General features: G+C 46.4%; 3 protein-coding genes, 1 long non-coding RNA gene and 1 other non-coding gene across 8 annotated transcripts; 2 read left to right on the top strand and 3 right to left on the bottom strand.

The window, feature by feature from the left end:
• Positions 1-17,518: 17,518 nt before the first annotated feature.
• LOC132248672 (uncharacterized) lies at positions 17,519-44,658 on the bottom strand. Of its 3 annotated transcripts, XR_009459989.1 has the most exons (6): positions 44,527-44,658; positions 29,339-29,470; positions 27,225-27,292; positions 25,647-25,775; positions 24,212-24,479; positions 17,519-20,176 (listed from the first exon to the last, which is right to left on the bottom strand). It is a non-coding gene; the product is annotated as an uncharacterized LOC132248672 (long non-coding RNA). The 3 variants fall into 3 exon arrangements; XR_009459990.1 differs by lacking the exon at positions 25,647-25,775; XR_009459991.1 differs by lacking the exon at positions 25,647-25,775 and having other exon boundaries at positions 24,212-24,382.
• Positions 44,659-52,957: 8,299 nt separating this feature from the next.
• Positions 52,958-53,125, top strand: LOC132248963 (U1 spliceosomal RNA). The gene has a single exon (XR_009460432.1). It is a non-coding gene; the product is annotated as a U1 spliceosomal RNA (small nuclear RNA).
• Positions 53,126-58,642: 5,517 nt separating this feature from the next.
• Positions 58,643-90,805, bottom strand: LOC102569500 (ras-related and estrogen-regulated growth inhibitor). Its single transcript, XM_019485213.2, has 4 exons — positions 90,612-90,805; positions 73,906-73,962; positions 69,338-69,411; positions 58,643-64,503 (listed from the first exon to the last, which is right to left on the bottom strand). Exons 1-4 carry the CDS (start codon positions 90,706-90,708, stop codon positions 64,018-64,020), a joined length of 714 nt encoding a protein of 237 aa, XP_019340758.1. The 5' UTR covers positions 90,709-90,805; the 3' UTR covers positions 58,643-64,017.
• Positions 90,806-106,491: 15,686 nt separating this feature from the next.
• Positions 106,492-138,028, bottom strand: MRPL21 (mitochondrial ribosomal protein L21). The gene is made up of 7 exons (XM_006275054.4): positions 137,921-138,028; positions 132,674-132,734; positions 122,644-122,729; positions 118,926-119,089; positions 112,231-112,283; positions 107,542-107,645; positions 106,492-106,722 (listed from the first exon to the last, which is right to left on the bottom strand). The coding sequence occupies exons 1-7, from the start codon at positions 137,979-137,981 to the stop codon at positions 106,658-106,660; spliced, it is 594 nt and encodes a 197-aa protein (XP_006275116.2). The 5' UTR covers positions 137,982-138,028; the 3' UTR covers positions 106,492-106,657.
• A 13-nt stretch (positions 138,029-138,041) lies between these two features.
• Positions 138,042-244,821, top strand: IGHMBP2 (immunoglobulin mu DNA binding protein 2). Of its 2 annotated transcripts, none has more exons than XM_006275055.4 (15): positions 138,042-138,189; positions 143,952-144,121; positions 147,116-147,308; positions 149,938-150,035; positions 164,795-164,958; positions 167,270-167,470; positions 176,341-176,488; positions 183,426-183,600; positions 206,980-207,162; positions 219,248-219,366; positions 231,418-231,512; positions 231,836-231,959; positions 235,390-236,229; positions 237,743-237,924; positions 244,273-244,821. In XM_006275055.4, exons 1-15 carry the CDS (start codon positions 138,113-138,115, stop codon positions 244,468-244,470), a joined length of 2,967 nt encoding a protein of 988 aa, XP_006275117.3. In that variant the 5' UTR covers positions 138,042-138,112; the 3' UTR covers positions 244,471-244,821. The 2 variants fall into 2 exon arrangements, with proteins under 2 accessions (XP_006275117.3, XP_019340759.2); XM_019485214.2 differs by lacking the exon at positions 219,248-219,366 and adding an exon at positions 207,799-207,854.
• The last annotated feature ends 29,575 nt before the right edge of the window (positions 244,822-274,396 follow it).

Raw genomic sequence — 274,396 nt, 5'->3', positions numbered from 1 at the left:
ATACTGGTGAACAAGCTAAGAGGCTGTGATGTGGATGACTACACAGTCCAGTGGGTGGCGAATTGGCTAGAGGGTCGCACCCAAAGAGTCGTGGTGGATGGGTCGGTCTCGACCTGGAAGGGTGTGGGCAGTGGGGTCCCGCAGGGCTCGGTCCTTGGACCGATACTCTTTAATGTCTTCATCAGTGACTTGGACGAGGGAGTGAAATGTACTCTGTCCAAGTTTGCAGATGACACAAAGCTATGGGGAGAAGTGGACACGCCGGAGGGCAGGGAGCAGCTGCAGGCAGACCTGGATAGGTTGGACAAGTGGGCAGAAAACAACAGGATGCAGTTCAACAAGGAGAAATGCAAAGTGCTGCACCTAGGGAGGAAAAATGTCCAGCACACCTACAGCCTAGGGAATGACCTGCTGGGTGGCACAGAGGTGGAAAGGGATCTTGGAGTCCTAGTGGACTCCAAGATGAACATGAGCCGGCAGTGTGACGAAGCCATCAGAAAAGCCAATGGCACTTTATCGTGCATCAGCAGATGCATGACGAATAGGTCCAAGGAGGTGATACTTCCCCTCTATCGGGCGCTGGTCAGACCGCAGTTGGAGTATTGCATGCAATTCTGAGCGCCACACTTCAAGAAGGATGCGGATAACCTGGAGAGGGTCCAGAGAAGAGCAACTCGTATGGTCAAGGGCCTGCAGACCAAGCCCTACGAGGAGAGACTAGAGAAACTGGACCTTTTCAGCCTCCGCAAGAGAAGGTTGAGAGGCGACCTTGTGGCTGCCTATAAGTTCATCACGGGGGCACAGAAGGGAATTGGTGAGTATTTATTCACCAAGGCGCCCCCGGGGGTTACAAGAAACAATGGCCACAAGCTAGCAGAGAGCAGATTTAGATTGGACATTAGGAAGAACTTCTTCACAGTTTGAGTGGCCAAGGTCTGGAACGGGCTCCCAAGGGAGGTGGTGCTCTCCCCTACCCTGGGGGTCTTCAAGAGGAGGTTAGATAAGTATCTAGCTGGGGTCATCTAGACCCAGCACTCTTTCCTGCTTATGCAGGAGGTCGGACTCGATGATCTATTGAGGTCCCTTCCGACCCTAACATCTATGAATCTATGAATCTATGATTTCACAGGGAGTACGATTGCATGTGGCCTCCTAAAAGAGAGAGAAATATTAACAGAACCAAGTGTTACCTTTTCATGTAAGAACTTGTTGTCAGCCAAGGGAAATCAGGCAGCCACTAAGGAGAAGTGGCCAGTTTCCAATCCATTTCCTGGTTGAGTTCCAAGTAGAGGTTTTATCCTATAAAATCCCAAATGGTCTGAGCCTTCATTGACTGAGGGGATCAGAAGACTAATGCTGCCACAGTAGAGAACTTTGTTTGAGGCCACCTGATTCAGACAAATGCGAGTGCTTGTTAGGGCATGATGGGATCTCTTCAATTCATTTCACTGCTTGCTGTGCCCAGAGACTGGATTAATTATCTTCCAGGCACGCTGCAACGTATCTGGTCTCATAGGCAGTTGTAGGACCAAGTCAAGCAAAGCACTTGCATAATTTTTTTCAGATACACAGTACTACTGATTTCACTGAGATTATAGGCTTAGCTTTATGGGCTTCCTGAATCAGAGTCAGAGTAAGGAATTTGGAGGGGAAGGGGGGAGTTCTTAGATAATAAGGAAGTGACTGGAGGAGGATATAAATGAAGTAACTTTTTATAGGATACAATTTGTTAGAGCGCTTTTATGTTTTTGGAGGGAGTCCATTACTTCGATGCCTCTGGAAAATGGATTAATCAGATTATTGTAGTGTAGAATTCAATGTTACATTCTGGAAGGTACATAAAACACTGGAGATATACCAGAGAAATCAAATAAGTCAGATATCCTTGCTACATTACAAGCAATGCACTGATCCCAAATTCAGGACATGCCTTCACTGGAAAAAAAGAGGTGTGTTTTTACATTGAGATACTCACATCCAGCTAACCAAATCAACTCCACATGAAAGTTAGAGTTAATCTTGTTTAGCTACATCAGAAGTAAAATGTGCTTGTGCCTCAGAGTTAACATATCTTTTTTGAAGTGCTCCTACTCAATGCCTTCATAAAACATCACACTACCCTGTGACAGTATTCTGAACTCAGCAAGTCAGATCCTTACAAGGTATAAATGGCATTGCTCGCTGTATTGGGTACAAGTTATAGATTTAAATAACTGGCTGATGTTATTAACCACATACTGCAAGGAAGCATATCACAGCTTGCAAAGCTTGGGATGGTGTGAGTGGTATCTCTGTCCAATGTTCCCTTGTACAGATTCTTATGAACTTCTGAATATCCTCTGATACACACAACAGAAGCCAGGTAAGTTAGCAGGAAATTTAAAACTATAATGTATCAAGATTCATTATTTGATATTCAGACCATGTGCTGTTTGGACTGGATCCAGGTCAAATGTCATGTGTACCTGGACTGGATCCAGGTCAAATGTCATGTGTACCTAGACTGGCAAGGTGCAACTCTTGGCATGTAGACAACTCTTGGCATGTTCTCAAGGTAGACACTCACACTTGGGAATCCAAGAGGTGCAAATGTTCCATGGCCATGGCTGTCTTGGAGAACAATCCTGCAAGCAAAATGCACAGAGGCACTAACACCATCAAACCAAGCTCATTTAAAAATCCAAATGAACACTCATGGGAATGTTTTCCTGCAGGCCTCACACAGCTCTAATCAAGAGATGAGGGGTAAAACCATCTTAACTGTGTTGTGATACCAAGATATAATTACAGCAGTGCATTGTGATACAGAGATATAATTATAATTGCATGCTGATATCTAATCTGAGGCTCCAATCCTACAATTTATGGTACGTAGGCAGGCAGCCTGCCATGCCTAGACCAAGCCCTGTTGACCTCAGTGTAGGGTGGTGCTGGAACAACAGACTGCTCACATGCCATACATGTGTGGCAGGATCCGGCCCTAAAGGATAAGGTCATGTTCAACATGCTAATACAGACTTTAACCCAATGGCTGCCAATCCTTTGCTGTGGCACCCAACTAGCCACCCTATTTTCTAAGTGCCACAACATCCATTTGGGACTGTGAACTCTAGATTGGGAATTGGTGTTTTAAAGCCTAACTTTAAAGAGGTTCTCCCCTTACCCAGGAGAGAATGGCCACAGAAGGTCATCTGGCCATGGCACAGAGTCTAAGCCATTCTCTATTCTTTTCAGTGTTAGGTTGTGATTATCTTCTTCAGTGATATACCAACTAGTCAAACAAACAAACAAACAAACAAACAAACAAACAAACAAACAGAAATATTACTGTGTAGACACACAGCGTGTCTACTCCAAAGCTATATAACTTTAATCTGGGATAAAAGTGAGTTGGACTCATAGCGTACAATCTTACACTGATATCAGTCAATCCCCTCCAGAACAGAGTTACCCTTTGGAAAATGAGGTATAATGATACATGGATGTAAATTATACCATTTGTGTGTACACTCCATTAGTTAATTTTATTCCAGGGTAAATTTTATTCCAGAGCAAAAGTGTTGTTCAATACAATGCAGCTCTCCCTCCATCAACTGGCCAAGAACTGCATATGTCTCCACTTAGTGGCAAGAAGCCGTAATATCTACTGTATCCAGCCAGCCAGGGGAGATCTGGTAAGGTGTTGACTCCTTACTACAAAGTAAGATCTGGGGTAAATTTCTCCACAGCAATGGTGTAACTAAGGTAGGGCCACTTGGTCCAGGCAACTGGAGCCACTGCCCTGGGCACTGACTTGGGGAGGGGGAGGAAGGGGAGGCAGAAATAAAAATGCTGCCTCCTTGCAATTGTGCCAGTGGTGGCAGCAAATGAAAGTTGCCACTGTTCCGCCCATGTCATTAAAGGTCTGCTCCGTAGTAATCATCTTCACTCTTGTCTTTGTTCATGGTCTCAGGCTCATGTTATGTAAATAGTTTACCTGGGGATGGGGATTTTGGACACTCCTAAGGGATAATCTGTTGGGAGGACCATTCAGCCAACTCCAGTAGGTCAACCAACTTCTTGGCAGCTATATTCAACCTGTTCTTGAATCAGGCAGTAGAATGACTGACCAGGGGGAAAGCCACTCTGGACTTGGTGTTGCCCAAAGGGGAAGACATGGTAGGAAACCTGAAGATTGAAGTTACTCTGGACAAGAGTGATCACAATCTGATCAGATTCACCACCTACTGAAAGGCTGGGAATTCTGCCAGCAGAACAATAGTTCTAGACTTCAGAAGGGCAGACTTTGGTAAACTCAGAAGTCTAGTTAGAAAGGCCCTTCACAACCAGCAACAGGACGATCCAGGAGTTCAGGAATAGTGGTGCTTCCTTATGGAGGCAATTCTTACTGCCATCCCCACGCAGTCAAAAAGGAGGAAAGGGGCCAAAAGACCAGCTTGGCTCAGCAGGAACATTAGGGAACTTCTCAAAAAGAAAAAAGAAGTGTACATGCAATGGAAAAATGGCTCAACATCCAGAAAAGTGTACACTCATATGGCTAGGGTCTGCAGGCATGAGACAAGAAAAGCCAAGGCATGCATGGAGATCAAGATGGCATCTGAAATAAAAGACAACAAAAAGTCCTTCTATAGGTACATTGGGAGCAAGAAGAAATCAAGCTCCACTGTGGGACCTCCACTGCATACGGAGAAGAAGCCCACAGTTGATCCCCACAAAAAGACTGAGCTCCTAAATACTTACTTTGCATCAGTGTTCTTGAAACCAGATAGGAACTCATCACCTGTCCAGAGGCCCAGAGATTACAGCAATGACAGCAGTCCACATAAAATCAGTCCTGAACAGGTGAAGGTACTCTTAGACCATCTGGACATTTTCAAGTTGGCTGGGCCAAATGACCTGCATCCAAGAGTCCTGAAAGAACTGGCTGAACTCATAGCAGCACCTCTGGCAAGGCTGTTCGAAGAGTCATGGAACTCAGGAGTGGTCCTGAATGACTAAAGAAGGCTAACACGGTGCCCATCTTTAAAAAAGAGAAGAGGGATGGCACTGCTAACTATAAACGGGTCAGTCTGACTTTCATTCTGGGAAAAATATTTGAAAAAAATTGTCAGGGAAGCTATCAACCACAAGTTTGTAATAGGTGGAGTACTGAGAAGCAACCAACATGGCTTTGTCGAGGGCAGGTCATGCCTAACAAACCGGGTATCTTTTTATGACCAGGTAACTAACTGACTGGACATGGGACATGAGGTTGACATCATCTGTCTAGACTTCAGCAAGACCTTTGATACAGTTTCCCATGAGATCCTCTCAAGATGGAGGGTACTGGCCTAGACCAGTCAATAGTGAGATGGGTTAGCAACTGGCTTAGAGGTTGATCCCAGCAAGTCTTAATCGATAGGATGGCCTCATCCTTGAGGGCTGTCTCCAGTGTTGTCCTCCAGGGATCAGTGCTTGGGTTCGTACTCTTTAACATCTTTATCAATGACCTGGATGAGGGAGTGGAAAGCTCAATGATTAAATGTGCGGATGACACCAAGCTGTGGGGAAATGTGGCCACATCTGAGGACAGGGCAAGGATCCAGGATGACCTTGACAAGCTGGTTTTATGGGCTGAATGCAATCAGATGAGGTTCAATAGGGATAAGTGCTGGGTCCTTTATCTGGGTAGGAAGAACCTTCATCACACCTACATGATGTGTGGTGGTCCACTAGCTGACACCGCATCTTAAAGGGACCAGGGGATGACAATTGTCCAGAGGATGAATACGAACCAACAGTGTGATGAAGTCACCAACAGGGCAAATAGAACTCTAATGTGCATCAGCCGATACATTGGCAATAGATCCAGAGAGGTGCTCCTCCCCCTCTATTCAGTGTTGGTGAGACCACAGGTAGAGTACTGTGTCCAGTTCTGGGCACCGCACTTCAAGAAGGACATGGATAAGCTTGAAAGAGTACAGAGAAGGACCACTCGCATGATTGAGGGCCCTATGAAGAGAGACTCTGGGACCTGGGTTTGTTTAGCCTGAGTAAGAGAAGACTAAGAGGTGACCTGATAGCTGCTTACAAGTATATCAGCCAAACCCCAGCCTGGAGATGCAAGTTCCCACCCCACAAGTGACAAAGACACATTCCCCACAATCACTAAATGTGAACTCTACTCTGGAAAATGCTGCATGATCACATGCATCATGGAAAAGACAACTCTATGTTGGTTGGCTGTTGACTGAAGAGGCCTTACCATGTTCACTGATAGCAGTTTGCAAATTTTAGTTTTAAGTTAGAGCAGAAAAAAAGAAAGGCTAAAACAAAAGAAAGGCTAGTACAGAAGTATACAGAGCAGCAGACAGTCCTTGAAATAGGCAGGTCCTGCATTATCTAAGATTGCAGTATGCTACCAGTATACTTATTAAAACATTCTGGCTGGATAACAGGTAGCAAATGCTGCTATTGGAGCAAGTGTGTCAGCCAGACATATGGTTGGATGTCCTTGAGCATTCATTCAACCAGGCCTCACAAGAGACATGAGTGGTGCTCAGTTAGTTTTTAATTCCTAGTAAGCGAGCATTAAGGCCACACAGATACAGATCCAATGCGGGCAGAGCCAGAGACCAAAAAGAAAAGATGTTGGCTATTGACAATATCCGAGCTCCAACCTTCACCAGATGTGATCTTCAAGCTGTGCACCTGTTCAGTCTGTTTGAGGGGGAAAGCTTGTCAATGGTTAGGCCAGGTACGGAGCAAACAAGATCTTCCAGATTCCACCTTGCTTAGGCAGCTCCAGCTTGCCACCTGCCCACTGCTATTTATACATGGCACTCATTCATGAGGACTGTGGTAGGACTGGGTAGGATTTTCTTGCCTTGCAGCAATAGTAGGGATTTCAATTTTTTCTTCTATTCTGCATTTGGACTATCCATAACTTTTCAGAGGAAAAAAGACAACAGAATGCTATCTGACCCAGAAGGAGACAGCTCTGCTAGCCATGGAAAAAGAACCCCATTTGCTGCAGAATGCAACATGGCATCAATCTCTGGGATCCATCGGTCATGGTCTGTCATCCTGGTCAGCTCTGACGCAAGAGAATGATGAAAAATGGCAGACAGGTTGATCAAAGATGTTACATTTCACAGTCCTAAACTTGAGCACCAATAAAAAGAAAGACTTGTTTTTAATCCAGAGGGACTTTAATGAAGCCTGGCTTTTATGGGTTTGCCTTATAAGCCATTCTGCCTTTATTAGCTTCTGCAGCACTTTTCGTTTTCAGCTGACCATGCTCAGTGAAATTCTGTCATTGTTGAATAGGAGATTGGCTTGAGTTTCTAGCTTGGAATATCAGGAGCTATGCTTCAGAGTGGGAAATTCAGAGCAGGGTTTGGATTGGCAGGGCTTGTGTTGGCAGGGCATTCTTGAATTAAACCTACCGCACATACTAAAACTGTTCCATACTTCATACTTCCTTTGGTCACATATGTTCTACAAAGCAGGCAGAATACAGGTAGCAAGGCTAGGCTTTGTACCCAGCTCTGGAAAGGATTGTGCACTTTTAATTCCCATTGGTTTCCCCTTTTAATTCACTGCTAAGCGCTATATTCAGCATTCTCCATTTCTCTAAAAATGGCTGATAACACTTTAAACAGAATGATTCTACATACTATCATCTGCCTCAATACTGCACAGGCTTGCATTTGGTCCAATAAAAGACACTGCTAGCCCTGCCCTCCTCCCACCAAAAAAAAAAAACCCCCTTGCTTTTTGCATATGTCCTGGACCGTCCTGGCGACAGCAACACTCCAACCCCTTAACATTTATTCAGCTAATCTCAGCAACTCTATTCATGATAGTCAATTTAAAAACATGCATAAGGCATAAGGCCTTAGGTGCCTATAATACTAGGAGCTCTTGCAAGGGATATAAATTTTGTACTGGGTGCTTGGCAGGTGAAAGAGAGGAAATGTATTTCAACACTATATTAAAAATGACTGTACATGATATCTGCAACTGATTTGTAGGTGTTTTGATGGAGCTGTACTTCCAATTTTAAAGATTTGGGATAGCTGGGAGCTGAAATCCTGGAATATTCAAGTTCAAAAGTAATTTTCAGGAGTGAACCTAAAAGGATTTTTTTTTTTTTACAACTTTTTTTTCCTCAAACATTCTTTGAATTGCAAACTTTTGGGGAAAACCTGCTTCCCAGTTATTACTGGACTGGAAGTCTCTGAATTTCTGTATTTTTTCTCCCCTTTCTGCTCCTGAATTCAGTAGAACAGTATTCCCACATTTATTTAAATTTGTTTTAGCCTTTCTTTTTTTCTGCTCTAACTTTTTCAAATATTGAGGATGTTTTCAAAGGTTAAAATAATACTGTGAGAAGTAGAAAGAAAAATGAAAGCGCCTTCTTGGAAATCATTCAGTTGCATTCAGGGACATAAACAACAAAAATGGAGAAGACACAGAGGAGACAAAACCAAAGGAATTTTAATTTAAAGACAACTTGTAGATCCAAGAAAATCCAAGAAATCATTCAGTTTCAATACACAGGTGACTTTGAAGCATCAATATTTTTCATAAAGCTATTTTTTTCTTTTCTTCTGACTGGATCTAATCCAGCCATCACAGCTTCTTTGACTGCTGAGAGTTAAGAGGATTGCTTTCCTGTTGGTGTGGAAAGATAAGTGCATGAGGATAAGTGTATGCTGAAGAGCTGATATGTAGATGCCACCTACGTATGGGTGCCAAGGGCTGTGCTTGTGAATGGTGTGCAAAAGTGCATCTTGGTCAGGGAGAAGGGAAGTGCCTTTGCTGGGGATATCTGAGCAATAGGCTGAGGTCTAAATGTTTTTATAATGAACTTGTTCTTTATTCCTCATTGGAACTGGATTCTCATAATTCATTACATTTTGGCTTTCCAGCTTCAGACCACGTATGATTATTGAGCTGAAGTGCTACAGCATGAGGTAAATAGCATTCAGCAGATCTGCTCCAGGCAAATGAAATCCATGAAATCCAAATGAAAGAGAGAGGTTATCTGCTGAAAAATGGGAAGGGCATAAACAGCAAGGGAGTAGAGGAGCTAATTACTGTGAAAAGACAGAACTAGGATGAAATAGTATTAGGATGATATTAATGCTGAATATCCAGGGAACTGAGCTTCCTAACTGAGGTTTCCAAGGTTCTGAACTGCTCCCTACATGGAACGGGAGAAGGCAGGACAGGGTGGCCCTTAGAAACTAACTCATTCAAAGAGGCATGAGCTTTCAGAGGCAATGACCTGCTTTGTCAGGTGGTAAGGGGAATGATGAGACTGTCAAAACTATAGTGGATCAAGTGTGGTTAAATGTATAATAGGGAGAAAAACTTGGGCAACAAGATGGACAACTGTGATTGTGGGTGTGGGTTTGGGGAAGTAATTCCACATGGATGAGTTGCCTATGAGAAGTACAATATCCTTTGATAATCAGTCATTTTAACTGGGAGGCAGGCATGCTGGCTAAAATAATCTGAACTATCTTTCAAAAGGCAGGCACAGAGAAATGTCCTGTCCTGAGGGGCAGATCAATATTTATCTAGCCTAGGAAGGTGGCTTTCATGTTATTGTTTTAATAATTGTTCTGTATGTCCAGGCTTGGCCTGGAAAGAAAATATCCCTCATTTCTTTTAGATGGTTCTCATATTGTTCACTCCCAAATCTGTTCTTGGTAGAATATTTGGTTCACTCATCCTGTATCCTCAGGATGCATAAGGGGCTATTAGCAAGAATTTAACACACTCCACTCTTCTGAAGATTGTGGCTGAGATATTTTCAGTGCCAACTAGGCGGTTTAGATACATGACTCCTAGGCTAGGGACAGACATTAAAAAAGGCAGACCCTGAATTGATTCAACCATTGCAGGTTAGTCTAACCTGCCCAGGCTGAACCGGTTTGTAACAGGACAAACATTCACTCTGGACTGATGCAGTGTGGACACATGCTTGCAGTTGCTCAGGCCAGGAGCAAGGGGGGGGGGGGGGGGGGGGTGCTAGAGCATGCCCTCAGCTGCAGGGAAGCTGTGCTGGGGGGGCATGGCCAGTCCAGGCTGAAATGGTCAGGGAGGGGCTTAATTCACCCCCACTCTATCCCACCGGCAGGGACCAGAGCTGGGTCTGCAGGGCACTCCCCCCTCGCTGCAGCAGCAGGCACCATGGCCCCTGAGGCAGAGGCGGGCAGGGAGGAGAGATAGTCTCTCCACTGCCCCCACTGGCAGCTGGGTCTGCCTGTCATTGCCACTGCACTCCCTGCCCCAGAATAGGCCCCCTACAACAGAGGGAGGAGGAATAACCCCTGTCCCTTCCCCCCCCACCCCAAGAGGCCCTGCTAGCCAGTCTGGCCGTGCCCTCACCTCATTGCTGCAGCAGGAGGGACAGGGCCCTCGTTGGGGGCAGCAACCCCTGTCATAATGTGGGGGATATGAGCCCCTTCCCAGCAGGGGCGCTGTGCTGCAGGGCCGGCAGAGCTGTGGTGGGCTGCGCACGGCAGCGCTGAGGTCTGGAGCGGGCCAGAGCCCTGCAAGCCCCTCACAGTGCTGCTGTGCTCAGCAGCAGCTCTGCCGGTCCCACAGAGTGGCCCCCACCAGGAAGGAGCTCATGCTCCAGGAAGCCATGATGGGCCGCTGCCTGTCATGGTTACTCACAGCTCACTGCTTCAGCTGCTGGGCAGGGGCAGGGCCCAGCCCCCACCGCTTGGCCTGTGCAGTGCCCCAGCCAGGAAAGGGCTCGTGCTCCCCCACATTATGACAGGGGCTGCTGCCCACAACAAGGGCCCTGCCTCCTCCCACTGCAGCTGCGGGGCAGGGGCACAGCCAGGCAGGGTCCCTGGGACAGTGCAAGGCGTGCAGAAGGCAGGGCAGGCAGACCCGGCTGCCAGTGCGGGTAGTGGGGAGACTAACTCTCCTCCCTGCCCCCTTCTGCCTCAGGGGCCATGGTGCCCTGCTGCTGCAGCAGTGAGTGGGGAACGCCCGGCAGACCCGGCTCAGGTCCCTGCTGGTGGGATAGAGAAGTGGGGAATTAAACCCCTCCCTGACCAGACCCCCACCCCCGCCTGTCTCTGCTTGGGCTGGGGAGGAGAGGAGCGGGCCCAACCTGGCTGGCCTGGAGCAGAGAGCCCCTCCCAGCCCAGAGAGCGTGCCGGGATGCTGGGGGACTCTGGTTTAACTTAAACCAGCAAGGGGTCTGGGACAGATATTGCATAAACCGGTTGGACACAAATCAGTTAAGTCTGATACTACATTCAACCAGGTTTATCTCAAACCAGTTTCAGCCATTTTGATACTGGTTTATGTGCACTGACTGTCTGTTCTGTTACAGGTTTAAACCAGTTTCTGATCACTTAAACCGGTTTATGTGTAATGTCTATCCCTAGCCCCATTAATTTTAACATATTAAGAGAGTAAACCCCCTAATCTGCATTGCAACCTCTCTATCCATGCTGTCTTTGGGGGAACAGTACAAACCTGCTGTGTGGGCCTGAGCTGAAACTCCTCCCTGCCCCCTTGTAAATTGCCTGCTTTCTGAATAAGAGTTTTAACAAGTTTCTTGCCCATCATAAATCACTGGGTGATCCAGCTTCTAAGAACTAACAGCTTGAAACAGCACTTCACCTTGTTTAGTCTTCCTCAAATGAGCCTGAGTGTTTACCTTCTGCAGCCAAGAAAAGTGGCTTTTCCTTGACCTGACTGAAGGAAAAACATTTGGTGCATTTCTCCTATTTTTCAAAGTGAGCCCAACCTTTTCCTTCAAGTCCTCATCCTGTGTTTATCCTGGAGAAAAAATTTTCCTCCTTTCTCCTGTCCCTACACACACACACACACACACGCTTACTTTGCATGTGTTTGAAAGTATTTTGCATCTGTCCAACAGCCAGCCAAAAGAGGGTTTCTATAAAGAAAAAACACAACTTGATATCCTGGTTTTTCCATTTTGTTTGATGCTTTCCAACTCCTCAGGCTATGCCTTCCTGCACACACACAATCCTGCTCACTAAGAAAAACATTTGGATGATCCTTAGGAACAGGAAGTTGACAAAATGAGCAGGGGTGTGTTCAGGGGCCTAATAAAATGGAAATGGAAGAACTACAGACCTGGACCACTGTCTAAGGAGAAGTGCCTTCACTACCAACAATCCTTTGAGATGGTTTGGAGATCTCAGACTGCCAATCTTTAGTGACTGATCTGTTCTTTAGATAATAATCAAATAACCCACATTCATCAAGGGATTCTTGCTAAGAGAAAAGAAGGGTGGGGTTACCCAAAGTACCTGATATCACATACATCTTGTTGACTTATGCTAGGGACAGACATTCAAAAGGCCTGAGCCTGAATTGGTTCACTCTCTGCAGGTTAGTCTAACCTGCAAAGCTTGAACCAATTTGGAGATGGGTAGACATTCCCTTTTCATTCCAGAAATGCAGGCAGATGCCTGCAGTGGCTCAGGCTACAAGCTGGCGGGCACTAGAGCAGCCCTTCTTTCCTTTCTACAGTGCTAAACTGAAGGGGAGGAGGTGTGGCCAGGCCCTAGCAGGATGCTCTGATTAGGGAGGGGTGTAAATCTCCACCTTTCCTGCAGTCCCACGCTTTCCCTGCTCACTGCTCAAGGGGTGGGGAGTGTTGCTAGACCCTGCATCTGTTGATGATACTGAGCTTTTCAATCTCCCTCTCCCTGCTTCTTCAGACTGGGGGTTACAAGAAATAATGGCCATAAGCTAGCAGAAAGCAGATTTAGACTGGACATTAGGAAGAACTTCTTCACAGTTAGAGTGGCCAAAGTCTGGAACGGGCTCCCAAGGGAGGTGGTGCTCTACCCTGGGGGGTCTTCAAGAGGAGGTTAGATAGGCATCTAGCTGGGGTCATCTAAACCCAGCACTCTTTCCTGCCTATGCAGGGGGTCGGACTTGATGATCTATTGAGGTCCCTTCCGACCCTAACATCTATGAATCTATGTCTGCAAACCAGGTCATTTCAAACACCTTTCTCTGTCCCCTCTTCAAGACTGATAGATTGTAGCCAGCAAGTTGCTTGCCAGAACAAAGTTTATCAGCCAATGAAGCCCTACAAAAGAAAACATCTTTCTCATTAGTTTCAAGCTCTTATCTGCAGGGTGCATGTGTATTTGCAAGCCACTAGCTGTCTGCCCTTTGTTCTAGTGAAATTGGAGACCCACACAGACACCTCTCAGCAGTAGCTAGCATGGTGGGGTATGGCCAGATGCTGGGTCTCTGACCTGGGGCCCCTGCTTGAGCAGCTGGGAGGGCGGGGGTGGGGTGGGAGGTGGGGAGCAGGGGGAAGCCTGGCAGCCATTGCAGTCCCTCAGCCAGCCAGAGCAGTGATAGTGCTCTGGCCAGGAAGGAAAGAGGTGGGCCAACCCTGCTCCTCTAGAGCACACAGTACAGCCCAGTCCGGGGCTGCAAAGCATCTGGGATGCTGGGGGACTGTGATTTAACTTAAACTAGGAAGGGGTCTGGGACAGACATTGCATAATCTGGTTTGACCCAAATCAGTTAAGTCTGATACTACATTCAACAAGGTTTATCTTAAATGAGTTTCAGGCATTTTGAAACTGGTTTATGTGCACAGAGCTTATGTTCTGTTACAGGTTTAAACCAGTTTCTGATCTCTTAAACTGGTGTATGTGTAACTTCTGTCCCTAGCCTTGCAGTACAACTTGGGCTTCTAAGGTACTTGGGTACTTTTGGAAAAAAATACCTCCCAGAGGGTCTTATATGACATTGGGAAAAGATCTGATCCCTTCACTAACAGACAGTGTTAAAAACACTGATACTCATTGAGGTTCAAATTATTCCAAATCCTATAAGTAGTTCCCATAAGACTTTCAGGCAGTTCCAGGACTTTATCATTAACAAGTGCCATCTCTGGAATTCTTGACACAAAAGGTAATAGGACCACCTTTTAACTCTTGCTTCATCTGGACTGTATTAAAAACATGCTGAGGTTTTTATTAGTATTATCCTGCTTGACTGTTGATAACATATTTCCTAACATGATCACCTCAAGATTATGGTTTAGCCCATTAACCTGATGGTGGTGACCATGCTGAGCATTGCAGTTTCCCATTTTGTTATATTTGTATCCAAAACCTGAGAGAAAAAAGAAAAGAAAAAAAGAATCAGTTGCCTCTGAAGAAAGCCCAGTAGTTCACTGTTGGGTTTATATCTTGCTCCTTTCCCATCATTGAGCTAAGTAGTGTTTTCTTTCTTGATTACCAGTTACTGCTGCTGAATGACTGCCGTGCTCCTTGGTGCAGGGCTTCTAATTAACCAAAACTAATGGTGTAACTAGTAGGGCTGTGCAAAGCTTTGGGTGGTGATTCAATTCAGAGATTTGGCGCAATTCAGTGGCTGAATCTCTGAATCTGAATCGAATCAGGGGACCAATTTAAAGGTCTGAACTGATTCAAAGCTCTCCGAATCTTTGGAAAAAATTCAGAGAGCTTTGATGATTTGGGCAGTCCCCGGTGGCTGCAGCAGGGAGCTGCACCTGACTCCAAGCTGGTAAGTACTGAGGGGGGGGGGGAGGGGGGCTGGGAGAGTGGGGAGGGGGATCATGGGGGGACCCCTGCTAGCCCCCCCAACCCCCTGCTCCCCCAGCCCCCTCATGACTGGCCCGCCCCAGCTCTGTACTTTAAAGAAGAGCCCCGGTGCTCACCGGGTGCTGCCGGGTGGGGGGGGTGATCTCCACTGCCCCACACTGCATGGGGGGGGGCTCTCCCACAAGCCCCCCCCTCCCTTGCTCCCCCAGCCCCCCCCCCCCCCCCCCGAGTGCCCTGTCTGGGCCAACTCCGGCTCTTTGAGAAAAAAAACAAAACAAGAAAAGCCCCAGGGACTTGCCACTCCTGCAGCAGCCCCAGGACTTTGGGGGCTCATGCAGAGCCCCCCCACATGCAACAGGGCAGTGGGGGGCAGCGGGGGGCAGCGGGGATTGTCCCCCACCAGCAGGAGCAGTTAGTCCTGGGGTTTTTCTGGGTTTTTTTTTTTTCTTAAAGGACTGGAGCTGGCCTGTGTGGGACACCCGTGGTGGGGCTGGGGGAGTGAGGGGGGGAGGTCTGGGGGCCTTGTGCAGACCCTCCCACACAGTGTGGAGTAGTGGGGGGCAGCAGGGATGGCCCCCTGCCTGGAAGCACCTGGTGAGCCAGGGTTTTTGTTTTTTGGGTTTTTTTCACAAGTCCAGTGGGAGCTGGGGCAGCCACTGCAAGGCTGGGAGAGGGGTGGGGAATGGGCCTGGCCTGGCTGATTTGGAGATTTGGCTGCTGACGAATCTCTGAATCAGATTTGGCTGAATCAAACTGGGACAGTAATTTGAATCACTGAATCAAGTCACTGCCCCTGAATCAGCCAAATCCAAATCCGAAGCGAATATTAGCTGCTTCACACAGGCCTAGTAACTAGGGTGGGGCAACTGGGGCAGGTACTGGGGGAAAGGGACAGAAAAAAACAGTTGCTGCTACAGCTGCACAATTGTGCCAGTGGCAGCAGTGGTAACCAAATATCAGAGCTGCCCCTGTGTGTGCCTTTGTCAACAAGTACCTTCTTCCATGGTTTCTTGATGCTGGGAAATGAGCTCACCCATTAGCAGCAGTTCCTACCCAGCAATTGCTGAGAGCTCCATTCCTTGTACCTCCTGTTTCCCCATAGGTTTGGCCAGTACAGCCTCCCTTCACTCCAGTACCCCGTCTGGGTGACCCTTCTCACCTTATCATTCTCTTTCTGCTCATACGCTTTTCACCCCATATACTAGTTCTTATCCTGCACTGGGTAGTTTCATTTTCTACCTTGCAGGAGATGCTGTAAAAACTATAACAGCAAACAAGGAAAACTGATAACCTGCTGCTGGTGACTTTAGTCTGTTTTCCTCATTGTCTTTCTTGCCCAATTCCTGACTCTCCTCTTTCATGCCAGCAGAACCATTAGGCTGAGTTAGTTTTCCTACAGCTTGTACAGGTTTTGTGTTCATCCAACATAGATCTGACATTTTTTCCCCAAGATATTTAATTCATTGAAAAGATTTCAAAGCCATAACAAGTCAGATTCCTGGGGGTATGATGGCAGTGGAGTAAAGGTGTTTGACTGCAGATCCAACTTGACAAGTTCAAACTTCTCTCAGGACTTGCAACAAAGGCTACTCCTGATCAACCCAGCTGTAAATTACTATGTGGTCCCTTCAGCTAGGGAAGCCAAAAGATGGCTGGATGTTATAATAGATACATCACTCCATGGAGTGCCACTAGCTATGGAGACAGGCATGCCTTAACTACATTGTCCCAATGCATCATATAGGCTTGGGAGGACCTTGGGAGCTAGATTCTCAGTGGCCGTAAATAGGTTTCATTTCACTGACTTCAATAGCATTTTGTTCATTATATCAGCCAAAGATGTAGCCAGAAGAGCATACCAACCCTCTGAACACTGGAAGGTGATTAAATGCTTTTTTGAGAGGAGTGGATGACTAAGAGAGTTGGTAAGGATGCAGAAAGCCTTTGACTCCGTGTTGCTGGTTTAAAACATACTGAAGCAAAAGTCACTAGATTCTACACACCAAAAGCCTGATATGTGGTCCCAGTCCAGTTGCTAAACAGGTCCACAGCACAAAGCCCTTTCATCTTACATGGGGGTAGAGTCATGCCGCTCATGTGTTGGGGAGGGGGTCTGGACTCCGCAGGATCTACTTTTCTGTAACAGTGAGCAACTATTTTCCCTATGGCATAAACATGAATGAAGATGAAGCTTGCCATCACTGGCATATCTAACAGGCTCTGGAGACAGGCCATGGAATGAATGAATGAGCCATGGAGACAGAGTTCCCTTCTTCCTGTCAAAGATCCCTTCCAGGTCACTGTGCATGTTAGTAGGACTCTGTGCAGGGTGATTTTGCTGCTGCTGTCCTTTCTGTTAATCAGTCTGGCATTTCCAATTAACACAGAACACATTTTAAAAATAAAGAAAATAAGTATCAATACATGTCATGCTCTTCCTTACCAGCACTCATATGTGATCTCCTGAGGCTCCTTGCAACCCTAATTTTCTAGGATTCTACTCCTCAAGACACACACAGGAACAGGCTCAAATTCTAGTGACTGCTCCACTCCTATGCTCTGCTCAGTTACCAACACCCAGTGCCCATCCAGATTGACACCACTTGGCCTTCTGCCCTCAGCTTTAACATTTCTAAGATTTCTGCCTTTCTCTAGAAACAGCAGCCACTATCTCCTTAAAACAAGGAGATGCTGCTCTAACAGCCTATTACATAGGAGATGTGCACACTATGTACTCTCTCACAGGCACCTGTTTTGCCCTTTCCTGCTGTTGCCTCCTTTAATTTAATTTGCTCCATTACATTGTTGTTTTCCCTGTAGGGAATCATCACCCAGCAGTCAAGCACATTGACAGGGAGAGGAATCCGCCACGTTAATTAAAACTACATTTAATTATGATCACACATTCTGGAGGGGCTGGCTACTAGCAGGCAGCCTGCTAGTAAGGGACATCATCAGTGATGCTCATCAGGAGCCAGAGATCATTCAACTGAATCTGTGCCTTGCTGTAATACTTTGCAAAAAAAACAAATGAAAGCCCCATAGGATATGAAGATCCCCATCTTGTATCAGTGGAGCACTGGCAGTTTATACCAGCTAATTATCTGGCCTCTGATAATTAATTTGATGATGACATTCTTGATAATCATTTTAGAATCCAACACATTTTAGCTGGTGGACAGCCCCTGCTGTTAGATTCCCATGCAACTGGCAGTGGTACTGCCTGCAAACACTGGAGCAAACTGACACTGGCAGGAGGCTTAGAAAAGCCTAAGTGTAATTAAAAATGCCCTAATATTTCACAGCTTATTCATGTCCTCCCCCCAGCTTGTCCATGACCTTTCAGGCTGCTAGGCTGAGCAAAAAAGGTCCAGTTCTCCCTTAGTAGTGCCTGAAGCTAGCATGGTGTAAGTATACAGTAGCATATGAACAATTATTAGAAGGGGTACTTTAAATAGCTCAGAACTGCTGGCTCATAAAGCCCATTCCCATAGCATATGCAAAGGAGGTAGATCTTTGTTGGTTTTTAAAGGTCATTTGAGACTTTGGGTACTTGAGGATAATTTCTGAGCTGGAAGGCTGCCCTTTCACTCTCTCCAAACACTTGCAATGTTAGTGTTTTCTGCACGAGTGCCTCAGGGGAGACGTTAAAACTAAAGCAGAGGGGAAGAGGGAGGAACGTGATGGGCGTTTACAGGTATTCTGGAAGGAAGTCTAAGTCTAGTAAGGATGCACAAGGAAGATGGTAGGAGTAACTGAATTCATGCTAATGCCCGTCTCCTTTTGGAGGGATGGTACTTTGCTGATGCATCCTATTTCAGCTGCTTTATGTTCACGCTGCCCAGTGACTCACTGAGAGTCAAATGAAAACAAGCTGTCCCTGTGCTTTGTCAAGTTATACTAGAAATAAATAAGTAACAAGCAAGCATGCATCAAAATGTCTTAGGGTTTCTCATAGTAAAATTCAGTCCCATGATTGGACACTGACTGTACAGCTGAATAAGCGTCATGTAGAATGCTTGACAGAACACAGTTACAAGGCCTGAAACACCTCCTGCTGCAGGCAGGGGCAGATCCAATGGTGGGGGCAGGGGGCATGCAGTGCATTTGATTCCTGATCCATCCAAAGTTTAAAGTCAACTGCCTGATGGAGGCAGCTGTACTTCTGTTCAGGCAACAGTGAGGGAGTCAGTTGACTTCGTGGCTCATTGTAGTCTACCTGATTCCTTTTAAACTCTTCACTACAGAGGCATTAATGACCATCTTTCCCTTTTTTATAATCTTTAATGGTTCCACTACTCAAGCTATCCTTTCTTTTGCAATGCTGCTGTCTGCTAGCTGCTCCTAGTAAAGTAACTCCCATTTCAAAGCCCTGCACACTTTTTAAATTCTAGTTAGGAACATTAACTCAGATGTGGAAATGTTAACTCAGGTAAACAATAGCCCAGGAGTGGAAAAAAACTTTCCATGAAGCATTGGATGCACTGTCAAGATACTCAAGAGACTAGATTTTGTTTTATGATTCTAAAAGAGACATACATTTAACTATAATTACTACAGAACTAATGACACAATATATTTTGATTATTTTTGCATTTTTATACAAGAAATGAATGCACATTCCAACAGTTGTTTTTTTGCTTCAATTTTAAATGTCATAATATAGCTCTAAGCCCCTAACTTATTTGTGAAGTTTCTACTTTCTAACAGAGAAAAATTGTGTGTTTTGTTATACTTGATGATAATGCACCACACCATCAACACCCCCCACTTTCAAAATCCTAGATCCATCCATGGCTGCAGGGCTTCTGGGATAGTGGAGATCAGACATTTACATGAAGATCAGGGAGCAGCCTGTCTTTCTCCATGCTACAGTGCTGTGCAGTTGGCCTAGGGCAGTGGTTCGCAACATTTTTAGATTCAAGGCAGCTCTCCATAACTGAATGTAGCAGTACCCGGCTATGTAACGTTTTTCTGAACATAGCATCTCCCCAGTTAAGAACCATTGTTGTGCTGCCTCCACTTACCTCAACGATTCTCAACCAGAATCATGCCACCATCTCCATGGCCATGTGGTTCTTCACTGCATGCTTTGTGTGAAGCCATATGATTTTCTTACTGGTTTATCAGATAAATCTAATGTTGAGGAGAGTGCCTGCTCCTGCTGTACCTGCTTCCTGATCTGGCTTTGCATGGGGCACATAGGGTGGTTTCTACTGGGGGGGGGGCAATGCCTGCACCATAACACCCTGGAAGGCTCTTGCGGCACCCCAGTGAGAACCACTGGCCCTAGGGCAGTATTTGTCATCTGTTGTGGGTCATTGATTACTGAGCCAGATGGCATCTCTCTCTCTCTCTCTTTTTTTTAAAGACAGTTTTATACCAAATGTTACCTACAACACAGAAGACAGCTATGAAGTTACAAGCCATTCAAGACTTCCCACAACCCCAAAAGAAAACACAATGCCTTTCTGGGAGATCACAACTCAAGGCCTTACAGCAGCAGCTCCCAAACTGTGTCACAGTCGCAAATGGGATCACAACATCAGCAGATGGGGTTGCAATAAACAGGGATCCTGGTTTTCCATTTGCTGTGGGATAAAACAGATTTCTTCCTTTAATGAAGAAAAACGTGGGAAAATGTGGGTTTGGGTTTCCCCTTGCAAGTTGCAGCCTGCAAGGGGCTGCTACATACATGTGCACACACACATGCATGTGGCAACCAAACAGCAGTGGCTCCTCCAGGTAAGTCTGGGGGGGCAGGAAAGGGGCACAGGTGGTACTGAGGGTTGGGAAGGGCACAGGTGATGTGGAGGAGTGGGACATCAAAGCAATGTGGGGGGGGGGGCATGTGCCCCCAAAGATTTCTGCACCTCCAGTGAGGCATGGGCTGCAGCCAAGCCAGACCAGCTCCAGGCAGGAGCCACTTCCATGGCCCAGAGAGAGGGACCTGGTGCAGGAAGAAGCACTGCACCACCATGGTGAGGCACAGCAGCAGTGGTGATGTGGAGTTGTTGTCCTCACTGCTGTCAGGCTGGTAGGGGGTGCTTCAGCTTGGCAGCCATGGCAGTGCGGCGCTCCCTCCCATACCATGTCCCACCTTCTGGGCCATGAGCCCCTGGGTAGAGGGCAGCAGGGCAGGGAACCCGACACCGCAGCAGGTAGCCCGCATCCTCCCTTACCCCACAGGCTCCACTTTGACCATCCCCATCACCAGGCTCCATGCTCCACTTGGGTGGCAGCCAGGGCTCAGGCGCAGCTGGAGGATGCAGGGGACTCTGGGACCTGGCCCTTGGGTACCTGGGGGTGTTGCAGTTCAGGAGTAAGGGTCAGTGGCAGGGCCAGGAGGCTGTGGGTCAGAAGTGAGGGTCACCTGGGAGGGGTTGCAGGTTGGGAGTGAGAGTCCATGCTGAGGAAATTGGGTCAAAAATGGGATGGGTCATGCTGAGGAAGAGTTTGGGAAGCACTGCCTTACAGCTCTCACCCTTCTGCTGCTCACAGCTGCCAAAAACTGCCCTTTCTCTATCACTCAGAAGAATCTCTGTGTACCTCGTCCACCCTGTAACACCTTTCTTTGTCCTGGTACAGCAGTTGCTGTTTTTCCATCCCACTTCTGTATTCCCCTTTAAAGGGTACATTGAACTTATTTCATTATCTCACGGACAGACAGGTTTTCTCTAAGACCCAAAGAAGCATCTGAAAGCCCACAGAGGGGAGAAACCTGGAGAGCTGGCAGATCTGTATTTAGGACCTGGAATCAGATTACAGGTTTCCCTCTCTATGTGCTATACATGCATTCCTGAAAAACAGTGCGTAAATCGAATTCTCATAAAGGGGGAACCCACTTTACAATGTAACACATAGAGACATGTTCCAAGACTGTACTGCCGCCCAGACCCATTTCTACCACTTTTACAGGACAATTTTAGTACTCATCAACAGCAGACAGTACACACAAACACAGGGTGGTGGTGAATGTCACCATAATGGGGATGGCAACTACAGAAACACGTCTCGCAGACAACCAGCGACGAGCACAGATCCACACAGGAGACTGTATTTTGGTGTGTGTCAGTCCCACAATGCACTGCACAAAGCAGCTGACTGCAGCCTTCCACCACACCAATTGCATAAGAGTGAATTTACCTTGCATATAATATTTTTTTGGTATAAAAAAGGACATGAGTGAATTTGCACGTACAGAACCCACACAATGCGAGGAAAACCTGTCATCCTTTCCTGGACTAGTCCCTGGGGATATTAGCAGGACGTGAAGGTGACCCCCTCTGAAGGATACTCGAGGGACAGAGAAAGACTGTCCCATCTTTGTCTCTTTGCAAAGGGGAAGGAGGAGAAAAGGATCTTCCCTGAGTGACAATCAAGGGAAAATAACCTGTGAAAAATAGTCCTGCACTGCTGCTGGGTGGGACGTGACCCAACACATCATGGTTTCTGACTGACTTCTACAAGGGAATCAGCTCCTACTCATTAATTGGTGTGGTCTGCCATCCCTGCCTGCATAACAAAAGCCCCACCATAAGGCACTCCCTTTCAGAGGTGATGAGTTGCTTGGCCTTTGGAAAGGGAGATAACCTTGGAAGCCTCCAGACAGCCAAGCAATTATTTATAACAGGTATAAAACAAATCAGCAGGACTCAAAGTAACAAAAAATGTCTAACCATCATATAAATAGTAACAGCATTTCAAAGTGCTGCCCTGCTGCTGTAGAATATTCTATATCACTTTACAAGCAACTGATCTGGGTTCAGAAGGTCACAATTTTACTGGAGAACAACTGGCTGCTGTATTCAAAGACGTCCTTGCAACTCCTGGAGAAGATGGACAGGATGGTCTCTCCAAAGAAATCTGTAGGTGGGTTGAAATTGATACTCCAAAGCCAATATAAGACACAAGCAGCTCTCCAAAGCTGGTTTATTCATTCCCAGATTTTAAAGACACGCTGCAATGGGAAACTCAGGGGGGAGAAGGGAATTGGAGAAAATTGTTTTCTTGTGGTCTTACAAGGCTTCTCTTATTCCCAGTGGAGGAGAGAAAGTTATTGCAGACAGACAAAATAACTTGTGTTTAGGACTCAGATTTTGCATCTTTTGCAACATATACTTTTTCCATGTATTTTCCAATGTTTAATTATAATTGCTCTTTTTAGGAATATTCCTAACATTCTCATTCACTACAACAGTAAGGGAGAATCTTTTTGGCAAGTGTGCCACAAGGCAAGCCCCAAACCCTCCTTGAGTGCCACTCTGATCCCCCTCCTCATCTATTGCTCTGCTTTCTGCTCTCTGCCCTTTGCTTCTTGTCCTACCTGCTGCTGTGGTTCCTAGCTCCCTCCCCAGTCTGCTACATGCCACACACAAAAGCTGTCCATGCCACTTGTGGCACGCATGTTGTGGATTACCCCACCAACAAAATGCTAAGAAGGGGTGCATCACAGCAGAAGGGACTTTGATAAAGATTTGGAAAATATATCCACAGAATTTTTTCTTCAAGAACCAGTAAATAGTAAATAGCCCCCACAGTTAGAACAAATAAAGACATATGAAGGGCAAGGGAACAGACCATGGGCTAGGGTCTAGTGGCTGAACTCTGACATACAAGCCATCTTTTCTTCTTTATCTTTTTAGAAAAGGCAAAACAAACAAACAAAAAAAAAAAAAGCATCAAAGGCAGATAATTTCCCCACAAACTATTTGAAATCTGCCCACATACCTAGTTTGGTCACCATTTACTGATGCTAAATTTCCTATAGTGGCCATTCCCTTAAGCAACCCAGGAATATTTCATGTTACATTTTCATGTAAGCATCTCAAATAATTACTTAATGCTATATGTGCCTATTGACTATAAAAAAGCTAGAGGTAGACTTATTTTTAGCTGCAAGTTATTTTATCTATGAAGTTGTCATCTCCCACTAATACCTGCCCCTAAAGCACCCTCAGGTTCTTGGAACAAATATCAATGGACATCTCTATGTATCAGTTAAGGCTGGAACTCCAGGAGCAGATGCAAATGATGCAATATATTAAATCTGGATATCATTATTTATACTCATATCCACAGATATCCAAGTTTTGGGGAATCTGCATCTGGCAATGCAGCAGTATGAAATGAGTCATAGGAGCAGCTGCATGGACAGTGCAGCAGAGGAGAGTCTGACAGGGAACAACTTTCTACTCCATTGCCCCAAACATAAGGAAATACGAGAGGGAAACTACCTCAACTGATCAGCTTGCCTCCAAAAGCAATGAGGAAAAATGGTACTTGACCCTGGGGAAGAAAGGAGATAGACTTACACTATGTAGCAACCAACCCCTGGATCATGAATGGACAGGAACAATAACATGATGGACGTAGATGAACTTTAGGCCTCTCATAGGTGTATTACACCCATTCTGGACATTTAGTCATGGGGGCTTATTTCCAACATGTTGTCTAGCTTGTCATGTCTCTCAAGTGTCAGGGTCTAGAGCAATGCTTCCCAAACTTTTCCTTAGCATGACCCTATTTATGGCCCCATGTCCTCAGCATGACCCCATGTCTTCAGCATGGGTTGTCCCAACCCACAGCCTCCCAGCCTCATGACCCCATTTGGCATCACAACTCACAGTTTGGGAACCGCTGGTCTAGAGTCTCTGGCTCTTCTGGTAGAGGGTTGAGGTTTGGTTTCTTGCCCCTGGTGTTGGCTTGGGATCTAGCTTCTTCCGCCCTTCATGCTTACTCCTTGCTCCCAAGCTTGAGTGTCATCTATAGCTGCTCCTGGGCTCTTGTTTCTTGGGCTAAACAGGGGACAGTGGAAAGGATGCCAGCTCTGGCTGTAGGTCCCTGGCCCAGTGTCCAGCACTGCCTAGTGCCTCTCTAGCCAGAGCTCCAAGCCTACAGAGACAGGGGCAGGAAGCAAAATCAGGAGCAGGTTTCCAGAGACCCCAGCAGCAGAAGCAGAAGGAGCATCAGGGGGGAGTGATGGCTGGGTGTGAGGGGCTGCAAGTTAACCCCACAAGGGCTGCAAGTCATTTTAGATCCAGAGCTCTCAGGTCTGATCCCCCCCCCTGCCCAGCCAACCTATGTTAACACCTGACATTAGAGAATGGTGTGGAGCCTTGCAATTCACCATATAGCAAGCCAGTCACTCTCCAAAAGCAACACAATCTTCCAACGTACTTCCACAAACACCTACAGTGAGAGGGGCATTTCAGTAGCTAGGCCAGCCTGATCCATGGTCTCTCTGCTGAGCTTCCTAACAAGAGAACCAAATGGGGCAGTACTGTCATGCAGATAGCCTCCAGCAGTACTGCACCAGCAAGAAAAAACCTAGCACGGGCAGTCATCTGCACTGAACATCACTAGAGAATTCTCTACTTTAGAGCCAAACAGAAGCCCTTTTGCACAGGCACGCTAGTCTTGCCATCTCCTAATGGCAGCTCCTGTACTTGATCACCTTCTGCTTATGGCAGTATAGGCATGGGAAAGCACATCTAAGGTATATACCAAACCTGCTCACCCCCTCTGTAACACCATATATGATCCTCGACTAATTTTCACATGGAATGTGACCATTTAAGTGTTGACAAACACTAAGCATGGTTTATTTTTAAAAGGACAGTGCCTGACATATGTGATCATAATGAATTGCCTATTATATTACACAATGAAGACCATTCCAGGAAGGCTGCAAGCATAGGATCCTTCTGGCTTTCCTTTCGGGGCCATTTTTAAACCTCTGTTACAAGACATTTAAAGTTTTATTGTTCTCAGCAGTTTAACAAGCCCCTCCCACCCCATACACAATACCCTCCCTGCTATAATGTAACACCTGATCCACAAAAACAATAAATCTATTTTGCCCCTCATGTCCACCTTGTCTACCCTCACAGGGGCAGCACAGAGATACCATATTTTATCACCGTCTTTTCTGCCTGAGGAAGTTAAACAGGGGGCAAACCATTTGTAAGGGACCAGGGTGTAGCTGGTCTTGCCTAATGGTTAGACCACTGAGGGAAAGCAGGGGCCTGCGGCTGGGTCAGAGGATGGGAGCCACATTACCAAATCCAGAGGGAAGTCTAGGGGCAGAGTCCACAACACAGTCCAGGGTCAGGATCCAGGAATCAGATGCTGAATACCAATCTGAGGGGCAGTCCACAGGGTGAAATCCAAGAGCAGAGTCAAAACCAGCTGTAAGAACCAGAAAACTGAGCATGCACAAATCAGGAGGCTTGCTACAGCAGAACTGGATCAGGACTGTTGACTGGCCTGCAATCCCAGGGCCCCAGCTGGTGCTAAAAGGGTAGGCAGTTCACCTAGTAGCCAATTAAGATGCTCACTGTTCCTAAACTGGGGCAGAGTTCATTAGATGAGGCTTGCTACAGGTGTGCTGCTGAGGTACGTGGCCCAGGCTGGCCTGCCTGGCAGTATCAGACCAAAGCTGGTCTTCCTGATCAATGTCCCTGAGACTACTTAAACACGTTCCAGGTGTCCTCCGCTTACTCAGGAGCAAGGCAAATGGAGGTTGTGTTTTAGTTTATCCTGAATATCAACTGAGTACTCCTAGCATCATTATACAGCAACGTAGTATCACTGAAATCAACTGAGCTTTGCCCATACATTCCAGTTAAAAAGGCAGTCACTTATTTTACTAAAAACAGCCTTTAATACCCAAGGTTACAATGTAGGAATATGCCCCAGAATCAGACCCCCCAGAATCCCCTGTTGAGCTCCTGGTCAATATGAAGTTACACTCTCTACACTTATTCCTCTCAAGAGTAAAATATGGTGTGTACATACGCTCCAGATCCTCAAAGTACCTGATGGGAGCAAGGCACCTAAATGCTGATGAGAATTTAAAAACCCCAAGGTCCAGAGTCATAGGACCTCTTGACAGTGCATTATTGTAAGTGACAAGTTCTGATGGACAGCCCTTCTGCCTCAGCTAAGGCAAGGTTGAGCTCCGATTTACCCCTTTAGTTTTGTCACATATATTTAAAGCCATATCTATTTTTTGAGTTGTTCCTGCTAAAAATAACACCTGCTCCTAAGGAACCATTTGCTACCCCACCTCTCTCCAAGAACTAGGCACGAGTTTTAACTAGCTTAGTAAACCCACCTATAATTTTTTTAAGATAAAGGTGGCATTGTACAGACAACCTGCTTTTAATAACATTGAAAGTTAGCAAAAAGGGTATGGGTGTGGAGGAGGAGAGCAAGGTAAGTGTCTGACTACTGTCTCCAAACATGCTGCATCCTTAACTTGACAGGGCTTTAGGGACTGATCAGTCTATCCATCCAGCCTCCATTCATTCCCTCAGTGGTGTATCCTTCTGCAGTATTCCAGTACATGAAGGATCTTTGATCAGGAACAATGTCTAGAGACTTCGAAATGGGAGACAGAAAGTCACCTCAGTCTATCATTCAAACTTAACCACATACTAAATGAGCCAAAAAAGGGGGGAAATCACTTGAATGGGAATCAGACACCTCGTGGAACAACTAGATTTATGAAGGAATAGCAAAATAGTAGTTACTAAATGATTAATCCAGGGCAACCCTGTGAGAGCAGCCAGAGGGACCATTTCTTATAATGTTATATATAGATATTTGCTTTGAGAAGTTAATTTGGTGGCTCACCTGAAGAAGACTGCTATCTGAATCCAGAACTACAGAGTGATACTTTCCTCTTCTGAAAGCCCCTGGGTCTATAAAGAATAAAATAGGTCTTGTGGAAAAGATGCTTGCATTGCATGGTCCTTGAGAACTTCTCCATGGCTTCCCTTTGATTTGCCTCTTGGTTATGTTCCAGAGCATATATCAATACATGGGATATGGATGTCATGATATACCCCGTACCACAGCATCAGGGATGGATTCCCCAGCATTTTCCAGGTGGAAAGGTAGGAAGGCTGCATGTTATATCAAAGGAACTCTTGAACAACACTCATCTGTCTTCCGTTCAATAGAAGAACCCAGACTTCATCTTTATGATGCATCATTTACCAAACTCACATCCATATATCTCACAGAGAAACATACTTATTACAAGCTACATCACTTGTTATTTGCCAAATTTCCCTCTCTCTCAAAATCCTCTGCTTTTTCATAGTTACTGGCAAACACTACATTTCTCCCCAAATCTCAGACTTAATGGTCTGTCTGATCACCAGTTCTTTTCTTACTTTGTAGTCTCATGTGCCTTGTTGGAGTATTTTAAGGTCTGTGTTGCATGTTCAAGCTGGAATGAAAGAGTTGCACTAGCCACCAGGACTGTCCCAATCAGCACCCTGGCTGGACTAGTCAGCTGATTGCTAAGTTAGCTCATCTGCTGTGATTTTGGGCCTGATGCTACCAGCAGAAATTTGTATCAATCAAATTTATAACTTGTGCTTGGCTGCCTGAAGGCTGTTGTTCTCAGTGGTCTGTATCAGCTGCTGGTATAAATGGACAGAATTCTGCTGAAGGCAACACATATGCACCTGTTTGCAGCAGTAGCAAACTAGGGGCAATACCTCTGGCCCTGAAGAGCTAACAAGAAGTGGAATGAAATCTTTACACATCATCTCCTTGAATGGGAATGTAAGAACAGGAGGTGTTAGACCAAGGAATCTGTACAGCAACAGTGAAGGTCAAGCCCAGAAGGGCCAATATTATCTTCCACCAACTTTGTTCCTATATTTTGAGAGGATTCAAGTGGGGAGAGCACACCAGGAGATGTCAATGTCTTCTGCATCCTGTAAGATGGGAGATTGTCATCTCACTCAGCATTTTACGCAGCTTTGTGGGGAAAGCCCCACCAGGCTACAGTGCCCAGCAACTGCTTGTGGCCCATAGCGTGCAGTGGCCTGGTACAAAGTCTTTCACATCTGGGACTGAATGAGGAGTTTGACAAATGATTTGTGTCACGCTGCAGCTTGACTGGTGAATAACCACATTAATACCCTAGGCAGGGCCCTTCCCCCAACTCTCCTGCCACATTTTAATGATACTTTGAAAGGAAGGGGTTCAGTGTTGTATGTGGTGGGCCCCCATAGGGGTACTCATGGTAAGGCCGCAGCTGACTTGGGGCTCTGCCTCCCCTATACCCCGTCCACTTGCCAACCATGGATGACAGTGCTCTGTGGTCCACAGTCACAGCTCTGACTCTATGGCTCTGTTCGCCTTGCACTTTCTGTAGCTCTGACGTAGAATCCTCTGCCAAACTGTCTCAGGTTGCGGCATGGGTGTGCCCGGCGTTGTTTTCCACCATCTGCTCCCAATCCTGATCCCTGAGTTAGGGACTCTAGGCCTTCCCTCACTGGAGAGTGCCTCATTCTACTTCACCCAGCAGGTCTCAAACAAAATCACAAGCAGCAAGGAACAACAACATAAAAAAGAACAACAAAAGGATTTTCCCAGAAAAAAAAGCCCGCAGAGTTAGTCTCAGGTTATCTCCCTTCCTAGTTCCCCTCCAGAAGGAAAAAAAAAACCCAAAAAGGGAATGGGAGGAATCCAATGAGAGCCTTGCTTCCTCCTATCCCAGTGGGGACCCAGCAGGTTGGGTGCCCCACTGCTGTGACATCCCTTGGTGTCCCCCCATACCCAGGCTCTCTCTGCCCAGCATAGGGTTACTGCCGTCCTGGCTCTTTGGCACCCTAAGTGCCTTTTAAACTTCCCACAGCAGTGCACAGGGCTGATGTCATCAGCTATGCATTGCACAGGCAGATCGACAGAGTACTTAAAAAGCGGCGCATTGGCACCATGCACCGTACCTGTCTGGGCTCACTCTCCTTTGCAGGTAAGTCCTGCTGGTCTTGTGGTGTTCCCCGCCCCCTCCTCTTGGGGGCCGATGGGGCTCTTGGGTGTTTGAGTGTGGTCATCACTACCACAGATTGCAAAAAACCCTAAAAGCAAGTAGGAAGCAAGTCAGCATAGGAGTCTTCAGTGCTTTGTGCTATCAGTACACACCACTGGATTCCCTACAGTAGACATTAACTATTTCTTATATTAATGGCTGTGTCACTTGTCCAGCTAAGTGACAACATGGGAACTTACATTAAAATTGCATTGGGTTTGCTGCTTTGTTGCTAAGTACAGACAGTCAAAAAGCTTGAGGCTGAATTGATTCAATCTTTGTAGATTAGTCTAAACTGAATAGATTGAACCAATAAGCAAATTAACAGACATTCACTTTTGATTCCAGAAGTGCAGCCACATGCCTGTAGTGGCCCAGGCTAGAAGACTGGGGGTGCTAAAGCATGCCTTCCTGCTTGGCTGGAGCAGACAGCTTGGGCCATAGCTAGTCCATCCACCCTGTTGGGGGATAGTGGTGTGGCAAAGAGGTGCAAAGCATCCTATGCTGGGGGACTGTGAGTTAACTTGAACCCAGAGGGGATCTGGGACAGAAGTTTGATAAACTGATTTAGCCTAAATCACTTATGTCTGATACTACAGCCATCCAGGTTTATCTTAAACAAGTTTTGATCATTTTGAAAGCAATTTATGTGCACTGAACTTCTATTGTTACAGATTTGAACCAGTTTCCAGTCGCTATACCGGTTTATGTGTAATTTCTGTCCCTAGCCTGCATGTTTCAGCAAATACCTTTAAGAACATTTATTTGGATGGTACCTGCCATACACCCTTGCTAATGATTAGATATCATGACTCGAGAAAAATCAGTTAACTCCCGTTAACTTCAGTAATACAAGGCCATCAACTACAGGCAGAAAAGAGAAGTCCTGTTCATTGTGATTATCAAAAGGTTGGATCTCTGTGGCCCAGTGTACTTTCATGTTGATATTCACACATTAAGAAACATTTGTCACTCTGGGATAAAGAATTTTCCCTAGTCAGAGCAACTGCAGTCAGGCTTTTATACATTTTAGTGTGTCAGCACATGACAATGACTGAGCCCATCTGAGAGGACTGGATTGTCATTGGACTTTGACTCAAGATGCTAACAGTATAGTAGAAAAATATAGCTGACTGTGGCAAAAAATCTGAACATCTCAGAGATCATTGCTTCGTACAATCCACTGTCAGTCATGAAGCTCTGGCAAGTCTACACAATTCCTGTGGTCTCCCCTCATTGGAAAGCCCTTAATCCACTATTTGCCATGTATTTTTCCCTCTCCCTGGAATAGGTGAAGCAAACAAGGGAAGGTTTGCAAGCTGTCATTGTCCTTGGCTTCCCTACATAAGTAAGGTCATTCCCCAGTAGCAGATGAGAAAGGCCATAATATTGCAGTATCATTTACAAAGGAAGGCAACATAGTCTTGATAGGATCTAGTCTTCAGGATCTTCAGATGGAAACTGCTAACCACTGATGTCACTACTACTTTCTGTGGCCCTAGGCACAAGGCCTCTTCCTACCACAAGACCCAGCAGCAGTACTCATTCTGACTCATGTAGGGAGCTGAGTATTAAACACAAGAGGAGCTAGAAATCAAGACAGTCCTTCTGAAGTGGCATCTCCTTCATGTCAGTTATCTTTTTACCCCCTCCTCCACGTACATTCAGCTCTTCAACTGGCTAAAGTTAAAGGAGGGAAAGAGACTGCAAAGGAAAGCCACGCTTAGGCAGGGCAGTCTCAACCTTCTTTGTCAACACCACCATCTGCTGGACCCTGGCAGGCATAGACACTGCCCTGTGCTCTTTGCTTAACAAGGTTTCCTTCTGGGAAGATTCCAAGTCATAGGAACGGACTGGGAATGCCTTTGTCACTGAAACCATCGAATGCAATCTTGTCAAGCATAGCTTTTTTTTTTTTAAACTGAGTCTCTGTAAAGTTCTGGCAGACGAGGTTCTGTGGGTAAATGTGCTATCTTTTATTAGACCAACAAACTACAGTAGTTGGAAAAATTGTTCTTTGCAGCTTTCGAGTACAAACACCCTTCTTCAGACAGAGGGAGAATCACCTTTCATTGCACCTCATTACAAATGAAAGTAGTGATGCCAAATCTGAGGGTTTCCACAAGATGCTTTCTTGTCATCACTAGATGCTTTCTTGTCGCACCACAGTGCGACTCGCAGTAACTTCCATGAAGTTACACAAGAGATCAGTTTGACCTCTACAGAGGAAAAGCCAAATTTATCATCCATATAGCCTCATGGAAGTCAGTGGAGTCATGGCAGCAGTGAATTAGACATACATACACCTATTAGAGCTCTCACTACCCTGGACATGGGCATGCATGGTGGCAGAAAGCATACTGTTTTTGCTTTTTAACCCAAGCACAAAGCCAAAATTCAGAGTCATATTGATTGCTTCAGTTAAGAGGAGAAATTGGGTGATGGAGCCAAGTATCTTTGATGTGAATGATTTAGAGTTCATTTCCCCAAACACACTGGGAACCACCCTGGGAATCAAGGCTTGGTGCTGCGAGCAAAGAAACTTTCCTAGCCAGCACTCAGCCCAAGACCTCTCTAGGCTTTCTTCAGGACTATGCTCCCAGTGCTTATTCCCGCTGTGCCCTTGGCTTTCTAGGCCTTCTCTCTTCAGTTCTGTGATATTTCATACTGCTTCTCTCTCCCCTTCCTCATTCTTCCCCTTAAAACCTTCTATTAAAATATCCAGCAGAACCCCCTCCACCCACCTGTGCCCATGACTGGAGGAGACTCCTGCAGTTTCAGTGACCTGGGTCCATAAAGGAGCATGGCTCTGACATTAATTTCACTGCTTTCAAGTGGTTTAACCCAAAATGACACCATTCTGAAGCAACCCTTTTAGCCACTGCACACCCGTAGCACAGGTAATGCTCCTATCCTCCAATTATTTTTCAAATGCCCACTATCAGAGATGAGAGCCTGGTGAGCACTGAGTGATGACAGGCTAAGCCTGTAATCCCCACCTGCTGTGTGTAAGGCCAGGCACAGTCCAAGGTTTGGGCTTCAAACTTCATCCTCACTGCAGGGAGGAGATATTTGTACACCACTGTTGAAAACTTTTTATTTATTTATTTTTTGTGACCAAGAAGTGGACAAAGGATGGGCCAATAGTTAAGGCATTTGCTTGTATCCATAGTCAGATCCAGGATTTTTTTAAAAAGGACCCAGCTGCTGCTCCTATGTCAGGATCCAAAAGGGAGGGGTGACTGTGACTTTGCACCCCCTCTGGATGTGCCCTGCTTGCATCCCAGTCTTATCCTCCCTCCCTCCCCCCCCAATAAAAAAAACAACAAAAAACCAAAAACTAAACAAAACAACAACATTGTAACATGGCAATAATAATACATCTGGCTGAGGTTCTTCTAAAGGAACTTGTGGCATCTCCTCCACTGGAAGTATTTCAAGAGGCTGCATAAACACGTATGTGGGATAGGTTAGAAACAGGTCATCTACCTGTCTAAGCGGGGCAGACTAGAGATCCCTTCTAAGCATACGATTCTAGGGTTGTTTTAAGGAATTGTGGCATTGTAGGTAAACTCCTAGCATGCACAGGACTATATTGTGTTTTGAAGTGAAGTGATCACGGAACATCCAGGAACTTAAAATTAAATGTCTGATAGAGTCCTAATAAAAGTTGAACTTGCCCTTGGTCAACTATTTCCAAAGAGACTGGATTCACCAAGTTTGGGAGCCATTTAGATCACTGGTTCTGAACCAAGCACTTGAAAGGACCCACAAGTCAGAGCCCCATCACCTACAAGAACAGGCAGCCTTTTTCCTAACTGGAGCCCTTTTTCTGACTGAATCAGGAGAGAAGTTGCACTTTCAGTCATGCTTAGAATTTGGTTAAAATTTTGGGAGAGGGAAATCAGTTTTCTTCCCACTCTTCCATGCTCAATACTGTTGCTGCCTTTCCATACCAGATCCTCTCCAACCTTCAGTCAGGACCACCAGCAGGCTTTCTGTACTGTTTTAGTTACAAAGAACCACTTGCATACAGCTGGGACTGGGAGTTAGCACATGGCTACATCAAAGAAACTCGGAGAACCAGTGTCCAGGCCATCCCATTATAGAAGATAATACTAAGTGCTTTGATAGCGTGTGCCTACAAAGCTCTGCCCTCCACTGGATGCAGCATGTCAGACCTTCTCAAGCAAGACAACACTGACACCAGGACCTGAGCCCTGTCACCTTCTGAAAGCTTCCTCTGAGTTTTGGGTGTACATCTCTGTATTTGTGGTGCACAGAGGTGTAAGTTCAATTTGAGTTAATGGTCATGGGGTTTGCCTGTAGGTGAGCCTGCTGTGCCCATTCTCCACATCAGCTAGTAAGGACATTCCTGCAATCTCTTCTCTTTGTGCCTGCCTGACCCTTCTTGCCTCATTCTTGTGAGAAGTGAACAGGTAACCAGTTGGGGTATTTGTGTCTCCTGCTAACTCAGCATTGTGGAGATGCCAATCAGCATGAAGAACCAGCTTATGCAACTGTGCATAACCCTTGGGGACTAGGAGGTCTTCTTCACTGCCTTTCATCTCCAACAGGGAACACAATTGGAGGGCCTCTGCCTTCAGTCACACAGAACAGGCTGCCAGAAAAAAGGAAAAATTGTGTTGGGAAGGAGGGATGTCACTTAGCATCAGTGAGCTGAAAGAGGACAGGCTTTGCTAAGTGCTCCTCGTTTGATCCTCAGGTACACACTGGCCATATATACACCATATGTATGAATACATGCGGTTAATACTGGGAACTTGAAACCATAGCAAGTCTGCATTGTCTATATTTAGGTCCCAGCCACTGCAGTTGGTATAAACAAGTTCACTGAAGTTAAGCCACATTTCTTGACACATTACACCAGCAAACTCTCCCTATGCCTGAAGAAGAGTGTTTGTGCCCAAAAGTTTGCAAAGAACAATTTTCCCAACTATTTAGTTGGTCTAATAAAAGATATCACATCTATCCAAAGGACCTTGTCAACCACATTTCTTGAACATTCAGGCAGATAAACCAGTATTATGAAAGCTCAAGACACTAATAGTGGAAAAAAAATCTGACAAACTCTATTTATTCACTCATTAGGGATGAATCATATGTCATCTTAAACACCCCGCCCGCCTCTGACTTCTGATTAAAAGATGGCAAAAGTGTGTTTCAAATAAGGCATTGACAATTACCCCTAATATTTTTCATCTCCCCATTTTATCAGTGCAGCTGCCAGAGCTCCAAATCAGTGTTTCAATTCTTCCTGTTTTGGTGTAAGGGTGAGCGCTTATCTCATGGAGCGTGGTTGTGCTGTGTGAGTGTAAAGAAGTGTCTAGGCACCAGAAGACATGTGGGATGACTTTGTCAGCTTTGGTGGTGATGGTGTTCTTCACTTCATGCTCCTAACACTGGACAGGAATTTGAATATCAGACCACTGCGCATAAAAAAAGTGTGCGCACATAGAGTAAGGAGGAAAATGGCAAAAGGCTGGTAATAGCCTTCCCCAAATTAGCTCTCTCACTTTACTAAAATGGGTGTGAGAGATCATTAGCCCCACGCGCTAGGTTTTTGTTGAAAAACTGAAACTTGTTTGCTTGGTTCTTTCTACCATGAGATTGGTGCCTATCATTTACCTTTAACTTTCTAAGGGAGAGAGGGAGAAGGCAATGTTACTCCACATTTCTAGCTCCCCTTAAATGAGAGTGACGGTAACCATGGGTGCATCCCCATGAGCAGGTACATGCATTCCCTGAGGACAAATAGCAGTGGCACATATTTGTGCTCCTGCTAGGTGTCCCCTGGGAATGTACTTAAACGTGCTCTCTGGAGCATGGCAATTTGCCCCGTATGGGGTAGGAGAGGCTGGGGCCTGGGATTCCATGTGCACTCTGATCTGCACATGCCCCATGGGTTTTCCAACTCCATTTTCCAGAAGAGACTTGTCTGATCATCCAGTGTAGTCACCTGTTTGACTTGGGTTTTAGAATCTCAGCCAGTTATGGGATTCAACAAAAGATGTTGCATGCAAAAGATAACCCATCTTTCCCTGTATTACAGGACTCATGCAACTGGAGAGAAATGACTTGGGAGAACTGAGTGTAGAACTGCAGTGATTGGAACTCTGTTGGACATGTAAATTAGAAAGGCACGTGGACAGGGATGATTCTGGCTGTCAACCACTCAAATGCCCACTACACAACACAGCCTTAAGCATTTGGTCAACCAAGATGACAACAATACCACTTAATACATGAGATACAGCAAAAGAGCTTATTTTAGTTGTTGGCATGTTCTATTCAGAGATAATCTAAAAAAAACCCCTATTACATGAATTGGCAGCTAGCTGAACAATGTTAAAATAAAATCCTAAATAGGATCATCTTTGTTGAGCTTATCTTTGTTTTGGGCACTGTACTTCAAGAAGGATGTTGATAGACTTGAGGGGGTCCAGAGGAGGGCCACTTGTATGGTTAGGGGCTTACAGGACAAGCCCTATGAGGAGAGACTAAGGGACCTGGACCTCTTCAGTCTCCGCAAGAGAAGGCTGAGAGGTAATCTTGTGGCCACCTACAAATCCATTAGGGGGACACAGCAAGGGATTGGAGATGCTCTGTTCACCAGGGCGCCTCTTGGGGTAACAAGGAACAGTGGTCACAGAGAGCAGATTTAGGCTAGATATCAGGAAAAAACTTCTTCACTTTAAGGGTGGCCAAAATTTGGAATGGTCTTCCAAGGGAGGTGGTGACCTCACCTGCCTTGGGGGTCTTTAAAATAAGGCTGGATAGGCATCTGGCTGGGGTCATCTGACCCCAGCGCTCTTTCCTGCCTAGGCAGGGGTTCGGACTCGATGATCTGTTGAGGTCCCTTCCAACCCTAACATCTATGAATCCCTAACTGAGTCAAACCTGTTTCGCTCAGTCATTTAACTTGGACACCCTGTTTGTTCTTAGTATCAAAGGGAACCTTTCACCTCTTACAAGCCAATTTGCATCTTCACTCCTAAAATGAGCTTTTGATTTTCTCATGTTTTAAGACCATCTCAGTCTCTGCCTCCTGTGTAAGTAATGGAGGAGGAGCTTCAAAACTCTTTATCCCAAATGTATTTGGACAGGGTTGTTCCATAGTTACCTAGGGCCAAGCAGGAAGTTGTCTTTGAGGGTCCAAGTTCTAACTGATTAGCACTGCGGCACAACCAGGGTGGCACCCCATTTCCTTGGACTGCAGAACTGGTGTGCCAACATACAAGAATAAAAGCCAAAGAAGCAACTTAAGAGAAAAGGTAAAGGCTACACAAGATAAATATCAGTAGTTTCCAATTTAGTGGAGAACAAGATGGTTTTGCAATAAATACTCTGAGACTTTATATGTCCATATGGATGATACTTAAAAAAAAAAAAAAAAATAGGAAAATAGTTCTCTCTCTCTCTCACACACACACACACACACACACACACAGGTATTATAGATAAACAACCATATTTGCAGTGTTTAAAGTCCTACATTTTGCATAAGAACTGGCGAGATGGATAATAGATAACAAATTAAATAAAACAAAAGAAGAATATTATGTTCATATCAACATTTTTAACAGAGGAATGCAAACTGCATTTCAAAAGACAGTTAGAAGCTAGTATCTCCTAGCTTTTGGCAATCCTAAGCATAAACTAACTGCTGCCTGTTCTTTCTGTCATTTTTTTTTTTGGGGGGGGGCAGAGCAGGAGGGGTTGTTTGTTTTTTTTGCTTTTTGTTTTTTAGGGCATCTCAGACACCCAGACTTGAGACATAGGAGAGAGACTTGTGTGCAGCGGAAAATGGCCACTAGAGGGAGCCATGAAGACAGCTCTGCTATTTTGAGTCTACAAATTAAAATGCACCAAGATTTGAAAATGAACTGGCTTTGCTGTGCCAAAACCAGGAAGAAAGACCTAGCCAGGAGATAACACAGGACAGAACAAACCAGAGATGTAACATGATGCCTGAGTGGCCAGGTGGTAGAGATGCATGGGACAACATCACTGGCTGTGCTGCCAATGGGGTCTGACAACACAGCCACTTTTATTTTTTCCACTCCCTCCTCCAGCTCCTGGGTCAGCACCTGCTGCCTCCCCCCTCTCCCCCAATTTCATTATGCTACTAGACCAAACAATGTGCTGTTTCCTGTCGCAGAAGTCTTTATGTGACTGTTTCACATGAAGAAGCTGATGCATGGAAACAGCAACCACACAGTCTTGACAAGGTAGAGATCTGGGCCCAGTGGAAAGGGAGAATCTTGATCAACTAGAGAACCCCCATCTTGCCTTCTTCCATCTTTACAGCTGTTGAGATCCTGACATCTTCCACCTGATCTACCTTAGAGGACTTGGGGTTGGACCGTGGTTTGTCTGGAACCTCCCTTCTGGCCTGTTCACCAGGGGTGACCCTTCCAGAAGTGTGAGACTCCAGGCAATATAGCTCTGAGGATCACTGGGACATGCAAGCCTCACTACCAATATAAGATCTCAGTCCATGGAGAGGTGGAACCAACAAACTAGATGAGCAAGAATGTGGCTCTATGTTTAGAGACATCAGCAGGAGCTGAGTTCCTTTAACAAACAAGACATCTGGCAAGAACATCTAGGCCTCCTGGGCTTGCCTTAATGCATCACAGTACACCCAAGGATATGCCAAAAAAAAGCCATTTGTGCATACAAGTATGAACCACTGAACTAGTCTCATGGCTACAGGGGAATCCCATGCAAAACTGATGAGGGAGTTCAACCTTTTCAACTAGGACTATGCGGTGACTCAACATATTGCACTCCATATTATTATGCTAATGGCAATGTGAACAATGAGAAATTAGCCAGAGGAATGCCCACATCTGGTTTCTGAGGGGGCGCACAAAAAATGTTTCCTGCAGTACTATTCAGCATAAGCAACACGAGGGGAGGCACGGTGGGGTGGGGGAAGGGGGCACGTGCCCCCCCTGAAATTGGCCCTCATGGGCCAGGGAGTGGGGAGTGCCACTGGTGCTTCCAAGGTCAGTGATCGGCCACTGGGGGACACTCCCCACTCCCCCCTCGGTTGGCGATTGTCCACTGGTGCCCCATCCAGAGCCAGGAGGGACCAGTCGCCCATGCTGTTCAGGAAAACAAATGTGCTCTTACAAAACTGCAAGAGAAGGGTAGATTGGAGCATTAGGCAGTCTCTGTGTCACTGTAACTATAAAGGCACATTTACAATTAGAAGTAATTGTAATGGATGGAGATAGCCCACCCACTGACGAGCAGAAACAGACCATCCAAGATGAAACCGAACTGGAGATTTTGTGGCAGGTAGCGTAACAGAGTGGGGAAAAATAAAAGCATTACAAAGCTGGATTTAGTACAGAAGAAGCAGAGCAATAAAGCTAGTTATGGCCAACAAAGCCACTCCTAACATCCTAAACACAGTGGCCAGATGAGCTTGTCTACAAGCTGTTGCAGCAAGTGGATGAATAGCGCAAGGAAGGCACAATTTCACCTTGCAGATTTCAGTGAATGAGCTGCTGCGTACACCAAAGACCAACGGTATCATAAGCATTTGTTGTAGGTAGAAAGTCACCATAAACTCCTGGCTGGGAGTGGATTAAAATCCTGAAGCACAAGATTTATCTGCCCAAAACAGCAGGCAAGTGATTTATTTCCCAAACAAACCCTACCCCAAAGCTAACTAGTAGGTGGTGCTGAAGCCAGAGTAAAAAAAATTCTAATAGCGAGAGTATCCACAAGGAGTTATTTGAGTATGAATGAATCCTCCATGGCTAGCTAGCGCGCCTGCTGAGTTTCAAACAATTATGGCTCAAATATTGCAGGAGGATTGTCTGTGTTTTGGCTGACATGCTAGTAAGGAAGAATTTCATGGAACATTTACAAATCTGAAGGAGGTTCTACATAGGATTTTCTTTAAAGATTTTCAGTTGACAAATGAATAGTTCCTAAGAGTATATCAATGCAGACATGGAAACACCCTTCAAAAGGGATGGCAAAAGCTACTGAAAATGTACGGGCACCACAGAGTGTCTGACCACATTAAACCATCATGGAAGATTTGTTCCAATTTTTCCAACATTAATTAATCTGTATGCATCCTGTTCAGAAGAAAAAAAATATTAAATGAGTTTGGGCAGAAGAGGGAAATAAGGATTCATAAACATTTTAAGAACAAAAAAAGGTAGCATATCCCAGTGAGCTGGAACTAATCAGTCACATGAACCACTCACAGCTCTGCTATAGGAGTTGGGGCAGTCACTTCACACACATGTAAAGATGGGGTGAAAATTTTCTGGTATTTCCTTCTAGAACATTGTCAGAGACTGAGAGAAATGACTCATGAATGAAAATAGAGGCTTTTGGGGGCATCATTTTTTTTAGTTGATTCAACAAGTACCTAGAAGGGAAGGGAGGAAAGAAAAAGTGTACCCTCTTCATAGATTGTGAAAGCACTGGTAAAAATACTGCGGCTAAGGGCAGGCTTTCCTTTACTGGCAACAGTCAGGCTGCAAATGGCTTTGATCCTAGAAGTTTACCAGTAAGATGTTTATTATAGACCATCATGAAGATATGCCAATGCAAATGCACTGTCCTGGTTGCCCATCAGGGCAAAGGGGAGCATAAAGAAGGAAATTCTATGCTCAGAGTCTCTTTCCTAGGTGGCCAACCTAGTAGTGCTCAGAAAATTACTCTGGTAGCATACAATGAACTATACAATGAAACTACAGCCTCCCTGTCATTGAAAACTGGAGTTACCTGTTGAAAATGGTTCATAGAATCCAAAGTCTAGAAAGGACTGCAAGGATCATCTCCTCCAAATCTCTAAAGAGATGCAGGACTTCCTAAACCAACAGCCAACCTGGGCCATCTGTCACAAAACAAGGATCTCTTACTTCACAAGCAAGAACTCTAACCACTGGTCCACCCTCCAATGATCGTCAGACCTCTTCCTTTGAGGCCCTCTTGGATAGCTAAGGCAGATAGAAATTAATCTGCACTGGACTCAAAGGGCAAGTGGTATGTGACTGCGTGCACAAGGCCACTCCACCAGGGCACCAGTGGGAAACGGACCCAAGATGTCCTGGCAGGCATCTGAATTACCTGGGCCATAGTGCCACCTAGTTGTTTACTGTGGAGACAAAAAGTAACAATAGCAAATAAATTTACAGAGAAAAGTACTAGGTAAGTACATGGACAGCATCAGTAAGTAATAAAAGTTAAAGGGATGGCCAGTAGGCATTTTTTAGTGGCCAGAAATGTAGAGGAGTCAGTGTAGCTCTTCTAATAATTAGCACAACATGGCAGGAAAAGCAGTGTCTCATCACTGGGAATGGACTAAGAAGCCCCAGCACTGGCTGAACATTGATTTTGCGGGGGCAGCAGGATTTGGTTGATGCAGCAGTGGTAAACATGACCCCAGTGTCAGCTTCAAAAGCCAATCAAATGTTTGGAACTGTTTACCCAATATGGATAACCTAAGGGGTTTGTTTCAGCTAATGGTTCACAATTAACTTCATAGGGGTCTCAGATATTTCTATGGCAAAAAGTTAGGGAAAACATTAAGTCAGCAACTAAATCATCCAGCCTTGGAGGATTGGAAGAGCATTTATGCACATGCTGAAGTGAGCACTGGACAAAAACAAAAACAAGCCCCACCAAAACTGGTGACACTTTGCTCTGCTACCTGTCAAACTGCTACTCTGATGACCCCAGTGGAGTAATTTCAAACATGCCAGTTAAATACTAAATTTGATCTACTGAGACTCAACTGAGAGAGAGCACTTGAACTAAATCACATTCCCTCCCTCTACTAGGTTTTTCTGCCAAGGGCATGCTGTACGGGTAAATCATTACTGGACTTAGTGGGGAAAAGCTATAATAAAGCAGATGTAGAAAGCAATGACATATTTAATAGAGTGTTAAGGAGTGATAATGAGCCTGTCTTTGACTGCTAGCAGAATTTTATTATCTTTTTAGTTTTTGCTCAGGGTGTAGCCCCTGAAAAATTGATAAAAGTGGGTGCAATGTATAGATACAGATAAAACTGAGATTTAGATAGATAGATAGATAGATAGATAGATAGATAGATAGATAGATAGATAGATGTTGATATTTATGGAATTTACTGGGGTGGAGTTTGATGTGGAAGGAAAAGTGCTATCACTTTGCATTTTAAGGATTTGCTGACAAACTAGGAGGCTCTGGGGAAGCACATAATCAGGACCCTAGACTTAGTTTAACCTAGAATCTAACCCAGGGCTGTCCAACTGGCAGTCCATGGGCTGAATGCAGCATGCAAGGGGTTAAGTTGGCATCCCCTGGACTCTCACCCCCACCCTCCCCCCTTGATCCAAGTGGGACAACAGATGGAGTCTCTTGGCTCCCCTCCATCCTCTAGTTCCCATTTCCTGTTCCATCCCAGAGGGCACAGCAGGGCAGCACAGCAATGGGAGCTAAGTGAGGCCAGGGCTGAGTGGTACAGTGTGGGAAGGAGTCCACGTGGTGTGCGGTTTGAAGGGCCTGTGGCTTGCCCTGTGTGGCCCCTAAGGCATGTACATGGCTTCTGAGAGCTTAGAAGTTGAACAGCCTTGATTATTTAACCCAGTGTGCTGAAGGAAGCTTTGTTGCCTCTGTTAGCTGGGTTTTACTTCTGTGTGCTGGAGTTATCATTGGCCTTCTAGGAAAATAAAGTCCAGGTCTATAGCTGCTTTTGAGGAGTATAATCATTTTGTTTTGCCTTCTGTGTACAAGGGGGAAAGGCCCCTAAAACCCCTAACAGACAACATCCCATTGTAGATACGTAGTGTCATTTCCATGAAATGATTGCATTTTCCATGACACCAAGGATATTTTTTAGATGTTTTGTTTAGCTTTTATGTATTCTTTTATATACTCACTCACAGCCTCCCCCCACCATTAGTCCAACATGATTTTCTAATCCAGCAGGATTATTTTTGTTTGCAAGCTGTCTGCCAGTGACAACCTCAGGCTCCGTTAGGGCCATTTGGTACTTTAGCCATTCTAAACACTGATCTGAGTCTGGCTCTTTAGCCTTTTTTAGCAGTACACCAACACTGCCCTATGCTCACATGCTTTTCTCCCAGGTATGTTCATACTTTAGCTTGGAATTTACATTTCTGTCTGTTTACTTGTCATTTAAAATTCCTCAGAGGCTCTAGTCTAGTTCTTCTGCCATTTTTCCTTAGAACAAAAAGTTCCTTATATAGACCTTAGTACCTTATATGCCTTCAACATTTTATTGTATTTTCTTCTGGAACACCTCAGCTGCTAAGTACAATGAAGAGAACAGTGAGAGGCAGCTGGAGGTTTTTAATACGCACAAATATGTATTGCATTTTATGAAAGGTACCTGCCAGAACTAGGATGGCCATCATTGATACAAAACTGGATGCCTTTATGTCTTCTATTTTTCTCTTGAAGAGCATCCTTTATTTTGCATCCTCTATTTTTGAGAAGGAGTGTTCATTTTATTTTGCCTTCCGTGTACAAGAGAAAAATAGAAGACATAAAGCATAAGGTTTCATATTGATAGAGGACAGAGTAGCAGAAAACCAAAATGTCCTCTATGATGGCCACCCTAGTCAGAACCCTCGTGATATGTCAGGAGTAGAAAAATAAATGAGTGCTGGTCAAGTCTTTGAAAATGTCTCCCCTCGTAGTTAATGGAAAATGTTTCTTTTTGTGTGTTTAATTCTTTGGTCTATGGTGGTTCTTAACCTTTTTAGACTCAAGACTGCCCTTGGAAAATGCCAGCTCTTAGCTTTCACTCATTTCTTGACTACACAAAAAATAATAAAGGAATTCTTCTGTTACAAAAAACTCAGAAAAACCACAGAAGTTCAGAATGTTTTTGACATCGTGAATTCCTGTTTGAAGTCTCCGAGTTATTCTTGTGAATCACTGCTAGTGTTGGCACACCTAGTATTGTACAGCACCCCATGGCACCCTTAAAAAGGATCTTACGGGGCCCTGGGGTGCTGTGGCACCCTGGTTCTGAATTTCTGAAGATCTGTACATAAGCAGAAGTTCCCTGCACCACAAGTCTCCAGGCTATCATTCCTCTGTGACTTTCAGGTCATCTCCACAATGGAGACTGCAATGTCAAATAGAAAAGATGCAGATGTAAGGGACCCTTAAGGAACTCAGTTGCCATCCTTGTGGGAACCTCCTTAGAGCTAAAGGACAGGGTGAGTGCACCCAGGTTACACACAAGTCACTGCAAAGAGTGTGCTACAAAGATCTCCACTTGATGCTGTGGCCCTCTCCAGCCAATGGGAGGAAGGTTGAATCCAGGGCGCTCTTTGACAGAGGGCTATTAGTCTAACACATAGTTTTTTTTCATAGTTTGGAGGGAGAAAAAGTATTTACTTCTCAGTAAATAATCTACATAAAATTACCCTTAGCAAGGAACATCATTCATTAAGCTTCAGGTGGATGCCAGGGATTTGCCATCTATAGTTACCAGTACCTGCAACATCCTAGGGTTTCATTCTGCAAACAAGGCAGAGATAGGACTGCTAACAAGTATTAGCCTGTGCTGGCAAGGGAGAGGCAGTATTCACAGACATGACAACCTACCCACAGATCAGGCTGCTCCAGGAAGAACAGAGAGTTCTCTTGGCTGAAAACACATTTTGCATAATACTAGGGTGCACTAGTCCCCAACTTGTGTGCCTTTCCAGTAAACAGCAGAGGAGGCCCAATTATTCCTGAATGTCAGCTTTCAGCAAATCTACCACTTGGAGACTAAAGGGAGCAGGCAGGAAAGAGAAGTGCATGCACACCAAAAAGCTGTGAAAGATCTGAGGCTGTGCAGCTAGCAGACTAGCTCAGCAGTCACTTAAGGATCCATTTCAGGCACAATTTGTTGGTAAAAAAACCAGGGCTTAGACACATTAATATAGTTTCTCTACAGTCCCCTACAGGTGTTTCTATTATCCTTCTCACTGTTTCCAAGACCCTCAGAAACCTATCTGCTATCTGCAGCCCTCGCTCCACAGGCCATCTGGCTAGAAGTCACCTGATACCCAGTTTCTTCCCCCCGGTACAAACACTTACCTGCTGCCTAAAGTTCTTCAACCCAGATAAATACTTATTCACTTCCATGAAGACCAAACACTCTTCAAACTATGACTTCTAGCCCTGAGACAGCATCTGAAAAGTAGCAAATTAACCACAGGTGGAACTAAACACTACTCTCTTGTGATGCAGAACCTTCAAAAGGTTTGAATAAAAGCATTCAGCTGGGAGGCAGCTGACTCATCACAGCTGAGGTTCAGCACAACTGCCTTAAGGGAACCCTTTGAGACTTGCTATTAGCTTTGGGGGAGTGAAGGGAGATGTACGGCTATACTGCTGTTTGGATCCACCTCAGTTAGTATGAGCCACTCTCCCCCATCTATATTTTAGCTTGTGTCCCTGCACCTTGTGCCTTCTGTCCATCAAGGGGGACCCATCTAGGAATCAGTCTGTCTACTACTTGGTTCTCCTGTACTTGGCACTCATTATAGGGAACAGAGACAAAATACAGGGTGTAGAAAGGCTGGAAGTCAGGAACAGGGAACTGTGGGATTGTTGCTGGTGGACTCCCTGGGCTTGCAATGTGCCAGGCCTGCTGGCAAGCTGCAAGGAAAAGCAGCATAGGATGATGCTCGTTCTAACTGAGCTCCTGGGATTTGACTGGATAGCTGCTGAGGGGGGTGTGGGGGCAGGACAAACAAGTTTAGTGTTTTTCCGTGTAGATGGTAGGTGAATATGGGCTGGGGATGGCTTATGTATAGCCTAGTTTTAGACTGGCTGGCATTACATGCTGGCTTTAATAGTTTCATAGTTGGTAGGGTCGGAAGGGACCTGAGCAGATCGTCAAGCCTGACCCCCTGCCATGGGCAGGAAAGAGCGCTGGGGTCAAATGACCCCAACAAGGTGTTCATCCATCCTTCTCTTAAAGACCCCCAGGGTAGGGGCCAGCACCACTTCTCTTGGAAGTTGGTTCCAGATCCTAGCTGCCCTGACTGTGAAGTAGCACCTCCTGATGTCTAGCCTGAATCTGCCCTCTTCCAGCTTGTGACCGTTATTTCTCTTCACTCCTGAAAGTGCTCGGGGGAACAGGGACTCCACCAGTGCCTGCTGGTCCCCTCTGACTAGTTTGTAAATGGCCACCAGGTCCTTCACTCAGCCTTCTCTTGTGGAGGCTGAACAGGTTCAGGTCCCTTAGCCTCTTCTCGTAGGGCCTGCCCTGCTGCCCCCTGATTATGCGGGTGGCCCTCCTCTGAACTCTCTCCATGTTGTCCACATCCCTCCTGAAGTGCGGTGCCCATGACTGGACACAATACTCCAACTGCAGCTTGACCAGTGTCACATAGAGGGGGAGGATCACCTCCTTGGACCTGCTTGAGATGCATCTGTGGATGCATGACAAGGTGTGGTTGCTTTCCTGACCGCATTCCCACATTGTCAGCCCATGTTCATTTTGGCAACAATAATGACTCCAAGATCCTTTTCTGCCTCTGCACTGACAAGAAGGGAGTTCCCCAGCCTGTAGGTATGCTGCTGGTTCTTCCTCCCCAGGTGCAGTACCCTGCACTTGTCAGTGTTGAAACCCATCCTGTTCTCATCCACCCATCCCTGTAACCTGTCCAGGTCTGATTGCAGCCTATTCTAGCCCTTCTAGCATGCCCCCTTCCCCCCATGTCTTAATGTCATTTACGAATTTAAACAAGGTGCTTTTTACCCCCTTGTCCAAGTTGCTGATGAAGGTGTTGAACAGCGTAGGCCTGAGGACAGAGCCCTGGGGGACCCCACTGCCTACATTCCTCCAGGTTGAATAAGACCTGTCCACCACCACTCTCTGGGTGCGGCCCTCCAGCCAGTTAGCGACCCATTTGACTGTGTAGGCATTGATGCCACAATCACCTAATTTTTTAATGAGAACAGGGCGAGAGACAGTGCTCAAGGCCTTCCTAAAGTCCAGAAAAGACTATGTCCACCGTGACACCTGCATCCAAGGATTTTGTGACCTGGTCGTAGAAAGCCACCAGGTTGGTCTGACAGGACCTGCCTCTAATGAACCTGTGTTGGTTGCCCCTAAGCATGATCTCCCCTGCTGGTCCCTCTCAAACATGTGCCAGGATAATTCTCTCAACAAGCTTACCCAGGATCGAGGTAAGACTAACAGACCTATAGTTCCCTGGGTCCTCCTTCCTCCATTTTTTTAAAATGGGAACCACATTGGCCCTTTTCCAGTCCTCTGGTACCTTGCCAGAGTACCTTGAGTGCTCATAAAGCTGTGCCAGGGGTCCCGCTATGACCTCTGCCAATTCCCTCAGCACTCTGGGATGGAGATCGTCAGGACCAGCTGATTTAAATGCGTCCAGTCCCTCCAAAAGTTCCCGCCAGAAGTTTAAGGGGAAGACTAAGACTAACAGTAACTTACATCAACAGAAAACTCTTTTGTCTGTAGGTTCCTGCTAGACTTCTGCATGGAGCAATCTAAACTGTCAGACTCTGTAAGGCAGGGATGGCCAAGCCCGGGTGCATGTCTCTCTATGTGTTACACACAGCAGATCAGGGAGGGAGCAGGTAGAACAGTGACCCAAATGCAGTAGCTCAGTGGTGCTCAACCTTTACATATAGTGAGCCTGCCTGGGCACTGTGGGGCACCTCTCCCCTCTGGTGGAGGAAGGCATGAGGGAGAGGGAGGGGTGGCTGCCAATGTTGGAGGGAGAGAGCAGGGACAGCTGCAGAGAGGATCAGTAGCATGGCACAGGGCAAGAAAGGGGATGCATGGGCATGAGATGCTTGCTGTTGATCCCCCATGCTGCAGGCTGGATCTAATCACTCCAGGAGCTAGATCCCATGCACAGGCCATAGGCTGAACACCTCAAGGCTACTATCTTTGGGTTCTAGTCCTATAAGCTTATGGGCTCTTCATCTTCTCTTGGTCAGCTTCATTGTCTTCCTCTTTGGGCCCAGTCTCCTTGTCTGTTTTCTTTTAGGAATACAGGGCCAAAGACTCAGCTGCCCTGAGTCCGCAGAAACAGTGCTGGCCCTCCCACGCTTTGATCTCCACCCCCAGCCAGGCTCCACAGTAGCCTAAGTAGATCCTTTTCTAGAGTGTCAGCCTTGTGGGTGTTCAGTATTTGTCATCCACTTGTCAAGAACATATGCCAGTTGAAAATAAACATGCACAGGACCCTATAAGGCAGTGGTAGTCAACCTTTTTGGCAGGTGCACCACACAGATCAACTGCAGATTCTTCCTCAACCTGATGAAGGGTATTTGTATCTGAAAGTTTGCAAAGAAGAATTTTTCCAACTATTTGAGTTGGTCTAATAAAAAGATATCAGATTTACCCAAAGAACCTTGTCTGACAAGTTAAGCCTGGCACTCTCCCTGAGTGCCATTCTGGTACCCTTCCCCGGCTTGATATATTGCTCTGCTATCTTCTCCCTGCCATATCTGTTGCCTTGTTCCCCACTTCCTCCCTGACCTGCTGTGTGCTACACACAGAGGCTGCCTATGCTGGGGACTAGCTACCCCCTGCTATAAGGATTCCTAAACTGTGTGTTCTCTTTACTTTACTGGTGCATGAAATAGCTCTAGGTAAAATAAAAAACACACAAATACCAGTTTCATTACCATCTTCAAGGGGTAGAGGAGGGGAGGCAGGATCCTTTTCCTCTGTAGCATGGAATCTCTCAGTTCTGGGTCAGCTGCTTTTGAGCTTGGTGGGTTCCACATCCAGAAACAGTCCTCTACACTACTTAGAGCTTAGACTTCCTATGAGGCCTGGTCCATACAACTAAGTATGGTCACCACAGCTATAACACACCCTCTAACCATTGTCTGTATACCAGAAAAACTCCTGCTAATGCCAACTGAAGAAGTCTTCTGCTGATTTGACTTCTGTTGGTTTGGTGGAGGGAAGTCAATGACGATGTTGGCAGAAAGAAAAAAAATAACCTTCTGTTGACCAATATTCCATCTTGTTGAGCAGGGTCTGATCTCACATTTTCATACCTATCACAGGAATGCACATATATGGGGGACTTAACAGCAATCTGATATCAATCAGATATCAGTCAGATTCTCCAGATTGTTCCAGGGTATCACAAAGGACCCTTGATGATGCCACTGCCATCTAGTCAGTAGCAGGTTGGATGACCTCTCCCACTCAAAGTGGCTCTCATGTTATGGAATAGGTTGAATTTGACAAACAGGAGGAACTGGACCTCCTGCTTTCCAGCAAGGACTACAATATCATAGGGATAATAGAGACCTGTGGCACCAGTCACCCATGGTAAGGTACACATTTTTATTTTTAAAAAAGCTGACTTCAATAAGCTAAGGACTTTAGTGAGTTGTGTCCTACAGGAACATGGACTACAGGGAAACAGTGTGGATGAAGAGTGGTCATTCCTCAAGGACACAATTCTTGGTGCTCAGAAATTGTCCATACCTGTATGCAAAAAAGATGGCACAGGAGCCAGGCAGCCATCTTGGCTCAATAGGGAAGTTGCAGACCTTCTGAAAAAAGAAAAGGAGGCTTACCAACAACGGAAGCTAGGAATAGGCCCAAAAGAGAACTACATAAGGTGGGCCCACACCTGTAGGGGGCAGATTAGAAAAGCACAGGCAGTGACTGAATTCAGGTTAGCAACCAAAATCAAGGACAATAAGAAGTCCTTCTATAGGTACGTAGGTAACAGGAGGAAAACTAGTGGAAACGTGGGACCACTGCTGAATGCATCCAGGAGTGCTGAATGAGCTAGCCGAAGTCATCACAGGACTGCTGATGAACTTCTTTGAGAATTTGTGGTGCTCAGGAGATGTCCCAGAAGACTGGAAGAAGGCCAGTGTTGTGCCCATCTTCAAGAAGGGGAGGAGAGAGGACCCAGGGAACTACAGGCTGATCAGCCTGACCTCAATTCCAGGAAAAATCCTAGAACAATTTTTCAGGGAGTCCATTTACAATAAGGTAGTAGAGGGCAAAATTCTGAATGACAGCCAGCACAGCTTTGTCGCAGGTAGATCATGTCCGACTAACCTCATCTCTTTCTACAACCAGGTTACTCACCACCTGGATAAGGGAGATAAGGTTGATGTCATTTACTTGGACTTTAGGAAGGCCTGTGACTTGATGTCCCATGAGGCTCTCAAGGTAAAACTAGGGGACTATGGGCTCAACAATTCAACAGTCAGATGGGTGGGAAACTGGATATGGAGATCTGTGTTGACCTGATGGAAGATAGCCATTGGGGTCCCCCAGGGTTCAGTACTTAAACCAGTGCTTTTCAACATCTTCATTAATGATCTGGATATGAGAGTGAAAAACACACTGGCAAAGTTTGCCAATGACACAAGCTGTGGGGAAGTATGGCCACACATCAAGGTAAGCTGACAATCCAGGCAGACCTGGACAGATTAGTTAGCTGGGTGGACCAGAACCAGATGCTGTTCAACACTGAGAAGTGTAAAGTGCTCCATCTGGGGAGTAAAAATCCACAATGAATTTACAGGCTCAGTGGTGAGCTAGCATCACATCTGAAAGGTACCTGGGGGTCATAATTGACCATAAAATGAATATGAGCCACCAGTGTGATGCTATAATTAGCAGAGCAAACAATACGCTGGCATGCATCAACCAATGCATCTCAAGCAAAACTAAGGAAGTTATTCTCCTGCTCTACTCAGCATTGGTGAGGCCACAGCTGGAGTATTGCATCCAGTTCTGGGCGCCACACTTCAAGAAGGGTGTGGAGAAGCTTGAGAGAGTCCAGAGAAGAGCCACGGGTATGATTAGAGGCCTGAAGAGCAAGCCATATGAGGAAAGGCTGACAGATATGGGACTGTTCAGCCTGGAAAAGAGAAGACTTTGCGGGGATTTGGTGGCAGCTTACAAATATATCAGGGATGAGCATCAGGGGCTAGGTATGCGACTAGACTGTGGAATAGACTCCCAGTGGGGGGGGGGGGGGGGGGGGAGGTGCCTACCCTGGAGATCTTCAGAAAGAGACTGGACGCACACCTTGCTGGGGTTATTTGATCCCAGCAGTCTTCCCTGCCCAGAGCAGGGGAATGGACCCAATGATCTCACGAGGTCCCTTCCAGCCCTAAATTTCTGTGAATCTGTGAAATACCATTTCTTTCTAATTATAGTATATAAGCAAGACAAATAACCCTCTGACCTTTGGGAGGTGCCTGAAAGTTTTAATAAGGGCAATGAATGCTCCAAGCTTTTGGCTAAAATCTATTTATGAATTCCTTTCAATATGAAAAAATGCAGAGGTCAATTTAGGACAAAGACTGCTGAGGACTGAGGGTTGCTTTCCTCCTGGAGGCGTGGAAAAGTAGAGAACTTCCACATTTGTCTCATCTCAATTTCATCTATTTCCTTGATCTTTGCTCCTAACTGGTCCATCTTTTCTTCACTATCTGTATTTAAACATATTATGGCAGCAGCTGGAGGCCTCTATGTGAGGGATTGTGCAGAGAAAGAGAGAGAGAATGAGAGGTACAGTCTCCGCTTGAGATAGCCCCTTGACTAAGGAGATGGAAGAAATGTTATGTCCATTTTACAGACAAGGGCACAGAAAGACTAAGTGACTTGCCTTAAGGGCACACAGTGAAGCTAGGGCAGAGCTGGGAACTGAATCCAGTTCCCAGAGTTCTTCACAAGAGCATCCACAGTAACTATTTAGGTGATCACTTTTGTGACTGGGGCTATTTCCAACCTTTCAAATGGGACTGTTTTTGTGACAGTCACCACTTGGCCAACTCATGGGGATCAAACAGGGGGCTTTCAGGGTTAAAAGCATGAGCTGCTACAGCCTGGGCTTGAGAACTAGGACTGTGGTGCTGGGGGCTATAACGCCCCATGCCTTCTGAAATTCAGGCACCAAGGTGGGACTTTAAAAGCTCACCTGTGTGTTAGTGCTGAACCAACTACAAAGTGTTGCTGTTGTGCAATATGAAGCGTTTTCCCATGGGAGTAGCTAGGCAAAGTGCCTCTATAAGGCACCCCCAGATTTTATGTCTAAATGAAAAAGCAAGACTAAGCATAGAACTCAGATGCCCTTCTGAGCATCAAACACTGACCCTGTGGTAATGGTGAGGAAGGATGTTTGCTTATAGCTGGCTGGCTCACTGCTCAGAGGGCTCAGAGCTTAAGTGCAATAAGAGATGAGTGGCAGCACCAAAGAGCTTTTCCCTACTTTTCCCCACTGTTCTCACTCTCTTGTAAAGAAGGAAAAGCCAAAGGGAGGCCTGCTCCAAACTCTCCAAATCATAGGCAACGCATAGCGGGGACTCAGGGGGGCATGTGCCCCCCCTGAGATTGGCCCTCACCGGCTGGGGAGTGGGGAGCACTGGCCGGTGCTCCCCCCGAGAAGTGCCAGTGGCATTTCTGGTTTTGCTGCTGGCACTTCTGAGGTTGATGATCGGCTGCTGGAGAACACCCTCAAGTTGGCGATCAGCACGCGCAGTCAGCGATCAGCCACTGGTCCCCCCAACACCAGAGTCAGGAGGCACCAGTTGCCCATGCTCTGAATTCCCCTCTGTCCATTCCCTGATATCCACACTTGTCGTGGAGGAATTCTCTCACATGTCACAGCACAGACAGTTCTGCGGCTGCTGTTTCCTCCTGCACAAAGGCAGGGGACTAAATACCACATTGTTAGTTTAGACCCTGCTGGGCTGTGAGAAATGTTTGAACAATAATTGCCCGGAAGTTCTTGCCTGTTTTGACTTGGGACATGCAGTGGCAGTCAGAGGCCATCAAGTGAGGGAATTACCACCAGAGGGACCAGCCTGTGTGAGCAGAAGGGAGGTCTAATGTGGTGGGGGTGGGAAGAAGGTCTGGGAGAGTCCAGGAAGGGTCAATGCTATTTAGATGCCAACTCCAATTAGAGTGGAAAGACACAAAAGCATGAGGAGTGAGGGAATGGAATGCTTCTGGCTCTTGAACTTTTGTTCCCAGCGCTGTTTTGATCTGGCCCACGTATCTCCTTTGATGGAGCCTTTAACACAGAACAAAGCTGATTAATGACTTACTTTGACTGTCCAGCCACTCCTTGCGTCAGCCATTTGGGTCTCTTCTGGAAGATGAGTTTGTGTTTGCCTCACCTTGGCAAAGGTCACCAGTGCTAGAAAGTGGTATGCAAAGAAAGCACAGCAACTTCAGGGCTTGAAGCTATTCTTTTCCAACCTGTCTATAATAGACTGGTCCTGGGAAACAGGGCAATAGGGTGATACTGGATGCATCTACACATGTGCTTTAATGTGCAGTAGCCTATTTTACAGTGCAAATTAAAGCATCATGTAAAAAGCCTTGCAATTACACTAATGCGCAGTAAAATAGACTACTGTGCATTAAGCATCACTTTAAAAAGGTGCACTTTCAGTACTGTGCATTAGGGCAGCCTAATGTGCATTTATTTAGAACCTCGCCTTGGAGGTACTAACTAAATTTAATGTGCATTAGGAAAAGCTCATTAGTGCATGTGTAGATGGGCTCACTATGATCAACAAGGTGGTTTCCCCAGGGTGAGGTCTGTCCCTTGCACTCTGGGCAGGTCGACCCCTGACAATTTCCCCAAATGCAGGAAACTCAACTACACAATTCTGTGGCAATGGGGGACTGTGTTCATGCTTCCCCCATGGCTTGCTCCTTGGCCTTTTGGCTAGGAGCAAGCGAGACTAGGGGGCATCCAAAACCCAATGCTCCCAGGCTCGGGTCTTGTACATAGGATGCCTACCATAGATTTGGGAAGTGTCTGAAGTCTCAGACTGATGGGTCTAGAAGGAAGGATACTTGCCCAGTGGTAGATCCACACACACAGACAGGTTTGAATGATTGAGCTCTGTTCAGTCGAAATTTCAAACTTAAATGATTGGGCTTTGCCCAGCAGAATTTGGAACTGTTTTGGCCCTTGAAAACAATTTTTAAAAAAGAAAAAAAGAAAAGGGCGATAAATATTGGGCCTGTGTGAATAGGGAACTATCTGATTCGGATTTGGCCAATTTGGATGCCACCAATTCAATTTGGAGATTCGGTCATAGGGTATAATGGGGAATCAATGAAATATCTAGAACTTTGTTGTTTTTTGTCCAATTTGGAGAAAACTTGCAGGGACAGTAGCCCCTGGTGAGGCCACAAAGCCTGCCAAGTTTCAAGGAGATTGGTGAAGAGGTTTGGGGGAAACTGTACCTTAAGCTGCGGACAAGCAAAACTCATGACATGGGTGACACTGTGTGTTAAGGCACAGCAGGGTGAAAGCTGCAGGCCTGCTCGCCCCTGCTGAGGCCACAAAGTCTTCCAGCTGTCAAGAAGACAGGTGCAGGGGTTCTGGGGCCCTGCACCTCTAGCTGCTGACAGGCAAAACTCATGACATGGGTGCTTGTGCAACCGACTGTCTCTGTCTTGGAGCAGAAGCAGTTTGGCTCTGTATTGATTATTTCCTCTCCTTAGCCTGTGGTTTTGTAGGTGTTAATACTTGCTCATTAACTCGGTATCTAGTAGCTACTAGCTAGGTCCTGTGTATTGAGCTGGTCCCTGAGTGAATCATGATTGATTGGTAACTGGTAATACAGTAGCTTAGCAGCCAGGCCTGCAGCAGCTTCAACACCTCGCCTCCCCCCAAGACTGACACAGTTGCACAAGCACCCAGGACATGAGTTTTGCCTGTCAGCAGCTAGAGGTGCAGGGCCCCAGAACCCAGAAGCCCTGCACCCATCTCCTCCACAGCTGGTAGGCTTCATGGCCTCAGCAGGGGCCACCATCCCTGCAGCTGTCACCCCGCTGCGCCTTAACACACACAGTGTCACCTGTGTCACGAGTTTTGCTTGTCCGCAGCTTGAGATGCAGTTTCCCCAAACCCCTGCACCTATCTCCTTGAAACTTGGCAGGCTTTGTGGCCTCTACAGGGGCTACCATTCCTGCAATTTTTACACCACTGTGGCTTAACATATACACGTGACATGAGTTTTGCTTTCAGAAATTTGGGGTGTATTTTCCCAGAAACCCCTGCACCCATCAATTTGAAACTTGGCATGTGTCATTCTCTCAGAAGAGGCTACCATCTCTGCAAGTTTCATCAGAATCAGCCAAAATACAACAAAGTTATCAATATTTCATTGATTCCCCATTATACCCTATGGCCAAATCTCAGAATCTTTTTTGAATCAATTCGGAAAGCCTAAAACTTCCTGTGATTCAATTCAGATTTGTAGATTTGGCCTCTGAATCATCTCCAAATCTGAATCAAGATCCAAAGCTTTGCACAGCCCTAATAAATATCCATTTTGGCTGTCAGATCACAAAACCCAATGCCTGCTTTGCAGAGTTCAAGCCACTACAAGCATCATGGGATTGTCTCTTTCCTTTGGCAGAGGGGCGGGGAGGGGGCTACTCCCTGCTTGTCCTAGTCTGGACAAAACCATTTCCAGGAAAAATTGTTCACTGGGCTTAGCTGAACTCAATGAGGTTGTATGGTGGACCTCAGATGGGTCATGACCTCTCTTCCTACTTGAAGGACTTCTCTAGGGCTAGAATAAGTATTTGTGGTTATCCAGTTTCTGGCTTCTTTAAAAAGATGGAAAGGGGGAGAGGAAGAGAGAGGTTTTAACCCTGTCTTTGCTAATCAGGAAATGAGACCTTTCCAGGGAGCAATAATTTGGAAGTTGCACTTGGTATTCCCCTTCCCTCTATAGAGTGTGCTGGAGAGAATGCAGCACCATGCAAACACTGGCCTAACACTGAAAGCAATGGCTAGGATGGGGTGTGTGTGGGTGTGGTGGGTCTCTGCTGGGTGGGAGAAAGGTAAGAAAGGAGTCATGGTGCAATGGCCTCTTCTCTGCTGGGTCCACACAGACAAGCCAGGAAAGCAGGCAATGCTGGGAGGAGATCCATACCTCAGAGAGTCAGCAACTGATTCAGCTTGTTGTAGCTGCATCATTCACAAGCAGGAGCCCCCCCCCTGCCTCTTCCCTCATGGAGACAGTGGAGATGCCACTTGGAGAAATGAGCAGTTCAAATAGGAATTGCCCTACAGGGCAAGCGCCCCAACTGGGGTTAGTGGTGAGATTTGCCTCGAATCTTTCCATCTCTGGGTTCTCGTGGGCTCTTGATGGGAGCATCTGTTCCTCTGTCTAGGTGGAGCTCGGTCCGGACCGATGCTGAGAGAGAGGTTAGTTTTGCAGAAGGGCTTCATAGGCCAGGAAGACAGATAAGGGAACATTAAACACTCCCAACTGCATGCTTCTGTCCCTGAAAAGTTTGACAAGCAGGGTCACTACTTCCGGAGCAGTGCATACATAAAACCCCAGGCTGTGGCTGCAGGGAGGGATGGAAAATCTCAGCTTCATCCAACTCCCACCCCCGCCAAGCCTGAAGATGATTTCAGAAAGATTAACGGAGGAAAGACTAAAACAAGCTGCCAGGAGGCCTGTCTGCGCCCTGCCCCCAGAGCCTGCAAAAGAGGGTGCTGGGGATGGGGAGAGCAGTCAGCCACCACCGGCACCTTACACTGGGGCTTTTCTGACTAGCGCACACAGTTTAAGTTGCCCTTTCCCATCAGCAGGAGCATGGAGGTGCGTGACGCTGCTACGCATGACAACTACTGAGGTGGAACAAAGCAGTGGTTCCCAGGCGGCAGTCAGGGGAGACAATCAGGCTTGGGGTCAGAAGCAGGCTCCGTCTCTGCTCATGGCACCTTGCTGACAGCCTCCTGGCACAACACTAGACAAGGTGGACTTTTGCTCAGCTCCTGAGCCTGGGTTCTCCTCTCCCTCCCTACTGATAAAGTTTAAAGCACTGAACAGCTTTCCAGATGCCAGCTGGGAATGGAGTCGTTTTCCAGAGGCTAGGGCTGACCAGAGGGATTTTTAGTTGCTGAGAGGTTGAGAAACCTTGAGAACAATTCCAGATTTCCCTTCCCGGCAACATCTTCTTTAGCCTGAACCCACCTTGGGTTTCATCTGCACTTGATGCCAACTCCAATCTGGGGGTAGACAGCACACAGAGGGGCTGTGAGGAAGGAGGTGAGGCATGGAGGCAGAGCAAGAAAGACAGTGGTGGATAACCTGTTTGGCAGGTGTGCCACAAGTTAAGCCCTGCCTTTTTGAGTGCCACCTTGATCCCTGTCCACCAGATACATACCAAATAAGAGTTTACACCCTAGGGCCCAGGAAGGGAGGGGTGGGGGGAAAGAGGGTTTGAGTTTGTAGGTCAGAGAAGGGGAAGGATGCTGCTGCAAGGAGGTGTAAAGCATCACTGCCAAGAGCCCTTCCCTGGCTCCACAACTGCCAGTTTTATAGCCCAAGAAAGGATCCAAAGCGGCTGCAGGACCAGAGAAGAGTTAACCTGGCTCTTGGTGGTGACACTGGACATGTCCTGTGGCAGCAGCTTCTTTCCCTGCTACAGGCTCGAACCCTGCTGCCTCCATTCCAGCACCTCCCTTTGCTGAGTGCCTGGAGCTTGCATGTCACACACAGCAGCTGCCCATGTCACGTGTGGCATGTGTGCCATGGGCTAGCTACTCCTGCAGTAAGGCATCTTGCTACAGCTCTAGAAGGCTGAGTTTCAGCTTGAACTTCGCTCTTGGCTTATGTCGAAGGCTGCCCACAGTCCACCCAGCTTTAAATGGGCACCAGCACATGTAGACTGGGCAGTCAAAAGCAGATGGAGGTGCAGCCGGCCACAGTACTCCCTGTGTGGCATTCACTATAGAAATGGTGTGTGTTTTAATCATGCTAGCCCGTGGGCCCATAGGCTCAGGTTGACTTTTCCTTTCCAAGGAAGCAGAGAGGTTGTCCTTAGGCACTAATATAGCCACCTCTTGGAGATAGGGCTGCTATGCTAAGGAAGCAGCCAGCTTGAGGTTTGGACAAAACTACTGGGTACATCTTATGGGGCATCAGGCATGGAAAGAGGTGGCTGTGTTGGGAGAAAGAGTTTTTCAGAGCTGGGAAGAGACAGACAACTGCTTTTCAGTTGCCAAGTTAGGCTCAGCCATGCAGACAGCTTGGAGGAGTAGAAGGTGCTACTTCATGGCAGATGAGACCTTCCTTTGCGTGTGCTACTTTGTGTTGATTTATCAGCATGATTTGCTGATGGACATAAAGCGGTGTCTTCACTGTAGGTATTTAATGCAAGTTCTGACTTTGCTGAGGTGCAGCCAGGACTGACTTCCTCATGGCTCAGGTGTCACACTGTCCTCTGCAGAACATCCTTTCAATTTTTACAGAGGTCCTTTTTATCTAGAGCACTGGAGACACCACAGGAGAGGCTTACTTCAATGAGAGGCTCCCTTGACAGGTATACACGCTGAGCACGACTTCGTGGATCCTTTCACAATCTGAAACCCATTCATGTGCACTGAAAGCTGCCTCAAATCTGTCTGTAAACCTGTTCCCTCTGCACTAAGTACAGGGTTAAAGACACTGGAGAGTAGTAACAGCTTACCTATCCAGTAGGGCACAAATCTGCTGTACTAGATCAGATTCCTAGGGTAATCTGGTATCCTCCTGAACTAGACACACTAGTGGTCAGATCTAGGACAGATTTGTCTAATTGTATGTGATGCTGTGCTTGCAACTGTGACCCCCTTTCTTGGCAGTCTTAGAAAGCCAGAGTTCAAAAGGTCTCTTTCCCCCTTCCCCCCCAAAAAAGAATACCTACAGAAGCCAGCCTGTTTCACCAGCACCCAAAGAGAAAAGAACAGGAGCCTCCCCAGACTGGGTCATCTGTTTTGTCGCACATAGCATTGAAGAATTCCTCTGGTTACCTTGCCAAATGCTCCACTCCAGGGACTGAGGGTGGATTTAAATCTCTGAAATATTCGAACAGTCTTACATTAAGAGTAGGTAGGAATATCCCAAACAAATCGATTTCCTGTGCGTGGGAAAGTGGGACAGAAATTTCACACCTTCCCATCTTTTGCATTAGATGCCAGATGCAGGGAGCGAAGGCAAAGAGAGATATCTGCTTGGGCTCTATCATAATTCTGCAGCAGGTCTCCTGCATTCTATTATATGCATTCAGAAAGCAACCATATCAGAGCAGTACTGGATAGGGACAGCAAAGAATACTGAATACTTACTGCTGAGACAAAATAAGCCTTTTCCCTTAGAGAGGATAAAATATGGGTGAACAATGAAGTTCTAGCAAAGCACACAATATTGCCCACGCTGACTTTTATTGTAATGGAATGCAGCTACTGTACAGTTCAACAGGCTCCTATGTTAAGTCATTGAATGTAATACAAGTCATGTTATTTACACCACAAATCTTGAACAAATTCATCCAAAGCGGCAAAGTTATTTGCTGTAAAGAACAATTCAGCAGTAATGGGAGGAGAGTAATGGGAGGAGGAGATGGGAAAGAAGAACCCACTCAGTAGGAACTTTTCTAGCTCTGACTGCTATGCTTTAAAAGAGCCATGGGTAGGTTACGAAAGCTCCCAGGTGTGAACAGTGGAGGAGAGACTGTTGCAAGTTGGGTACAATTTGATGGCATTCTGCTTTCTAATGAGGTTGTTCTGATTGAAGGACAAGTGTTTTTCAGGATAATAAATTCTATGCATCGAGTCAGTGACCCTGGAGAACACAACCCAGTTTGCAAAAGCAGATTCTGTTCTGGTGATAACTTACTTTTATTCACCACATTGAAAGGAGGGTAGGGAGGGGAAGAGAATTAATCACTAATAAGAATTAGCACTTATGGATATCATCTTCAGATTCTACCTTGAGCAATCTTCCAGATCCACATTGAGAATTTCAAGCCCAGCTGTTTCATTTCCTTTTACACATGGTGCTCATAGGTGGTACCCCTTCCTCTCCAATAGGTCATACTAGCCTATGCGCTATTTGTGCTATGCTCACTAGCACCATGGCCGAAAGGGACTTGGGGGTCATGCTTGAACATGAGATGAACATGAGCCACCAATGCGATACTGCAGCTGGCAAAGTGAACAAAACTCTGGCTTGCATCTACCAATGCATCTTTAGCAAGACCCAGGATGTCATCCTCTCACTGTGCTCAGCCTTGGTGAGGTCGCAGCTGGAGTAGTGCTTCCAATTCTGGGCTCCATAATTTAGGAAGGACATGGAGAAGCTTGAGAGAGTCCAGAGGAGAACCACGTGCATGATCAGAGGGCAAGACCCTTATGAAGAGAGACTGAGAGCCATGGGACTCTTCAGCCTGGAAAAGTGCAGGCTCAGGGGGGACCTGGTGGCAGCCTATTAGTATATTAGGGGTGTGCATCAGGATTTGGGGGCACATCTGTTCATCAGAGTGCTCCATGGGATGACAAGGTCCAATGGTCACAAACTCCTCCAAGACTGTTTTAGGCTGGACGTAAGGAAAGACTTCTTTACGGTCTGAACCCCCAAGACCTGGAATAGACTCCCTCCAGAGGTGGTGCAAGCACCTACTCTGGACTCTTTCAAGAAATGTTTGGACACTTATCTTGCTGGGATCCTTTGACCCTAGCTAACTTCCTGCCCCTGATGCAGGGGGCTGGACCCAATTATCTTCCGAGGTCCCTTCCACCCCTAATCTTTATGAAATCTATGAACCGATGTTGCATTTAACCTGGGACCAGTCGTGCCTGTGTTTGTCCTGTAATGGAAAAGTCACAGGATTGGCATGTATACACATTGCCCTTCCAATCAGGGTTTAGTAAGCAGCTGAATGCACTGCCACTTTTCTGCTATTGATCTAAAAATGCAATCCCAGGACATACTTTGTGATGTCCTGGGACAAACTGTTAGTGGATCTTACCCCATGAACCTTTTCAGGGTCTGTCCTGTGACAAAAGAAATGGATGTCTGAACGACTGCAACTTATCCAGGGAGAAAACTGATTATCCTGGGACAAATATGATGTTTGTTTGTAGCCCTACTGTTCTGGCCATTATTCAGTCACCTCATAAAACCAGGCCTTTAAGGTGGAAGAAATCCCACAGAGAATATAACAACTCATTGGCCCTTTAGGACAGACAAGTGCGATTAACAGGTACTTGTTACCAGAGGTATCAGGGTGTGTCACAAGAAACAGTCCCCTTGGGCACTTACACACGTGCGAGAAGGCTGCTGCAATGCACTGTAAATCTAGCACGTCAGAGCAGACTTGATTAATCGAGTCTGCCGGAGTGCAGAAATTAATGTGCTGTAGCAGCCTCCAGTGTCACATGTATCAGAATCTCCACACTGAAAAATGGTGGCAGGTGAATAAAAGCTTGTTTGATGAGCTTTAGTTCAAAGTGCCCCACCGCCATTTATTCAGTGCAAGGATGCTGCTACACATGAGGATTGGGCGCTTTAAATTAGCACGGCTCGCTAATTAAAGCACCCGCCTTCCCACCTCCCAGAGCAAGTCTATAGATGCCCCTTGATTTACATACCTGGTAACCTGGGAGGCAATATACACATCCTGGCTACCAGGAAATTTCAGCAGGGAATGACCATGCTATCAGTAAAAAGCCAGTTGAATTGACAGACCCTCCGTTTGGATAGATAAGCATACAGCACTTCTAAAACTATGTTGTTCAGGCTGGAATAATGTGTAAACTGAAGATCAGTTCTAGATTTGGGCGGAACATGGAGGAAGCCTGGATGGCCCTTACCTGGGAGAGGGGGGGACCCAATGGGAGACAGACAGCAGCAAATAACACAAAATGCACAGCTTCAGCCACGAGTGTAACAGCTAAAAAAAACCCCAAACCCCATCACCCACACACACCATTAAAATGTAGTTGGTGCATTCCAGCTGAGCTGGGACAGCAACAGTTGACATTTGTGCCTTGCCTAAATCGTTATTTACTGTGCTATTTAGAGGAGATTTTGTCAAGTGATTTCAGCCCCCGAAAATGATTTTACAGGGCCTGGGAATAACAGGCATTTAAAAAAAACAGTAAAGTTGCTGTAAACAAGTTTTCTTTCTTAATTTAAATATTTAAATGTTTTCTTGCGGAGCATATAACTTTAACCAGCAGAAACACAGGGAAAGCAGGCACAGAGATTAAATAATTAGGAATTAGTGGCTAACGTTCCAGGGATGGGATGATATTGACCCTATTACTGGGGAACCTGGGCACTTCACAATCCTTAATTGTCATTGTTGCACCCTGGGTTCTTATCCTGATTTTCACAGGCCAAAGAAAGAGGTTAAGTGACTTGCCCAAGGTCATGCAGGGAGTGTCTAACCACACAGGAAGTGAACCTATGTCTCTTATGTTTGCCTCCTCACCACTGGACCGACTTCTTTCTCCATCAACTAGAGATGCTGGACTAGTACTAAACTAGGCTAGCAGTAGTGTCAACCCTTCCACATGTAAGCAAAGGGCTCCAATCTCATGAGCCATCCAGTCCCTTTTCTTCTGTGCATCTGTAGCACATGCAGTGTGTGGTGCCAGGCCCTATCACAAGTGGTCACTGGATCCCCATCCTGCAGCTCTCTGGATGGACCTGGCCAACTCCAAAAATCCCATTTGTCACAAGTGTTTCAACTAACCCCCAAGATCACTCTCAGTCAACAAGATTTGAGGGAACTGGAGGTTTTGGTTTCTTTTGCACTGGGATTGGGTGTACTGTCAGTCTCATTGGTTCCCTGCATGGGTAGGTGGCTCCTCCTGGTTCCTGTGGATCGTTCACACTGGGATATGGGAGAGAAAATAATTTAAAACAGAAGAATGTGACTTCAGAAACACATATGGCAAGAGGAACTTGGTGGCAGGGTCCTCCCTGATGCTGCCTTTTAACTCCTAACTTGAAATGGACTAGATTTCAAGCTGTGCGCAACTCTGGCCAGTGCTTGATGGAACTGGCATTTGGCACTCTTTCCCTTGCTTTACTCCTCAGCTGGATTCATTTTCTCCTTAGGAGGAGGGAAATAATAAAGCCCAGAGCCAGTGGTCTAACTAACTATTCTGGTGCCTTGAGAACAGCAAAGGGGGAGGGTGTATTTTGTGTGCAGACTCATTTGAGGCAACCATTTTAACTCCCACCCCCAGATCTGCCCTAATCACCCATCCCTATGCTACTGCCCAGAGCAATAAACATGGCTCTTTGATAGCAACTTTGATGACTGTGCTGGAGAAACGCAATTGAGAACATTTTTGATTGTCACAACTAAGGGTCTGTCCTCACAGCAGTCACACGATCTCAGCAGCTGTGGGCACAATGTGATGCTCTCCATGCACACTACTGTAGTCCCATAGAAACTGTGTGGCACTCTACAGATGGTGTAAGCTCTGGGTGGCATGAAATTTGCAGGGCTGAGTGCCTGTGTGCACACCTCCAAGAGTCACACTGAGTAGAGAGGGTAATGGCAGCTGGACCACCATGAAGGGTAAGCGCTTGAAATCTCTTTAGCATCAAGGGCTTGATTTTGCCCTGCTGAAGTCAATGAGAACTTTGCCCTTGAATCTGATGGCTGGGGGTGGGGGTAAGTGAACAGGGACGTGGTCGGGGGGTGGGTCAAAGGAGTGACATTTAAAGGAGTTTGCCCCTTGCCAAGGGCACTCAACTCTTTCTAGAGAAGCCACCTAGTGTTGACTGTTACTGAAGACAGCAGATGCAGTCTGCCAGCCTATGGGTCTGCCCTGATAAAAGACACCCTATGGGCACAACAGGTAGGTTGTGAATGGTTTTGCTCATGGGACATGGGGTTCCTGTACATGTGCAGGAAGGCTCCTCCAACATGCTGTAATTCCAGCACGTTAGAGTAGAATTAACAGAGTGTGCAGGAGCATGGTAATTACTGCACTTCAGCAGACTCGAGCGTCATGTGTATCATCATCTCTGCACCGAAAAATGGTGGCCAGTTGCTTTGCACTAAAGCTTGTTCGTCAAGCTTTAGTTCAAAGTGCCCTGCTACCATTTTTCAGTGTAGGGATGCTGATACATGTGACGTTCTGGGCACGTTTAAACAGTGCACCTCTTGGAGCTGCACTAATTAAAGCACCCCCGCACCCCTCCCAGAGCACGTCTATAAATGCTCATAGGGATCAGTGGCCAAGCAGAATGAGGCGTGTAGGGAAAGCTTCTTACTAGGGCCCCTCCATCCTGCTCTGCAATACCGCCTGGTAACCAAGGCCTGGGCTCCCACATGGCTCTAACACACAATCTTAACCTTTAGTCCCAATCCCAGTCCCACCTGGAACAGAGCCTGCCAACAGCATAATGTATGGTGACAGTCTGTGACATAAGCAAAACGTGGATAATGAGGAGGAAGAGCACGCCCTCTCAAACACATTTTCACTGCTCCCTCTAACCCAGGACATAAGCCTCCCCTCTAAGGCTTTAAATGTACAAAGCTAATGCACCAACCTTATCAAGCCACCTACCTTCTTGCCCACTCCCCTCTATGAAGCCAGCTTAGACTAGCACCGTGAACTTCCTGGAATACAGGCAGCTATAGTGACCCACCCTAGCTACTACACATGGGCTCTCAAGGCTGGCAAGGCCAGCAGCACTGTAGCCTGTCCATTGCTCGTTCAGGCTGCTCCTGTTCATCATTCGCTTCCACCCCCCTGCCTGCACAAAGGCAGCTCACTCTGGTATGTAGTCCCTGAAGGAGTTGAAGCTCAGGCTTCTGCCACCTGAGTTGAGGGTGGAGTTAGCATGCATCCTGGGAATCTTCTCCATCAGCTTGGACACTGTCCTCCTCTTGAAGGAGCCGGGGGAGAAGTGCCCCTGTCTCATCAGCTCATGGTACAATGTGTTGAACACCATCACAGTCTCTTCGTAGCTGTCTCTGGTGGAGATCTCATAGAATGGATACTTCAGGGCTTTGGAGAGGTTCTCGCCATCCTCAGAGGATACCATCCTGTCAAACTGCAAGTCCTTTTTGTTGCCAACAATTACCACAGGCGGCTGGTCACTCCCACTGCTCCGCTTAGGGCTTGCATGGATGTGGTTGATGAGGAAGCAGAGCCTCATAACCTCATCAAAGCTGCACCTGTCAGTCACTGAGTACACCACAGCAAAACCGTCACCCCACTTTATCTTCTCCTCAATCTGCAAGGAGTCTTCTTCCTGGGGCAGGGAAAAGTAGAAAGCACAGCATCACCATCCCTGCCTGGCACCTCTACGTGCAAGGAGCTCAAAGCATTAGTTCAGATACTTGGCTACAGCTTGCTCCTGTTCCTATTTGGGTCACCAGTAAAACTCCCAACAGCATAGGATCAGGCCTCTGGAGCAGCGCAGGCTGTTGGCTTTGGATTACATCTACTGGCACCCACTGAGGACCTATAGATTCATAGATGTTAGGGTCGGAAGGGACCTCAATAGATCATCAAGTCCGACCCCCTGCATAAGCAGGAAAGAGTGCTGGGTCTAAATGACCCCAGCTAGATACTCGTCTAACCTCCTCTTGAAGACCCCCAGGGTAGGGGAGAGCACCACCTCCCTTGGGAGCCCGTTCCAGACCTTGGCCACTCGAACTGTGAAGAAGTTCTTCCTAATGTCCAGTCTGAATCTGCTCTCTGCTAGCTTGTGGCCATTGTTTCTTGTAACCCCCGGGGGCGCCTTGGTGAATAAATCCTCACCAATTCCCTTCTGTGCCCCCGTGATGAACTTATAGGCAGCCACAAGGTCGCCTCTCAACCTTCTCTTGCGGAGGCTGAAAAGGTCCAGTTTCTCTAGTCTCTCCTCGTAGGGCTTGGTCTGCAGGCCCTTGACCATACGAGTTGCCCTTCGCTGTACCCTCTCCAGGTTATCCGCATCCTTCTTGAAGTGTGGCGCCCAGAATTGCACGCAGTACTCCAACTGCGGTCTGACCAACGCCCTATAGAGGGGAAGTGTCACCTCCCTGGACCTATTTGTCATGCATCTGCTGATGCACGATAAAGTGCCATTGGCTTTTCTGATGGCTTCGTCACACTGCCGGCTCATGTTCAACTTGGAGTCCACTAGGACTCCAAGATCCCTTTCCACCTCCGTGCCACCCAGCAGGTCATTCCCTAGGCTGTAGGTGTGCTGGACATTTTTCCTCCCTAGGTGCAGCACTTTGCATTTCTCCTTGTTGAACTGCATCCTGTTGTTTTCTGCCCACTTGTCCAGCCTATCCAGGTCTGCCTGCAGCTGTTCCCTGCCCTCCGGCGTGTCCACTTCTCCCCATAGCTTTGTGTCATCTGCAAACTTGGACAGAGTACATTTCACTCCCACGTCCAAGTCGCTGATGAAGACATTAAAGAGTATCGGTCCAAGGACCGAACCCTGCGGGACCCCACTGCCCACACCCTTCCAGGTCAAGACCGACCCATCTACCACGACTCTTTGGGTGCGACCCTCTAGCCAATTCGCCACCCACCGGACTGTGCAGTCATCCACATCACAGCCTCTTAATTTGTTCACCAGTATGGGGTGGGATACCGTATCGAAGGCCTTCCTGAAGTCCAGGTATACGACATCCACCCCTCCTCCTGTGACCTGATAGATAATATCAAGGGATGTAGACAGGTTGTTTTATGTCCCACTGAGAGGCACCTGGGATGGAACACAGTGGCTGGCTACCAACAAGGCAACACAGGGCAGAAGCTGAATGCTCCGTCCAACGAAACTGCAGGTAGAAACTGTGGATCCACAATGGGATGGTCTCAGTCAAACTATGGCCCAGTTACAGGGGTGGCACCCCTAATTTCACAGTACCCCAAGATCACTACTGACAACTGTCTCTTGTCAAAGAGAACACATGTTCCTCCCATCAAGCAGGCAGCTCCTTCAGAAACAGCAACCCCTCACACTATGAAGGGGTATCAGTACTAGCTCAGGGCCAAGGGAGCACTACTGCCACTCCATGGAGCATGTTTAGGGCACACTGTCTATCCAAGAACTGCCAAGCATGATCCTGTGTAATGTACTGTGATGCTGAACAACACATACTGTAATGTTGTAATATGAACTACAATGCCAAGAAGCCTCCAGGGGACTGGAGGAAGGAACTCCATTGTGCACTACAACTCCCAGAAAGCGGCAGGAGGGCAGGAAGAAATAGAATGAGCATCATCAGAGCATGGGTCACCACAGCAGACCCGTGGTGAGAGAGTTGGAAGGAGTGGCAGGGCTAGGACTGAGCTGTAGCAGGGGGACTCAGACATGGAGCCCAAGCAGATGGCAATTAAGTATTTTATGGGACCAGACTGGTTTGAAGCCCTCTGGAATTATGGGAAGGTTTAAAGTTCTCAAGTGTATACATCATAGTGTTAGTGTTTTCTACCAATAACTACTGGTTTCTACTGATTTCATCACAGTGTCACTATTTACTTCCTGTTACCCAGGTCCTAAGTGTATGTGCCTTAATGGTAATGTTTTACTTGTATCTGTCCCTCTCTCCTTAGCCCACTGGCTTGTGACTCTAATCCCCAGCATCCCCTATATAAATGTGCCAGCTCCCTGTGCCAGTTCCTGGGGTTGCAGGGTTTGGTATACCTGCTTAGCTTGTAAAACATGACTGGCTGAAGGCTGTAGTGCCATTAATGCTGTTGGAAAGCCCATCAGTGTTGTGTCAGGAAATAGTGAACATAGTCACGGTGAAAATGGGCAGCCTGATTATCGAAAGCAAAACATTCCTGCTCCTAGTACTTTTACAGGCTTTTGTATGCTCCTGACAAGAACTCTGTACCTCCTCCAGCTTGGCTCCCTAGGTTGTCCTTCAGTCTAGTGTTTTCTTCATCTTTCATTTATTCCAAACATTGCTGGAAATGGACTTGATCTAACCACACTGAAGTCACCGAACAGGCATGTTTGGACTTCAGCACATGGTAGATCAGATCCAAGACAACCTCCCTCACTCACTGCTTCAACGACCTCGTCTTCCTCTTCTCCAACCCCTGCAATTGACCTCTGTATTTTGCTGCACAAAGTAAAAGCCTCCTCATCTCCCCTCCCTTGAAGTCCTGCATTATTTGCCTCTGCCCTACATCTCTGCCCCTTTCTTCTTATACTTAACTCCCTATACACCCCCAGTGTTGCTCCTTCCTTGGTCTCCTCTTTCTCCACCTCTGGATTTGTCCCTTCTCCTGAGCCTCACCCTGTTCTTAGAGCAACCTCCTGCCCCTTGCTGGGCAATGAGCCTTCTCCTTCAGCAACACCTCCTCCAAGAGTGCTCTGTTCCCTACACTGAACTTCTTGTTCTCCTGATGCTTTGCTTTTGGTCAGAAGACAACTGTGAAGTCTCTGGCACAGGAACGATGCCTTTGCATATGCTCTGTGGGGTGCAATGTGCTGTTCACAGGGATTGGTTAGAAACTGAAGGAGCTCAAGAGACTGGATTAAAGTAGCTCCACTGGTTTTAATTTAACTATGTAAACACACATAAATAAATACATGGATAAACCATACACCTAGGTCAGTCTAGACCTCTGGCTACTTGAAGTGCAGTACTAAATCCCTTACTCCAAAGGCCTTGTCCATTTGGGTCTTGGGTGGGCCTTGGATATTTCCCAATGCTGCAGACAGAGTGGTGTTGTACTGTATACAGCGAAAGGAAAAAGAGAAAGAGACTAAATGGGCAACTTCAAATGACATGGCTGAAGTCCTATCAAGGGCGGTCTGATTAAATTAAATAGTGCAAAGGCAAAGTGGCATTCCCAGAACATTCTCACCCCACCCTTAGACACTGACTCCTAGCATCTCATTCAGGTCCCTATACATGGAGGACCAGAGCTGATGGGAAGGCAATTTCCAGTTCACAGTGGATCTGCCCCAGAGCTGAGGGTCTGGATGGCACTTGATTTCCAGTTCATAAGAAACTGTCCTTTTTTTAAATTTGGTTTGGTTGCGAATCAGACAAAACACCAAAAATACTCAGCATTCCCCATGGGCTAGAAATTGAGAGCATTTTACTCTGGAAAGACCAAAGTAGAGCAGCTCCTCAGATTTTTTCAGCAGCTCCATGGAGTTGACATGCTCATCCATTTCACCACCGGCTGAGAGCAAGCAAGTTGATTTCATGGAGCAGCTAGGGGCCGTCAGTTGTATGTAGCTCCCAGGTAGTCCTGTCTGGGAGCTTCCCCAGAGCCACAGACCCTGGGAGCCCATCCTGTGGCTCTCAGGCTCTGAATCTGAGATCTGTAGCAAGAAGTCTAGATGCTCTGAGAGCTATGGCTCCTTTTGAGGTTCTCAGATTTTTAGAACTTCCTCCTGCAGTGTCAGGAGCTGAACTCCTTTTGCAGTCAGGGCCCTCTGGGCTTTCAGGCTCCCACCTCCATGGCAGAGAGCCCGGAAGCTCTGGCATGGCGGTTTGGCCCAGAGCCACATAATCTAAATCCGAGGGTTCTCAGCCTGGCTCTGTCAGGCCAGGGATTCTGCATTTACAGGGGCTGCAGCTCCAAGGCTCAGTGGCTAGGGCCAGGATCAAGTCCATTCAGGAGTCTCAGCTCTGGGGCAGACCCATCGGGCAGATGTTTCTTCAGGCAAGAGACTCTGGGAGCAGTCTGCCAGGGATTGGGGGCGGGTTCTGTTAGAACACTAATGTGGGATTGATGAAAACCTGAGGCATCGTGGACTCAATTAATTGACATTTTCTGATGAAATTTAATTCCGAGGGGAGATTTCAGGCTAGCCCTGTAAAACACAGCCTTAGAGTCAAGCATAAGTGTTGCCTTCACTATCCTCTCTCAAGGCCTCCTTGGCTGGTCCAGCCAAAGCATCCCTGCCCTCCACCGCTGCTTGCTTGCTTGAAGCATCATGTGACAAGGCTCAGAAGACAGATGTTCACCCACAGTCTTTTTGAGGCTTAGCCTACACTGGAATCCACATACTGGGGCCAATGGCAAGAACATGGACTCAAAAAAGGATGCTGCCTCTTTGTGAATTCTTTCCAGTTAGTCTTTCCCAGCATCCATGAACGAAGGAACCATAACTGTACCTGTCCTGCTGTGTCGAGAATCTCAAAATGCACCATCTCCCCATCGATGACAGCTGTGTGTCTGTAAATCATCTCTGCAAAAGAACAAAAAAAGGCACATGAAATGTCTCCTGACCCCTGCACAGAGTAAGTGTGGACTTCAGCCAGCACAAGGTTGGCTAAGATTGTGCTATATAAGAAAGTACTGATAGCACGGCAGATCAGACCCTGGCATGTCCTGATCACTGACAGAATGGTAACAACTGGATGCTTTCAGAGTGAACAGTCAAACTCACAACCCATCCCATCCCTGACTGCACTGAAGCTAATGGGAGCTTTGCCAATGATTTCAAAGGAAACCAGGTTGAGACCCTCTGTTAAACAAAATGGTGTCAGAACATAGCACCCCCACCTATGGTGAGAGGGTCATGCAGGCAGTTGTGGTGAAGTGCTAAGTGGCCCTGCTTCCCCCACATACACACTGTTCCCATATCGAAGTCCAAAACCACTCCAGATGTTGAAGTCATCAGACAGATTCTGACAAGTCTTGTTAGTTCATCTTCACCCGAGGGCATCGCTCTCTTGCTTTAAGATCAGGAAGGTGATAATGGAGCTGGTGTGTAGGGTGGGAATTGGGGAATTCCATGTGCTCTCAACTCTTGTAATGCATAGATCTGTTCCTGTTGCATGTTTTTGGCACGTTTTTCTGGACAGCTTTTTTCCGCTTGTCAACAAAATATGTGTTTTCAAATCCCACCCTATCCTGCAGGCAAGCCAAAAGACTAGAGGTCTGTTGTCACATCTAATTCCATAGTAATCAATCGTAATGCCCCTAAACCAGGGCAGTGATATCACTACAGACCAAGTGGCCCCGGGGCACATGGAAAAAACACATGGAAAAAAAAATACAAATCTCCCCAGCAATATGTATGGAGGCAAAGAGATACCAGAGGCAAAAGCAATAGCTTTTCCCTAGGTCCCCCTGGACCTCTTCCCTCCCCCTGCCTCCTGCCCAAGAAGACCTGCCTCTATTGGAGAGATCTAGCAGTGTAAATCAGTCACGGTGCTGATAGATGTGGGGGAAAAAAAATCCAGGGCTTTACCAGAAAAGGAACCATGTCTGTTTGAGCCTGTTCCCCAGCATCTATATAGCTCGCATGCTTTAGCAGAGCTTTTGGGCACTTTTATCTAATAGCCAAGATGAAAGTAAAGGGCTGGGTTTTTTGTTTTGTTTTGGGTTTTTTGGGGGAGGAGGGGGAGACAGTGTTTCCACATCTGTAAACATCCTCAGTGTCAAAAACTATGCGGTCTAAGACCCACTGGTGTTGTCCATACTTTAAATCTAGCACTGGTGTAAGAACCTGATCTGCATTCACCGTGATACAGTAACATACTGACTGTAGCACTCAGGGTCTGTCTCAAAGTTTCCAGCAGGAACCTGTGGACTGCTGTATCATGTACAATGTGCCTCCAACTGTCTCTGTAGTTTAATTTGGAGCATGGGCCTGTGCCGGTACAGGGAAGTGTGTGTGTGTGTGTGTGTGTGTGTGTGTGTGTGTGTGTGTGTGTGTGTGTGTGTACACATAGGGAGGGACTTTGTGCGTGTGCGTTCATAGGGTGAGTACCATATGCACACCCCACCATACAGATGCACCCACACCCCTCCCTCACACTGCCATCCACGCAGACCCTCACACATACACCCCCTCACAGCCCAGCCACCTTCCCCCACACAAACCCCATACCCACCCACACCCCACATTTCCACACACACACCCAAATGCTCCCTCACTCTCCACCCCCCACACCTATCCACCCCCACAGACACACCCACACCCCACATACCCACACATCCACAGCCCCCCACAAACCTATACCTACCCCCCACAATATACAGGAGTAAGACTTCATTTTAAGCTATTATATATAATCACCTCTATGTACACTATACAAACACATGTAAACCAGGACAAAAATATTCTCTGAAATCAAATTAATGAATGTTGTAGATATGTGCTTTTTACAATATAATTTGGTATTTTTCTGGTTCTGAGATGGCAAAACCCCTTGTTGAAAGGAGTACTTCTGGGGGTAAGGGACTTCAGGGCTATCCATCCAGCCCTTGACAGCTTGCCAAAACTTGTTAAGTGGCCCTCTGCCCAAAATAATTGCCTGCCCCTGGATTAAGGCATCTTGCTACAGACACAGGTTTGGGCCCTGTTCTGGGTTTGTGCTAAAAACTGTCCCCAGTCAACCTGGCTATATAGGGACACCTGGAAGGTTTTCTTGGTGACATCTTTTATTGGGCCAGCTACTTCATTGGGAGAGATGTTAGACAAGCTTTTGGGCACTAAGTGCCTTTCCTCCGGTCTGAGAAAGCAGCAGATGCAGCCCAAGCTAAATGCCAGGTAGATCAATGAATTGTGTTTAACTCCCATTAAGCAAAAATAATCACTAAAAGAAGGGGAACAGGGTAGTAAAGCAAAAGAAATTGTTCTACCTGGTATTTAGCTTAGGCTCTACCTGCCTCTTTTCCAGACCTGAGGAAAGACATTTTCTGTCTAAAAGCTTTTCTAACATCTCTCCCAACTCTTCCCATATCTCTTCTAACTACTGTTTCAACCAGTTGACCCAATAAAAGATACTGCCAAACAAACCTTGTTTCTCACATATTCCCTGGACCATCACAGCTACAACATAATTCTCACCTTACTGCAACTTGGACACCTGGTCACTCAAGCTGTGAAGTGACCATATATGTCGAGAGCCACATCACTTCCTTGTGTAAGCACAGCATAGCAAGTGCTGTGCTTAAACAACACTAGCTCGACAAGTCATTTGACTCAGGGAGATCTTTACCTTGACTTTGAGGTAAGAGCCTACCTTGTTCCGAAAATCTTGGCTCTGGTCTCCATTCCTGCCTCTGATTCACTTTGGGATAACACCTCCCAACCTGCCTTGGAACAGGAGGTTGCAGGAGTTCTCTGAACTCCTGCCAAGGCAGAGCATAATTCTTCACGTCTTGGTGTGGTTTTCTGGCAGTAACATCAAAGGTGTTTTAGCCTTTGTCCCTACCTATAGAGTGTACTCTTTTGCTCTGACCTCTCAAACCTGTTCAAACACAGCTACTGAAGTCATTAGAACAGAGAACAGGAAGGGAGTTTCTTGGTCATCAACTCCAGTTCCCTGCAGCTATGTCAGAGAATCCCTTCTAGCAGCTGATCTTTTTGTCATCAAAAACCACCTGTTCCTGTTCTTGGACTCCGGCCTTGGCTTTCACATAAAGTTTAACCTTTACACTCTTGACCTTCACCATGCTCACACTTATGACCCCCACCCTCAATCCTGATATAGTCCCATCCTCACTCATGCCCCAAGTCCTTTCCCCTATCTTTCCCTGTGCTCTTGCCAAATCTTCCATAGATCCCTTTGTCTCATCTCCCAGCCTCAAGCCTTCGGCCACTTATGCTCTATCTTCACCTCCTCAACTCCCTGCTCCCTTCCTTCAAACCCACCTGTGTAAATGTTTTTCCCTTATCCCTATTCCTTCTTCTGAGCATGTGGTCTCATCTCATTTGGACTGCAAGCTCTCCGGGGGAAGGAACCCCGTGTATTCTGTGAAGTGTCCAACGAGGATGAAGCTAGACTGTTCTCAGTGGTGCCAGATGACAGAACAAGGAGCAATGGTCTCAAGTTGCAGCAAGGGAAGTTTAGGTTAGATATTAGGAAGAATTTTCTCACTGGAAGGGTAGTAAAACACTGGAACAGGTTACCTAGAGAGGTGGTGGAATCTCCATCCTTGGAGGTTTTCAAGACTTTACAAAGCCTTGGCTGGGATCATCTAGTTGGGGATGGTCTGGCTTTGAGCAAGGGGTTAAACTAGATGACCTTCTGAGGTCCCTTAGAACCCTAATTTTCCCTGATTCTGTATCAGGTGTTTGTGGTGCGAGTTACATACTTTATCAGGCCACAGTAAGCAGCTCCAAGTGAAAGAAATAAGCAGCAGACAGAAAGGAATTCCCGCGGGAAAAGGGATCCTGCCTTTGTGAAAACTTTCTCCAGTCAAAATAAACAAGGGAAGCAAAATAAAGAAAACACAGGATGGGTAAGGAAAGAGCTGGGCTGTTTTGAAACCAGAACATTTCTTTTCCATGAGGCAGCAGCTACTTCCTACATGAATTGCAGAAAACAGAAGAATTTCTAGCATCCCTACCCTTCCAAGCCCAGCACCTACACGCCAAAACATGGCCCAGCAAATAACATGGCTTGAAAAGAGTGACCTACATTTTTATTGGCTCATGATTTTCCATATCCAACTTGGGCTCCTGTAAAAAGGCCTGGTATTCAGAAGGTAAGTGCTCAAATTGAACATCAAGCAAACAATGGAGGTCCTGGATATCGCTAGACATGTTTTAATTGAGGGGCTGAATGCCTTACTTCCCCAAAAGAAAGCCAGCCTTGTCCCCAGATGCCTTCAGGATAACTCAGCAATTCCCATACAGTGTCTGGCACAATGGAGTTTACCCAGGCTATCATAATATAAATCACAATAATAGCAGCAGTAGTTGAATAATAAAGACTTCACTTACCTAGAGTAGGGTCATAGTCCCCAATGAATCTTTTGGTGATGAATCTTACTGTTAAAGCTGTATGACAAGAAACAAAAACAAAGAAGAGTTGCAATTAATCAAGAAAACTCAATAAAACACTGATAAAAAAATAATTCGTTTTTCTGCACACTCCTGAGCACAGACCTGATGAAAGAAATTGAGAGCAGGAAGTCTAGCAATTAGGGGCCGGGTCTGGTCCAAAGAAATACTTAAATTGGGAAGTGGTCAGGGTCAGGGAAGCTATTCCAAAGCTTGGACAGAAGTAATACACAACTAGAAACAATTCAAGTCTCTGTTCTAACACCACGCAACACTGACACCTGAAGGGATAAGGGGCAAGGAAGGGCATGAAACAGTGGCAGCTTGGGGCTGTAAAGTCTAGACAACCCAAGCACACCAGGCTTAGAAGTAGATTGGAAAGGATCTGATGGTAATGCTTTGTCATTCTCCCTCTGCAAATCCAACTCCCTGACTTGCTGATTGTCAGAGAGGTGCAGAGATAGCCTTGCCAGGTTCTCTGCTTAGCTCCAGTTAGTAAAGTACTTGATCATGAACTTAGACCTAGGTGGGCTGCTTCCAACACACAGAACTGGAATGTGCCCAGCAGTCTGTTCTCCTGATTTGGTCAGGGGGCAGGAGGGGGAATGAGAAACTGGGTCTGCATAATCCAACACTGTTTTTTATCAAGGAGCTACTTTACAAATACAAGTCTTCAAGGAAGGAACTGGATGTGTCCCTCATGTATGGTTGGGATCCTTGCAGAAACCATAAGGTGGACTCCTATGGGCTGTGCCAGGCAGAGGGGCAGACTCCATAACTGTAATGCTCCCCTCATGGCCTTGATGGTGCATAGGCACCTCAAGACAGATATGACTTAAACTGTGCCCTGACTTACAGGGCTACTGATTTCAGTGGGAGGAATATGTTGTGGTAAAGTTGGCTCATTCTGCCTCATAGCACTTTTCTTACTGCTTGCATTTGTGCAAAAATATCTTAAGTGACCCCAAATGCAACAATAAAAGAAAATCAAACTGTGCCTTATAAAAGTCAACTTAAGGCAGGACAGTGGAATTTGTTGAGTGCCTTAGCAGCAGGCAAAACACTAAGATGTGTGGCTTTGCTGGCTCCACCAGTGCTTCACATTCCTGTTTCTTGGTCTGTGAGCACATTGTATATTTTAAAAATCATCTTTCATAGGTGATGCTGAGGAGGATGTTGGGTATTTTTTGCTACTTAATGACCTAACTCTTGTTCATCTCTTCTGGGTATGTTGATTTCTGTTAGCCCTCCAAAGGGGAAGGAGCTGCAAACTTTGAGCTGCTACAGGAAGATGGAAAATACTAAGGCTGTGCGAAGCTTCAGGTGCTGATTCAATTCCGAAGAGATTAGACCTGATTTGGTGGCCGAATCCAAATAGAATCAGGGGACCAATTAAAAAGTCCGAATTGATTGGAAGCTCTCCTAATCTTCACTGGCAGTCCCCAGTGACTGCAGCAGGGAGCTGCAGCTGGATTCGACTCGGCTGCTGCTGAATCTTCGAACCAGATGAGGCCAAATTGATTTGGGACAATGATTTGAATCACCGAATCGAATTACTGTCCCCTGAATCAGCCGAATCTGAAGCAAATACTAGCCACTTTGCACAGGCCTAGAAAATACCTTTAAAAAGTCCCTCTAGGACATGGCACAGCTCTCTAGAATGACAAGTCATAAAACCACAAGCCAGTACTTTGGAGGTATCCATGACAATTTGGTGGGTGTCAGTCCAGCTCTGAATGCCACGTGGGACAATCCTTATGTATATATACACATTTATGGACATTCACAGACCCTAGCTCTGTGGAAGTCAATGGCATAACTCCCCCTGGTTTCAGCAAGGCCAAGATTTCAGCCATAAATTTTTATGACCAGAACATAACATAATGATCAATCTAATCTGACCTGTTGCATAACATAAGGCAAGGCATTTCACATAGCAGTTTCTGGATTGAATATTATATTTTAGCAAAGAAATCAGAGTGTACAGCACAGAATCATTCAAATGTTATTCTAGGAACGGCTCTGAAATGCAGATAAATAAAACAGCTTTCCTCATATGTGCTATTAATAAATGGTGTCTTATGGCCCTGACCTTGCAAAGACTTAGGTACATGCTTAACTTTACATCTGGTGAATAACTTCAGCAACTTGAGTGCAACTACTTCCTAGGCCTTGTAACAAGACTGGTACTGCAAGGGCAGCTGTCACATCCTCTGGTGGCTACTTGGCTCCTGCTCCGCTCTAACTGTAAAGTCCCTCCATTTGCTCTTTCCTAAATAATAATAATAAAACTTGTAGAGGGAGACTGCCCAAGGGTCTTAGGGCAAGCCACAATCTATCTCCTTTACTCACAGATCCTTCTTGGACCCCGCTACTCATACTCAATCCTTCCCACTATATGGGCCCTCTTGACCCATACATGCCTCCCAAAAGTACCCACTACCTTATGGGCTAATCACAGCCTCCAAACCTCCCCTACAGCCTTGCAGGTGTTTCCAGTCATCCCTTAGGCAGGCACCTTCCCCCACACCACTAGACCATCTTAGGCCTCTTAATCCCTTGTTGGGGCCCTGGCCTTCCCAGCTTTTGCTCCCACTGCTGTGGCTGGTCCCTTTGGCCTAGACCGGGGCAGGCAAAATGCGGCCCGTGGGCCATATGTGGTCCACCAGGTCATTCTATTCAGCCCACGGGGCCCCTAAAAATTTAGAAAATTTAAATTTATCTGCCCCTGGCTGCCTGTCATGCAGCCCTCGATGGCTTGCCAAAACTCAGTAAGCGGCCTTCTGCCCCAAATAATTGCCCGCCCCTGGCCTAGTCCCACACTGCACCAGGTCTTGCTCCTCAGGCTCCAGCCCTTTACTCGCCCTCTTGGGTTCTTATTTCTGGCCTGCCTGGGCTGTGGGCCCTTTGGCCATAATCTCTACTTCTTTCTGGGCTGTGGGCTCTCTAGCCTTGTTTCTGCCCTTCTTGGACTTGTGAACCCTCTGGCCCCAATCTCTTCCCCTTTCTGGGCTGTGAGCTCACTAGTCCTGTACCTGCCCCTCATGGGCCATGCGTCTTTGATCCTTGTTTTGTCTCTCCCAGGCTTTTCTCTCTCTGTTGCTGCAATCAAGCCGCTGCCCTCTGGCAGGATTCAAAACAGCCACGTACCCCTCAGGCACTGTATCACTGGGACCTCCTCTCACCCCTTTGTAGTCCCACCCAAACTGCTGGTTAAACTCTAACATACATAAGTATGGCTATAACCTAATCCTCTAAACTTACTGACTCCCTAATACAATTATCATCCATACTGGTTCTAATTCCCTGTCAGTCCCCAGCTCCCTACTTGCGGCTCAAAAGGCATAGCACAGGGGTTTTCAACCAGGGGACACTTCTGCCGATTGGCCACTGGGGCATTCTCCCCCCACCACTCGACAACTGGTTGATTGGGGGGGGAGGCGGAGAACCAGGAAGTACTCCTTCCTTCTTGACCAGCCGCTGGGGGTATACTGACCCAAAAAGGTTGAAAACCCCTGGCACAGCAGGATCTCACTCAGACATCATCAACAGGTATCTCCCAGCAGAGCTCCTTTCCCTTCAGCCTCTAGGGCCAGGCTGTTTGCTCCAGGTCTGGCCTAGGCTTACATGCCACTAGAGTTCTGCTCTTTTCACCGTGCATCCCCCTTTCCCACTGCCGAGTGGCTGAGACATAAAAACCATGGCATTAATTGCCTCTGGGCCACTCAGCAGCAGGGGGGGCCAGCAGGGGGGGCAGGGGGAAGCACAACACAAAGAGCAAAATTAAAGGTGCCCCTGCACCATGAACTTCCACTGTGATTTAGGTAGGTCCCTACCTATAGCAGCAGAACTAATACTGCCGTAGGTCTTTTGTTGCTTCCCCAGGTTACTCTCCTGTTGTTATATTGCTGTGCTGCCAGCACAGCAATAGGCATTTCTCATTTAAGGATCTCTGGCTGCTTATCCCTTTACAGGTAGCCCTACTCTTGATTGCCTGGGCTCGGTTTGACTCCATTTTCTCTCTCTCAGTAACAGGAGCCAAAGGTTCCCTAGTACAGCCTCAAGATTATCATGAGATTCTTTGTCAGGGTGAGCTCTTGACCTATAACAGTGCGGTGACAGAATTGCACCATCAGTACACATTTCAGTACTGTTTAATGCTGTATATGTACATGTCAGAGAGTGAGTAAATTCTGCTAAATACATTGTCACAAGGACATGAAAAAGGAAAAGAAAGACAGTGAGATCAAGTGGTAGAACGCCACATATACAAATTAAATTAATCGAAGGCTCAGTTTAGAATGAGATGCCTTTGCAATATCTGTATTTGCCATAACAATGTGGGTTTAGCAAACAAAAGGGGGAAAAGACAGTTCCAAGTTTGGTCCTGTTTATACTTGGCTATAACACTTCAAAAAGAAAAAAAAAATCATCATGAAATGAGCGCTAGAAAAATAGCCCAAAGCTCTTTTCCTCCTCCTCCTGTGAGGAGTGAGATGTCTATGACAGCAAACACACTGTACACATGCTGCATTTATGCCTGGGAACTTGTATCCACAGCCCAGGGAAGCCAAGGACAATCAGAGGTGTTGTTTTAGCCTAACCCTTTTAAGGGTCCCAGGCCCTGGTCCCTCAGGGGGAGCTTACTATAACCAAATGAGTGCTAGTTGTGAAAATGTCTCTCTTCTTTTTGTATTTCATAGCTGAGTAGACCCAGAAGCAAAAACAAAACTCAAATAAGTCAGCAGCCTTTTTTCTCTAATGACTACGCTAGTTAGGAACAGCCACAGCAGTGGAATGTAAGTAATTAAATGTCTGTTATTCAATTAATAGCTCTCAAGACAAATACAGAAGCTCAGAAGGCCTAACATTTGGTGTCAAGTTTAACTCTAGACTGAACCAAGGGTAAATCCTCCTGCTTAAGCCCTGGCCTCTTAGGTCCCTCCAAACAGCCTGGGTGCCCTTTTCCCCTCTTCCTGCCATGGCAAAGTACTTACTTCTGTCCTGTTTTCTAGTCTGTTTGCTCTGAACAAGAAAGACTCCAAGACAGCCCTGGAAAGGGAGCATCTCCGAGCAAAGCCCTCCTAAGTGAAAAGGCAGGTTGGTGGAGGCAGGTAAACAATACAGCAAGCTGGAAACTGAGTCAGAGTCTTTTTGAGGCTTGCTATGATGGGTTATCAGATGACAGAGCAAATCTCTGGAGGGAGTGAAAGCCACCTAAAGATTCCTAGACAACGGCATCTCCAACAGTCAAGAGAAAGAGATATTCACTCACCAACTTACATAGAGTCTTGAGACCCAGCTGCCTACAGTTCATAAGCTTTCTGGGAAGAGCAATGAGGGTGGCTTTAATGCTGGTTTGAAGTTCTAGGGACTCAACCTTTGCCTTCAGACACAGAACAGACAGAAGGGGCCATAGGAGTGCAAGATGCTCCACAGCTCCCAGCCCTGTCCACGGTCTTCATCTTCAAATGGGAGGTATAACCTCAAGAGCGCAGACAAGTTCCCAGTGAATGCAAAGGAAAACTGAACATGAAGGCTCAACAGACATCTATTAGTTAAGGGTATTTTTTTCCTGCCTGCTTAGACTTTGACCAAGTGCGTGGAACGGCCTTCAGCCACTCGCTCTTCACTGGAATTAATACTTAAGTATCACTGCCTAGAACAGAGGGGCTAGAACAGAGGTGGGCAAAATATAGCTCGCGGGTTGGACCCAGCCTGCCAACTGATTGGATCCGGCCTATGGGGGGCACCCTTCAATTGATTCAATCCCACCCGTGGCTTCTCCAGCGGTGCTCCGCATGGGACTGAGTCCAACCCAAGGTACCCCATGCTGCACTCCAGCCCATGCCCACCAGCCCGGCCCTGTCCGGCCTGCACAGCTTCTGCAGCGGCTGCTCCCAGTGCGGCTGCAGCCTCCTAGATGCTGCTCTACTCCTCTTGCCTCCAGAGGCTGCTCCCCCTCCTTCTATGCCACTTGGGGCTGGAAGGAAGCTTCAGCTTGGCAGCTCCTGCCCTGTATGCAGGGCTCTGGCTCCAGCTCCTAGCTGCCTTCCACCCACTCTGCCTGCCAGGCACGGGCAGCTACGTGGATAAAAGGTGGCTGGGAGCTGGAACCAAAGCCATGTGCACTGGGGCAGGAGCCACCTGGTTGAAGCTTCCTCCTGGCCCAGAGTGGCGCAGCAGGACCAGGAGGAGCAGCCACTGGAGGCAACAGGAGTGGAGTAGCACCCAGGCAGCTGCAGCTCCTCTGGAAGCTGTGCATGCTGGCTGGGGCCGGGCCAGCAGGCATGGGCTGCTCTAGGTGGGAATGACTAGGACTCAGCCCCAGGTGGAGTGCCATGGGGGTAGCCGTGGACTGCATCACCTAGGTGAGCTCTGCTGCATGTGCCCCCTGCTCCCTCCCCTCACCCCTGGCTGGCTCCCAGGACCTAGTGCCAAGACAGCCCCTCCCTCCACAAACACACATGTGCACCCCCCCGAACACCCTATTTTGCTCACAAACACTGCTCCCCACCCACCTGCCGCCCATCCCACAAAGGGAGTTTTGGTGAGTTGTTGCAGTGGTGGGCAGGGAGAAGTACTGATCTGGCCCATGACAACTCATCTGGCCCCCAGGGCCCAAATAATTTCCCACCCCTGGACTAGAACCAGACAGAGAGCTGGTATTAGCACAGGAGGGAGCCAACCCTCACATACATATGGGGTACAATTTCAAAAGGGAACATCATGGGTCTACCAGGGCTCCCATGCAATCCGATGAAGGTGTAGCTTGCCTGTTTTCCCCGAGTGGGAGGGATGACTGATAAACACAGGGAAAAGAACACGTTGAAATTCACAAACTGCTTCCCCAGTAAGCTGGGAGGACAAGCCAGCTGGCTCAGAAAGGATGGGTCTGAAGAGGAGGGAAAGGCAGGCAGTTATGACTTTAAATACAAATCTCCAAGGAGCAGGATATCACATTGCAGGGAGGAAACCTCCAATAAATAAGGGAGGAAGGAGCCAGCTAATCACAGATCACATCTAAAGGGAAGGCATTAAAAGAAGCATTATGTAAATATACCAAGCCCAGGCATCAAGGTGAGGAGATAGCAGCTTTCCTACACATATACAGCATGGTTGATGGTCTACACCAGGGGTATCAAAGATATGGCCCATGGGCTGAATCCACCCTAGAGAGCCATATCATCTGGCCCCTGGTGCTGCCTGTGGGTCTCAGTGACCTACAGGCAGCTTGCAGAGTGGGCTGGATGACCCCACACAATGCCCGCAGAGTGGTCATGTGCAGCTCCAGGACTGTGCTGCATGCACGGGGCCTCTGGCACAGCCAGAGCAGAACCAGAATGCAGGGCCAGTCTGGCCTGCAGACCAGCCGTGCATGCTGGATCAGTTTGATACCCTTGGTCTACGCAGACTCCACAAGGTCCTGTATAGTTCTGGTCTAGAATGTGCTGGGGAGGTCTTTTAGCTGCTCTAGAATCCCACTCTGGAAGGCTTCCTCTGATGGGACCTCCACAGTCATGGGAGCAGTGGAGGACAAATACAACATACTGGGAAAAGGATGCATTTTGGGGAAACAGCCAGCAGATAGCTACTGTGACATCCCAAAAGTGCCTTACCGAGGATGCAACAAGATGAGCTTAGGGCTCATGAGAGTAGGGGAAGCCAGATACTCAAGTCATTTCCTTAGTGTCACCCATGACTTGGACACCCTAACCGAGCAGCACAGCTACATTTACTGTTTCCGTTGTTTGGCACTGTATATACTTGGCTTATACAAGGAGTTGGAAATAATTTTAAGGGGCCTGGGAGAAGGCTTTATATGCCATGGGTTTATATGCCATATGACATGTAAGAACTTAGCTGCCCTGTAAGAAAAATTAGGAAGTTTGTGAGGTGATGATGGCAGTAGTGCCACGGGAAAATACGGGGGAGGGCATGGGGGAAGAACATGCAGGTGGTGAAATATGTCACAGCTTCATCAGTGTCAGTAGAGCCAAGACAATTTATACCAGCTGAGGATCTGTCCCCAAGATTAAAGGTATGAAGGCACAGCCTGTATGGAGGAAATGACTGTAATTATGTTCTTTACAGTCAATGGGGAAGTCAGCACTAAGCAAAGCTATTATTAACTTACTATTTGAAGTACAGCACACAGTCACACAGATGGCCATAGACAGGGGACACAGAGAGCAAAGTGGGACACAGAAGACAAACACTCTCTGTCTGGGAAGGAATAATTACGAGGGCACCAAGGTCAAGGCGCGTAAGTGGTTTGGCGGGCAACCCTGAGGGGCACGGGGTGGGGACTTGTTTGTGCACCATAGTTGTGGTTAAGGCCTGGACCAAACAGAAACTGCACGTTCCAGCCATTGGGGAATAGGGCTGGAGAACTTGCCCAGGATGGGACAGTGACAGCAATAAGGCTCTGTGTCACTGCACCTGAAAGAACAATGGGCCTCCGAAACAACGGTGCAAACACAAAAAGGATTTTCAAAGGTCTTGACTCTACCTTGCCAGGGCTTAGAGCACAACCAAGGAGGGGGAATAGAGGGCATTATCTTGCTCCCATACTATTCCATGGCTATATTCCCATTGTCTACAATGGTACAGGCTTAAGGCATAAAGCTGCATCCTCCCAAGCTGAGGGCAGGAACAGTCCAGCTGATAGGGATGCGGCAGGCACCGCCGGAGCGGCTGGAAATACAAAGAGCTTCCTTTGGTCCCATGAGACATGAGCATTGCAATGGGCTTTTCATTAAGTAAACTGGTGTTCACATTGTACAGAGAGATTCATTACAACCCAGCTGTGAGGAATATATTAATTTTTAATTCACAGATGGTAGTTAACTCAGAGTGTTTTTTAAAAGAAGGTGTCAGGAGTACAAAGGTGTCAGGGAGAAATCTGATGCAATTTTCTATCCTTACTATAGCCACTATCAGGAAGACAGCTCTGTATTGGTAGACTCCTGAATCTGCATATAGCCTCACTGATATTAGTAGGGCCATGTAGTGAGGCATGGATGGGCTGTAAAGTTACTTACAAAATTAGGAATTTATATTTATCCATGACCTGAGCCAAATATATTGAACATCTTCCATAATGGAAAAGCCTCATAAAACTTAAGAGGGTAGATATCTAGAGCAACAACTCTAAATAGATACCAAAAAAGGCTTTTTTGGTGGTATCTTTTACTGGACCAACTGTATAGTTGGGAGGGTTGTTTGACAAGTTTGGGGCACAAAAATCCCTCCTCTAAAAACCTACAGAGTCAGATGACTGCTGACACCCCACTGAATATTGTTGTTTCCTACAGAACTAAATGCAGAATTATAGCCCAGAAGGAAAATTCCAGAGGTTGTTTTTACAGTTCTATAGAAATGGAAAAATTCCCTCAAATTCCAAGGGACTCTTCCCAGGAATGTTATCAAAATAAATATCCATGTATTGTTTTTAGAAATACAGGCCATTATTCAGCAAGGAAATCCACGTTAGCCAAAACAAGGATGCCAACCCATATAATGTCATTTCACGTTGCACAATATTTCATGTTTTTCTTAAAGCTCCAGCTTCTGGACCTATGTGATTAGAAGAGCTCAGCTTTAATTAAAAATAAACCAGTTCCCCAGGGCGCCTCTTGGGGTAACAAAGAACAATGGTCACAAACTGACAAACTGCAGATTTAGGCTAGATATCAGGAAAAATTTCTTCACAGTAAGGGTGGCCAAGTTTGGAATGGGCTTCCAAGGGAGGTGGTGCTCTCCCCTACCTTGGGGGTCTAAGAGAAGGCCAGAGAGGCATCTGGCTGGGGTCATCTGACCCCAGCACTCTTTCCTGCCTAGGCAGGGGGTCAGACTCGATCTGTTGAGGTCCCTTCCAATCCTAGCATCTATGAATCTATGAAGTTTCTAGCCCTTGTGATTATGAAAGAGAGCTTGAAAAGGAGGACTCTATAGGCTCAAAACCCAGAAGGAAAAACAGGACCCACCATTTTTAGCATCTCAATTTTTCAGTCTTGGTCTTCGACTTTTGAATGGCTGAAGTTGGCAATACCTGCACCCATCTGAGCCCCAGTGACTTCAATAGGTCTTTGCATGAGCACAGGAATCCGTCCCTATGAAGCACTTTTACAGGACTGGATGCCAAACTATTCCTTTTCATTCTGGCCTTATCCAGACCCAAAAGTTTCACTGTGGTTTAACTTAAATCAGTTAAAGATGACTATAAGCCAAACTGACTTTTCCCTCCTCCATGTGCAGTCTTGTGCAGTTTAACTATGGCTCATTGCTGTTTAGCTTAAACTTAGTCCCAATGACTAAACCCAAACAAGCCTGGTTTAAAACAAAAATCAGAGCCTTTTGCACTGATTCCACTTAACTGGTTTTATAACTGCACCTTAAAGCACACAAGAGCAATTTCCTCATATAGAAAAGACCTAAAATGCCTGGTCGCTTACGGGGATGATAGGTAGGCATGTGAGGGCCTGACAGCACGTGAAGGGGAAGGTCGGTTATTACTATGTCAGCTATGGGTGGATCAGACTGCCAAGAGGCATGTGGGAATTGAGAGAGAAGGGAAAGACACAGGAAGAAATGCACTGTGAATGAACTAAGGGAGAGAGGAGAGAGAAACAAGCAGGTACAGAACTGAAGATGGAGTCTCATGAGAACTTAGCTGGGATGGATGGCAGAACACAATGTAGGGAAAGGAAGAAAGGAAAGGGGGACGCAAGGGAGAAAGAGAGAGAGAAAATGCCAATGAAAGACACGGGGTAGAGATGAAGGATCACACCTTAATTCTGCACAATGGAAATGAGGTAAAGGCACAGAAATAGAAAAGAGAAGGAAGAACAAACATACCACAGACAGGATGAGCTTTTAAAAAAATTATTTGACGAAGATCCATGCCAAAGCTTTGTGAAAAATTCATGCATAGAGTCACCATTTGATTACACACACAAATTGTGCACCAGTTTGTCAAGTTAGTCATAAGCAAATGTTTGCAGACACCTAATTTTTGGACAAAAATATCATACTGGGTTAGATAGCTGTGCATAAGCCCACAGCCGGGTAGACGCATATGACCATATGTACACATGTGCTATCTGGGATGCGTTGCCATAAGTTAGATGCGTGCAAATACAATTGGAGTAGCCCACAAAATCTGGCTAGTCTTCCCTAGTGCATGAATACATGTGTTTAATATAGATGGGAATGTTATCAGTACAGTGAGGATAGCTATGATGGACAAGATTAATTTGTGACTGCAGTCTCTGACCTTACTGCTTCTCCGACTCTAGTCACCTTCTACAGCCAGTCCCAGCTGTTAACCTCTCCTGCTCTGAGGCCCTAGGCTGGCTGCTATAACTAGGCTCCTAGATTAATTTGTCTATAGGGTCTTTTTGTTTTTAAATCAGGGTGTCTCAATCAGCTCCTGCCTTTATTGTATGAGGGGAAAGTCCATGGAGTCTTACAGACCTTGAGTTTCACTTTGCAGGCTTCCCATTGAACACTATGAATGTTGATGAGATACCAAAATACCTAGGCCTCTCCTGTAATTTAGTAAAACTGCCCGACAGTGATGCCCAAGATCCTACCATGGGTATTTCCCCACATCTATAAAGTTGTGATTGATTTTTCCAAGAAAGCAGGAGACAGTCTGACAAGTCAATAATCTTGTTTTCTAGAAAGCACCTGATTATGTGTCATGCAGCAGGCAGCCTCCCTAAGCTGGGATGCCTGGTACTGTGTAAAGAGAAGAACCAATTAAACTGATTAAAAATTGGCTGAGATGCAAGAATATGATGGCAGCTGACAGCAGAAAAAAGGGGATGAGGGCAGAGACAGGAGTGCATTCGGGAACCCATGCAAAGACCTTTTTCATTCATCTTGAATGTAAGCAATCTTGCAGAAAGGAGTGTTTCCAAAGGGGATCTGGTTAACTGCATTACGGTTGTATTTATAAATGATTAATGGATGTTTTGATAAATGGCTAATGGATTGTTTCAGAACACCAACAGATTCCCCAGACTGACAGTTGTAAGAGGTTTCTTCCACCACCTACTGATATGCTTACAGCCCTCTGGTAACACATGCTACTTATGAGTATAACGTGCTTATACAATCTATTATTTAACTCCTCTTTATAGACAGAGCCTTCGTGTTAAGCATTACAGGGGTTACACTGACTAAAGTCTAAAGAAGAGGGCCAAAGATACCGGAGGAAAGGCAAGTGCTGGGACTGGGAGATGTTGAATTTATAAGCTTCTACCAGTGATTCATGTAATTCAATGCACGTCTAAATTTCTGATAGGCCTGAGCCTGGACTTTTGATGCTAACATATTCCACAACAGCAGTACTTAGCTCCTGCACGGCTCTGTGATGGCAATGATAATGGTTCTATCCTCTCACAACATTTCAAGGATGCTCATTGAGGATTTCAAGTTGGGTCTCAGCAGAGGACCAAGAGTTAGGCTGTTTTCAAGTTATGGATCATTTTCTTTCTGAAGATGTACCCTTAACTGTCTCTCTCAGTTTTAATGGCTACTGCACCAGGAAGAGATTTGCAGGGAACGTGCCCTATAGGTCTCCAAAGGTGACCTGTAAGGGCAAGCTAATCAGCTGCAAGACTGTTCTGTGCAGAGATACAGTATCTCAAGCCTTGTGCTAGATAGATGCACCTTTATTTCACTTTCCAATTTCAGTCAGGCCATTAAAAGTCTGATTTCTAGCCTGACAGTCCCTCTAAAGTAAAAGGAGCCACTATTACATATACTTTAGCTGAAGCTGAGAGGATTTTACAAAGCTAAGTTCTCTACCTTCATCTCTCGCACCTGGCTAACTCTCACATTTTGATCAGCTCAGATGTGAAAATAGCTTTCTCTCCGGTTTTCTTGAGCTCATACAATTCTCCAGAAAGTGGGACACGAGAAACCTATGGAAGTGACTAACTCTAATCATGATAGAAAGGCTGGTCTTGCAGTCGAAGCACTGGACTCCAGAGATATGGATTCAGTCTCAGCAATTCTGCACATTTCTAGGGTGTGGGGCCAATCACTCAAACCTCTCTCTCAGCACTATCTATAAACCAGGAATAACCAGTTTATGTCTATTTAAGATGTCAAGTCGTCAGGGCACAGGGTGTTTTAGTCCAGCAACTAGCACAAAGGGGCTCAGATCTTGGTTGGGGTCCATTCTATCCCTCTACCACAATACAAATATCCATAACTCACATCACTTACTGCCCTGTGTGTGGGTGTTAAGCCACAGAAAGACTGGTTTGTATCAGATGACAATTTATATATCAGCAAACCCTGGGATGTTAATTGATCTGTGGTGCTCTGCTAATGTCTGAAGATTGTGAAGCCTGACTGTTAGTGAACAAGACCATCGTCCCAAGTGGGAAATAAGGATGTAACCAAAATTCACCCTTCGGTCCATTATGAACTCCAGTCTTGGCCTCTCCTCATCTTCTTTCCATTCATCAGCTGCAGAACTTCACTGCTTTTTGATGTTTTTTGCGCAGTAACACCTCAAATGTGCCCCTGCAGACTCACCCCCTTTCCGCCAGAGGAAGATGTGAAGCCAGGACCTAGTAGCCTGCAAGTTCACCGTCTCCAGGGATGCTCCCCAGTAAAACGTTCGCTCTTGAGACCTGTATTATCAAACTAACCAACCTCTCTCAAGCAAGCTGAATATCAGTATCAGCTTGTAGGATGACAGAAACATGTTAAAGCAATAGGAGAGCCTAAGGGAAAGGACACCAAGTGGGAGGCCTTATTGACACTGGAGATGTTAGCCATGGCTGTAGCTGAACTGATCTGAAGCCACAATGGGTGACAGGCAAAGCCCATATTCCAGCACTGTCGCAGTTTGCCTCTGTTCAAAGCTGGGCCCAGCTACACCAGTTTTGCCTGCCTGTACTGTAAGCTCGCACTACGACAGAGACACAGGTGGCTAACCACTGGCATCTGTAACTAGAACCAGTCCCCAGGGCAGACAAGGCTTTTTAAACTTCTCTGAGTGCAGCAGTCTACTTTGATCTTTTAGAAACATCTCCCTTCCCTGTGAAAAAAAAAATGAAGGAATTTTATAGAAGGAAATCATTCTTTTCAACCTGTTTCAATTGGTCCCAGAAAGCAGGAACAGCTCCTTTTATTATAATTAAAAGTGGCCTGCAATTCCCAGGCGTCTAGTTCATCAAAGCTGGTTGCCCTCTCTCAGCTGTGCTTCTTATACTTTACAACCGGCGAGCTACCAAAGTACATTGGGGAAGCACATATGCTCATACAGGAGGTTATGAGATTGCCTAGATACTGGCTTATGTTCCAACCAACGTTCTGCAGCATGAAATGCAGTTCACGCACTTGTAATTCACTGCTCCATCTGCTCTCTCTACTTTCAGTTAGTCAATTGGAAGTGGGCTGAATACCACATGTAGGTCCCTATCCTCCAAGCAGCTGGGTGCGGGTGGGTTCTCCCACCTGCCTGGAGCCCCAAGAGACTGCCCACCTCGTACAGCTTGCAGGTTTAGGGCCTTTGACATTTAATGCACCCACGTTAGAGCTGCACTCAGGTGGGTGGCTGTCGGCTGCAATTGCGGTTCAGGCCAGGAGCTGCTGTCAGGACACTTCCCCAAAGTGGGGGGAGGGAGAGGATCGCTTGAATGTGGTGTTTTGGTCTGAAATAACCTAACTGAGACGTGCTGCAAAGCCTGTGGGTTGGGAGGTGAATTTTTATTTAGTGGTGGAAGTTGAGGTCTTACAGGAACTGGCGCAGAGCCATTTTGGTTTTGTGGATTAATGTCTCTGTCTGGAGAAGGACTGAGATGTTAGAACTGGGGGGGGGGGGGGGGGGTTCTGTCTAGGGTGGATTGTATATTTCTCTTTCAAGGACCCCCAAATCTTGGCCACTGCAATCTTTGCATGGTTTCACACACTGCAATCAAATTATGACTTTTGAATTCAAATCGAAACACGTAGATTAATGCCACTTGCCTCTTACACTTCCCTTTTAAACAACTCAGGTTGAAAATTGTGACTTTTCCTTGGCTTCGAAGACAGGAATTCACCAGTCAACAAAGAAATAAGCTCACTGGATACTGTATATGGAAACGCACAACGTTAACAGAGTCTCTGAAGCCAAAGCAAAGCCTCTGCACTGGCTGCAAGCCAGAGAGAGGTGCCATCTCTGTAGTGTATTTTAAGACTACTCTCTTTGTGAATTGGGCAAGTGAATTGGGAGGAGTGTTCATTAGAGAACATCATGTCCTCCAGTCCTAGGTGACCACACAGCTGTTCCCAAGAGCTCTGTGTGGAAACTTGCATTTTAATTGCCAGTACTACTAATTCCCACTAATATAGAGAATGCAAACCTGTACAGACACAGACTTGCATCCTCATTATTACCTGTATTACAGTAGCACTTACAGCCTCTAACCCTCCGGTGCCAAGTGCCATAAATAAAAATAGCAGAGACAGCAAATGCTCCAAAAACATACAGTCTAAGAGACAGAACAGACTCAGGGTGGATGGGGAAAGAGGAAGTAATTTGACCAAGGCCTCATGGCAGATCAGTGGCAGAACTAGGAGTAGGACCTAGAAGTCCTGACTCCCAGTCCAGTGATCTCTCCGTGAGATCACACTACTTTGCAGTCAACAAAACTTCCCACATTTCATAAGGAAACATACCGTGGAACCAGCTGAACTTAAAACAAACAAGACAAAAAATAAATCCTCACAATAGTCTATAACTCCATGATATTTGTGGCTTATTTTAATTTATGAGACTGCCCGGAAATGCAAGGTTCTCGATGGAGATTAACCTTTGATGTGACTTGTAGATTCTTTTTTAAAGGCAACTTCCCTATAATTACAAGATGTGCACTGACCCACCACGCTGTGCTTGGTCCTTCTAAACCCGGCTGATTTACAGCCAGCATTTGTGCAAAGGGCCATTATTATGCATGCCAAAAAATCCTTTGGATGTGACTGCAGAAGCACAAAGCACCCCGCAGCTTCAACCAGAGCCGCTGGAAGCAGAGCACCTCTCCAAATCAGGCCCCTTCTCTTTAGTGCCCGTCCACAGCAACCCCCATTCCACTGCCCCTTTCCACTTGCTTATTTTAGGAGCCAGCACATCATATGGGTACGCTGGCAGCTTTTCACCGCTGCTTGGCCCCTTTTCAGACGGCCGTTTCAGCCATCTCCAACCATTCAGCAACTGGGTGAAGTTTTCAGATCAGATGTGTGCCCGGGAACCCCCACGCCCTTTACAAAGCTGCAACCCCAGCACTGGGGGGAGGGGGGGTAATATTTGTCTGCCCTATGTGAAATGTGGAAAGGGAGAGGTTAGCCAGGAGAAGTTTCTTAAAAAGAAAAGAAATAAGAAGTCCTCCTAACTTCCTCAGCTCATTTCAGAGCGGGCTGAGGAGTGGTGCTGGGGGAGGCCGGCTAGGGAGAAGAGCCAGGCCGTCTGTGAAGGGAGTGGGGGGGTGCAGGGGCATCCTGCCGGCCTGGAGAGCTGGTTTAGTAGGTGGAAAATCCCTCTGCCTGCCCCGCGCTGTTGGCAGCTGCGGGACACCCCTGGGGTGAAGCGGGGAAGTTTCCCTCAGCCCCGGGGCGCAGGCGGGCGGCGGGGTCCCTACCTGTCTTGCCCACGGCGCCCTGTCCCAGCACCACGAGGCGCAGGGTGCGCGCCGGGCTCAGGCTCACGGAGCGCCGCAGCGGCCGCGGGAAGCTCATGCTCGCACCTGCTGCCGCCGCCGCCGCCCGCGCCTCCTCCCGCCGCCAGGCGGCTCCGCCCAGCGCCGGGGGCGGTGCCCGGCTCCTCCCGGGCCGCCCCTGGACGGCCCCTGGGCCATGAGTCGAAGTAGCCTGTTGCCAATGAAAGCACACGCCTCTCTGAACCAGCTAATCTCTTCATGTCAGGGTGACAGAGCGGCCTCCCCCACGTGTACAAGCACCCTTCTAAAGCTGCCGCCCCGCTCTGCCGCCTGCCTGCAGATGTACCGGGCTAACCACCTCTCTCCGTTCAGAAACTGGCCTGACAGGGCGACGCCTCATACTGGGGCAGCACCAGCTGTGCGAGTGAAACTGGGTGAAACAGGACAGCTCAGCAAGAGATCTTGTGGATTAAGGTTCTGGGATCTTTTTGGCAGTATTCCTTCATTTCTTAGAGAGACGGTCTCTCTCCAAGCGATAGAATAATATGGGTTTGCTTGGGTAAAGTTCAAGGTAACATTAAATCAATCCTGTATTTATAGGCTGCAGCACGTGTTGGAAGTAAGCATTGCTGAAAGCAAAGAATGTAGCAGGATGTGCCACCTGCTTGGGAAAGACTCACCTTGAACTAGGGAATAGGATATCAAATCTGTACCCCAGCTGTCAGGGAACAAGTCCATTTGGCCTCATAGGACAATGATCACCCTGAAGATAGGGATCAAAGGAATGTTATACAAAATGGTATAAGAAGAGAGAGCACCAAACTTACAGAGGAAATACCCACTTTGGGCTGGCTGCTAGGTTTCAGACTGCTTGTGAAGGACATAATAAGACAGAGGAGGAAGTTGTGGAGACTTGTTCAGGAAAAACTGGTAAGGCAAATAGCTTGCCAGACCTACTTAGTCTGGGTTTCGCTCCTATCCGTATTGCCATTAGCATCCTGCTGAGATGTTGGCTTTTATCAGTTTTATTTAGACATCTGGTTGCAGTGGTTTCCAAAATCTTTATTAGCAGACCCAGGCACAGGCATAGGCAAAGCAGGCAGCTGCCCAGGGTCCAGACAAAGGGGGTCTGAAAATGAAAAAAAAAAAAATGACAATTGCAAAAAAAAAAGTTTTAATATTGCGCATGTACGGGGAGCAATGTTATTATCTCTGGGAAAGGGGCCTCGATAATAAATGTTTGCCCAGGGCTGCCAGGAGTCTAGGTATGCACTGTTTATTAGTACTGCTGCAGAGTAACAAAAGTGAAATATGCTGCTGTAGCCAGCCCTGCACTGGGCAGAACTGATGAAGAGAATGTGTGGGAAAATCCTTTGAGTATTCTTCCTCCCCTAAATGTCTCATGTTCCAGGTTTGCAGAGTCAGGACACCACAAAGGATCGGACCTGAGACTCCTTCTGTGTTGCCATTGCCATGGCTCACCATTTGGTGTCACAGTGTGCACCTCACGCAAAACATGGGCCAAAGTTCATTCCTTCATAAAATTGGAATAGCATCTGACATCACTTTTATACCTTTGGATCTGAAAACAGAAGCCGGCTTCCTGCATGTTTCTGATACATATTTTAGCAGGAACTGCTACATTTCTACATGTGGTTCCCCAACACCAAGAAAGGACACCTAGGTGAGAGGTGATAGAATAACAGCAGCTGAACAATGAATGAATATTACAAGGGCTCATGACCTTCAGGCTCTGGGACAAAAAACTGATTCACTGTTGAGCCCAGGTAATGCATCTCCGTTGCAGGATGACATATGCTACTTTTAAATTAATTTATTTTAATGCCTCCTCTGAAGCATCTAAAAAGTATAATTGTCAGAGAGGATAGTAGAGTAGATGGGCCATTGGTTGCAACTTCTCCATACCATGCAGGTGGCAGGGGGACCCATCACATTTGTTGATATTTATCCAGAGAAAGATGTTGGCTTATGCTGATCTCAGTCGCATGGCTGAGGGCACACGTCCTGCCTCCTGTTACATTAGACCCTTGGTCTGAATCCAGCCTGATGATCTGAGTCACTGGCCTCCACTGCTTCCTTCTTAGGCAATATTCTGCTTCATACAATGAGGCCCTGTTTGTTTTAGCCGGCTATTGCGGCCCATGAAGGGCTGACAAGCTAGAAGCAGGAATGTGAAAATGTCACTTTTTCTCCCCTGCATGAGATGGCACCATCCAGTATCAGACTAAACTCCCTGAGATGACACCAGATGCAGAATATTCGCTGGTATGGCTGACTCCCTATTCTCAGGGCCCAGGTACCCCAACCAAGGTCAAAGTGTCTCACGTATAAAAATAGGCAGTGGGAGACAGTCCCTTCCCCTAGCCCCAGGGGAGAAGACAGACATAGGGTGAAAGGGCAAGTGACTTGTTCATGGTCATGCAGCAGGTTAGTAGCAGAGGTAAGATTAGAAACCCCAGTCTTCCAAAACAACTTTGTGCTCTACCCGCTAACCCAGGGTTGTCAAATATATAGCATACAAGCTGGATCCAGCCTGAGAAACTGCTTCCTCTGGCCCTGGGCTACTGGAAGCTGGGAGTCATGACTGAGGGAGGTGGTCTGTTGCAGAATCCAGGGACCACAGACCCTGGTGGGCATGGCCATTGACAGCAGGAGGGTGATGGAAGGTTGACTCACACAGCCCTGCCTGTCCAGAGCTGCTTGCCCTATTGCTGCCAGGCCCACTGTCCCTGACACAGCACCCATCACCCCCACTGCAGCTGCTGCTGATTCTGCTGTCCCCACCACCATCTGTACCACTGCTCTACATCTGTGCTGGATCTTGCTCATGAGGAGCATCACGGTCCAGATCCAGCCTGGAGCACAGGGTGAGTTTGACACCCCTGCACCAGACCTGACTGCCACTCCTCTAGCCTCCCTGAATTACAAGTGCAATTCTTCCATTTCCACCATTACTCTCATCATCTGCTTTACCAGCTGCCCTGCATCGGAAGCATTGTTAGATTGAGTTTCCCTGGTGAGAATACACAGTAAAGGAAGGTCCTGCCCATGAGGGGAAAAGACCAGAATGGCTTTTTGCTCCCCTGTAGATAAGATCTGATTGCCAGAAGTTTGTGGAAAGATTAGTGTACACCTCTTTCTACTTCATACTAGGAGCCAGGCTGGACATGTCAAGTGACCTCTTCCAGCTCCAACCTCAGTGTCTATTAACTGTTAAAAAAAAAGGATATGGGTAAATGTCTCTATATGCACACAGGAAGGGTGATTTATAATTGGCTGCTGTGCTGAGTCAGGAAATGTGTATTTAGTTCCTGGCTCTGCCAGAACTCTCCAACTGACCTTGAATGTGACACTTAATCTCACCCTGCACCATAGTTTCCCATCAGTAAAACAGAAATAATGCTATTCCTGTCTCCTGCCCTTTGTCTCATCTATTTTGGCCATGAAGTCAAGAGGGCAGCACCTGTCTCTCACTAGGTGGGCACAGAGCCCCTGGTACCCCAGGATTCTGATCTCATGGGACACCCAGGCATGACTCAACACAAGCATCAAGAACTTGGTAGATAGAATAAGAGCAAGGGAAAGAGGGAGCACCCTGGGCTGAGAGATCACGATGGTGTGACATTTACAAATGAAGCTAACAAGATTTCATAATTCTACCTCCAGCTCTTTTTTTCTAATATGGTCTTTCTGTTGCCATGTAAGGCTATGAAGCACTGCCGGGCTGCATGTAGCAGAGCAACATGGATTATGTTTACAAAGGAAGGCTGCTTTCTTTTCCCTTATCGAACTTGGTATACTGGCTAACTGTAATTTCTCTCTCAATTCTGCCCTTTCTGCCTTTTTTTGCAAATGTGCCAGAGAGTATTTAATAACTGTTCATATTTTGCTTATCCCCGCAGGCCAGAGTGAGGAACAGAAAGCCAATGTTTAGTGAAATACATCTTCCACCCTGACAGCAGGGAATGTGCTGTGCACACACAAGTTGACAAAACACTGTTCAGCACTGCTTAGCACTTGGGGAAATATTTTCATTTGTGACATTAAAAAGCCTGTGTCTACTCATGGCATGCAGCGTGCCCTAGGGATCAAACTAGTCAGGGCTCCTGAACTCTCTGGGTAAGCTCCATAGACATAACCATTTTTTTCCTTGGTTTACCCACCTGTTACCTGATCAGGTTTACCCCTCATCAACACAGACTGCATCATAGACTAAATTATAACATCCAAGGTATATTCACTGACTCCTCTACCGATGTCACATACACCATTGCCTGCTCACAAAACCCTCTTTCTGTCCACATTGGACAGATAGGGCAATCCCTACATGGCACAATGAATGAACACTAGAAATACACAAAAACCTGTGGCAAAACACTTCAGCTTTCCTGGGCATTGCATCGCTGGCCTCAGAGTGGCTGTTCTTCAACAACAGAGCTTTAAGAATTGACTTGAAATCAAAATTGTGGAACAAGAAATCAACCACAGACTGGATTGAGTTAAGCATAGTCTAAACATGGACTACAGATTCTTATTTTATTATCTGGATTAGCTTTTATGTCCCTATGGGTTTATTGCTTTATTGCTCCCTCCAGTTCCCTCTGTCCTTTCACAGCATCTGATGAAGTGAGCTTGGCTCACAAAAGCTTATGCATTTCTGATTTAGTTTGTAAGGTGCACTTCTAGCCTGCCTTCTACCTTTTAAATGAGCTGAGCAATATGTCTGTATCTGAAGGAAGGTGCTCTACAAATGTGCAGCATTTCTCTTTGGTTTTGCTTTTCTGCATTTCTTCAGCAGATCCGGTAGCAAAATAAAATACGTAATGATAACAGACAATTGCGTCTTACTTTAAAATGTAACAAACTTCCTCCTAAAGAAGATGTATGGACTTTACACATTTTCCCCATTGCATAGAGCAACTACCTCAGGGGTAAAACTTGGCAGCTGTTTGACAGGCCAGAGCATAATTTACTGGCTAGCGCATGTGTATGCTGTGCTGCTCTGGGTGTAGTGTGCGTATGATCCAGTTATGGTTTGTTGCCCACCTACAAAGAGGAGAAATGCTTTATGGCTAACAACAATGAACAGGGATTCTCCATTGGTTAAGACATAGTGATGTATTTGGTGAGGACATTTTCTTGGACCTGAAGGCTGCTCATTCTATTCCAAATTGCTGTCTTGCACAGCTAAACCTTTGTAACCACTACAGCATCAACATGCTACATCTTTGGGGATGGGAAGTGAGAAATAACATTGCATCCAGCTAAAACTGCAGGAAAACATAAGCTACCAAACCGTCATTTAGCTGAACCCTGGGATTAACATCCCTACTTCTTCAAAGACAGTTGTGGGATCCTTAATAGCCACACATGGTCAGGGCCTTTGTGGTGCTGTTCTGTACAACAACCTGACATATATTGAATATTGAGTCCAAGGAAAGAATACCAGCCACTGAATCACTGCCTGTTTCCTTCAGTACCAAGTAATTAGATGGAAGACCCCCAAGGAAAAATCCAACTAGCCCAGTCTTGCTGTGCCCAGGAGGGTGACAAGATCCTCCTTTAGTCATTGTTGCTGCTGGCTACTTTTTAACATGTGTACCCCACACAAAATATACAGGCACTTTTGTACTGCAAAGTGCGTTGTTGTGTATATGGTTTTAGTTAAGTTTAACTGTATATATATATTATTTTTTCTGCCGCACTATGTGTACTCATGCTTTCTTTATGTATCTTGTCTCCTCTTCCTTGCTTGGGTAATCTGATGCTGTGCATAGCCCCCTTTGTTGGGTCTTTTGTCTTGGGCTATACCTTGCTTTTTACTGTAAACAAGAAACCTGGCTCCTTGTCAGGTAAGCAGGGGAGATCAGATCCCCTAGCCTAACTGGCTACCTGGGCAGTGTTCTTTTTTAAGGAGGAAAAACTGGATTCAGGGAAAGCCCTGATGGGAAAATCTTGGGTGATCTTAACATCAGGTATATAAGAACTTCTCAACTGAAGCTCAGCTCTTTTTCCTGGGGCTGCTGAGAGCAGAAAAGCTGAATTAGGAGCTGGAGAAACTGCTCCCCACTGGGGGGGGGGGAAGATGAGGCAGAGATCTCCCCCACTCCTCTTCACTAGAGAAATGAGCTGAAGCTATGTGAAGGGAAGACCTCAGGTACAGGGAGAGAAAGTTGGTCTTAGGGTTTGAGACTCTTTGTCTGTCCCTCTTCTTTCCCCTTTGTTTTCCTGGGTTTTAAGTGGGATAATACCGTGTGGGTATTAATCTCTGGCACACACTGACCAGGGTTGAAGCCTGGTGGTTTTGTCAGCAGATTTAGGCCAGGATTAAAAGCCTGGCATGGTTTGGGCCAGGGTGAGACCCGGCATGGTTTCTTGTTTGGTCCAGGCTTCAGTGCAAATAGGCTTGGGTCCCCCTTTTATTGTTTTACAGCTGTTGTCTCTCAGCCTTGTTGTATGGCTGAGCCCTGCTATATGTTTAGGTCTGGGGCAGAATAGGGCTGGCTCCCCTTCTTCAACTTCTCTTGCAGTTTGCTGCACCAGCAGAGCTGGGGGGTGCAACTAGGAATTTTGGGGGCACGGTAGGCTGACTGAAGCCCCAAGTCACCCCCCCAAAGCCATCATGTAGAAATGGAGATCAGTGCCCTATAGCTACCCAGGGAGCAACAAGGGGCCTCTTGTGTCACAGAAGGACCTACACTCTCTAGCCGCTCCCCAAGATGCATCAAACCTGAAGAAGCAGCTCGTAAGACTCTCTGGTGTGGGTCCTCCTGTCAAGCTTATTGCTAAAGGGCAAGTATAGTGATGCAGGCCTCCAGAACTACTCACTGGGGAGCCCCGAAGTCCCAGACTGCCTGGGCATAAGTGAAGCCTCCCCAAGAGGGTGCAACCTATAGATTACGCCCAGTAGTTTAAAATACTAGTTGGTAGTATTTTAAACTGCATGTGGTGTTTTCCCTTGTTTTCATTGCCTGTTTTCTATTTTAAAAAATTGTCCTTTTGTATTTACACTGCTTCTGAGGAGGGGCTTTTGTTTATGTGAGACACCCCAGATAAATTCAGTGATCCTAGATTTCTGGGTGCAGGCTTGAGCCTCAGTAAAGTTGAATACCTCCAAATTTGAACCTGGTCCTTGCTGCTGACTGGTGCCTGGCAGAAGGGTTACATATGCTTTTATCTAATAAGAAACTAATAAAAAAGTAGTTGGTATCTTGCCAAGGCTGGAGGGGCAGGAAGGGGCTCTGGAAACCATGGCAATGCTGCCACGGCTCCCCCCCACCAGGTTTCTGGACCTGTTTGAAGCCCCACAGGCTGGATGACGGCTTTACAGGCTGGAGATTGAACACCACTGCTCTAGGCTGAGGGCGGGCTGTACTGTTTGTTCTCCTAGGCTAGGGACAGACATTACACACAAACTGGTTTAAGTGATCAGAAACTGGTTTAAACCTGTAACAGAATAGAACATAAATCAGTTTGAAAATGGCTGAAGTCTCAAGTTCCAGCAAGGGAAGTTTAGGTTAGATATTAGGAAAAACTTTCTGACTATGAGGGTAGTAAAGCACTGGAACAGGTTACCCAGAGACATGGTAGAAGCTCCATCCTTGGAGGTTTTCAAGACCCAGCTAGACAAAGCCTTGGCTGGGATGATCTAGTTGGGGATGGTCCTGCTTTGAGCAGGGGGGTGGACTAGTGACCTCCTGAGGTCCCTTCCAACCCTCACTTTCTATGATTCTACTTCTAGTTTGCCCTGGGTGCTCAGCTGTGTCCTTTCACTGCTGCAGCAGAGCCACCTAGTTGAGAGGCAGCATGGGTTATCAGAAGGGATTTTTCTTCCAGGAGAGAGACACTATCTACCTGAATGAAAGAAGCTGTCATCTGTTGGCATAGCTGTGCCCACACCAGGGGTTTGTCACACAATGGCTAGTTGTAGTTTAGTGTGGACCTAGCCTGAGTGAGGTAGTAGCAGGATGAGTGCATACTGTGCCCCTTTCTCCATGAGGAGCTTAGATTCCTTGCTTGGCTGTCCCAGTGTTCATTCCCTCTCACTTGACATCACCATGGCATTTACACACTCAGCAGCATTTCATGTGACAATAGTCTCCAGCCATCAAGGGTACCTGGTCAACATGCTCCTCTCACTGAGTCCGGTCAAGGATCTGAAACATTGTTGCTGTGTACCTGAGAGCTGCCCTGTGCAACTGCAAACAAACTGGCTGCAACATCTGCATCTAGCCATATGACCATTTGATGGGATGATTCTGAGGTCCCTTCCAACCGTCATTTTCTATGATTCAAATTATCTTGCTCCTGTTTCAATAAATACCCACAAAAAAACAACTCACCAAACAAACAAAAAAACCCCAATGCCCGCCCCCCCTTCCCCCCCAAACCACAGAATAAGTTGATGTTTTGGCTGGGACTAAAAAGATCACTTTGATTGAAGAGGATGGGGATCTGTGGATCTGGCCTCAGAAGAAGCAAGGATGAAAACTGATAACTTGCTTATTCACTGCGTGAAGCAGGAGCCCGGCATTGTGAATGAAGACGAGAACATCAGCATTGTCAGAATCAAGGAGAAAGTACAGCCCCAGAGAGCTGGCTTCAGTCTCTGCACCTTCCATTCACATTCCTGTTTTCATCCACCTTGGCAAAAGCCTGGCTCAGAGCTTGTGCAAATTTTTCTTCCTCCTTGAAGTAAGTCAATAGGCCTGGCAAGGTCTGCTAGCATTCTCCATTCCACATAACCGCAGCACAATTAAGTGCCAACCAGGAGGGTCACTACCTTAATGTGTGCTGCCACAGCACCTCTTGCTCTACCCTGGCATAGGGAGCACTCAACAGAAGCCTTTTCTGTTTGCTTCCAAATGATCTTCTTTCATAGAGGAATTGTCAGACTGCATCATAGCACTGGGCCACCCTGTCCATTTCACTCCCCACTACCTTCTCTGACAGCGGCCAGCACCAATTGCATCAGATAAAGATGCCAGAATTTCAACATGGACACAGCTACCAAATAAGCTGCCCATGTCAGGGGTAGGTTCTCCTGACCCCTCCAGGAAGAGCAGGTCAGAAACAGGCAGGTTTATATTCCTCAGTCCATTCAGGAATAGCACCGACAAAACAGTATTCATCTCATTATTTGGTGTCAAAAAGGAATTTTACCCCAGGGTCAGATTGGTACCGACTATGGGGGTTTTTGCTTTCTGTTGTAGCAAGGGGCATGGCCCTCTACCCAGGACCTCTTGAGCATATATAGTCAAGACCTATAAGGAAAGGCTGAAAGAACTAGGGTTATTTAGTCTGGAGAAGAGAAGAATATTGGGGGGGTATGATAACAGTCTTCAAATACCTTCAGGGTGTTTATGGAGAATGGAGATGGGCATTTCTCTATAGCTATAGGGAACAGGACTAGGAGTAAGTCTCAAGCTGCAGCAGAGGAAATTTAAGTTGGAGATGAAGAGGAAATTCTTAACTCTGAGGGTGGTCAAGCACGGGAACAAGCTGCCTGGAGAAAATGTGGAATCTCCATCCTTGGAAGTTTTCAAGAGCAGGGTAGACAGGTACTTGGTTGGGATGCTTTAGACAGGGATGGTTTACTGTCTAGAGCAAAGGGCTGGACTAGAAAACCATGTGAGATTCCTTCCTGGCCTACTTTCCTATGATCCCAAGATCTGTTTAGATGTTAAGCTCTTGGAGGCAGGGCTGTCTCATATCAAGTACACGTACAGTACAGAAATAGGTCTCAATTTTGCTCAAATCCTCATAGTTCCACTCTAATTATCGCATGAGGTATAATGATTGGCAGTTGTAACGTAAACTGCCATGCAGGTTAATCAGAGCAGCAACAACATGCAACAGGACCCACTGAAAATCTCCCCTCACCAAATAAACGTACTTTACCTTCTAATGAAACACCTGCCAGTGGGATAGTCCGCCTTCTGACTTAAAGTCTGTGAAGCTGTGCTTACATTTGGAAACAGGCTGCATTCACATGTGAATTGCATCACAAGCAGATGAAGCAAAAAATCACCTAAGGCAGTGGTCTCAGAGCATGTGATTCCCACCACATGATGCAAAGTAAATCCTAACATGGGTCAGTAGCTATTTTGTGACCATTTGGATTTGAACTTTGTTGACCTTTTTTTTTTAATTAAATCAAATCTTCTTCAGCCAACAAAGTGATTAGGAAGTGGAGGAATGTAATCACAGATCTTAAGAAAATTTTTTTAAAGGTGCTAAAGTGAATTCAGAACCCAAGTCCCATTTTCAAAGGGAACTGAAACACTTTGGAACGTCAGTCATATTGACCTCTTGTGGTACTGAGGAACATAATAGTTGATCTTATAGGGTGCATCCACACATGCAAGCACGTGCACTTGCAGCAGCTGAAATAGAAGCGGTGCAAATTTGAGCCAACTCAGGAGAAAGGTTAACCTTTTCCAAAAGGGTTAGGTCACATTTGAAGACTGGGACTTGGGTTCCTAAGTCACTCAAGTACTTAGAAGAAATTTCACCCTATTACTACTGGTATTATTTAGATTTATATCTGGCCCTATCAAGAAATGCTCAGAGCAGCTTACAAAAACAAACAAATGACTCACAAGATAAGAAACAAGAGATTCCTCAACTGGCATGTCATACAGAGTCACACTACCTACTTGTGTAAGATCACTACTGTGACACGCTATATGTTGCTAACATTGCCATCACCGTAAATAACCATGAGATAATATAAATCATTACATTCAGCAAATGCAGTTTGGGGACTTAGCAATTTTTTTTCCTGTAGATGAAATAGAGCCACTGTCAATAAACATCTAACACATTTTTGGTTGCTATAGAAATAATAGTATGCAATTACCAAGTGCTCTCCTTAACTTCAGGGAGATTTGGACTTGCCCCTTCTTGGCATGTCTGCAGGCTTGCTTCTGTTCCCACTGAAGTCAACAACAAAACTCCCATTCACTTCAATGGGACAAGCACTGCACCTTAGAATTTGAGCAGTAGTTGCTGGGACAGAAACACTGGCCACAATCACACTATTTTCTGTATCATATTATTAGGAGATGATGATACAGGTGAAATGTATCATCATGTTCCTGCTTGATAACTGCTGCAAGCCTTCTGCATCATGGTCTTAACTGAATAGATACTGGCAATCTATTCCTTGTGCCTGTTTTTTATGGGGTGTGTTTCTTTGGTATTAACCCCCTCTGCAGAGTAACAGGAAATCAAACCAACACAATTTGTTGGTGTTACATCCTGTATGTTTCTGACTTCTAGAGCATATTTTCTATTTGCAGCCAGAAAGTGTTTGCATGATGCTGAGAAAATAAATCTGGCTTCAAATAAGAGTGCAAGGACAAATTTTCAATAGCTGACAGAAAAGAATACCCAAGGGTCATGACAGCAGCCATTTCTTAGCACCCCTCCCTCCTCAAAGCTAGGCTTGCAAGTTCTATAAGCCTTTGAAACTGCCCTTCCACTGAATTTGGATAATGCTGCAGTACATACTACATATCGGGGGGGTCCAAATGTTAAACCATTCCAAATATCTGAGAGGGGTGCTGCATTTTCCTGCTGGTCCCCAAGTTGCAATAGATGGTTATACATGGCAGGGGAGGAGAGGAAAATCATGTTTATTGGGCTTCATTACACTAGACAAATAATGAACCCTCACAATAGGTAGTCTGAGCATCCTGAGAATTTTTTTTCACAGTGAAGTGTCTTGAAATAAGGGGTACTATGCCAAGGGAAGTGACAGAAGCCCCACTGCTACAGTAATTTGAAACTAGTTCAGACAGTGGAGGCAGGCAGCAATCCTGCTCTAGGCACCTCAGGGGAGGGACTAGATGAGTCTTTTCCATCTTTATGAGTCTATTATTACTGCCAGGATATTAAATGCCAGAACAATCTCCATCAAGCGGCAGACAAACAGTACCAAAGGGTGCCATTGAGGGGTTAACTCCCCTCCCTCCCCCCAGTATTAGCCTTTAGAATTGCAAAAAATACTAATCAAAATAAGAATCTCTACAATATGTATATCTGGCTGCAAAGAAAACATCATAAACACTATAAGTGCCATATGTTATTGCTCTTGGACAGACTATGGATGAACATCTCGAGAGGCTGATGCTCCCTCAGGCCAACAGTTCATGGGTTTCTTGTAAGCCACTTTCCTAGCATGGTTAACACTTCATTAGTGCTAGCAAAGAGGCTTCCCTTCAGGTTTCTAGAGCAGTGACTGAAAGGGAAGTGGGGTGAGAGGGGGAAAGGGGCTTAGGGTTCATTGGCTGGAATCAGGAAGTGAAGGAGTGCAGGGAAGGCTCCTAACCCTACTGAGTTACTAGCACTCAAATACTACAGAAAGCTACGGTATTACCTCTGATGTTTACGGCAGAGTTGGCACAGAAGTATTCACGTTTCTTATGCATTTAATCAAAAAACCTTGTAGCAACTTGGCTGGCTGGAAAACATTTCCTTCCAGTGAAAAATCCCAGGATTTAAACTCTGGTGTGGAATGGAACTGAGCCCTATCAAAATATTTTGCAAAAAACTAGGGGAGGGGGACCAATCTAAGCGACCTGGTTCAAATCCCTGGTCTGCCTGAGTACCATTAAAGGTCCATTGGACCACCCTAACCACCACCTCCAGAGTCAGTTTCTTTCACTCAGTGGATATTTAATTATTTATACTAAGTGAAACAGCTCCAACAGGAGAGACTGGCTCTATTTCTGTGGTTAGCCAGGGCTTGAACCTGAGTCTCCCATGATGTAAGTGAATGCCCCAACCACCGAGCATTTGGCTGTTCTTCTATAGATTTGTCTCCATTTATCTTAGAAATTGTCATACACCTGTGAAACTTTCCCAGTTAAAATGTTGTAGAAATGGGTTAGTTTTAACAAAACTAAACAAAAACAAGTTGGGCTTTTGGGGGGAGGGGGGGGATGCAGAATAAACAAACCAGAAATGTGCCACTGAGAAATTCTTGACTAGCTCAACTCTGCAAGCCATTTGTATTGCCACCTTGCTAAAAATCAAAATACAGCACCCATCATTCTAGATCCTAAGACTGGAAAACAGAGAGGAAAAAAGAAAGTCTCTCATGAACCAAATCTCAACATTTTCCTGTAATTATTTGGAACAAAACTCATGTATTACTGAATTCTTCACCAAAGAAAGTTCTGAATAATTCCATTTTGGCTTATCTGAACTGTGTTGTTTCAACACATCTAAATGCTTTGCTTGGATTTCATCAATGAGGGAAATGCCAGGATGTTTTGATGTTGTTCAAATTCCCCCCCACCCTTTTTTTTGTCCAAAATAAATTGGTAAAATCAACATGTTATGAAGCACGTTCTGTTTTCCAATTGAAGTTTTTCTGGTCTGCTCTAAAAACTGACCGACACATTATGAGATTTTATTTCGATGATAAATATTGGGTTGATTTTTTTTTATTTGTCTTTTAGTTTCCAGGCCGTTAGATCTCACACAGTTTATATTTCACCTTTTCCTCCAAACCAGGAGGGCTAAAAGCTTATTTAAGCTCCCACCTCCAAATCAAATGTTCAATGCAATCTCTTGATTCCAGCAACTGGAGCTGTAAGCAATCCATCAGAATTGTGAGGTTTGCAATTAAATTGTGAGAGTCAGTAACACGTTTTCTGCTTTGGACAAGGAACACCGTCAATACATGGAAGACAGTCTTCAATCTTCAACTGCAGTTTTCCCAAAGGACTGTTCACTTTCCTCAGACAAGTAGGTACTTCTGAGGGGGAAGGTGACTGGTGTTTAACAGCATGTGCGAGTGCTATACAAATCTGCAGGTCAGTAATTTCTTTTCCAACTGAAGGAGCTCAATGGAAGCAGGATGCAACTGGTGAAGTTAGGACTTGTCACATTTCTTCCCAGACACTTGGAGGTCTACAGTAACAGGTGGCTAGACTTCTCTTTTACATTTTATCTGAATGGTCGCATGCAGCAGCACATCCCCTCCCCTCCAGCACCACAAAGGGCAAGCAGTGCACACTGAATCACCAATACGGTTTCCAGCAGCACTGAAGCTCTTCTGGGAGATCCTAATTTAGTACAGTACTGCCTTGACACAACCCTACTTAGCTTGGAAGACCTGAAAGCAGAGATATATACATTGGATGTCAGCACTCCTTCTGGCAAGGGATGGGGAGAACCGAATGGTTTTACAAATGAGACAGGGAGCAGCCCTTACCTGGGCTTAGTTTTCACAGCTTTGAATGGGGTATTTCCCACCTAAGATGCAGTGGACTATGTCCATTTGTTACTTTAAATGGCAGCAGCAGAGAATCTGACAGCTTCCCTGAGAACGTGATGAATGCTCTAGGAAAAACATAGCCTCTGCTTTTTAGCAGATCACTTGCTCTCTCTCTGAGCACCAAATGCTGCTCCGTATGTCTCATTCCTGAGAAGTGTTTAGGTAAAACATTTGCAGCTGAGCTCCAAATGAGAATGTGAGCTGTTCTAAAGAGCTGGAAAGCATGGTGCAGAGGCGAAACAAGAGTGCATGAACAACGTGGGCCATCTCCATGATTCCTATGCCAACTCCTTCAGTTTGCAAGTGTTTATGTCAATAACTCAAAGACCTGTCACTCCACAAACAGCCATGGAAACCATAAGAGCCATGAAGTGACATCAGAGCAACACCATTTACAATACGAATACATCTCAGATGGGGAAGAGGGATAGAAAAATATTTCATTTTGTTATTACTGGTTATATTCCAGCAGCTCCTTGAGATGAAATCAAAGCTGCTTTGTGCTGGGCACTGTTAGCTCTATGATCTCCAAGAGACAGTCCTTGACCTAGTCCTTGAACAGAAAAAGGGTTGTAAGAACGCTATCCCACCATGACAGATGGAGAACTGAGACAAAAAGATTACATGACTTACCCAAGATCAAAAAGTAAGCCTGTGGAAAGGCTGGAACTGAAACCTTATCCCCAGCATCCATTCAAAGCTATAACTAAAAAACCCATTTTCCAACGTATCCTTCTATTATTTATCTCTTTTGCAGAAGAACCAAAAGACATTTGCAAATACCCTAGAGATTTGTCTTTCTAATGCTGTGTGTACATATACATATACACACATACATGTTGCTGTTAATGGGTTGGGATTCTGAATGGCTTTTAAAAAATAATAAGGCTTTTTGGCTGACCTATAAGCAGGTTAGTTCCTCAGCTACCTCCCTTTTGCTATTCATTAACGAGGATTTTTGTTGTTTGGTAACCATCAGCAAACTCACACAGAGGCCTCTAGTCACCAGAGTCATCTCTCTCTTCTGCCCCAGGTTTGTTATGTCCCATATTGATAGTCCCTGAGGCTACAGAACTGAAGGAACCATTACATGTTAAACTGGCATGGGATTTCTATAGCATGGAACAGCTGCAAGGACTGTCAGGGGGACCATGCTCTACACCTCTCTGCTGAATGTCTACTAACCCCATTGTAGTATTCACTTACGTTCATGCATTAGTATCCCAATCCAACAAAATACTTGATTGTGTGGATACCCAAGCACAACAGCAATCCCTTTCAAATCAGTGGGGTTACTGACATGCCATATAACCAGAACCCAAGGAAAGCAGCAAGGCTGGGGTTACATAGGCTTTTCTCTTTTCCAACCTTTGGATCATCCCCATTTTAGAGGTTGAACTAAGGGCTTGATTTCCCATTTCCAATAACGTGGTATCTTGTGTGAGAGTTCACCAGAGATTGTACTGGAATTAAACATCTGGTCAATCATGAATGGAGCCTGAATTTCAAAAGGAATTTGTTACAAACACACACTTGTCCAGGCTAAAATAATACTTTAACAAAAAAGATTTAATTTGTTTTAAAGAAAAGTACAAATAGGTTTCCATTACAGACTATAATAGGATAAGCTCAGGACTTTCCAATCACAAGAAGTTTTACTTCCATAGCTGCCTAAAGCAGTAAAAATAAACCTAGCCACAATTAGACCAACAGCTGATCATGACAAACAAGGGAAAATTTCTATGGAGTTTATCCGGAGAACCGTCTGTGGCTGCATGATAACTGGAAAAGAACAAAAAAAAGAAAACAAGATCACACCACTTGAACATATTATACATTAATATTATGCCTATGTGGGAAGGCTTTGACTGGCACAGCCTGATTAGGGGTGTGAGGAGATACGATTCTTGGACATAGTTGTGCCAGCAAAAGTTACCCTGGCAAAACTGTGCTCTTACTGGAATAGTTTATACTGCCTGAATGAGCTGGAATGAAGTATGTTGGCAGAAGCAGAATTTTGCTGGTATTACCACATTCCCATTATGACACTACTGGTGGAGCCTTCTGGTATACAGTTGCATCAGCAAAGCTCGCTAGTGTACACAAAGCCTGAGGAAAAGCACCAGCAAAAGTGGGTAATTCTTCAGAGTCTCAGGCTAATCCACCTTTTAGTTCTACCCAGCATCTTTCTCTTTTTCATTGTTTTTTCCCTGGCTGGTACTCAGGAAGAAGCTGTCACTCCAGAGCTGCCTCATTTACATGGTAATTGAGGCCTGCCTCAAGATGTTGCTGAGACTTGCTAACATCTGTTGATATGTATGCAAGATTTGGGGCTGAGAAAGGAGAAAGGCAGCGCTTCCTTGTGCTGGAAGCTGTATTTTAAAGCTTTTTTTGGCAATACAGGCAATGTGCGTCACGCACTGGAGAACCGAAAAAAGACCACTTTGCTCAAAGCTGCCAGGGTGCTGTTGGGGTGATCCTGGGCCAAGTCTGTGGTAGGTGTGGGTGCTACTTTGTCCATGCTTGGGGCTCTAGGTGCTGAGCTGCAGTATTCCCTGTATTTCTGGGGAAAAGAATGGGAGAGTTCTGTGTTCATCTTACTTTTTTTCTTCCGATAATTGTGCCTCTTCCAAAACTTCATGTTAATTTTTGGCCAAGATTCTGTCTTCTCAATAACTGTGGCTTCTACGCGGACAAGATCTTTCCTTAAAAAGAAAAAGGCACCATGTAACTATTATCAACAGGCAGGTTTTCTAGAAGAATTACACAAAAATCATGCAGTTTTCCTACAAGACCTTGTCCCACAGGAACAGCTACAGAATCAGGCGCTGAGTGTGTCAATCTGTCTCAACACTGCCAAAACAGCTTTGCACGGCAGAAACACAGGATATGGCATGGAAGGCTTGGACTACCCGAGTGCTGACTCCACTCTGTACAGCAGGGCTGCTCTGCTTCCATCCCAAAGACTTGGAAAGGAATGTTTCTCCTCTCATAAATGCTTTATGGGCTTATGGTGGGTTTTTTCCTCCTTCCTCTAAAGTATTGGCCACCAGTGAAGGTGGGAGTTTTGACTGTGGTGTGCTCCTGCCAGTATGATGAAACTCGGTAAGTCCCTGGAAAGAGGGTCCTCCCTCTTCCATTCAGGGTCAAACAGGCTAGAGACAAGTTCCCTCTTGCTAACTCTCTTTCTGGCCCCATAAATCTTGCTGTGTTGCTATACAATGGCCTAGCTTCAACAGGAGAGGAGAATATCCCTACTTTGGCCTTGCCTCTCTGCCAGTCAGTCAGTGTATTTACCTGGGAGGTGAAAGGTTTGAGTCTTCTCAGTTCAAGGAACACCTAGAACCCAGGTGTCCCGCTTCCTGGGCAGGAGCTCTAACCGCTAGGTTATTGTGTGTAGGATGGGCACCACCATCACTACCTCTGGCTGTATACTAGAAGAAAATAGAAGGCTAGTCCTTTGGCCCTAAAGGAATGGCTTAAACACACAAGGGCAGGAAGGAATTTGAGTCTGTAAATACAAGTTTCACAAAGACACAAAACTCAAGGCTTCATGAGAAGGAAGCTAAGGATTTCAGCTGTGCTACTGGCTGTCTCAGCTTGTGGGCTGTTGGAAATCTCATTCTCAGGCACCTTCCTTTCACTATTCAAAGTACAGGGATCCAGGTCCCTAGAAGTTAGGCAAGGCTAAGGATCACAGGGGCCAAGTCCCTTGGTTACTCCTGGCCTCATCTAATGCTTTGGGTAGCTCTGTTTCTAATCAATGCCAGTGGTGGAACTGTGGAGTTGCTCTGCGGCAAAATGCCATTAAACACTTATCACTGAGCTCCCTTCTCTGCCAGGAAACATTAAAGACCATTTTCTTGACAAATAACTCTGTCTGCAATTAAGGAGGGGTGGGAGTGGAAGAATTCTAATAAGGTCATTAAAGGGCAAAGGTTTTGAGATTTACCATCTACATTAACATTTCCATTTTGGGGATGTACTATGTACAAGAGGTTGAATTTTTAGAGGGGAGGAGAAACAGCTTATGGCTAAAATATCCATGAGCTAAGCAGCAAGCCACACAGGAAGCACAGTTTAATGTGGAGGTTCTCAATATGCCTACAGTCCATGAAGCAGTGTGCCACCCAGCTAATGGAGGTTTCTGGGAAATTTCTGGGTCTTGCTCCTTTTCAGTTGTATCTTCAAAGTGTACAATAGTATACAAATTACTGTATTTACCTGAATCCAAGATGATTTGGAATTTAAGATGACCCCCCTGCATAATTAGATTCTATAAATGGAAAATTATAAACTTGTTATAATTTTCCATATATAGAATCTAATTATTGGATGGTCATCTTAAATTCCCCCTGTCCCCCTCCTCAACTGTGGCAGGCAAGGCTCAGCAGGGGGCAAGGGACCAGACCCTCATTCCTTCCCCTCACCTGGTACCTGTGCCCCTTGCCATTTAGATCCACCCCCACTGCTCCATTTTGATTGGGGGAAAAACCTCATCTTGGATTTGAGTAAATACAGTATAAGACTAGAGAAATTACAACTGCGTGCTACGTAATAAGACAGACAAGGATCTTTGGGTAAATGTGATATGCTATGTAATAACTCATTTACCCAGAGACACCAGCTACGTATGTGGCTCTATAAAAACACATCAGGTCATTCCTGGGTGGGGACAGACAAAGAAAGAGGCTATTAGCTCTTGGCACAAAAACACATTTTAGTTTATTGTTTTTAAAGAGGTGCCGTCTCAGGAGTGTCTGATTTCTACTGAAAATTGAAACACATCCATCTGTTAAAAGCTGAACGAGTTTCTACCCATTTCCCAGTCTACCCAGGGAACTCAGCACCATTGGACAGTGTGGTATACAAAGAGTGGCACAGGCATTTGATCCTGTGTTTATTTTTAACCCAACAGAAATCAAAAAGCCTTTGTATTAATCCAAGTTATTTTTTTCTTCTAAAAAGCTTGGGGCTTATGGGTAAGTTGGGAGATATGACCGACACTTTCAAGTCCACACTGTTGCTAATCAGACCTGCACCATTGTCCACCGTTGTCTCATAAAGGAGTAGTAGGTGAGGGGCTCATGCAATCAGATGTTCCCCCAAAGCCCTGTCAGGGAAGAAGGGGAACCACACCCCACTTCTATATCTCACCTCTACGTGCCTCCCCTCTCCCATCACCTTTAACACAGTTTAACAGAGTTAGGTTGAACACACAGTTTTACTGCTGGCAATTCCCTGGAAAAAGTTTCTCCCCTTTCAGTGAAAAGGCTGATAAAATGTCGCTTTTCCTTTTCCCCCAGCATCTCCAGGAAAGGCCTGTACCCAAACGCACTGGCAAACCCAGCTCAGCAAAATACTGCTGCACTGGCTGCTAATTAGTTCAGGAAATTGCACAAGAAGACTGGTATTCTTATAGTAGGGTTTCTTGAAGAGGGGTCCAAGACAGAGCCTGCCTGAGGTGGTATATGTAACCTATCCAGAGGCTGCAATAAGCTTTCATTTAAAAAATAAAAGTGAAGCTTTGACATGTAATGATATGTTGCAAAAAATCCGCCACAAATGTGAGAGCTGGCTCAGTTCCTCAGAGCCATACAGTAGGCAAGGCTCCTGCTGTTCCAGGCCTAATCAACTTGATAATAAATAAATTGGTTGCCACATGATCCTTGTCTACTGTACAGATCCTAATGTTGTTTGCACCAATGCAACTGAACCTGTATTAGCAACAGGGTGAGCAGTTTATCAGTGACTCCTAGTGTAGACAAGGTTGTGGTTAGGAAGAAAACTGCCCAGCTGTGAAATGAACATGAAACAATGCTGTGTTACCTGCTGGAGTCTCCACTAATGGTTCTGCAGGGTGAGCGCTCCTCTCACTCTACATTAAATGTTCCTGGGGGGTTACCTCCCAGACAAACGTTGACAGGCAACATCAATTCTGTATGTGCTGTCACTCAATTTGTAGTGGCAGAGCTAGGAGTGAAATCCATGGGGAAGGGAACAGGAAAGAAGCTCCTTGGGTGTAAAAATTGACAGTTACTGCAAGGAGGGAAATGCAGAGATAAAAGGAGGAGAGACACCAAAGATATAAATAAACCAAGTTAATGGCAGGTGGGGATAGCTACCCTGTAGTAACTGTCAGTTGCTCACTTTTATGCTACTATAAGTGGAAGCTAGACTGGGGCAGCATTGCCCACCATGAAAGATCATGTGTGTTAGTTTTCACTTACAGGAGGGAAAGAGTGGGCACACAGACAGTTACTATAAAGCAGCTGATGCATAAGTCCCTGCCCTCTATCAGTGTACTGCGATTTGTTTACCCATCCCCAAAGACATGAGCTGTGGAAAGAAAGGAGGATGAAGAGAGAAGGAAGATTTACTCTACAGGGAAGCATATTGTGGAATATAACAATCAGGCAATGAACAACTAAAACTGGTTATGGAATACAGGAACCGATATTTTTTCCCTTGATTTTTGTGCAACTCTCTCTTGGCATCAGTGGGAGTTTTGCCGTGGGCTGAGGATGGAACACAGCCTCATACTCCAGCCCATAGACCATCATTAAAAATGGGATTTAGCCTTCTCCATGGAATGAGTTTTCCACCCCCGCCCCAGAGTGCTGCTTCCCTGTGAAGTCCCTACAGGGACATGCTTTCGATAAAAAAATGTGATATGAAAACGTGCTAATGCAATCACCTAATAGTTTCTTTCTCATCTTTAGCACAATAAATGATGATGAGAGTCCACCTCTCTTCTAACTTCTCTGGAGATCACAAAGTATTTCAGAGACACCAATGAATGCCCTGGCAGGTAGGAAAGTATTACAACCCCCAGGAAGAAAGTGAGGCAGAGAGCTGAGCAAAGGCCAGGCAGGAAGGCTATGACAGTGGCAGGGATACCACACACTGGCCACTGGACAATCCTCTCTCTCCACTGGGAAGATTCTCCAGGCTAAGCGTCTGTCAGAGTAAAAGAGACCTCACCAACTCCTCCACCCAGCAGGCCAAAGAGAGAATGGGATTCATCTTCTCACCTCATTAGTACTGGACAGTTTGGGCAACACTTAGGTATTCTGGTGTGTTAGCGGATCAAATCTGTGACACGTATGTAGGCGCATACCTCCAAAGGCCCCTACCTCACAGTACCGCTAAAGGAAATTAGAAACACAAAACTCCCTCAGCATTGTTTGCAGTATAAACAGATAGACTTGGTAGGGCTGAGGCTTGCAAACATTTCATTGGAGACTGTCAACTGACTTAGATGTATGATCTTTAAACCACATGCCTTACCCCAGAAGTGGCCTTCCAATTAGCGTGAAGTCATCAGCACCAACCAGCAAGACCTAGAGAAATTAAATTATGCACTTGAGTTGCTTGCTAGCCACAATGTAATTAGAAATAACATCAGCAAAACTTTACATTTATCCCAGAAGTGCTTGGGTGTGTTAAAATTTCCATTTCTATTTTAAGTCTCAAATCTCAGGATGCCATGGAAAAAGATCTAACAGCCAAAAAACAGGCCCATTCAATAAACAGCCTCCCAGAGGATGGTTGTCTGTATTTTATCAATGCATATTTGAAGAACACTTTTCACAACACTTAGGATCCTGTCTGCGTATGTGCGATCGTGGAAAAGAAAGAGAAAGGAAGACACCAGGACCTTAACACCAAGGTCTGTGAACACTAGATATCAGGGGAATCAGAAATATCTTCCTTATCCTACCTGAGCCCTCAGAAGAATAATGAATGTCTGGGGCAGAGTCATGTCACACAATAACCTTTTGGTTTATAGCAATTCAAATGATCTGCCTAAATCAGAAAAGAGGTGCATGTCAGACAGGACTTCAACTGACTAGGAAGTAAATGAAATTCAAAGGCTTTTTACAGCTGATTTCCCTGTCCCATTAAGTGTACAGCAGCAGTTAAAAGCTATACACCAATGATTATTACAGTTTTTGAGTTTTGCCTTTGACAACCTTTTGGCAGTAAAAACCTGACTGGATTATAGGGAGATTTACTGGGAGATTAAATGTAAATTCCTCACTTTCTTCACCCTGATTAAGACTGTCTGTGCTCTCATGCCAAAGCTTCATTTTTTTGGACAAAGACGCACCAGTCACTAGAAAGGGTGCCTTGAAACTGGACTTTAAAGCAACAGATCTGCAGAAATACTGGCTCCCCAGATGTATTTATTCTACCGGTAAATTGTTGGTTACAGTGACTGAAGATGAATCTAACGCAGCCGTCTTTCATAAAATTTCACATAAGCCTTGGGTTAAACAGTCTCTATAAATTCTTTTTAGCATTAGATGTGGATGAGGAGGGAAATACCCACCCATGGGCTTACACTTATCCCCTAAACACCTTCTTCACCTAGAGGGATTGAATGTTCTAGGGGCCAACCCTGATGTTACCCGTGGACTTACAGTACTGTCAACCAATGTTAACTGACCGGTTCCAGGACAAACATTTTTGGGGGCACTATAGGAATACCAATAAGCACAGTATTTAGTCCTTAGGAACATTTTGAGTAAAGCACACTGCTTTCCAACATAGGCAGGATGTCTGAAATACGCAGAGCAATTTAGCCCATTTCCCCTTGGTATAAACTGAACTACCATCATCAACATGACAGCAAATAAAATCAAAGAAAAGGCAGACTTCGCAAGTATCGGGAATTAGAGAAAAGGTTTTTGCAGAGCTAAAGGGGACAAGGGAGGTAATATTCAAGACCCGGCTGAAATTGATGTCTCAGGAGATCTTTCCTCATATTTACAATGCCAGCTTGGAAAAGTTGGCCTCTATTTGTTGCATTTCTGCTAATGCAAGGCTGGGACAAAGAACTGTAGCACTGGCTTGTGGTTAGGATGGAACTGATAAGGATGAGCAGCATAAACATTCCCATGGAAGATTTGTGGTGTGAAAGCTCATAATGGACTACTGTTGGCAGGAGAGGGCAATGAACTGTCAATTCCTATAATCCAGGATTTTATTTATTTATTTATTTTTTTACAAGAAGCCCTTGGCTGCTGCCAGCCCTTCCTACAATCTTAAATACTGCCCAAGCCACAGGCCTTGCCCGGTCAGTTTTGCTGCCTCCCATGGAGCCACAGGGTTGGAAGGACCTCAAAGGACATCCACCCCCAAACTCACTCACTCAAATGGGTGAATGGAGTTTCCCTGGCTAATTGTCAACAAGTCAGGATTTACGAAACTATGAAGTGATTGCAGCAGACAGGACGTAGGTGGCTATAACAGGAGTAGGCTCCCAGGGTGGCCATGGCTCCCCCCTGGTGGCCATATGGCTCCTGCCTAACTCTCTCTTTAAGATGCACTCCTTTGGTTCCTCACCTGCCACACCTTGATCTTATTAAGATATCAAGGAAGGGAGGCTGCCCACCGGTCCTAGAGTGAGCCCTTGTCACTTCCAGCCACTAGCAGGTCCTTCTCTGACCCTGCTGGATTCAGTTTTTGCCCTGAGATGAGTGGGCCTTCTCAGCCCCTCTGTGCACCCAGGGCACCTGTGGCCTTAAGGGTTCATTGTGCAACTCCACTCACCCCTTATATCATACCCATGCCTCACAGAAACATTTGGGTCACCAATCAGGTAGGGCACTCGTCCCAAATCCAGCAGGCCGCCACAGACCTTTATTCCTTTTCTGGGCTTTGAACTTCCCAGCTTCTGCCCCACTACTCTGGTTGCACCCCTCTGGCTCAGACCTACCACCCTAAGTCTGGCTCCTCGGGCTCCAGCCCCTTATCTTCCCTCTTGGGTCCTCTGGCCCCCAAACCCTGCTCTTCCCACACTCTGCTCTCTCCCTGGGCTCTGGGTCCTCTGGCCCCAGGCTCTGCCCTTCCCCAGGCTCTGGCTACACCATGAGCCTGCCCCCAGCATGGCTCAAGGCAATCACATGCCCCTAGGGCACTAATGTCCCTTCTACAAACCACCAGTTCAGAATCTAGTCCAAAATAAGCCCTCTGGCTAGAACATAAATCCCCACAACTGAGTCTAAGCTGCAAGCCCCATGCTGTACCTGTCAGCTCTCCCTACCTTGAGTCCTGTTCCCCTGCAAGACAGCAGCATTTCTACTCGCACTTCACCCAGGGTAGTCCAGGCATCAGCCAGGAGCTTCTCTGTAGCTCTCCTGCCCCGGAGCTCTTCCCTCAGGAGCTCCCAGAGGCCAACTGAATGCTCTAGCTGGAAGTCATGCTCCACTCTGATCATGGGACTCCCCAAGTTACCACAGATGCTGCCTGATTTAGTCTGCCAGATCAACCCCAGGGAAACGGACTGCTGCTGGATTCTGCCGTAACAACAACTTGCCTCCCATGCAGGGGACTAGCCCAGTGCTCTACTGCCATGCAGCTGGTTCAGCAGTAAGTACTTGTAGCAGGTAAATCCCCAGGTATCTGTTCCCTAGACATTCACAGTAGGCAGCTTTCCCCCTCCTGGGGCTCTCCCTGCTTCCCCTTCACTGGTAAAGTAACAGGAGCCTCTGGCTTTCTGTTACACTGGCTCAGATGAGTAGATGGATTGTTTGTCCAATGACCAGGTGGTCAACAGCTTTTCCCTAAGGATAAAAGAGAGACTTTCTCCCAAAGAGGATATCTGTCTATAGCAGGAACTAAAACAGCAGCAGACTGGGAGATTAAACGTGAATTCCTGACTTTTGCCAACTGCAAGGACTGTGTGGGTGGGAAATGAAGTTGTGTATCCTCCCCAAACAAAGCATCTGGCATACCAGAGGACAAAGGGGTTGGGAACTACAAGGCCTGTAACATCACTGTAACTATGGGAACATGACACACTTACACTGGTGTAATCTCATTTATACTGATGTAAATGTGGAATGGACATAGAAACCTATGCTAGCATCAGTCACTTCACTCTGGGATAAAGCACTTCTTGGGAAGTCATGAGTAGCAATAGGCTAGTGCAAGTAATACCAGTGTACAGATATGTCTGCAGTGAATTTCACCCCCAGTAGCCCTTTGCTCAACACAACCTATTACTGGCTAGCCTGCCATCTAGTTGTGAAACTGTGCGATAAGAGTCAATTGTGGGCAGCTGGGCACCCTCCAGACACCAATGGGATTTTCACTGATGTACAAAAGCCATGTAGTATCCCATAGGCGGACAAGGTTCTTTGGGTGAATTTGATATCTTTTATTAGACCAACCCAAGCTTTCGGGTTCAAAAACCCTTCGTCAGGCTAAGGAAGCTTCAGCAGTTGGTGTGTGCTCTTCCTGGATGGAATGAAAAGTAAAGAAGCCAGCGGCTGGGCTGGGGAGTCAGTTGCCACGCAGATTATAATGCATCAAAAATCCAATGTCTATGTTTAGTCCATGATCTCTAGTATCCAGGAGGTTGATGAAATGGAGCTCATAGGCTCATCTCTGAGAAGTGTTGTGGTAAGTTTCCCTTGAGGATCAGGGCTGAGAGATTGGAGAGAGAGCGGCCCTCCTGTGAGAAATATGCCCCCACCGGTAATTGGGTATTTCTGTCTTTGATGTAGTATCCCAGAGTGCTGGATGTCTGCACCCTAAGTCTATTAATTGTAGGCAGACTTGACTTTGGGGACTTGAGTAACAGAAATGGGATAAAATGGAACAGTACAAAGTGCAAGGTCACACGTTTAGGAACCAACACCAAGAACTTTATTACAAGCTGGGAGCTCCTCATTTGAAATTGAGGAGGAGGATGAGGAGGAAAAGCAGAACTGGCAATCACAAGCTGATTACAGGATGATTATGAGTAGGGCCTGGTTTAAATCCTAGGCCCACCTTGTGCCGCAGCAGCTCCTTTAATCTTGGGAGTTCCCCCCGCCACTGATTAGTAGAGGGGGGGCCCCATTGGCCCTGCTGCTTGCACCTGGGCCCTAATCATGAGCTTCTAAAGCAGGGGTGGGCAATTATTTTGGCTGGAGGGCTACTTACTGAGTCTGGTGTTCTCTCATGGGCCTCATCTGTTTCTTCTACCTGCTTGAACCATCCCCACAGCGATAGTATGCCCCATCTCTCTCTCCTCCCTGCCCTCGCAGCTACAGCATGTCCTGATCCACAATGTCCTGGACCTGTCCGCAGCTTACACTAGCTCATGTGTTGGAAGCAGTGCGGGGGGGGGGAAGAAGAAGGGGGGGTGGGAAGAGTGGGAGTGCTCACCACATCAGCTGCAGATGCTGTCGGCAAGTTCTCAGTGAGGACTGGGGCAACTGCCCAGGACTGAGGCTGATGTGTTGATGCAGATGCCCCAGTCCTCACCTGGAACCTGCTGGCCACACCATAGCTGATGCTGTCTGGCACTGCTTCTGGTGCATGGGCCAAGAGCTGGTATAAACTTCAGAAGTGTAGCACTGTAGCATTATTTTTATTTTCCCCAGCAGAAACAGAAATAGTCATTACTGTATTTTCTTACTTGTAATGTATACACCAATTTCCAGGAGTTGATTTTTTGGGGAAAAATGTGCTATTTGCAAGAAAGGGGCATGTGAGAAGATACTAGAAGAGTCTTTTATTTGATCAGAAAAAAAAAGACAGAGGGGATATGACTGCACTCTGAATACATCAAGGAGGGAGAAGAGCTATTTTAGTTAAGAGGCATAAGAACACATTGGGGGCAAATAAAGAAATTTGGGTTAGAAATTAGAAGATAGCTTCTAGCTATCAGAGTAATAATGTGTTGGAACAGCCTCCCAACAGGAGCAGAGGCAAAAAAGTTGCCTAGTGTTATGATGGAGCTACATTAGTTTATGAAAAGGATTGTGAGGCACAGATTCATAGACTGTAGAGTTGGAAGGGATCACAATGGATCATCGTGTCCAAACCCCTGCCCCTGGAAGGCAAGAGGACCGAGGTCAGATGACCCCAGCCAGGTGACTATCAAGCCTCCTCTTGAAGACCTCCAAGACCTCCACTACCTCTCTTGAAAACCCATTCCAGACTCTGGCCACCCTTACTGTAAAAAATTTCTTCCTAATGTCTAACCTAAATCTACTCTCCACTAGTTTGCACTCATTATTCCTAGTTACTCCCCGGGGCACTCTGGTAAATCGTGCATCACCGATTCCCTGTTGTCCTCCCTTGATAAACTTATAGGTGGCTACAAGGTCTCCCCTCAGCTATCTCTTGTGAAGGCTGAAGAGATCTAGATCTCGCAATTTCCCCTCGTAGGGTCTTTCACAGAAGCCACTAATCATGCGAGTGGCCCTCCTCTGAACCCTTTCCAGATTCTCTGTGTCTGTCTTGAAGTACAGTGCCCAAAACTGGACACAGTACTCCTACTGTGGCCTGACCAATGCTGTACAGAGGGGGAGCATTACCTCCCTCGATCTGTTGGTCATGCATCTGCTAATACACGATAAGGTGCAATTGGCTTTGTTGATGGCCTCATTACACTGCTGGCTCATGTTCACCTTGGAGTCAACTATGACTCCAAGATCTCTCTCAGGCTCTGAGCTGCTGAGGAGGTCATCCCCCAACCTACAGGTGTGCTGGGGATTCCTCCTTCCTAGGTGGAGTACCTTACATTTATCTTTGTTGAATTGCATCCTATTTCATTCCGCCCATTGATCCAACCTGTCCAGGTTGGCCTGTATCTGCTCCCTGCCCTCCAGTGTGTTAACTTTGCCCCATAACTTGGTATCATCTGTGAACTTGGAGAGTGTGCTCTCCACACCCTTGTCCAAATCGCTGATGAAGATATTAAATACAGGGTGGCTGGAATTGTAGGGAACTGGATTCAGTGATTCACAAGGTTCCTTCCAATCCTAAGTAGCAACTAACACATATGTGAACCATGGGCCTGCCTGATACCAGACTTACACTGCTTAGTCAAGAGTCTGAAGCCTTAGCTAGCCCCAGTATTCCAAGCACCAACAGCTGCCCCTGGAGAGTGTTTCTTCTTTTACACTGCGGCATCACTGACACTGGGGAAGAGACATCTCCAAGTTACTGCATGTAATCCTGGATGCAGGAAGGGACTTTACCTTTTCAAGTCGGATTCTGTCTCCACATTCAGCCGGGAGAACGTTTTCCATTAGAATCAAGTCTTCGCTGGTGACCTTCCACTGCTTGCTGGCCAAATGAACCACAGCAAAGAGCCTTCCATACTGTCCAGTGGCAATCATTTCGTTCACCCTTTGTACGACCTCTGTTAACAAATGGTGAGGCAGTGAGTGCACTGGGGATAAATTGTAGTAGGGAACATCAGCAGGCAAGGCAGCATGAAAACTTGCCCACATGTTCTACTCATCCCTCCCCATCTTATTAGGATCCCTACTGAGGGCTTCAGACATGGCCTGGAAGATGATGATGTTTCACAAAGAAGGGACATGCCTCCCTCCTTGAAAGACTGAGACTTTCTCTATGCTTGAACCCGAACTGTTAGTATGACTGTACCCATACAAGCATTGAACGTGTACCAGGCTTATACCGACAGTGCGACTGACACATGTGCAGCTTGACTTCTGCTGGAACAACTGGCTGGATGTCAGTGGAATGTCCTATCCTGGAGATCAAGATATTCCATAAGAGAGTGCCCTGCTCTGCTTTTTTTCTATCCCAAGGGGTGAAGAAGAGCCGTAAGAACCAGACAAAAGGAACAGAAGAGGTAGAGCAAGGGCAGCACAGTGTACAGGAACTGGGGTGCCAGGGTCCTTGGCCAGCTCAAGCTTGAGATTTTTTTACATGCCAGAAGGACCCTGCTTCAGCTCCTTGCTGGAAATATTATATTCTTTGTGCTTTTGTTGTGCATGCTATAAGCTTAGCGCAGTACTGGGAGCAAATTATGGCACACACAATGAGCAACTTTTCTAAGGTCATAACTCAGTCCAATCAAAACTACCATTACACAAACACTGACAAAGCACTGCTTAATGAGGCATATTTCCTTGTCAAATTCCAGCATTCTACCCTCATGCCATTTTGCTCTCAAGCCACTCATCAAAAATACTTTTCTTGCTATAATATTCCCTCTACTCCCATTGTGCTCAAAAATAGCTGAAACCAGCTTTGCTTAGGATTTAAGCCAAAAATATCTATTTTGAAGAGATAAGAGTATGGAACACTTCATCCCCAAAGTGGAAGTTATGCGATCAGGAGCAACTGAAAACATGGGTTTAGAATGGAAACCATTTTGCAGCCTCAACCACAATTGTTGATGCCACTTCCACTGTGATTCACACTAGAGCTAGAGTAACTTTACTGGTAGAATGCGAGACCCGTGGCTTAGGACCTGCCCACATGGATCTTGTATCCTGATGCAGAGGATAATGCTGGAGCCTTTAAAGCAGGGGCGTGCAATTATTTTGGGTGGAAGGCTGCTTACTAAGTTTTGGCAAGCCATCAAGGGTTGCGTGACAGGCAGCCAGGGGCAGATAAATATTAATTTTATAAATTTTTAAGGAACCCCGCGGGTCACACAGAATGACCTGGTGGGACGCATCTGGCCTGCAGGCCACATTTTGCCCGCCCCTACTTTAGAGAACAACGTGATCCCCTCCTCCTTTTCATTATGTGCAGCATGACACAGTGGAGATCACCTGTCTGAAGCTATTAATCTATTTATTCAACTAGTATCAATAATCTTCTTGCCAACATTTTTAAATCTCAATGCCTGAAAGTTAAACTCCTAAATTCACACTTGGGTGTCTAAATAAAAGCAGGCTGACTTCCAATAATGCCAAGGGCTTGTAGCGCCCATTGAACCTACAGGGATTCAAGGTCACTAACAAAGTCTGAAATTCAAGATACTTAAATTTAGAAGTTCAACTTCTGACACCCAAGTCCTAACATTTTGACCTATAATTTTATCTTCTATAAAATTACTGAATTTTTATGCTTCAGGTTTTTTAAAAAAAGGAAAGTGACATCAAGCCATGCTGGCATTTCCTTGTAAGCACAGCTACTTGCTCTTTAGTGCTACACAGACTGATCTTACATAAGAGCACCTATGGTCACTTCTGGGCACAGTAAGGTCAGGCAGGTAATGAGTAGAGCGCAAAAATCAAATGTTCTTGCGGTTATGAATGCAGTCATAATGTGATGCTATTCTGAGAAGATGCTGGAGAGGTCAAGCCAGCCATTTGTCAAGCAGTCTTGAGAACTGTTGTGTACAGTGACACAAAGTACCTGGAAGGCCATGAAACATGGCAATCATTATGGGCCAAAGGTCTTGGCTGAATCAGAGCCAAGGGAAGATCAGATCTGTTTTAGCAAGCAGGTTCAAAGTTTACTTCCACTGTTTGGACAGTAAAAAATTAAGACTTATAGCAGTGGTGCTCAATGTTTTGGTCCCATGGACCAGATGGGTGGCCAGGGGCCAGTCCACGGGCTGATCGGAGCCCCACGTGCCAGAACTGGGCCCTGGAGCCTGGCAATACCCTTTCCCTGTCACATGTGCTGGGATTGGGCCCCAGGGGCTGGCACCACCCCTTGCTACCCTCACTTTCTGGGACTGGGCCCTGGCACTGCCCCCTCTCATTGGGACTAAGCCCCAGGGGCACAACATTACACCTATATGCCAGGATCTGGTCCCAGAGACCTGGCACTGACCCCTTTCCCCCAGTCCCCCACATTGGGATTGGGGCCTGGGGTTGCCCCCACCTGGTCCTGAAAGCTGGGATCTGGCACTGGATCCCAGGGTGCGGGGTCTGGGGCTTCCCATGAGTCTGGAAATTTATCAGCAAGGGAGTGGTGCCAGCGCTCGCCTGCCACCAAATTTCTGGATCTGTTGGGAGCCTTGCAGGCCGGATGATATGATGTCGCGAGCTGGAGTTAGCCTACAAGCCCAGGGTGGAGCACCTCTGGCCTAGAGTGTAAAAAATATTTCAGGGACAAACCACATTCATTAGCAATAACCAAATGTGCAAAATGTTGTGGGCACAGAGCTACAAAAAAGTAAGCCAGGAAAGGAGGGCTGGAGCCAATGCCTCTGTTTAAATGAGGAGTTTATTTGCATGGTTATTTATTATTATATTGTACATCCATTTGGGAGTGAATCAGCCTGTTAACCGTCTCCAATGGACAGCACAGCATCTCCTTTTCCTCCATTGCTCCCGACAGCTATAAATGGCAGTTCATGCCACTCAAAGGCATGTGGCTCCTCCCTCTGCCATTCCCCTCTCAGATGTCTCCCTTTCCTCAGTCTCTTCTGTAAAGTCACTTTTTTTGCTCTCTCCAATTTGAAAGCTGGGAGGATGCGGGTCTAAATCAGGTCCCAGTCTCAGAAAGAGGCAAAACACCCATTATCTAAAAGGTCATTGCAAAGAGAAAAAATGATGTTTCCTCTTCTGTCTCTGCATTTTCTGTAACATGCAATATAATGCTGTTTCCCTTCAAGGGATAGCTGTAGGACTGCTATGTGCTACCATGGTACAAATATGGAATGGTAAGGGATATCCAGCCACTGTGACTAGTTACATTGCTGTTCTAAGGAGTATCTGTCTTATACACTGCACTGTTCTGATGTGAAGTCTACCTTTTTCCCCTCTAAAAAGAGCAGAAAAATCACACTCTATTTATATACTGCATTGGCTTATAATTGGGTCCCACAGCAGTATCAGCATTTGCACGTGCAGCTTTTAGTCAGGGACAATCCTGCCTTGAGCAGGGAGCTGGACTAGATGACCTTGCAAGGTCCCATCCAGTCCTACTTTTCTATGATCCTATTTGATCCTTTTTGGCTCTGTAACTGGAGATCTTTACCTGTATGGTACTTTGTCTCTTCTACTGGATCTGGCAGTCTGAACACAGGCCATGGAGGCGAAGACAATGACGTTTTGGCAACAAGTCTGTCAACAAGAGTATAAGAATCAGCAAACAAAAGGCTATATCGTCACCAGGAATCCTGATTTTTCTCTGTTTAAAAATCCCAAATCTCTGATAGAAAAAAAAATCCAAATTTCTCTGATAAAACCTCCCAAAATCCACACTTTTTCTGTGACTAAAATGAAATGTCACAATACCTATATATCTATGTATCAGTTGAACACAATGTTTTGATATATTTATGATTTTAATGCAATTTGGAAGCATATCGGTACCCTCAATCATTATAACAAAATCAATTCTAAATACCTATATATTTTGGCATTTGATTTTGGTTGGATTTTTTTTCCATGGAAAAATCAATGCTCCCCCTGCTCCCTTTACTTACCAGGACACGGGTCCAGCTGCAGCTGTCCACCCCCACTACTTTGTGGAGCTGAGCAGCCCTGATATGCTAGTGCCCTGCACCTACCCATCCCATTGCCCCTCATTCGCGACTCATAGCCCCTCGGCCCTGCTGGTGCCCCTCACTCCCAACCCACAGCCCCCTTGCCCTGCCAGTGCCCTGCATTTCCAACCCACAGCCCCCAAGCCCTGCTGATGCCCCTCACTCCCAACACACAGGCCCCTGCCCCCACCCCCCACTGCAACATGGACTCATAGGACTCCAGCAGGGGAAGGGGGCAGGGGGTCCTTCAGGGGCAGGGGGAAGCTGCATGGGTGTGCTCTCAGGGGCAGGGGTGGCTGCGTGCAGTCTGGAGATGCTGCCAAGTGGAGACAATGACCACGGCCAGGCTGCCTGGCATAGTGCGAAATCCCCACCCTCCTTCTCCCTCCAGCCTGCGCTGAGGCCAGACTTGCTTTGCCACTGCCTGCAAAAGTGGGAGCCACCACAGCCAGGACAAAGACTGCCTGGAGCCCCTTGCCGTCCTTCAGCTGCCCACAGCATCACCCAAGCCAGAGCCATGTTTCTGGTCCTCTCCACCGTGCCTCAGCCGGTGCCACGGGGCAGCATGTGGTGCCCCAACCGCTGCATGTGCTTCGAGTCACACAGCTCCCCACTTCCCCCAAAGGACCCTCTCTCCCACTTCCTTCCCCCACTGGAGGGGCAGGTGCCTCCAGGCAGGCCCCGCTGGCAACAATGCTGAGCTGGGCTTGCCAGCAGAATTGAGCACTGCTTCAGACCCCCTGCCCTGCCACAGCCCTGGCACCTAGACTGCTTCCCCCAGTGCCTGCAGGCACCCACAGGCACACAGACTCCCACACATACCCCTCCTCCACTCACAGCCCCCTCACAGTCCAAGCCCTGGACCTTCAATCCCCCTGTCCTATAGACTTACCTATATTCAGTTGCTGGGGCTGCTCCCACCACCCTTCCTGGCTGCGTGCACACACATCGCATCCCCTGACTCCAATTGTCCTCCACCTGCTCCCCTTAGTGCCAAGCAGCTGTTTGCAGGCTGGAAGATTGCCAACCTGCAAGGGGCTGCAGTAACTGGCAGCCTTATTTCAGTCAGAGGTGGTGCTTCTCTGCAGGCAGAAAGGGGACTTGCTTCTGCAAAGGAGCTACGAGTCTGGACACACACAGTAGCATAAAATCATAGAAAATTAGGGTTGGAAGGGACCTCAGGACATCATCTACTCAAACCTCCTGCTCAAAGCAGGACCATCCTCAACTATAGCATCCCAGCCAGGGCCTTCTCTTAACAGACCTTAAAAACTTCCAAGTAGAAATGCACCAATATGTTGGTCCATATCAGACTGGCATCAATAAAAGGGAAATTGACATTATGGGCAATCGGCTTTTTTTGGCTGGTGTACCTGAAAACGTCACTGATAAATGTCACCGTGGGGGCCTTGATCTGCCCATGTCACGCCCCTCCCTCCCCCATCCCCTCCTCCTTACAGACTTACTGGCTGGACGCTGCTCTCCAAACTGTTGGGCTGCATGTTGGCTATCACAGTGGTATAACTGGCCATCAGTATCAGCCAAAAACATCTTTATCGGTGCACCCCTATTTCCAAGGATGGAGGCTCCAAAACTCCTCTGGGTAACCTGTTCCAGTTCTTTATTACTCTCCTCATGAGAAAAGTTTTCCTAATATCTAACCTAAACTTCCCTTGCTGCAACTTGAGACCCTTACTCCTTGTCCTGTCATCTGTCACCACTGAGAACAGTTTAGCTCCATCCTCTTTTGAATCCTGCTATTAAATCTGCACCTCAGTCTTCTTTTCTCCAGACTAAATAAGCCGAGTTCCCTCAGCCTCTCCTCAAAAGTCATGCCCCCCAGACCCCTAAATCATTTTCACTGCCCTCCGTTGGAATCTCTCCAATTTGTCCACATCCTTTCTGTAGTGGGGGGCCCAAAACTGGACACAGTACTCCAGATGTGGTCTCACCAGCGCTGAAGAGAGGCGAAGAATCATTTCCTTCAATCTACTGGCAGCGCTCCTTCCAATGCAGCACAGTATGCCATTAGCCTTCTTTGCAACAAAGGCACGCTGTTGGCTCATATTCAGCTTATTATCCAGTTCCTGTTCTAAGGAGTATCCCACAGTTCCTTTTCTGCAGAGCTGCTGCCTAGCCAGTCGGTCCCCAGCCTGTACTGGTGCATGGGATTGTTCTGTCTTAAGTGGAAGACTTTGCATTTGTCCTTGTTGAACCTCACGAGATTTCTTTTGGTCCAATCCTCCTATTTGTCTAGGTCTCTCTGAATCCCAGCCCTACCCTCCAATGTATCTACTACTCCCCACACCTTGGTGTTATCCACAAACTTGCTAAGCGTGCACTCCATCCCATCTTCCAGGTTACTGATGAAGATATTGAACATAACCAGCCCCAGGACAACCCTTGGGGCACTTCACTTGATACCAGCTGCCAACTAGGCATAGGGTGTCTACATGGCACTATGCTTTAGTACTTCTTTTTGGAAGTATTAAAGCACGGCGCAGTATGGGTGGTTACTGCACCATGAGTGCAGTGCACAGGTAGATTTTGCCACCACACGCTATATTGTCATAGCAAAGCGCTATACCTGAGGAGTGTGCCATTATGGTGACGTAGCTGGTGATTACATGTGGACACACATGGATGCTACATCGCCATAGCGTGCCACACGGTGTCATACTGTGTTGCTATGTCACTGTAGGGTGACGTGTAGACTCACTCATAGAGCCTCTGAGCCTGATGATCCAACCAGTTTTCTATCCATGTTACAGCCCAGTCATCCAACCTGTACTTCGTTAACTTGCCTGTGAAAATGTTATGGGAGCCTGTATCAAAAGCATTGCTAAAGTCAAGGTATATCATTGTCCATTGCTCTCCCTGTATCCACAGAGCCAGTCATCTCATCATAGAAAGTAATCAGGTTGGTTAGGCATGACTTGCCTTCAGTGAATCCATGCTGACCGTTCCTAATGACCTTCTTGTCCTCCAAGTGTTCAGAAATGGATTCTTTGAGGACCTGCTCCATGATCTTTCCAGGACGGACACAAGGCTGACTGGTCTGTAGTTCCCTGGATGCTCCTTCTTTCCTTTCTTAAAGATGTGAACTATATTTGCTTTTTTCAATCATCTGGGACCTCTTCCAATTGCCATGAGTTTTCAAAGATAATGGCCAGTGGCTCTGCAATCACATCAGCCAAATCCCTAGGCACCCTCGGGTGCATCATGTCTGGCCCCATGGACTTATACCTGTCCAGCTTTTCTAAATAGTCCCTAACCTGTTTTTTCACCACTGTTGGCTGCTCACCTCCTCCCCAAACTGTGTTGCTCGGTGCAGTAGTCTGGGACCTGACCTTGCCTGTGAAGACAGAGGTGAAAAAGGCATTGAGCACTTCAGCCTTCTCTGTCACTAGGTTGCTTCCACCATTCAGTAAGGGATCCACACTTTCCTTGATCTTCCTCTTGTTACTGACATACTTATAGAAACCCTTCTTGTCCCTTGCTAGCTGCAACCCCAAGTGCACTCTGGCCTTCCTGACTTCATCCCTGCATGCTCAAGCAATATGCTTATACTTCTCCCTAGTTGTTTGTCCAAATTTCCACTTCTTATAAGTGTCTTTTTTGTGATTTAGTTTACTAAAAAGTTCTCTGCTAAGCCAAGCTAGTCTTCTGCAATACTTTCTTGTCTTCCTGCACATCAGGATGGTTTGTTCCTGTGCCTTCAGTAAGGTTTGTTTAAGATGCAACCAGCTCTTCTGGACTCCCTTCCCCACAGATGAACCTCAAATGTTTCCAACTTTTATCTCCTTTACAGTATTTTCCAGAGTTTAGAAACCTTCTGACCTGGCAGAGGGCCCCTCATGCTCAGGGACCTCTGGTCTGATCAGTCCTGCCTTCTCTCTATGTGGCTGAGTGAGGCTGTGAGGAGGAAAAGCAGAGGTCTACCAGCAGTGGGGTTCAAACACATGTGGAACCATGTCCATAGGATCTTAAGTCCAATGCCTTCACCTCTCAGCCATCCTGCTCAGGCCACAGATTTCAAAGAACTTTGGGTTGGGTGCCAAGTGAGAGGAAGAGGCTGTGACTACAGGTCAGTCACATGTTATGCGGGGGTTACATTCTAAAGTCAGCGTGTAAGGCGAAAATCGTGTATAGTGAAATCGCGTATTACCATGCCAGCGGTGACTGCCTCTGCCTCCAAAACCACCCGCCACCGCCACGGAGCTGTGCTTAGAGCTATGAGGCCAGCGGCAGCGGTGCAGTGCGGGGTGCTAGTGGGGATGGCTGTGTGCCGCCCAGCCACCACCATGCCGTCGCTGCCACCCGGCGGCCGGCCACGCAGCTCCGGGCACGCATACAAACTCAAGCCCTGTCTGTCCCCCCCCCCGCATATAGCTGAATTTGCGCAAGTTAAATGCGCGTATGATGCAACTGACCTGTACTTCTCGCCATTCCAATGTTCTGAATGACCATTGGGGCATGTCCATTTCAATGAGGCAAGAATAATGGCCTCTTCCCATAACAGGCAGAATAAAACTAACTACAAGTAAGAGGACTCCTGATGTGGCAAAATTTTTCTTCACTGTGCCTTTTGCTCAATCCCAGCCTGGTGACTGTGCAGCTCCCCCCACATTGACACTAGCAAGAGGCTGAGCAATGAAATACAGAGTAGCGCTGCAGTGACTGGCAAAACTGCTAGTGCTTTCAGAAGTGCTGAAGCTGCAGCCCGTCTCAAGAGACTGCTTAACCACATGCTGAAACTGCTTTGTCTTGCTCCACAGCTAGGCTTGCAAATAAGGGAAAGGCATTTCACCAAAATAGAAGCAGCTGCTGCTTCGCTGCTCCAGGGTATTGAGGTACATGGTCAAGTGTAGAGAATCCCAGACAACTTTGACAGAAAGGGGATGAATGGTTTGTTTGCGTCTGCCCAGTCTCCCCCCATCCCAACACATAAAATAGCTTGGGCTGCTAACGTTACAGTGCAACAAGCCTAAATGAGTAAAAATGCCAGTGCAGAATAAGCAGTTTGAGGACGAGCTGGAGATTCACTCAATAACGTAAAATCACGGGGCCTTTGTTGAACTAAGCTTTAACTTGCTGCTGTTGCAGACACCACTGCAGCTTCACTGGCACCAGATACAACAGGGAGCAGCAGCAGGAAGTGCCAGTGGCCACCAGTAGTTTGCACCAGTGTGGTGTGCAGATGATGTGAGGCCTGCCCCATTTCAGTTAACTGGAATTTGCCATTGATTTCAACGGGAGAGGAAACAGGCCTCTGCTGCTTGAAAGGCTAGTGGCTACTTCAAGTTTGGTCTACACCAGTGGTAGCTACCCCTTTTTTGCAGGTATGTCACAAGTCATGCCCTTCCCCCAGATTCATACCCGATAGAGTTTGTGATCTAGCGCACCAGAACAGAGGCAGAGGGCTCCAGCCTTCAGCCACAGGAGCCGGGGAATGACACTGCTGAAAGCAGAGGTGTTGCTGCCAAAAGCCAAGATTAACCCTTCCTTGGACCTGTGGCAGACACCAAATTCAGGGCTTTGACACCTGGCTCACCATATGAAACTGCAGCCTGTGCTATTTGTGGCACACTGATGTAGGTTAGCCAACACTTGTTTAGACTCACACTCTGCCCACTGTGGCACTGGTTTTAGCAATGTTGGGGAGGAATTGAGACAAGCACCCAAAGAGCCTTAGAGGGACAGATGATCTAATTAGCCTCCTCAAATCAGCCTCAAGGGACTGAATATTAATGACTCATGCATGTTACTTCTTCCTTTCCAGCCTATTTTTAAAGCTCTTTTCAGCTAAATTGATAGTTTAGTGAAGACCTTGAAAACTACAGCTGGCTTCTCTATAGGAGCTCATGAAACTGCTTTTCCTTTCAAGCTTCCAGCTGCACTCCTTGAATGAAGATACTAATGGCTGCTAACATCTCACTTGGGAACTGCTACTTTAATTCAGCGCTTGAACTGAGAGATCCGATTTAATGCAAATGCCTCAGTGAGTTTGCTTCTTACTTCCACACAAGCTTGGCGTTTGCCAAAGGTGGGGTGGGTTGTGTTTCTTAAACAACTGAATATAACAGAACCAGCTCAAAGATTTGGCAGTTTTGTACTTTAGGACAGACTTAGTTTATGAAGTGATAAGCAGCAAATTTTGTTAGGTGCCGCAACTTAAATCCTCAACATGTTTCCTGGGCTTTTATGTAGTTGTGGTGCAAAATTCACCGAATCACGGAAATGGGACTGCAGAAAGTATAGTCCCACCCTTTGCTCAAGGCAGGAATGTTTCATCTATGCCTAAATCATCCCAGGCAAAAGTTTGTCTAAGATGCACATAAGAAACTGCAGTGACAGTGATTCCACAACCTCTCTAAACAACCTGTCCCAGTGCTTAACTATGCTCCTAGCTAGAAAGTTCTTCCTAACACCCAACATAAATATCCCTTGTTGCAAATGAAGCCCATTCCTTCTTGTCCTCTCCACTGTGCACACAGAGAACAGTTGATCAACAATGTATTTTGTATGTGAAGATAGTTATCAACTCTTTATTCAATCAACTCCCCATTCTTCAGACTAAATAATTCCAGTTCTTCCAAGCTTTCCTTGTCTGTTATGTTTCCTACATTGCTAATCATTTTCCTTGCTCTCCTCAGGACTCTTCCCAGTTGGTCCATGTTTTTACCAAAGTGCAGTGCCCAAACAAAATATTCCCAGTGAGGCCTCACTAGTGACTGCTGAACAGAGTGGAAGAGTCACTTCTCATGACTTGCATGCGGCACTCCTAGTAATATATCCCAATATGCTAGTGGCTTTTTTGTTTGTTTGTTTTTTACAACACTGCACATTTTTAAATCATTCAGCATGCCATCCAATATGACTCCCAGGCCCTTTGCTACAGGACTACAGCCTAGCCAGTCATTCCTCAATTTGTTTTTGTGCATGATTGATCTGTTCTAATTGTAGGCTTTTACATTTGTCCTTAGCAAATTTAATCCAATTCATTTCAGTCCATTTCTCCAATTTATAAGGTCATTTTGAATTCAACTTGTATCCTTCTAAGTGTTTACTATCCTTTCAAGCTTGGGGTCATTGGCAAATTTACTAAGTATTCATTCAAAACCATCCTCCAAGTAGTTACTGAAAAGGCTGAGCAGAACAGACCTCTCCAGAACCCAGACTGGAGAGGTCATCTCAGGTACAAAATGAACTACTGAGTGATGACTACTTTTTGAGCATAATAATTCAACAATTTATGTACTAGTTTTACAGTAGTTTTATCTAGGCTATTTCCTTAGTGTACTTATGAGACTGTCACGGGAGACAGTGTCAAAAGCCTTATTAAAGCTGAAATATATCATATCCACTATTCTTCTCCCATCCACAAAGCCTGTCACCTTGTCACAGAAGGAAACCATGTTGGTTAAGCATGACTTGCTATTGACAAAAGGAAGCTTCTTTCTGAATACCCCGATTGTTCCTTTGAGAAGAGCTTCTATATGCTGAGTCTTCATGCTCCTTCCTGAAGAATCTCCTTGAGGATCTGACTGATGGAAAGAACAGAGTACTACAGAGATGACAGTGGGTATTATAGAATGGCTTCCACTAAGGGCATTCAGCACTGCGATACACAATTCACAGGAGCCACTGTCAGAGCTCAAACTGTCTAGCGCTCAGTTGCCAATTTCTGTGTTGAATAGACCTTTACCAGGGTCCCATTTTATTTTCTGTACTTTGATGCTGCAACCTTACCTACTGGAAATGCCAAAAACACTAATCCACTGACAGCTACAATTAAGTAAAGATCCTGGGGAGGAGACAAAAGGCAGCAGGTCTTGTACTGCTGCCATAGAAGTGAAGAACAGAGCTACCAGGGACACATTTCAGCCAGCATCCATCAATGTTTTCTTGACAGCAGCATGAGTGGATATTCTCTGCTACACTCAAGATTGTCACTGTGTGGGAGCCTTTGCTCCAATGTTGAGGACTCCCTTAAGACCAGAAGGGCAATGTTCAACTAACAGTCAGCAAACTACATTGGTTGGTTTGCTTGGCTGATGGATAGATGGCAAAGAAAACACAAGGCTCACACTATTAAAAACACCATTTTAACCATACACATTAGAGCTGGACAAGTTCTGCTCAAATACTTCTAATTTTCCAAGACGAATTTTCATTAGAAGATAAAAAGTAGGGCAGAAAACTCCTATGCCTTGTTAGGTATGACTCCAAGTGGAAACAATTTTCTCAAACTTTGCTGGTGTTAGAAACCTTTTATGAATTTTAGTATCAGGTGGGGCAGAATGAAGCAGCACCAGCTAATACCTTTGCATGGTGAGCTTTTATGAAGGCTCTACAATGGAATGAAAGGTAGAAAACCCCTATTATTTTTAGGAGTGATACTTTGCACATAAGCAAAGTTTTTCACAGAGGTCTTCACAGCACCTCACTAAACATTCTGCCTCCTTTCACAGATAGAGAAACAGGGGCACAGAAAGATCAAGTATAAACCTAAGATCACAGTGCCATGGTCAAAGACAGAACAATGGAGATCTCCTAACTCCTACTCCTTAGAGCAGCTAAATTTTCTGCAGCATGTGGCAGCAAGCTCACCTCCTCCCACAAATATCCTAACCCTGAGATTCTGATCAACCCAGTGTTTAAAGTTACTCTAATAGTAGCATAATGCCTACATCTGGGGAGATATGTGTTAAAAGTCTCCTCCGTTCTTAAAACAATAATTTCCTTTAAAGAATTAAGCTATGATACAGAATAGACATTTGCAGAAAAGACTGTCTTTGGTTCAGCATTGTTTTCTCTTTGGAACAGTGAGCATGTTATAGATGGGATAGACAGAAGAGCAGTGGTTTCTGCTATATGACTACAGTAAACACCGTTTCTGCTACAAACAGGGAGCCAAGAATTCCCTGAGGGCTCTGATCAGCACTTTCTAGAGTTAACAGAAAAGATGAAAGTCACAAAAAGCATTTTAAATTCTAGGAGACAGGTTCACACTGGGTAAACAGGGCAAAATTAATAGTGTGGCAATTGTGTTGAATCAACCAACTTGGCAACATCTCTGTGTGCCCTTTCAAAACCAAATGCTACCAAAAATGTTCTCCAGTGCCCTGCCCTTTTGGGGCTGGCTCCATGATTTAATGGCCATACCATAAGGTGTGATACAGGGACAGGGATCACACCCTCATTCTGAAGCTCTCAGGATACTGAGGAGCGAGTGCCTCATCTTTGCTCTTTGCAAATACAGAATTCTGACTGGGAACAGAATTACTAGGTCCTGTAATCCAGAAACCAGAACAGATTAATTTTCTATTTCTTTAGTGACCCCTTATGGCTAAAACAAGGAGAGGCATTTACTGGAGGTACATTCAGTCTGTTCACAGAATTACTTCTTTACTGGCTCACAGAAAGGGAAAAGGAACAAATAAGGAGGGATGAAAAATCAAGGGAGGGTTAGTACCTCTGAGGGAAAAGTGAAGCAAAGCAAAATTTTGACCTCACCCTTGCTGTTGTGAACTACTCTGGGAACTGTGGCTTCGAACTGCAGACCATAACATAGATCCTGAAAGAGAGAGACCAAAGAGAATTAAGTAATGACACTGGGACGGACAATCTGTGTTTGTTTAATAAGGAAGTATGAGCCCTCTCAGTTGGCAAAATTAGGAAAAGTCTTAGTGTCCAACACAACAGGATTTCTCCCACTCTTTTACCTCCCATAAAAAGGCAAAAATATTTAGAGGGGGCCACTAACATACATAATGAATCAGAAACTTGTCTATGATGTACAAAAATCCAGCAGAACAGAAGAGAAAACAGGCCTGACGTCTGCCATGTATGGAAGATACTCCCAGTAAGTGAGACATTCAGTTCGAAGACCTCAAATACTAAGGGGGCAATTCATGTGGTTGTACTTAAGTAAATCACCTCTCTCCTGTAAACCAAAGAGGGATGGTTCCAGGGGTTTAGACACACAGCTTTGCATACTCATAATGCTACAGTATTATTCTAATGGCTATTGTTAAGTGTATCCTCCTCTGCCCAGGTATGTCTCAACCTTTTAAGGCTGTGACAAGTTATTACTGAACATCTGTAGGTAAAACAAGGTTCTCCTAGCTTCTTCTATCCTCTGGTTCATCCAGAGAGGAGAGAGTAGCACACAACCTCAGTAACTTCCAGACAATCCCTTCAATAGTGAAGTGAAACATACGGAAGTCCTGGTGGCGTGGTGAGCTCGATGGAACTTTTCTAGACCAAGGGACCACTGGTTTTAATCCTTTTTTCTGCCTGCACAAATTATCTTCCCCTTATCACAGACAAGCAGCATCCTGGGCTTTTTCATGGAAGAGATTAAACACAATGGAAAAGGTGAAAGTGGTGATTTTAATGGCTTATTCAGGACGGGTATGGCTATGGGTAGCTAATGCTGGACAATGAGCAACCGCAACAGCAAAGAGAGCATACTGGAGGGATTACAATCAATGTGAGTGAACATCTGGAGAGGCTGATGAAATTCTCCTTATGGAAGGGTCACTTTCTAATGGGTTTTCTTAGGGCTGTGTGAAACAGCACTGTTTCTTCCCAACTTCCGTTTTGCCGGGGCAGTGTTTTATTTAGTTTCGAAAGCACTGTTTCGTTTCGTCAAAACTGTTTAGCTGTTTTGACATTTCGCCCATAGGCTATAACGGGGAAGCATGGAATCGCCTATAGCTTTGTCATTTCTTGCCTGGTTCACCGGATACTTGCAGGGATGGTAGCCCTTTATGAGGCCATGATGCTTGCCAAGTTTCAAGGAGAGATAGGTGCAGGGATTTCTGGGAAACGGCACCTCAAACTGTTCAGAGCAAAACTCACGTCACTTGTAAGTGTGAAGGTACAGAGAAAGCTCAGTTGAAACAATACTTTTTACTGTTTTTTCATCCCTCCCCCAGAGCACTGGGATTGGAAGGAACCTCAGGGAAGGATCACAGTCACTGGCCAGCTACACAGTCAATATCAGAGCAGTCCTTCCCCGCTCTTCCCCCTTACGTCCTCTTTAGCTGCAAGCAAGCCCAGCTTCGAAACTTGAAATGTTTTGAAACATTTCAACTGCCCTTGTTTCTTTTCGAGGCTGTTTTGAAGCATTTTGTTTTGTTTCAATTTCCCTGTTTTGAGCTCTAAACAAGTCGAAACAGCGTCGACATGAAACAGCAGGCGAAATTTTGCACAGCCCTAGTTTTCATTGCTTTTATACCTTTCATAGCTTTTTTTTTTTTTTAGTCATAGCACTTGAATTTTCATCGGAAAGGAAATGGGACCAGCACATTACTGTGTGGGGAACAGGACTAACCAGGGCAAGTCTGGCTAGCAAACATGAAAAGCACCAATGCAACTTCATTAGCAGAAAATTAAGCCTTCTCCAAAACCCTCTTCTTAACAAAAAGTATTTGCACTAGAGATGCACCGATACATTGGTCCGATATCGGATCTGCACTGATACAAAGAAAAGTGACTATTGGAACATGGCTTTTTTTGCTTGGTGAGGCCAATAATTTGGCCAATAAACATTCCATGTATGCATGCAGATGCAGCACAGCATGCAGGCATGAGGAGCATAGCCTGGCAGCTTGGAGAGCTGTGTCCAGCTGGTAAGTTTGTTGTGGTGGAAGAGGAAGGGAAGGGAAGGGGCTGGGGGGCAGGTAGAGGTCCCCATGGTGAAGCAGGGAGTGGGGCTGGGGCAGGGTGTGGGACAGAGCTGCAGCTCATCTGGGGGCTACGGGGAGGGCGGGGGGTGGCTCCTGCAGCAGTGTGCACCCTGGGAGGGCATGGGGGGGTGCGCACCCCCGGAACTGTGTGGGGTGGGGCGGGATGCCACTGCAGGCTGGGGCTGCGCTGGGATCTTCCCAGAGGGGACTGTTCCAGGCTGTGTTTTGGGTGGGGTGGGTGGTAGCACGGGGGGAGAAGGGGGAGGGTTGGAAGGGCTACAGCAAATGTTGGGGTGGCTGCAGCCCCCCCCCCCCCAACAACCCTCCTCCCAGCACTGCTCCCACCTGTCCTGAGTGCAGCCCTGCGCAGCCTCAGCTCCAGCACGCCCTCACCCCACATAGATCTAAGGGCACACTTTCCCCCATGCCCTCCTAGGGTGCGTACAGCAGCTGCCCCCTCCTCCTCACACCCCCTGGACAAGCTGCGGCTCTGTCCCATGCCTTGCCCTGCCCGGGCAGCCCTTGACCCAGCCCCACTCCCTCCCTCACTGCAGGGTGTTCGATCTGCCTCCCCACCCCATGCCCCTTTCCTTCCCCCGCCCCTTCCACCACAACAGACTTACCAGCCAGACACTGCTCTTCAAGCTGCCGGGCTGCATATCGGAAATCGGATCGGTGTCAGCTGATATGCCTCCTTAAAAATTGGCTATCGCTTTCAGTCCCAAAAATCTCTATCAGTACACTAGTTTGTACAAGCTCCTTTAAACAGCTGATTTGCAGGAACTGTAGAACATCCTCTGCCTCTCTTTTTTGGAGTGCAATTAAGGGTCTGGAAAGTGCTGTTAAAATTGAATACATTTTAATGCATCTAGTTTGTGCACTCTGCTTTTTATTGTTCTTATAACCAACTGGCAGCACATATTAAATCTTAATCTGCATTAAAGCCTGTAGGACAGCCAGCTTACTCGGATAACGAGCATGCTGGCACCAAGTTGCCCTTGCAGAGTTTTAATAATCATACCAAAAATTCTCCAATGTGCAACTCTCATACACTCATTTGAAGGGGTTCCTGCAAAACTGCTGCCCCAGGGTCTTGCTCTGGGGGCTCCATATTTATATCAGACTTGTGGGTTTCAAAAAAAATGTCAAGCTCCACATCTTCTTGGCTCTTCTTTTCTCTCCTCCTGGCTTCCTGGCAGCTCTGAGACATTACCTTTTTCCTTGCCAGCCTCCACTTCTGTGTCTTTTCTTCTAGAACAGGGGTGTGAAATGTATGGTCTGTGGGCTGTATTTGATTCCTGGGTCACTGGACCACCCACATGCACTGGTCCTTGCCCCCATGTGCTGCATAACCCAGCACTGGGCATGCCACACACAACACAAGGGGTTGGATGGGGCACTACATACAGCCCGTGCCCTGACCTCCTTGTGCTGCATGCAGAACAATTTCCAGCTTGCAAACTGCTGGCAGTGTGTGCCTCATGCTGGCCCTGTGCACCACATGCACAGTAAGCCTTGGTGCTGGTGCATTCTGCATATGGTGCAGGACTGGCTTTGTGCACTGCACAGTACAGGGGACCAGCACAAGGTATGCACTGCTTGTGGGCTTGACCCGGTGCTGCAGGCAGCAAAGGGGGTCGGTTCAGGGCACCACACACAGCCCAGAGCCCAGTGTTGTGTGTGGTATCCAACCCAGCTCCATTGCACCACATACAGCACACATTGGCTCTGGGGCTTGCTGTGCATGTGGCCCCAGGGACTGGTGTGGGGAGCATGCTGCTTGAGGTGCATGGGTTAGACCTAGTGCTCCATGCAGCACAGGAGGGCTGGGGTACAGGCTGCATATAGCACCCCCGATCAAGCCCCTGTACTGCCTGAAATGCTGGGTCCAGCCCAAATGCAGTGGACAGCATGTACTCCATGCTAGGCCTGAGGGCTGATGCATGTGTATGTGATGCATGGGCTGGACCTGGTGCTGTGGGTACTGCACAGGGGCTCAGTCCAGTCACAGGCTTGGCAATGTTTATCTGACCTGTGGGGCTGGATAAGCCTGTCACCTCCACTCTAGAAAACACACTCCAGGGCCTCTCAGCAGCAGCAGCAGCTGTCCGAAACCGACATGTTCTTACTAATATGCAATCACCTAGAAAGTTGTTAGTTTCACTCTTGCTAGCCAGGACAGAGTAAATTTAAGGTCGGGGTATGGGAGTTGCATCTGCAGACTCAGGAATACAATGGTATCATTTGACATTTGGAAGGTCTGGGCTAAAAACAGAGGACTGATTTCCCAGGGGAAAAAGCCTTTTATTTTCAGCAGTGACAATCACTTGGTTTGAGGATGATCTCTAACATGGCTCACTGGCAGGTCTTGATGTGACTTGAGCCACAGACCTCTTCACAGAAGTTGCAGGTCTCTCCACAGGGGACAGCAGGCTGGGATTCCTCTCCTCGTCCTTCCTCTGCTCTCTTCTCTGTTTCAAGGGCAAGACAACTTTACCTCAAAACAGACTGATCCTTGCTTAAGGTACCATTGGAGGCAGTTAGGAGCCAGCTCCTCCCAGCTCTTGAGGTCAGCGTTCTTTTCCTTGGAGTCTGCCTTCAATGCATCCTTGTAGCATTTCCTCTGCCCACCTCGAGATCTCAGGACACAATTAAGCTGGGAGTACAGAGTTGGTTTTGGCAGTCAGGAGTTGGGGACCCGCATGCCATGTCTGGCCAAGCAATACTGGTGCTTGAGGATCGCTGACTCAATGCTGGTAGCGCCGGCTTCATCCTCCCATTCGATGGGGAGGATTTCCAGGAGGTTCCTGGGTGACACCTCTCCAGGCTCTTCAGATACATCCTTTTACTCCGGGACCGTACAGAGGTCCAAGCCCAAACTCCCCCCGAGGGCATGTGAAGTGCTGAACGAGCACACCCCAAACTGGGCTCATTCCAGGTACCTGGCGGTCAAACGGAGCGGCCTGTCTTGTTGCCAGCCAAACCCACCCCCCCGGCTTTTCCGTTTACAAGCCGAGACCCCCCGGGCACTGCCCCTGCCCCGAGCGGGGGTCCGGCCGGGCCTCACCTGTCGCGCGCAGCCGCGCCGAGCCCAGTAGCCGCCAGCAGGCCGCCGCCGCCGCCGCCATGGCCGCTGCAACCGGAACCAGCGGAACCGGAAGTCGCGCTGTAAGGGGGGAGGGGAGCAGCAACAGACTGGGTACGGCGGGAAACGAAGCCCCGCGGGCCCGGCGGCCGAGGAGGAGGGTGGGAGGCTGCGATGCCGACACGAAGCTTCGCGACGCGGCAGCTGCAGCTGCTGCAGGAGGAGCGGGAGGCTGAGATCAGCGAGGCCAGGTACGGGCGGGGCGGGGCAGCGGCTCCTAGTCTCCGCAGCCACCAGCGCGGGTGAGGGGCCGAGGTGGGGAGGCACGGGCTCAGCTGATAGGCTGACAGCGTCACGGGGCACCTTTTTGATGCAGTCAGCCCGTGGGTCTCCCCCCCCTCCTCCCGCCCTATTCGGGGTGTCTTTGTGACGTAGTCAGCCCGAGGGTTCCGTGCCTTCGGGGCGCCTTTGTGACGCAGTCAGTCCTGGGGTTCCCTCTCCCCCGTCCTGGGGGCGCCTATGTGACGCAGCCAGCTCAGGGGCCCCCCACCCTGGGGGCACCCCCTCCTTCAGGAAATAGCTCAGTACAAAGCACAAAGGATCCCGCCTACACGATGAGCCAAAGGGATGGGGGCTGAGGTCCACCTGGCACACCTATAAGCCTCCCTTAACAAGAAGAGGCTTCTGGGGATGCATCAGGTAAATTTAGGGGCAAGTAAGAAAGGAAACAGGGTTGGGAGTGAGATCTCCTAACATGGGAGTGAGGTCAGGGGGTTCGTAACCGGGCAGGAGACAGCAGAGCACCACGCCCAGTGTCCATGGCTACCTGAAAGAGTTGGAGGAACCTGTGGATACCGCCCAGTGAAACTGCCAGGAGATGTGAGCAGAGGAGCAAGAGGAAGGCAGCCCCATGGTTGCAGGCCCCCCTCATCCAGAGCTTTTTTCCTGTTGGGGTAGATGGCTGGGTTGGCCCGGGCCAGGAGGTCAACCAGGAGGTCCCAGGGCTTGGTAGGGCCATGGACAGGGAGTGTATAAAAGAAAAGGTGAAGGGAGAAGTGCTCAGGAGGAGGTTCTGGAGAAGGCAGAAGAGAGCCTTACAGCCTGGCCACACAAATTATCAGGGGCCTGGGAGGCAAGACCCATAAGGGAAGGCTGGAAGACCTCAGAGTTATTTAGTCAGAGGAAGAGCAAGGGGAGTTTGATTACAGTCTTCAAATATCTGCAGGGTGAGGATGGAGATGGCCTGTTCTCTTTGGCCATAGGGACAGGACTAGGAGCAACAGCCTCAGCAGAGGTTGGAGATAAGGAGGAACTTTCTGACTAGGAGGGTGGTCAAGAACTGGAACAGGCTGCCTAGGGAAATGGTGGAATCTCCATTGCTGGGAGTTTTCAAGAGCAGGTTAGAAAGACACTTGGCTGGGATGGTTTACTCAGGGAAGATCATGCCTTGAGCAGAGGGCTGGACTAGATGACCTTGCAAGGTTCCTTCCAGCCCTGCTTTCCTATCATTCTTGTTAAGTAACAGTTGTTCAGCTATTGTGGAATTGCTTCGCAGAGATGATACGAGTTCAAGACTCCAGCATGGTGCAGTGGCTGGGACTGACCTTCAGCTGATTGTTGGTCCCAGCCCCTCACGGCACTGGCATCTTGATTGTAGTCAGCATTACTGTGTGACTGCTCGGAATCTGATTGTCTGACTTTTAATATGGTACGGTAATGCTGACTATGATCTTAGATAAAGCGCGTGCAAACTGTCCCTTGTCACAAGGGCCTGATGCAGCCAGCTGCCTCCCTCTGCTCACTGACTACAGCAGACAGGAAAGGGGAGAGAGAGGGCAGTGCTGAGAGAGGCAAAGGGGTTTGGAGTGAATGATGGAGGAGTAAATCCACAGGACCAGGGATGTTAATTTAGATAATGGGATAAGAATCCATAGTCCCTTTTTAGACTACGTGATTAGAGGCATTTATACGCATACCTTTTTTTCCCCGTGATGCACCAGAGATCTGCTGCTTTGGAGCAGACTTGATTCAGAGTGAGCTGAGACATACTGCCCTGCGCCACATGCAGGTGTGTAAGCAGCAAAATGTGCATTACTGCACAGAAAATGGCAGTGGTATGTTTTTGAACTAATGCATCTCCAAGTTGTTTTAGTTCAAAAGAAGCTGCTGCCATGTTCTCAGCGCTGACGGGCATTTTGCCACTTATGCAAGTGCAAGCATTGCAGCGCTGTGGCGCTTGCATGTGTAAAAATGCCACGGGTGACTTCTTGTTGCACAATTTCACATTTCAGTCAGTTTTTTTAAGTTTTTAAAAGCTATCCTGAGTGCATGCTTCTGTGATTCAGTTAACCTCTAAGGTGCGTGTCTACCCTGCCTTCTGTGATTAACTAGGAGTACTTCCATGTCAGCTTTCATGGTTTCAGAGAATGGCCAGGGAGGTTGAAGTGTTCTGTTGGAGGCTTGTGTGTATTTCTGGACTTGATGTCAGCTTGGTGTCTGTTCATCCTGGCTACAAACAGACATCAATTTATCACAGTATCAGCTGTGCTGAGATGTGGCCTGGCACAGATGATCCAATTGATTGTCAGGTAAGGATGTTGCTTGGGACGGTTGTCATGCAGGATTGGGCCACTGTCACACCTGGGACTTCAGGGGCCCAATCCTGCAGGACAACAGCCCTAGGTCCCTGGCCCTGACCCTGGGCCTGACCTGGGGCTCATGTCTGCAAGCATGGTACAGGAAACCCCATGTGATTCCCTTGTTCTGCAGCATGAAGTGTATGCCCCAGAAATGCCTCTTTGGAGCAGCAGGAGACTGTGGGCAGCCCTGGGCTGCAGGGATCACAGCATATCTGAATATAAATGCACTCTGATAAAGCTGCACAAACTATTGAAAGGAACCATCACACTCGCATTTTTGGGCATTTGGGGCATGTGGGCGTCTGTTTGCTTGTGTTTTGTCCTGCCATTAAAAATTTTCTGATGCGACAAGGGCAGCATCTGTTTGTAGTTTCTGTCATGTAGGGGTCACTCTGTCACCGTGCCCCTCTGCTGCCTATATTGGGTGAGACTTATTGCTCTTTACATGTCTTTTTATAGCACCTCTACCTTGCCATCTGCCATTATGGGAGTTAATTATGCCATTGGAAACACTCCCCTTCTTCCCCTCCACTCCCTTTTTATGCACTACAGCGATGCTGTATAGACACACAAATGAGGGTCAGTATTTACCCCCCCCCAAAAGATGACAGTCTGGGGGGTCATCTACACCTGAGCAGCTCAGGCAATGTTCCACAAGGGGAATTACCCTCTATAATGTCCAAGCATAGGAGGTACCTTCAGTCTGAGAAGGTAGGGTGTGCTGGGAGATCCGGAGGAGGAAGTAAATTAAACCTCCTTATTTGAAGACATTTAATTGATTTCTCCACTAGCCCAGGAGCAGGTGCAAGGAAGGGGAACCTACTTGCCTCCCTTGCTGTCCCCACCTGAACCCAGCTGTCTGCACAGCTGTTCTCTGCCACACCAGTGGAGCAGGGCAGGAGCAGCCAGGGAAGTGCGGGTTGTGAGTAAGTCTCCCCTTCTGTCCTCTGAGACAGAGAGGGGAAGGGGAAGGGAGGGGATGTGCAGCTGAGCACAGAGGTGAAGGGAGGGGGTGCCAAGAGTGGTGGGAGAAATTTTTACATGATTCAGGGACTTAGGCCCCAGGTGCTGCTCCCACAGCATAGTCTGCCCACATTGGTTGGAGGGACAGGCTTGTAGTAGGTGAAAGCAGCTATGCTGGTGCTGCTCCCTCATCCCCTTTTAAGGTAGCATGCGCCTGTGCAAGGCTCTAAAATAGAGGACAAAAAAGATGGCCCTTGCTCCAAACAATAATGATCTCAATATAAGCTAACTATTTCAGTTAGTGGGGATAATTGTTTTGGGTTTTTTTTAAGCTGGAATAATTATACTGGACCATCCCTGCTGTAGACCCAGTTACTTTTATATCAAGGTACCTTGCACCAGTTTAGCTTGTTCCCATCAATCACAGGCATACACTTTATTAAAATAGTTTAACTCGGGTGTACCAGAGTGTGTACCCTGCTTTCCAATAGAAGGGAATGGTCAGCAGGGTGTACGTGCTGGAGATGGAAACTGCAGGTTGCTTGCACCTTCCCCTTCTCCGGTGTCTCTATTGTGGAAGACCAGGACACAATATCTTAACTATATACATGGTTTATTCAGATGCAGAATAAAAGGGGAGGGGATAGAATAAACTGGATGGGTAATAAAGATAAATATTTACATATAATACATCAAGCCAACAAATAACAGAACAGGTAAGCATAGCAGTCCCCAAGATCCACAAGAGAAACTTCGCCCACGGAGCCTCAGAGGGTAAGTTTGTCCCAGCAATTGATAGGTAAGCACCCACAAAATATAAAGCACAGTAAATAGTTAATAAACTCACCAGAATAGAAAACACAGCAAGTGATTAATAAACACTTCAAAATATAAGGCAAGGTAATCCCAAATACCCACTTCTTTAGAGGAGTCTCTCTCTCTAGCCTAACCCCCTCTGATGGGGCTGTGTCCACTGTGTCCCTCCCCAGTGGGAAACCCCTTGCCCAGGATCTCATGCTTCCCGGCAAGTAGGGGTCCAGCAAGGGTTCCCGGGGTTTTGTCCCCAGCTAGGCAAGCGGCTTCTGCAGTGGGTGTTCCGCCTCAGGCCCTGCGTGGGGTGTGTGGCTTGTTCACACACCCAGATGGCTCAGCCTTCTCAGCAGGTTGCAGGCCTGGGCCTCCTCGTGCATGCCCAGGGCTGGGGCTCCAGTACAGGCCCGCTGTGCTGCGGAGCCTGCGCTGTCGCATCTGGCAGTGGGGAATGGGGCCCAGACCACCCCCTACCCCCTCCACAGGCCCTCAACCCAACAATGACTCGTGGTGCAGTGGTGTCTGCTCCAGTGCTGGCCTCGCGCTGGGGTTGGAGACCTGAGCCACTTCAAGCAGCTCCCAAGGTCCCTCTCCCTCTCAAACCCTCTGTGCACTGTCCAGCTGTGCTGGGGTTGGAGACCCAAGCTGCCTTGAGTGGCTCCCAAGATCCCAGTCCCTCAGACCCTCCGTGCAATGACGCCTGCACCAGCTCGCCATGCTCTCTTGCGGCAAGGGGTTGGTGACACGGCCGCTTGCCACTCCTATCTAATGGTGGAGTCTTCCAGTTGCTCAGAAGAGCCTGAAGTGCCCCCTGGGTAGCTCTTCCCTAGCTCTTCCTCTGCCCCAGCTTCTTTCTTCTCTGTCTCACGTTGTCTCCCCCATGTGCTGTACACGCAGCTCCTTATATAGGCAGAACCAAGATTGAAGATTGGCCAATCGGGGGGGGGGGGGGGAATAGTAGAGCGCAGTCTTCAATTAGGTCCACTCCTTGCCTCACTCCAATGGAGCAGGGTGGACTCCTCCTGAGGCTCCTCCCCTGCTGGTCTCCGATTGGTGGGTTTGCCCCACCAATCACTTTGGCAGTTCTCTAAGCCCAAGGAACTGGGTGAAGATAGGCAAGACCGCCACAAAAAGCACCTTTCTTCTGACAGACTAGACGTATTGACATGCCTTAACTATGCTATCATTAAAGAGGTGCATGTTCATGTATAGACAAGTCCATGCTACCCCACTGTGCATGTTTTGTACCTCAAAGAAGAGTCTTTTCAGGCTCTTTGCCTTCAGGAGTGATGTCTCTTACACAAGTCTTTCTTCTCAGGGCTATACTTAAAGTCCTTGGTCTGGACAATCCCAAAAGCAGATTACTGCAGTGGGTTTTCTAAAAATAGCTTCCTTTTAGTCCTATAGCCTCAACTCTCAACAGGCTGATTCCAAGGGCTGGTTTACAAACAGTGTTTAAACAGGAGTTTTGCTGTATTTCTTTTCTAGTGTCTTTATCACCATCATCTCCCCTTCTCCCAGCCCCCTTTTTCAGTATTTGAAATTTAGAAGAGCTGCGTGCTCACCTGCCAATGACTGGGGTGTCTGTCTTTGTTTTCCAGGACATGGCGAGAAAACATCTCCTTGAAAGAACTTCAGCGCAGGGGGGTCTGCTTGCTGAAACTGCAAGCGGCCAGTCAAAGAACTGGGCTGTATGGACGACTGCTTGTAACTTTTCAGCCGAGAAAGTATGAGTCAGATGTGGAGTTGCCCTTTAACAGCTTTGGGCCTGGTATGTAACATTTCTGTAGATAAAAAGGGAATCGAGGGGAAAGTTAATAATGTATTTTATAATATCCTTTATTATGTTTCTAAAAAGCTAAGCAATGGAGGGAAATACAGTGAAAAAATGCTGGTAGTCATATTCTGTTCCACCTGTTAGGCTTTGAAGTGGACTTAGGCACCTAAGTGTGATCTTATTCCATCCTGCCCAGCTCTTTGGAAAACAGTTCGTGTAAAAAATAGATAGTTCCTTTCTCCTTCTCATTGCTTTTTGTTGCTTAGTTGCAAGACTAAGATGATGGAATATTGATTTTTTAGAAACTTGATCAGGGTAGAATAAGATTGCTCTTAAGGGTAGAATAAGATTGCTCTTAAGCACCATTTACACTGCTAATAAGTGGAATATGACCTGGCCTTTAATAGTATGTTGAATCTACAGATCTTCATAAAACCACCATTTCATAATTAAGCCCAACAGAGTGTGATCAGCAGAGACCCATCTTGAAGATACTACAAAAACTGGCCTGTTCTGAGCTCCTAATCCATTTGAAATTGGGTCACTCTCGTTTGTTTCTCAGCCCAAATAGCTGATGTACATCTGAGCCGTCTGTTGGAAAGAGCACAATGTCATGTCCTCTTGCGTATTGTAGAGAAAAGAGCATCTGAAATGGATTGTCTGAAGTTCAGGGATGTGAGAGCTTTCAAAAAGCCCCTTGAAACCTCATCTCCCCAAGTGCTGTCTCTGTAAGAACACTTCATTGCCCATCTATGGCAGAAAAGCTGGCATGAGCTGAAGTTTAATGCATTGGGTGTGGGGATTACTGGTGTCTGAATACTTTTAGGCTGTATCCCTAAGCAAACTGATGTCTTAGGAGGTGGAAAGCAAAGAAAGGGAAGGGGTTGATACATTACAATCTGCCTGGCAACTGACTCCCCAGCCCAGCCCAGCCCAGCCCCGCCCCTGGCTTGTTTACTTTTCATTCCATCCAGGAAGAGCACGCAGCAACTGCTGCAGCGTCCTTAGCCTGACGAAGGGTTTTTGAACCCAAAAGCTTGCTTAATAACTATTCTCCAACCATTTGGGTTGGTCTAATAAAAGATATCAAATTCACCCAAGAAACCTTGTCTGCCTATATCCTTAGACCAACACGGCTACAACCTAAACCCCTGTAACTGATACATTGGTCTTTGTCATCTAAGAGGAGGATAAATCCTTTCTTTAAGGGTTTGACACAAATTATAAATAGGGGTGCACGGATAAAGATTTTCTTGACTGATACTGACAGCTGATTATAAACCAACCATATCAGCTGATGCCGATCTGATAACCAGTATCTCGTAATAATGCAAGGCATTTTAAACTACTGACAAAAACCTTTTATTTAGGCCTCGTATGTCACATGTATCAGTGTCCCGGCTCTTAAAAATGTTGTTGGGGGTTCTTGAATTCAAACTTGTTGAATGAGCTTTAGTTCAAGCATCGCTCCCACCATTTTTAAACACAGGGCACTGTGGCACTTTAATTAAAGTGGCTTTCAGAGCTGCTACAATTAATTGAAGTGCTGCCCTCACCCCCACCTGCCCATCTCCAGAGCACATGTAAAAGTGCCAAGGGTTAGGTTCCTGAGCCTGTCCAGCAGGCCTGAGGGGGAAGGTGTGAGCCTACCTGGCTGCCCAGGGCTGGGTGGTCTCTGCGCCAGGCTCCCTGCTCTCCTACCTCTACACAGGGCAGGGCCACGGGACTATTCCAGGCCTGGAGAAACCAAGCCACTCCTCCCCCATGGCCAGGCCTTAGGTCCCAGGAGCTGGACTCCAGCAGGGGGAAAGGCCCCTTCCCCTCCTGGTGCTGCTGCTGCCAGGGTCAGGGTAAGCCCCCGTGCCCTGTGAGGGAGGCTGAATGGACCCGGCCCCAGGGAGGGCAGGACCCAACTGGGGTAAGGGTAGGATGACACATGCCCCCCTCTCTTCCCTGCCTGCAACCCCCTTCCCCCCACTATAGCTGGAGCAGAGCCGAGCAGGGCAAGGGTGGATGTGGGCTGTCCGCTGTGGCCTCAGGGCTCTCCAACCTGCTGGGTTTCCCAGAGAGCCCTATGCTGGCTGCTCATCCGCTGCCTTCCCAGCAGCGGGGGGCACAACTTGCCACCCCCACTGCTGCTGGGGGAAAGGCAGCAGAGTGGAGAGCCTCGAGCCCACAGCAAGCAGCCCACATTTGCCCCGCACACAAATCTGGGGCAGCACATGCCCCCCTCCCCCATGCCTCCCCTAGCGGGTGCATGCAACAGTGGGGAGCTGCCCCCCACACACCCCCTGGACAAGCCTTCCATGACTCCATCCCACTCCCTGCCACAGGTCCCATGCACCACCCTGGCTGGGCAGTGCCCCCTGCCCCTGCCTCACTCCCTCACCATGGGGGCCTTGGTCTGCCCCATGCCCCTTCTCCTCCATAGACTTACCTTCAGGGAGCTGCTTTCCACGCTGCCTGGCTGTATTCTTGGCCACATGCACGTGTGCAGCCACTTGCATGCATGTGGGCCCCCTGCGTCCTGCTCCTGGCAGCCCCAAGCAGGACCCCTTGCAGGCTAGAATGCTGCCTGCCTGCAAGGGAAAACCCGCTGTTTCCAGAGGGAACCCAGTCATCCTGGGGCCCTGGCCCTATTGTGGGGAGGGAACCCAGGTGTCCAGGGCCCTGGCCAGAATGCATAATTATCGGTAAACATTATTGGCTACAACAACCAAAAAAAGCCAATAGCCCATAATGTCATTTTCCTTTTATCGGTGCTGATCTGATAGGCAACTAATATATCGCTGCACCTCTAATCATAAATGTCCTCTGTGGATATGAATTAACACGGGTCTGCTGACTTCAGTGGAATATGTCACTTTACACTAGCTGAGGGAATTGTCTGTGGGTGGCTCAGAAGGGCTCCTTTTTAGGCTCTGTCTTCCTCGGCTTTTCCCTAGTTAAATGCTGAGTTTTGTTTTCTCCTCTGCTTCATTCTTCCAGGTGACATTGTGGGTCTTTATGAGTCCACTGATCAGGGTGATCCTCTCTCAACTGGAATTGTGACCCACGTAACCCCCAAGTTGGTTACCATCGCCTTTGAGGAATCTCGGGATGGCCTGTTAAGCTTGGACAGGGAGAGTTCTTATCGCCTGCTGAAATTGGCCAATGATGTCACCTACAAGAGGCTGAAAAAGTAAGGACTTCAACACGGAGCCTACAGTTACCCGTAACAACTCTAATGGCTCCCCACTCAGTTCAGGATCAAGTTTAAAACTATTCTATTTTTAGGAAACCCTCCAGGAGCCTGCCACATTTTTATCCCACAAATCTTTTCTCTTCCTACCACACTCCTCTTATTCCTTTTATAAAATCTTGCTTCTGTAGATCAGACTAGGCTTTTCTATACATCCTGACACTAGGAACTGCATCCCAGCATGTCTCCATCTCATTTTCTCTTCACTGTGGCTTGAGATGTCCTCTGAGAACCCACTCTTCCCTCCTCCTGCTGTATCTTTTAATTTTTTCCTTTTCATTGTCATTTAACTCTGTGGTTATATTATTTTCCTCTTTAAAGCATTATCTAACATGGTATCTGTGGATAACATCACACAAAATAAATGGGTTGTATCTTGTGAGGTATCTTTTTAGGGAGCCCAAGTGCTTTGACACCTACTTGCTGCACAGTCATGTTTGTAGAACAGTGATTCTCAACCAGGGTACAGCAGGGAGCTGTGTAATATTGGTGGTGTTGGGTGTGGAAACACCTACATGTGATTTGTGAGATTAACCCAGAGACTTCAGATAGGAATTCACAGTATCAGAAATCTGTTGTGGTCTTTCTGAGTTCTTTGCAACAGCAGAATTGCTCTACTATTTTTTAGTTGTGCTAGGGTGATGTTGTAGCCATGATGGTCCAGAAAATAGGTGAGACAAAGATTTTCTGTGGGTGGTATATTTTATTGGACCAACTGCATGGTTGGGGTAGACTTAGATAATCTTTCAAATACAGTGCATTCAGGTCTGAGGGAAAAGCAGGCACAGAGAAAGATTGATAGCAGTTTGTGCAACTGTGAACTTGGAGAATGTAAAAATTCCCAGGGGTAGGCCTACAATCAAATTGGAGGAGGAAGGATAATGTAATTGGTGGAAGATCAAGACCTTTCAAAAGGGAAGGAGGTTGTTAACACCAGTAGCATAGAGAAAAATTTCACGGAGGCAGGTAGATTGTTGTGTGCCATGAAGTCAGTATCAGTGGTCACCCTTTGGTTATTAATATCTAGACAGCTTATGAATTTTTGTTTCCAGGCTTGTCTGTTGAAGGTGTTTTGTAATTTCCCTTAAGCGTGAGGATAGTGAGGACACAAAGTGAGTGGTTGTTCTGTGGAAAGTGTTCTTCCATACATGTTTATGTATCTTTATCTTTAATCTTGTTCCTGTGATCATTCAGGCTGGTGGGTAGTTTTAATCTGATTTCAGCCACATAATTTCCTTCAGGGCATTTGGTGCACTAGATGAGAGAGACCACATTTTGGGATAAGCAAGTGTAGGATTCATGGATTCTCATGGGTATGGTTTGGGGTGTTGATTGTTGTAGGAGTGGTGATGTGCTGACAGGTTATTGTTAAGGTAAGTGTTTGTCCCATTTGATGTCTTGAACAGTAGGAAGTTTGCTTCTGATGATGAGCTGGGCAAGGTTAGGGGGCTGGGAATATTTCTCTCAAAGTCTGATCTTTATCAAGTATAGGCTGTATTGTTCACTGATTCTTCTTATTGGTTCAAGCATAGGGTGGTAGGTGACCACTTGAGGTGACTGGTCACAGCGGGGTTTCTTTTTATATTGTGGAAGGTTGCTGTGGGGTATTTGGATGTTGCCTTCAAAGATGCAGTCTATTTCTCTGCTGGATTGTCTTTGTTGTATAAAGGCAGATTTCAGGTTGGCAAGCTGCATGTTGCGAGTTATTCCCCTTAGAGCGCATTTTTCCATTGTCAAGAATAAGAAGAGGCCAACAGCGGGTGCTTTCTGGGGGGTGTCCTGCATCTATCAAGGTTGAAAACCGTTTGTTCTGGAATGTGATGTTCATCCATGTGTCAGGCCTCCTGGGAGCTAATGTGCTGTCAATTTTCCCCTCCCTGGAAAATAGTGCAGTACAGCACAGTCTCAGAAAGGTCTAAAAGGACAGCTCTCACCTTGAAAACCAGGCTGTGTACTAGGGATGTGAGAGGTTAAATAATTAATCTTTTAACTGATAAATGCAGCAGTAACTGGTTAGCTTACTGGTTATGCTTTAGCTTGGGGCCAGTGCAGTCTGGCATGGAAGGGAAGCTGTGGAGTGCCTCAGTCAGAAGTCAGGAGGGGCGGGCGAGGGGAACTAGTATCCAAAGCCTAAGAGGAAGACAGGGAGCAGCCCAAGGACTCCTCAATTAATCAATTAGCTGCTCTCATCGGTGCTCCCTCCCTTCTAGCACAGGGCTTCACCTGGGCTGCTTTGTCTGGCTGCGCTTTCCTTCCCCTCCCCAACCAGTCAAAGGGCCCCTGAAGCCCAGAGTGGGCTGCTGTCAGAGCCACTGTGTTATTGGTCAGTCCTTTAACCGATATAATTAGAGGAGATTAAAACAAATGTGTCTTTAAACAATATTTACATCCCCACTGTGCATCTGATTGCTAGCGAGCATCCTAAGGCCCCTGGAGAAGTCTCAATTTGTATTGGGTCCCAGCACAGATACTAAGAATCTCCTGCAGGGTGAGCATATTGTGGTTGCTCATCAGGGTTTCTGGATACATTCCTTTAAATTCATAACCTTTGTATTCTTTTCTTTGGCAGAGCTTTAAATACATTAAGCCAGTATCACTCTGGTCCAGCATTCAATCTTATAGATGTCCTCTTCTTTTCCTCTGATCCAAGTCCACCGAGTGAAACACGTAAGAATTTCCATTTTGCTTCTCATTCTGAAACTGAAGGGCAATACTGGTGGAACTGTTACGAGCTGGGCTGATGGTTAGGGAAGCCAAAGGTTGCTTGCAGCATGAGCAGTGACAACACATTGCTTTTCCCATGGTGCTCTACCACTGAGTCTTTTCCTGCCCTGCTGGTTCCATCTCTAGGGATGACATGGAATCTCGGCATCCAGGATCATTGAGTCCTTGGCTGCTCTATGACTGTGTGCTAATTCTAACCATGTGTTTTGTGAGATGGGTGCAAGGGACTGGATGGACACTCTGACTCGCTCTGTGCAGGATTCCAAAAGGGTTATGGGGAGTCTGTTGGTCACTGCCAACCTGGGCTAGATATTGGTATTGTATCTTGAGTTATTTCTCTGATGGGTTGTGAAACTATAGCTAGCAACACTGCACATCCAAATTTTGTATTGATTTACGGTTATTGGCTTAGCCTCTCAGCTGCTGTATAGAACTGTTGCCCTTTGGAGCTAGGCTGAAGAGCTGGTCTGTTATATATTGAGATGCTAATCTTCATGGCATTTTGTATAAACTGAGCAAGATTTGCAATGCCTCTGAATGCTTTTCTGGTGAAATGTGTTTGTACGTGGGTCAGCAGTCCGAAAGGTAATTTACTTGAGGCAGATTTGTTTTACTTTACCGTTTTTTTTCCCCCTGTAAACTCTGGAGGTCAGAGACTTTCAGGGCTCCAGCTGTACTGAAAATCCATTAACTCAGCCGGCATGGGAATTGAGTGAACTCAGAGCCATTCAGTTTTGAAACAGCCTGGGATTGCTCCTGTGTGCATTTTTCAGTTTTTCTGATTGTGTCCAGTCAAGTCAGAGATGCAGTGTGTTGCTTTATATTTCCATCATTGAACACTTAAAAAAAATAAATCCCTAATAACTTGATTTTATCTGTAGCTGCTCCAAACTGCTTTCAAAACATTGAATAACCTTCAACTCTGATCTTTGGAAGATGAGGAATGAAATTACAGAGCTTACTTCTTTCAAGAAATGACTGAGAAACCAAATCTGTCCATCTACTTAATGGCCCTTATCATTGTAATATATGAAAGCTTCACAGTCAATAATACTTAAGATGATAGGGAAGTAGTATTATCTGTATTTTGCAGATGGCGAATGGAGGTATGGGGAGGTTAAGTAAGTTACATAGGGCCGCATGAGAAGTCTCTGGCCAGGTTGGGAACAGAACCTGCACCTCCTGAGTCCCAAATTAGTGTCCTAGACCACCATTCTCAAGCCATTTAGTGTTAACCAACTGATAGCACATCGACTGATGGAGGTGTGCTTTTCTAATTTCCCCTGCTTCTGTAGGCTGACCAAAGTCCTATAGACTGTTCTCCTATCTGCTGCAGCCTCCTCCTGTTCTCTGCCTGCCATGGCAGCTGTATTTTCTGTTATTGTGGTCACCTGACTCCTTTGTCCATGGGCATTTCACACCTGGTAAAGTTTCCCTTTTTTCCCCACAGAGACACTCTTACACTTCTTCAGTATGGCTTGGCATAGATTTTCAGTGTAATATGCTGGGAATGAAGAATTAACATGAATGTGAGCCATGCATCTATAATTCTCTGCACTCTGCTTACCGTGAATCATTCTCCAGTTGCTGCCTTCTAGCCATTTGGGTATCCAGGGACTGTAACAGATGCCATAAATTTATATTAAAAAAGTTCATTAAAATGTAATTCTCTTTTTTTAAACAACTCTAACTTTGCATTCTCTGCAAATCCACCTCATCTAAATTTTAAAAAAAATCATTATCGCCCAATTGCACAGATGTGCAATAGTGACCATGGAAATTTTTGTCTCTCCAAGGCATTGAGTAGGTTGATTAATATGTAAATCCAGCTGCATTAGACAGGAGTTGTAGTATGTTAGCTGCAGCCAGCACCTTAGAACTCCAAACCTCGGTCACAGGGGAAAGCATATTGTCTGTTTGCATTTCCATAATATGTGGTTCCTTTTTAAGGAGGGAGATGTAGTACTGTTCTGGGCCTGAATAAGCATGACCCGACCTTTATATGTAGCCTACAAGGTGCTGTGCACTCTCCACTCCTGTTGACACAAAGCATTTGATGGTGCTCGGTACCATGCTGAGTCAGCCTCCTTCTCATGGAAGCCTGGGGTGAATCCAGAGTGGGGTGCAGTGGTGTGGTTGCACCTCCCTTTCCTACACTGTGGGAGCAGCAGCTGTGGACTTTTTTTAAGTCCCTGAAGCAGGTAAGAATCCACCCCTCTCAGCACCTGCTTCCTTCTCATAAGGAAGCTTATAAGAAGTGGAAACTTGGACAAACAACTAGGAAGGAGTATAAGAGTATTGCTCAGGCATGCAGGGATGAAGTCAAGAAAGCCAGAGCACAATTGGACTTGAAGCTAGCAAGGGACATGAAGGGTAACAAGAAGGGTTTTTACAAGTATGTCAATAACAAGAGGAAGATCAGGGAAAGTGTGGGTTCTTTACTGAATGGGGGAGGCAACCTAGTGACAGAGGATGCAGAAGAGGCTGAAGTGCTCAGTGCCTTTTTCACCTCAGTCTTCACAGGCAAGGTCAGCTCCTAGACTACTGCACCTGAGAGCACAGTTTGGGGGAGGAGGTGAGCAGCCAACCATGGTGAAAGAACAGGTTAGGGACTGTTTAGAAAAGCTGGACAGGTATAAGTCCATGGGACCAGACATGGTACACCTGAGGGTGCTGAGGGAGTTAGTCAACATGATTGCAGAGCCACTAGCCATTATCTTTGAAAACTTGTGGCAATTGGAAGAGGTCCCGGATTATTGGAAAAGAGCCAATATAGTTTCCATCTTTAAGAAAGGGAAGAAGGAGGATCCAGGGAACTACAGACTGGTCAATCTTGCCTCAGTCCCTGGGAAAATCATGGAGCAGGTCCTCAAGGAATCCATTTCTAAGCACTTGGAGGAGAAGAAGGTGGTTAGCAATAGTCAGCATGGATTCACCAAGGGCAGGTCATGCCTGACCAATTTAATTGCCTTCTGTGATGAGATGACTGGCTCTGCAGATGCGGGAAGACCAGTGGATGTGGTATACCTGGATTTTAGGAAGGCTTTTGGTAGGTCTCCCACAACATTCTTGCAGGCAAGCTAAGGAAGTATAGGCTGGATGAATGGACTGTAAGGTGGATAGAAAACTGGAGAATTGGGCTCAGAGAGTAGTAATCAATGTCTTGATGTCTAGTTGACAGCCGGTATCAAGTGGAGTGCCCCAGGGGTTGGTCCTGGGGCTGGTTATGTTCAATATCTTCATCAGCAACCTGGAAGATAGCATAGAGAGCACCCTCTGAAAGTTTGCAGATAACACCAAACTGGAGGGAGTAGTTGATATGCTGGAGGGCAGAGCTAGGATTTGGAGTGAAGTAGACAAATTGGAGGATTGGACCAAAAGAAATCCCATGAGGTTCAACAAGGACAAATGCAAAGTCCTCCACTTAGGACAGAACAGTCCCATACACCAGTACAGGCTGGGGACTGACTGGCTAAGCAGCAGCTCTGCAGAAAAGGACCTGGATGTCACAGTGGACAATAAGCTGAATATGAGCCAACAGTGTGCCCTTGGTGCCAAGAAGGCTAATGGCACACTGTGCTGCACTGGTAGGAGTGTTGCCAGCAGGTCAAGGAAAGTGATTATTCCCCTCTATTCAGCACTGGTGAGGCCACAGCTGGAGTACTGTGTTCAGTTTTGGGCCCCCTACCAAAGAAAGGTTATGGACAAATTGGAGAGAGTCTAGTGGAGGGTAATGAAAGTGGTTTGGGGGCTCGGGCATGTGACTTCTGAGGAGAGACTGAGGGAACTGTTTTGTTTTGTTTTTTTAGTTTAGAGAAGAGAAGACTTAAAGTGGATTTGATAGCAGCCTTCAACTACCTGAAGTGGGTTTGAGAGAGGATGGAGTGAGACTGTTCTCAGTGGTGGCAGGTGACAGAACAAGGAGCAATGGTCTCAAGTTGCATCCAGGGAAGTTTAGGTTAGATATTAGGAAGAATTTTCTCACTAGGAGATTAGTAAAACACTGGAACAGGTTATCCAGAGAGGTTGTGGACTCCCTATCCTTGGAGGTTTTTAAGACCTGCCTAGGCAAAGTTTGGCTGGGGTGATCTAGTTGGGGATGGTCCTGCCTTGAGCAGGGGTTTGGGCTAGATGACCTCCTGAGGTCCCTTCCATCCCTAATTTTCTATGATTCTGTGATTCCCTTCCATGCTCATTGATACCTCCCCACCACTGAGCCTCTGCTCCTGGCTGACCCAGGGGCAGGAGGCTCCAGAGCTGCTCTGTGCAGCCCTTCTGGAGTTGGACAGAAGAGCCAGTTTTAGCTGGGGACAGTGGCAGCAGCAGCAGGTGGGTTCCTCCTCCCTGTTGGTCCTTCCAAGTGTTCTCTGGCTGCTAGCATGGCAGGGGGGAACCTTCGTGCTGCTGCCACTGTCCTCAGCCAACCCCAGCTCTCTGCACTTCTGCTTCCCTCAGTTGTGACTGGAGCAGGGTAGGAGTGGCCTGGACAGTGGACGTGGCAGGGGATTCTCCCTGTGCCCAAAGGTGTAAGTGGAGAGGGCACAGTGGGGGAGGTTCTGTTGGTTGGGCCACTGTTCCAGGACCAGTCAGAAGAGCACCACCTACTCACTCACTGTAGAGTAGTGTATGCATCCAAGGTGTGTAGTCACTTCCAACAGAACTGCTCTTTTCTGTTTCAGTCACTGTCTCTCGATTTACTTTGCGAGTGGCACTCTGAGATCACTGCCAAATGCAGCCTCTTCAATGTTCCTTGACTAAGCATGGAAACCAACAGTTTTCCCCCAATGCAGTTTGTCAGTATCGTTGAGAGGAGACTAGATACCATCTTCTACAGAGGAGGGGAAAGAGTGCAGAGCAGAGCTGATAATGCAAACGACACGCTGATGAGGCTGAACTTGACAATGTGCCATCTCAAAACCAGCTTGGAAGAGGGAAGGAGCGTGACGGGAGGCAGCGAGGCAGAAATGAACAACTGCGTGCAAGCCAAATCCTCCACTGATGTGGATGTTGCTGTGCTCGAGGGGCCCTATCTCAAATTCCTTGAAGTTAGTGGAACTACTTGTGTTGATTTTAATGGGCTTTGGATCTGGCCCAAAGAGAAAGCAGAAGGCAAAGGTCGGCATGGAGACTCGTTCTCGGAGAATTCTTTCTGAAACCAGGAGGAAGGGTTGGGGCTTTGCCCATTAAATGCAAATGCTGAGGAGACTCTTGGTTTATCTTCTGTGAGCATTAAATCATCAATCCCTATTTTTTCGCCCAGAGGCATAACTAGCAAATTTTGCACCCTGGATGGCAGCTGCATGGGCCTAAGATGGCACTCCATAAGACCTTTTGCGTCATCCTAAGATGGTACCCAGGGCTGATGCCACACTTGCCCAGCTCTACTACTGTGTTCCTCTGATGGTCCTTTGGTTAGGAGATGGGGATATATTTTTCTGCATATGGAGGAAATTTTGCAAATATGTGAATCATTAAATATATATATATATATATATATATATATATATATTTAATAAATAATATAAAGGGAAGGTTTAGTGTAAAAAGTAAATTATATGCATAATGATAGATGTTATGTAATGTACATATGTATAAAATCTATTGTTATTTGTATAACTTACTTATGCAATAAGTCTACCCTTTGCAACCTGATGCATGAAACTGGAGAAATGCCTCATTGTTTCCCATCCCCCTTGGTTTTTATGTTGCATGGCACCTCCTATAAGGATCAAGGTGGCCTCTTTTGAATCAGAAGGCATGATTATCAGAGTCACTGAAGATGCTTCATGTAATAAAATTTGGTCTAGCTAAGGAGCAATGAGGAGCATGTGTGAGAAGCTTGGGTGGGGCATCAGGTGTGAAAAGTGTTTGGGAAAGGAGGAGCTAGTTGGGGTTGCTTGAGAGAGAAATAGGTTGTATTTACTGGCAAGGAGAAAGACTGGAAGGAAATCAAGAAGCAGGTAGCCCTGGTCAGGAGCATAGGATGGGTTTTGATCATAGACACTTGTATAGAGGGAGTGAGGAAGAATTGAGATGTGAGGAGGTTAAAGCGTAGGAGATCACAGTAACCAAGATGATAATATGGCATAGTGTTTTGGGAATGAGCTGGAAGTGGTGGCAGAATGCCAAGAATTGCTAGGATACCCTGAAGGTACCAAGATTGCAGCATCTTAACGTAACTGTGAAACAGTGGAGTTTACAGGCAGCACTGAGGGACAGAGTCGAAGAGAGAATGGAAGCTTCTTATTGCTGCAAGTGCATCAGCAGTGACACACCAGACTTCTGCACCAAGCTGGCTGCTGGCATGGAGCCTGGAGGAAAGATCAGCCAGGCAGGGTTTTTCTGAAAGTTATGCAAGGACATAAACCCGTAGAGTTGTAACACCTTGACAGTTCTTAGTGCTACACGAGCTAGTCGGTAGGTTTTAACTGTGTCTCTTTTTTAATGACTTGTACTGTGATTCATTCCCAGTATGATCCCAACCCCTTCTGTTGTCTCGAGAGAAAGCCAGTTGCAGACTGCCAGATTCTGCAGCTTTATGGATCTGTATCAGTGGCTGTGTATATTACACAAGCTAAGCCTGGTTAATCCATTTCCCAGCCGATTAGTTGGACAATGCACCCATCTGAGTGAATCAAAACATGGTCTTAATACAATTAACAGTGGTTGGCATCCCACCATGGAAATAGCCACTAAACATGCAACTCTAATAACAATGGCAGGGTAATGAAATCCCATCCATCTTGTAGTTTCTGGCTGCCACTTACTCCCTGGAGCTCAGTGTCACTGGAAAGTCCTTCACTCTAAGTGGAGGAATGAATCCCAGTTTACTAGCCCTGGGTGCCGGGATGTTTCACACCATGGCTCCAGCTACTCAAGCCAGGTGCTGGTTAGCTTTTATTTTGACGTTTTTCTCCCTCTGCCAGTTTTCCTCTCCCAAGAGCTTCGCATGCAACAGGCCTGCGTCACCTGAGTTGCTATATGGAATCCTTTAACTATCATTAATATTAGGTGCTTGGGAGGTACTCCAGCTCACTCCATCTATGACTGTCAGGGCTCAAAAGCTAAGTAGCCAGAGCTGGTGACTATTGGGAAGGCAGAGCTCTGAGGAGCAGTCAGATGCTGATGGAAGCTATATTCCTGGTTCTTCAGATGCTTGCATTCTCTGGCATGGTATTGGACGGGTGAGGGCACCAGACTGGGAAGAGGTCATGTGCAACAGAGATCTGATGTCGTGACCCTTGAGGTGACTTAAAATCTCACAACACTTTCAGCAGCCCAGTAGCCCTTCTCTTGTCCCTTGTGTGCTAGGCAAGCTGTAGGGTGATTAATTACATTCTCCCTCTGAAAATCAACCCACTGTTTCAATTGGTGACAGTGTCGTTCACTTCCCTTTCTGCTGAGTGCTACTTAATAATTTTATTTTATTTAAATGCACTCAAAGTACCACCTATCTGAGCCCAGCGCATCCAAAAAACCCACTTGAAAACACAACCAAGAGTAAATAACTTTAACAGAAACACAAGCTCGCTCAACCAGGCTGCCAATACAACAGCCCATACAATCATCAAAAGGAATGTGATTTCCTAATCAGCATATGCCCACATCAAATAGGACTGCTGAAAAGAATAAAACCCTCCCTTGGCAGCAGTCTCCCGAAGCCCCCAACCCTGCTGTTTCAAGAAAGTTTTGGCAGACTGGATTCTCTGCATGGCAAGCTGAACTTGATGAAGCCCTGATGTTGTTAAACCAAATAGGAAGCTAGGTCTCACGTCCCTTCATGCCTTTCTTGGTTATCCATCTTTTAAAAACCAGTTTAATTACAACTGTTATGATCTCGCTTGTGGAACCGTGGTCCAAATTTGGACTTTACCAAACTAACCTCATAAATCCCTAGCTTTATTTCTGCTATTAAACAGCTGCTGCCTTGGGCTTGAGAGGTAGATGTTTGAAAGGATTACCGTGTAGGTTTGCTGTTGCTGATGTGACTGTGGGATGTTTTAGCATCCTGGTGATCAACCTCTGCCCTGTGGGCCAGAGCCATCCAGCCCATGGGGCTTCCCACGGGTCTGGAAATTTTGCAACAGGGGAATAGTTGCAGTGTTAATTGCTTTCAGAGCAGCAGCAGTTAATGCTACTACCATTTCCCTGTCACCAAATTTCAGGACCTTTGGGGTGCCCCCTGGTCTGTATGACACAGCCCCAGGCACCAGATTGCACCAGCACGGAATCACTCCGTGGCCAGACTCCATGTCACTCCAGACGTGGTACATGGGGTCGGGTCAGCACATGGGGTGACACCGGGGTTTGGCCAGTGTGCAGGGTTGAGTTGTTGCATCGAGTTGCACTGTGGCCGGATCTGGTGCATTGGGTCATACCAGAGTGCCAGATTGTGCTTGTGGACTCGCCCTACTCTCCAGCTCCATACTAAATCAGGCCCGTGGTCTGACCCTGTGCATGGGATCCATCCCATAGACTAGCCCAGTACAACTCATCCAGCCCATGGGGCCGGGGAAGTTGATCATTATTGTTTTAGCATGTAAGCCAGGGCCATATATAAAATATATAAAGTTCTTGTAATCCACCAGAGGTCAGTATTGTACTATTTGTATCACCCAGAGGAAACAGTCTCATCCTGGAATGGCTTTGAATCACACTAACTTTCCTTGAAAAGAAGTCCGTAGCATAGACCTTGCTTTGCAGTTATGCACTGGAGGAAAGCACAATATATTGACCATCTCTTATAGTCATCCAGGAGTCATCTCTTATAGACCCCACTGTCCTGGCTTCTGTCTTGTTTGTGGCCTGCCACAAAAAAATTACAACTCAGGCTGTGAGAGCCACTACACACATCAGCTGCTGCATTTGCTTATTCAGGTACTGTGCTACCCACAGTTCCTTGTTTTCTGGTATCTTGAGCATGAAAGGTGCTGCTTAAGTTCCAATTCAGTTTTATTGCTGTAAAAGTACATTATTTAAAATGGCAGCAATGATTCACAGTAAGAGCCAAGCCATCAGGCAGCTTATTGCAGAACCTCCAGAGATTTACAGCAGAACTTCCCCTGAAGCTCTGTCCTGGTAATTCTCCATATATACCTGGACTTTATTGCATTTAATCACCATAATTCCATGTCTCTGTCCATTGTCTTATCCATACTGTCTTGGTGTAGTCAATCCTCTGCTAAGCTATAGTGGCTGCAGAAGGGTCATGGAAGACTGCAGAGGAAACAAAACACTCGGGGAGAACTAGGACATGCAAATTGAAGCAGAAGGCCATGGCTCTGTCAAGTAATCCAGGGGTGAGCAAAATACAGCTTGCAGGCTGGATCTGGCCTTCCAGCGATTCGATCTGGCCCACGGGTAGGTGGCCGCCAGCTAATTAGATCTGGCCCATGGGTGGCTAGCTTCCCCAGCCTCCGCATAGTGCTGGCCAGCACTGCTTCAGCATGGAGCATCAGCTGTGGGTGCTGCTGGTAGGTTCAGGAGCTGTCGCTCTTCCAGCGCAGTGGAAGCTCCTGTCCAGGGCCCCAATTCAGAACCTGCCAATGGCATCAACTATGGAACCCAGGCAGGAGCTGCTGCTGTGTGGGGCGGGTGGCAGTGTCAGCTGTGACATGGGCAGCAGGTTCTGCATCGGGGCTCTGGTGTAGCAGAAAGCCCCCTTTTCCTCTTGCCTGCATTTGCTCTCCCCTCTTTGGATATGTTTCTCTTTTTCTACCTTTTCTTCCTTCCTCTCTCTTTCACTTTAAGATAAGGAATTGTGTTTTAAAATTTGTGTGTGTGCATTTTGTATCTCCCCTTGTAGTTTGGTATTTTTATCTATTTGTGTGCCATGGCATTTGTAGCTTATATTTTATACTCCTCACCTTTCAACTTTCAACTAAATGTGCTTAGTTTCATAAGTAAGTTATACATTGTAACAATGTTAACAAGGGCAGGAATCAAACTGCCCTTCCCTGTATCAGGCTGGCCCCTGAAAGAGGGAGTGAATCAGTGATTGAAGGTGTAACAAGGTAGCACACAGCAATTAACACCTGGGAAGCTGCAGATCAGCCAACAATAGAAGACAATGTAACAACCTGGAAATCCCTAAAGGTCAGTGATCAAGGGCTAGAAGCCCTGGCCTGAGTTAATCAACTCCGGGGACCAATTTTTGGGCTGAGTATCTCCAGATCAACCGCTCCCAGAGCCCTATTCTAAATTCATCAATGGACTCCCAAACCTGCACGTACATGCGGACGACCCCTGGGACTGACAGATGCCATCCAGTAGCCACCGAGGGGGGGAGAAGTCCGACGAGGGTCAATGACCTCTGGATAGGGCAAACCTGAAAACTGGGGAGTCACCAAAGTCTGCCAAGGACAGATAAAAGGCAGTGAAAAGTGACCCTCAGGGGCACCCTCTTGATCTCCAACTCGACCAGACCTGTCCAGCCAGAAGGACCAGCCGGCGACCCCCTTCTGGAAGATAACACCACGCTGAAAGAAGCCTCGACTGGCCATCGACAGCAGACTCCAGCGCTTGTAGGATAGGTATACCTGACTCTGTAGCTTGCTACTGTGTGTGTGTGTGCATGTGTGTGTGTGCATGCGTGCGTGCGTGTGGGGACCAGCCCCAAGGTTTATGATTTAACTCATTACAGTGTTTCAATCCGCCTAATAAACTAGAATTTTAAGGAGCCCGAGTTGGACATTTGTAGCCAACACTGGAACCTGCTGGCTGTGCCCACAGCTGATTCTGCTGCCCACCAGGCATGGCAGCAGCTCCTTCCTGGGTCCACAGTTGACGCTGCCAGCAGGTTCTGGGTTGGAGCTCCCGGCAGGAGCTTCCACGACACCAGGAGGATGGCAGTGTCAGCTGTGGATGTCGCTGGCAAGTTCTGCATCCTAACTCCTGAACCTACCAGCAGCGTCCACATCTGCCAATGCTACCCATCCACCGCAACGAACCACAGCTCTGACGGGTTCTGGAAGGAGTGGGAAGGTGACAGAGAGAGAGAAGAAAAGAGAGAGAGATCAGAAAGACAGAGAGGAGAGGAGAGATCAGAGAGACAGAGTAGAAGAGAGAGAGAGAGACAGGGAGAAGAGAGATGGACATGGCACTTGACAGGTCCCCAAAACTCATTAAGTGGCTCTCCAGCTGAAATAATTGCCCACCCCTGTAATAATACCACCCTTCCACATGTGTGTTCTGTGTAACTGCTACTTAAAAATAAAAGGGAGAGCACCTTGTTTCAAGGTTAAACTTCCCCTGGCTGGCTTTATATTTTATGTTAAGTTGTCTAGGTGCTGTCAGGTTATCCTAGAGATGCTGAATGGGATCCATTCTGATATTGATCGGTGTGTATGGGTCTTCTTGATGTTGCTGCAGCTGTGAATGTCTCCCAGTGGGCTTGGTTTGAGTGGCTTCTAGACACTGAAATCTGACCACTTTCTTGTAGTGGGCAGCCTGCTTCTATTGTCTTTAATAAGGTCTGAGCTTATCTGTAGCTGCTTCACTGGTGTGTTTCATAGCTTTGCCTTTAGAAGTTAAAGGCATCTCAGCAGCTACTGGTGGGAAGAATGCCCTCCTACTGCATGAGCTTAAAGCATAACTTGTCTACAAACTTGTCCCATTAAATCATGCCAGAGAGATGTAACTAGCAGGTCCTGCACCTTGGCTAGCAAGGGTGCTGGCAGGGGTTGGGCGATTGCAGCAGTGGCAGCAGCTGCCATTCTTGTGCCCCCTCTACATGGGGCTGGGCTGGTGCTCTGGTTTCCCACCCCTCGTTCCACCACTGAATCAGACTGTTGCTGGGAAGGGTCTTGGCTTCTCTAAGTCAAGGCTGCAGCAGGAGTAGGAACCTAGCTCCTCCTCAAGACACACTCCCACAAGTGCAGGCATTATAAATATTCACTGCACACTCCCTCCCCTTTCCCTTTGGACTCCAGGTGGTGGGACTAAGTGGAAGGAAAATCTAAGCCTGTGTGACTCAGTGCCAGCTCGTGCTGCCCAGTTTGATTTCAGGCCAGTCAGTGCACCTGGGAATCCTGAAAATCATCTGAGCAGATCCCTGAGAAGGCTGACGGCAAAGATCAGTCTGTGAACAGACTGAAGCAGATAGGCTCAGCTGTATGCGTCTCTTCAGCCGGCCTTCACTGACAGCCTCTGTGTCAGATAGGGAAGAGAAATAATACAAGCAAAAAGAAACTGCAGAAGGGAAGAGGATTTGCTTTCTAAAGAGTAACTGATTTGTTTTCTGGCCTGTGGTTCAAGCAGAGCATGGGTGGATGATGATTAATTGGGGCATGGGTGGCATTGGTAAAGAAAGGGGTGAATTAGAAAGCAGCACTTGGTTAGTCCAGGGGAAAGGGCTGTCAAGTAAGGGCTAGTTCACTGGATTTCCTCTGCAGGGAGCCTTTTATTAACACAATCTTATCATTTGAAGAACCAACAGAAGAGCCAATCCCAAATGAGGGATGAACAATGTCTGTTGTAGATGGTCACAAAATAACACCCTCTGCTCTGCTTCCATTTTGCCCTGTGTTCTTTGGGAGAATTAGAGAGGCTGTCCCATTCACTGGGTTTTCACATTCAACACAGAGCAGGAAAATCTCCATGGAGCTGCTCCATAGCCTTCTTAGTTCAGAGAAATCTGGCTGGTCATCCTATTGCCAGATGGACAAGCTGTCTGCAGCTTGAGCTTCCCTTCCCCTCAGGGTACAGCCTGACTGCTGCTTCTCTCTCTTTTGTAAGCAGCTTGTAGCTCTTCCACAGCTATAAGAGAGATTCTCCTTTTACCACTTCCCTTTTCTCCTCTTTATTCCTCCTGGGTATTTTTCCCAACTGGAGGGTCCCCCACCCCAGGCTGAAATTGCTGGTAGCTGTTGTGGGGTGATGTAGGGCAAGCCCTGTCTGCAGGCCATACCACACTGACACTGATCTGCCTGGCCTGATGTGGGGCTTGTCTGCCCCATCTCAGTTATCAGTGACTATTTGGTGGCCTTTAGTGGAATGATGTGGCGGTCTCTTCCCACACAGCACCCTCTCCAAATTGGCTTCTTTTTCAGCTGTCAAAGAAGTGAAGCTGAGGACGGAGTAGGATGTGGGACTAATCTGCTTTGCCACTGTTGGCAGTGGCTGCTGTAGGCAAACACAAAGATACCCTGGCAAAGTGGCAGAGGTAGCTGGCACTGCTGTCTTCCTCCTCTGCTTTCTTGCCTACCTCACCGAGGATTCTGATTTTCACAGCTGTCCATACAGTACCTTTCGCCTGCATGCAATTCGGAAAGCCTGCTCCTGGTAGCATATGCCAAAGCAACAAATATCAATGACTCCCACATACCAACTGTTCTCTTATGTGGGGAACACTTCTCTTTTTGAAGCTGGTTTTGCTTTTCTTCTGGAGAGACCTGATGTTCTTCTTGTTACTAGGAGCAATCTCTAACCTGGGGGAAAAGGCAGAATAAAACAAACCACTTTTTGTCCCTCTTCCGTGAGTCCTTTTGAGAGCCCTCTTTGCTGTTAGCTTCCCTTAGCTCAAGAGTTTTAAAGGCTAGTACCATAGACTGGATTGCCATGTGGGCATGGTGTGTGACAAAGGATAGCATGTCATGCAGCTGCCAACACCTCGGGACCTGATCTCTAACCATTGCAGCAATGGCAAAACTCCCTGTGACTGCAGTGAGCTTTGGGTCAGGCTCTAAATGACAGTCGTCAAGTGAATGATACTTGGCCAAGAACAGGGCCCTCCTTGTTTTATATGGACTTCATCTTTACTTATTTAGTGAAAACCTGCCTTTAATGTATCATCCCCTCCTGTAATTAACTTGCAGTAATAAACTAGAAGAATTAGCAGCAGGATTATGTGGGCTGAGAATAAATTTGGGTCTGAATTAAACTAATCTGAGGGATATGGAGAAATAAACTGCTTGGAGAAATAACAGAAAAATCCTCTTTCAAAATGAAAAAAATACAGTTGCAGTGAAATCCATATATTACTTTTCCCGTTTGCTTTGTTGCTAGCAACACTGGAGGTAATTAAAATGGAAACAGATATAAGCATCTAATTTTATTTTTCATTCTTTGTGCCGTTTGCCTGGCTTCCCCCACCTCCCGCCACCTGCCATTTCACATATTGTATAATGAAACTAGTCTGATCTGTTTTGCTTGTAGCCAGCATAAATTTTCTACTTTTCATGCAGTAGTACAATGCTTTTGTCTCTGGATTCATGGCCAAGAACCAGGAGAGGAAATGATTAAAATTGGGGGAGGGGGAGGTTCAATCCCCTCCTCTCCCATTCTCACTGAATTTTTAATATTATCAAATCATTTTTTTCCCTTTTAAAAAATGTTTGGGCCTACATTAAATAAAACATTCTCTTAAATGTCATTTATTATGGCTGAGTTGTAATACACCATAGCTGTGATCAAAAACTGGCTCAGATTCTCATAATCCAGGATAACAGCGGGTGAACAGGAAAATGTATGTAACCTATTGTATATGGAAAAAAGATAAGTTTCAGTGTTCCTGATCTATGCTCTTCACTCCTCAGGCTACTAAGCTATTTGCCTCACTCACTAGAAATGCTGTTCTCATTGTCAAACTGATTTAGGCCAGCTTCTGAGAACATCTTCTATGTGTAGCCATGTATTTTTTTCTGTCTTCTGCAAATGTATGGCATGGGGCTGAGTTCTCAGTGATCCTCTTCTTGCTTCCACAGGGCCTTTAAAGTTCTACAATGAATTGCTGGATATCTCTCAGCAGGAAGCGGTGTCCTTTTCCCTGGCACAGAAAGAACTTGCCATTATTCACGGACCACCCGGCACTGGCAAAACCACCACGGTGGTAGAAATAATACTCCAAGCTGTGCAGCAAGGCCTGAAGGTAAGTGATGGGTGCAGGTGCCAGAGTGGCTATGGGCATGCTTGTTCTGCTGACTCATCAAGCACATTGTGAAGTTTCTTATCGCTGCTGAAATTAACTCCGTCCTGCTGCATTCCAGTGCAGCTTCTGGGCTGGCCTGTATACCATTGCTGGTTGCCACTAGTGAGGCAATTTGGTGCCATGCAGAAATGGGGGTGAGCAGTGACAGCAGCAGTGGTAGTGTGGTAGAGGAGTGCCACAGTATGCATTCACTCACAAGCTGCTGGCCACAATAACCCCTCCCACCACAGCATGGGGTACAGGGGAGACCATGAGCCTGAAAAGGGGACTGTGGCTACACCCCCTCTGGTGATGTGTTGAGGGTGGGAGGATCACTAAGTGAGGGGTGGGATCAGTGACCTCTGGTGGCAGCTGGGTCACGAGGGGTGACCTGTCATTGCTAAAAGGTTTCTGACCCTTGGATTAGGGTGTCTAGACTCTACAGTGATGAGAATTCTAGCAACACATAGATTTTTGTTCTTCCCATTACAGTAGTCCCTAGAGACTCCAGTTGAAATCATTAGCTATACAGTAGCTATAAGTTTTGCCATGCTTGGAGCTGTGTGCATACATTTTCTAGGAAAGATTCTGCTTTAACGAACTCCAGTCAGCACAGTATTTGAAAGCCTCCATAACCACTAAGAGTTTATTCTCTGGCTCCTACATGAGACAGGGAAGTATTGTTTTCCATCTCTTACTTGTGAAGAACAACGGCACAAAGAGATTTATTGACTTACGGCCCTGTCACCTGGGAAGTTTGTGGTCGAGTTGGGTGATAAACCTAAAACTTTTGACGCCTCATCCACACCTTTACTACAGACTCATCCTTCCTTTCCATGGGGGGATGTTTTGGTTTCCTGGGTCGAGTAAAATGTGAGGCTCTTTTGATGTTTTCTCCATAAAGCTTGCCTGCTGTGAGATTTATGGAATTAATCCATATGGAATGGAGATTTGTTCTTGACAAAAATGCAGCCCCTCTGGGAGTCAGTAAGTCAGCTCTGTCCTTTCTCTTGGCAACATGTAGTCACAGGCATCGTGCCCAGAGGTTAGTGGGATGTCATACTGAGCAGGAGCTAGTAATCTTTGGAGAGCCCAAGCTTTGAGATTGAGAAGAGGCTTTGGCTCCCAGAACCAATCAGTCCTCAAGGCTGAAAGTACATTTAAAAGTTACTCTTTGTGGTGTGCAAGTATGTAGGGAGTGTGCCTCTCCAGTGCCCCTCCGCAAGTGTTCTTTCCGTTTTTCAATGGGAACCATAGAGATTTGTTGTGGAACAGAAACATTGTACATTGTGCTGTGCCAGATGTTCAGGGGCCTCTTTCCTGGAGAGACAATCATGGTGCAAAAGATTGCGCTGCTGCAGCAAACCTATCAGGGGAGCTGATGTCTCAGTTTGCGCTGAGGTGGCTCCTGCTTCCGGGAGTTCCCAAGGACAGCTGAGTGTGGAGCACAGTGCTGATTGACTGTCCAGCTGCAGACTCGCACTCGCACTCTCTCTCTCTCACGCATGCATGCACGCACGCGCGCGCGCAGGAAATCTACAGTGTGGTCAGTCCATTTACTCCTCAGATCTTTTCTCCAAGCCCAGAATGGATCATGACAATCCTTCTGGCCCGCCCCATTCCAGCAGAGATGGAACTGCTGTATGGTGTTATCCTCCAGGATAAGAAGTCATGGTTTACCATCACCTCTATGGACTGGTTTTGGGGGCAGGGTGCAGTGCATTCTGGAATAACAGAGGACTGTGCCATGTCCTATCATGTTCTAACTGTCCAGATGTTAAAATCGTTTAATGTTTCATTTAATGTCTGGGATGTCATGGGCTATGTATGAGTTTCACACAACATATGTGAAACATAAGTGGGCCCTGGGACACTTACCCTTTTTGTGCAGTGGGAATGTCCCTGATTTCCATAAGCAGTTGAACTCAACTACAAATAACAGCTCTCCCTGTCACTGTTGCCATAATGTTTGCCTTGCAGATGTCTAAATCAAAACAAAATAAAGTGTGGACAAGGCCTAAATTGAAATAGAGATGTTGGTGGTTAGTGATTATTTAAAACCTTGCCTTTTGTGTCATGGCAGCAGGCATCTTTCCAGCGATGTTTTGAAGCTGCAGAAATTTAAATGGTGGCTTTTCCTCTCACTTGTATTCATCAGTCTTCTCGTCCCCTCCTCCATGCTCCGGTGAGACTATCTGTGCTTTACATGTTCTTAATCAAAGGCTTTGCAGTCCTTTTGAAAGTAATTATAGCATTTTGTTTGATCTTCCAGGTCCTGTGCTGTGCCCCATCAAATGTGGCAGTAGATAATCTAGTGGAGAGACTTGCCGCTTACAAGGTGAGGATCCTGCGTCTGGGTCACCCAGCTCGTCTCCTGGAGTCCATCCAGCATCATTCCCTGGATGCGGTTTTGGCCCGTGGAGATAACGCCCAGATCGTGGCTGACATCAGGAAGGATATTGACCAGGCATTTGTATGTATCTCATTCTGCTCGCAACATGCTTTCTCTATAATCTGAGCACTTTCTCAATAATACTTGTATTGCCAAACAGTGCTCTGCATTTGTATTAACATGTCAGGCACTTTATACCTCAATAATAACTTCTTTTCTATTTCCAGCTCACTTGAGATCATAGGAAAGTAGGGCTGGAAAGGACCTAACAAGGTCATCTAGTCCAGCCCCTGCTCAAAGCATGATCATGCTGGATTAAACCATCCCAGTCAAGTGTTTATCTCACCTGGTCTTGAAAATTTCCAGGGATGGAGATTCCACAGCTTCTCTAGGTAGCCTGTTCTAATTTTAACCACTCTTATAGTCACAAAGTCTGATCTAAACTTCCTCTGTTGCAGTTTGAGGCCAGTGCTCCTAGACCTGTCCCCTACAGCAACAGAGAGAAATCTATTTTCATCCTCTTTATAATTGCCCTTCAGGTATTTGAAGAGAGAGATTTGAAGGTAGGCAGCTCCAGTGTGCAATTAAGCATCACACTCACCTGTCTTTTTAAAGAGCAACTGGGAGAAAAAACAGGCCTTAGATTTATTGCAAATTAATTATAGTGCAAATAGCTTAAAATGATACTTGGATTAATTGCATGAGCATGGTTTCAAGCCTGTAAGGATCCCACATCCCTGAAAGTGAGATAGGGTGATGAGTTTGGACCTATGCTGAAGGTCATTTAAACAATGTATATAACACAGATTCTTAAGCCTGGGGTTTACCTTTGCTTGCCTGGTAGGGATTGTTGTAAGGCCCACTAAAGGTTAAATATAATACACTTTAGAAAACTGTCTGCGTAATCAATTTATTCTTGTTCAAAAAGAACACTGTAGCTGTCCTTTCCAAAAGGGCCCAGAAGCGGGGGTAAGAACAGCGGACCTTGGGCTAGGGGGCCCAGCTAGAGAAAAGGGGTGGAAGCTGAAAAGGCCAAGGCCCTGGGAAATGATTGGAGGCCTGACATTGTACTGGGGGCAAGCTGCCCCATTACAGTGATTAACCAGTAATACCTGCAAAACCTGGGCATGGCTGTGGGGGCAGAAGGAAGCCACAAAATTAGCCCTTAATGTAAGTAGGGCCTGAGAGAACAAGAACTAAGAGTGAGCGAGCACCCTAGGTTCCTCAGCCTCCCCTCATTACTTTTAACACCAAGGTGTGGCAGGAGAGGAAGCAGGGTGAGACCCTAGGGCCAGGTACAGATGGTCAAAAACCTGAGGCTGAGTCAATTCAGTCTTTGCAGGTTAGTTTAAGCTGCACAGATTACATTCAAACAGAAGTAAACAGACACTTTGATTCAGGAAATGCAGCCACGTGTCTGCAGTGCCTCAGGCCAGAAGCTGGGGGCGCTAGAGCACGGCTTTCTGGCTGTGTGGTCACTTCCTCTTCCCTGCTGCCCTTGTGGTCTCTGGGATTTTCAGTCCATAATTACAGCAGCAGGACTCTGCAGTGTTGCTCATTACTTCCTCTTCCTGCTTCCAGGTGCCTCTTGGATTTGTAGTCCACAGTTGTAGCCAGCAGTAAGTTTAAGCAGGGAAAGGCATGTTTAACCCCACACCCCAGGCCCAGACCCCAGCTGGGGTTTGCCTGGGGGGAGGCAGTCCCTCCCCTGTAGACTGGGCTGCATCCCCCATCAGCCAACCCTCACTGCTCCAGCTAGGGAGCAGAGGGGCAGGACCAGCCCTGCTCTCTGGAGCAGACAACACAGCCCAGCCCAGGGCTGGAAAGCATGCTGGGGGATTCTGATTTAACTTGAGCCAGGAAGAGGTTTGGGACAGAAGTTCCACAAACTGGTTTGACATATATCAGTTAAGTCTGATACTGCATTCAACCAGGTTTATCTTATACCAGTTTCAGCCATTTTTTTAACTGGCTTATGTGCACTGAGCTTCTGTTCTGTTATAGGTTTAAACTAGGGCTGTGCAAAGCTTTGGGTGGTGATTCGATTCGAAGGAGATTTGGCCCAATTCGGTGGCCAAATCTATAAATCAAATCTGGGGACCAGTTAAATGGTCCGAATTGATTCAAAGCTCTTCGAATCTTCAGAAAACATGTGGAGAGCTTCGATGATTCAGACAGTCCCCGGTGGTTGCAGCAGGGAGCTGCAGCCAGACTCAGAGCTGGTAAGCAGGGGTGGGGGAGGAGGAGCTGGAGGGGGAAGGGGACCATGGGTGCCCCCTGCCAACCCCCATCTCCTGCCTGCTCCCCCAGCCCCCACTCTGGCCCCTGCCCACTCCCCCAGCCCCCCACCCCCCATGGCTGCCCTGCCTGCCCCAGCTCCTGGTGCTTTAAAAATAAGCCCCACTCACCAGGTGATGCCAGGCAGGGGGGGTGATCCCCATTGCCCCACGCTGCGTGGGGGGCTCTGCACAAGCCCCCTGCCCCTCGCTCCCCCAGCCCCTGCCCCCATGGCTGCCCTGCCTGCCCCAGCTCCAGCCCTTTAAGAAAAAAAAACAATGAGAAAAACCCTGGGACTCAGCTCCTGCAGCAGTCTTGGGCCTTTGAGGGGCTTGTGCAGAGCCCCCCATGTGGCGCAGGGCAGTGGGGATTGCCCCCCACCGGCAGGAAAGGTGAGTGTGGGGTTTTTTCTGGGGTTTTGTTTTGTTTTTTTCTTAAAGGGCCATAACTGGGGTGGCCAGGGCAGCCATGGGGGGCTGGGACAGTGGGGGTGGGGGCTCCTCCCCCCCAAGCCCAGCAGCACCTGGTAAGTTGGGGCTCTTTTTTTTTTCCAAGTGCCAGGAGCTGAGGGAAGGGCAGCCATTGCTGGGCTGGGAGAGTGGGTGGGGGGTGGGCCTGGGTAATTTGGAGATTGCTGCCAGATCTCCGAATCAGATTCGGCTGAATCAATTCGGGACAGTGATTCCAATCACCAAATCAAATCACTGTCCCCTGAATGGGCCGAATCCAAATCTGAAGTGAATACTAGCCGCTTCGTACAGGCCTAGTTTAAACCAATTTCTGATCACTTAAACCAGTTTATGCATAACTTCTGTCCCTAGCCTGAGAGGCAGGAGAGGGGAATTGGGCAGGATCAAGGCAGCCACTAGGGGACATCACAGCAGCCCTCAGCCACTAAACCTGTCACACCTTCCATTCTGCACATTATCAGTGGTCTTCCTGGACCACAGTGGTGTCTTGGTTTAACCATTTGCCAGATAATTAATTAAAAAATGTGGCCCACGTAACACTGTTTTCTAATGGTCCTATAGTATTCAGGATACTTTATAAAAGGAAGACGATCTCGTTTAAGCTATATATGGCCCAGCTGGGTTAATTGTTCATGCCCAAGTCAGTGTTTCAAATACAGCCCCAGGCTAGAATTGATGGACAGATATAAGTCCACACTTTGAATAATCTGTACATTTGTGTTCCCCCACCTCCAAAAGGATATAACAGAAATAGAAAAACTACAGAGATGGGCAACAAGGATGGCTAGGGCTATGGAAGCGCTTTCATATGTTGGGAGATTAAGTAGGTGAGGACTTTTTGGCTTACAGAAAAAACAGTTGAGGGGGGTATGATAGATATCTATAAAATCATATGTGGCTTGGATAAAGTAGAGCCTTATTGTTTTCTGTCTCTCACAATACTAGAACTAGGGGTCATAAAACAAAGTTAGTAGGAAGCAGGCTTAAAACAAAAAGGAGTTCTTTTTCACACAGCCCATGTTTAACTTGCAGAACTCATTGTGACAGACTGTTGGGAAGGCTGACAATTGAACTGGGTTCAAAAGGGATTGGATAAATTAATGGAAGATTTTCCCATCATTGTGTATTGCACATGATATTAGGGCTCCAGTTTCCAAATACTGGAAGCTTCAGGGAAAGAAGGGCAGACCTGCATAAGTAGTCTCCCCCACAACATCTGTTCTAGGCCACTGCAAAATACAGGATGCTGGGTTAGTTGGACCTATGGTCTGATCCACTATGGCATTCCTGTTTTCTTGTTTGGTTTACACTGGTGAAGTGGCATTGCTTGGTTGTAGGCTCTGCAAAAGGACTCCACAGTTTTGATACAGTTTCTGTAAGCCAGGTGGCCACAGTGGCTCCATTCACTGCCTTACTGGTAGACAAGCTGCAAGGCCACTAGCTGAGTAGGAATGGAGGATACTGCATATGCCCTGAGGCAAAGTCATTACATGAGCTAGAGTGGCTCTTTACTGTTAGCACTGGTCTGGTGCTGGTCATGGTTGATGCACATTGTGGGAGGACATTGCAGGGAAATATTACTGCCTGTGCATTCCTGGCTCTGCAGGGAGACGTTGCAGTCCACCTTCCCTTTCCCATCTTCCCCAACACTTCCCTCCCTCTCCCAGGCTGTCGATCTGGCACCTTTCTCTAGTCCTACCTTTTACAGTGGGAAAAGAGCAAAATGTTCAAATGATTAAATAACTTCATCATTTGATATCTGATTGCCTTGAAATTTCCCATCTCCAGCCCCTGGGAGAAAAACTGAAGGGAGCTATTGAAAATGGTAACTATTTTTTAAATGAGTTTTAACACCATTAAATTAGTTTGACATTTTGAATTAGGATGTGAAGGTTCAGTAGATGTTATTGCATTTTTCCTTTCCTTCCTGACAGCAGCCTTGCACAGGGTGCCTTCACCATGGCAATAACGCACCATGATATTTGCCTCAGCTGAAGTATCTTCCTCTCCGAGCACACACAACACATCTTGTTACATCTGCCTGCAAATACTTTGCTGTGTGCTATGATGGATCCTTCCCTAAAGTCTTTCCTCTTTTTACCCTACATCTGTGGAATAAAAGGCCTACTCAACAACCTTTTTCTAGAACTGTTACTCCCCCCTGCTCCCGGCTTCTGATAAAATACTGACTTTTGCCAGGAATCTCTTGGTGTTAACAAGCTGTCTTCGCTCCAGTCAGAAACATCTTCAGACATTGTAAGGCTGCAGACATTGCAATGCTTTTTTTGGTGCAGGCTGGATGTGATTTACAAATCCATAAACCTTCATCTGGAGCCATTGCTAAGGCAGCAGCTTACTTAAGTTCTTTAGTCGAGGCTATGCATCATCCTGCATTCCTGCTGCTGTCTTGAAACTTATTTACAGTACAAGCATCTGGGAGCTATAAAGGAGTCTTTCTTGGTGGGCAGGTTTCCTGGGAGTCTTAAGGTTTCTGCAGGTTGACCTCAGAAGGAGGACTGAGCTCCACGGTTAATAAGTATCCTCAGCCAGGGAACAGTCTCATAAAATGAATGGTTTGCTTAGTATCTGCATTGACAAGGACTTGGGGTGTTTTCACATCTAATAAGCTTTTTTATGATGTCTTAAGCCATTTCATGTCTTTCCAATTTGCAAGTTATTTGCTGCTTTGCTTGGGGGTGAGTTGAATAAATGGGGAGATAGTGACTGATGTGTACTTTGGGTCTTGTGATTCCCCATAACAGGGTGGAAAATTGAGAGAAAAACAGGGATTCATGGGTACTTGGGTTTCCCTTCTGCTTCCTCCTGAAAAGGGGACCTCAAGCAACTGATGGCCTGTGTTCCAAAATGACTGCTATGGGGAGGTATTTAAAAAGATATATACATGCTCAAATTCTGAAATATGGACTCAAAAGGCTCAGTACACCCTGTGGTTTTATTGACTGGGTCACACACCTATGAAATCCTCCAGATTTATGTTCTCCTCTTCCTTCACCTAGTGGATTTATGCTGCCACCTTTCATTTACTTTAAAAAAACTCAAGTTCTTTCTCTTCAGGGCCCATCTTTGTGCATGTGTTTGAAAGTGTTTGGCAAAATGGGGTGTTGGTTTGGCTGAGGCTTTTGCATGCTACCGCAGTGTAAATTTATAAGCAGTGGCATGATGTTATGAAGCTTTCACGGTGTACTTTAACATTCATATAGGCACTAAGGTAGCTTCCTAGCCCCTACTCGTATACCATAGCAGGAAGCTTGGAAATACTGAATAAGGTCAAACGTGTATTGGCTGAAAATGAACAAGGTACCATATTGAGGCAGTCTCCTGTTCCCTCCCTCAGACCATCTTTACTTCAGCGTCCTTCCACCCATCCTTCATGTTCTCATCCTTCCAATAATAATAATAGTAGCACTATAGGCCCTAGAGGGCCTTGGCTGTCTCCACTATCTTCCTCCATTCCTGGCTGTTGTGTACCTTCATCCTCCAATCGTCCATATTTAATTTCTGTAGGTCTGACACTACATCACCTAGTCATCTTCATCTTGGTCTTCTAGGTCAGTGTTTTTCAACCAGTGGGACTTGAAGGTTGTGTAGGTGGGACTTCAAGTCATTGCCTGATTGAAAAAATCAAAGTTGTTTGCACTTCAGATAGATGAATCAACAGCTATCTCAAATAGTGCAATTTTGAGGGGATTTGTTTTCATCATGGTGGGACCAGGGTTTTTTGACAAAACGGTTCATGGGACATAAGGTGCAAAAGGCACTGTTCTAGGTGCCCTTCTTCCCTCCAGTACCCTGAGGAGCACTTTCTTTGGTGTCCAGATCGCTTCCATTGTTTCAAAGTGTCCCAGCTGCTATAGCAGTTGTTCTCTGATTTCCTATGTCAGGGTTAAGTTTCTGTATAATTGATAAAACTCGTTACTGCTTCCTATGAGCCATTCTTGTGTTATGTGATCATACTATCTATGCACCTAAGATTTTCCATAAGATCTACTTTTCAAAATGAGTAGTTGTATCTCATTTACTTGTGAGAGCACCTAGGTTTGACTGCCCTAGGTTATATACATGGCTTGATTATAGCTTTACAGACTTGCCTCATCCTTCCTCCCTTATTTTTTCTGTCCTCTGCCTCGTCCTTTTCACCAACTCTTTTCTTTCTTTGCTGCTTCTCCTTTCCTTTGCATCTCCCAAGATCCCCTCTCTCCAGAATAATTATGGAATTAACACCATATTTGAAAATCACTGCTGTGTTCACTCTATACATTCTCTGCCCTGTCTATCTAGACTGTAACCTTTCTGGGATGAGGACTGTATTACTCTACAGTGCTTATTATCATGGGGCCCTGATTGTGGTAATGCAATAATAATGATTTCTTATGGGTCCCCTTAGGTACATGGATTTTATGTGCAGGATTTAAAGACAAGGATAATGGTAAAGAGAATTCAGACTTCCTGCATGCTCACTCCGTGCCCCAGAGGGTTCCTTAGGGCTGTGCTGCCAGGCTTTTGATGTTGCCTTTGCTCTGTGGTGCTCTCTTGACTGCTGTCTGTGCTGAGATCCACTTGGCTCTTTGCATCCTAAGGACATTAGCAGAAATCTAGGTGCAATAATACTAGATAGTTTATTAGCTGTTTTAGTTTAACCAGATCCCTTTGCAGAGCAAATGGTCAAGCACAATGTACTGGAACCTGAAACTTTCTTAAATCCTCTCTGCTTCCTGAAGTTCTGTGAGGAAGGGAATTTGGCATCGCTAGTTACAGCCAGGTTTGCTCTCCATCCACTTGCTCACTTCCATACCAAACTTCTTACTGCAGCAGTATGGGTGAATGGCATTTTTGTAGTCTTTCCAGGCTTTTCTTCTAATAAGTTTTAGCCTCCAGGGAGATAAACCATTTCCAAAGTTGTTTTCCATTTGGGAGAGCATAATTGCTGAGGAAGAGGTTGGTGCCTTTCCAAGATGAGTTACAATGGCAGGTGGCTTCATCAGTCTATTGCAACCACCAAAGTTTAGCTGTGGATATTCTGGGAACCAATGAGCTTTTTTTTTTTCAAACTTATAACTAAACCCCCCCCCCCCCAACCCTTGATTGTTCTGTTCAAAGGGATTGCTCTGAATCATTTGCACATGCTCATATTCAATTATTAAAAAGTGTAGAGCTGTTGCCTAGGGTGGAGAAGTAGAATCATTTAGCATTTTTATTTAAAAGGTTCTTCTAGCTTTACTGTCTGCCCTGAGCAAGAAGCAGCTCATGGCCTCAGCACTCCAAAAGCTGAGCGAGGAACAAATTGCTTTTTGGAGCCTTTCAGCTCTTCTTCAGTTTTCCTCTTACTTTGGCAAAGAAGTAAGGCCTCGGCTGTCCATTTGGCCTTGTTCAGATTGCTCCCTCCGTGTCTGCCAAGCCAACTACATCAGCTAGTGATTGGAGAGGAGGGAGGGGAAAGAATGAGATCAAGCTTAGTGTTGTTTCGTGTCCTTTTCTGTCTCCCCTCTACAGTCATTTCCTTCCTGGAGGAGCACGGGGCAAAGGGGCACGGGAGGTATGAGGGTTTTACCTGCTCTTTATCATCTGTGTCCCCAATTAAGGGCTGTGATAGTAGCATCTGCCGACCTGTGAGTTTAATCATCAGCTGGTTAAAGCTGAAAAAGGCTGACTGGTATTGAGAAGTGCTTGACTAACCTCTGCAAGGGATCATTATGCAGAAGAATGCATTTGGACTGTTTGATCAGCAGTCAAGCCTTGATTTTTCTGTGTCGGTTTTGATTGTATGAGTTTATCAGTCTAAGGTCTCTTTTCAAAAACCATAGAGCCACATTCTGTATGGGAAGCTACGTTGCATTAGGGAAAAATGCCTTTCAGGACACAAAAGTGTGCTAGCTGGAACAGATCAAGATTGGGCCATGGATCATGTTGTCATAAAGTTCTAGATTCTGTACTGCAGGCCTTACTCGCATAATAGTCAAGAGAGTAAAACATTTACATTTGGTTCCCAGAGCAGTCTTATTTTTAATGGAGTGCTATTGAGTAGAATCTGCCAAACTGCACTTAAGCCAGTGTCTGCTGTTTTGATTATTAAATGGGCCACTAAAAGGCTCTGAGGGAAGCAAGTGTGTTGGATCAAGTCCGTTGGACCAGAGGCTCTGGGTTTGTTTGTTTTTTTTATTTTAATTTTTGATTTCCATGTTGCAGGCCAAGACCAAAAGGACTCAAGACAAGGGAGAGAGAAGCCATTTTCTAAATGAGATAAAAACCTTGAGAAAGGAGCTGAAGGAGCGAGAAGAAACTGGTATGACTACAGTCCTTACCCAGGCTGATGTTGTTCTTGCCACAAACACAGGTTAGAGACATGGTTTTCTTCTTTGCACAAATATTAGGTCAAAAGGGGTGTGGTTAGAGACAACCAGTCTGAAGTAGTAGTGCATGATGACGCTTTATGTGGTTTGGAGGGTTTCTTGCAGGTAATCTGTAACAGAGCAAGAAACATGCAAAATACTTTGGTCTGGTTACCTGCTTTGCAAAGAATCGAAGGTGATTCTTTGGTTAGAATCACTTTGCTAGTTACAAAATAGATGAGGTAACATAAACTCGAGTCATCTAGTCCAACCCTCTGCTGAAGACAAGATCATGCCATGCTTAACCTACACTTTAAAAACTTCTAGTCGCAAAGAATCCACCACTTCTGTAGGTAACCTCTTTTAGTGCTCAGCCACCCTTGTGGCTTAAAAGTTTTGCTTAATATCCAACCTGAATCTTTCTCATTGCAATTTAAATCTGTTACTTCTTGGCCTCTCTCCCACTGGACATAGAGAACAATTGATCTGAATTTTCTTTTATCATAGTCCTTTTCTAATTTGAAGACTGTTATCAAATCTCCTTTCAGTCTTCTGTCCTTTAAATAATCTCAGTTCTTCCAATCTTACTCTAGATGCCATGTGTTCTAGGTATCTGTTAATTTTTGTTGTCATCTTGGACTCTTTCTAATTTGTCCATATCTTTCTTGAAGTGTAGTGCCCCAAACTGGATGTAGTACTGCAGGTGAAGTCTCACTAGCACTGAACAGAGTAGATCTCTGTGTGTTGAGGTCATATGCTTCATAATGCCCATATAAACCCAGAATAGATGGGAGTCTTGCATGTTTAACATAGTTCTGTAATTATTAGCTTTTCCATATGGCACCTGTCTTGCATTCTGTCTGTGCTCCCTCTCTTACCACTTAGCAATGTAGGAAAGACAGGATGGTTGTGATTCCCTGGCACCTGTTGTGATTGTGACCTGCAGACGAAGAATTTGTAATCCCAGTGTCTCTGTGTTAACTTCTTTCATGGTGTTTTTAATAGTGATAGACCAATTGCACTGAACCCTCCTCTGACCTGACACCTACTTTGTCTGTATTGATTATGTATCTTGTAAGCTTTTTGGGGCAGGGACAGGGTCTCACAACGTGTTTGTATGAGGCCTTCTACAATGGGATCTTGATCCCATCTGGGGTCATGTCGTGTTCCTGCAATACAATTAATAAACCATAATAATACCATAATAATGCTTGCCCTTTGTAACCAGAGCCTCTCAACACACATTCTCCCCTGCTGCTTATAAATCAGCCAGCCAAGCCTGTGAAATGTCCTGGCCTTTATGAGGATCAGCTCCTTATAAATGCAATGTTTATACAGAATTATATGTTGCATTTTACAGATCTCTAAATGACACAAGCTCTTCTCTGAGGCTTACAGATGGATTGAAGCCAGTTCACTTAGATATAGGAACAGGAAGAGAGTGCCCAGAACAGGTTTGGAAGTAAAGCTGAACAAACTGACTCAAACTGATTCAATACTGACAAGTACAGGGTACTGCACCTAGGGAGAAAGAACCAGCAGCATACCTACAGGCTGGGGAACTCCCTTCTCATCAGCACAGAGGCAGACAAGGATCTTGGAGTCATTATAGACTCCAAGATGAACATGGGCCACCAATGTGGGGACGCAGTCAGGAAGGCTAACCACACCTTGTCATGCATCGACAGATGCATCACTAGCAGGACCAAGGAGGTGATCCTCCCCCTCTATGCGACACTGGTCAGGTTGCAGTTGGAGTACTGCATCCAGTTCCGGGCACTGCACTTCAGGAGGGATGTGGACAACATCGAGAGGGTCTGGAGGAGGGCCACTCTTATGATCGGGGCAGCAGGGCAAGCCCTATGAGCGGAGGCTACGAGACCTGAACCTGTTTAGCCTCCACAAGAGAAGGCTGTGAGGGGATCTGGTGGCCGTCTATAAACTGGCCAAGGGAGACCAGCAGGCAATGGGAGAGTCCCTGTTCCCCCGAGCACTACTGGGAGTAACAAGGAATAATGGCCATAAGTTGACGGAGAGTAGATTCAGGCTAGACATCAGGAGGCGCTACTTCACAGTCAGGGCGGCTAGGATCTGGAACCAACTTCCAAGGGAAGTGGTGCTTGCTCCTACCCTAGGGGTCTTCAAAAGGAGGCTAGATAGACACCTTGCCGGGGTCGTTTGGCCCCAGCATCCTTTCCTGCCCATGGCAGGGGTTCAGACTTGATGATCTGCTCAGGTCCCTTCCATCCCTACCAGCTATGAAACAGCTGTAGGGAGGAGATTCACAAATATTTGATTCTTTTGTAAGCACAAAAGCAGTTTTCAGCCCTACATGTGGGCTCACTTTTCAGAGACATTTCAACTTCAGTAATGCCAGTGCTCCAATTAAAATGGGTTTTTAATATGAATAGTATCCAAGAATGAGTTTTAGACTCTACATTTGCTTCTTAAATTTTGCTTTTTGCATTGTACTTGTTATTTATTTTGATGTGTATTTCTGGAGAATAACATTAGCTATCTGAAATTTGAGCTCTGCTACTCAGTATTTTGAATCACGTGGCATTTCTGTTTCCTGATTAGATCATTTATGTGACTGACCAACACAATATATGCAATAATCACCCAACCAAGGAACAAAAATAATACCTTACGATTTATGAAAGTAACTTAAGTATTGAACATACCAAGCCTGTGGGCACATAAGATGTCTTTAAGCACATAAGGCATCCAGCAAAATCAACAGGACTATTCAAATGCTTATAGATAAGCATTTGCCAAAGAGATTTCCTACAGCAGAGCTCAACATGGCAACAAATACCATGTGTAAATATTGATTGTTCAAGAAATATTTTCTGAAGGAAAGTGTGAATAGATTGAAGAATTTCACAGGATATCCATGAAACCCAGCCTCTGCCTTCACCATCCCTCCTCCCTCCCCAATTCCTTTATTTGTTTGGAGTCAGTGGATGCATCCACACATGCAGGCACGTGCGCTTGCAGCAGCTCAAATAGGACTGGCCCAAATTTGAGCCAGGGATTTTTGCCTCGGCACATGTGCCCGGACATGCACTTTGCTGTGGACCAAGCTGTGCCACTTGGGGCAAAATAACCCCACCCAGCTCCTCCCTGATCTGCAGCCAGGGGGAGCTAGCGCCTGGGACCAGCACCTATGCTGGCCCCAGTAGTATAAAAACCTGACCTGGAGAGCAGCTCAGGGCTACTTGCCCTCAGGAGCTTCTGAGGCCTGGCCACTTGGTATCTGGGGACACTAGCCCTTGTAGCAGCTGGATTGCTGAAGCAGCCCTAACCTGGAGTGGCCCCTGCCACCTCTACCCACTGCAGCAGTCTGGCAGTGGGGGCTGCTGCCTGGCAGTGACCTGCTGCCACCTGCAACAGCATGTGGCCCCAAGGCTGCGTGCCTGCTAGACCCGGATGGTGACTGCATGGGTGCAGCAGAGGCATCTGCACCTCTGGGCCAGCTGCCAGTGGGCTGTGGCTGCATAGTTGGCCTCTGTGCAGCACTACTGTCATGTGTGCCGCTGCCCTGCCATCTGGGCATCTATCACCTGGAAGATGTTCTGGGTGTGGTGGCCTGCTTTGAACTGTCAAAGCATGTCCTCCTGGCCTCAAGTGGCCAGGAGTTCAGCCACTTCCAGCTGGGTCCTGGGTGCCAGCCCTGAGCAGGCTCCTTTGCCTGGGTCCTGCCACTTGCCTCCCTAGAAGGAATTCTGGTGGTCCCTATTTAAAACTGCAGAATCCCTGATAAAAAAATCCCAAATTCACTCTTTTAAAAACCCCCAAATCCATGTTCTTTCACAATTAAAATGAGAGACAGAGAGAGAGATCAGTTGGGCAATGTTCTATTGATATATTTACAATGTTAAAGCATTTTGGGCGCATACCAGTGTCTCTATCATCATAATAAAACAAATTCTAAATATCTATACGTTTTGATGCATGCTTTTGGTTTTCTTATCATAGAACAATTAGAGCTCCCCCTGAGCCCTTCACTAATGAGGATGTGGGGACAAAGGCCCCTGCAGCAACAGGTCCTGCCAGCAGGTCTCATCCTGGGGCTACAGCCCCTCCACTAGCCCACCTCTCCTCCCCCTCACCCCCCCTGCATAGCCCACACTTCACCTTCCCCACAGCAGTGGCCATGGGGCGCTCAGGGCCTGCTGCAGCCAGAGCTCCCAGCGGCACGGCACTTCCCTGGTGGCTCAGAGGCAGCGCTGCCTGTGCTGCTTGTCCTGGGGCTGGTACAGCTCGGTGTGGGGCTGTGCTGCTTCAGGCAGCACTGGGGCCATTTGCACTGTCAGGCTGGGCCAGTTCCATGGCAGCAGGCCCGGCTCAGCATGCAGGGACTGCGTGTTGCACCGAGCCAGGTCCTGCCAGCACTGGGGCCACTTGCGCCATCAGGCTGGTCCAGTTCCGTGGTGGCAGGACCCGACTCTGCACTCAGGGACTGCGTATTGCACGAAGCTGGGTCCTGCCGCCATGAACGGGTCCAACCTGACAACGTGAGTGGCCCCAGTGCCAGCAGGACCCCGCTCGGTACAACACGCAGTCCCTGCAGTCCCAGCGGGTGGGGCCATGCCCAGGGCAGGCGGGTAACCCATCCCTCCCAAGCAGCCCCCACCCACAGTTCCCCCCTGTCCCCCCACCCCCCCCTGTACCCTCTAGCCACACAGCCCTGACTCCAGTCCCCTACACCGCCCATCCCTACTTGGACCTGCATCTGGGTTGCTGCAGCCTGCAGCTCTCCTTGCCCTGCACGTGCTGCGGCATCGGGGCAAGGGGCAGCCATAGAGATGCTTTGGCTGGCTACCAGGGCGACTCTGTGGAGGACTTGAGCCTCTGCTTACCCTTCTTCTTTTCCCCATATTTTATTTTGATACCTTGATCTCCAGGTATCAGATTTTGAGCCTGTGCTGCACGTTTGCAGTGCGGGGAATGTTTTTTTTTTGTTTCCGGCGTGCATCTTGCAGCATCCCAAACTCCTTTGAGATGCCACAAGAGGTGTGTGTGTGCTCATCTGAATGCACCCAGTGTCTCCATTTTAGCTGTAACTCTACATAAAGGAAATTGTGCTGACTTTTTCTTTTTTAGTAAATCTACCAGTCCATGCCTACCAGTGCAATAGAGTTTTCCATCTGCAATCATACAACTCTGCTGGCTTGCTAGCAGTTGTGAAATGGAAGGAACTTGGCCTTCTCAAAAACCCCATTGTAAAAAGAACCAGTAAATCAATACACCAAATCCAGAATAACTGTGACTTTTACAAAGGTCTTGGCTGAGGCATCAATACCACCAGAGGTCCAGACCTGTGTGGCATCCTTCCGGATGAGCTCAGCAGGATTTATTCATGCAGACTGCTCTCTGTTGCTAAGCCAAACAGGAGGAAAGCTGACTCACTGCTCTCCTAGGGGACATAAGTGACCTTTTAGTTAATGGGAATTCAGTGACTTAGTCCAGCTAGAGCAGCCAGTTAGGAATAGGGTGTATCTGCCTGTACAGTTATGCCTTGTGTGGGCTTCATTAACATCAATGATTCTGAACCAGAATGCCATGGTACCTTGAGGTGCTGCAAAATCCTTTAAAGGTGCCATGGGGGCCCATTCAATATTAGCACTGTTAGGTGTGCAAACACCTACACGTGATTCATAAGATAAACCCAGAGATTTCAGATCAGAATCCGCAGTGGCAAAATATTCTGACCTGTCGTCTCAGTTCTTTGCAACAGAGGATTGATCCATTATTTTTCCATAGTCAAAAAATGAGTGAAAGCTAAGAGTTGGTATTTTCCAGGGATTTCTTGCGTTTAAAAAGATCGAGAACCATGGATCTGGATAATCTTACAACTACCGTTATCAAGTTACATGTCTCACAGAACTGTACCGGATAAATATATACCAAGAAAGTTTGGATTAAGAAAAATGAATTCTATTGATGCTGACAAACTTGCATAAATCCAGTGTGCCTGGTGTGATCCCAGATTGTTCAGATAGGGATGGATAATAAGAAATTTAAATCATATCTCATCAGAGTGGCATTCATCAGTTTTACAATAGCACAGGATCTTTCAAAAACTAATGTTGTTGCTCTGAATAACAAAGCACTTGTCTGCCACAGCTGGCTCTCAAATTCTCTCCTGTTCTCTCTTTTCCATCTTTTTTTATTATTTATTTCTCAATTATTTTCAGTGCCTCCTACGTGCAGCTCTGATCCATGGCCCACAAAGGCATCAAATTATTTTTGTGACTGGACTCTGGTAGTGCCTGACTTAGGGTGGGGAAGCCTGTTCTCAACAGTGAACATACATAATGAAAAGACCTGAAAAGTTCCATGCCCAAATTGCTGTTTACAGCATCCTGTACTGTACACTATCAGAGATGCTCTCAGAAGTTGGTGTGCAGGATCAGTGCAGTTGGTGTTGCTAGCAGCTGTATGATGCATTGTTGAGAGGACACATATATTAGATGAGGTCTTTTATGATAAAGGTAGGTCCTTCCCACCCCTTGCACCAAAGTATCTCAGAGCATGTGAAGACAGATCTCATGTCTGTTTCCCTTTTGCTTTTGGTTGTGAATAGTTTCGTTTGTTTGAGCGAGCAGAAGGAAAGAGGGTGTTCGTTAGTATTTTTACTTTGCCTCTGCTCTGATGAGTTATTAGACCATATTGTTCTATTTATCATCTGTGTTTTGTTGTTGTTTTTAAGATGCTTGGATGCCTTTGGGCATAGATGCCAAAGCAAGAAGCATAATCAGAAGGTGGTAAAAAAAGAAGTCCATTTTCTTTTTGCCTGGACTGGAGATCTGAACTTGTAGTTCACTGTAGATTTTACCGGCTTTTAAGAACCAGTTTAATTTGCGTGTGTGTTTGTGTGTGATGATGATCTTTAAAGAAATAAGTTTTTGAGCTTATATTCTTTTTTTTATTTAGGTGCTTCCCCTGATGGCCCCCTGAAGCTACTTCCTGAAAATCACTTTGATCTGGTAGTGATCGATGAATGTGCCCAGGCCCTTGAAGCAAGCTGCTGGATACCTCTGCTGAAAGTCAGAAAGTGCATCCTGGCTGGGGATCACAAGCAGCTACCACCCACAATCATATCTCACAAGTAAGGAGCATTTTCACAGTTTCTGAACCTCCCATTCATTATTCAGACATGATAAACGTTGTAAAGTTTCACACAAGAAAGAGCTTCATTAACATGAAGTGGTTGACTCGTGTACTCTGCCGGCTGGTTTTAATGACACATTCATAGATGCAATAGACTTGCCTCAATCAGGGCCCCAGTTAAAGATTAATTCAGACAGCAGGCTGTTTCATCCAGGTGAGATAATGTTACATTCTGTTGACCAATCAATGCACTGCAAAGGTATTGTACTTCTGTATGATCTTGAGAGATGCAGCATCTTGTGTTTTGTAGATGCTGAGTGACTAGGTAATGCAGGGATTGTAAGATGAGGGCAAGAGCTATGAGTTTGCACTGGGGCCTGGTGATCTTTTGTTGAACTAACTTTTTAGAAGGTGTTTAAACCTGGCATTGAGCTGCTGAGTTTATTATGCTTGTTCATAGTGGCAGGGGCAGCTTGCTAATGCCATCCAGGTGTGGTGTGAGCCTCTGATCAAAACTAGGGCTGGTACAATGGAGACTTCAGGAGACTCTAAAAAGTCCAGCTGGTAGGGGAAAGCTTTTCTGGAGGACAGGGGTACATTATTTGAGCAACCAGCAAAGGCAGCCCCCTAACTGTGGGAATCATTGTCCTTGCCCTGCTGTGTGTGCTTTGTTTACAGCTAGGCAGGTGGAGCACCTGTTCCAAGGACCCTGTTGTAACCCACAGAGTGTGCGCAAAAGAACAGAGACAGCTGCTGTGGGAACCTCACCACCACAGAAAAATCTGGCAGTTCAGCTCATTAGTCCTTCTGTTGCTTTTATCTGATGTGTAGAGCAAATGCGTGCCTGTAGGATCCAGAAAGGTAAAGGAGAGCAAGTCAGTCAGATGTAGGAACTGGAAAGAGATCTTAGAAAGAAGAGGGGAATCTACATGGAATGCCACTACAGCATGGCTCAAGTGCAGAGCTGACATAGTGAGCAAGTAGTGGACAGACAGAAGGCTTTCTGAGGGAGGGGAGGAAGAACACACATGGCTTAATGGTGAATTGTAGTTTAAGACAGTCATCAGCTGCAGGCCAGAATGACCCAGCTCAAGTCATACAAAGCATGCACTAGAATTCTGATGCTGCCACTGCCTCTGCTTTTCCAGCTGTGGTGCAGAAGAAGTCCCCACTGCCAAATGCTGCTGGAGCCCCCAGCCACTGAATGCTACCAAAGCTTCTTGTCTGCAGATCTGATCCAGTGGCTCCATGGACTGTAGGCTGCTGACTGTAGACTGTTTATATAGGAAGCACTAGCCTGGTACATAGCGTGAGTGTCTAGTTTGTGTGGAGAGGCACCACAGGTGCTGCACGCAGTGCAGAGGGTCTGGGGCATGTGCTGCCTGCAGTGCCCTGCTGGACTGGCCCTGTGTCCTAATTCTGGCATCAGTCTGGATCTGGCCCCAGGCCGTCTGCATGCTGGAACTAGCAAACCAAGCTGGTTTGGCGGGGTGCCGCATACAGTGTTCACCTCTTGTTGGCTCCCTGTACTGCATGCAGAACAAGGCCAAGAGTGGGGCTGCATGCTGCACATGGTGTGTAGAGATGGACTGGCCGCATCAGCTGCACATGGCACAGGGCACCAGCCTGGGGCATGTGCTGCATGCTGTGCCCTGCCAGATCAGCCCTGAATACAAGCTCTTACATGGCCCAAACACAGGGTCAGTCCAAGACCCAGACAGATTCTAGGGCTCCATGGGTCAGGGCCAGCCTGGGGGACATATGTTTCACACTCTTGGTATGTAGGGATCAGGTGTTTGCTGAGGGAAGTACTTATGTGCTTAAGTCTGTTCTAGTTCAATAAAATACTCAAGCACCTGTGCAACTTCCAGCATAAGCACTGAGGTCAGTGAAACAACATGAGAGCATGGGATTCCTTCAGTGAAAACCTCCAAGTTAGGACTTCCTAGGCCTTTAAATGCCTGAAGTGGTAAAGAAAGAGGGTCAAAGGACAGATCAGTTTGGATAGGCCCTGCATAAATAGTCTTTCCTCCCCCACACTTCTCCCCCTTCCCCCCAATAGCATTTTCTCTGTGCCACCGTGAGATGCAGGATCCTGGCCTATGGATTGACCCATGTTCTGACCCAGCAGGGCATTTTTTATGTTCTTATAGACTATCTGCAGATGCAGGGCCTGACCTCCATGGCCCAGCAGACTAATTGCAGACCTGTCTTCCTGTGTTTAAAGGTTTGGGAAGCGAATTAGAATTGGTCCATCCTTAGAATTGGTCTAATCTAATGCCCCTTGCAATAATTAGGAATCTTTCAACTGATTTCAATGCCATAAGATTACCTATAGGCATTAATAAAATAAATCATGACACTATATAACATGTGATAAGATGTTACTCTCCATTCTCCTAGCTCTGCACCATCAGGGGCTTGAATTTTTCCTTTACACATTCTTGCCTGCATCATTCCATCAGCCAGCTGAAAATTCAGGTTCCAAAGGATTTTATTTATTGATTGTGAGAGATTTTTTTTGGTTGGGTATAGTATTTATATTATAAAGGACTGCTGGGGTATTAAAAATTATGTCTAATTTATGGACTCTTTCCCTGAGAGATTTAAGGCACCAGCAGCAATATGTTCTCCCTGGCTTTTTAATATCCTTTCCTGCTATGGATTTCTTGCATGCTGTTCTTTAGACTGTGTGGTGTTATTCTTGCTGATCTTTGCATCTAAATTTTGATTTGGTTTTATGGAGATAGTAGCTATGGATATTTTCATTATCTGTAACCAGCTGGATATAGGAATGTTTACCACGTACGAAGAGTGGAGTGGTATTGCTGGCTTTATGTCTAAAATATATAAGCTCTTAAGGTTAATTATTCTTTGCACAATATTTGTGTCTAGGGGCATTTATAGATGTGCTCTGGGAGGTGGGGTACTTTAATTAGAGAGGCTCTTGAGCCTGTCTTCTTAAAGCACCTGGAGTGTCACATGTATCCGCGTCCCCACACTGAAAAATGGCGGTGGGGGGGTGCTTTAATTAAAGCTCATCAAACAAGCTTTAGTTAAAGTACCCCCAGCACCATTTTTCAGTGCAGGGATGCTGATACACATGACACTGGAGTCTGCTGGAGCACGACAGTTACCACACTCTGGCTGACTCGATTAATCGAGTCAGCTCCGAATGTGCTGTAATTACAGCACATTGGAGCAGCCTCTCTGCCCGTGTATAGGCACCCTAAAAGCCCCATCTGAAATCAAGAACCCATTGGGTTAAGTTCTATATGTATTCATGGTATTAGAAATCCTCTGCCCCACAGCATTCATACTCCAAATCAACAAGATAAACTAAAGAAGGGGGAAAAGGAGTTATCATCATTCCTGTTTTACAGAGGTGGAGGTCCAGAGGGATTAACAGCCTAGTTAACAAAGATCTTTAGGCACCTGGGATTCAGATAGGTTAGTGGTTCTCACATTTTTTAGACTTAAGGCACCCTTCAGACAATGTCAGTTTCTAGCTTTCACTAATTTTTTGACTACGGAAAAATAAAAGAGCAATTTTTTGTTGCAAAGAATCAAAAAGGCCGCAATGGAGCAGAATATTTTCTATACTATGGATTCCTATTCTCAATCTGTGGTTTATCTGGTGAATCGTGTAGGGTGTTTGCACCTTAACTCGTATTAAGTGTTAATATTGAACAGCATCCTACAGCACCCTTAAAAAGATCTTGCAGTACCCCAGGGTTCTGCATTACTCTGGTTAAGCCTGAATTAGATGCTCAGTTAGTTTTTTCAAAATAGCTTCTAGAAGTTAGATGCCTGACTCCCACCTGAGCCAATTTATGCTAGTGTCTCTTAATATTATAATTTATAATGAAGGGAATTATAAATGCTGTATTGTTCAAATGACACAGATGAGTAGCATCTCTTATTTGAATTTTGTATGATTGCTATAGGCAAGAACCATGCTATTGAAAATGAATGCCCTGATCCTGCAAGTGCTTTAACAGGTATGTGACTTTACTCGCACGAGTAGTCCTCCTGCCTTCATTGGCACTGTTCCTAGGCTTCTGGTTAAGCACCTGCAGAAATGTTTGCCTGTATATCATGTTTATTCAGAGCTCTTCTCACAGAAGCATAAAATCTTTGCTGCTTCCACAACAAATAGTTTCAGCATCAACACTGAAAAGTAATTTAGGCTTTTGGTAGGTTAACAAAATTATCGTGATCCTCCAGGCCAGCTTTTTCAAAAAGGGTACCCTACTGCTAGGCTTTCAAATCCGAATAGGAAGGGGTTTCAAAAGCAGCTGAGTGTCTTAGATGTGTGTGTCTCATTGCCCACAAATTTAAACCCTGATGAGCCTGGCCAAAGCATTTCTGCTTTCTCAACTTGTGGAAAGTCAACGTATTGGGAAGTGGGGTGGTAGGGCTGTGTGACGCTTCAGGTGGTGATTCGATTCAGAGGAGATTCAGCCCGATTTGGTGGTTGAATCTCTGAATCCGAATCAAATATAGGGACCAATTTAAAGATCCAAATCAATTCAAAGCTCTCCAAATCTTTTCCGAAGATTCAGAGAGATTTGATGATTTGAGTAGTCCCTGATGGCTGCAGCAGAGAGCAGCAGCTGACTCGGAGCTGGTAAGTACTAGGGGCAGGGGAAGGGACCTTGGGGGGACCCCTGCCAGCCGCCCCCCCTCCTCCCCGACCGCAGCCCCAGCTCGGTACTTTAAAGAAAAGCCCCGGTGCTCACTGGGTGTTGCTGGGCGGGGGGGTGGGGGGATCCCTGCTGCTCCCCACTGGCCCATGCTGCATGGGGGGCTCTGCATGAGCCCCCTTACCCCCCCGCCCCCCCCATGGGTGCTCCGCCTGGGCCAGCTCCGACCCTTTAAGAAAAAAAAAGCCGAGAAAAGCCCTGGGACTCACCGCTCCTGCAGCAGCCTCTGGGCTTTGGGGGCTTGTGCAGAGCCCCCCATGTGGGGCAGGGCAGTGGGGGGCAGCAGGGATCACCCTCCACCAGCAGGAGCAGTGAGTCCCAGGGTTTTTTGTGTTTCTTTTTTTTCTTAAAGGGCTGGAGCTGGCCTGCGTGGGCACCCATGGGGGGGCTGGGTGAGCAGGGGTGGGGGTTGGGGGCTTGTGCAGAGCCCCCCACACAGCATGGTGCACTGGGGGGCAGCAGGGATCGCTCCCTGCCCAGCAGCACCCTGTGATCCGGGGCTTTTATTTTTTTAATTAATTAATTTATTTTTTTACAAGTGCCGAGAGCTGGGGCAGCCATTGCTGGGCTGGGAGAGGGGCAGGGGATGGGCCTGGCTGATTCGGAGATTTGGCTGAATCGAATCAGGACAGTAGTTCGAATCAAATCAGGACAGTGATTCGAATCACCGAATCGAATCGCTGTCCTCCGAATCAGTCGAATCCAAATCCGAAGTGAATGCTAGCCATTTCGCACAGGCCTATGGGGCAGTTTAAGCCATTTGCCTTTGAGTTTGTGTGAGGCCCTCGAGTCATCCTAGATAAGAAGCGTCATGTGGAAAATGCTCAGGAGGAAAATAATCCCCCTGTAAAATCTGAAATTCTATTCATAGTTGGGAGAGTTATTAAATAACTAAGTATGAACAATTTCAGCTGATATAATGGCAAAAAAGCAGAGAACTTGGAGCATGTAAATGACATATCTGATTTGAGTGAAAAAATGATCTTTTTTAAAACTATTACAATTTAGTTTAAAGAATATAAATTTGACGAGGGAAAAATAAAAAGGTCATTATGTTTTTCTGTTCTGCCTACGGGCTTCGCTTGGCTTTCCTCCCCCAGTGGCTGATTGGAATGTCAGGTTCCGAATGATGAGTTCAGACTCACCCGCTCTTTCTTCCAAGACTTCTTTTTCCTTATTAAATTCTGTCACTGTGGTCTCACATTTATTTATTTAAAATATTAATGTGAGAGTTGGCCCACTGAGATACAGCGGTGCTAGTGATTGTGCACATAGCGGCGATTATAAAATGACAGCGAGATGAGGCACATGCTTTAGGAACAATTAGACCACAGGGATACTCTTGAGCTGGCACATATTGTCATGGTTCCAAGGAGCTCTGACAGACCATGTCTGCTGAGGGTCTGTCCCTGTAGTTTAACAAAAAAATGCCTCGAGTTGCTGCACCTTCTCAAAACGTGAAAGAAACAGGAACTTCAAACAGCACAGACAAAAGGATTAGACATCACAAGTCTGCGCTCTTTCCCCACCAATTCAAAAAACCCAGCAAGATACCAGTCCCTAATCTGCTGTAGAATTAAGATAAAAGAAAAGCATCCAGAGGAGAGAGCCACTGGGGACAGGTTGCTAATAGATCATATAAATAAGGTAACATCACCTACATAATCTCGGAGCAATAGGTTCCAGTTTTAACATCATTTTGAGGGCTGTTTACGACACACATCTGAATATCAGAGAATGAACTGGCTTGCCTACCAGTGCTAGTACTTTAGTCAGTTATTGGCCAAAGCAGCTAGTGAGCAATTGGAAAACCTGGCTGGAACACCAGCGTTCTAGCCTGTACTTTGCTGTTTGCTTAATAGGCAACTTGGTGTGGTCAGCAACCAATTTAACCTCTTTGAGCCTCTGTTTCTCCACTTGCAGAATGGAGACAAGGCAACTTGACTCAGTCAGGGGAGCATTAAAAGAAGTGTTCGTTTAGGACTAAATAACAACTCCCTCATTCTGGTGATGTGCAATTCCTCTTTGGAGGTAGTCCCATTGACTTCAATGCTACTCCTTGAATGAGGACCTGCTTGCTAACAGGATTGGGACATTCTTCACTTGGTCTTTCTACTTTACTGTAAAAATGCAAAGCATTGTGTAAGTACTACACTAGCCTAAAAGCCTCTCAGAAAAGCTGCCTCACGTATAAGTGATATCTGGGATTCAGTATTATTTGGCTGTGTCAGGATCAGGAAAATGCAGATCAGCTTGTGATTATGCATATGTCTACAGTGCTATGCAGAGATCCCTAAGCTAGCTCTGCGCACATGCTAGCTTGGGTCCTGGGAGCAGTATATAGCTACATTAAAATAGCACTCCACCCAAGCTAATTGATCCTGCTTCTTAGCACAGCTAAATACCTCCCAAGTGTCCAGCCAAGCTGGGTACACTGTTATTATAATACCCGAGCTAGCTCACATGCTGTGCTACACAGGTATACCACCAGATTGGTAAAAGTTATTTTAGTGCTCAGTAGACCAGGACCTTCAGTAAATTTTCAAATAGCACCTTTATTTGTGTAAATTATTTGTTCCTAATGACTAGTATACAAAAGGAGGTAATGAAGAAGACACTGAATTCATGCCCTAGCAAGAACCCCTGACTGAGGAGATGAAAAGCTTTGGCCAGATGAAAACAATCTGCAAATACTTCACTTTGGCCCAAGGTAGCAGCTGTTCATCTACAGCACTCTATCAAGCCAGTCTGTACTGCCTAGTCCTGATGCCTTACCTGATCATTTATGTTACTACACTATCTGAACAAAAGGCACAATGCTTGGAACATACCAACAACCACATTGTGCTCTGGATCATGCTCCCCAACCCATGGCTTGTGGGCAGTAAGTTGACTGCAAGACCCTCTGACACTATTAGCAACTAGAGCAAATTAAAAAGATAAAAACCAAGGTTCATAGGGACAGCAGAGTATGGTGTTCCCTGCAGCACCTCGCTTGTTCACCGATATTGTTGCCCAGGCACCAGTGAAGACTGGGGACTATTCTGGATGAGTGAGCCAAATCCGTTGGTAGAGTAAGTTGGCATGGCTCCATTGACTTCAGTCAAACAGTGCTGATTTACATCTACTGAACATCTGTGGAACAAGTGATAACATCATTCAAGAGCTGAAACTGTAACTACAGTACTTGATGGGTGGTTGAGAGTATTCTAGCTTTGCCTTTTGCTTGGTAACTGTGACCTGAAGGTATCCTGTTATTTATAATGGCAGTTTATCGTGGGTGAAATTCAGTGCCAGAAATGTCAGGAAGGCAAGTGGTGTTGTGAGCACATAAATGTTGTAGTGCAGGTATGTGCTTTTAACAGAAACCAGACCTTCCATTTGATAAGACAGAAACGTTAGTGTTTCAGCCACCCAGCTAAACTGGTTCTCCATGATCAGCGGAAACAAGTAAAGACACCATCTGCTGCACTTACCTCAGCAACATGTGCACTTCAGAGCCTAACTGGGATGAGACCACTGTATGGTGCTTGTTTTGTTTAGAGGTGCAGTGATGGACAAGTCCCCACCCTGATGAGTCTGCCCTCTAAATAAGATCAACAGAAGGGAGATGGGGAGATGAGCATACAAAGAGGTGAGGAGGTTGGCTTGGCAGACTGAGCCAAGTGCTGTACCCAGATCTTCTGCCCTTGGCTCTGCTAGCCACACTGTCCCTTCTGTTGGAGTAGCAGTTCTCAGATGCTTTCCGATTACAGGGCTCACCCGGTAAGGGTCCTCTTATACTCACCCTCATGGTTCCCATCTCAACTGTACCCATCCTGCCTCAAAAAATAATGAAAGGGCAGGGTGATAGAGACAGGAACTGCCTTTACTGTGAAGGTTGTGTCTGTTGGGGGAACAAGTTCATAACTGTGCTGTCAAGGGGCAGGGCTACCCATGCAGCCCTTGACAGCCTGCCAAAACTGGGTAAGCAGCCCTCCGCCCAAAATAATTTCCCGTCTCTGTCTTATCTCATCTTACACTAGTTTTCTTTTCATACAATCTGGTGACTCTCCAGTGCAGCTCTGTCTATTCGATGGAGCTCCTTAGAACTCCAATTTTTTGCAAATCTCCTTTTAAATGTACACGTTTCCTCCCTTTCCTGTCAATCTTAATATCTCTCTTTCTTGGCTTTGTGTTTTCATCTAATCTTTTGGTTTATCTCTCATGACTGTTGCTGTTTGTCCCCTTCCAACTCTCTTTCCAGGTTATGATGGTTCATTCCTCCCTGCCTTTTCCCTTCAGATACTAGTTGTGCTATTTTGCTATGTAATTGTCAGGAGGTCTTGTTGGTGCTGAGCTGTTTGTTAACTTGTTTTAATGAGCTTTGTAGTGTTTTCTTGCTTTTGATATTTTTTGTAAAGCCCTACTGTACAAGCAAGAGGTCTCTGCAAAAATAAGAAAGGGGGTGGTGGATGCTTTCAACACTGACACAGTCCTTGTAAAAAACACTACAGTGAAATCAGTTATTATATCAGCTCCAGCCTCTTCTGGATTGACGTCTGTGTCTTCTGAGCTAGAAGCTTTAGTAGTATTTGGACACTGTAGCACCCAATGTACCTTGTAGGTGTAATAGATTTAAAATAAAGCAGAGCAGAGAGAATGTGTGCGTCTGAATCAATATTGTTAACAGATTTACATCTCTCAGCCTGAGTTACCAATAAATTATGCTCCAAGGAGTTTTACTGTATTAAACAAAATCATTGTTAAGGCATCAGTAACATGCTGTAAGTCTTGTAATCCAATAGCCATTCAGATAGGATACCACTGTGAACTCAATCTTGCAGACAGTTGTACCCAGCAGTAACCAGTGCCAGGGAGTAAAATGGCCTTCTGCCCATTTGGAGGAGTGATGAGAAGCTGTGGTCTCAAATGTCAGCAGGATTCAGAAAAAATCCTCTACACTTATTTTTATTAGAGAACAGCACTGTGTAGCCTCAGCCAAGTTCTAGGCCCTGTTGTGCTAGGTGCTTTTTATATATAGGGTAAGAGACAGTCCCTGCCTCAAAGATACTGCAATCTAAATAGATGGGACAGAGGAGGCAGCAAGAGAGGAGGGAAAACTATCCCTGTTTTACCTCCATACCATATGGGGAATCTATTACAGGGCCAGGAGCTGAACCAAGTTCTAATGACCACTGTCTTATCCTCTAATGAGAAATTCTTTCTTAGTTATGTGAGTCTGTGGTTTTGGTCCTTTTATACTCATCATTGCTGTTGGGAGTCCCATTTACCTGTGACTAAAACTTTCTCTTTCCATCTGAAGTTGGTTATAAAATTGCTTCCTGTTCTATTTGGCTAGTGATTTAGCTACAGTCATCCAGTTTCTCTTTCTGACTTCCAGGACAGACTTATTGAGGTCACTCTGGGTACACATAGTGGGGGCAGGTTGACCTCAAAACACTCCAACCCTACATCAGTAAACCATAGAGCTATGAAGCTGTAAGCTTCAAGGGTGAAGCTTGTGAGAACAGCAGGCAAGGCTTTCTCCTTAGCAGGAGCTCATTATAAAAGGAGATAAGAAAGGCCTTGAAGCTCGCAGCCTTCAGGACAGAGTGCAAACTATAACAGCAAAGCAGTGGAATGCAAGGGGAAGAAAAGCCAGTAGGAGAAGAGGGAGAAGAAAGGGCAGAACATAAAACTTTTAAGTTTGGCCCAGTTCCTATGGGAAGGAATAAGGAATATGTGAATAAGGAAGGAAAATGAAGCTTTGAGTTAATCATGATATGACTTATTACTTTGGCATTCTTTGGTGACCAACACACATGCAGCTGTGGTCCATGAGCAAAACCGTAGGCCTGAGGATTGTGATGAGATATGTTACATTGTTTGATTTTTATGGGCCGTGTCCACTTGAGCATGGACGTTTGGTTCCCTGGGGACAACTAGCGGTTGCCCTTTGGCATGTGGCTGGTTATCCCAGGGTGGGGTAGGGGAGGCTGGAGCTAGCACTGGTTTGGGCCCAGCAGCCTTACCTGGGGTCCTGGGGGCCTCTTGGGGCTGCAGCAGCAGTGATCCTGCCACTCAGAGCCTGGACAGCAACTTGTGTGGCTCCGACTGGCCAGGCTCCACTCCAGTTTTGAGTGGCACGTGCTGCCCCACGTGTGTTGCTCTGGCTTTGGCGTGGGTTTTTTTTTACCTCTGGGCATCCAGGGGTCAACCCCCCCCCGCTCCCCCGCCCTGCTCCTTTGCAGCACAGAGAACAGCTGAATGTGCGGTATGTGGCACTGCAGATGTGGCTGCAGTACCACGTGCTGCACAGCTGCACTCGTTTGGACGTGACCATGGAGTGTGGAATGCATCTTTTCAATTTACTAAGGCAAGATTTAGAAACAGTGCAGCAATTGCCTTATGTATGTTACTCTTACCAAACAGAAAGTGGTGTAATGTTGAATATAGATCTTTTAACAGTTTATGTTGCTACAGGTTAAAAGCTTCTGCCCCCCAGCCCCGCCCTTTCCCTGTCCCCCCATTTCCCCCCGTGTCTCTCAACCTGTTGGCATTTCTTGTTAAGGACAAAGACATCAATAGTAGCTATATTGGGTTAGCTTTCTTGGAGATTGGATTGATAACTCTCTTCATTAAATGCAAAAATATAATGATGTTCCAAATGTATTATCTATTTTGCAGTCTGATGAAAGAAATCTGTTTAAAACATCTCAATTTTTTTCAGGTAAACCACTAGAAAATAATTCTCTCTTGTCTTTATAAATCTGAATCTCTGGTATAATTTTAACAGTTGTGTGAACAGAAATACAGGCTTAATAACATCATGACCCTGGTTATACCTTACAGTGCCACCTGTATTTATAATACAAATAAGTCTCAGGATTGAGAGTATTGCTGGCGTGTTTTCCACAACTATGGTTTACATAGTTCTCATGGAAGAACAGACATTTTGAATAGAATACTGAAATCATAAAGCCTTTAATAAGGGTTTTAAATATAATCCTTGGAGTTACAGACACGAATGAACAAATACCCTTCTACACAGTTCATGTTCCAGTGCTGTTTTTATTACTTACCAAGCACCATGACTAGTATGGAACCCTATACAATACATGAGACATCCAGTTGCTGAATGGCGTATGACATGTAGATATCAGTGCACCTGTTAGGATATCTACCTCTCCAGTGAGCTCAGGATTATATATTGTTTTATTGAGTTGAATTTTAAGGCCAAATTTTGACACATGCTCTGCAATGGTGTAAGGGACAGGCAGAATCTCTCTCTTCATTCTTGTAGGTATTACCCCAACTGTGCTTTAAATGCAGAAGAGCAAGTAGTTTGTGGAATGACTGGAACCTTTTTCCAAGCCCACAACATACCAGCTGGTAGAGCTTGTCCATTGTGGAGGTAGCTAGCAACATACTGGAAAGATAAGCCAACAATATATCATCAATAGCCTTGGGGAGAAAGGAACGAGAATGTGACTCCCAGTCCCATAGATCCTTTCTTGCTATGCTTCTGAAGCCCCAGTGAACAATCTAGCGTTGTGATTCCCACAGCCTCCTGCGAGAGACTAAACTGGGAGCCAGCTGCATAGCCCAGGGAAGCCAATTTAAAGATGTCCTTTGATTTCATTTGGCTATGGACAGGTCCCATTGGGCAGCTTATTGTTATATTTACTTTTCATTTTTATTCCAATCCATTACTTCTAGCCATGCTCTTCTGTACTACCCTAATTAATTCCCCTGCAATTTTGGTTTTCTCCACTGTCCAAATATTTGCAGATAATTATCATATTCCTTCCTCTGGGCATTGTTGCTTAGATAAGGTTAGACATATTTTTCTGTTTGTTTTAATTCTTTGTTGTAAGTCACTCCACATTTCTCTCCTGCTGAGATGCCCTGAAATCAGCACTGTATTCCAGCAACAGTCTTCCTGGACCTGTGGAAGGAGATGCCATCTCCCGCGTGCTTAGTGATTTGATATGTTTGCCTGTGGAGTCCAAGCAACTGTTCTTCCATTTTAATCAGTGAATAACCAATATCTGACTTTAACAATCTTTGACTACCCACTATAGAGCAATTTAATTAGCTCCACCACCCTTTTTATTGCAGTTGTATTGCTTATGTCCTCAGTGATTTAAAAGGAAAATGTCTGGGGGAGAGGGGACATCTACTTTGTTGCAATTTCTGAATTATCTTAATGATGCAATAGAATGCAAAATGCCAGGCACCTGAAACCAATGACATTAACGGGTGAGTATTTTGCACATCTGTAGTGCCTTCCACACAACATAGCATCAACCAAAGAGTTAAGCCCTCTTGATATAAGTAAAACCATTACAGATGAGAAAGCTGAAGCTCAGGGAGGTAAAGGGCCATGCTCAATGTTGCACTAAGAAAGTTGCTAAATCAGGAATCAAACCCAGATCTCGCCCTCCATCCTTTTACAGCTATGAAGAGAATGAAAACATTGTAACGATGTTGGATTTCACAGCTCATAGTATGTGACTGGGGAAGTGGAGCTATAGCCCCATTCTTTCATCAGAAGAAAAAGGAGAATCACACTTAAAATAATAGAATTATAGAGAATAGAATTAGAAAGTAGAGAACAGAATTAGAAAGGATCTTGAGAAGATGTTTAGTCCCAAGGCAGGATCAACTGTACACAATCAGTTACTGTCTGAGGTTTGTCTAACCTGTTCTTAACCCCCAAGGATGGAAATTCCATGAGTAATCTTGGTAACCTCTTCCAGTGCTTAACTATCCTTAGCCAGATTTTTTTCTTAATGACTGATTCCCTTCCTGCAATTTCATAGTTTCATAGTTGGTAGGGTAGGAAGGGACCTGAGCAGATGATCAAGTCCAACCCCCTGCCATGGCAGGAAAAAGTACTGGAGTCAAACAACCCCAGCAAGGCGTTCATCTAGCCTCCTCTTAAAGACCCCCAGGGTAGGAGCCAGCACCACTTTGCTTGGAAGTTGGTTCCAGATCCTAGCTGCCTTGACAGTGAAGTAGTGCCTCCTGATGTCTAGTCTGAATCTACCCTCTGCCAGCTTGTGACCATTATTTCTAGTCACCCCTGGGAGTGCTTAGGGGAACAGGGACTCCCCCAATGCCTGCTGGTCCCCTCTGACTAGTTTGTAAACGGCCACTAGATCCTCCCTCAGTCTTCTCTTGTGGAGGCTGAACAGGTTCAGGTTCCTTAGCCTCTCCTCGTAGGGCCTGCCTTGCTGCCCCCTGATCATGCGAGTGGCCCTCCTCTGGACCTGCTCCAAGTTGTCCACATCCCTCCTGAAGTGCGGCGCCCAGAACTGGACCCAATTTGAACCCATTTCTTTTTGGGTGACTTCTCCAGTGAATATGGAGAAGCATTTGATACCTTCTGCTTTGCTACAACTTTTACGTAGCTGAAGACTGAGATCATGTCTTCCTTGAGTCTTGTCTTCTGTAAACTAGACAAACCCAGTTATTTCAGTTTTTCCTTCCAAGTCATCTTTTTTCAAGATCTCTGGTCATTTTTGTTGATCTTCTTTGGATCTTCACTGGTTGGTCCATGTGTTTCTTGAAATGTGGTGCCCAAAGCTAGATGTAGTACTTCATCTGAGGCCCTTGCAGTGCTGAAAAGAGTAGAAGGATGACTGTCTCTTTCATATGATACTTCTAAATCCCACTCTGATGACTGTTCTTTTCATAATAATGTTGCATTATTAACTCACATTCAGTTTGTGTTTTACCATAAGCTTCAGATAATATTCTATAGAACAATTGCCTGGTTGTTGTTTGTCTTGTAATTGAGCAATTGCGTATTCCTAAATGTACACTATATGTAGTATATGTACCTAAATGTAGTATTATATTTGTCCTTAGTGTATTTCATTCTATTTATTTCAAGCCATTACTGCAGTTTTGCAAGATATTTTTAATTGAAGTTCTGTCCTCCAGAGTGTTTACAGCATCTTTCAGCTTGTAACATATATGCATAATGTAAATTTAATAAGCCCGTTTATTCCTGGAAGTAGTAATGATTCCTGATAGCTATATGTGGAGTGTTGGCTCTTCATAACCAGCTTATGATATATTAAGGTACAAGGGAGCTGGAATCATACCTCTGGTGAGGTAGTCACCATCCAGTGGCAGCCTGCCTTGGCTAGGGAAGTCACCATTAGTTACTTCACGCAGCTTCTTTCAAGGTCTTGGTGATAAGGTCTTCTATAAGAGAAGCATTCAGCAGAAATAGCGATCCACTGTGATCCACTTTCTATTGCTTCAGAATCTCCATTCTCCTGATTCATCCACAAGGAAAGGGCATAAAAGGATTGTACAGTCTACATCCCATCCCTGCTGCCTGGAATGAGGTGGAGTGCCATAAAGTTCACACTGCAGCTAGTAGGCCCAGGAAACAAAGGATAGTTGAAACAACTGAAACTGTAGGAGGCAATTGAATTGGCCAGTACATAATTATCAGATGTACAAGAGCTGGAAGTCAGCTAATATTTTTTTTAATCTTCCTTCAAAGAGTGTCATAGGATCTTAGAACAATAGAAAACTAGGGTTGGAAAGAACCTCAGGAGGTCGTTTAGTCCAGCCCCCTGTCCAAGGCAGGACCATCCCTAACTAGATCATCCCAGCCAGGGTTTTGTCTAACTGGGTCTTAAAAACCTCCAAAAATAGAGAGTCCACAGCTTCTCTGGGTAACCTGTTCCAGTGTTGTACTACCCTCCTAGTGAGAAAATTCTTCCTAATATCTAGCCTAACCTTCCCTTGAGACCATTGCTCCTTGTTCTGTCATCTGCTACCACTAAGAACAGTCTAGCTCCATCTTCTGCCAAACACCCCTTCAAGTAGTTAAAGGCTGCTATTAAATCCCATATCAGTCTTCTCTTCTTTAAACTAAATAAGCCCAGTTCCCTCTCCTCATAAGTCAAAGGTCCTAGCCCCCAAACCATTTTCATTGCCCCCCACTGGATTCTCTCCAGTTTGTCCACATCCTTTCCGTAGTGGGGGGCCTAAAACTGACCACAGTATTCCAGATGTGGCCTCACCAGTGCTGAAAAGAGGGGAATAATCACTTCCCTTGACCTATTAGCAATGCTCCTACCAATGCAGCCCAGTATGCCTTCTTGGGAACAAGGGCACACTGATCACTCCTATTCAGCTTATTGTCCACTGTAACCCCCACATCCTTTTCTGCAGAGCTGCTGCCCAGTCAGTCAGACCCCAGCCTTTAGTGGTACATGGGATTGTTCGGTTCTAAGTGGAGGGCTTTGCGGTTGTCCTTGTTGAACCTCATGAGATTTCTTTTGGCCCAATCCTCCCATTTGTCTAGGTCACTCTAAATCCTAGCCCTGCTCTCCAGCTTATCTACTGCTCCTCCCAGCTTGGTGACATCTTCAAACTTGCCGAGGGTGCACTCTGTGCCATCTTCCAGGTTGTTGTTGATGATTCCAGGTTGTCATTTATTAAGAAAATATAAGCAGTCAGGGCCTTTCATCTGTATTTTAACCACAAGGTAACCAGCACCTCCAGCTTCCAAGTGACAGGGTCTGCAGAAGCCCTTTTTTCCATCTGCCTTTGTTGCAGCGATTGCCTGTTGTTTTAGATAAGGACATTGTCAAAGTTATCCGAGCCTTTGTGTCTTCCCAACTTAGCTTCTCTAACATCGTCTATGTAGGACTGTCTTAGGAGGTTAATCAAAAGCTGCTCCTGGCATGCTTACTTGGCAGCATTGGCCAGATGACTCCAAAGACTTTATTGGCTCCTGATTGACACAGAGTGTCTTATGGTCTGAGATGTGATAACTAGCAGCTCGAGGATCTGCCTCATTCCATCCATTCTCTCTTCTCTACTCAGAGCTAACCAAGTGTGTGTCTAATATCCTGTAGGCCATTTTGTCTTCCCATTTAATTCCTTCTCTCCCCAAATATTGTAATGATGTTCCCTACCAGAACTTCCCTAAAAAAGTCCTCCATCCCAGGGACACTCAGTACTGACTGGCTTAGGGGCTACATGATTTGTTAGGATTAACCAGAGTCACAACAGCATATACAACCTTAGGTGAATTGTGGCAAGCACACTTCAGTTCAGAAGAAGATGCTATGCAGTATGAGAGCTGCAGGCAGTGAACTGAAAAGTTAAAGTGTTTATAGCCTAAGTATTGCCGTTTGAAACAATCCATTGTAAAGTATGACAGATAATGATTGGATTATCTCTGTCACTGTCAATATTTGGTTTGTGAGTCAGGCCTACTTGTATGAGACGACCCAACATATTATAAGACCAAACACCTGGTTGTTCTTCTTAGTTTTTCTCTTAGATTAAAGATGCCCAGTTCTGCATCCAGTTCTGGGTGCTACACTTCAACAAGAACATGGTAGAACTTGAGAAGAACCACCTGTATGATCAGAGACTTGCATGGCAAACCGTATGAGGAAAGGCTGAGGGACCTGGGACTCTTCAGCCTAAAAAAGAAAAGGCTGAGAGGGGACTTGGTAGCAGCTTACTGCTACTTCATGGGAATACGTCAGGGGCTCAGTGAACAACTGTTCATCAGAGCACCCTTGGGTGGAACTAGGAGTAATGTCTGCAAAGTCCTGGAAGACCATTTCAGGCTTAACACTAGGAAAAACTTCACAATTAGGGTGTCCAGACTGTGGAATAGGCTCCCTCCAGAGGTGGTGGAATCTCAATCACCTACCCTGGAAATCTTCAAGAGGAGACTGGATGGTCACCTTGCTGGGGTCACCTGATCCCAGTTGTCTTTCCTGCCTGGTGCAGGGGGGGCTGGACAAGATGATCATGTGAGGTCCCTTCCAGCCCTTACAATCTATGAATCTGTGCCATTTAAACTAGCTTTACAGTCAGTGAAGTGATGGGGCTATGGACTGTCAAGGTATTCTTCATGTTCTCTTTCATGTAAACCTTGCTTCATGTATAGAAGTCAAAAGGGTGATGGTCAAGGTTACTAAGTAATTTAGGGTCTTTCAGCAGTGTGTGAGATACTTAATGGAACCTGATTTTTAGAAACCACGTGGTCTGCACATTTCTAACCACAACCTTGACTCCATGGGGAACAGGCACAAGTGAAGTGGAATCTTAAAACGTGGCTTTTTAAAAATGTCCATAAAATGTCCTTCTCTCATGAAAAACATGACGACTCCAGGCCAGCAAGAAGCATGGGCTGGGTTAAGGTGGTTTGCCCACTTGTAGCTGTGCATTTCCATACCTGATAATTTTTGTTTTGGTTATTTTAAAGTATAACTTGTCCTAGCGTCTGTTGCATGTGCATTGAGAGAACTAGGTCTTCAAAACTGCGTCCTGATAAGCAGTTGATACTTAAAATTTTAGCTCCCCATTTAATGCCTTTTTTGGCATGGGTATCAACAATTGGAAAAACTAGTTGGACTATGAAATAAGAGAGGATTCCATTAACAGGTGAAAGATTTCTAAGTAGCTTAATATTCTCATTATTCATTTACTATATAATCTGTTATGGGTCCCAACAGTGGGTATGCAGTACTTTGAAAACTGTGCTGCTAATATATATAAGGGTTTTATTTCACATGTTCATGGCAAGTTTTATTGCCTTGCCTGCATTTTATGAGATGCCATTAGAAGAAATACTTCACAACATTTATTGCTTAGTATTAAACCAAAAGGTTTTACTGCAGATACTGTGTGAGATCTGCTTTTGACTCGGTCCTTATTTCACTTATTAGATGTGTAAGGAATTTGTTGACTACATCAAAGAGCCGATTTTGCTTTGAAAAGACAGTTTAATCCATTAGTGTATAGCAGCCAATTGAATCCGCCAGTGACTTATCCAGAGGTATTTTTACATAGTTGGTCTGCAAATCCCATGAGCCTGTGCGACTCAGACTTCACTTGCTTGACTTGGCTTATGTGACCAGAAGCTTTCTCAGCATATTTGAGCTACATACAAGTCAAGAAGTGCCCTGTTTTTCATTATCAGAAACAGATATTTACAGTTTATCAAAGTTGTGGTTAGAAATGTGTCCTGAGGGGTTTGTAATGAAAATAGAAGTAGTTAATCCCATTTGACAACTCTTTTATGACTTCTGCAAAAAGTTGGTTGGTCTCATTCCAGTTTTGCAGTGAACAGGTATGTGCTTTGCAATTACCACTGATGCCTGCCTCAGTTGGTAGCACCACCAGAGAGTGCAGAGACTGAATGCGGATGGAAAAAAACCGTTGCTCTCACCTCTAGAGATGACCATCCCGGGGTAGATGGTCGGCAGGTTGGCAAGGCAGAGTGAAAAATCTTACACTGCTGCTTCTAAGCCTTTTACGTGGATCACTCCAGGGTCTTATTCCTATTAACATTGGAGCTTATTACATGGCAATAGCAGAGTAAAAGGATCTGAGTGTCAATGAGAATCAGGTCCATCTGTTGACTGGACTTTAAAACCAGCAACTTTCAACAGCATTGGGGGGGGGGGGGGTGTGTGTGTGTGTGTGTGTGTGAGAGAGCTTAACAATCCTTGGAAATTCCAAGAAATAGTTTTTCCAATATTAATATTCTTGTATAGGGGCGCTTATTCTGGAATTAGTATGTCCACATAGGGTTTCTACCAGGGGTGGGCAAAATATGGTCTGCAGGTCACATCCAGCCTGCGGAGGTCCTTTGGTCCCGCCTGGCCCCTGGCCTATGGCACATCCTGCTGCTCCCTGGGCATGCAGTGGAACTGGGGTGTCTCTGCAGCTGGGCTGCCTTTCTAGGTGACCCAGGAGGCAGCAGCTCCTTCTGGCTGCTGCCGCTGCCTGGCCCTTCTTGCTGCAGCTGCCCAGAGCCTGCACCCAGGCTGCCCTGCGGCTCCTCTCCAATGCCATTGCTGCCCTGCTGGGCAGTCTGGAGGCAGCAGCAACAGTGATGTCAGTGGAGAGGAGTGGCAAGGCAGCCTGGGTGCAGGCAGCTACAGCAAGAAGGGGCTGGCAGTGGTGAGGAGTGGGGGCACTTTTCCCCTGAGCCCAGAAGCTGCTGCCACTGCCCAGCATAGCTGGGAGGTCCGGAGCAGATGCAGGGCAGGCTGGGATCAGGGTTGTACATGTGGGTTTCAGCTGGTGTGCTCCACCGGGCTGAGACTGGAGTGGGCACAGGGCAGGCCAGGGTCAGGGCTGTGTACATGAGTCCCCACCAGTACCACAGGGTTGGGGCCAGTGGTGGTGGCAGCCAGAAGGAGCCACCACTGCCACCTGGGCTGCCTAGAAAGGCAGGGGAGGGTGGGCTGGGTCTGTGTGCTGTTGGTGGTGGCATGTGGGCTCCAGGCTGTTGGGGGGGAGGGGGCGGGGTCCTGACCAGCTCCCCAGAACTGCTTATGTGGCCCATGGGCCCAAATAATTACCCGCCCCTGGCTTATCCTGAAATAACTATTCAATTACATTTCCCAGTCAAAACAAGCTTTTATAACTCATATATCAAAATTAAAACCATTTTCTTCAAATAAATGTCTTGTCTCAGGTGGTCCCTTGGTACCGTGGTGTTTGCAGCAGCGGGCAGGGGATTATCTCCTTTTTGTTTTGTAATAATTATGCCAACAACTTTCTTTCTTGGAGTTAATTGAAGCTATGAATAGCAGGCCTGAATCAATTAATACTACAGTCAGTTTAGGGCAGAGTCTGTCCAACTTGATTCTGCTTTCCCTGGTTTACCTGCTCTAGGTTTTCTTTGTTTTTAATCTTACCTGCTTTTTCTCCTAGTTGCCTTCATGGCCAGACTTTGAACTTGCACAACTTTAGCACTGTTGAAGGAAAGATGAAGGGCCAAACTGGGAGTTATTCGGTTGTGATCCTGGATGGGAAAATCATTCCCCATCTGTATGTTTTTAAATCAACCCTTGATCACAGAGCTGTTGCTCTCCTTGCCCAGGACAAGGCTTTGGCTTTACTCATACTTAGTGCCACAGTTATTATTTAATTTGCTGGTCACCTACGTTGGTCTGGTAATAAAATTATTGACTGGTCCAAAGGGGTTGCCGTGTGTGTGTCTGTGCGCATGAATGCACACTTACCGTTTTTCCTAAGTGGTTGAAGTGCATGACATTACTATTCCTTTTTGGTTTTTTACCTCTTTTAAGATCATAGCATTCAGAGGGCTGAGGATGACATGAGGCACTTGGGATGTTTGTCAGCAGCTGCAGTCTGACCCTGAAGCAGTCCCACCAAAAGAGACTGCAGAGGGAGCTGATATCTGCTGGGGAGAGGTGCAACTGGCCTGAACTTCACTTTGGGCTGTGGTGGTACATACTATAGTGGCCAGAGGTTTGATGCTACGGGCGGGAGATGTCACCTTTTTTTGCCACTATCATGCATCTCAAGCAGCCAAAAAGCTGCCATCTTTCAACAGCAATAAAAGACACTTCCCCCAGCAGCAATGAACCACTGGCCGTGCACTACTGCTGGTTTTCTGCCCTTCCTGCTGCCAGAGCTACTTCAGAGAAGGTACAGGGTGTTGGAAGAGGAGGGGACAGAGGCTGGGAGTGTGAGGGGACCCCCTTAGCTCTGTTCTGGCATCCCTTTTAGGCAGTACCTGGGGCTTGTTCCCTACTCGCCCATCTGTGGTTATACTACTGGCTGGGGCTTGGCCATCCAAGGCTTTAAGATCCAATGTTTGAATTGTGGGGCAGCGCATGAAGTGCTTGACTTAATTCTGTTGGATGTAACAAAGCAGCGTGAACTGTGTAATCCATGACATGGGTGGGATACCCTCTGGCCTCCTCCAAACTCTCAACATATGTTCTGTCTCTAGAATGTCATCGCTCCTCCCTTCCAGACTTCCTACTTGCTTGGCTGCAAACATTGTTAATGGTCAAAAAATTAGTGAGTCCTTTAAAGATCTAGCTCTGACCCCTGAGTGTTGACTACAAAAATATTTTTCTTCTGCTTGCTCCAGATTATGAAGCTTTAACTTTCAGAGAACTTCTCCTCATGCCCTATTATGTGACCAGAAAAGGAGGAGAGCCTGGTCAGACTTCTTTTCTTGCCAATTAAATCCACCTTGAGGCTTCTACTGTGCAATGCTAATTCATCTGCAGTTTCCATCTTGCTATGTTTCTCGCATGTAATGACTAGATAGTCTGGCAAACAAAAATGCATATTACTGTTTCACAAAATAACATAGTACTTATCTGTCCCTTATTTAATCGCAGTCATGTTGTGGGAGTTAATAACTGGGGAGGTAGCTTTACTGAGCACCATGCAGTTTTTCCTTTTTGTTTTGGGGTAATACCTAGGAATGCTGTCGGAAACCAGGATCCTGTTATAGGAGCAATACTAATAGAGAACAAATAGACTTTTCCTACCTCAAAGAGTTTTATAGTCTAAATACATTTTCCTCAGAGGTGACTGTTGTATCAGAGAAACAGAAATAGGTGCAGGTGGCATAATCTTGTGAAGATGATTTAAAATGAAGTTAGAATAAGCCATCAGAACAATGAAAGCAACTTGGGCTTTCTTTCAGCAGGGACTGAGTGTAAAACAGGCACACACAGACAGTGCTGTCTACAGCTAGAGCGTGGGCCTGGGCTCCTGGGAAGCTGGGAGGGCATTACCACTTATGCTATTGTGTTTGGAGTTGTGAAGCTCCAGCTGAAGTGAGAACTCTTAAGAATGAGGGGGACTGGAAAAGTGGTGGTTGAGCTGGTGACATCTCTTTCACAATCTTTAAACCAGAATTGTCATATGTATTTGGCCCCATTGGCCTTATCCAAACCACAAGGCCTCTTGCGGACTGGATGACCCATGTCCAGATTCAGCTTCTCACCAGCAGTGAAGGAACTAATGTAGTCACCTCCACTTAATACCCCTCGAGTGGTAGGAGAGAGAAGGCTCCAAACCATATCTAAAGATAGGTCCACAGTCTAGTGCAGGGGCCAGCAACCTTTTACAAACCATGGGCTGGAACAACCTGCCTCTGACCCAGCTTGGGCCAGGTAGGTCAGCACAAGGGCTTCTCCCTGTGCCCCTGCTCCCCAGCTGTGGCATAGGTGCAACTTCCAGCCAGTGGGAAGCTGAGCTGGGACCAGGTATCTGCAAACTCCAACTGCACTGCTGCCGCTTCTTCCTTCTCCCTCCACTGGCTATGTCACAGCAGTGCAAGTGGCAGCAGTGCAAACACAGCTTCCAGCTGCTTAGCCCTGGTGTAACTTCCCATCATCTGGAAGCTGCACCTGTACTGCAGCCAGGAAGCAGGGAGCCAGGGGAAGCAGCAGCTTCATAGGTGCAGCTCCCTAGATGCCTGGCTTTAGCACAGCGTTGACAAAGCCCCCTGCTGCTGACACGCTGAAACCACTCAGTCCATGTCAGACCAGAATTGGGAGGGTAGAGAGAAGCAGCAGTGGTGCAGGCACAGCTGGAAAGTGCCTAGCCTTAGCGCAGCCCCTTGATGCCCAGCCCCAGTTGGGCATGGGCATGGACACATGCATGGCTGGGCCCAGTGGCCCCATGGGCTGGATCTGACCTGTGGGCCATATGTTGCTGATCCCTGCTGTAGCATTAACTCCTTCACTACTGGCAGCTGTAGCGAAAAGCCCCACAGACCAGATGATCCACCTCTGCAGGCCAGATCCAGCTTGTGGGCTGTATGGTTGACACCCTTGCTTGAAATAAATACAGCCTTGTTCTCTTCTGCTGTTCAGTGTGTCTTGTTAATTATTCCTTTGATGCAGCGCTGCCGCCAAAGGTCTTTCTCTCAGTTTAATGGAGCGTCTAATTCAGAAATATGGAGAGAGCATCGTGAGGATGCTGACTGTGCAATATCGGATGCATCAAGCCATAATGCAGTGGGCTTCCACAGAAATGTATGGTGGCCGACTCACAGCTCACCCTTCTGTGGCTCATCATTTGCTGAAGTAAGTGACCTGCCTTATCCTCTTCCTCCCCTTTAACAGAGTTGCAGTATAAAAGGGACTTTGTCAGTTCATGTTTATGCCAGCTTGCAATTTTTACTCTGTTTGCAGTAGACTTTTGTTTTAACCATTCAATTTTGTCTTGATTTCATTTTGCAAACATTGATTTTGTTTTCTCTCATGCTGCTTATGCAATGGAAGCCCATAGGACTGTGTTATGTTTGCTGCTTTGTTTGCAAAGGGGAGGCGTGGGGGGAGAGAAGTCCTCCTGCAACTAGTTATAATCTGGGAAGGCCTGGTGGACAGCCACCTGAAACAAAACTCCTGCTCAGACCAGAGAGCACTGAACATTTACCAGCTCACACACCTATTGAGACAGATCTATAAATGGATTTTCAAAAAGGGGATTTTTGTTTTAAGCTTGCCTGTCAAGTCTTTCAGAGTCTTCATTTTGGGGCTGATCCTGCTTCCCAGACTTGAGGGAGGTTTTTATGATTGATTTTAGTGAAGAGGCAAGTTCGCTCCCTTAGTGAATTATTACTTTTGCTTTACAGCACATTAGGCTCCAGTAGAGAATGGGGCTTCACTGTGCAAGGCAGTATACATACAATACAAGCACTTTTTGTCCTGTGTTTGTAGAGTGCCCAGTGCTGGGCCCAGATCCTGTCTACATTCCTGGTCCCGAATAGAGACTTGTAAGTACTCCCTTTATATTAAACAACAAATAATAATAGTATGCAGTCTCTATCTGAAGAGCTACCAATTTAAACAGACAAAACAAAGGGTTGGGAAAAGGAAGTATTATTGTTCCTTTCAGAGGGGAAGCACAGAAGCAGAGGACAATTTAATAACTGAGGTCCCATAGGAATTCTGTAGCACAGAGCAGGAAATTTAACAGAGATCTCCTAAACACCAATCCAGTACTTTAACCACGGTCTCTGCATTAATGCAGTAAGGATGTCACTTCAAAGATTGACTATTTTCCCAATACTTAATCAGTAGTAGGTATTCTAAATATTTACTCTGTGCTACCATCTAGAAGGTCCAATCAGCATCAGGATGAAAGCAGGCACAGGGAGCTGTCCATTGTGCTAGGAGCTGTACAGATGTTGAAGAGACAAACACTGCCTCAAAGGGTTTTTCCAGTCTAATTTGGCCGGAGTTCCTGGAAGGAACTCATCACCGGTATTAATGTGAAATCTTGAGGTTTTTTTCCAAGTTATTGTTAGGTAGGGTTAGTGAGGTTTCTTTATTTCCTTTGAGAATGATAAAACCTACGTGGAACCAGCTTTGAAAATCTTTACTGCAAACTCTGTCACCTGAAAAAGAAACTTGCACGTGAGCAGCTTTGAAAATCATTCCAAAGATGAACTAAAAGTCCCTGTGCACCCCCTCGCCTCCCCACACCCAGATCTTCCTGCTCCCAAGGTGGTATACTGAGTAACATGATCAATTTATGCTTATATATTTCAGGCCTGTTGGGTCAGTTGTTTGTGATGATTTCCCTTTTCCCTTTGTAATTTAACAGGAGGGGCTACTGCCTCATTTATATCAAGTGTTCACCAACATCCATCACAGTCAGCACTAACTGGAACCTTTAAGATTACCTCTGGGAATAAAGTTAACTGAGTAACTCATGTTCCTTTGGTCAGAGCTGTGCAAGCATAAAATACTCTAGGGCTGTGAACATGGAGTGCTTTAAATTACTAAGGGCTTTTTTTTTTAAGTGGCATCTAGAATTTGGAAAACATAGCTAACAGAGAATGACAGCTTTATGGTAGATCACATTTTAGGTTTAAATCATTTGAGAGATTATCTCACTCCATAATACTCATGTTTGTGTCAATGACATGCTGTGTGAGAATAGTATAAAAATAGCATGAAGTATGAAACTACCATCAATTAAAATGAGTTGTTGCTGTGAATGAAGAAAAATGTTACCAGTGCCAGGACACTAAGGGTCCAATTCAGCACGCATTGCTGTCTATGGAAAGACTCTCTGGATCAGGCCTTTCACCAGTAACTTTTCTTTCTCATCTACCTGCTTGCTACTTGTATACAACACCCAAGTGTATCTCACCTTTATTGTTTGTATTCATGAGCCACACCATTAACTGGTATAAATCAGCATAGCTCCACAGGCATCAATGACAGTGACTTACACTGTGCTGGATCCTTAGCTAGCATATTACATACTATGCCTAAATAACTAACAAAATAAAAAAACCTTGGAGCTACAGTGCTAGAATCGTAGAGAAGTAGGACTGGAAGAGGCCTCCAGAGGCCATCTAGTCCAACCCTCTGCCTGAGGCAGGATCATCCCTATACAAAACCATCCTGTACAAATCCATAATCTAAACTCTTCACAAAACTACCTTTAACCCTGAGACAACACAAGGCATAACACCCTAATCTGTCACAGGTAAAGCAGGAGGATCATGGCAGCCAGTGTTCTGCTTCTATAAAAGGTTGTTAATATACACTCAAGAGATCCCAGATAGAGGGCACATCCCCTGCTACAGTCCTTCAACCAGGATTGCACAGGCAGACCTTGTACAGAGCTCATAATTGATATGAAAGGGACTCTGTGATGAGTGTGGATATGGTTCCAGGAGCAGAGGTTTAAGGTCTATCAATAAGTCCTGTGCCTCGAATTGCTCTTGTGCACTGGGCTTTTTGGTTTTCCATTTAATTTAACAAATTTTTTGCAGGTACATGCACACAAAATACTGCATTTTCTCAGATGCAACCCCTTCCTGAATAAGATATGCACTTTATTTTTGAAAGCCAGAATGAAGAAAAAAAAATCTTTCCTTAAAAATACTAGTAAGTATGGTATTTTTTGAGAGAAAACACAGAGAGCCACAGTCTCAGGCGACCAAAACATTGTGGCTGCTGTTAACCCCTTAGCTACAAGACACCCCATATGCTGCTGATTAAGCCAAATTGACTGATCCCCTCTTCTCTTCTCAAGCAGGGTGGGCTGCTAGCAGCACCTGCCAGGTCAGTTGAGGGCCTGATCTTAGTTAGCGGAGGGTCTACCCAACTGATTCAGCAGGACTCACTGCCTTGGCATCTAGGGCTTGACTCTGGTTTAGAAATACAGTAGAGCTGAACCCAAGGTGCTGGAAAAGAGGTTCCTGCTAAGTCAGTACCAGCTTCTACAGTAGAAGCCCCTACTATGGGGAAAGAGAATTTATCCGTGGCCAACAGCTAGCCCCACATGCTCACTCTACTGTCCCCTGTGCAGCTTGCGCAGTGTACTTCTCTTCCCTGCCCCTGCTCTAGGCTTTTGGTGCAGAAGCTACTGTTACTGTATTTCCTTGCTTGAAACATTCACCCTATTTTCTAGCAGCTGATTTTTCGGGAAAAAAGGTATATGTTCCATGTGAAAAAATACAGCACTGCTACCTCTCCTCTTCAAAAAATGAAAACAAGGGAAAACCATTAAGCAGGCAGCTAATTGAAAGAGGTGGTGCTTTTACATGGGAAGAACTTGTCAGATTTCACTATTTTGATCTTTGCTGGTGAAGACATAAAAGGCCTGCCTCCTCATGCTGTCTAGTTAATGAGGCTGCTTATTGTATAAGTACACAGACAAGGTTTGCTAACAGCACTATCCATTCACACAACAGACATCTGTGGTTCTCTCTCTGCGGTTTCAGCAGAGGCACTGCGCTTTTCATCTCATTGTATTATCAGCTCACAAAAGCACTTTTACACCATGCTTCTGCAAATGCATGTAAGTAACTTTACTCCTTCATGAGAAACCCTGTTAACTTCAAGTGAGTAAAATTATTTATTAAGCCTTTTGGGGGTCCAGGCCTTAAAACATCAGTGCTGATGATGTCAGCACAACTCCCTAGAGAATGGGGTTTGTTTGCTTATTTCAGATACAAGGCAGCCCTGAAATTCCTCAATGTTGTAGCACTTTTAAATAAGAGCCACCATTTGTTATCTTAATTATGGGAACATCTTTCTGAAAGAATGAGTGAATACACACATCAGACAGAAGGGTGATGCCATGATCCTACAAATAGCAGAGTTAGTCACAGTGTAAAATATGTACATGATAGCAGAAAAGCACTATGATTAGTGGAATATTACAAAATAAAAAAATGGAAAAAAGAGCATCCTTTAATTGGCCATAAACATACTAGATGTACTTAAGTACAGCAAAACTCCTAAGCCCTAATCCTTCTGTCAGATCTGCTAACAGCCCTGCTGGAGCTCGTAACAGGTGTGGGAAGCCGTACCGGCAGTCCATATAACCAACCCAAAGCCCAAGATATTCTCTGGGTAGTCCTAGGGAACTGGATGGCTTGGGACCTATGGACACTCTTGGATCTAGGGTTCTGGTACAAATCCAGGTCCCTTTATGAAATCTGAGGCCATCTAACAATTATTGGTGGCCTGTGACATATGATTTGGCTAGCTCTGCTTCGTAGTGGATAGTTAGGTAGACTTTAGGCCTGGCAGTAATGACAGTGTCAGTCTTTAAGTAGAAGCACCCTACAGGGAAGCAGGAGAGGACTAACAGCTTTTGGAAGCTGTTGTCTGTTAATATTTGAAAGCTGTGGGCTGTAGGCCACTCCAGTCAGGCGCTCGGCATCACGACAAATTCTGAAATCTGGTATTTTGCTTTTCTTTTTACTTTCCCCAAGTTCAGGTAAATGTTGATTGGATTAATTTAACTATCCTGCATCCTGGCAAGACTGGGGAAGGACAAGATTTCATCCTTCATTTCCCCCAAGATAGAGAGGGATACTGGAAACTTTTCTGGTTGGACTAAACCTTGTGAGATGCTACACAGGTGAAGATGAAGCAACCTAACCATCAAAAGTATGCCCCCTCCATTTACCTGGTTAGCATTTTCAGAGCTAAACCACCCTCCCTGAAATTTCATGTGTACAATTGTGTGCAAGGATAGAATTTACTGGGACTTTGGAGGCCAAATCAGGCAATGTGTTTGGGAGTATCCTGACTTTAAAAACTGTTGTATCCATGTCATGTCCCATTGACTACAAAAGGAGCTGCTAGAAGTCAGTAGGAGCTGCTACAGGTGCAGCAGATTTTACCTTATAGTGACAGTGCCTTTGGATAAGGGCAAATGAAAAATTATAGTGAGTTATAATGGAGCAGCTGCTTTGTGGGCCTGCACTTACCCTGTGCCAATTGGAAGCTAAGCCATGTAGTTTGTCCCTCAGTCTGAAAACAGACATCTCATTTGACCAGGGACTCATTGTCCCAGGGTTTGATCCAGATCAGAACAGACACGGCAAACATTTACTTTACGTGTCACCCTACCAAGCTGCATTGCTGCTCCTTCACCAGGAGGTGGCCAGCAAGAGCCTGACAGGCAAAATAACCTGCAGTGACTGGAATTAACTTCAATAACTGTACAGACATACAACTGCATATGCTGGGGAGAAAGTGTTAGTATATTTTGCCTGGCATACATTGGAGGGACTTGGACAATGGACACATACACTTGTATGATCCCAGAACAAAATTCTTTCTCCTAGGACAAATGCAAGGTCTCTTCACAGCCTCAGTGAAACAGGCTTAGGGTACTATAGTGTAGTTTTCATTTACCATGGATTATGTACAGACACATGGGGAATTGCAACAGAGCAGCTGATGTACAATAAGTCTTCATCCCTTCTTAACTCACTTAAATTTCTTTGCCTCTACCCCTTTATTAAAAACACCAAAATATTTGAAAGTATGAAAACACAATGTTAATGTTCCACTAAATCAGTGGGGGCCTGTGGGCTGGATGGGCAACATGGGGCTGGTTCACAGGTCCAATCTAGAGCATGGAGCTGTGTCCTCTGGCCCACAGGGTTGGAATTAGACATCAGCAACATTAATTGCTGCATCTCCTAGAGACACAGAACTGCCACTTCTCCTGCCACCAAATTTCCAGTTTCATGGGCCAGGTGACTCGCCTTCACACTCTGGATCTGGCCCACAGGGCTCCACACAGGTCTGGAAATTTGGCAGGATGGCAAGTAGTGGCAGTGTTACTTGCTGCAGTTCTGCAATTACGAGCAATTAATACAGCAATTAATACTGCCACTGCTTGCCATGCTGCCAAATTTCTGGACCTGTAGGAAGCCCCACAAGCTGGATGATGTATCTCTTTGGGACAGATCTTGGTCACCCTTGCGCTATACCATTACCTTTGCCATGAAGAAAGTCTGTCTTTCCATAACAACTGAAACTCATGCTTCAGGTTGATTTTAGGTTGTTAGGAAGCTTGATCCTTTGTCTTTATTTGCTTGCTTTTCTTGTTTTTTAAGAGTAAATTTAATTGAATTTTAAAATAAGGCAAATCCCCTCCCTTCAGAAATATTTCCTATTTCCCTCAATTTCTTGATGCAAATTTACAATTTTCAGTCTCACTTCAGTTTTTTGTCTGGGAGTTTTACACACAATTTGAAGACTGTTTGCAAAGATGATTCTGAGGTCATATGGGCTTCCCAGTTTTGCAACCTGTCACAATCTGATGGAGTCCCACTCTGCATTGATTAAATGAATGTGAGCACATCAGGTCAACTGATGTGTGAGCACGTGAAGTCAACTGATGTGACTGTTTCTTGGGTACCAGGCGTAGGTTGGAGAAGATCTGAAGGCTTGGCTTGCTGCTGTGAGTCAGACTTTGCAGCAAAAAAGAAAAGGAACCCTGAAATATTTATGCTGCAATAATTAGCTGTCGTTTGCTACTTTAAACACAGCATAAATGATAGGACCAGTGGGCATGCATGAAAGCTACTGGGAAAAGCTTTCCAGCCAGACCGGAGGCAGTAGTTTCTGTGTGGAGAAAAGTGAACAGAAGTGGTTTTCTGGGCAAGGCTGAAACTTAAACCATTTTGTGTCAGTCAGGAAATGCCTAGAGTAGAGCAAAAGCACTGCCCAATGTGGCCCTTCCTGTAGAAAGGTCTTGGTGTGAGATGGCTTTGGATGGAGCAGGCTGGCATCCCAGCAGGGGAGCCATAGGACTGCCCACACTCCAGGTTCTGAACCCTGGAGCTCAGGGAAATGAATGCCGGCTTCTTGAAAGGGACTGTGCCACTTGGAGTGCAGCCCCTTTAAAAGCTACCTGATCTCCAAAATTGGCTGGTGTGTTATGCAAGTACAGTAAACTATGCCAGCTCACTTATCAGTACTGTTCTCTTACTCTCTGGTTGTTTGACTACTTACCTGTAGGATACTGCCAGGGTTGTACTGTGTTGTATTGTGTCGGATTGTTCTGTGTCTATCATAATGGGGCCCTGATCCTGTCTTAGAGCTGTTAGGCACTGCCATAATAAGATAGTTCACAGACATGCCCATGCTGCACATTTTGGGGAGTTTTAGTGAAATGGGGTTGGTTGTATCAAAAGGATAGGCTTTCTCTACTCCCGGCATCCCTTCTTGGTCCTAGAGTTTCTTAAGGAACAACCCTTTCTTTCCAGACCTTCCTTTGAGTCTTACCAGCAAGTGATAGCACTCTTAGAAAGCCAGAGAGTTGGGCTAGTAAGAGGAAGCTCCCATGCCTATCCACTGTCATAGAGATCTCTGAAGCCAGAGAGTGGTATCATTGCCACTGACTGGCTGCAAATAATAAGCCTGTTCCTGTTGACATGTCATAGCCTCTCTTCTGGCCCTGACAAGAACTGGATGCCTTTAAGTCAGCAGGCCCGGATGAGCTCCATCCGAGGGTGCTGAAGGCACTGGCCGACATCATTGCAGAGCCACTGGCGGGAATATTCGAACGCTCGTGGCGCACGGGCCAGGTCCCGGAGGACTGGAAAAGGGCTAACGTGGTCCCCATTTTCAAAAAGGGGAGGAGGGAGGACCCGGGCAACTGTAGGCCAGTCAGTCTCACCTCCATCCTTGGTAAAGTCTTTGAAAAAATTATCAAGGCTCACATTTGTGAGAGCCCAGCAGGGCAAATTATGCTGAGGGGAAACCAGCACGGGTTTGTGGCGGGCAGATCGTGCCTGACCAATCTAGTCTCTTTCTATGACCAGGTTACGAAACGCCTGGACACAGGAGGAGGGGTGGATGTCGTATACTTAGACTTCAGGAAGGCCTTCGATACGGTATCCTACCCCATACTGGTGAACAAGTTAAGAGGCTGTGATGTGGATGACTACACAGTCGGGTGGGTGGCGAATTGGCTAGAGGGTCGCACCCAGAGAGTCGTGGTGGTTGGGTCGGTCTCGACCTGGAAGGGTGTGGGCAGTGGGGTCCCGCAGGGCTCGGTCCTTGGACGGATACTCTTTAATGTCTTCATCAGTGACTTGGACGAGGGAGTCAAATGTACTCTGTCCAAGTTTGCAGATGACACAAAGCTATGGGGAGAAGTGGACATGCCGGAGGGCAGGGAACAGCTGCAGGCAGACCTGGATAGGTTGGACAAGTGGGCAGAAAACAACAGGATGCAGTTCAACAAGGAGAAATGCAAAGTGCTGCACCTAGGGAGTAAAAATGTCCAGCACACCTACAGCCTAGGGAATGACCTGCTGGGTGGCACAGAGGTGGAAAGGGATCTTGGAGTCCTAGTGGACTCCAAGATGAACATGAGTCGGCAGTGTGACGAAGCCATCAGAAAAGCCAATGGCACTTTATCGTGCATCAGCAGATGCATGACGAATAGGTCCAAGGAGGTGATACTTCCCCTCTATAGGGCGCTGGCCAGACCGCAGTTGGAGTACTGCATGCAATTCTGGGTGCCACACTTCAAGAAGGATGCAGATAACCTGGAGAGGGTCCAGAGAAGGGCAACTCGTATGGTCAAGGGCCTGCAGACCAAGCCCTATGAGGAGAGACTAGAGAAACTGGACCTTTTCAGCCTCTGCAAGAGAAGGTTGAGAGGCGACCTTGTGGTTGCCTATAAGTTCATCACGGGGGCACAGAAGATAATTGGTGAGTATTTATTCACCAAGGCGCCCCTGGGGGTTACAAGAAACAATGGCCACAAGGTAGCAGAGAGCAGATTTAGATTGGACATTAGGAAGAACTTGACAGTTCGAAGTGGCCAAGGTCTGGAACGGGCTCCCAAGGGAGGTGGTGCTCTCCCCTACCCTGGGGGTCTTCAAGAGGAGGTTAGATGAGTACCTAGCTGGGGTCATCTAGACCCAGCACTCTTTCCTGCTTATGCAGGGGGTCGGACTCGATGATCTATTGAGGTCCCTTCCGACCCTAACATCTATGAATCTATAAGAGTAGAAGTCAGTGGGATACTGTATTTGTACATCAGACCTGGTGTGCTGGCTACAATGACTGTCTTGACTGCAGGGAAAGATACTTTCATTGGAGCCCAAACTGCTTGTAACACTGGTACTTCACCTTTGACTCCAGAGGTAAGCCTTTCAATAAGCACCACAGATGTTTTTTTCCCAAGGTAACAACATGCTGCTGCAACCTCTCCTGTCTCAGAAGAGGGTGATTTTTCTCTCTTGAAAGATATATGCAGCTGATGATTCTGCTGAAGCAAATGTTCCCAAGTTTGAGATTGTTGGGAACAGAAAGAGGCTGCAAGTATATTCTTTGCGTGCTAGGAGTACTCAAAGAATCGTTTTAATAGCCTTGTCTGTGTGAGGCAAGCCTTTCAGTTTACATGGAAGCAGATGCCAGTTTGAGGGAGAGCAGGGCAGATATAGAATACATAGAAAGTGAGGGTTGGAAGGGACCTCAGGAGGTCATCTAATCCAACCCCCTGCTCGAAGCGGGACCATCCCCTACTAGATCATCCCAGCCAAAGCTTTGTCTAGCTGGGTCTTAAAAACCTGCAAGGATGGAGAGTCCACCAAGAGCTGGTTAGCTGTTTAATGTCTGTGTTTAGCAAAGTCTGTCCTCCGGATCTGAGGAGAGCAAATATTTCAGTGAGAGATGATGATGTATCTTTGTTCAGAACGGGGAGGGGATGGGGAGTGGGAGGAGAAGGACTGTGGATAGTAATTTCAGAGATTGCCCCAAACCCTTTCCCATTGCCCCAAACTTCTTGCATGCTTGCAAGAAGCAAGCACTTTCAGAGCTGTGCCCTGGGCCACATTGGGTGTGCAGACAATCTCTGCCAGATCCTGCCAACTGCTTCCTTCAGCGGAAGAACTGAAACCTAATGCGCAACCTTCATCCTGGTTTTCCATCAGGCTGCCCTCCTACTTAGTGCTTCTGCCTGGGTTTGACTCATGGGCCAGGAAAAACCTTAGCTGGGATTTTTCTGAGTGGACTCTTGTGTCTGTGTTTATGTACATCCAGAGGCTTGTGCTACAAAGGGATTGTCTCCAGATAGGAGATGAATGAGTTTGTCAGGAGTGGAGATTTCTTTTGTTGATGAAGTGAGTAATCTCCTTAAAGAGTCTACTGAAGGCAAAGTGAACTGGTGGAATACAAATGTACAAAAACACACTTACAGAGCTGGGGAGCTGCTGGCCTGCAGAGGGCCAGGATTTAAGGCCTTGTCTGGGGACTCGGGAAATCCTGAGTTCAGCTCCTAGCTTTGCACAGATTTCCTCAGACATGCTGAGAAAGCCACGTTACTTCTCTGAGCAAAATCCTGGCTTCAGTGGCATCTTCAGTGTTAGTTTGCTTGTCTGTAAGATGGGGATAACCCTTCCTTTCTGTTCTCTATTGTCTGTCCCTTCTGTTTGGGTTGTAAAGTGTTTGGGACAGTAACGATCTCTTGCTCCTATATGCAGATACACCAACCAGCGGAGATGTCTGGGTTTGGGACGCCTGGATCAAGCAGCCATCAGAATAACCTTGATTTTGCTCTTGTGGCAACTGCACCATCAGATGTCACTGCGGTGCCACTGCATTCGGACTTGCTGTATAATTGCCTTAGAGCTGCCCAGCCTTCTATTGATTTCCAGCTGCAGTGCATCTATCTTGCAGTCTGTTCGCAGCCTGTGACTGCAACAAACAAGTGTCTTTGATATCAAAATGCAATTTCTGATGTAGCTGCCTTAGATGTAGAAATGTTGCGAGAACTGAATTCCTCTGTGGTTACCTGTACCGTGCATTCTGCCTTGACTAATGGGGCACAATGATTTGATAACTGTGATAGAGCGCTTTTAGGGACACTTCTTTCTCTTCGCAGCACTACAAACTGAAAGCTGCTGCAGTACAATCCTAGATCTGTATGTCGTTACTGTCTGAAGCTATTTATGTGAGACGTGAAATCCCACACACCATAATTTGACTGGCATTAAAAGTGATTGCCATTCATTAAAAAAGGGGGGAAATGGTGTGTTGTATTGCAGAATCAGAAAGTTTTGAAGGCTGGGAAGGACCAGCCATCAAATGGCCATTATGCCCTCTATGGGGCTTGTCGAGGTGGTTTAACAGGATGTTATAATGTAGATCCTACACACAGCATTCATGTCCGCTCGTATCAGGTATACATTTCTGACCCTGCAGGACAATACTATCTTGGAAATTGTTAACATTTTCTCCTTTACAAAGCAGGCGAGACAGCCACTGTCTTGGTCAATGCCAGGGATTGAATCCAGGCAGTGGCATGCGATACAGCCTCAGCTCTTAAACTGCGTGTTGTGACAGCACCCTCTCTTCTGTAGATCAGGCACTGTCTGAATACATGCAACACACTCTGGCCAAGGAGTTAGATAGGTTCATTCAGGAGCTGCTGAGACCGACAAACTCTTAACATGAGCCTGCAAGCAACAAACAATTCAGGCATGTGATTACACATGTAAGAGGCCCAGTGTTAAGGTGAGAAGCAGGGCATCAGGGAGACATTTTATAACAAAGATGGAGAAAGTAAAGCAGGGAATGAACTGTGTTCTCTAGGGCCACATAGCAGGTCAGTAGCAGAGTAGAGATTATAGTATGGGAGATCTGGACTACCAGTCTTGTAATTGCTTTTTTGCACCAGCCGTCATACAGAGCCTCTGAGACTTGAGCCCACTGAGTGGGCCTTGCTGTTGCTTTTGCACTCTTGTCCATAGGAAGTGCTATTAACAGTTCCTCTCTCTTACCCCTGGGACTGAATTTATTCACTGGGGGGGGGGCAGAAGCAGAATATTCCTTGTTGTTTCAGTGTTGTTAACTCGCTCTTTTTCAAACAACCTATTAGGGACCTGCCGGGAGTTGCTTCTACTGAAGAGACTAGGATACCATTACTGCTCGTAGATACTGCTGGCTGTGGTTTATTTGAACTTGAAGTGGAAGACGAGCAGTCTAAAGGGAACCAAGGTACTGTGGCTTCATAGGATGTTAGATTTGCAGATAGGAAAAAGTTTTCCCAGATCCCCAGTCCTATAACTTGTGGTCCTGTTGGCCATTCACCTCACTAAGTCATAGAGCCCATTAAAGGCCAGTTGCAATAATACCAGGTATCTCTTTATGAGAGGCTGATATGGGAGGCCAAGGGAAAGTCACTGAGTAGATGATGGGGGATAAATGATAAGGAAATTGTAGTTGCAGCAGTCAGAGAGTGGTAATTACATCTGAGGAAGGCTCTTCAATGGACCATCACCAATACAGATAAGAATTTGTGGGGGTGGTGGTCTCATTTACATGTAATGCCCTCAGAGCAAAGAATGGCAGGTGTTGTCTCCTCTGCCCTGCAGGTGTCCTGACAGGTATAACTAAGTGTTTAAAAGGGAGGAGGTTCCTGCAAGTGTACTACTGCCTACCCTTGGATCATAAATTAAGGCATCAACTTCACAATGCATATATGTGGGGAGTGGGGGCATGTTCCATAACACCTCTCTGGCAGCCTACCCAGGGCATACAGGAAACCTATCTGGAGGGCATTTCCTCAAGAAATCCAGTAGCTCGCTGCCTTTTGGAGGCCAAGAGGAAAGGCACTTTGTAGCATATGGTGGAGATTGGCTTGTGTGGGTACCTTACTCTCCAAGACAGAGGATTTCAGTCCATACTCTCTGTCCATGGGGGCCCCTTTCTGCTTCCTGGGAGATGCGATCACTCTAGCAGCTACATTGTCCAAGTCAGAATGGACGTTGTTGGTGATACCTTTTGAAGCAGGTAGAATAGATCAAGTCCTTATTTTAAAGAGATACTATTATGGTTGGCTATCACAGAATGTCAGCTTCATTTATTTCGTATGCTGGACCAGTTTCTGAAGTCCTTAGATTTTGTCTATGTATCTTTTTCCCTTCCTCAGACCAAATACTTTACTGCTGTTTGTTCTCTTAAAAAATAGGTTTCATTATGGAAATTGAGTTTAATGTCGAGCTTCACAGCAATTGTAATAAACCATGAGCTAAAGAACAGAATTTAAAAATGATGAAGCTACCTTCTCTGTGTCCTTGTAACTAGAGGGAGAATGAATAGTCAGGATAATGCAGTTAACTAGGCCTTAATTTGTTCTAGTTTCTCTGCATTTGCTGGAGTGCTTTGAAATTGGGAGGGTTTGCTAGGGTATAGTCTTTGTCTTTGTGTTCTATGAGATGCAAAGCTTCCTCTGAAGGATACCTGCCCCAGTACATCGGGGAGAGCTTTAAAACTGAGAGCCGTTTGCAAAAGAAGCTGATGTGTGCAAATGTGTTAACTTTGGTGAAGTGACAAGCAGGACTGCCAGCTTGGTAGCCATCTGGTAAGAGTGATGTTGCATAATATTTTTTATTATGGTAGCTCCTAGAAGGTCCCAGCCTGAACCATTCTTCCCATTGTGGTAGGTCACAGTAAGAGACAGCCCTTCCATAGATAAGGACATGCACTGTGTTTGAGGGGGAGGTTTTTTAGCCCCATTTTGTAGATGGAGAACAGAGAACTAAACTTGCCCAAGGTCACATCAGGAGTCTGACAGAAGCAGGAACCAAATGATGGTCTCCTTCCCCCCAGTTCTGCTCCTAGCCTACAAGCTGTTTTTCCCTCTAGGGTGTGATGCACCACTGAAAAGATTCATACTGACTTTGATGGAATAAGGCTTAAGTAAGCCGTCTGATGCACAAGACAGTGCACACTTATAACAGCCATATGATAACATCTGTTGCCATTTTCATAGTTGGGCAACCAACTTGCAAGACAGAGCAGAACTTAATAGAGGTGCACCAATACATGGGTCCGGTATTGGATCGGCACTGATATAAAAAATAGTGGCTGTACTGGAAATTGGCCCAATGCTGCTGATAATTTGGCTGATAAATGCTTGTGTGTGCATGCAGCTGCAGCGTAGCAGGCAGGCAGTGAGAAGCACAGCCCAGCAGCTGGAGAGCTGAGTGGAGCTGGTAAGTCTTTATGGTAAGTCCATGGTGGTGGAAGGGGAATGGGGAGGGAAGGGATGTGGGGGTAGGAGGGCAGATCGACGCCCCCACGGTGAGGGAGGGAGTGGGGCTGGGGCAGGTGCTGCCAGGGCAGGGCAGGGCAGGATGGAGCCATGGCTCATCCCGGGGTTGGGGCATGTGTACAGGGCAGGGCAGGGTGGGTGGGCTGCAGCTGTGGGCTGGAGTCAGGGCTGTGCCAAGCTGTTCTCGGTGGGGCCTGGACTTGGGGCAGGCAGCAATGGTGCTGGGAGTGGGTTATGGGGGGGCTGCAGCCACCCCAAATTTCACCATAGCCCCTCCAGCCCCCCCTCCCAGCGCTGCCACTGCCAGCCCAGTACAGCTCTGGTTCAACCCCCGCCTCTACCCATGTGCCGGGAAGAGCTGGGACTGCGCCAGGTGGGCGGCAGTGGCACTGGGAGGAGGGTTTATGGGGGGCCTACAGCAAAATTTGGGCTGGCTGCAACTCCCCGTACCACCCTCCCAGTGCCACTGCCACCCACCCCGAGCTTAGCCCTCACCAAGAAGAGCCCAGCACAGCCCCAGCTCCAGCTCACAGCTGCAGCCTGACTCCCCATCCCACGCAGATCTGGGGTGCACATGCTGCCCCCCCCAGTGCCCTGCTGGTGTGTGCACAGCGGCAGTAGCCGCCCCCCCTCTCCAGACGAGCTGCTGCTCTGTCCTGCGCCCCACCGTGCCCAGCTGGGCAGCATCTTCTCCTACCCCACTCCCTCCCTCACCACAGGGGCATTGATCTGCCACCCCACGCCTCTTCCCTCCCTGCTCCCCTCCCATGACAACAGACTTACCAGCTGCGCACAGCTGTATCGGAAATCGGATTGGTATCTGCCAATATAACTCCTTAAAAATTGGCAATTGGTATCAGCCCCCAAAATCTCTATTGGTGCACCCCTAGAACTTGATGATAACTTTTCTAAATCAGTTATCTTCATTTAGAGATTGATTCCCAAAGTCCCAGGGTAATATTTTGAACTGTAGCCTTATATTTTAAGATCACCATGGCTTTTTTATACCGAGAGCCTTTGCCATTGCACAGCAGAGACTAAACAAAGCTGTGTCTGCAACAGAAGTTTTGCTGGCATAACAGTGTCATTTGATTCTGTCTGTCGTCCCCTCCCCCCCCAACACACACACACACACACACACACACACACACACACACACACACTTCTAGCTGATATAACTCTTCTGGAGAAAAGTAACATAAGTAAAACTAAACCTTCCTGATTTTCAGTAATATGTTGTCTCCCAAATGCCAAAGCCACTTTTGAAAATGAGTTACTCTAAGATCCCTTGGGGTTTAATGTTCAGAAGTGTCTAAGTCCACAACATTAGACATGTCACTAGAAGAACAAATGTGAAAGTCGGTTCATAGTCACGGAGACTGAGACAGTGACAGATGTGTCTAAAATCTGTGTTGGAAATTCTTTTTTCTCTGAATATCTTATGGGAAGAAAGATATTATGGGAGTATTATGATTATGTAAAGTCAGGTGTTCATGAGTTAAGAAATGCCAGAATTATGGTTTTTGTGTGGTGTGAATTCAACCTCCTGTGCACATTATGACACAATATTTATGAGCACATGTTAATTTTTTTTTCCCTATGCCCCTTACCTCATTTCAGGCATAGAATAGACAGTGCTCACTGAGTGCTATTCAATGTTTCTTTCTTTCTTTCTTTTTTAACCCTCTTCCTTCAACACCTGCATCCCAATCTTATTTACTGCCTGCTGTCCAAACCCTGCATGGAACATAAAAGTATTCATTTCCCCCTGGGCTTTGCTGTAGAACACTCTCTGTGATACCGGAGTGCCTCGGACATGTCCGTGAGTTTAGCTTCACAGCGGCTATGGAAGGTGAGGGGGGTTGGTATTATTTTCAGCTTACACCTGGAGAACTGAGGCAGAGAAAGATTAAGGCCAAAATTCTTGAGTGTCTGTTGATTTTGAGTGCCCAGCTTGAGAAAACTGAAGCCAACCATCTTTGTAACACTTTACATGCCCAAAGCACAACTTCTGTTGACTACATCTGGAGTGGTATGTGCTCCATACTTCTGGAAATGTTTCACATTTGCCACCTAGAAAATAAGGAATGTGCAGCTAAAGACAAACTAGGGAAATTAAGGAATTTGACCAGCATTACACACAAGCTCTGTGGCAGAGGCAGGGATAGAATCCAGTTCTCCAGAGCAGCATTCAGGTGCCTCATCCATGAAATCATTACTTCCGTCCCAGCCATTCCCTCTCCTCATTCATTAAACACCTTAAGTATACCCAAAACAAAAAATACTCAGGTGCTTGGTACAGAAAGTGTAGCCCATACTGGTTCAAATTGGACAAACCATCTCAAGATAGTGTCCGAGCATGAGAGGTGTTCGTCAGTCTTGCTATGTGGGGGGCATCAGGTCTATAATTCTTGCCCAGCAAATGATTATTTTCTTAACAAATGAGTTTGCTTTATCTCCTTCCCCTCTTGGGTCATCTTCAAAAACTGTGCATCATCTTGGGTCATTTTCCAAAAAATGAGTCCTTAAAAAAAAGAAAAACTTTAATTAAAAAATAACCCATTGCACTGAAACTACCAGCTAAGCAACACCCTTAGCCCTGCCTTCATTCCCTGGGCTCTCCTTTGTAGTATATGCCATTAGACCCTCCCATGTCTCAGGCCTACCAATAGGAATCCCTGCAGGGAAGGAGACCTGTGCACCCAAGTGTCATTCCTTTGACATCAGTAGAATTTAGCACAGGCACCAGGGGCCTGAGCCGCTGGAACTAGATGTAGGATTGAACCCCTAGAGAGTAAATGCTGCGGATCAGGGATGGAAGCTGCATGCTTAGCTTGCAGCACAGGGTTAGGCAGGCCTGTGTTACTCAGAGATGGGTCTGGCCACTATTTTCCAGTGCTGACAAACCTGGCCAGCGAGGAGCTGGGTTCATAGAGTCCTAGTCTGGCCTTTTTGCCTGGGTGGTTCTTCTGTGTTGTGGGTGGGGTTTGGGCCTCAGAGACATTATTGAATTGCCCTATAAGCAAGGCCCCAAAGCAGCAACTCATTCTGCACTGCTAAGAGCTTTAGAAGAGCTTTTAATGCTATTTACTTAGAAAGGAGTTACTCCCCTTTCCTCCCCCCACCATTCCCTCTGCCTTTTGTATGTGAAGTAGCTCAAGGCCAGCGGTAAGAGGCAGAAAGCACAAGGCTTCCTCCCTTTCTTTGTTTCTGCAAGGGCTTTTGTAGACAGTGATGGTAGCCAACCTCTCAATTATCTGGTCACCAGCTGAAATGGATCACACAGTTCTTCCCAGTACTGAGAGATTCACTTCCATGACCACCCGTTAGTAGCTAGCCTTTAAGTGAGTCAGTGCTGCAAGACCCAGTCCACAAGAGAAGAGCCCTGTATTTATGCCTTCCCAATGGTTTATTTGTCCCTCTTTTCTCTCCCCTTCTTGCCGGCATACAGTGCCCTGTGACGGGGGTCAGCAACCTATGAATTCTGGATCCAGCCTGTGGCCATGGGGCTTCAAGGACATTCAGGCTAGGGACCGACATTCAAAAAGCTGGAGTCTGAATTGATTCAATCTTTGCAGGTTAGTGTAGCCTGCCTAGATTGAACCAATTTGCAAGTGAACAGACATTCAAGAAATGCAGGCACATGTCTGCAGTGGCTCAGAAGGGCCACTAGAGTAGCCCTCAGCTGCAGGGAAGCGGTGCTGGGAGGGCATGCCCAGCCCCAGCAGTAACCTCAAATGAACTGGCCAGGGAGGTGGCTTAATTCCCCGCTTCCTGTCCCAGTGGCATCATATGGCCTGGGGTCCGCCAGGCACTCCCCCCTCACTGCTGCAGCAGCAGGAGTGGGGGCACAGCCAGAGGCAGGCCAGCATGGTACCCTGAGGCAGGGAGGGCAGGGAGGAGGTTTGTTCTCCCCCCTGCCCCCGGGGCACCACAGCTGGGGTCTGTCAGCCCCAACCGCTGCTGCTTCTAATGGCTCCCTGCGCACGGCGAGTGACAGGATAAGCTCCTTCCTTGCCCCCTCCACCAGATGCTGGGGGGGGGGGGGGGGGGGGGGGAATAACCCCCCTCTCTGTCCCCTCGCCTAAAGTGGCCATGCCAGCCGGCCTCTGGCCATGCCCCCGCCCTGCTGCTGGAGCGGCAAGGGGGGTACCACCCTGATGGGGCAGCAGCCCCTTTCGTGGTTTTCCGGAAGCTCAAGCTTCTTGTCAGTGGGGCACTGCACTGGGGGCAGGGGCGGGATAGAGCAGCGCAGGCAGAGCTGCTGCAGGCTGCATGGGGTGAGCGATGGCTCCAGGGCTCAGAGGGGTGGTCATAGCCCCTCAAGTCCTCCCTAGCACCGCTGTCGCTCACCCCACACAGTCTGCAGCAGCTCTGACTGCCCTGCTGGGAAGCGACTTGCACTCCCCGGGAAACCATGAGAGAGGCTCCTGCCCTATCACAGTCCCTGCATCCTTGCCACTCCAGGGGCAGAGGCACGGCCAGAGTCTGGCCACCATAGCCCTCTTAGGCAAGGGGCCAGAGAGGGGGGTTATTTCCCTCCTCCCTTCAGCATCTGGTGGAGGGGTCAGGGAAGGAGCTTATTCCGCCCTGTCCAGGTAGCAGTCAGCAGCAGGAAGAGCTGGCAGGCCCCGGCTGCAGTCCCCCAGGGGCAGAGGGGGGACTAAACCCCCTCCCTGCCCCCTCCCTGCCCCCTCTGCCTCAGGAGACCATGCTGGCCAGTCTCTGGCCACACCCCCACCCCTGCTGCTGCAGCAGCAAGGAAGGGGGTGGGGAATTAAACACCCTCCCTGGTCAATTCACTCCAGGCTAGTGCCAGAGCTGGCCACACCTCCACCGCTGGAGCAGCCAGCAGAGAAATGCCTGGCAGGTCGATGCTGGTGGGATAGGAGAGGGAAGGGGAATAAACCTCTTCCCTGCTTCCTTCACCTTAGGGGGGCATGCATGTGGCCAGGCCCCTGCCCACCCCTGCTCCGGCTAGAGAGCAGAGGGGCAAAGCCATTCCTGCTCTGTCTTCATAGGGTCTTACCTGCAGGCCCTCAACCATACGTGTAACCCTACTCTGAACCCTCTCAAGGTTATCCACATCCCTCTTGAAGCGCGGCGCCCAAAACTGGATGCAGTACTACATCTGCGGCCTCACCAATGCTGCATACAGGGGAATTATCACTTCCCTAGACCTGCTCATGATGCATCTGCTGATGCAAGAAAGAGTGTGGTTAGCCTTGCTTATTACCTCGTCACACTGGGGCCTCGTGTTCATTTTTGCGTCAACCAGGACTCCGAGATCTCTTTCCGTTGTTGTGGTGCTCAGAATGGTACCCCCCAGTCTGTTGGTGTGCTGGAGATTCTTTCTCCCCAGGTGCAGCACCTTGCATTTACCCTTGTTAAATGGTATCCTATTCTGATCTGCCCACTTCCCCAGTCTGTCCGAATCTGCCTGAATTCACTCCCTGCCCTCCAATGTGTTTACTATACCCTATAGTTTAGTGTCATCTGTGAATTTGGGCAAGGTGCTTTCAACACCTTCATCCAAATCGCTGATGAAGATATTAAACAGTACTGGTCTAAGGACAGAGCCTTAGGGAACACCACTGCCCACATCCCTTCAGAGAGAAACTGACCCATCCACCACCACTCTCTGGGTATGTCCTATAAGCCAGTTTTTCACCCACCTAATTGTAAAAAAATCCACATCACAGCTACTCAGTTTGCTCATAAGAATTGGGTGTGACACTGTGTCAAAAGCCTTTTTAAAATCCAGGTAAATAATATCTACTTCCACTTCTGCATCTAAGCATTTTGCGACATGGTCATAAAAAAAGACCAGCTTAGTCGGGCAGGATCTGCCTGCTATAAACCCAAGCTGGTTGTCCTTTAACATTGTGTTACCTGCTGGCCCCCTGCAAATGCAATCCTTTATGATTTTTTCTGAGGTCTTGCTGAGAATAGAGGTGAGGCTGACTGGCATATGATTACCTGGGTCCGATAGGGACCACATAGGGACCTGTGTAAGAAGCAGTGGCTGCAGCAGGTCCTACTAGTGTCTGCACACCTCTGACCCAAGGTGGGTCAGTCCAGCCTGCAGCTGGAAAGGTTTCCAGCTGCTGCTTTATGCTCTTTGGCCCAAGCCCAACTCCAGAATACCAAATCCATTTATTTGTCCCTCTGCCAATCAGAGATTGGGGCCCTGTTGTGGCTACCACTGTACGTAACTGCAACAAAGAGACAGGCTGTACTCCAAAGATCTTACAGTCAATAGGCCTGTGTGAAATGGCTAGTATTCGCTTCGGATTCAGCCGATTCAGGGGACAATGATTTGATCTGGTGATTCAAATCACTTTCCTGAAAGGATTCAGCCGAATCTGATTCGCAGATTCAGCCACCACCAAATCGGCAAAATCTCCTAATCAGACAGGCCCCATCCCCTGCCCGCTTTCCCAGCCCTGTCAATGGCTTCCCAGCCTGGCCCAGCTCTTTTAAAAAAAAAAAAAAAAAAAAAAAAGCCCAGCACTTACTGGATGCTGCCAGGAGGGGGGGGTGAATCCCCACTGCGCCCTACTGTGTGGGGGGCTCTGTCACAAGCCCCCATACCCCACCCACTCTCCCAGCCCCAGCGTCCTGGCTCTTTGAAGAAAAAAAAAAAGCCCCCACACCCCAGCTGCTACCCAGTGGGGTGAGCGATCCCTGCTGAATCCCACTGCCTTGTGCTGCATAGGGGGCTCTGCCACAAGCCCCCATCCCCTGCCTCATCTCCCAGCTCCCTCCTCCCCCCCCCCCATGGCTTCCCCACCCACCCTGGCTCTTTAAAAAAAAAAAAAAAAAAGCCCCACACTCTCTGGATCTTGCCAGTTGGGGGGAGTGGCGGGGGGGCAATCCCTGTTGTCCCCCACTGTGTGGGGGGCTCTGCCACGAGCCCCCAGAAGCCCCGATGGCCATTGCAGCAGCCAGTGAGTGCGCAGCTTTTTTTTTTTTAAAGAGCCAGGAGCTGGGGCCAGGCAGGGCAGCCGTGGGGGGGCGGGGGGGGGCGCTTAGGTGGGCTGGGGGCTGGGGCAGGGTGGTCGTGTGTGTGTGTGTGTCGCTGTCATCGTCCCCCCCTCCCCCCACTTACTGGCACAGAGTCCAGGTCCAAGTCCCTGTGGCGGCGAGTGGGGACTGCCCAAATCTCTGAAGCTCTCTGAATCTTTTCCAAATTGATTCGGAGAGCTTTGAATCAATTTGGACCTTTTTATTGGTCTCCTGATTCGATTCAGATTCAGAGATTCGGCTGCTGAATCGGGCCGGATCTCCTCCAAATAGAATCAGCACCCAAAGCTTCGCACAGCCCTGACAACCAAAAAGTAACTATAATCTGAATCAATTTCTCGTTCTCGATTACAGCATTTGCAATGAGTGCAGCCCTTGAAGGGACAGCTGTAGCTGTGGTGCCAGCGTAGCTCTGTAGATCAGTCAGATGGCAAGAATTTGGAAGCAGGAAGAGTGAGCACTTTCCCTGTGCCCTGTCGATCAGTGCTGCTGGCCCAGGGTTTGACACGCACAGGTGTTGTGGGGTGGCAATGCTAAGGATTGGGACCATGTTGGATCAACCAGCTACTTTCCTTTAGAGCTGAAGGAGGCTTCTGCCTCTCAGCTCAGATAATGGAAGCGTAATACCGTGCAGACTATAACACACGCCCGGCAGCAGTGGGCAACATGGCGAGTTTTAAATATGGAAGATCTCAGACATCAAACTTCTATATGCCTTGTGTTGCTTGTTAGTTGAAAGGGTTGTCGCGGCAGTTGCCTCAGGGGTTCTTTATCAGCTCTTTACTGTAACACATTAGGTGTCTAAAGCTCTGCGGTTAGGGAGATGGCAAGTACCTCACCGCAGTGATGTGGGCAAGCTCTAAGCAGGGAGAATGACCACAGCACTAGGGAGGTTTGCAAATTAGTTTTGCAACGATTGTGAAATGTTACCCCTCTGCATTATACTGGCTGTGAATTTCATGCCTGCCTGTGTGCAGTGGGACTCGTCAGACCATGAACATTAAGACAGTCAGATTCTTTTGATAAGCTGAGAAGGTGCATAAATAATAGGGAGGAGAGGCTAGAAGGGAGCACCATTGTATGTGGGGGGGCTTCCTCTTCCCAGCTTTTTCTTCATAGTATTAGGGTGAAGATACCTGAGCACAGTAACCAGCTAGAGACCAAAAGCCAGGATCTTTCCTCTAACATCACATGCTTTTATGGCTGCCAATATAACAATGCATCCTCTAATAGATTTTAAGCTGTTTGAGACCAAAATTACCTTTATTATTGGTCAGTAGAGGGTATGCTGCAATTGGTTGGCCTTCAGTCTCTCCTCTGAGACCAGCAATGCTGTGGATTCCTTGCCATGCACCCACTATCACCCCCACAAGTCTCCCTGGATTTCCTTTCTACCTGGCATCTTCCACATGGTAACACAGCCTACTCAGCAACTAGACTGCTTACTTCAGGGATGAATTTCGTTTTCTTTCTGCTCACCAGTGCAGATCCAATGCTTGGAAATACTCTTTGAGTCCTGGAGTGGTTCTCCGCCAAGGTTGGGAGATACTAGACCTCAAAAACATCAACTGTTACCAGCTTAGCTGATTTTTATCTTTCAGCTGACACCTCCTGATAGGGCCCCCATTCCTTCAGTAGGTAAGTGCCTCACAATCCTGAATGCAGTCATCCTTAAAGCACTCCTGCGAGGTGAGGAGGTGCTTTTTCCCCATTTTGGAGGTAGGGAGTGAGCTAACTGGAGTCCATAGCATCCAGGGGCATTGAACCAGAGTCTTCTAGATTAGGGGACCCCAGTGACTGGGCTGTGGCCTCTCCACTTTTCTCCTCCTGTCACATCCCTCTCTCTCTCTGATCCTGCAAGCAGTTACACACATGTGCAGCAGCTGATGTGAAAAATGTGTGTAAGCTGTTGCAGGATCTGGCAAACTTCTAGAACAAATTAAAACTTTGATATATTGAAAATCAAGATTTCAGGCTCCCAGCCTGCAGCTGCATTGTGTTTCCTGGTGCTAGTTTTAGGTCCTTGGTCTCCAGCATGCTTGAGAGGGCCTGTGTGGGGCAGTGAAATAGTGTTCATATACTGGCATCTTGAGGTTTCGAAGGCAACAAGCAATTGACCTGAATGGGGTGATTTTTTTCTTCTCAAGGCTATTGTTTCAGGCTGCCTACAGTCTCAGGAAGAAAGTACTGCACTTATTCCATGTAGCTCATGGACTAGCTTTGGGAAACAGACTGCTAGAAGTATTCTTTGAGGTTTGGTTTGGTTTTTCTTTTTTTAACAGAAGTTGAAATTCTAGGTCACGGTGAGGAGAGAAGCAGATGTTGTAGCCAATTTAACAGTGATGAGATACACAAGGGCCTGCTTCTAGTTGGACCTAAAGCACTAACATTTAAGATTATGTCTTGAATTGAGTGGAAGGACAAGGAAAAACAAAATGACATTCCAAATCCTGTGATCGTTAGTTTTAATGGTTAGATAGCTTCTGAGCTGGAAAATCTAGAAATAAATGCTGCCCAGCATTAGAAGCTGGGGATTCTGAGCTTTCTGGCTGTACAAAGCATTTAGCTATGTCCAAGCACTAGTTTGGGTTTAATATAATAAACCCTGGACCTCAGACAAGGGGCATATATTATCCATGACTTGTTAAATTGTTCTAACATTTAAATATGGCGCTAGCCCATTTATGCAGCCGGAAAGCTTGGTTTTAATATGTGCATGTCCTTTTGGCTGACATTTTCAGTACACCTTGGAGTTTCCTGTCCACTGTAGTGTCATCACTTATAAATCTCACCTGAGGGAAAATGCCCAAAATCCAGAGTGTCCCTTTAAGACCCCAGTTTAGTCAGCATGGAAAATACGGCTTTTCTTGTTTGACTTCCTTTTATCTTTTGGCTTTTACCTGTCAGCCTTCTCTGGACAGAAATCACCTTCCCTTGATTCACAGCTGACTTTGTTTTCACCCTAGGGGAGGTGCACCTTGTTGGCTTGCATGTCCAAGCATTGGTGAACGCTGGTGTTAAAGCAAAAGACATTGCTGTCATTGCTCCTTACAACCTTCAGGTGAGATCTCAGCTCCCTCCGACGTGGCATCTTAAGCCGAGCGTAGGGTGAATACACAACAGCAAATCTATCTCAGATGCGAGATCTTCAGGGGGCAATAATTAATCCTCTCCATTTCCTTAACCACCATCGTGTTTTAGAGCCTTGGAGCTCGGGCACTCTTTATAATCAATCCATGGGGTGATCATCCTTCCTTTCTCAGTCAGTGTGTGTCCTGTGACATGCAGGAATTTAAGGGGAAGGTAGTCTTTTAGGAAGATATCATTTAAACTCTCTTTTATCTTGAAATTGACCTTAATAACATGCTTGCCCTTGTTTTTCAGGTAGACATGCTAAGAGAGCACCTGTGTCACAAGTATCCAGAGCTAGAAATTAAATCAGTTGATGGTTTCCAGGGAAGGGAAAAGGAGGCTGTCATACTGTCCTTTGTGAGATCCAACAGGAAGGGTATGTATTTCTAGTGAGACAGAGTTTTGGAGAAATAGGATGTTTTGGCATATAAGGAAAGGGGAATCATTTAACAAAGTAAAATGTCACTCAGGGTGTTCCCAACATTCAACATGGGTGATTTTATTGGAGTCACGTAATGATATGAGTATCTCAGCTTTCAATTAAGTTAAAAGAAGTAGGTTAGTTGGCCTCTCAATTTCAGAGAAAAAGCTTGAAAATATGAATGCTGAAGCTTCAAATGCCAGAAGGCCAATAGAAAGAATTGGCATTGTTTTTAAAAGTTGGCCTTCTTCAAGCCCTCACAAATGCTGAGCTTGGGGGATTGGTACTGTTGCACTTACACCAGCAGCATCTTCCCCCCCAGTGGAAGTCCCAAGCATTCCCCACAGAGCAAGGAGTTCATAATGCATAGTTCAGAGCAAGCAGTTCTCTGGGGATACATCCCCAGAGAAAATGTAAACCAAAGCAAGTCCTATAAGTAATGCATAAAAATGGTCATTTTCAGAACAAATTGTAGGGCAGAAAAATCATGGTTTTTTCTATCACTGAACACAGAGGGAAATAACAGCTGGAATGAAGTTAATTTCCTGAGGCCAGAGATTTCTCAGACTCTTTCTGCTGATCCACATAATGAAGGCTCATCATAAAGTATTTTACTGTTTTGGAGGCATTGGAAGGTTCAGGTTTTGTGTTATCCAAACCAAGTGGAGGGCACATGTAGAACCAGAAGGAGCATCTTTCTGAGTTTCTACAGCACTGTAAATGTACATCACACCTTTCAAACACAGAACAGCACCTGTCACTTGCCATATGAGATATGCAGGCTAAGATGACAAAAGACGACACCGCACACAATGGTTTGGGAATATTAGCAGCGAGGAGGAGAAATTGGGAAGAGTTCACATAAGAAGTGAGCTTTACAAAGAGTTTGATGAAGGGAAGGTGGGACTTGGGTAATAAGAATAGCACAGTGATTGAAAGCCATTAATAACTGGTGACTCACTGCCTTCTGACATGTGTTCGGTGGTTGACACAAGATGAGTGGTGCTCTCAGGATAGGCATCTGCATCCCCAAATTCCCCATCCCACTCCTCCCCCATTGACAGCCTTGTTGGCAATCTAAGCAGAGTTGCATCACAATGGGTAACCATGTTTAATTGAACCAAGACTTGCCCTACTTCTTTATATTACAGACCTTTTTATCTGCACAAGAGAGACCAAAGGCCAGCCAAACTCCAGAGGTTCCACCCAGTTCTGTGGCCCCTTGCTTTTATAAATCCTAAAAATGCATTCAGATCCAACTGGCAAACCAACTGGTACCATTGTGGACTTCAATCAGTAGAGTTTGCCCAGTGGTTAGGAGAGATCAGATTGGACTCTCATTGCATTCTCCCAGATTCTGTGATTTGGGAATTAACCCCAGGCTCCAAGACCACAGAGAGATCATACATGCTTACTCATTCACATCTGACCCTGTCTGAACCCTTCTGTATCACTGCTTTGGGACAAGCTGGATGAAGCTTGTCACCTGGATTTCTTTTAACTGTTTATTTTTCCAATTATCTCTTATTTAGCCCCAGAAGCTGGAAACTCAGTACCCGCCCACACAAGCCTTTTCTCTCACTGAGCTGAGTCATCTTGGCGTTTGCTATCTGTTATTATTCTTCCTTGAGAAAATAGCTAGAGAGCAGAAATAGACCCTGTCAGATTGCCTACATGGTGGTTATTTTTAACCCTTGGCCTACACTCAGATTGGGATTGTTGGTAGGTTGGGATGGAGATGTTTCTCTGCTTGAGAAACTTGGTCTAGTACCTATTGGCTCAGGCTGCTCAGCTGCTGGGAGAGCTTCATCTGTCCCTGAATGCTGGTATCTGGAGTTGCAGTTCCCACTTCTGTGGCTGACAGCTGTCTCCAGGGTTCAGCCACTTCACCTGAGCCCTGGCCTGGGGCCATGTGATGTTCCACTCCTGAGCACTCCCATCATAAGCCTGCCCCAGTATGGTAGTAGGGCAAGGGTGAGCAAAATGCGGCCCGCGGGCCGGATGTGGCCCACCTGAGCATTCTATCTAGCCTGCAGGGCCCCTATAAAATTTAGAAAATTAATATTTATCTGCCCCTGGCTGCCTGTCATGCAGCCCTTGATAGCTTGCCAAAACTCAGCAAGTGGCCCTTTGCCCAAAATAATTGCTCGCCCCTGTAGTAGGGAGTGTTGCCCTGATGCTACACACCTCCCTAGATATTACTTTCCCAGTGGAAGGAGTGTAGCTGGCATGATGGGGTGCTAGGCATGTGCCCAGAGCTGCACTGCAGCTGGTTGGGGAGGTAGTGAGTGTAGAGCAGCTCCAGTATCTCTGTGCTCTCTACAGTCCCACTGTGGCACTTCTAGGACCACCTTGTAGGTCCTAGATAGGTTTTTACAGATGTAGGACAAAGTCTTGAAATGGACCTTTCTGTATGTGGCACCTCCTCCTGCTGGTGGAGTGAGCCCCATGTGTAGACTTGGCAGAATTTGATTTATATTTTTTAATAATTTTGATGGATAATACCTATTTATTTATTTTTAAGCCTTTGTTTCAATTTTTATTGATTTAAATTGAATCATAACTACTGTAGTACTGCCAACCGATTAGTGGCAGAGCTGCTGTCAGTTCTGGGTCTGCTCACCTGTAGCTCCCTCATCTGCTTTGTTACTTCTTCTTCCTTTGTTCCCAGTTCCCTGGGGTTCCTGGGAATTGCAGTTCAAGCTAAAGGTTCTGTAGGACTGCTCCCCCTGTTGGCACACACTCCATCAGCCATCATTTTTCTTATGTCCCCTTTCTGTAAATTTCTATTATTAACGATGGAAAATTTTTTTTGTCAGTCTATGACTGTAAGGTGAAAACAACGTTTATCAATGTTTACCAATAAAAATTGAATCCTGCCAAGCCTAGACATGTGCGACTGTCTGAGGAAATGACATCCCACCACATCCCTCCTCCCTGTATTTTCACCCTGGCTGCACTGGGGGAATATAGATATGCCTCCAGGCGGTAGCCCTTTTATAATGCATCTTATTTTCAACTTGTCTCTGCACTCTTGTCCTCTCAATAAACCTATTCACCACATTTTGCAGTTTTTGAAACTGAAGCAGAGAAGGGAAAGGACTGGACTGAGGTTATAGTGTGAATTAGCCATAGAACCAGAGCTGGAACATGGGAGTTGGTAACTCCTAGTCCTGTGTGCAGGTGACAGTAACACTTTTCTCTGTTACCTCACTCCCTAGCCAATACATTATCTGAGGCCAAATCAGCAGCTGTAGCAATTGACTAGTTCCAGTGAGCTGAACTGATTTACATCATCTGAGGTTCTGGCCTGTAGCTTGGACTCTTTGGTTCAGCACAGTAGCGCTGTCTCTGATGGTCTTTGGCTCTCTTTTGTGTTTTGCAGGGGAGGTGGGCTTTCTCGCCGAAGATCGGAGAATAAACGTGGCCGTCACCCGTGCGCGACGCCACGTGGCAGTTGTCTGTGACTCTCGAACCGTCAGCAACCAGGTCTTTCTGAAGCGACTAGTGGATTACTTCGGTGAGCATGGGGAAGTGCGGACAGCCTTCGAGTACCTTGATGACATTGTGCCAGAAAACTACTCTCATGAGAACTCTCAGGGTCACCCCGAGCAAGGGGAGGGACCCAAAACTGTTCCATTGTCCACTCCAAAACCTCAGCCCCATGGCCAGAAAGCCAAACCAGCTCCAGGAAAACCCATTCTCCCAAAGCCAAGCATAGGTCCTGCAGAGAGTATGAATGGCACTGGGAAGGAGAGGATGGAGGTAAAGGACAATTCAGCCAAGTTCAAGGCCATGCTAGTGGATTTCCTGGAGAGCAGCAAGGCCCAGCTGGATTTCCCTCCTTCTTTAAATTCTCACGACAGGATGCTGCTCCACCAAATGGCTGAAGAATATGGGCTACAGCATGTCAGCACTGGCGAAGGGAGACAGCGGTACCTCAGCATCCGCAAGAGACCCCCTGCCACTGTCTCTGCTACAGTGACTAACAAAGCCAATGAGCAGGCTCCATCCTCTGAGTCAGAAAGGACCCCAAGAGAAGCCCCCAGCCCTGGTCAGACAGGAGGGAGCAGCATGAGCTCAGGGAAAGTCGATCTGAAAATGCTGCACCTGAAGAGGATGCAATGGGAAAAAGCCAAGTGGGAAGAGAGGGTGAGAAGAACCCAGGAGTCAAGTGTGAATCTGGTAGAGACAGCAGGAAAGAAGCACAAAAATGAAGCCAAAGGTAGGCTCCATCCTGACTTCTTCCTCTTCACTCTCACTTAAGATTTGCCCAGCCCTATCTACAGGAAGCTTCAGTATTTCTCTATAGGAAAAGCCTGTCATGGTGGTGGTGGTCTTTTATCATACCTCTCGAAGATTGTTTCACAACTGCCTAAAATAATTAGATGCCCCACTCCCATTTAAATTCTGTGAGTGCCTTACTCCTCTGGGCTGCTTTAAAAATCCCAGCATCAGATTGCAGTTATGGGAAGCCTCTGTGTCCTGTACATTCAGAGGTACAGCTTGGGTCTCTGCCTCTGCCCATCAAGATCAGGCCCTATCTGTATAGGGCCTGAAGAAAAGATTCCTTGTGACAAGGGACTCAGTAGCACTGATTGTCCTGTCTGAGGTAAAGGGACATGGCACTTCCTGGTCATCAACTCTCCAGTGTTCTACTTGGGGGATGAGCTTTGTGTATGTCTTTGCAATACAGGATATGATCACTGTTGCTTATCTCCAGAGAAGGTGCTGGTAGATGACTGGGGGAGACAACTGGGGCCTGAGCGTGTTTATTGTGCAAAGCTGCATAAAAATCCCCTTCTTTATGCCTGGGGCAAATGTTCACATATTGGGAATTCATAGAAAGTAGGGCCAGAAGGGTCCTCAGGAGGTCATCTAGTCCACCCTCCTGCTTAATGCAGGATTGTCTCTATCCAAGCCATTCTATACAAAGTGCTTGTCTAACCTGTTCGTCCTACAACCATGCAAACAATCTTGTCACACAGTTATAAGACACATTCCCCAAAACACCAGGGACATCCTAACCTGGAACAGACAAAGCAGGGAATGAGGGCACTGTCAGCATCCCTCTGCTGCAAGGGGTACCAAAACATATTTGAAAAAATGTTGGCAAGAAGCTAGAACTGAGGGAGACTTCACCCTCACCCTCTGTTGTGGCTGATCCTAGCTGGTGAGCGGAGTGTAAGTAGCTGACCCCATTTCCCCCTGAAATCTCAGCAGAGGTCTGCCCTTTGATATCAGCAGAGCTTGGAACCCTTTGTCTGTTGGCTTCATTCTTTGACCCCAAATTTCAGGGTCTGGCAGCCTTTTACAAATGGTGAGCCACCATTTGTTACATGGCTCTGTACTGAGAGTACAGAGTCCCTGCCTCCCACTGCAGCCTCTGCTTACCTTCACCACCAAGTGCTGCTGATTCTTGTGGCCAGCAGCATGGGGGCTGCAGTAGTGGGGTGAAAGAACAGCCCTCAGCCCAGAACAGACAGGGCTGGGGGTGGCAGGAGGTGGCTTGGGTGCTACGGAGGGGGGATCAGTGATACATAGCGGACAAATGCACAGCACAGGGCAGAGGAGGTACCCACCAGATTGGATCCCACCACACCCATCCCAGGCACCAGATTCGGGCCAACGGCCGCATCCAGCCCATGGACAGATCAAGAACTACCCATCTGGCCTGCCAAGGAAAAAAGATTGAGCACCACTAAGTTAAACTTAGTTTTTTTCCCTTCGTCTTCCAGGTAAGAGTGCCACAAAAGCAGACAACACTACAGCTGAAGAAGACATCGACACCTTGATTTCTGCTGTGGTTAAAGCCGACAACACCTGTGGTTTCCCCCGGTGTAAAGCCAGCGTTACCACCTTGGGACAGCTTTGCCTGCATTGTAACAAACGCTACTGCCTTAGCCATCACATCCCAGAGGTATGGGATCTGTGTGCACTTTCGGGGCAGCCTGAGGGGTTGCCTGAGTGCAGGAAGGCTGTTTGTGGGAGCTTACCATCTGCTTGGTGTCCTGACCTAGCTTAACTCAAGCTGAGTTCCACTAGTACAGGAATGTGGAACTGACATTTCCTATTGGGCATTCAGAGGAGGGTTTCCCCAGCTGCGCTATCAGCTTCTGGAAACCTCCATTCCTGAGATGAGCCCCTTCTCTCAACCCTCTACATTGTGGGACCTTTTGCTCCAAAGGTGAATCGCAAAGAGAATAAAAGCTTTGCTAACAGCCCTCATGTGTTAGGACCCAGGTGAAAGTCCTCCTGACAATCGCTTTCCCCTTTGCTTTCGGCTTTTACAGATCTCAGACATGCGTTTCTGGATTTCCCTTGGATCACAAATAGAGCAAAGCAGGAAAGAGCAGTCTTGTGCCTAAGGCTCAGGCATCTGGAGATGCTGGTTCATTTCCCAGCTGGCCCACTGTATCCTTGGGCTTGCCAAGTGGGATTTGATTCTGCAGAGGTGTTGAGCCTTCTGGCCCCGAAAGAGAAAAGCTTGTTCTTTAATGTGTCTCTGGATTGGGACCACCAAACTCAGCACCTGATAAGATCAAAGCCTTCAAGTCTCTGCTTCAGTTCCCCATCTGCAGAAGGGGTGAATAGCACATCCTTTCTTCCTTCCCTTGATCTGTTTTTGTGTATTTAGAGCAGGGGTTCTCAGCCTTTTTAGATTCAAGGGACCCCTTGTTAGACTCAAGGCACTCCTTGGAAAACAGCAGCCTTTAGCTTTCACTGGTTTCTTATCTAGAGAAAAATAAAAGAGCAAATCTTCGGTTACAGAAAACTTAGACCATGACAGGTCAGAATAGTTTGATATTTGAAATCTTGGGGCCTGTCTTCTGATTCACGTGTAGGTGTTTGAACATGTAATGGTGTTACTATCATGCGGCACCCCTAAAAGGATTTTGTGGCAACTTCGTCAGCATCACTGATGTAGAGTGCAAGCTTCTCAGGCTAAGATATAAGGCATCCAGTATCGTACATATGGTTCAACAACCAGTGATCTCAGCCTGGTTGTTGTAGCACGACTGCCATATGGATTATAATCATAACCATGATCATGGCAGGCTGGCAGTGAGGTCAGAAGGGCTGGCTAGCCCCTGGAGCTGGGGGAATGGAGCATTTATTTCTAATATGCTTGTTTTTCTTAAAACAATGCTTTGGGGGGTCTGTCATTTTTTATATCTGTAATTGTTTGACTAGAATAGAATTGATTGAATTGTTTTCAATCCAGGGTTGGGGGGAAAATATCTCCTTTCATCTTATTCTCCAGGTCGCAAATCAAGAAAGGCTTTGGTTTGTTGTCAGGGTTTAGTTATATAATTTTTGTTTTCAAATATGAAAGGAAAGGGAATTTTCATAATCTCTGGTTTTATTACTTTTATTCTTTTATAAATAAGAGGTGAACAGGCTGCAAGACTGTGCCTGTCCTTGGGTTGAATTAATAAACTGTGACCTTTGAAAACATCTCGGTCCAAAGCCTATGTTAGCTTAACAGTGTGTCAGTGCTGAAATAAGGCAAGTCTTTGGAGACCTTTTTCTCCTCCTGTGTCTGAGTCACTTCCTCTCTGAAGCCCTCACCTTAGAAGTCTTCTAATTTTCATGTAGCAGTTAACACTCACGTTCTCATGCCAGGGCATTTTGTGATGCTTTCAGGAGAAGATGCTGTATAAAAACACCCAGCCAAATGTTGCAAATAACACACAGAGTTCTGGCTGATAGGACAAAGACTGTCATTTTCAGCAAATCTGAGGAAATCCATTAGAGAATCAAGGATGTTGTGAAAATATGGTCTAATCTAATTTACAAAAAAAATTGTGTTTTATCTCCAAGTAATAACATAGCTAACGTTAGCTGAACAAGTAGAAACTAACCATGTGGCAGCTGCAGAAGTCATTTTTAGCATTTTCATTGCTTTTCAGATGGTTGTTTTCAAAATCCCGATGTTAATGGGATAGGATAGAGCTAGAGCCAGGCATAGTACAGTTGTGCCAAAGTCTTCAATCCAGCAAGATAATTAAGCAAGGGCCTAACATTAAGTATATGAGCAGAGCTGTTGATCCTATTTCAACTACTTTTGAGACATTCATTCATTTCCATATTCAGCCATGGCTGTTGTCATTAATACCTAGCTCTTATGTAGTGCTTTACATAGGAAGGAAGCATCTCTGTCTTCATGATACAGGTATTGAAGCTGAGGCAAAAAAGAGAACCATGACTTGCCAAGGTTCACATGAAGGCCAGTAGCAGATTCTGAAATAGGACTCAGATCTCCCAAGTCCCAGCACAGTGCTTTGTCTCATGAAACTGCTTTTTCCTCCCTGATATGTTTATTAAATCCCTTCCTATGCCTCTACCTGTGAGGCTGGAATTAGCTATTTTATTTTACTGCCTTTATCTTTTTCCTTGAAATGTTTAACTGACCATGTGTCCTTGTATTGTCACCTCCCATCTTGCTATCTCAGATCTTTGAACAGGAAGTTGCAATGGCTGCTGCTTTTCCCCCTGGATATCATTTCCAGTGGAGATATAAACTTGTATCGGGGCAGTCGCTGGCATTGATTCTGACTTTGCAGTAGACTAAGGCACAGTCAGTGTCACAGTCAGCACTGTTATAAGACCCTGTGCTGCTACTGCTTGGTCTGCGGCTGCTTATTTGTCAGAGTTACCCCTGCTTATTTCATAGCTAACGTTCCCTGAAGGTCATTCCACTATCTGCCACCTGTGGATGCGCTGGGTAGCAGTACAGCTCTCCCCCACAGTTTGGGCAGAAAATGGCAATGCTTTCCCTCCTGAAAAGCCACATGTATCCTTTGATGGTGCTGTGACATGGTGAGTACAGGTCACCACTTTAATAAGCCTGCCCAGCCCCCAGCCATGTCTTTAAAAGTCCTCAACAGTGGAGCAGGCCGAAAAAGATGTTAGAATCTCAATGGCTGCGAAGGTGGATAAAGACTGTAGTAGAATGAGATCCCCAGCTGTCTTGGTCTCCTTGATCAAGGTCCCGTTCTGTCAGGAGCCATGTGGAAGTTGATGTGCCCAGCTTGTCCACGATAAAAGAAGTCATGCACAGGCATCTTCTATTAAAACAGCTTTTCCAGCACATTTCTCAAGCCTTTTGCCAACCAGTTAATGCCGAAGGGAGCAGGATTTTGAGGTCCAGAAACTCCTAGTTATGAACTGGCATGAAGGCAGCAATTACAAGAAAGTTGTCTAGTGCTTGGACAAGACAGAAGTGCAGTTTGGCAGCTGTAGCTGTGACTGAGTTGTCCTCTTCAGGATCCAATCTACTCATCCCACTTGGGGAGGGGGGGCTAGAAAATGTCCTCTAAACATAGCCTGTCTACCTTCTTCCTGACTGGATAACCTCATCCAGTAGGATCACCTTTACCGCAGTTGAAAATACCAGTGAAGATGCTGCATCATTTTCAGGACTTGGAACATCAGGCCCCTCATGGACAATCGTAATAGTGAATGTCCAGAGCGTCACACTGCAGTCATGGCCTGAGAACTCAGGTGACACAACGTTGATGTAGCTGAGCTGAGTGAGACTTGGCGAGCAGGAGATGGACAGTTCAAAGAACATGGGGACAACTATACCTTTTTCTGGAAGGGTAAATAGGAAGGAGAATGCTGACTTCACTGGGTTGGTTTTGTCATTAAAATATACTCATAAACCAACTCAGTGAGTTCCCTATCAGAATTAATGAGTGCCTCATGACGCTCTGTCTTAAACTGGCAGGGAGCCAATATGCCATTGTCATCAGTACATATTTCATTGGCACTGCTGATGAAACAAAGAGGAATTCTACGCCAACATTGAGCAAGTCCTTTCTCACGTTCAGAGGGAGACAGACTTATTTTTCTCAGTAATTTCAGTGCTGGTGTCAGAAGGGACTCTAACCTCGGGAACAGAACCATCGGCAAAGAAGGAATAGGAACAGTCAACTCCAGGGTCATCCTCCTCTTGACCGAATGCACGGAACATGGACTCACCATCACCAACACCTGTCCTGCAGAAAAACAGGCACAAGACATGGCAACACCCACAATCTAAGCACTGGCACCTGATTGTCTGTGTCATCATCTGTGCCTGGGATCACAAAGATATCCACGTTACATGAACTATGCTAGGAGATGATGATTGCTGGACTGATCACCGACTCATCACCACATTGGCTCCCGAACGACAGCTGCAGGAGAAGCAATACTGATGGAAGATCAACATTGAAGGGCTCAAGGACCCAAGCAAGCGAGACCTCTTCCACCAGTGCATCAGCAGAAAACTGGTGAATTACAGTCAGTAACAATGGGAGAATGTCAGCAGCATATGGAGTAGCCTCAAGGCCACCGTCATCAGTGCCTGTGAAGAGACACTTGGATTCTCTACCAAGACTGGTTTGATGGGAATGACCAGGAGATCCAGGAGTTAATTGATTGCAAGCACAAAGTGCTTGGTAACATGACATCAACTCCAAGCAAAAGAAATTGAGTTTCCAACAAACCAAGGCAGAGGTCCAAAGGTGGAACCATGGTATAAAGAACAAATGGTAGGAAGACAAGGATCATCCAGTCTGACCTCCCATGGGAATTACACTACCCCCTTGTGCCCTTTGCAGTGTCCTGGTCCTGGTATCTTGATCCAAGGTGCAGTCTGAACCAGGCCCCTCAGGCTTTGGCAGTGGTCTGGGCCTGACACCTCTGCCATTAGTGACAGTCGGGGCCCGGCACCTTAGCCATAGTGACGATTTGGGCCTAGTGCTTCAGGTCTTAGTGACTGTTTGGGCCTGGATCCTTGACAGTGGTTTGTAACGATTGTTAGGCATAGTGTAATGGACCCAAGGAATTTAGGAACTTTGAAAGTCATCCAGATATGGGTGCCTAACACCTGTGGAAATTCCAGCCATAATTTTTTACTCTAATTATCCTGACTGCTAGAATGAATAGACTCTGCAGTTGGAATAATAGGCAGGATTTATTCTAGGGAAGAGAAGATTAAGGGGCGGGGGGATTTGATAAATCTCCGTATACAAAAAAGGGGTTGTCATGAAGAAGATGGTGATCAACTGTTCTCTGTGTCTGTGGGTAACAGGTCAAGAAGTAATGGGGTAAAATTGCAACCATAGAGATTTAGGTAAGGTATTATAAGGAGCTTTCTAACTATGAGGGTGGTTAAGCATTGGAGTAAGCTACCTAGAGCAGTTGTGTGGACTTTCAGGAGCAGGTTAGACAAACACTTGGGTATGATGGTTTAGACAGGGATGGTTCTGCCCTGACATGGTTCAATTAGATGTTCTCCTGAGGTCTTTCACAGCCGTTGGTGACGTGTAGGGGGTGCATGTGCACTCCTTGGGAGTGCCAGCCACGAAACTGGAAGTGCCAGCAGAAGTACACTTCCTGGTTTGCTGCTGGTGGTTCCAGGCTTGGTGATTGGCCACTGGGGACTCTCTATCCCCCCCCGCCCCCCCGTTGGTGATCAGATTCAGAAGGCACTGGTCACCCATGCTCACGGTCCTATTTTTCTATGATTCCTTGTGCGGATGGTTTTAGTACTTGTTCTTGTGGTACCTTGTCTCTTAGATTTCATAACTTCATAGATTTGTTTAGACTGGAGTTGATCACTGGTACCATTCAGGTCAGTATATCATAGGCTGTAAAATTTCATCCAGTTTCCTCTGTACTGAGCCAAGAATTTGCATTTGTTTGAAGCACGCCTTCCAAAGAGGCATCCAGCCATATGTTAAAGACACCAGGAGTGGAGAATCCACTGCTTCTCTTGGGAGCTTGTTTCAATGGATAATCACTCATGGTATTGGATATTTGTGCCTTTATTTCTAATTTTAATTTGTTTGGTTTCATCTTCCAGGCATTAGCTCTTGTTCTGCCTTTCTCTGCTACACTGAAAGGTTCTAGACAGAAAACAGATTAATCATTTACCAGGTCATAGGAGAGAAACCTTTTATATAACTGCTCAGCTGATGGAGTGAAGATCTCCCCAACTGTTTAGACTTTGCAGAGGAAATACTTAAGATGTCTGCATGGGTGATTTAGCTGCATGCATCTTAGCAGGAAAAAACAGTCTTAGTATTTTTTGTTTCAGTACTAAAAGAACTATAAATAAATGGTGAGCATGTTTATGGTCTGTGAAATAAGTTAGGGTTTTAAATTCTTTAATGAAGAGCATCAGGCTCTAACCATGCTGTTCCTTCATGAGGTACCATAACATCCCAAGTCTTTTCTGTATCTGTTGCCAAAATTATTGTTCTGTCTCCTCCAGGTTCATGGGTGTGGGGAGAAAGCCAAAGTGCATGCACGGCAGAGGATCAGCAAAGAAGGGGTTCTCTACGCTGGGAGTGGATCAAAAGACAAGTCTCTGGACCCAACCAAAAGAGCTCACCTGCAGAGACGCCTCGATAAAAAGCTGAATGAATTAAGCAACCAGAGAAAGAGCAAAAAGAAAGACCAGGAGAAATGAGGGCTTTGTTCTAATGTATCCCAACCTGTTTCCCTTTGGGGATTGATATTAACATTGAAAACACAGGATGGGACTGGAAAAACCATAGAAGATCTTTGATGTACTATCCTTTATAAACTTAGCTCTTCCCAAGCGAGACGTACATATTTTTTTGGAGGTGTTAATGGCTTTGTATGTGTAGACTGTGCTGGAAAACAAGTATCTGTCAAGACCATCTGAAAAAGCAGTACTGTTAGGTGCAGAGGGGGAAGGCAAACCATTTTGTTTGGAGTAATTATCTTTATTGACAGGGTAATAAATGTATACTGAGAGGATACACAGAGTATTGCAATAAAGAGTGGTATGAAAGCACCTAAAGCAATAAGCTGTCAATGTGACGTTCCATTGTGATACAACAATAATATGATAAATGTCTGTAGGATATAGAATGAGAACCTTGTAACCAATGGTGTGGGAGTAATTTTAAAGCCCCAGGTGACTCAAAGCATTAAGAAAACATAGCAGAATAAAAATAGTATAACTGTTTCAGTTCTCCAGCCCAGAAATCACCTTTGTATACTGAAGAGCAAGGAAGATTTTTTTGTTGGAAGAAAATGAAATTTTCCAGGTCACCCAACTGAGACGTATCTGCTAACAATGTGAGGAGGCAGACAGGTCAGGTGTTTTCCCACTCTGAGAGTGTTTAACTGCTGCAAATACCCATTTGCAAACCACTTTAAATGGGCTGGAATGTGGTTGAGACTAAGGAAGCCATTGTATTTGCTTAAACATACAGTCAAATGCAAGAAGATAAGATGGCATCATACCAAGGCTACTGTGCAGAGGCAGGAGCGAGTTTTTTTTCAGAGCTTTATCCCATAAAATGGTAACCAGTTTCTATAACCAGTTAAGTCAATAGGACATGAAGATAGTCAGGATCTGAGACACAAACATAAAAGCCGCTTTGCTATTAAAATGCACCTCACGTATTCAAACAGGGAGATGATACTTTAAACTTAGAAAACAACAAATTTGGCTTAGAGCGCAATGAATTCAAGGAGGGATATTTCAGATTAATACACATGGATCAAGTTAAGTACTTGTTTTCTGCACAGAGTCTGGGGACAGAATAGAGTGTGCTATCCACATACTGAGACACTCAGCTCTCATCATCCTGTGCACAACCACATTAAAACATTCCCAGCGCTCATGAATTCTGGTGGTATTGGGAAGGCAGTCTGAAAGGAAATGCTCGCTTTCTCTATTAGAAGCAATCAAAAATCGGCACCTGCTTAAATTGAAGATTTACAACTTTTGTGCAAAACGGCAATCTCCCCAATCATTGCAAAAAACGGCATTGACCGCGATTTCCCACGAAAGCAACCAAAAACACCCACCTTAATAAAAATAAAATGCTGGCTCCCCAGTGGGAGCTAGCAGTCCTCGCTGTTACTGCAGCTTACCCTTGCAGTGCACCCACAAGGGGAAAGCAGCAGCAGGCAGGGCAGCTGAAAGGCAGCTGCCATCCCCTTGTGCCTCTTGGCCAATCAGCACTTTAAGGTGGAACCACATGAAAGGTAGCCATCAGTCAGGATAGCAGCTGCCTCCTCCTCCCGGGGCCTTTCCATCAATCAGCACCAAGGGGCAGGGCCACCACAAAATGACTGCGAAACTGACTCTTTATGCCATGACGAAACTGAGAAAATTGCTTTCTCTCACCATGAGTTAGGTAGGTGCCTACTCATGAATCATGCAATCACATGCACACATATATATAACTATTTGCGATGCAACCAGAGCATTTTTAAGTTGCAGTTTTAAGTTCTAATTTACTCCAACATTAAAGAGCCACCCCTTTTCCTTCCCTACTGCAAGAGGTACCGAGCCTCTTGTTGATTGCCTATGGCAGAATTCTGTACAGCAGCATGAAACTGGGCACATCTATACAAGACGCTTTACTCAAGATTAGAGTAAACCCACTTCAGAGAATATGTGTGTGTACATGTGCCCGCTGTTAATGGAGACAAGATTTAGAAGCAAACTCCCTGCAAGGTAGCAGGGGAGGACAGTGTAAGCAGTCTGTCACACATGGACATGATTGCCATACTGCTAGAATATTGATGATAGAGCAGGTGGGATAAAGTTTAAAGAAACTTTTCCCCAAAAATATCTTGGCTGTAAAAGGGCTGTAAACTGCCAAAGGGAACATGGGCTTATTTGGGGTCTGGAACTAGCCAAGGGGTTGCAGGGATCTGCCAGTAGCAGGGCTCATCTACTTTGCTAAGCCTTTTCCCTTTGAGGTGGCCTTTGGAAGCCCAGGAACAAGTAGCTATCGTAACCAGCTCACTGTTTGTGCTATTTTTGCTGCTTCTGGCATGCAGGTCACTACTTTTTCCTTTCCATTCATCAGCGCTTGCTCTTGACTGCTGGGCCATCTGTTGAGATGGTCGTAGGGTCTGTGGGATGTAAATAAGGGACTTCTTGCAACTGATCCTGGTTCTGACACTAGTGGCTTCTTATGGGCCTATGGCTTCAATTGGGCCTGTCAACCTCCACATCCCATGTGTAAAATGGGCACAATAGTACTTACCTGTCTTAGATGCAGTGACTGCTACCTATGCACAGTTTAAGCAGTGCTGGTCTAGCAGGTTGAAACAGGCCATGTATACACGAGACTACGTAATTGTTACTGTGCAGTACTAAATGACTGCGCAGTAACATCCCCACATGGCTTCCTGGTGATGCTGACTGCACAGTAGCTCATTACTACTGCACAGTAGCATTGTGTCATGGTTCATGCCCTGCAATGCTACTTCACAGTAGTAACGAGCTACTGTGCAGTAAGCATCTTCTGTAGACATAGTCACATTCACCCAAGAGTATACCATGTCTCTATGGGGGTGAGTCACTTCCCAGCAGCCAAACTCAGAGCCAGGTATTATGATAGGCTCTTAGTGCACTCTAATTGTTTTTCAGTGAAGTCCTTGGTGGAAGCATTGCACTGAAAGATGCTAAAATAGAGCAAGAAGCCTGAGAGGAAATTAAGCCTAAGGAATTTGATATGATTCATACTGATGTCTTGAAGTGATTTCCTGAGCAACAAGGGTATGCTGTGCAAGTGGATAAGCATCAGTAATTTTATGGGATGCTTTGTAGAGCCTGCGGAAGAAAGCATAGACAGGGAGGCTGAAAAACAATTTCCCCTTTCAAACGGTAGGTATCTTCCTTGAAGATAAGGTGTAGCTTTGTCATAACTTACTGGGTTGAATGCAAGAATTAGTGAATGAAAAACTCTGACTTCTGATACCTGGGTTCAGTGGGTGATAATAGTCCCTTCTGGCCTTGAAACCTATAAATCTTTGAGGGAACATGAAGATAAAGACAGCATTTCAAATTCTGATGGACCAGGGTGCAATTTGATGAGGTATCTCTCTAAGATTTTTTACCCTTCAGTGTAAGCAGCAGCAAGCAGGAGTGAGCAGAAGGGACTCAACCCACAGATGGTTGTGTTTGTGTCACTGGTTCCTGCCACTGGGGGTGAGGAGAGAAGTCTCAGTGTGAAACACAAGGCTGGGCTGGATCCTAGTTGCTTTTGTGAGTACACTGCTCCCTTTCCTGTTGCCTGTGCTAAGGGGATGAGACCACTGGAACCTGAGACTTGCAGCAGCTGTGAAGACACTGCTTGTAGCTCCCTCCTATATTAACAGATACATTTAGTTCCCTTGAAGCCTTTTTATTCATAAAGCTTTGGAATGAGCACATCGATTTTCGAAATGATTTGAATTGACCCTTTTTTTAGGCTTGTCTGTTTGAAATCCTTTGGGGCCAGGTACAGTTGTCAGGCTGGTCTAACCCTGGGTTACCTTGGGAGATCAGTAGGTCCTTTAGTCTGTGTTTGTTTTTATTGTCGAGTACTAGGCACTGTGGAAATAGCATCATTATTCTTTGAAGTGTCCAAAGAAGGGGTATTTCTCTTTTGCAATTACACAGGAAAGGGTGAGCAGCCAGGCTGGCTAGACCTCTCCCCGACCCCCCCAATGCCTCTGTGAATCATTTATTCAGCTGCCCATTTCACACACACACACACACACACACACACACACACACACACACAGCCTACTGCTGCTGCTGCCACTGCTGCTGCTGTCCTTAGGACAAGCAAGGCTCACTGGAGCAGGCAATTATCTTTCAGGTTACTACCTCAAATCTGCCCAGGGTGCCAACCTCAGGAACACGGAGGGGTGTGATGGTCCACGGTCATGTATCAGCAGCTTGCTGCCCACATGCAGACTTGGGAAGAGCATCTGGACCACGGGCCATCTTCAAATGATGCCATCCAAAGGATGGCATCATTTTCTCAGCCAGCAGGGTTCTGATGTGCATCTCAGAGGGACTGGCCCATTCTACATGGCAGTGAGAACAGAGAAAGACATGTTAAAGGCACGTACAGGGCTGAGCATCCCACCATCCCCCCCAGTTCATCTCGGGCTGCTTGGTTTATTAATGTGGTTTTCAGTTGATTTGTTACCTTCTCAGAGTTAGAGACACTCATGTGTAGGTTTTCTCATGATGTCCATGCTAAAGAGAATGGCCCGTCCTCACTTCACAGCTGATAGTACATGATATAATGATCAATTAATATGGAAGGGGTTCTGGAAGTAAACACGATCAGGGCCCCATTGTGCTAGGCACTGCACAAACCCATAGTAAGAGACAGCTCTTGCCCTAGGGACTTCCAATCTCCGATCCATGCAGTATGCATGAAGCATAATCTCTCCTGTTATGTGCTTAAAGTACATTCATTGGCACTGTGATACCATTTGGAGGGAGGGGGGATAGGTTGTTAAGGTTCCCTAAATTAGACAGGTTGCAGAGATTTATTCCGTTGGCCAGCCAAGAATTTTGATGGTGGTAGTTAAACTATGGAGCAAAGAGGCCTCTGTCTAATGCATGCGATTACTAAACTTAAGGAAAGCTGCTGACTCCTCCCTGCCATTGGGATGCGTGTAGAAGGCTCATACTTAATAAGGAAAAAATAAGAAATCCACTTTGGGGCTAATAGAAAATCCACCCAAGCACTAGCGTGGGTGTCGCTGGGGACTGAGTGTCCCAGATAACAGTCATTTAATAAATGAGGCATTTCTCTGCATTGCTGAGACACATGCATATATTCACTCCTAGATCCACAGCTCTTCCCACCCAGAGGCTAAAGATGCTGCAAGTTTTGTTGCAGTAGTCTCCTGGCTGCTCCCAGTATGATCACTTTCCAGACTGGGAGCACCGCAAGGCTGTGGACAGTAGATGAGCTGGCTATTCAGAATCTCCATCCAGTGATGTCCAGCATGTTAAAACTCTGTCTCGAGCTGCAGAGTGAATCCAAGCTGAGCTATTCCTGGCTTGTCCTTCAAAAAATCACTTTTTGCCCAGTCAGTTTTCACATTATGCAAGTTGGTACTAAGCTCCTCAATAACAGGCAAGCATCGGTCACACAGAAAAAGCTGGATACCTTCCTCCATTACTGGATTGGAACCAAGTGGGTTCCAATAGCAGCAGAAATAGAAATAGAAAAATGTTATGAGTGTCACTGGCTTGTAAGATAATCACTTCTTCTTGATTAACCACAACAAATGTGAGTGATCAGTACGTGTTTGCTGGAATCACAAGTGTGGTCCCAAGCAAAACGGGGCAATCATGGCCAGTTGAAGACACCAGGCACATGCTCTCTGTCTGCACTGCAGCTCTGAGCCACCTGAGATCACAAGAAAGCTTCCTAGCCCCAACAAGACTGCTTAAAATAAAATCACCAATGGTGACATGACTGAAATATCAGTATGCTACACACAGCTCAGCACACTTAATGAGGACATCAACATGCACATAGACATCACTAAGTGCTTCCCCACAGGCTTGGAGAAGGCTTGATCAATATGGAGGCATTGAAATTGCCTTTGAATAAGAGTCAACAAGTTAAAAGCTAACGTGTAAGTGGAACTGCTCTAAGAAATTATATGCATATGCCTGCAGTAAAATGCAGGCCATGGAACAGCTGTTGGGTCTTCCAGCTCCTGACTGAACCATGCACTTATATGGAGACCTTGCCCGAGCTGTGGACCAGGCTGAATTATATGCACAATGCCTGAAAAAACTCCAGTTGTGGTGGCAGAACATAAAAAGAAGGTGACAGTGACTTCTTCTTGAGAGCTATTTGTATAGAGTCTAACTGTTATTTGTTGAAGGAAGATGAAGGCTCCTTTATCGCTACATGCAGTGATACAGTGACTAAATGTGCAACCCATCTCTCTGGGATAACCCAGCACTCCCCAACACTCTCCAGAAATCTGTAAATCCAACTTGTCTGTTCTCCAACCTCCTGAGAAGCTAACAGGTTTGTGCAGCACCTGGCACAATGAGGCACTGGTAAGAAAAGTCTGAGATTGTGACAAAACACTGGGACATGAGAGAGAGGTACGTGTATGTCTTATCCAAAGATTCTTGCTTCCTGGTTGCTAGTCTAGTTTACCTGATATTGCTTCTTCCTCTGCATGGAAATTGTGGCATAGTTAGTGCTGCTGTGAGTGACAGGGGGTGCATCTACATATGCTATTAGTAGGGATCCTGGTTTTCTCTGATAAAAAAAAATCCCTAATTTTCAGTTTAAAACAACTAACCCCAAATCCACATTTTTTCTATGATTAAAATGAAACACTGCTATATATATATATATATATATATATATATAAAATGGTGTTTCATTTTAATCATGATAAAATGTGGATTTGGGGTTACTTTTTAACTGAAAATTGGGGATTTTTTTTTATCAGAGAAAACCAGGATCCCTGACTATTAGCATGGAGCAATAAACACCAGCACATGTTGGACCAGAGTTTATTGCTCCCACGCACCATGTTTGAATGTGTGCCTGGGACTGCAGCAAGTTGAGCTGAGTCAAAGCTGTCCTGGCTGGCAGGGGGCCCAAGGGGTCAGCCTGCCAGCCCAGGGCTGCTCTCCTCTACTCCACGTGCTACAGAGGGGCTGGCTGGGGCACAAGGGTGCTCCAGTATGGAGCTAAGTAGAAGGCAGCCCCAACACTGAAACACCCTAATGCCCCAGCCAGCCAGGGCAGCATCTAGACATGCTTTGCCACGTGCTAAAGAACTCTGCCATTCGATAGTACTTACAAATACTAACCTGCAGCAGGTTAATTTGTTTCCTGTAGCCTAATAGTGCCACATGCGTAGACGTTGAGACTTTGCTGCGGAGCTAATTAGGCAGCTCCGCAGTAAACATCTCATGTAGATACACCCAGAGAGAGTGGAATACACCTAAGAGCAGGCTGGTTTTGCTCCACTGTTCAGTGCCTACTTGTAACATGCAGAGTTAATGCAAGTCCAGGGGAAGGATAAGATATACCCTGTGGTTCTTTGGCTCAGTCTTTCTGAGGTTTTCCTGATGACTAACTAAACCAGGGGTATAAAGGTAAGGGAGGAAATAAATTCTTCCTAGATGCTACTAGATGTTCAGGGGAGAGGGAATATTTCTGTGTTCTCCAATCCGCTGCCACCCTGTTCAGAAAATGTTTAAAGCTGTGGCCCATGTAGGTCTGCAGTTCAGCTCAGATGAGACCTCTCTTGAACTTGTGGCCAGTGTCTGGTAATCCCTTGCCTCAGGGATTACCAGGTTGTAGACCAGTAAGGTACATTTTTCCCCTGAATTAATACTGTTGGCTTCTGGGTGGGGATCACCTTCTGGAGCATTGGCTATGCCTAAGACAGGTGTTTTACCTGGGGTGTGCTGATGCTCCTGCCACTATTAATAAATAGTCAAAGGTTTCTACTGAGAGTTTCTTGTTTTTTCCACTGAGGTATATATTGCTGGTCAAATTTAAGGGCAGGGAATAATTTTACCTGTGGGGGATTTTGCCTTCCTCTGTAGTGTGGGGCATTGTCTTTTTCCTAGGATCCTCTGAGCATCTATTAATCAGCTGCTTCCCTGTTGTTGCTGTGGCAGGGCACTGGTCCTCATCTTCCTCTCCTTTATCTAATGCATGTTACTGGGTGTTCTTTGTGTTCCTGGTCTTCTGCCTTGGAGTTATGCATGAGGGGGTGAAGTGGTGATTTTGGTGGCTTCTGAATGCAGGGGATTGGACTCGCTGGCTTGGGAGGGCCCTACTGTTCTCATGTTCCCGTTTCTCTGGTTCTTTTCTACTATGAATAGTTGTTCAATGCTGCGTGTAAGATGCTGCCGTTCTGACTTGGTAATGTTTCATCAAGGTGGGGCGGGGGGTCAGGCTGCTTCTCTGCAGGCCTGAAAGCTCTGGTCCAGATTCTGCAATTGTATAAACTAGCACAGTGCCATGGAAGTCAGTGACGACACAGCAGCTTACACGTCAGAGGTTCGCCTTGTGACCCAACTCCAAGGTATGGACTTAGATCAGGGGTGGGCAAATACAGGCTGCAGGCCAGATCCAGCCTGCCAAGGGATTTTATCTGGCCTGCAGTGGGTCCTTCAGCCCTAGGGTTACCATATTTCCAGTTCCAAAAAAAAAGAGGGCACGTGTCCAGGGAGGGAGCAGAGGGAAGTGGGGCGGGAAGGGAGAGGGGGTGATTGTGGGGCGGGGGGTATTTCTAACTGTTATAGTAAATAAGCGTTATTGCCTCAGAAATTTGACGAGAAACAAAAGCATTAAGTAAATGCTGAAGTTGCACTCAGATGACAGACTACGCTCCTGCTTTATGCAATGTCTGCTCTATCACTACAATAAGCGCCGAGTTTTCTTGTTCAGTTTAAAAATTGCAAATTGTCTGTTAAAAAACCTTAATTCACTGATTAAAAAAATCCCAAACCCACATTTTTCTGTGATTAAACTGAAACTCCACTACATATATATTGTTGTCAATTTTACACAATGTTTTATTGGTTTATTTACAATTTTAAAGCAGTTTGGAAGCCTGCCAGTGCCTCAATCATTATAATAAAATAAATTTGAAATACTTATATTTTTAAACTTTTTTTAAAACAGAAAATCAAAGCTCCTCACCCCCTTTGCTCAACAAGATGTGGGTCCAGCTGTGGCTGTCCCCCTCCCCCCACGCTACTTTGTAACACCGAGTAGCCCCAAGTGATATGCCAGCGGTGCCCCTCAGTCCCAATCCAAATTCCTCACTCCCCTCTGGGGTCTGCTGGTGCCCCTAAGACAGCCAGAGCCATCCCTAGAGGTGTGAGGGACCTGGGACATATCAGCCTGTGCGGGGTCAGGGAGGGAGGAGGGGGGTGGCAGGCAGCCAGAGCTGGTGGCACTGAACGGCAGCGGCAGAGCCGGCACCACGTGGCGGGCATGGCAGGGCCTGTACAGCACTGTCCACATGGCCCTCCAAAGTGCAGGGCCCAGGGTGGTTGCCCTGATTCACCCCCCTGCTAGGGACATCCCTGCCCACAGCCCCCTGCTCCTCAAAAGACCCTGCCAGGTCCCCTGTCCCAATCCAAATTCCCCACTCCGCTCTGGGCTCTGCCGGTGCCCCTCCCCCTAGCCCCCTGCCCTGTCCTGGCTGGAGCGAGTGCGGTGGCTGCATCAGCAGCTCTGGCTCCTGCGGGTGGTGGTGGGGTGGGGAGGCCTGTGCACCCTCCACCCTGGGCAGCGTTTCCCAGCCGGTCGGGCTGCACAGCTCCCCACCACGCCTTCCCTCCAGCCCCATGCCCTGTTGCAGCCCCAGTGCCCAGAGACACATGGTAACTCCCACCCCCTGCCCCTACTCACTGAAGTGACATCACATTTTCCATGTTTTTTCCATGATAAACTGAAAACTCAAATCTCGATTGAGAACTCAGCTCCCAATCGTGCGCGCCAGGTATTCCGAGAACTGTAGTTCTACCTAGAGGCGGCCATTGTGAAAACAGACTGGGGAGCAAATCTCAGACATTTTGCCTACATTTAAAAAACCTGCCTGGATGCAGCACAGGGGGCCAAAAAAGAGGACATGTCCAGGAAAACCCAGACATCTGATAACCCTACTCAGCCCAGCCTGGCCCAGGTGTGGAGGACAACCCAGGCCATGGCACATGTGGCTGGTCCCGCCGCCACTGGGCACGGGGTGGGGCAGGGGCAGACACTGCTTCCCAACAGCCTCAGCAGCAGTGCCTTCCTGCTGCTGCCACTAGCATCTCTGCTGCCACCGGACCTGGCCCCACTGCTGGGGCAGCCCTGGCTTGTCCACCCTGCACCCACCAGTTGCCGGACTGGGGGGGGGGGGGGCAGTCCACGGAGACTGGCCATGGCCCCTGTGGGCCGGGCATGCTTGGCCAGGCAGATGAGATGGGGCTGTGGGTAACAGGCAGGCAGGCAGGCCCAGGCCCAGGCTTGTGGGATGGGGTGACAGCCCAGGGCAGAGCTGCAATCCACTCCCAGTGCCAGGCCAGGTCAGCACCCCCTCCGCCCGAGCACGCAATAGTTCACCCAAATTCCTAAAGTGGCTCTCAAACCAAAATAATTGCCCACCCCTGGTTTAGGTAGAAACTGCTGATGCTGCAGTGCAGTGCTAGGGAAGATACTGCTTGTGGATTCCCTGCAAGTGGGACCTTACCAACGCCATAATGGTTGTCCAGCTGGAAGGCTAATAGCCCATGGCATTTTGGCAAGAATAGGAGATGGCTTTCCTATTCAGACCAACTTTTCCTTTCTCCTAATACCAGGTGTTAGGAGCTAATCTGTCTGAACTTTTGCTGAGTGGATAACAACTTCTCTTCACCTCTTACACTGCTAACATATAATCTACTACTAAGCAAAGCACTCTAGAATATTTCAAGTATGAAGGTGCTATATTACAAACCTCCTACTCTCAAACTACAGAAGATCCGTAGCGAGCCACAAGACTACAATGCAACACAATAAATCCATGGAGAACATTCATTTCTCCAACATATAGTTACTCCATAAAGATGAAATATGCCAGGCCCATAAGATGGACAAACTTGCAGCCAAGTGGATAATGTTTCCCCTGGGCTTCCTGCCCAGCAAGGTTCTTGATATTAATTCTGTCATTTACATTTTCCTAATGAATATATGGAGAAGCAAGATCCAAGAAGGTCACCAGCTGTTGCACTAAAGCAGAGATTTAAACTATGTGCATGCACTGTTGAGGCAGAGAGGTTTCCTTCAGGCTCCTAACTCTATGCAGAGTATTCCCTCCTCTTCCCATACCTAGCACGTGGTGCTCCATCTTTCTGCTGGGGCATGAGGCTGCCCGCAGCAGGTGACATCCTCATTATTAAAGGAACTGTCAGACAGCAATATTATAGAGGCACCACAGAATCGGAGGCGCTCATACAGCAGCAGAGACTGTTTTGCCCTCTTCACTAATTGTAAACAAATGTATATTTTTAGCTACTGGAGTGATGCTTACCTGTCATTTTCATAAGAGTGAGGGGTAGCATTCTCCCAAAGTATCTAAGTGACTTAGTCACCCAAGTCCCATGTCCAGAAGCATTAGGCCCTTAGGAACATAAATCTCATGCCCATATTGCATGGACAAACATTCACCTGGAGCTGTTTCAAAAGGGGAGGAGGACCACATAGCAGTAGTTATGCTCTAAGTGCCATGCTTAAACCTGTAGCAAAGCTGCTTCTCTCTTAATTCTGCTTCATTCAGGATTAAAACTGGGATGATTTAACTCATGTGTATTCCTCCAGGCTCATGCACATGTAGAATACAAGGGCTGCTGTGCAGTCTGGAACAGCAGCAGCTCCCACTCCCCTTTTGAAATTGTTCCACATGAATGTTTGCATATTGATTTTTAAACCAGGACTTAGACACCTAAATCATTTTAGGCAGCTTTAAATATTGTCTCCTTAGAGTCTGCTTCATGGGTGGTACTGCATAAGAAGGTGTAGAATCCAGCTCATTCCCCCTCAGCCCTGTTGGCTCTGCAAGGTTATCAGGAGCTAAAGCACAGGGGAGACCTGCTTTTGTCACTAAAGCCGGCTGACTGGAGATCCTGGATACAAATAAAGAGAATATTGGCTCTATGAGAAAGGGCTATGAGGTGAAAGCTACTTTTTGGAGCAGAACCACATTTAAAAAATTTAAAAGTCCTGCTAATGAATCCTAACTAAGAATTGGTAGTCCCAGAGGTTATAAACCATCGATTGTGGACAAGTTACAACTAAAAAAAGGCAGGACTTCCTGTATTTCCCAACCAAATCTGGTCCTCTGGTGTTCTAGTCTTTTCACTGGACCGCTCAGCCAGACAGAGAAGTCCTTTGGGTATGGACAGGCAAGCATTTGAAGTGATCTGAATCTCAGAGCATTTCAAATTTGTCGCTGTGCAGGCATAAGGATGCCCCCCAAGAGGTGTTTCAAAACGGCTACAAAGGCAGGTGGCAGCATTGCTCTCTGACTTGGGGGCTGGAGAGCAAGAATCCCTGCATGTCTCAATGTCCAGTCTGGAGGCTGCTGAGGCCAGCCAAGCATGCAGGAGACTGCTCATTGGCTCCCCTCCCCAGTGGGGAAGCAGAGTACTGTGGGATGCTGGAGGACCACTGGAGCATACAGACAGGATCTCAGGAAGTGTTTCAAAAGGAAGTGCTTCACAGATGGTCCTCTTTTTTCAAGGGTCATTTTTTAAAAATACTTTGGCCATTTTTTAAGTGCTTCTTTAGCCATGGGTATCCATACCCTCACTATTGGTGCACTTCAAATGTGTTTGAAGCACTATGGAGCATGAACACATGTGCTGCTGGGGAGGAGGTGGGGGGGACTTTCACCCCATTTGCCTCGACAACCCATGTCCAGAGGGTGAAAACAAATGCTGATTTTGGCAGCAAAAAATGGGGATCTGTTCTCTACCCCCCTCCCCCCCCATGACTTACGCTGCTGTTCAATAGAACAGCAATGTGCATCATAGAAGCAAGAAGTAAGGCAGGCAGTGAGCCAAGCAAGGACAAGCAAGAGGGGTGAGGCACTCCACCCCACTCCGCCCCTCACCTTGAGCAGCACCTGAGACACATGCCCTGCTCATCTACTCCCACATTACACTCCTGAATGCAACTGGAAAGTCAAGGACTCTTTTTGAATTGGTTTGCTGTGAAAACCAGTTCAGTGTTATGTGTGGACACTAAGTGTTCGGTGACATGGGTTTGTTGGTTCTCCAGGCATCCAACACTGCCTTGTTCCTCATCCTCCCCTTCCTCCCCCCCCCCCCTCTCCTGGTGCAACTGGCTGCTCTGGTACTTAGCCAAAAGTCTACTACCCCCTTTTTTCCTTTTGTCAGCATTTTTTTCTATTGATAAGCTGCCTTGCACTGCTTGTTCAGAGCTGTCTATTGAACAACCAACTGTGTCCTCACTCCCTACTCAGCTGTGCCTACTCATCATAGAATCATACAAGGGCCAAAAGGGACCTGTAAGATCATCAAGTCTGGTCCCCTGCCATAGACAAGAGGTAATTGGGCTCAAACAAACTCAATGAGGTGATTGTCCAACCTCCTCTTGAACACCTCCAGGGATGGTGACTGCACCACCTCTTCTGGGAGTGCATTCCAGATTCTAGTTACCTTTACAAAAAAGATGTTTTTCCTTATGTCCAGGCTAAATTTTTCCTCAACAAGCTTGTGCCCGTTGGACCTCATCCTCCCAAGAGATGCCTTTCTGAAGAGTTGCTCCCCTAGATCTTGATGTTCACCCTGACATACTTGTAGGTGGCTATCAAGTCACCTCTCAGTCTTCTCTTACTCAGACTGAACAAACCCAGTTCCCAGAATCTCTCCTCATAGGGCCTATCCTCCAGGCCCCTGATCATATGGGTGGCCTTTTTCTGTACCCTTTCATGCTTATCCACATCCTTCTTGAAGTACAGAGCCCAGAACTGGACACAGTACTCCAGGTGTGGTCCCACCAACACTGAATAGAGGGGGGGGAGCACCTCTTTGGATCTATTGGCAACGCGTTGGCTGATGCACACCAGAGTTTCAGAGTTTCATAGTGCTTAGGGTCAGAAGGGACCTAAACAGATCATCAGGTCTGACCACCTGCCCCAGGCAGGAACGAGTGCTGGGGTCATACCACCCCAGCCAAATATTTATCCAGCCTCCTCCTGAAGACCTCCAAGGTAGGAGAGACCATCACTTCCCTTGAGTCCTGATGGTAACTTCATCACACGATGGCTCAGGTTCATCCTCTGGTTCATTGTCACCCCCAGGTCCCTTTCAGATGCAGGGTCAGCCAGGGGACCACCACTCATCGCATAGTTATGATGAGAGTTCTTCCTACCCAGATGAAGGACCCGGCACTTGTCCCTATTGAACCTCATCTGATTGCGTTGCACCCATAGGATCAGTTTGCCAAGGTCATTCTGGATCCTTACCCTGTCCTTACATGTGCCCACATTTCCCCACAGCTTGCTGATCCACAGACTTAATCATTGTGCTTTCCACTCCCTCATCCAAGTCATTGATAAAGATATTAAAAATCATGGGCCCAAGCACTGATCCCTCGGAGGCACCACTCAAGATGGCCCTCCAGGATAAGGCCATCCTATCGATTACAACTTGCTGGGATCAGCCTCTGAGCCAGTTCCCAACCTATCACATTGTAGACCAGTCTAGACCAGTACCCTCCAACTTAATTGAGTGAATCTCATGGGAAACAGTATCAAAAGCCTTGCTGAAGTCTAGGTAGATGATGTCAATCACATGTCCCATACCAGCTGGTTAGTTACTGGTCATAGACAGACACCAGGTTGGTTAGGCATGACCTCCCCTTGACAAAGCCATGCTGGTTGTTTCTTAATACCCCGTCAGTTACGAGCTTATGGTTGATGGTGTCCTTGACAATTTTTTTTGAAGATTTGTACCAGGACCAAAGTCAGACTGATTGGTCTATAGTTGGCAAGGTAGTTCCTCTTCCCTTTTTTTTTTTTTTTAAAGATGAGAACCACATTAGCCCTCTTCCAGTTGTTCGGGACGACCCCTGAGTTCCATGACTCTTTGAACAGCCTTGCCAGAGGCACCACTACGAGGTCAGCCAGTTCTTTCAGGACTCTTGGATGCAGGTTGTCTGGCTCAGCAGACTTGAAAACATCCAAATGTTCTAAGAGTATTTTCACCTGTTCGGGACTAATTTTATGTGGGATGCTGTCTTCCCTGTATTCTCTGGGCCTCTGGACAGGTGATGAGTTCCTGTCTGATTTTAAGAATACTGATGTAAAGTAAGTATTTAGGAGCTCTACCTTTTCGCAGGGAGCAACTGTGGGCTGCCCCTCCATATTCAGTAGAGGTCTGATAGTGGAGCTTGATTTTTTCTTGCTCCATATGTACCTACAGAAGGACTTTTTGTTGTCTTTTAATTTGGTTGCCAGCTTGATCTCTATGCATGCCTTGGCTTTCCTTCCCTCGTACCTGCAGAGCCTGGCCATATGAGTGTACTCTTCTCTGGATGCTGCACCATTTTTCCATTTCATCATGTACGCTTCTTTTTTCTTTTTGAAAAATTCTCTAATGTCCCTGATGAGCCAAGTGGGTCTTTTGGCCCCTTTCCCTCTTTTTGACTGCATGGGGATGGTCTCTTTTTGAGCAGCGAGAATTGCTTGCTTTAGGAAACACCACTGTTCTTGAACTCCCAAATCGTCCAGTCACTGGTTGCAAAGGGCCTTTTTAACTAGACTCCTGAGTTTACCAAAGTCTGCCCTTCTGAAGGCTAGGATTTCTGTTCTGCTGGCAGAATTCCCAGCCTTTCAGTGGACAGTGAATCTGATCAGATCATGATCACTGCCGCCCAGAGTACCTCCAATCTACCATATCTTCCTCTTTGGTCAGCACCAAGTCCAGAGTGGCTTTACCCCAAGTCAGTTCCTCCACAATCTGTCAAGAACAGGTTGTCTATAGCTGCCAAGAAGTTGGTTGACCTTCTGGAGCTGGCTAAATGGCCTTCCAAACAGATGTCAGGGTAAAATCATGCCCCCTGCAGTTCCTGGACACCCAAAAACATGAGTCCAGGCACACCCTTCTCTCTTCCCCCCTCTCATCAGGCAAGAACACTGCAGACTTCAGTCAATTTCAGGGTATTGAAGTTTATTGAACTCATATTTAGGAAAAAGGGAAAGCAGAAAAGTGAAAACACCCCCAGCTGCAGGTTACCCATACTAGGGTCTTCAGGGCATGGGCACAAGTACTGACCCCCACTCCTATTTGCCCATTGTGAGGCATGCTGGGCTGGGTACTCACTTCCACTTCTGGTATCTTCATACAGTTGTGAACAAGTTCCCAGTCAGTGACATTTTGGAACGGTTCAGTTGTTATGTGTATCTGCACCCTCAAACAGCAAATCTGTCCATGGCTTATGAAAAATCACAGTTCTATAGTGTTTATCTTATCCAGTAGGGCTGTGCAAAGCTTCAGTCCCTGATTCAGCAGAGATTTGGCCCGAATTGAATCAGAGGACCTTTTAATCTCTCCAAATCTAATCGGAACCCTCTGAATTGATTCAGAGAGGTTCGGAAAGATTCAGTGATTCGGACATAGGCACAGCTTTAAATGATTTTTCTACATACCTCTAGGTAGCAGGGGCATGTGAATGCTGGGATGCTGGGGTGCATGGAGTGTCCCAAAGAAGTGCGGGGGGCTCCCTAGTGTGCTCAGCAGCAGGCCCAGAGGTGGATCAGAAGCACTTACGGTCCACTTCCAGGTCTGCTGGCAAGCACACAAGGGGAGCTTCCCTCCACCCCCCCGGCTTAGCGACTGGTGCCTCCGGGGTCTGGGGAGGGCACCCAAGGTCGCTCTGCGGCCAATCACTGAGCCAGGGGGGCATGGTAAGGGCCTCCCACACGCTCCCTGGCAGACCCAGAAGTGGACCAGAAGCACTTCCGGTCCACTTCCAGATTCACCACCAAGCACGCGGGGCGCCCCCCCACCCACACTCCTGTGGGATGCTCCATCCACTCCAGCATTGCAGCATTCACAAGTCACGACTGGTACCTCGATGTGAGAGTTAAGCTATGCCCGCAAAATAAATCACCATCTCTTGTTTTAATATGAACTGGTTAATTTCCTTTATTTCTCATCTGCCACGACTTTGATGGAATAAGATACAGAAATAAACACAGTCCTGAGAGATGAGGAAGATATCGTGTCTGCGGTTCAACAAAAATAACTCTTCTGCACAACTATTATGTCTCTCTTAGATAAATAACATCTTATATCTATTTAGTTCCCTCTCTCTTTGAGAACTCTCAATTTCTTGGTTGCTTGCCCTGTTCTCCTCCGCATGGGTCCCAAGCAAATAGCAATCCTAGGTCACCTTGTATTTACTACTGATATCAACATTGTGGGGTTCTCCTCTCTATGTTAGTTTTCATCCACTCTCATTCCTTTCTCTTAATTTTAAGTCTCTGGGATGTTACTTGATGTCTTCAGGTATCAGACTCACTGACTCAAAGTCCTCTTTGTTAACTCACTTCACCTTCCCAGGTAAGTCTCTCTCCAGAACCCTTCTTACATTCCCTTTTCTTTTTCTTGTAGTTTCTCCCTGTTTCTTCTGGGTCGCTTTCTTCTCTTTTTCCAGCTAAATCTGGGTTACTTCCCCTTTAAATCCTTCCAGCCATTTGCTGTCTCTCTCACAGCCAGCACTCTCTCCCCTCTCCCTTCCCACCTGCTGGGGTCTCTCTCTCCCCCATCCGGGTAGCCCCGCCTCTTTTCTCCTGGGACTGGTTGCTAAGGTAAGTTTTCTGCTTTCCTTCACTCCCCCGAAGTTCTGTGATGGGGCAGACTTGGTGCCCCATCATACTCGAGGTATGTAGAAAAAACATTTAAAGTCATGTCTATGTCTGAATCGCTGATTCTCCGAATCAGTATTGAATCTTCAGATTTGGATTTGGCCAAATCAAATCGGGGACAGTGATCTGAATCAACAAATCAAATCACTGTCCCCGATTCGGGCAGAATCCGAATCGAATAGGGCCTGCTTTGCACGTCCCTATTATCCAGGGTTCTTCTGACTCCTGACAGAAGTTGTCACCTTTTGCTATACTCACTTACCCAAGTCCCAGGCATTCAAAATGGAAGTTACACACCACCCAGGTGGAGGTTGGCATGTTTCAGACTTTGACTGGCTGGTCATGGCACAGAGAATAGGAAAGATAGATCTGCATTCTGGGAAGTGCCAGACAGATGGCCACCTCAGATTTGTATAATTTTCCAGAGTAAGGAAATGAGTCCTCTATGGAGCAGGGTCCATGGGCCACAGGAAGCTGGTTCATGTGTCCATCCATCCCTGCATTCATGGGCTTGTCTCTGTCTATGTTCAGGGTCTATGTTCATGGTATCATGGCTACTGTGACACCATGGGAACAGATGGATTCAGGGCAAGCCACCATTCATTCAATTGTAGAGGCCTCAGTGAGTGATATCTATTGACTTGTCTTTAGAATCAATCCTGCCTCATGGGTTGTTCACGGAGAGGTATGGGTCCCTTCTTGCCTGAGGGCTACTACTATCACAGACAGTGGCTTTGGAGAAGGGCTTGGGCATGCAGGCCTCACCCAACCCAGTACTGGAACATCTGCCATCCTTGTTTCCCTGTCTTTGTCTCTGACATTGGAAATATTTTTACTCATTCACTCTTTTTCTCTCTCCCTGCTTTAATCCTCTTCTCTTTTCCTCCCTAGATCTGCTCTGTGGAAAGTATGGTCCTCTGTCAGGGGTAGCCACCCAGAAATTCCCTGCTCATTCTCCCTTAGGAGAAAACCCACTACCAATCCACCACTATTCTCCATCAAGAGCAGAATGCAGAACCCCTCAGTGATTCTTGGTGGTTTTGGCTTTGTGCCTGGTAGTTGTGTGACAGGGCTGTTTGTGTAGTTTTAAGAAATAGCTAGACCAACACTTGTATAGAATGATTTAGCTAGGGGTGATTCTGCCTTGAGCAGGAGATTGGATTACATGGCCTCCACCCCTACTTTTTTTTTTACAAGTCCTTGACACAAAGCATTCAGCTCCCTAATTACAGATTAGCAAGGAGGGGTGTCTACCCCAATCAGCTACTGTCTAAACCAGCTAAACCACTGGCTAAACCACTACTGTCTACAGCTAAACCAATCAGCTACTGTCTACCCCAAAAAGTTTTCTGGGGCCAAGCAAGATGCCAGGCTAGATGGACCAGAGGACTAATGATTGGATATGGTGCCTCATATGGCAAACCTTGAGTGCCTTCCCCCTCTTTCCACCCCCTCCCCTTCCCAAAAATCAATAGGAATCACACTAGCCTTCAAGATAATCCTTGTCCCCATGTTAATCTCTTTCAGAAAGAGGCTGAGATCTAGCAGTGCTTTAGAGTGGCTGTGGAACCAAAAGGCCATCACGTCAACACAACACTGCAGCCTTCTTTGCTGTGCTGGTTAACTGTTTTACCCCAACCAAAGAAGCAGGTTTTAACTGAAAACTAAAGCTACCTCCGCAGCCGGCATCACTCCTTGAATCTCTTCTCCCACATAATGCATCCAGTCATCAATAATGGGCAGTTTATTACAGCTTCGTCACTGCCTCCTCTTGCGAGCAGCTGACAGTGATACACTGAACTCAGCTGTGATTGCCTTAGTTTCTTTCTTGTTGATAAACCTGATGGATGAGGCTCCTCTGCTTCAGAACAGAACCTTCCACTAAACCACGGGCTGTTTGGAGCAAATGAATCTGCCAAGAGCACAAGAGCTGGCTCTGCAGAAAATACAAGCCAGCATTGTGTTACAAGCCCATGGGAATTATAGGACATGCACTGATCTCTCCTGATCAAATATGAGGACTTCCTAAGGCTTCAGTATGCTGGAAGCTGTAAAGCAGAGGTAGTCAGCTTGTGGCACACATGCCACAAGGGGTGTGTGCAGCTGCTTTGTGTGGTACATGGCTGGGAACAGGGAGAACAGCAGCAGATAGGGCAGGCAGGAGAGAGCACAGCACAAGAGCAGGCAGTGGATGGGGATTGGCATGTCACTCAGGGAGGGGGCAGGACTTAGGTTGGGCACATCTACACTTTCATTAATACACTGTAGTCACTGCACATTTAGTTTAGTATTTCCTTAATGAAGTACTAACTAAATGTGCAGTAACTACATGTACTGTGCAGTAGTGCTGGCATATGGTTTTTTTTGTGATGCTTATTGCCCAGTAGTCTAATAACACTGCACAGTAGGTTATTAGCACAGTTTTTGACTGGCATGCTACTGCACAGTATTATTAGGCTAATGTATGGTACATGTCTCATGTAAATGAAACCCTTGTGTCACACCTGCCAAAAATGTTGGCCCCCACTGCTGTAAGGGGATAGGATCAAAGGACAGATCAATCTGGATAGGCCTTGCATAAATATTTTTTCCCTTATTATCTAGGCTCTGCTACAGTGATTGTGTCTACATAAGACACTACTGCACTGTAGCATTGCGGGGCACTAACTGTCATGTGATGCTACTGCACAGTACTAATGAGCTACTGCACAGTAGCTCATTGCTACTGCACAGCAGCGTCAGAAAAAACCCATGCAGGGACACTACTGTGTAGCAATGCTAGTTATTGCACAGTCATTTAGTACTTGGTTATGTAAGTACTAAACGACTGCACAGTAACAACTGCAGAGTTCTCCTCTTGTGTAGATGTGGCCAGTGGTCTGACCCATTATGGCACATTCTATGTTCTTATGATAGGCCAAGTAGGGTGAGACTTGATCAGTACTTGGATATACGAAATTTCCAAAGATATGAAATGCCACAAGAAGTGATGCCATTGCTCTGCTCTGATTTGTTATATATAAGGGTGTGTGAAGCAGGCCCTATTCAATTCAGATTTGGTCCAAATCGGGGACAGCGATTCGATTAGTTGATTCGGATCACTGTCCCTGATTCGATTTGGCTGAATCTGAAGATTCAATGCTGATCAGCAATTAGGCCATAGACACAGCTTTAAATGTTTTTTCTATATACCTCGAGGTACCAGTGCAGCTCATGAATGCTGCGATGCTGGGGCAGATGGAGCATCCCACAGGAGTGCAGTGGGGCCCTCCATGTGCTTGGTGGTGAACCCGGAAGTGGACCAGAAGTACTTCCAATCCACTTCTAGGTCTGCTGGGGAGCATGCAGGGGGGGCTCCCCATGTCCCCCTGGCCCAGAGATCAGCCGCAGGGGGACCCTGGATGCCCCCTCAGACCGAAGAGGCACCAGTTACCAAACTAGGGGATACAGGGGGCCCCATTGCATGCTCCCTGGTGGACCCGGAAGTGGACTTCCGGGTCTGCTGCCAAGCGTGCTGGGGAGCCCCCCGTGCTCCTGTGGGACACTCCATGCACCCCAGCATCACAGCATTCACGAGTCACCTGCTACCTAGAGGTATATAGAAAAAACAGTTAAAGCTGTGTCTATGTCTGAATCACTGAACCTTTCCAAATCAATTCGGAGGGTTCCAATCTGATTTGGAGAGATTAAAGGGTCATCTGTTTTGATTCGGATTCAGAGATTCGGCCACCAAATCGGGCCAAATCTCCACAGAATTGAATCAGAGACTGAAGCTTTGTACACCCGAAATATATATATATATATATATATATATATATATATATAAATAAATTAACTCAGCCCCTGCTCTTTTGTGGTTTATTTAAAGGCTCTCCTCCTGTGTCAGAGATGGCTGTCAAATGTGTGGGAGCCCAAGGTGCTGTGTGAATGTTACTGATTGTTATGAAATCAGTGTAACTTTTTAATGGTCTGATGTATGCCTCTGGGTTATGTCCATTGTTATAATCAGGACATAAAAGTATCTTCTCTCCTTTGGCATCATCCCTTGGTGTTCCCTTACTCACTTTCTTTTGGTTGGGTATGTAGTAATAAAGTTCTCTGCGCCTGTAACATCAGCTTTTTTTTAATCTCTAGTATTTGTGTTTTACACTCTTTGCAGACAGATTCCAAAAAACATCTGGCAGCCTACCTATTTAGACTCTCCCCCTGCACCAGCTACACTAGCAATGTTCTCTCTCTCTGTTTCCTGTCTGTCTTTAATTACCTCATTCATCCTTTGGTCAATAGCCTGATTTGGGTACTGAAGTGCAAACAGATCCAGACGGGCCAAAGGAGAATAATACAGCACTGATGAGGCCAGAAACAGGCATATATGAATAAAAAAGCTGCTAATGAATTGGACGTAATTCAGAGTCAAGCCCTTAAATTTACCTTCATGTCAATGAACTTCTATCAGAGATTAATTTGGTCTAATAACCTAAGTCTTATTTTCATAATGACCATGTAAACATTGCACCAGCAGTGTGAAGGGGCTGTAAAATGGGTACAAATTCTTAAAAATCCCTTTGCACCGGCTGGGTGGTATAATGGATCCTCGGTGTAGTGGAGGATCCAGCCCAGTTTGTCTAACCCACTAAGCTAAGATAAATGGGCATGTGGCACCTGCCTACAAATATGATTGGCATGATCATGGAATATGAATTGCCAACACCAGCCAACCCACTTTATGGAGCAGTCATAGGAACCCTCAGGAGTGATTGGCAAGATCAGCTAATTGAAAAATGAATTCCTTTAAGACTGTTGCCAATCTGATTTCCATGGCAAGTGAAAAACATATCCAATACCTGGAAAGAGGCAGAAAGGGCAACCTTGAGAATCATTCACTATGGAGAACAAAAAAAGGATTATCCGTCAGTGTGACACTCAAAACCCTGAATAGAACACAAGAGCAGAACAATAGGCCAGGAACTGGAGGATGCCTATGCCCCTGAAGCTGTAGGAAGATAAAGAAATAAAAAGAAAGAAAATCTAATTTTTTCTTTGCACTTAATACTGTGCTCAGTAGGTCATTAAATAAAATATAGCATTTCTATTATCCTTTCTTGCATATTCATTAGTCAGATTGTCCTAAGCTTTCAGGACCAAGATTTATCTGTGGCTAGGTACAGATATTTTGGGTGGTTGGGGGTGGGCATAGGTTGCATTACAATGAACACCTAATTTAATTTAGTTCATCCAGGTGCGGACCTTACACTTAGATTTATGTAACTAGGGATCTAAGTTCAAACTGTACAGAAGTTCAATAAGGTTAGATCGGTCAAAAAATGGCCGACCCGATCAAAGTTAACTATCTCAGAGGTAGTCTATTTTAGATCAGGTCAGGTAAGACTGATCTAACTCAACTTCTGTACAGTTCCCAACACACACCCAGGGCTGGGAAAGCCCAGCCGCTGGCCCCAGCCTGGCAGTTCCCATCCCCCGCCCTGCACTGGGCTATTTTTAGCCCTCTGGCCCTTCATTTCTCCCCTAGACAACCACCACCACCCCCTCCACTGCCCCCCCAGAGACCAGCCAGCCCTCTACCACAAGCCTGCCAAGCCCTCCATCCTGCAAGCTGCTCCCAGTGCTGGGAGCTAAATTGGGGTGGGGGGAAGGGGCAGATGGGATGAGGGGCTAGGTTTGTGGGGGGACCAGGGGCATTATTTTTCTGAGGGGGAGGGGGTAAAAATAGCCAATGGTTTGGGGGGGAAGGGCAGAGCTCCTTCATCTCCCCAAGGCCCCTATGGACCCTGTTTGCCTCCCATGATCCTCCCAATCTCCCCTGTAGACTCCGCTTACCCCCTCAATTCCCTTCAACCCTCCCCACAGATATTGCTTGCCCCCTGATCTCCCTAATTCCCCCCACAGACCCACCTTCCCCCTGCAATGCCCCCTATGGGCCCTGCTTGTCCTCCCCAATCCTCCCTCAAGCCTGCCCCATTAGTCCACTCCATCCTGACTTACTTCAGATTGGGTGGCCATTTTTAACTCAATCTAACCTCCCCCAAATGTACCATGTGTGTTACAACTCACATATAGAACCCTTAACATTGAGCTCAAAATTAGTTGAGGACCCCAAAATGCAGCCACGACCTCAAGAGAGCTTGGAACCTGCAAATAGACAGTGTCACTCTAATGGGCATGAGATCATTTGACATAAATCAAACCAAAGCCCAACTGCTATGCATTAAGTGACACTAAAGTTTTTAATATAGCTTTTTTGACGCTCAGAAAATCTCAAACTGTTTCACAAAACAATGAGTACCAGGAAAGTAAGGACTATGCAAGTAATAGGTGCAGTTATGAAGTGTTCAGCCTATAGCCCATGGCCACTAGAGACCTGGTTTGGTTATTAGAAAGATGCTCTTTGACTTCAGCAGCCTTTGGATCCACTGAGGTTTTTGATCAGGATACTGAGGAAGATCCCTCATCTCTGCCCACCTTTCACTTTACAAAAGGTACCATGGAACCTGTGACTTTAATATGGATAGTCACAAAGACCTCATATAACAATACCTCCAAATAGCAGCACGTCTACTACTGTAATCTCCCCTTAGCATTGCAATCTTAGCAACGAGTGGAGCTTCTAGGCCTCCTGATTCTATCAATCACTGACACCCCCATCCCCACCGTGTCTGACTTCCTCACAATCATTAATGTATTTATCCACATAGCACACCTGTGAAGTACAGGAGTCTTATTTCTATTTTATAAGTCTGGAACTGAAGGACAGAAAAACTAAAGGTTGGATTTTAAAGATATTTAGGTACCTAACTCTCCACAGAGATCAGGGGAAGTTAGATATTTACATTTTGAGAGTTGGCCTTGAGTGTCTTCCCCACAGGGAGTCTCTGGCAGAACATGGCCTTGAATCTAGTCTGCAGAGCCTAAGGCTAGTGCCCTTAGCATTAGACCATCCTTCCTTTCTCTGGGGTTCTCTGTGCTCCATGTGTTAGGAATTGATGAAGGCAATATCCTGGCTGGTGGTTTTTCCAGCTATATGGGGCTGAGGGCTGCCTTTCATCTTCACACAAAGGGAAGATGTAGTAATGCCACTGTGGGCACAACTACACATTGTATGGCAACGTTTCTATAGCACCATGCTTTAGTACTTCCTTTTGGAAGAACTAAAGCCTGGTGCACGGTTAAATTTTGTCGCTATAGCAACACGCTAAAATAGGGGAGCGTGCCACTACAGCAACGTAGCTGCTGATCATGTATAGACCCATGTGATCACCACGTGACCATAGCACGCCATATGGTGACATAGTGCATCATTACAGTGACATAGGGCAACATGTAGACGTGCCCTGTTTGGATGAAACTTGTCTGTATTTTTCTGTGCCTCTGTTCTGTTCCCTTGTGGGGTAAATATTGGATGGGAAAACCAAGCCCATCTAGGGCAGAAAAGATTAAGCGGCATTGTGTTGTATGTGTGTGTTGCATATGTATGAGAGAGAGAGAATTTGTGTGCGACTTAGTATAAGTGAGACTGTGTGCAAAAGACTCCTATGCATATGTTTCCAGATGTGTCTGTGTCTACAGAAGGGGGACTGTAAATGTTGGTATGAGAGACTGTGTTTATGAAGGCAATATGCGTAGGTATGTGCAGGAGATACATGTGGAAGAGAGAAGCCCTGAAACTAAGGATTTAGTCCTGAAATGAGAATCTTATGCAGAATAGAGGGACATGTGCAGAAAGGAAAATGGCAGCTGTTAGTATCTTCCATGGCCATAATTATTTTAATCAATGATAAATTGATCATTCACATTTTTTGTGCTCAATCCATTCACTGGATTCAATACCATAGTCATTAAATAGCTCACATAGCTTCTCAAGTGTCGCCTACTTTCTAGTAAACATACCGTTTCCACCTCCATGCTTTCCTGACAGGCTTCCCAGAATAGTATTGCAGACAGAAAGTAATGCTGCCCACTCATTATCTGTGAACTATATGTTCAAAAGAGCTTCATTAAAGGCGAAATGAATCATTATCAGCTTTTCCCACCAACATGAAGCGACCTTGGTCATAGGCACATCTTGTTCAAAGGAAATCACTTCACTTTGCTCTACTGTAAACGGCTTCACTTCAGGGCTAGGCACTGGTGACTCAGACCTAATGGAACTTATCCTGCTCTCATCTACACCAGGGCTTACATTTGTGCAGATGCATTCATGTCCACAGTGCTGCTTTTCTTGTATAAGAGTGACAGAAAAACCAGGCCCATTTAAGGCTACCAGGAAGCACTTGCACTCTACAGGCCTGGTCCTGCAATAAGACTGACACAGGTGGCCCATCATTTGTGTTTTGACTTCAGTACCACTCTGGGCAGCAGTTGAGCATACTTACAGCTGGCATTGCAGGATGTTGGACGAGCCCAGAAGTATAGCTTGAAGAGGTGGCGGGGTGCCAGGCATGGCACATACTCAGGCATCTACTCCCTTCAGCATTGCATCCCTGGTGCTGCTGAGGTATACAAGTGCTCAGCTTTACTTTCTGACTTGGGCTAAGTTTTCAGGCAGACGGTTAATGCAAGACCACCCCAAATGGCCCACAGGGGTAAATAAGTTGACTGAAACTGAGACAAGTTGCTAGAGCTGAGGGAGACTGGGGGCTCATTTTGTCACTGAAGGCGAATCACTGTGGACTCCCCACAGCAACATTTTCACAGTTATTTTACTCATTAAAATTTCTTTTTTTTTATAAAAAAAAAAAAAAAAAGACTGAGCTCAGCACTAGGAGCTGGGGGCCTTTGGCTGAATGTGGAGTCCCTGGCTGGCTGGCAGCACCAGAACTGAACCAGCCCTGCTGTTGCTGGCAGAGCTGGGGATAAAACACTCCTAAGGTTTCTCACGGGGCAGGGAGGAGGCGTACTGGCATTTCCTTCTAGAACAGAAAGGTGTCACAAAGCAAAGATGTCAGTTTTGTCACGAAGGCCATTGAGTGGGAGCACCCTCACGCACACTGCTAAAAACAGCTCTCGGAAAGGTCCCTGATTATTCATGGCCATCTGTTCCTCAACAGCCAGAGTCCTTATTTGGATCAGGTCCTTACACTCTAGTCTGGAGAGAAGCAGACACCAGGCAAAAGAGGGCATGTTGTGCTTGAGGCAGGCAACCAATGAGGCAGGAAAGAGCCCCATGGTCCCAGAGCGCTCTGTCCTGAAGCCTTTCCTCAAGCCGGCCCGTTGAAACTATTTCCCTGCATAATAAAACATCACCACAACAGGGACTTTCACCCAGAGTCTCTAGGTGCTTCAGGCACTATCTAGGTGGGGGGGAGTGGCTAGGCGCTCCTAAGCTCCCCCATTCTCTAGTGGCTCCCTGCATCTTCCCCCCAGCCCTCATGGCTCAGCCCTGGCCCCCAGGGCTCACCCCCAACCCCACAGCTCACCCCCAGCCCTCTGCAGCTCACTCGACCCCCAGCCCCAGGGCTCACCCCCAGCTCCTGGCGGTCCACTCACCTGGAGCTGCCCAGTTCTCCGTCACACCGAGGTAGTAAAGAGCTGGAGGACAGCGAGTCCATGTGGAGGAGGGAGTGCGAGCAGTGCATCCTGGGAAGTTGGAGGACTGCTCCCAGTTCATATTGGCCTGGTGGAGCCGACTGACATTACAGTAACATGAGCTGGAGATAATCCTCAGCCAAAAAGGCAAAATATGGAGGTGCTCAGATCCCACTTGGCTCATCTTCTTCTGCCTTAACATGCTGACACTCCCATCTTAAGAGCCTTTAGCACATTGTAAAGGTAACAGCATCCAATAATGTAAGTTGGCCCACATCGGGCTGAGGCCTTCCCTCATTCATGCCTCTTGGTTCTACTGAGCCTTCATAGTTAAGCAGTCTCCAGCCCAAGTATTAGTACTTGATTCTCTCAGACAACTCCACTAACTGCTCTACTTTCTCTGGTCAAATGATTATTTAATTATATCACATAAAATGGAGCAGCTGCGACAGAAAAAAACATTGACAAAGACTATTCTGTAGTACTCTTGTAGGAGACCTGAGTTTAAATCACTGCTCTGAACTGGCAAAGGGACTTGAACCTGCGCCTCCTACAGTTGAGGCACATAGTGTAACCTCGTGACTCCTGGGCAGAAGTAAAAATGGACTATATCCTTCTCACCCATGCCCACCCTTTCCCCTTGAGTCTTGTGAAGCCCAATCCAGCAGATGCTCTTGGAATACACCCACCAAAGCCAGCAGGTGAGGCAGACAGAGGAGCCCATCCTTTCTAAATCCCACTTCAGTTTGGGGGCTGAGGTGCCCTTAGCTCTTGGCTTCAGGCCCAGCAGAAGCAGTTAAATGCCTCAGGAACTCAGCTTTACTGGTGGAAACTTAGGTATGGAGGGAACTGAGGAGATGCTCCACTCCTGTGCTAAAGCTGCAGTCATGGCAGGGTGGAGAAGGGAGGACCTGAATTGTGGACTTTGGTATTTAGGGTGTAAGTTTGACCTCTTAAGTGACTTTATGGCATTTAACCTCTTGGTCTCTCTGAGCAACACTTCCTACCTGTAAATCGGAGATAACAGCCTTCCATAGACAAAGCCATTGTCCCTATAAGGTGAGAATACAAGCAACTTAGTACACAATATTAAGGGCAGAATCGGGATTCAGAGCCACATCTCCCGACTCCCAGTTCAGCGCACTAAGCTGTAGGCCACACTACTTCTCCACAGACCAAGAGCTCTGCTTTTATACCAAGTGGAGCCAACACTGAACCAACGTAGTCCAGGAGTAATGGGCACAGAAATACAGAGGGGCAAAGGATACAACAACTTAATGGCTTGTAGCAAAACCTGCTCTCTCTGTTCTGGTTTGCTAAAGCTGGCTAAAGCTTTCAGAAGTTTCTCAGGGGGATGAAGACATCTGCTCTCAACATCCAGTTAGACTGCAGAACAGGAATAAATCTCCATGATGCCCATTTTCTTCATGCCTCTTCCTTGGCTGCTGGGTTTGTTTGGCAGGGCAAAGTGGGCCTGGGAAGCCCAGTACCAGGGCTGTGGATCACAGAGCTTCTCTGTGACACTTCAGACCCTTTAGTATTAGCTTCTGGTGTCAGGTTAGGGAGGGAAAGGGGATTGGACTCGATTCCTCAATGGGCAAGCAGACCTGGAAGAACTGTTTAATTTTACACTGAGGAAATGTGTAGCATTACCTTAGGATGCTCATGTTTCCCAACCAACTGAATGTACAGGAGGACACGTGGGTGTGCATACAGCCTTCATAGCTACTGGACTCTCCCCAGGCTGACTTGAGGCCCAATCTGCATGGAAATGAAATGGTCTCCGCAAGGCTTATTGCTCAGAGGAGGGACAGAAGAGAGGTACTGGCCAATCTGATACTGCACCCAGGCTTAGTGTGTGAGAGGGGCAAGCAAAGGAAAGTGGGGAAGTATCAAGGGAAGAAGATGGGTGCGAGAAGAAAAGAAAAGAACAAAAGGAAGGAGGAAATGGAAAACAGGGAAGGAAAATAAAGAATAGAAGTTGATGGGAATAGAGAGAGGGAGAGGGTGTTGGAGCAGAGAAGACCGAGAGGGAAGGGTGAAGAAAGAGAGGGAGAGAGCAGCAGACAGGGAAAGGAAGTAAATGTGAGGGGAGAGCAGAAAGAAGAGACACCAGCTAGAGCAACGCAACTTACTGGGCTACACCTGCTGTCACAGACACCCAGAATCAATCACCCAGCAACTGGTAGTGTCCCCAATAGCTGGGCACTGCCCATCTCTGGTTATGGAGCTGGGTTCTTGGGTCCCCTCACTGTACTCAGTACTTGCCCATCTGTGGAACTAGTGAATATAAGAGGTACTGAGACATCTTTTCATGCACTCATGAGACCTAAAGAATGACAACAGCTTCTTAACCTGCATTCATGGTGGTTTCTCATTTGGTATCTTCCCCTTGAAGCCATGTCATGCCTGATTTCTTGGCTTCATTCAAATCAAGATGTTGTTGACCACATGGCTGTAAAGTTGTCTTGATCTTCCCATTACCTGGAGTAGAGGACTCTGGGGGCAGGATGATCATGGGATATGGAGTCTTCACCCTGAACAGTGCTTGAGTGAGGGAAACCCTCAGCTATCACAGTTGGGTGGCCACTGATGCATCCCTAGAATACAGGACATCCCTGGGGGGTGGGGGGGACATCCTCCCC

Source organism: Alligator mississippiensis, chromosome 2, assembly GCF_030867095.1.
Source record: "Alligator mississippiensis isolate rAllMis1 chromosome 2, rAllMis1, whole genome shotgun sequence".
Taxonomy (NCBI): Eukaryota; Metazoa; Chordata; order Crocodylia; family Alligatoridae; genus Alligator; species Alligator mississippiensis.
The sequence above is the reverse complement of the archived record's forward strand: the minus strand, read 5'-3'. Positions and strand labels throughout refer to the sequence as shown.

Coding starts and splice junctions, on each gene's coding strand:
- LOC102569500 (XM_019485213.2), bottom strand. CDS start 90,708: ATGAGCTTCCCGCGGCCGCTGCGGCGCTCCGTGAGCCTGAGCCCGGCG. Junction 73,963..90,611: donor GGGCGCCGTGGGCAAGACAG/GTAGGGACCCCG, acceptor CTTGTCATACAG/CTTTAACAGTAAGATTCATC. Junction 69,412..73,905: donor GGACTATGACCCTACTCTAG/GTAAGTGAAGTC, acceptor GTTCTTTTGCAG/AGATGATTTACAGACACACA.
- MRPL21 (XM_006275054.4), bottom strand. CDS start 137,981: ATGGCGGCGGCGGCGGCGGCCTGCTGGCGGCTACTGGGCTCGGCGCGG. Junction 122,730..132,673: donor AGTAGTTCACAACAGCAAGG/GTGAGGTCAAAA, acceptor TCTTGTTGACAG/ACTTGTTGCCAAAACGTCAT. Junction 107,646..112,230: donor ATTGGAAGGCCACTTCTGGG/GTAAGGCATGTG, acceptor TTTCTTTTTAAG/GAAAGATCTTGTCCGCGTAG.
- IGHMBP2 (XM_006275055.4), top strand. CDS start 138,113: ATGCCGACACGAAGCTTCGCGACGCGGCAGCTGCAGCTGCTGCAGGAG. Junction 147,309..149,937: donor ACCTACAAGAGGCTGAAAAA/GTAAGGACTTCA, acceptor TTTCTTTGGCAG/AGCTTTAAATACATTAAGCC. Junction 219,367..231,417: donor GCAGTCTAAAGGGAACCAAG/GTACTGTGGCTT, acceptor TTTTCACCCTAG/GGGAGGTGCACCTTGTTGGC.